The sequence below is a fragment of the Chiloscyllium plagiosum genome, unplaced genomic scaffold (assembly GCF_037043375.1).
Source record: "Chiloscyllium plagiosum isolate Xiang-an unplaced genomic scaffold, Cpla_swu_hap1 HiC_scaffold_12, whole genome shotgun sequence".
Classification (NCBI taxonomy): domain Eukaryota; kingdom Metazoa; phylum Chordata; class Chondrichthyes; order Orectolobiformes; family Hemiscylliidae; genus Chiloscyllium; species Chiloscyllium plagiosum.
The window spans coordinates 99,151,215-99,439,572 of record NW_028270150.1 but is presented as its reverse complement, the minus strand read 5'-3'; the positions used below and the strand labels follow the sequence as shown (position 1 = coordinate 99,439,572).

Genomic DNA, 288,358 nt, shown 5'->3' with positions numbered 1-288,358 from the left:
GGACTATCTTTCACCTTATCTGCCAAGGCTATCTCATATCCCCTCTTTCCCTTCATGAGCTCCTTCTTACGATTGCCTCACACTCTTTATTCCGTTCAAGAGATTAATTTCATTCACAGGTGGGCAGGCTGGCTTTGGAGGGAGGGGTGCCCACAGCACTCATCAATCAACGTCGCGCACAAGTAGGCCAACCTAGGGTGGCGGGGCTTCGTACACCCCCACGCAACTTCATCCAGCTTGGCTGTCAATTGTCATCATCCACTTTACATGACACAGATGGAGAGGACTGCATGGGGGTTGGGATTTGTGCAGCTCTGCCCACTGCATGTATCAACTGCCGCCAGCCACCTTGTCCATCAATTATCAACCACAACTTTCAGCACTGCCCATTGGTGGGGCTTGATGCAACTCCGCCCACTTCATTCATGAATCAACATCACACACCTCACACCTCTATCAATCAGGCCTGGCCACCTTACCGGTCCATCAACACCACACATGGGTGGAGTTTCCAGGGATTGGTGTTGGGATGTGGGTGGATGGGGATGTAGTGCTATCCTGCCCACAGTGCCTGTCAATCATCATCACCAACCTAATCTGTTAATCAACCCTGCCTCACAGCACCAGGGCGCCAGGTTCGGTTCCAGCCTCGGGCGACTGTCTGTGTGGAGTTTGCACATTCTCCCCGTGTCTGCGTGGGTTTCCTTCGGGTGCTCCGATTTCCTCCCACAGTCCAAAAATGTGCAGGTTAGATGAATTGGCCATGCTAAATTGCTCATAGTGTTAGCTGCATTAGGCAGAGGGAAATGGGTGTGGGTGGGTTACTCTTCGGAGGGTTGGTGTGGACTTGTTGGGCCTAAGGGCTTGTTTCCACACTGTAGAGAATCTAATCATACCAGGCGGGGGGCGGGGTGCGCTGGGTGGGGATGGTTCGGTGGAGCACCAGCCACATCAACTGTCAATCAACAGCACCTAACTCATTTGTTAATCATCATCATCCACCCCACCTATCCATCAATCCCACCCACTCAGGACTGTTCCTTTTGGTCAGAAACAGAAACAGAAAACTTGGCTGTTGAAAGCCATTCATTTCAAACATAGAATACCTCTGCAATAATCCTTGGTTAAAATGTTACAGGAGCAGCCCTTCCATCACGCAATTAGAATCAGTTTCATTAATGGATAACTTATGGTTAACCCCATGTACAGCTTCCCACATGAGCTGATAAGAAGGTCATAGAGTCATAGAGAGGTACAGCACAGAAACTGACCCTTCGGTCCAACTCGCCCATGCCAACCAGATATCCTAACCTAATCTAGTCCCATTTGCCAGCACTTGGCCCATATCCCTATAAATCCTTCCTATTCATGTACTCATCAAGATGCGTTTTAAATGGTGTAATTATACCAGCCTCTACCACTACCACAACTCGAGGAAACACCTCTTCCTACCGCCCCCTCAACCATGACCCCACCCCCCATCACCAAACCATCATCTCCCAGACCATAGAGAACCTCATCACCTCAGGAGATCTCCCACCCACAGCTTCCAACCTCATAGTCCGGGAACCCCTCATTGCCCGGTTCTACCTCCTTCCCAAGACCCACAAGCCTGACCACCCTGGCCGACCCATTGTCTCAGCATGCTCCTGCCCCACTGAACTCATTTCTACCGACCTCGACACTGTCCTATCCCTCCTAATCCAGGAACTCCCCACATATGTTTGAGACACCACCCACGCCCTCTACCTCCTCCAAGACTTCCGTTTCCCTGGCCCCCAATGCCTCATCTTCATCATGGATATCCAATCCCTCTACACCTCCATCCGCCATGACCAGGGCCTCCAAGCCCTCCGTTTCTTCCTCTGCCAACGTCCCCAATAGTACCGTTCCACCGACAGTCTCATTTGTATGGCCGAACTGGTCCTTACCCTTAACAATTTCTCCTTCGAATCCTCCCACTTCCTCCAGACCAAAGGGGTAGCCATGGGCACTTGTATGGGCCCCAGCTATGCCTGTCTCTTTGTTGGCTACGTAGAACAGTCGATCTCCTGTAATTACACCGGCACCACTCCCCACCTCTTCCTCCGCTACATTGATGACTGCATTGGCGCCACCTCGTGCTCTTGCGAGGAGGTTGAGCAATTTATCAACTTCACCAACACATTCCACCCTGACCTTAAATTTACCTGGACCACCTCTGACACCTCCGTCCCCTTCCTGGACCTCTCCATCTCCATCAATGACGACTGACTTGACACCGACATTTTTTACAAACCCACCGACTCCCACAGCTACCTGGATTACACCTCTTCCCACCCTACCTCCTGCAAAAATGCTATCCCATATCCCAATTCCTCCGCCTCCACCGTATCTGCTCCCAGGAGGACCAGTTCCACCACAGAACACACCAGATGGCCTCCTTTTTTAGAGACTGCAATTTCCCTTCCCACATGGTTAAAGATGCCCTCCAATGCATCTCGTCCACATCCCGCACCTCTACCCTCAGACCCCACCCCTCCAACCGTAACAAGAACAGAACGCCCCAGGTGCTCACCTTCCACCCTATCAACCTTCGCATAAACCAAATCATCCGCCGACATTTCCGCCACCTACAAACAGACCCCACCACCAGGGATATATTTCCCTCCCCACCCCTTTCCGCCTTCCGCAAAGACTGGGCGGCTCCCTTTCAAACACCGTTGGTTGGAGCGCGTGGCCTGTGCGCGGGAAGGAGGGAGACTTTGTGCTTTGGTGAGTTTGAGCGCTTCTTGTTGATAGAGGAGGGAGAGAAGAGGAAGGGACTACCTAACATTCATTCATCAATACTGCTACGAGTGACATCTGTGGGCAGGCGGGTTGTTGGGAGTTCTAAGGATGATGCAATGTGGTGGTTTTGGATTACATATTTTGTGCTTGGGGGTATTTTGTAATCGGGTAGTTTGGTTTGGATTGAGCAGGATATTTTGTACCAGGCTCTGGATAGTTTGGAGTTCAGATCGTTTGGATTGGGATGGGGTATTTAGCATTGTTTAGGCTAGCGTTATGGCAGTTTGAATTTCACTGCGGTAGTTTAATGGCGTGGCTTAAGATGAGGTTAAATTGCAAGGTTTGTTTTGGTTGGAGTAATTTCTGATAAAGTCAAGAAGCATGGCGCTGCAAAAGCACAGCAGGTCAGGCAGCATCCGAGGAGCAGGGGAATTGGCTTTTAGGGCTTTAGCCCTTCATCAGGAATGTGTAATGATGGGGTTGGAGATGTTTGTGTTGCGTTTGGGGAATTGGTGAATTTGTGTTGTATTGGGATGAGGCAGTTTACAATGGGATGTGTGCAATTTATGATGGCATTTGTCATGGTTTGGGCGGTTCATGAAAGAGTTGGGAATAATTTATGTTTGAGTAGTTTGGACTAGACTGGATTTGGTGGTTTGGCATTGCTTGAGGTATTTTGAGTTACTTGAGGTTATATACCAGGTAGTGTTGAGTTTCGATTGGGATTGGGCAGTTTGATATAGGTTGGGTTTGTTTAGGATGAAATTGGTGTAATTCACCCTGAAATCATGGTGTTTGGAGTAGTTTTTGGATTTGATTGGCTGGTTTGGATTGGAGTGGAGTAATTTAGGAAAGGTTTGAAAGTTTTGGAATTGTTTGAGTTGCTCTCAGGTACTTTTGTGATTGAGGTGAGTTCCTTTGGAATGAGTTTTGCATAGTTGCGGATTGTGCTAGGTTGAAGTGTTTTGCAACAGTTTAATATGGGTTTGAGTAATTGGGATTGGTTTGGAGTACTAGTGGATTTGTTTGGAGCAGTTGGGTTTGGGTTTAGGGTGGTGAGTTAGTTTGGGGTTATGGTTGTGATAGTTTGAGATTATGGTAATCTTGGATTGGGTTATTTGTAGGACATTAGCTTTTGGTGTAGGATTATTTAGGATTAGACTGGGAAAATTTGGGATTAAGGTTGGAGAGAAGGTCATGTTGGATTGAGAGCAGAAACCCAGGTTTTGAATGTAGGGCTTAGAATGAAGGACAGAAACCAATCACAATCTAGTGTGGTGGGAGTGATTTGGAGGAAGAAACTTGGAGTATCCATATACCATATGATATTAGCCCGACAGAATAAGAGACTTGGTGGATAGGGTATTTAATGGTATTCATGAAAAAGAAATTATTGGAGAAAGACTTATGGGTAAGTATTTGGTCATAATCCTGTTCTCTACGAGTTAAACATTTTTATGTATTTATTACATCAGAAGGGTAGATGGTAGGTGAGAAATAAACATGGTCAGTGAAAGGCATTGAGCAGTTTCTTCAAGTGCAATCTTCAGAAAGAATGTAGGTATTTCTCCAGTGCATAGACACTAACGGTGGAATCTTCAGGTGATGGGAGTCTCAACCCGCCAACTGGAGAGCTGGTGAGAAATCTGTGCTTCAGGAAACTTTCAGAGCTGTGGTGAGGTCACCAGCAAATGAAATCAAGATTAGGGCAGAAAACTCATCTATCGAGTTGCTAACCAGTTAGAGACATCTCTTGTGTGCAGCATCGTCAATCATGAGTTTGTGGTACTTCTGGAAGGACAGGCAGTGGAGTCTCAGAATTGTGGAGCTAATTTATGGGGTGCAGCTTTCAAGGTAAAGGTTCAAGAAGGAGAGTAGGATAGGGTGATTGACAGGAAGAGTAATGGGTGGCTGTAGTTTAGTAAAGATTGAGCAGTTTGTAAGTTTTACCATGCGTTCGTGTACAGATGCCATAAGGTGCACTTCCCTTTCCAGAGCCTTGATCAACTATGCATAGGCAGATATGTAGTGAACCAACTGGTTTTGGGAACCAGAAGCATCCCTGAACACCAACTGATAGGCTGCTTTACCAGTGTTAATAGAATCACAGAATCCCTATTGTGTGGAAGCAGGTCATAGAACATAGAACATAGAAGAATACAGCGCAGTACAGGCCCTTCGGCCCTCGATGTTGCGCCGATCCAAGCCCACCTAACCGACACTAGCCCACTATCCTCCATATGCCTATCCAATGCCCGCTTAAATGCCCATAATGAGGGAGAGTCCACCACTGCTACTGGCAGGGCATTCCATGAACTCACGACTCGCTGAGTAAAGAACCTACCCCTAACATCTGTCCTATACCTACTCCCCCTTAATTTAAAGCTATGCCCCCTTGTAATAGCTGACTCCATATGTGGAAAAAGATTCTCACTGTCGACCCTATCTAAACCCCTAATCATCTTATACACCTCTATCAAGTCACCCCTAAACCTTCTTTTCTCCAATGAAAACAACCCCAAGTGCCTCAGCCTTTCCTCATACGATCTTTCTACCATACCAGGCAACATCCTGGTAAACCTCCTCTGCACCCGTTCCAGTGCCTCCACATCCTTCCTATAGTATGGCGACCAAAACTGCACACAATACTCCAGATGTGGCCACACCAGAGTCTTATACAACTGCAACATGATCTCAGTACTCCGGAACTCAATTCCTCCACCAATAAAAGCCAGTACGCCATATGCCTTCTTCACCGCACTATTTACCTGGGTGGCAACTTTCAAAGATTTGTGTACATGGACACCAAGATCCCTCTGCTCATCCACACTACCAAGTATCCGACCGTTAGCCCAGTACCCCATCTTTTTATTACTCTTACCAAAGTGAATCACCTCACACTTAGCTACATTGAACTCCATTTGCCACCTTTCTGCCCAGTTCTGCAGCTTATCTATATCCCGCTGTAACCTGCCACATCCTTCCTCACTGTCTACAACTCCTCCGACTTTCGTATCATCCGCAAACTTACTCACCCAACCTTCTAACCCCTCCTCCAGGTCATTTATAAAAATGACAAACAGCAATGGTCCCAAAACAGATCCTTGCGGAACACCGCTAGTGACGGCACTCCAAGATGAACATTTGCCATAATCTACTACCCTCTGTCTTCTTCCAGCCAGCCAACTCCTAATCCAAACCTCCAACTCACCCTCAATGCCATACCTCCGTATTTTTTGCAGTAGTCTACCATGGGGAACCTTATCAAACGCCTTACTAAAATCCATATACACCACATCTACCGCTTTCCCCTCGTCCACCTCCTTAGTCACCTTCTCAAAGAATTCAATAAGGTTTGTGAGGCACGACCTGCCCTTCACAAAACCATGCTGACTATCCTTGATCACATTATTCCTATCCAGATGTTCATAAATCCTATCCCTTACAATTCTCTCTAAGATTTTGCCCACAACAGAAGTGAGACTCACCGGCCTATAGTTACTAGGGTTATCCCTACTCCCCTTCTTGAACAAGGGAACCACATTTGCTAGCCTCCAGTCTTCTGGCACTACTCCTGTAGACAACGAGGACATAAAAATCAAGGCCAATGGCTCTGCAATCTCTTCCCTTGCTTCCCAGAGAATCCTAGGATAAATGCCATCAGGCCCAGGGGACGTATCTATTTTCACCCTTTCCAGAATTTCCAACACCTCTTCTCTACATACCTCAAAGCCATCCATTCTACTTAATTGTGACTCAGTACTCACATTGACAACAATGTCCTGTTCCTGATTGAATACTGACGAAAAGTATTCATTCAGTGTCTCCCCAATCTCTCAGCCTCCACACGCAACTTCCCACTACTATCCTTGACTGGACCTATTCCTACCCTAGTCATTCTTTTATTCCTGACATACCTATAGAAAGCCTTAGGGTTTTCCCTAATCCTACCAACTAAGGACCTTTCATGTCCCCTCCTTGCTGCTCTTAGCTCTCTCTTCAGGTCCTTCCTGGCTACCTTATAACTCTCAATCGCCCCAATTGAACCTTCACACCTCATCTTTACATAGGCCGCCCTCTTCCATTTAACAAGGTATTCCAATTCCTTATTAAACCACGGCTCCCTCACACGACCCTTTCCTCCCTGCCTGACAGGTACATACTTATCAAGGACACTCAATAGTTGCTCCTTGAACAAGCTCCACATATCAATTACACCCTTGCCTTGAAGCTTACTTTTCCAGGCCACACATCTTAAGTCATGCCTCACAGCATCATAATTTCCCTGCCCCCATCTATAACTCTTGCCCTGTAGTGCACACTTATCCCTCTCCATCACTAGAGTAAAGGTCACCGAATTGTGGTCACTGTCCCCAAAGTGCTCACCTACCTCTAATTCTAACACCTGGCCTGGTTCATTACCCAGAACCAAATCCAGTATGGCCTCACCTCTTGTTGGCCTATCTACATATTGTGTCAGGAAACCCTCCTGCACACATTGGACAAACACTGATCCATCTAATGAACTTGAGCTATAGCTTTCCCAATTAATATCAGGAAAGTTAAAGTCCCCCATAACAACCACCCTATTACTTTCACTCTTCTCCTGAATCATCCTCGCAACCTTTCTTCTACGTTTCTAGGACTATTAGGAGGCCTGTAAAAAACTCCTAACAGGGTGAGCTCACCTTTCCTATTCCTCACCTCAGCCCAAACTACCTCAGATGGCGAGTCTTCATCCATCGTCCTTTCCACAGCTGTAATACTATCTTTGACAAGCAATGCCACACCTCCCCCTCTTTTACCCCCACCTCTGACCCTACTAAAACATTTAAACCCTGGAACTTGCAACAGCCAATCCTGTCACTGTTCTACCCATGTCTCCGGAATAGCCACAACATCGAAGTGCCAGGTACCAACCCACGCTGCAAGTTCACCTACCTTATTTCGTATACTTCTTGCATTGAAGTATACACACTTCAAACCACTTTCCTGTTTACAGGCACCCTCCTTTGAAATTGATGCCATGTTCCTAACCTCCCTACATTCTAGGTCCTGCACCCTAAAGCTACAGTCTGGGTTCCCATGCCCCTGCAGAGTTAGTTTAAACCCCCCCCCAAGAGCACTAGCAAACCTCCCACCAAGGATACTGGTGCCCCTCAGGTTCAGGTGTAGACCATCCTGTTTATAGAGGTCCCACCTTCCCCAGAAAGAACCCCAGTTATCCAAATACTGGAATCCCTCCCTCCTGCACCATCCCTGTAGCCACGCATTTAACTGTTCTCTCTCCCTATTCCTCGACTCTCTATCACGTGGCACGGGTAACAAACCAGAGACAACAACTCTGTTCGTTCTAACTCTGAGCTTCCAACCTAGCTCCCTGAAAGCCTACCTAACATCCTTAGCGCTCCTCCTACCTATGTCATTGGTGCCAATGTGGACCACGACTTCGGGCTGCTCCCCCTCCCCCTTAAGGACCCGGAAAACACGTACCCTTGCACCTGGGAGGCAACATACCAAACGTGAGTCTCTCTCGTTCCCACAAAACCTCCTATCTGTGCCCCGAACTATCGAGTCCCCAATTACTATTGCTCTGCTCTTCTCCACCCTTCCCTTCTGAGTAACGGGGACAGGCTCCGTGCCAGAGGCCTGAGCCCCGTTACTTGCCCCTGGTAAGTCCCCCCCCCCCACAAGTATCCAAAACGGTATACTTGTTCTTCAGGGGAACGGCCGCAGGGGGTCCCTGCACTGGCTGCTTCCTCCCAGTCCCCCTCACTGTCACCCATCTATCTGCCATCTTCAGCCCATCAATTCCACACTGACCCACCATGTTAATCTATCCCTGGAAGCCTGCATTTTCCATGGCTAACCCATCTAGCCTGCACATCCCTGGACTCCATGGGCAATTTAGATGACTCAACATCCTGTCTAGTCCACTAGTGTAGTGATCTGGACCTTTAATTGGTATTGAAAGAGATTCCTATGGCATTTGATCTTAATCTAAATTGTAAGGCATGTTCAGTTTCCACAGGCCAATGAATAACTTTGGAATCTCTGAACCGACATGTTCCAATTTTGTAACTTGTCTACTTTTATATAAGTGTTAGAAGTCTGAGAAAGCTCTCTAGCTAAGTAACAATCAATAACGGAAAATGCTGGTAGAACTTGAGTTCTGAAGAATCACTGGATTTTAAACCCTCCTTTTTTTTCCCCACAAATGCTGAGAATGCTGGTGAGTTTTGCCTGCAATCTGTGTTTGTTTCAGATCTCCAGCACCTGCAGTTTATTGCTTTATTCTAGTAACAAGCAATCTTGATTATGAATGAAGTAGTAATTACTTTTCCTTTGTACTGGAGCAATGCAATCAGCTGTCCCTTTACCTTCAATTGCACGCCTCCTACACCCTGAAGTTGGAAAACGTCTGCTTCAGTCACTGCTATTTCTGAAAGGTTAAAGGCACCCAATTTAAAATTTGTTTGTGGCTGTTAAATAGAATTTTTGCACTCTGCATTCCAGAAGTTTCCCAGGGAATCTCCAATTGCTTGGATAATACCAGGTGCAATTGGTTTCATTTTAACTTTTGGAACTGAGAGCATTTTCCTGCAGCATACTGTTTTGAAATGGCCTCTCCTTCACCAGCCTTTATGCCTGGATAACTCTCACTCCAGCAATCTTGTCTCTTATCGCAGCAAGAACACAGGATAATGGTGTGTACCACTACCACCACTTTTACTTCTGTCTTTTGGCCCTTCTGGTTAAACTCCTTTAGACATTCCTGCTGGTACTTGGAGACCCTGAATGCCTCTCTTCCCCTCTATGCCTGATTCTGTCCACAGCACCCTTATGTGGCCTGATCAAGTCCGTCCATGTGGTGGTGTGGTTTGGGTCGTGGATGGGCTTTGGGTTGGGGTGGAGGGTTGTAGTCTGGAGATACCCCGTAACATGGTTAACTTTACAATAGGAGAAAGTGAGGACTGCAGATGCTGGAGATCAGAGCTGAAAATATGTTGCTGGAAAAGCGCAGCAGGTCAGGCAGCATCCAGGGAACAGGAGAATCGACGTTTCGGGCATAAGCCCTTCTTCCTGTTCCCTGGATGCTGCCTAACTTTACAATATAAAACAAAACCTAACGAACTGTGATGGGAATCAGAACAAAAACAGAAATAGCTTGGAAAACTCAAGACATCTGGCAGCATCTATGGAGAGAAAGCAGATTTAATTTTTCAGGTCCAATGACTCAGCAACAGAACTGTTCTGAAGATATATTACTGGATGAAAAAGTTAACATTACTTTACAATATGTTGTATCAGGGCGTCAGGAGTCTTTTGCTTGTTTTCCGTTTTGTTTGAGCCTGGTTTGACCTGATTTCTGTTCATTTGTTTTAAAAAAAATCACACAAGCAGTGGATTCTGCCAGTGTTGGGCCTGTTTCTTATTGTTGACCTAACTAATTGCCACATTCCTGATGAAGAGCTTATGCTCAAAATGTTGATTCTTCTGCTCCTTGGATGTTGCCTGACCAGCTGTGCTTTTCCAGTACCACACTTCTTGACTCTGATCTCCAGCACCTGCAGTCCTCACTTTCTCCCCATAATTAATTGATGGCTGATATCACTGTGGAAGAGAATCAAGGTGGTTTAATTCTTGATTCAATGAAATTGGAAGGTGGGAAGATAACCAGACAAAAGACAGAAGGGAAGACCTGAATGGAGAGAGAGTGCTAAAAGGATTGAAGACAAAAAGTGTTGGAAGACGAATGGAGCAATGAAATAAGTAGAAGGGCAAGGCAGGAAAATTAGCTGGATGAAGAGTCAGGAAGTTGACAGCAGTGCAAGGGATGGGTGTAGTGGTGTAAATGATAGGAAAATATCTGGGCTGAGGTAGATGCATGGTCAAAAAAATCTTGGGAGTTAGCATTAATATTGACAATGTCCTTTTGTGGTATGTCCTCAAGAAAAGGAATCTATCATTGATGAAAGATCTATGACTAATATGATTTGATTTATTATTGTCACGTACTGAGATACTGTGAAAAGTATTGTTTTGCATGCTAACATGATGGTAATAGAACAGAATGTAGAGGAGTGTTACAGCTACAGAGAAGGTTCAGAGAAAGATTACCTTTAACACGAGGCCCAGCATCCGGGAGAACCTAGTAGTTGTGTGAAATTTTTACAACTAACATAAGCAACATCTGTGGAGGAGTTATTAAGTTTTAATCTTTTTTAAATTACCTTTTATTGTATGTGGTTATTTCCCTTTTTACTGAAACAAATTCAATATGGATGTGAGAAGCAGGTTTTGGTGGGAGAGACCTATACACAGGTTGTTCTGCTATAACACACATTTTAATCACTTTAATTCGCTGTAACGCGATTGACAAATTGGGATACTTTCTAAAGTGTGAACGTTTAACACGTGTTGGCTATAATGTGATTACATTGCCAACACTGCTGTTCTAAAGCACTATTTTTCTGTAATGTGGGTTTGCACAAGAATGCAACAATTGCATTATAGAAGAACTACCTATATACAGCACTGATGTGGAAGTGCCAGTGTTGGACTGGGTGGACAAAGTTAAAAATCACAACACCAGTTTATAGTCTAACAGGTTTATTTGGAATTACTACCTTTCAGAGTGCTGCTCCTTCATCAGGTAGCTGTGGAACAGGATCATAAGACACAGAACGTCTAGCAAAGGATCACAGTGTAATGCAATTGAAACAATATATTGAACAAACCTAGATTACTTTTAGGTTTTTTATCTTTTAGAATGGTTTGCAGGTTTTGGTTCATTAATATGTAAATTTCAGAACTACTTTTAAGTCACATTCTCAAGAAAACTTAAGGTTTTATATTTTTAAAAAAAGTGACATCTCAGCTCAGACAATGTATTAAAGGTGTGAGGTTAGAGTCTCTGTATCCCAATCTTGAGTCAGACTGGTTCTATTTCCAAAATAGGAATTTTAAAAATTTAACATGGATTGACTGCCTGCAGGTTGGGTGCTTTTTGAGCAAAAATAGAATGTACCTGAAAATACAATTCTGCAAATGCAAATTCACCCCATAGATGTGTGTGCATGTAAGGGGGATGAGAGAAAGTGTGTTAACATGTGCGTGCTTGGTAGAGTGTGTGTACCTGAGTGTGACAGTGTATATACCATATACTACAGTACATACACTCACGCACACACAAACCCCTTACTCTCACACACACGCACACCCTCTCTCTGGCTTATACTTTGTCACACCCACACCCACACTCTACCAAGCACCTGCACACGCAAACACACACGCTGTCTCTCTTGCCCCCCCACCCCCACATGCACTCAAAAGTCTATGCGTGAATTGGCACTTGCACAATTGTATTTGCAGATACATTCTATTTTTGCTCAAAAAGTGCACAGCCTGCAGGCAGTCAATCCATATAACAATTTATAAGTTCCTACTTTGGAAATAGAACAAGTCTGACTCAAAATTGGGATACAGACAGACACTAACCTCACACCTTTAATACATTGTCTGAGCTGAGATGTCACCTTTTTTAAATATAAAACCTTGTTATCTTGAGAATGTAACTTAGTTCTGGGATTTATGTATTAATGAACTGAAACCTCCCGCTCTTTAAAAAAAAGAAAGACTTAATTGCAATCTAGGTTTGTTCAATATAGCGTTTCAGTTGCACAATACTGATCTTTTGCTATAAATTCTGTCTTATGATTCTGCTCCACAGCTACCTGATGAATGAACAGTGCTCTGAAAACTAGTACTTGAAAATAAACCTGTTTAAACTGTAACCTGGTGGTGTGATTTTTAACTTTGTATACAGTACTGTAGTGACACCTGGAGGCCAAATCTGAAACTGGAGCTTCACTGCAGGATTGTTCATTGTTATTAGCCAATGTTTATAATGTAGTAAAATATTCTAAAGTGTTTGCCAGGAAGGTAAACAGACAAGCGTGGTTTCCCAACTAAAGCGTTAGAATGGTAACCAAAAGTTATATGAACTGTGCTGTGAGACACACATGCTGCACACATTTAGCTTGAATAAAGGCACAAAACACAAGATGGTCACCTTAGGTGTCCATAACATGTGTTATGACCAGACCCTCCCCAGTATAAGGCTCCCCAGTTTGTTACAGTTCTTGATGGGATATCCAAATTGTTAACCTCCTGCAGGTGATGAACTGGATCATCTTGGTTATTCACTCACCCTTTCATTGATTACAAGACAGTTAATCTAAGAAAACTGGAAGAACACAGCAAGCCAAGCTGTATCAGGAGGTGGAGAAGATAATATTTTGGGTGTAACATTTCTTCAGGACTATGGATTTGTGTAAGGGGAGCTGCAGATGGAGGGTGGGGGTGGGGTAGGGATAGGTGAACATATGTAGAGGGAACAACCTGGTTGGTCGATGGGAGGAATGAATCCGGTTGGTAGCTGGAAGAAAGGCTTGATTGGCCGGGTGTGGCGGGGAAAGGGGGGTGCACCTGCTGGGAAGGGGATTTATTTGAAATCTGAGAACTCAATCTGAACGCTATACTGTAGGCTGCCCAGGTAGAAGATGAGGTGGTGTTACTCCAATTTGTGGTCTGATTTGCTGTGGGTAATGGAGGAGGCCAAGGATGGTCATGTTGGGAAAGGGTTTGGGAAGGGGAATTAAAATGAGCAACTCTAATGCAGGAAAGACAACTGCTTGCATTTGGTTCCAGAATATTAGCACATTTGGAACATGTCACATTTGAATGGACAAAGAGTGCCTGGTCATTGTCTTTGCTTGTGAACACTTTCATCAATACCTACTTCCAGGGGACAAAATAACTTTCGTTAAAAACCATAAATCACTTCAAAGTAATTTGCACAGGTTGCCACTATCTGCACCAAAGAATGTTACTCATATAACAGATACTACCTAGCATAACAGGCAGGCAACTGAAGCAGATGTAAATTGCAGATATGCTATTGAGAGTAGCCCTCCCTATGAAGAAAGTAGAGGATACTAGAGTCAGTGTCATACAGCATGGAAATAGATCCTTCAGTCCAAGTTATCTGAACCGACCAGACATCCAAAGCTGAGTCCCAGCTTTTAAGCATTTGGCTCATATCCCTATAAATGCTTCCTTTTCATATATCCATTTGAGATTACTCATCTAGAAAGGAATAAGGTGATTAGGGATAGTCAACATGGATTTGTGAAGGGTAGGTCGTGCCTCAAACCTTATTGAGTTCTTTGTGATGGTGACCAAACAACTGTATGAGGGTAAAGCAGTTGATGTGGTGTATATGGATTTCAGTAAGGCATTTGATGAGGTTCCCCACGGTAGGCTATTGCACAAAATATGGAGGCATTGATTGATGGTGATTAGGATCAGAAATTGGCTAACTGAAAGAAGACAGAGGATGGTGGTTGATGCAAAATGTTCATCCTGGAGTTCAGTTACTAGTGGTGTACCACAAGGATCTGTTTTCGGGCCACTGTTGTTTGTTATTTTTATAAATGACCTGGTAGAGGGTGTAGAAGGATGGATTAGTAAATTTGCACATGACAGTAAGTCGGTAGAGTTGTGGATAGTGCTGAAGGATGTTGTAGGTTAGAGGGGCATGGATAAACTGCAGAGCTGGGCTGAGAGGTGGCAAATTGAGTTTAATGCGGAGAAGTGTGAGCTGAATCACTTTGGAAGATATAACAGGAATGCAGAGTACTAGACTAATGGTGAGATTCTTGGTAGTATAGATGAGTAGAGAGATCTCTGTGTTCATGTATATAGATCACTGAAAGTTGCCACCCAGGTTGATAGGGTTGTCAAGAAGGCATATGGTGTATTAGCTTTCATTAGTAGTGGGATTGAGATTCGGAACCATGAGGTTATGCTGCAGCTGTATAAAACTCTGGTGCGGCTGTACTTGGAGTATTGCGTACAGTTCTGGTCACTGCATCATAGATTAGATTAGATTAGATTACTTACAGTGTGGAAACAGGCCCAACAAGTCCACACCGCCCCACCGAAGCACAACCCACCCATACCCCTACATTTACCCCTTACCTAACACTACAGGCAATTTAGCATGGCCAATTCACCTGACCTGCACATCTTTGGACTGTGGGAGGAAACCGGAGCACCCGGAGGAAACCCACGCAGACACGGGGAGAACGTGCAAACTCCACACAGACAGTCGCCTGAGGCGGGAATTGAACCCGGGTCTCTGGCGCTGTGAGGCAGCAGTGCTTGCCACCGTGCCGCCCACAAAGGATGGATATGGAAGTTTTGAATAGAATGTAGAGGAGTTTTACTAGGATGTTGCCTGATATGGAGGGAAGGTCTTACGAGGAAAGGCTGAGGAACGACTTGAGGCTGTTTTCATTGGAGAGAAGAAGGTTGAGAGGTGACTTAATAGAGATATATAAGATAATCAGAGTGTTAGATAGGTTGGACAGTGAGAGCCTTTATCCTTGGATGGTGATGGCTACCACGAGGAGACATAGGATAGATGTCAGAGGTAGTTTCTTTACTCAGAGTAGTAGGGGAATGGAATGGACTGCCCACAACAGTAGCAGACTTGCTAAATTTAAGAGCATTTAAATGGTCATTAGATAGACATATGGACAAGAATGGAATAGTGTAGATTAGATGGGCTTCAGATTGATTCTACACATCGGTGCAACATCAAGGGCGGAAGGGCCTGTACTGCGCTGTGATGATCTGTGTTCATATGGGTGCCTTTTAAATGTTGTAATGATACCCACTTCCATGCACTACCCTCTGTGTGAAAATGTTACTCTTCAGATCCTTTGCTGTCCACTAAACCACCTGCAAACTTCCTAACCGTACCACCTATAATCACGTCAAAATCATTTATATAAATGATGAAAAGCAGTAGACACATCACATCCTGAGGGAAAGGAACCCTCCACCACCTGCCTCTGTCTCCTACTTCAAGCCAATTTATTGTATCAAACTGGCTAGGTCCCTCTGGATCCCATGCGATCTAAGCTTACTAACCAGTCTACCATGTGGAACCTTATCAAATGTTTTGCTGAAGTCTGTAGAAACAATGTTTACCACTCTGCCTTCTTCAATCGTTGTCACCTTTTCAAAAAACTCAATCAAGTTAGATATGATTTCCAAATGCATTTAAATCCTATACGTCAGAATCCCCGAGAACAACTTATCTACATTTGATATAAGACTCACTGGTTTATAGTCCCCTGGCTTTTCCTTACAGCCTTTCTTGAATAATGGCTCCTTACTTGTGGCTATTGATACAAACATTTCAGCGAGGGGCCTAGTAATCTCTTCCCTAGCTTCCCACAAAGTTCTGGGAAACATCTGATCAGGTCCCGGAGATTTACCTACCTTTATATGTTTTAAGACCTCCAGAACCTTCTCTTTGGTAATATGAACTCTTTTCAAGATATCACTGTTCATTGCCCCAAGTACCCTAGCCTCCATGTCCTTCTCCACAGCAAATACTGATATGAAACATTTGTTTAGTGCCTCCCCAGTCTCCTGTGGCTCCACACATAGATGGCCACGTTGATTTTTAAGAGGCCCCATTCTCTCGCTAGTTACTCTTTTTCCCTTATAGAATCTCTTTGGATTCTCCTTAACTCTACTTGTAAACTTTCTACTGAGTAGATATAGTGATTTTCTATAGCATACAGCGTGATTTTCTATGGCAGTTCCCCATAGCACGATTTTCTATAGCATGGGGTTGCAGAGGACACAACGTTTGCATTATAGCAGAACAACCTGTATATAAGGAGATCTCAAATATCTGTAAGAATTACAGGGTTGTATGATAGGGGATTTTAACTTTCCAAACAATAATGCGTCCTCCTGATTTCCCTCTTCAGTATATTCCTACTGCCTTTGTTCTCCTCCACAAAGGGATTCACTCGATCCCACCTGAAATCTGCCTCCTTTTTCTTGTCCATAGCCTTAATTACTCTAGTCATCCAGCATTCCCTACACCTACCAGTCTTTCCCTTCACACTAAAAGGAACACACTGTGTCTAAATTCTTGATATCTCATTCTTAAAGACCTTCCACTTCCCAATCGTCCCTTTACTTGCAAATAGCCTCCCCCAATCAACTTATTGAAAGTTTTTGTCTAATACTATCAAAATTGGCCTTACTGCAATTTAGAACTTTAACTTCTTGATTAGTTCTAGTACTTTCCTTAATTTATTAAAAAACTCATAGAATTATGATCACTTGCCCCAATGTGGTCTCCCACTGACTTCTCCGTAAATTGTCCTGCTTTATTTCCCAACAGACATATTGCTCCTTCTCTCGTAGGTACATCCATATATTGAATACACAAGTTTTCTGTACACACTTAACACATTCCTCCCCATCCAAGTCCTTAATACTATGACAGAGACGTTATATGTTTGGAAAGTTAAAATCCACTATCATTTCAACTCTATAATTCTTAGAGAGATCTCCTTACATGTTGTCCTGCTATAAAGCGAAAGTTGTGTCCTCTGCAACCCCATGCTACAGAAAATCGTGCAATGAAGAACTGCCATAGAAAATCATGCTCGAGAAGTATGCTATAGAAAATCACTATATCCACTCAGTAGAAAGTCTGTGTAATTCAAACATTGTCCACAATTCATCCTTCGCATTATAGCCAATTTGCGTTGACGAAAAGCATGTTGTACCATAACGACCTGAATTTGCTTCTCATTTTCTAGCTGACTATTAGGGTTGTATTACAAGCTCCCAACAAGGTGCTTGTAATACATCTCTTTCTTATGCCTCAGTTCAATCCATATAACTTCACTGGACAGTCTCCCAAGAACAGCCGTAATGTTATCTCTAAACAAAAATGTCACTGCCCCTCCTCTTTTGCCTCCCTTTCTATCCTTCGTATAGCATTTATACCCCAGAACATTAAGCTGCCAGTCCTGTTCATCCCTGAGCCACATTTCTGTAATAGCTGTGATATCCTAGTCTAATGTTCCCAACCATGCCCTAAGTTCACCTGTCTTACCTGTCAGGCCTCTTGCATAGAAGTAAATGGAATTAATTTATCAGTCTTACCTCATTTTCTGCCAAGCTCTTGTCTGCCTTGACTACTTGACTTGCTCCCCTAATGTATTGTACCAGCCTCAGCCTTTTCTGACCATTGTTTTGGTTCACACACAACACTTTACTAGTTTAAAGCCTCCTGACTGGCACTAGCAAATTCCCTGCAAGGATAGTGGTGCCCTTACAATTCAGATGGAACCTGCCCTTCTTATAAAGTCATTTCTACCCCTGAAGAGATCACAAAAATGTGAGTCCTTGCCCCCTGCACCAGCTCCTCAGTCACACATTCATTCACTCTATCCTCCTATTCACTAGCATTTGGATATTACTATCCGAGGTCCTACGTTTTAACATCCGACCTAGTTTCCTAATTTCCGTCTGTAGAACCTCTTACCTTTCCTTGCCTGACTCACTGGTACCAATATGCACAACGACTCTCACCCTGGCACCAGGGAGGAAACACACCATCCTCTATAGTCATAGTCTTTCAGCAGAGCGATAGGCTGTTTGGCCCAAACTGGGCCATGCAGACCAAAATGTCCATCAGTGCTAACCACATTTCTCTGCACTTTGCCCATATCCTTCTAAACCCTTCCTGTTTGTCCAAATGCCTTTAAATGTTGTTAATGTTAAGCCTGGCAGCTTATCCTGATGAAGGGCTTTTGCCCGAAACATCGATTTCGCTGCTCCTTGGATGCTGCCTGAACTGCTGTGCTCTTCCAACACCACTAATCCAGAATCTGGTTTCCAGCATCTGCAGTCATTGTTTTTACCTAGCTTATTCCATAAGCATACCGTTCTCCTTTTAAAAAAAAAATTGCCCCTCAGGTTCCCTTTTATTCTTTACCCTCTAGCCTTAAACTGATTCCCTCTAGACCTTGATTCTTTAACCCTGGAAAAAAGACAGAGTACATTCACCTTATCCATGCCTCTCATGATCTCACACTTATATAAGATCCCCCCTCAGTCTGCTCTGCTCGAAAGAAAAAAGTCCTAGCTTGTCCAACCACTTTCTATAACACAGACCCTTAGGTTCTGACAACATCCTTGAAAACTTCTTCTGCATTCTTGCCAGTTTAATAACATCCACTAGCAAGGCGACCAAAACTGAACACAATACTCCAAGTGCGACCTCATCAACATCCTGTAAAACTGCAACCTAGCTTCCCAACTTCCATATGCAAATGCCCTGACCGATGAAGGCCAGTGTGCCAAAAGCCTTCACTGCCCTGTTTACTTGTGACTCCACTTTCAGAGAACCATGCACCTGAACTCCAAGATTCCTCTGTTCCACTACACTCCTTAACACCCTTCCATTCACCATGAAACTCCTACCTTGATTTGACTTTCCAAAATGCAAGATCTCACACTTATCTATATTAAACTCCATTTGCCATTTCTCAGACCACTTCCCCAGCTGATCAAGGTCCTGCTGTAATTTCTGATAACCTTCCTCACTGTCCACGATACCTCCTAATTTAGTGTCATCTGCAAATGTACTGATTGTGCCTTGAACATTTTCATCCAAACCATTAATATAGATAACAAACAGCAATAGGCCCAGCATTGACCCCTGAGGCACTCCACAAGTCACAGGCCTCCAGTCTGGCAAGCATCCTTGTCTTGCTGATGGCTGCAGAAATGTCTGTGCCCTAGGTTAGAGAGTCCTCTATTACAATCAATAGCTTGAAACCTGACATACACCTCATTACAGTTGAACCACTCATGGTACCAGAAACCTGGCTGTCAGTGCTATATTCACTTGAGAGTCCATCCACTTCCAATGCAAGATGTTTTCTACATACAATGCGAAGCAGCAGCTTGACATGCTTTGGAAGTCATCAGCCCAGTAAAGACATTGAATCTAACAGACAAGTACCTTGCTCAAATCAAACAAGCAGCCCAAAACAGTGCAACTCTGCAGCAGTGCAAGAAGTGATGAAAGGATGACCAGAAAGCATCAAGGTCACACCCGTTGCTATCAGAGTGTATTAGACGTACAGAGGTGATTTACAACCAAGATAGCAAATTGTACAGAAGAAATAGAGTCATTATTGCAAAAGTGCATCCAAACAAGCCACTGAGAATGGAGTCAAGTCTGAAGAAGGCAAGAGATGTGTTTTACTGACCAAAGATGAGCAACAAAAGCAAGGACCACCTCAGCCAGTGCAATGCTTGTAATAAGAACCAAGCTAAGCAAGTGAAAGAGCTACTGATAACTCATGACAGTCCAGGTAGACTTTGGATGAAGCTGAGAATACACCACTTCACTTTCATAGGAACTGACTGGTTGGTTGCTGTAGACTATTATTCTGAATATTGGTAGGTGGACCAGCTGGTTTCAGTGATTACTGCTAAGATTTTCAAATGCATATTCCTACCTTACGGTGAGTGACAATGGCTCCTAGTTCACAAGCAAAGAATTTAGCCACTTCATAAATAATGGTGAAATTCAACACCGTACGCAATCCCCAGTCAAATTGAAAGGCTCAGGCCCCAGTGAAAAAATCAAGCAAATTCAGCCCAGATATAGTCAAGCCAATCCTCAACTGGAGAAATGCACTTAATGTTGGCAGGGAGGGTTGCCCATACAAAGATTTGTGTCGCACCACATTCAAACTACTGTTCCATTGGCAAAAAAGGTACTGAACCCAGAAGTAGTAATATGAGGGACAAGATCAAGGTGAAGTGGAGAAAGTCAATTTTCATTTTGATAAGACTGCCATACCATTGCCAGAGTTAAGTATTGCGTACGGTGAAGAACTGGTCTGGGTATGAACTTCCAACACGCTCAATAAGAGCCAGCCTGAGGCTTAAACTATTTATCACATTGATCACATGCAGTGCCAATAAATGACCAGATAAACCATCACAATCACAGGTACATATATACAACTGGAAAAGCAATTCCTTAACTACAGATAGCTGATCAGGGAGTTGTGCATGCATCAGGTGAATAGTCCACTGATCAAACATCAGGTCTGCAGGTCTCCAGAAACCCAACAATGGAAATGGAACAATAGGTACTATTGCAACAATGACACAGCATCAACGCACACTTACTGGAAAGATGTTGTGAAACTTGAAAGGGTTCAGAAAACATTTACAAGGATGTTGTCACAGTTGGAAGATTTGAGCTATTGGGAGAGGCTAAACAGGCTGGGGCTGTTTTCCCTGGAGCGTCGGAAGCTGAGGGGTGAACTTACAGAGGTTTACAAAATTATGAGGGGCATGGATAGGGAAAATAGACAAAGTCTTTTCCCTGGGGTCGGGGAGTCCAGAACTAGAGGGCATAGGTTTAGGGTGAGAGGGGAAAGATATAAAAGAGACCTCAGGGGCAAATTTTTCACACAGAGGATGGTATGTGTATGGAATGAGCTGCCAGAAGAAGTGGTGGAAGCTGGCACAATTGCAAAATTTGAGGCATTTGGATGGGTATTATGAATAGGAAGGGTTTGGAGGGATATGGGCCGGGTGCTAGCAGGTGGGACTAGATTGGGTTGGGATATCTGGTCGGCATGGACGGGTTGGACCGAAGGGTCTGTTTCCATGCTGTACATCTCTATGACTCTATGCACATATCCTGTTTAGTGACGAGCACAAAGAGTACATGTGCAATCTAAATGAAAAGACTGATGAAAATATCAAACTTATGTTGATGTATGAAAATTTGTGAACTGTGTAATTTGGATAAATCACATCACAATAGTCCATACACTTCACATAAGATGGAGTACAGATCAGACTGATGACTTGTGAACCCATATGTTGACAAGAAAATGAACAAATTTTCAAGAGGATTAAAAATATGCTTATTTCACCAGACAAATTTGTCAACTATGATCAATACCACCAACAATAGTGGAAATAGTTGCATCATTAACTGAACCAGGTGTAGTACCTTTTCAGATCCATAAAGGCGAATACAGCCTATATGTCCAGGTCTTTGACTAAAACAGACCAAACATACATAATAATGGAGGAGGAAGTGCTGACAGCTACATGGGCTTCTGAGATGCTTCCTAAAGTTTACATTTGAAAAAAACCACAAACCATTGGTAACATTGCTAACTGCCAAAGGATAGAACATTACAGCGCAGTAGAGGCCCTTCGGCCCTCGATGTTGTGCCAACCAGTCATACCAAACTGAAGTCCCTCTAACCTACACTATTCCATGTACGTCCATATGCTTGTCCAATGACGACTTAAATGCACTTAAAGTTGGCAAATCTACTACCGTTGCAGGCAAAGAATTCCATACCCTTACTACTCTCTGAGTAAAGAAACTACCTCTGACATCTGTCCTATATCTATAACCCCTCAATTTAAAGCTATGCCCCCTCATGCTCGCCGTCACCATACTTGGAAAAAGGCTCTCCCTGTCCACCTTATCTAACCCTCTGATTATCTTATATGTCTCTATTAAGTCACCTCTCAACCTTCTCTCCAATGAAAACAGCCTCAAGTCCCTCAGCCTTTCCTCGTAAGACCTTCCCTCCATACCAGGCAACATCCTAGTAAATCTCCTCTGCACCCTTTCCAAAGCTTCCACATCCTTCTTATAATGCTGTGACCAGAACTGTACACAATACCCCCAGTGCGGCTGCACCAGAGTTTTGTACAGCTGTAGCATAACCTCATGGTTCCGGAATTCAATCCCTCTATTAATAAAAGTTAAAACACTGTATGCCTTCTTAACAACCCTGTCAACCTGGGTGGCAACTTTCAAGAATCTGTGTACCTGGACACCAAGATCTCTCTGCTCATCTACACTACCAAAAATCTTACCATTAGCCCACTACTTTGCATTCTGGTTACTCCAACCAAAGTGAATCACCTCACACTTGTCCGCATTAAACTCCATTTGCCACCTCTCAGCCCAGCTCTGTAACTTATCTATGTCTCTCTGTAACCTACAACATCCTTCGTCACTATCCACAACTCCACCGACCTTAGTGTCGCCTGCAAATTTACTAACCCATCCTTCTACGCCCTCATCCAGGTCATTTATAAAAATGACGAACAGCAGTGGACCCAACACCGACCCTCGCGGTACACCACTAGTAACTGGACTCCAAGATAAACATTTCCCATCAACTACCACCCTCTGTCTTCTTTCAGCAAGCCAATTACTGATCCAAACTGCTATATCTCCCACAATCCCATTCCTCTGCATTTTGCAGAATAGCCTACTGTGGGGAACCTCATCGAACACCTTGCTTAAATCCATATACACTAGATCAACCGGTTTACTCTCATCTAGCTGTCTGGTCACTTTCTCAAAGAACTCAGTAAGGTTTGTGAGGCACGACCTACCTTCACAAAACTGTGCTGACTATCCCTAATCAAATTATTCTTTTCTAGATGATTATAAATTCTATCTCTTATAACCTTTTCCAACACATTACTAACAACTGAAGTAAGGCTCACTGTCTATAATTACCAGGGTTGTCTCTACTCCCCTTCTTGAACAGGGGAACCACATTTGCTATCTTCCAGTCTTCTGGCACTATTCCTGTAGACAATGACGATTTAAAGATCAATGTCAAAGGCTCGGCAATCTCCTTCTGGCTTCCCAGAGGATCCTAGGATAAATCCCATCCGGCCCAGGGGACTTATCTATTTTCACACGCTGCAGTATTTCTAATACCTCTTCCTTATGAACCTCAATCCCACCTAGTCTAGTAGCCTGTATCTCAGTATTCTCCTCAACAACATTGTTGTTTTCTAGAGTGAATACTGTCAAAAAATATTCATTTACTGCTTCCTCTATCTCCTCTGACTCCACACACAACTTCCTACTACTGTCCTTGATTGGCCCTAATCTTACTCTCATCATTCTTTTATTCCTTAAATACCTATAGAAAGCCTTAGGGTTTACCCTGATCCTATCTGCCAACAACTTCTCATGTCTCCTCCTGGCTCTTCTGAGCTCTCTCTTTAGGTCTTTCCTGGCTACCTTGTAACCCTCAAGTGCCCTAACTGAACCTTCGCATTTCATCCTAACATAAGCCTTCTTTTTCCTCTTAACCAGAGATTCCACTTCCTTCGTAAACCACGGCTCTCGCGCTCTACAGCTTCCTCCCTGCCTGACAGGTATATACTTATCTAGGACACTCAGGAGCTTATCCTTGAATAAGCTCCACATTTCTAATGTGCTCATCCCCTGCAGTTTCCTTCCCCATCCTATGCTTCCTAAATCTTGCCTAATCGCATTGTAATTGCCTTTCCCCCAGCTGTAACTCTTGCCCAGTGGTATATACCTATCCCTTCCTATCACTAATGTAAACATAACAGAATTATGATCGCTATCACCAAAGTGCTTACCTACTTCCAAGTCTAACACTTGCCGGGCTCATTACCCAGTACCAAATCTAATATGGCTTCACCCCTTGTTGGCCTGTCTATGTACTGTGTCGTTTTCTAGAGTGAATACTGTCAAAAAATATTCATTTACTGCTTCCCCTATCTCCTCTGACTCCACACACAACTTCCCACTATGTACTCGTACTATAGTGTTCCCAGTCAATATTTGGAAAGTTGAAGTCCCCCCATGACAACTACTCTGTCTCTCTCATTCCTATCGAGAATTATCTTTGCTATCCTTTCCTCTACATCTCTGGAAATATTCAGAGGCCTATAGAAAACTCCCAACAGGGTAATCTCTCCTTTCCAGTTTCTAACCTCAGCCCATACTACCTCAGTTGGCAAGTCCCCAAACATCCTTTCTGCAACTGCAATACTGTCCTTGACCAACAATGCCACACCTCCCCCTCTTTTACCATCTTCTCTGTTCTTACTGAAACATCTAAACCCTGGAACCTGCAATAACTATTCCTGTCCCTGCTCTATCCATGTCTCTGAAATGGCCACAACATCGAAGTCCCAGGTACCAACCTGGGTGAAGGTGCCACCAAGATAACAGAAGTTAATGAGGTATGATGCAGTCACCAAATATCTTCAAGGAAAACATCAAACTATACAGTAAGCATTCCTGTTCATTTTAACTGAAGAATTGGTTTCATTGATTACAAAGAGATTAGTAGAAACTCAAAGTAGAAAAGCTCAAAAATAGATGAAGAACGTGCTTAAATTCATGAGTATTGTATTGAAGTATAACTGAAATATGTTCTAAGTAATTCCATTCTCAAACAATACCTCAAGTATTTCAGACATCTAAATGCTGTGGGTAACATTGATCTACAAAAACAAAATTGGTCATTCCAAAAGTTCTCTGATTTAACATTTTTCACAGGATACACAAATGTCATTTGGAAATTACTTGGAAAAGCATAATATTCTATGTGGTTGCCAGGGATTTCAGTATCATTGTTAGAAATAATTGGAAAGTGCCCAACTCACTGTCAAGAGCAAAAAAAATTATTTCTGATAAAATGAAAGGATGAGAACAAGATGCTCAATAGTTTGAAAACCTTTAGGGTGTAGGTTTGCTCGCTGAGCTGTAGGTTTGATATCCAGACGTTTCATTACCTGGCTAGGTAACACCATCAGTGGAGACCTCCAAGTGAAGCAAAGCTGTTGTCTCCTGCTTTCTATTTATATCTTTCTCCTGGATGGGGTTCCTGGGGTTTGTGGTGATGTCATTTCCTGTTCGTTTTCTGAGGGGTTGATAGATGGCATCTAAATCTATGTGCTTGTTTATGGCGTTGTGGTTGGAGTGCCAGGCCTCTAGGAATTCTCTGGCATGTCTTTGCTCAGCCTGTCCCAGGATAGATGTGTTGTCAGAGTCGAAATGGTGGGTTTTTTCATCCGTGTGTAGGGCTATGAGTGAGAGGGGGGTCATGTCATTTTGTGGCTAGCTGGTGTTCATGTATCCTAGTGGCTAACTTTCTTCCTGTTTGTCCTACGCAGTGTTTGTGGTAGTCCTTGCATGGAATTTTATAGATGACGTTGGTTTTGTCCATGGGTTGTACTGGGTCTTTTAAGTTTGTTAGTTTTTGTTTGAGAGTGTTGGTGGGTTTGTGTGCTACTGGGATTCCGAGGTACAACCCATGGACTAAACCAACGTCATCTATAAAATTCCATGCAAGGACTGCCACAAACACTACGTAGGACAAACAGGAAGAAAGTTAGCCACCAGGATACATGAACACCAGCTAGCCACAAAAAGACATGACCCCCTCTCCCTCATAGCCCTACACACGGATGAAAAAAACCACCATTTCGACTCTGACAACACATCTATCCTGGGACAGGCTAAGCAAAGCTGAAAATGTGTTGCTGGAAAAGCGGAGCAGGTCAGGCAGTATCCAGGGAACAGGAGAATCGACATTTCGGGCATAAGCCCTTCTTCAGGAAAGGAAGATTCCTTTCCTGAAGAAGGGCTTATGCCCAAAACATCGATTCTCCTGTTCCCTGGATGCTGCCTGACCTGCTCCGCTTTTCCAGCAACACATTTTCAGCTCTGATCTCCAGCATCTGGAGACGTCACTTTCTCCTCCAGGCTAAGCAAAGACATGCCAGAGAATTCCTAGAGGCCTGGCCCTCCAACCACAACGCCATAAACAAGCACATAGATCTAGATGCCATCTATCAACCCCTCAGAAAACGAACAGGAAATGACATCACCACAAACCCCAGGAACCCCATCCAGGAGAAAGATATAAATAGAAAGCAGGAGACAACAGCTTTGTTTCACTTGGAGGTCGCCACTGATGGTGTTACCTAGCCAGGTAATGAAACGTCTGAATATCAAACCTACAGCTCAGCGAGCAAACCTACACCCTAAACCTCAACCTGAGCTACAAACCTTCACAAATCTTGCAAAGTTTGAAAACCAGCTATCCAGACATCCATGAAAATAATTTGAATAAAGAGCTGGTATTCACTGTTGGCACAATCACTGCTTTACTGAGTTTAAAATGCAGAGAGTGGAGATCTTCACTATTCTCCAAGAGAACTGAGAACAAGGTCATGGAGATTTATTTCGGTGGTTGATGTATGGAACTAAAAGATACGATGGAGTGTGGGGCTCTTGTGGTGCAGTGGTAATGTCTCTATCCCTGAGACTGAAGTCCTTATTTCAAGTCCCACTTGCTCCAGAGATGTGTAATAACATCTCAGAACAAATTGATTAGAAATATTTATAATGGTTTGTGCTCAACCTGGCATCTGATCATAAGTTGTCTTGCTTTCATCCTCAAAACTGGTACAATATCTTGTTCTTGACAAATAAAGTAATTGAGATCAAAATTAAGCTTTAGATATGGCATCTTGTATGGACCTGTGAACATATTATGTGCCCGAGACAAGCATGTGTGCAGAAAATGACAAAATGACAGAAAATGACAGAAAATGACAGAAAATGTGCAGAAGTGCCGTAGAAGATGATGTGGCACTGCATGTGGCTCAGTTGTAGAGATGGAAAGGAAATAAAGTGGAAGAGCAGTAATGATAGTGCATTTATTAGTTTGCAGTACAGATAGCTGTTTCTGCGGCTGTTGACATAAGCCCAAGATGAGGCATTGCTTCCCTGATGCCAGGAACATAGATGTCATAGAGTGAATGCAGGACACTCTTTTGGGGAAGGGTGATCAGCTAAGATGTTGTGGTTCGTGTTCGTACTACTACATTGGTAAAAAGCTAGATGTAGTCCTTCAGTCAAAATTTAGGGAGATAGGTTAGAAAAATTAGCAAACAGGATTTTGAAAGTAGTAATCTCTAAGGTATTCCCAATGTCATGCACAAACAAGTACAGAAATAGGATGATAAAATGGATGAATGTATAGCTGGAAACAAGGTACAGTATGGATGGTTGGAACACTGAGACTGACATTTGGGGAGACTGCTGGACGAAGTTTGCCAGAACAGAGGCAGACAATAAGATGTAGGAGCATAAATAGACCTTTTAGCCCATCGAGTATGGTCTGCTATTCAATGAGATCATGGCTGACATGACAATCCTGAACTCCATTTCCTGCCTTTTCCCCATAACTCTCGATATCCTTTCTCATTAAAAATCTGTCTATCTCAGCATTGAATATACTTAATAACTCAGCATTTCAGCCCTCTGCAGTAAAGAATTCTACAGATTCACTTCCCTCTCAGAAGAAATTCTTCCTCATCTCTGTCATAAATGGATGACGCCATATTCTGAGATTATGCCCTCTGGTTCTACACTCTTCCACAAGAACCCTTACAAGATCCCTAAAGGTCTTGTGCACGTTTCAATAGGATCACTTCATTCTTCTAAACTCCATGAGTATATGCCTGACCTACTCCATCTCTTCAGGAAAACAGTTAACTCCTTACCTAGGATTAGCCCAATGCACTTCATCTGGACTGCTTACAATGCCAATATGTCTTTCCACAGGTACAGGAACCAAAATTGTTCACAATATTCCAGCTGTTGTCTAGCTAGAGCTTTGTATAGTTTTAATAAGGCTTCCCTACTTTTACACACCATTCCCTTTGAAATAAAGGCCAACATTCCTCAGCCATGAAGAGAGACTAGAAAGGCTGGGGTTGTTTACCAAACAGCAGAAAAGGCTGTTTGAGATATACAAAATTCTGATGGGCATAGACAGAGTAGGTAGGGAGAAACCTTTCCCCGTAGTCAAGGGTCAATAATTAGAGAGCACAGTTTAAGGTAAGAGCAGGAGGTTTGGAAGGGATTTGAAGAGGTTTTTTTTTGCACAGAGGGTTGTGAGTATCTGAAACTCACCACCTAAAAAGGTGTTAGAGACATGAACACTCAAGATATTTAAGAAATATTTTGATGAACACTTGAAATGCCATAGCATACAAAGCTATGGGCCAAATGCTGGAAAATGGGTTTAGAATACATGGATGTTTGATGACTGGCAGAAACATGACAAGAGGCTGAATGGCCTCTTTCCATGCCGTAAAATCATGATAACTCTGTGACTCATTTTTCTTCCCTGTTCTCTGCTGAACTTGTATGCTAACATTTTGTTATTCATGCAAAGGGATTCCCAGATCCTTCTGTGCTGTAGCTTTCTGCAGTCTTTAGTCTTATAGATAAGATTCACCTCGTCTGTTCTCACTGCCAGAGTGCAAACCTAAAATTTTTCCACATTATAATACATCAACCAAATTTTTGCCCACTCACTTAACCTGTCTTTATCACTCTTCAGCAACTAGAAGAAAATGAGGAATGCAGATGTTGGAGAGTCCGTTTTGAAAAGTGTGGCACTGGAAAAAGCACAGCAGGTCAGGCAGCATCTGAGGAGCAGGAGAGACTGTGTTTGGGCAAAAGCCCTTCAGGAATGTGGAGGGGGAAGGGGGTGATGTGCATCCACCTATCACCATCCCACCTACCTGTCCCCAGCTCCACCCCCACTCCCCTATTTATCTCTCAGCTCCCTTCCCTCACACATGTCTGATGAAAATGTGTGTTCAAAATGTCGACCCTCTTGCTCCCTGGATGCTACCTTACCTGCTGTGCTTTTTTCAGCACCACACTTTTTGACTTTATCTTCAGACTCCTTGCATCATCCTTACCACTTGCTTTCCCATCTATTTTGTGTCGTCTACAAACTTATCTGTAGTACATTTATTTTCCTCATCCAACTCAATATGTTGCAAATAATTGTGGCTCAGCACTGATTCCTGCAGCAGCCCACTAGCTTTGTAATACACCAATCTTTGAGCCATGTGTTTAACTCCTTGACTATATTTATCCTTTGAGGAGAAAGTGAGGTCTGCAGATGCTGGAGATCAGAGCTGAAAATGTGTTGCTGGAAAAGCGCAGCAGGTCAGGCAGCATCCAGGGAACAGGAGAATCGACGTTTCGGGCATAAGCCCTTCTTCAGGAATGAGGAAAGTTTGTCCAGCAGGCTAAGATAAAAGGTAGGGAGGAGGGACTTGGGGTAGGGGCGTCGGAAATGTGATAGGTGGAAAGAGGTCAAGGTGAGGGTGATAGGTCGGACTGGGGTGGGGGCGGAGAGGTCAGGAATAAGATTGCAGGTTAGGAAGGCGGTGCTGAATTCAATGGATTTGACTGAGACAAGGTGGGGGGAGGGGAAATGAAGAAACTGGTGAAATCCGAGTTCATCCCTTGTGGTTGGAGGGTTCCTAGGAGGAAGATGAGGCGCTCTTCCTCCAACCGTTGTGTTGTTGTGGCCTGGCGATGGAGGAGTCCAAAGACCTGCATATCCTTGGTGGAGTGGGAGGGGGAGTTGAAGTGTTGAGCCACAGGGTGGTTGGGTTGGTTGGTCTGGGAATCCTCATCTAATTGCAACTACAGATATGCATGACTTATATCCAGCTTCGTGAAGGACAGCCTCCTGCCAGCTTTGCATTTAAGTCCTCAATATGAGTGATTGCGTATTTATCCAGCTGTGAAAAAGTTTACCATTTGTTTGAAATTCTAACAAAGGTGAAACGACCAGTTCTGCTCATTCCACAAACTACTGGTTTAATGATTTCTTCGCTTTCCAACCTCCTGATTTCTGCCTCTACTTCTGCACATAAGGCAAATGGCACTGGGTGGTCCCTGCTGAATCATAGGGATTGCTTCTTGATCAATTAATAAGGTGGCCTTTGCCCCTTTGATAGTCCCTCGACCTTCCTGAAAAGCATCCATATATTTAATTCAGACTTTGCTCAGGCAGCCATTTTCTAAATGAAAAATGTTGAGCCAATTAAGTTGAATCTTTCTCAGCCAATTTTGCCCCATGAAGTCCCATGTGCCTTTTACTATAATCAGTGGTAACTGAATCCATTGCTTCTCAAAAGAGACTGGAACTGAAGCTGTACCCTTAATCTGTAGGGGTTCCCTGGTATAGGTTCTCAGCTTGGCTGAGGTCTTAAGCAAACTTAAGGGTTGACATCCAGACTGAATTTTGGTAAAGACTGATTCCACAATAACTGATAGAGTAGGAGAGAGTGAGGTCTGCAGATCAGAGCTGAAAATGTGTTGCTGGAAAAGCGCAGCAGGTCAGGCAGCATCCAGGGAACAGGAGAATCGACATTTCAGGCATAAGCCCTTCTTCAGGAAGGGCTTATGCCCGAACTAATAGAGTATACTGGTATTGAGATCCATTAGAACTGAGTGACCATTTAACCAGATTTTTATTTTGATTGGTTCTGATTTGATTGTTGCTAAGTAATTTAACTGTTCCAAACCAGTTGTCGGTGGATTTTCTAGGATGTGCACTCTCCTGGCCTATGAGTTCTCTTACTCAATTCAGGCCTAGTTGGACTCTTTTGCTCTTTCGGGTTCACATACCGGCAGCAACTACAATGGCCTGCTGGCCCAGATCCTCAAGAAAATTTTAACCGTTTGGCTGAGGCTTCATTTTGTTTTGAGGTTTTACTGTGGGTTGACCTAGACTCCCTCTGTTCAAGATATGATGTGAGTGAGGCTATGCAATTGCCTTCACTCAAGTGCTGTTCTCCAAACTCAATCAGTTTGATGAGGGTGTCCACTTCTGTTGGAATACCCTGTAACTTATAAGCTCCACTTGCCGCATTTCCTAATGACAAACCCAGTTGTAGTGCCTGTCTAAAGTCCATTTGGGCTTCAGCTAGTAGGTGCTTTGCATGGTCACATCACTAATCCCACATACCAGTCTCAGCATCTCACTTAGGATTAAACCAAAATCACATGCCTTAACCTTGTCAAAACTCCCGATACAGATTTCCCTGGTTATTGAACTGTTAAGTAGAATGGATAGCATCTCAGAGTTAAAGAAGGCTTGAGGTCATAATATTCCTTAGCTAAATCCATCAACTCTTGAAAGGTTTTAATATCTGGTGCCTCAGGGAAAGTTAGGGTCCTAACAACTGAAAAAGCTGTGGGTCCTCCTTCTGTCAGGAGAATTCTTCTTTTTGTCTGCCCCAATGTCATTTGCCCAGAAAAATAATGCATTAGTTCTACATTCTAGACCCGGTCTTCAACAACAGGATTGAACAAGTCAAACTTCCAAATAGCAGCATGATGCCAGAAATGCTTACCCCAACTCAAAGACAACTGTTGCGAGCGAATCCCTTCAAGGATGTGTTTTTATGTTGTTGAAGTAAGGCAGTATCCTGTCACCAAGTGTCCTTTTATTTACATCTGCATAGTATATTGCACTGATCCAGCTAGCTGAGGGCTGGCTCCTGCAGTGAGAAGAACCTCTGAAACTCCTGTTTAAATCTGTCAGCCAGGGTTCCCTGATAGGGTCAGATCAACAACCCCAATCAGAGAACTCATATTAGAACATAGACCATTACAGCACAGTACAGGCCCTTCACCCCTCGATGTTGTGCCGACCTTTTATCCTACTCTAAGATCAAACTAACCTACATACCCTTCAAATTACTATTATCCATGTGCCTAACCAAGAGCCGTTTAAATGTCCCTAAAGTATCTGCCTCTACTACCACTGCTGGAAATGCATTCCATGTACCCACTACTCTCTGTGTAAAGAATCCACCTCTGACATCTCCCCTAAACCTTTCTCCAATCACCTTTAAATTATGCCACCTTGGTGACCCGTGCCATATTCTATGATATCCACCTGGCTGACATTGTTCCAGTCACTACAAGAACCATTTAATGTGAATGATACAAAAGGTGAAAGCATCAAAAACTGAGCAAGGTACTGTTGAATTTCGTAAATGTCAGACCAAGTCCAATGTGGAGAAATAGATGATGATACATTTTGATACAAAGAAAGTTGTAAGACTTTCTGAAAACTTTGCATGACTTTGAATTGCTGCTAGAACAATGTTTTATTAATTGTCATTCTTTTATTACACTGTAATTTTACACCACTGTGCCTGTTGTCTTGACGTGTCAGGAATTACTGTGCTGTCTTATGTGTTTTGCACTTCTTATGCACTTTATGCCACCCTGCGTATGATCGTGCAATTATGCTGTCCATGTAGCACCTTGGTCCTGGAGGAACACTGTCGCACTTTTTACTGTATCAGTTGTATATGGTAGAAATGACAAATAAAGCTACTCTCAACTTGACTTTTGACAGAGGGTATGACTCTTTTTACTCATCTTAATGGAGTGAAGGAAATCTGGAAAGAACTGAAGACAGCCATCTTCTGATGCTATGAGATGCTATCGGCTACAAGATCAGGAAACACCAAGGCAGGTTTGATGAGAATCATCCAAAATTCACTGACAAGAAGAGAAAAAGCTCTCTGTGCCTGGCAAAACAACATCACCTGTGAAACAAAGAGGAGAACTCATCAAAACAAAGGTAGAGTTATAAAGAAGAACTACAAAAATCAAGAACTAATGGTGGATTGAGAAAGCTATGGAACTAAAATTCTTTGATGACAAGCATGACATGTTTGAGAACGTGCCTTCTTCAGTGCCACCAAGGAAATATATGGACTCTGGGCTCAAACTGTGAAGGAATAAAGTTGATACTCTTTCAAGAGTCAGAGAAATCATCAACTTCCAATGGAGAGACCACTATAAAGAACACTTAAACTGCAGCACAATTATTGATGAGAATATGTACGAGGAAATCCCCCATCTTCCCATCAAAGATGATCTCGGATTCCCACCTATTATGGTGGGAGTTGAAGCTGCCATTAGTCACATGGAATGGAAAAGCAATGAGAGTAGACCGGATTTTCAATGGAGGAGCAGATCTTACTCATCATCGTCTCCATCAATTGTTCCTGAAAATCTTGGACAAAGAAAACATCCCTGCCAATCTCAGGGATGCTGCCATCTCCCATACCTTTAGAAAAGGAGACAAAATGAACTGTGGGTTACCAAGAAATCTCTCTACTCTCTACGTTGGGAAGATCATTGTCCGAATCCTCACTTGGTGCCTTTTCCCAGCCTCTGAGCAAATCCTTCTTGAAAGCCAGTGTGGCTTCTGACCAAACCGGGAACTATGGACATGATTTTCACTGCTTGACCAAGTCCAAGAGAAGTGCTATGAGCAACACCCATCACTCAAAATGACCTTCATTGATGTGAACAAGAATTTTCACTTACTCAATCGATAAATGCCACAGCAGATCCTCTCAAAGGCCAGCTACTCAGAGAAATTCATCAATATCCTCTATCTCCTGCATAACAAGATAGTGGTGATGGTCTTCACCTATGGCAATATGGTAGAATCTTTTGAGGTCAAGACCAAACTTAAGCATGGATGTTCCATTGCCCCCACCCTTTTTCCATCTTCATTGCCATTTTTATCTTGTCAAGAACAAGACATTTTCTACAGAATAGACGAAAAACTTCGTTTTTTTTAATAGATATTTTAATTAGAAATTTAACATTTTTACAAGTTTACAAAAATAAACAAAACTCTCAAGTACAAACATTGATATACAATTAAATCTTAAATATATAATAACCAAAATTTAACAAAAGAAAAATACCGAGAAAAAAAAACTCAACTAACTACTAATCTAACCTACAACTAACCAGAGTGTATATTTAAGTCTCTTACATTGTTCAAATAAGAGAAAGAGAAAAAAACAACAATGGTTAACATAGAAATTGGGTAGTGAGATACATGCTCGGAATATGTTAACATCAAATGTAACAAAACCCGTATTCGTGCGGGATTCCTCTCCCAGGGGCCCCGGACCAGCCAGGTTCATAATCTCAATTAAATAAAAGCCCTTGTTAGGATAGCCGAAATATCTGTATTCATATAATTCAAGAAGGGCTGCCATATTTTATAAAATAATTCGGTCTTTCGGTGCACTATATTTGCAAGGAAGTCAAGGGGAATACATTCCATAATTAATCTGTGCCAATTTGAAAGTCCAGGGGGGCCCTCAGCCACCCAGTTTACCAAAATATTTTTCCTTGCACAGAAAGAGAGAATAGAAAATAGTCTCTTCCCGTGCATATCCAGGGAGGGAAAGTTCGAAAAGCCCAAAAGGAGAGATACAGGGTCCACTTTAATTTCTGTTCCTAAAATTTATGTTAGGCTACTTGCTACTTTAGTCCAGTATCTACGGATCTTATGACAGGTCCATAGGCAATGTACAAGAGTGCCCATCTCTGTTTTACATTTGGGACACATTGGAGATGCTCCTGCCTTAAATTTTGCCAATCGATCCGGTTCTATATGGGCCCTATGAAGGATCTTCAGCTGGATAGCCTGAGTTCTGTTACAGATGTGATTCTTCTGGCGTTTTCCCAAATGTCATTCCACATTTCTATAGAGATTTCTAGTCCCAATTCCTGATCCCATGTTTTAACCAGCTTGTCCATATCTCCCGATACTTCATCATGTAGTAAATGATAAATAGTACTGATGGAGGATACCCCCATTGGTCGTAGTACTCTACATTCTCTATCTGATTTATAAAGACTATCTAATAACGTTGTCTTCTTCTGTATATCATCTCAAATTTGGAAGTATCGATAGAGGTCTCCATTAGGAAATCCGAATTTCTGACGCAGCTGTTCAAAAGACATCAGGACCCCATCTTTAAATAGGTCCCCGAGACATGAGATACCCCTGGATCTCCAGAGTTTAAAAGTGGCGTCTGCAAACCCTGGGGGAATCCCCATGCTCCCACTATCGGCGCATAGGGGGATGTTTTATGTGAGTTGCCCTCATTTTGCCGCATTTTATTCTAAGCTTTAATTGTGTTTAGTATTATAGAGTTTTTACAGTGATCCGTAATGATTCTCCTCTTGTCTGAAAATAAAAGGTTAATAAGTGGGCATTTTACTTGAGAAGCCTCGATGTCCAGCCAGATTGATTGCGGGTCAGACAAGACCCAGTCGGCTATGTAACTTAATAGGGAACTTAACTGATATTTCCTAAAATCTGGAAAGTCCAATCCTCCCCTTGCCTGTGGCAGCTGTAGCTTCTTCAACTTAATGAGGGGCCGTCTATGATTCCAGATAAAGGAACCCAACCAGCCATATAATTTACGTAGTGCCAGCCTCGGCAGCATCACCGGAAGCATTCTCATAGGGTATAGGAGACGGGGCAGGACATTCATTTTAATTAGTGCTATTCTACCCAGCCAGGAAATTGGAAGGTCTCCCCATCGCTGGAGGTCCTGCCTTATCCTCTCCAGTAAATGCACAAAGTTAGCCTTGTATAACTGACCAAATACTGGGGTAATAAAAATGCCTAAATATAAGAAACCTTCCAGGGACCAACGAAAGGGAAAATGGGATCCGTCCAATAAGTGGGGTATCATAGCAAGGCCACCCATTGGCATAGCCTCCGATTTTGAGAAATTAATTTTATAGCCTGAGAATGCGCTAAATGTATTAATAACTTGGATTAAGCGAGGTACGGACATCAGAGGATTACTGAGGAATAGAAGAACATCATCTGCACAAAGGGTAATTTTATGTTTACCTGTACCAATCATCGGAGCCGTTGTATAGCTTCTGCTAGTGGTTCAATTATTAGTGTAAATAACAATGGCAAAAGAGGACATCCCTGACGGCAGCCCAAACCCACACTGAAGCTATTCGAACCTAATCCATTGGTAACCACAACTGCTTTGGGATCACTATACAATGTTGAGACCCATTTGGTAAACACCTTTCCAACGCCAAACCTTTCCAATGTGTAAAACAAATATGACCATTCAACCCTATCGAATGCCTTTTCCGCGTCTAATGAAACTCCTGGTATCTTTCCCTGATGGCAGGCTTGAATCATATTCAAAACCCTTCTATAATATTATTGGATGATCAACGGCTCTTAATAAACCCCGTCTGATCCTCCTTTATGATATGTGGCAGTACCCTTTCTAATCTCAATGCTAACGTTTTCGAAAGGATTTTAAAATCTACATTTAGCAAGGATATTGGTCTGTATGACGCACAATCTTCTGGATCCTTTCCTTTTTTAAGGATAAGAGAGATATTTGCCTCTTTCAGCGAAGGAGGGAGACAGCCCTGACTATATGCATAGTTATACATGTCCATAAGTGGATCAGCCAATATTTCTGTAAATTCTTTATAGAATTCAGCTTGAAAACCATCTGGGCCTGGTGCCTTACCGCTCTGAAGTTGCCTGATTGCGTCAAGTATTTCTTGGACTGTTAAGGGAGCATTTAAGACCGATATCTGTTCCGGAGTTAGGCCCGGAAAGGTCAAATTTTTAAAAAATAATTGCATCCTCCTAGTCCTGTCTTCACAGTCCTGCGATTTATATAAATAAGAATAAAATTTTCTAAAGATTGCATTAATCCTTTTATGATCATGAGTCAAAATACCCGTACTTTCCTTGATAGACGTGATAGTTTGAGGGGCCTTTTTTTTCTTTGCAAGAAATGCTAAGTATCTACCTGGTTTGTCGCCAAATTCATATAACCTTTGTTTTGCAAATAATATTTCCCTCTTAGCCGTTTGGGTAAGCGTAGTGTTTAGAGCTGTCCCATGGGTCGTAATCCTTTGCAATTTGATAATAGAAGGTCTATCAGCGTATGCTGTTTCAGCTGCTTTTAAGCGAGCTTCGAGCAGACGCTGTTGATCTCCCTTTAAGTTTTTCTGGGTCGCTGAGTAGGAGATGATCAAACCTCGCGTGTAAGCTTTGATGGTCTCCCACATCATTGATGGGTTGCTAGCCGTACCTAAATTAATTTCTAAAAAAGTTTTAAATTCTTGAGAGAAGTACTTTACAAATTTACTATCTTTCATTCGGAAGGGGTCCATACGCCAATGCCGAGGGGATGTCCCGTTATTCCTCACCTTGATTTGTGGTCGGAAATTGCTATACTACCTATTTTACAGGATGATATGGAATTTTTAAAAATCGAGGGGGCAAAAAACATATCAATTCTGGTATGACATTTACGTGGATTGGAGTAAAAAGAAAAATCTCTGCCCTGTGGATGAAGACATCTCCATACATCTACTAATCCTAATTCATTGTTCAAATCCACCAATTGTCTAGACCTGGGAGATACTCCTGCAGTACTCTTGGGAATCCTATCTATTTCCGGATCTATAATACAATTAAAGTCTCCCCCTATAATTGTAGGACGGGCACCAAGAGCCATCAATTTTGAAAAGGCTTCCGTTATAAATTTAAAAGGGGTGTGTTGGGGGGGCAGTACAAATTTAAAATCCCATATTCCTCTCCATTTATAAGGGCTTTAATCAGAATATATCGTCCATATTCGTCTTTTATTTGATTTAGGATTTTGAAAGGGAAATTCTTCCGAATAAGAATAACAACTCCCCTGCTTTTTGAGCTAAAAGAAGAAAAAAAGGCCTGATCAAATCCACCCTGTCGTAATTTCAAGTGTTCTTTATCCAACAGGTGTGTCTCCTGTAGGAGAGCTATATCAACTCTTTCTTTCTTGAGATTTGATAATATTTTCTTCCTTTTGATTGGTGAATTACTCCCCTTGACATTCCAGGTGCACCACTTAACCGACTGATCAACTATAATCGTCCGGGCAAATCTGAGACCCCTCAGGAGGGGAAACCCTATCCAGAACATCCCGAGCATAGAGCATATAAAATTCACAAAAATAAAGGCTCTCTAATACACTCACAACAGTATAATAAAAAACTTTTTCTAAATAATAAAAAAAACGTATTTAAATGGAGATTTTCCCCCTTGCTCCCAGGGGGTGTCACTTCCTTTCCAAAGGTCCATCCTATCCTCTCCCAATCAATGCCCCACCCTTGACCCAGGCGCTCCTCAATAGGATGAAGAGAATTCAGATATAATATAAAGCTAGAGTTAATAGTGAGCACCCTACCCCCACCCCCCCCCCCCCCCACCCACACCAACACCTGGATATATTTGGTAATGTTAATACCATGTATAAACATAAATAACTATAAAATTACAACCTCAACAAATAATAATTAAATATAATAATACAAAATAACAAGGGAAAACAACCCCGCTCCTAGAGACAGAGGTAAGATAGAATAAGGTAACCACCTCCCCCCACCAACATTAACTAAACCTCCCGGCTTAAATATATATACATACACATACATACATATATACATATATATACATACACACATACATACATAGAATAATATAAAAAACCCAAGGGGGGGAGAAAATCATTAAATAGAGAACAAATAAATAAATCCCTCTCCCCACGCCACAAGATAATATTAAACAGTAAGGTAAGAAAAAATAAAAAAGGGGGTGGATATAAACCGGAGTGGGGGGAAGGCAAACCAACATCCATTATCTCTTACAATTTATCTAAGAGAGTCCAAAAATTCCTTAGCCTTTTCCGGCAATTCGAAGTTATACATGGATCCTTCATGGTTAAAGCGTAGCATCGCTGGGTAGCGTAAGGAGTACTGAATATTTAAGTCCCTTAAACACTTCTTCGCCTCATTGAATGCATTCCTCTTTCGGACCAGAGCTGGGGAAAAGTCCTGGAATAACATGATCTTGGATCCTTTATAGATCATGGCTTGGGAATCTTTTCCAAGATTTCTAGAGGCTTCCAGGAGTATCTGCCTCTCCTTGTAGCTCTGCAGCCGGAACAGGACCGGGGGGGGGGGGGGGCGCTGGTTCGAGCCGGGCCCGCGTATTGCAACCCGATAGGCCCATTCTACCTTTATCTGGCCTGATCCAGCTTCCAGATTTAAAAGCTGTGGCAGCCAATGCTTGAGAAACGCTGCAAGCTGGCCTTCCTCTTCTCGTTCGGGAAGGCCCAGCAAAGAAGATCATCAATATGATTCTCTAAGGTCCGCACTCGCTGTTCGAGAGTCCCGACCCGATCCACGGCCGATTGTGCTGTAGTTTCGGAGGTCACGGCCTTTAGCTCCGCCCCTCCAACTCGGCGCTTGATTTCTTTAAAGACTCGGTTGTGCTTTTGCAGTGTGGCCGAGAGTGAGTCCCATCAGCTACGGGATTCTTCAATAAAAGCGTCAATCTTCGCATCCAGTTTAGAGATGATTTCTCCAAGGCTCGACACTGTAGGTAAATCCCCCGGGGTGGCTGCGGATGCCTCTGCTGCAGCTGGAGAGGGTGGGGGAGGGGATCCTGCTTGCTGAGAACTGCGGGCTCCCTTCCCTTTAGTCATTTTTACTAAAGATTAGATTGTTTAAATTTAATACTAAGCAACTAATTAAATTAAACAGCTATTTTAAATGATTTGGTGAGTGTGGTGGGGGGTGGGTGGTCCACTTTGCCCAAGTCTTGGGGGGAGCACTATAGACTCAGACTTGCTGGGTCGCCGCCATCTTGGATCCCCCGAAAAACTTCTTAAAAGTCAACCAATTGAAATCCAAGGAGAAAGTGATGACAGCCTTCCTTGTGGACAATATCATCTCCACTGTCTTAGAAGAAAATCTTTAAGCCTTGTTTAATTTCTTTGCAAAAGCACACTGAGGAATTGGTCTCAGCCTCAACTTCAAGATGACTCAAGTCCTTTATCAACTCAGCCGGCGCATGTTCTCCATTAAGATCAATGGAGAAATCCTCCCAAATATGGGATGCTACGTTGTTAAATGCTGATATCAATATGGATGTAGAGAGAAGGGAAGAGATTTAAATCAAAATGGAGTTGGAAGGGGAGTAAAAGTACTCTACCCACCGCAGCGCCCACCTCTCTCCAAAGGCATCGAGAGCATTGGTGGACACTGCATGCTTTTGATCCAAGGACACCCAGGTATGAATATGGCTCTGGAAGAGGAGCAAATAGTCACCAGATGTAGAATCATAGAATCCCTACAGGTCCTTCGGCCCAACAAGCCCATACTGACCCTCCGAAGAGTAATCCACCCAGACCCATTCGCTGAACATATTACTCTACGTTTACCTCTAACTGATGCACCTAATCTACACATCCTTGAACACTATGGGCAATTTAGCCTGGCCAAATCACTTAATCTGCACATCTTTGTATTGTGGGAGGAAACTGGAACACCTGGAGGAAACCTACGTAGACAAAGGGAGAATGTTGCAAACCCCACATAGACATTTGCTCAAGGCTGGAATCGAACTTAGATCCCTGGCACTGTAAGGCAGCAGAACTAACCACTGAGCCAGGAGAGATATCAGAGAGAGAGAGAGATGGCAGAGAGATTCAGCATGGAACACCTTCTTCCATGTAACTGTTTCTTTGACCAGCAGCCTCAAAACTGACTGACCGTTTGCTCTGAACAGCCAGATTGCTAAAACCAAACCAAAGAAAAGCTGAGCTGGGAGAACTCGCCACTCCCCTTTCATTGTACAAATGTTTTTTTTAAAACTTAAAAGCTTCCTCAAGCAGATCAATCCAGACATTTTGGAACCCGTGTCTTTACGACCTCCTGAAAAAAACCAAGGACAACATAACCTTGTTGAAGGAGCAGCATCATCACATATGGAGGGGAGCTTATAGATTATGAAGTTCCCATATGTCTGTTGCCCTTCACCTTCTAAGTGGTAGATGCTTTATCTTGCACTTTAATTGAAAACTGTTAACTGCTTGCTGGAATATCTCTGGACTGTAGATGCCTGCATATACACTGTTCCTGAGGCTACTTGCTCCCTACCTTTATGTAAGGCTCTTTAATTCCTTATATTCTGCAACACTCCTTTATTTACATCTATACATAGTAGGTTATCAAAAACAGCTCCGGTCTCATGTCTAAGACTTCTCTCTCTTCACATGCTCATTTTAGACTGGAGTCTTATCTCTTACTATTGTCATCAATTACATTATCATCCTCCCACAGTAAAGATTGCAGGTTTTGAAGTGCTGTTGAAGGAGCCGGAGTGAATTTATGCAGTGCATCAAGTAGATAGTAGCCACTGCTGCCTTTCTGTGTTGATGTTGAAAGCAATGAATGGGCGCTGATCAAGTGGATTGCTCTGTCCTGGGTGAAGTTGAGCTTTGTAAGTGTTCACAGAATTGTAGAATCCCTACAGTGTGGAAGCAGGCCATTCAGTCCACTGAGTCCACACTGACCCTCTGAAGAGCACCTTACCCAGGCCAAACACCTGACCCCCCCACTTCCGCTAACCGTATCCTTGTAACCTTACATCCCCCGTGGCTAATCCACCTACCCTGCACACATGCCTGGACACTATGGGCAATTTAGCCTGGCCAATCCACCTAATCTGCACATTGTTGGACCGTGGGAGGAAGCCAGAGCAGCCGAAGGAAAAACTGGCAGGCACAGGTAGAACGTGTAAACTCCACACAGACAGTCACCTGAGGGTGGAATCAAACCCGGGTCTCTGGTGCTGTGAGGCAGCAGTGCTAACCATTGAGTCATCATACCGCTCCATGTTGTTGTTGGAGCTGCACCTTCCAGGTAAAAAGGCTATTATATCAGCTCTTAACCTGCGCCTCATAAATAGTTTGATTTTGATTCTATTGGACTGTGTATTTTACAGCAGGAATACAAAAAATACAGTGTCATTTGTTGCCATGAAACTGCCATTTTTAATAAATTAAGAAAGATGAAAAGAAAGAGAAAGATATAGCTTGAAGGTATAGTCCTGAGCCAGCTCATCAGCGTCATTGACACCTGTGATACCATCCTGCTGCCACTGCTTTGCCGGCACTAGCAAACAAAATTGTTGATCTTCAGGTGCCATCTTTTGCTACTGGGCCTACCTCGATAACTTTGCCTCTACAGATGTAGCAGCCACAGATCCCTGGTCCTGTGCTTGCTCCAGAAAAGTATGTAGGGACTGACTCTGCTCCGTGCTGGGCCTGCTTGAGGTCCAAGACTTGGGCCTGCTCAAGATCCATGGTAGGGCCACCCAAGATCCACACTGTGTCTGCTTGAGGTCAAAGCGCTGGACTCTTGCTGCCGATGCCGTCCAAACTCAGGACAAGGTAAGTTAAAAAAAAATAAAAGATAAAGAAAAGTGATTGGAGTGTTTGGCATAAGAGCCCTTCTCCACCACCATCTTGGATTGGCATTGGACCAGGTCTACTGAAATAGTAGACCTTTGCTGGAGAGGTAGGAGCCTCCAAGCTGGAGGCGCTCTGACAAACCTGCTAGTTTTGATACAGCCCTGTTCTTTAATTGGAAGGCAGGCGTGTCTTCTGAACATTAATTTGCCAATTCTGAGAAAATTACTATTGGGTGATACAGTCAACAGTATACAGTGAGTCAACCTGACTCCAAATCAGGGTACTAACCCACAAGCCAAAATCCTGCTCAGTTTCTGAACAGCAAAGGCAGCTCAGGAATTTGGTTTACAAAACCATTCAGTGGTCTAATTATGGAAATACAAATTATGACAAATTTAGATAAGCAAAGCACTTGGAATAGAAGAAGAGAGTTTACAATGGAGACATATTGAAAATTGTGACAAAAGGATAAGAACCATGATGCAGATGGTAGATTACTAATAAGATATGAGTAGATTGGATAAATTTGTTGTAAGAGAAAATGCAGAAGGATTGAGGAAATCGAAAGAAAATGAAATTGATAATTTCAATGAAAGCTACCACTGTCATAGGCATGGAGGACATATTTATGTACTATAATTTGCATGTTTCTTTAATCACCAGTTGCTCTATCTGACATGCTCTGGAAGCTGTAATATGTATACTGTTAGTTTAGGAGAAATTGGTCTTTGACCTTGACCTGCAAAGTTATTACTAACTGTAGTGTGCTCTATTACAAAAAGGATACCCGCATCAAATAACCCCACCACCCCATGGCCGAACACTTCCTCTCCCCCTCCCAATCTGCCAAGGATATGCAGGTTCTGGGCCTCCTCCATTGCCAAACCCTAACCATTCAATGCCTGGAGGAAGAGCGCCTCATCTTCTGCCTTGGGACCCTCCAACCACACGGGATCAATGTGGATTTTACCAGTTTCCTCATTTTCCCTCCCCCCCCCCCCACTCTTATCCCAGATCCAACCTTCCAACTTGACACCACCCTCATGACCTGTCCTACCTGTCCATCTACCTTCCCACCTATCCACTCTACCCTCCTCTCCGACCTATCACCATTATCTACACCTTCATCTACCTATCGCACTCTCAGCTATCTTCCCCAGCCCACCCCCTCTCAATTATCTCTCCATCCTCTTGGCTCACAAGCCTCATTCCTGATGAAGGGCATTTGCCTGAAACATTGATTCTCCTGCTCCTTGGATGCTGCCTGACCTGCTGTGCTTTTCCAGCATCACACTCTCGACTCTCATCTCCAGTATCTGCAGTCCTCACTTTCTCCTTATTACAAAAGAGTTGCCTGGGAAAACTCCTCTCAGAAATCAACGTCTGTTATTTGGATGCTGAACATCTGAAATTAAATAAATTATGTTGGATTATGTATGCTGTTATAAACTTCCTTTAGTAATTGGTGTCACAGGATTGACTACTTAAAAGCCTGAACCTTTGTGATTTCTTCAAATCTCTCAATAATGTGAATGTGATTTAGTATATCTAATTGGAAGTGTACTGCTGTACTTCTAGCTGATAATGTTTTTGTAAACAGTGGTTCCTAAAACTAATCAGCTTCTCTGTGAAAGTGTAAAACCACTTGATGAGACTTCGTGGTTCCTTTCTTCCTGTCTCCTTCTCTCCAGTTTTGAAGTTTATTTTGATGACCAGACCCTTTGACATGTTCCAAGCAGAAAGAAACAATAAGGTGTGATTTTAGAAACTGGAACTGCCAGGCTGAATAGACTGTAATCCTACAAGCTTCTCAATGTATTGAAGTACTTACATATCATTGATTTGTCCTGACTTGCTGGTGGAATACATATTGTTTTTACAGCAAATAAAGGACAGTAGAACAGGAATCAGCAACATACAGAAGCATATCTTGGTGCTGATGTGAGCAATCCATTAAATGACTGTCCTCTAGAGGCATAACATTCCTGTGTACTGTTAGAGACTGCAGCACCAGTGAGTCATGGTAAGTGGAAATCATAATCAGCGCAAAAACATTTAATGAAGCACAAGTACTGATAAACAAGTTCTCATTTGGGAGCATTACTTAGTTTCTGTTTGTGTTGAAAATTATCAATTGCTTGTCTGCACATTAAATGTTATCATACGATTTATGTCTTAGTAACTGAAGAAAGACTTTTATATAATCTGCTAAGTATGCACTCCTTTGTCTTATTGAGTTCCAGTTTCTGTTGTTACATCATATTGAGAGAGTATTTGAAGAAAACACATCTTTCTATTTGCTGAAGAGACATGAAAATGAAGCTGATTATCTTCATAAAGTTTGTCATATGAAACAACGCTTCACTAAATGTGATATAGTGAACTCCAATACTACATGCTTCAAACTATTAAGAATTCTTGCTGAGTCCTATGCGTAGAAGTGCTGCATTTGGCACAGAATGTAAATACCGCAAAAGCAACCGTCTCCACTGACTGATGAAAAGGAATAATGATTATCAGCTCTGCAGAATGCAGTTTGTTTGGAGGAAGGAGATTTGCAGTAATCGCACTGATGCTCTAAGAATTACTCTACTTATTTTCAATTACAGATTTGCCCTTGAAAGCTCTCCTCTATTCGGATTATCTCAGTAGATGATTGTTTCTGCAAGCTGGTCTTTTGTGACAAAGATGAAAATCGTTTAATGAAGAACTTAAAATATATTGTTGTGGGAATTTCTAGGTCTGATGCATGAAAATCTCTGTAAACGTGAAGGAAGAACACAAATGTGCAGACAAGATCTCCACATTAATTAATCGTGTTCTTTAAAATCTGACTTCAGCAGAGCTCAGCTCACTTCCAAAGCAAATATGAAGAGGTATCAAAAAGGGAGATGGTCTGGTGAGCTCTTCATTCAAATTTTTTTTTAACAAATTAACGTTAGCAGCTGTTTTCCTTTGATTTCTCTGCCCCCTCCTCCTAATACAAATGTCATGCTGTTATTCTTGCAATGGCTATTTTACATAACATTGATGCTGTCTTTTAATGATAAAATGAAAGCAATATCCAACAGAGACTACAATGATTGAATGGGAAGTTGAATCCTAAATGTTATCTCTTTTTAATCCTGTGCATATTTCATAAAGACTCGTAGGTCACAGATACCAATCGGTGTGTCCATTCAGCATTAGCTTCTTTGCTGGTGCAGGGTTTAAACTGCAATATGTTTAACAATAGTACACAGATCAGTTCAAGAAACTTCCAGGATGTAACAACTTATTAAAATACCGGGTGGAATTTTCAGTGCCTGTCTAGAACTTTGAATTGAATTTATTGTCATGTGTACCGAGGCACAGTGAAAAGCTTTGTCTTGCGAGCAATACAGGCAGGTCACATAGTTAAGTAGCATAGATAAGTAAATAATAGGTAAACACAAAAACAGAGGTACAGGCGAATATTAAGAGTTTGTGAGTCCATTCAGTATTTTAACAATAGTAGGATAGAAACTGTTATGAAACCGGCTGGTGCGTGTGTTCAGGCTTCTGTACCTTCTCCCCGATGGTAGAGGTTGTAGAAAAGCATTGCCAGGGTGAGATGGATCTTTGAGAATGCTGGCGGCCTTTCCTGGACAGTGGGCCTGGTTGATGGATTCTATAGATGGGAGGTTGATCTTAGTGATTGTCCGGGCCGAGTTCACCACTCTCTGTAACCGTCTCCAATCTTGAATGGTACAGTTGCCATACCAGGTGGTGATACATCCAGACAGAATGATCTCGATGGCGCACCTATAAAAGTTGGCAAGTGAATTTGCCGTCATGCCAAATTTCCTCAGCTGCCTGAGGAAGAAGAGATGTTATTGGGCCTTTGTAACCAGTGCATTCACATAAAGGTCCAAGAAAGCTTGTTGTGGATGACCGCTCCCAGGAGCTTGACATGCTCCACTCGTTCCACCTCTGTGCTGTTAATGTGTAGAGGGGCATGAGTAACATCCCGTCGAAAGTCAATAATGAGTTCCTTGGTTTTGTCGGCATTGAGAGCTAGGTTGTTCTCGGTGCACCATTTTTCCAGGTCTTCTACCTCCCATTTGTAGTCAGTTTTGTCACCATCTGACAACTATGGTGGTGTCATCAGCAAACTTGTAAATGGCATTAGTCTGATATTTGGAGATGCAGTCGTGGGTATACAGTGAGTACAGTAGGGGACTCAGTATGCACCCCTAGGGTGGCTCCAGTGTTGAGTGTTAGTGAGGATGAAATATTGTCCCCAATCTTCACTGATTGTGGCCCATTGGTCAGGAAACTGAGGATCCAGTTGCAGAGAGTGGGGCTTAGTCCAAGATCACTAAGTTTAGTAATCAGTCTCGAGGGGATAATAGTGTCGAAGGCTGAACTGTAGTCAATGAGTAGGATTCTTATGTAGCTGTGTCAAGATGTTCTAGGGAGGAGTGAAGAGCAAGCGATATGGTATCTGATGTGGATCTGTTGGTCCGATAGGCAAATTGGAGTGGGTCAAGAGTAGTGGGGAGGCTAGAATTGATTAATGCCATGACCAGCCTTTCAAAGTACTTCATGACTACCAATAATCTTTGAGACATGCTGCATGAGCCTTCTTAGGCACAAGAATGATGTTAGCCCTCTGGAAACAGGCAGGGACAGTGGCCTGCTGAAAGGAGAGGTTGAAGATGTCGGAGAAGACCACTGCCAGTTTATCTGTGCATGCTCTGAGTGCACAGCCTGGCACTCTGTCTGGTCCCAATGCTTTCCTTGGATTTACATGAAGCAAAACTGATCTGACCTCTGATGCAGTGACTGTTGGGATAGGTTCATCAGGACTTGTCAGAATAGGTGTTACCTCTCCACTGAAATTCTGCTCAAAGCAAGCATAGAAGGCACTGAGACCATCTGGGAGAGATATGTCATCGTCTGCTATCTTGCACTGTCTCTTTATAGAACCTGCAATGTCATTCAGTCCTTGTCATAGTCGCTGGGTATCTAGTTTGGATTGGTATTGGTCCTTGGCTGTCTTAATGGCTCTGCGAAGGACATACTTGGATTCCTTATATTTGAGTGTGTCTCCTGATCTGAAGACCTCATGCCTGGTTTTTAGTAGGTTCTATACGTCCTGATTCATCCAGGGTTTCCTGTTGGGGAACACCCGGATTGACTTCCTCGGTTTGCAGTCCTCCCCACCCTTGCTGATAAAGTCTGTGACAGTGGTGGCGTACTCATCCAAGGTACCTGCAGACTGTTTGAACATGGCCCAATCAGCCAATTCTAGACAGCACTGGAGTTGATCCTCTGCCTCCTCCGACCAGCACTGGACTTGAATCCGCGAGGGGGTCTCCTGCTTGAGCTTTTGCCCATAAGCCGGGAGAAGAAACATGGCATTGTGGTCGGAGTTCCTGGAAATGAGGGCAGGGGATGGAGCGGTAAGCATCCTTCACAGTGGTGTAGCAGTGGTCTAAAATGTTCGGGCCCCTGGTGGGGCAGGTACTGTTCTGGTGGTAGTTGGGCAACACCTTCCTTAGATTGGCTTGATTGAAGTTGCCAGTTACAATAAACAGGACCTCGGGGTGTTCCATCTCCAGGGTGTTAGTGATGGAGTACAGCACATCCAGAACTTCCTCAACCTTTGCTTGTGGTGGTATGTACGCAGCAGTTAGTATAGCAGTGGTAAATTCCTGTGTTTGATATAAGGGACAGCATTTGATGGTGAGGAAGGGTGATGATGAGAAGGGTGGATAGGGGAACTTAACTGGGTGGAACAAAATGTCAGTTTCCCAGGAGCCTTGCTGCAAAAGAAATCACTCTACACTCCATCCATATACAATTCTATATGCCTACTCTGGTAGCTTAGTTGCATGGATGATGGGTTTCTTAAGTACATATCCAACATGTATGAGTTCAATACCCATTATCAGGTCACTGTGAAGGCCCTATCTTCTCAAAATTCACTTCTTTCCTGAGTTGGTGACTCTCAAGTTAAATGCACCACTGGCTGAGTCTCTCTCTCTAATGCAAGAGCACTTTATGACCCTCTGGAACTATGGCAACTTTGACTTGGCTAAATACTGTGCTGTCACTGTTGAATATGGGAGTGGCTTAAGCCCAGTATGCAGTACAGTGTTGGAAAATCTGCTGAAAAAAAAATTGATGACCAGTGTAGGCACATTGGGCTAAAGGGCCATTTTCTGTGCTCTAAAACCTCTCTGACTCAATCCAGTGTGTTATCATAACAATCACATATTCGTGGGTAGCATGCTACCACTATTCTAAAAATTAATTCTACTATTTTAATTAAGTGAATTAAGATAAATTAGATTTGACAGCATTCTGTGATCAGGTGGCAATATTTTAAAATTTGGACAATATGTTGAAATTTTGCTGTTAAATTTGCAAAATCTTTTTCGGAGGATCAGTTGTCTGTTTTGCATTAATGTAATATCATGAATATTCATTTCCTCTCTAGCCTACTAGAATTATATTCAGGGGTGCAATCTTTATAATTAAAAATGGAAAAGGCATGTGTTTAGAAGTCCGATTTTTATGTGATATGTACTGGTAGTGTTGACATTTTCCTTCAGTCTCAGGTGAGTACAAACTTCTTCAGTTATTTGGCTATTTCATAGTCTCTGCTCCCAGGCTTGTTATTGTTAAATGCTTAGAGTTCAAGGCGAAGCCTGACAGGGTCAATAAGCCTGCCCAAGCAAGCTGGTTGACTCCAGCAAATCTGGCTGAGGAAGGCATGGGTGCTAACCTCAAAGTTGCCTCAATAAATAAGGCCATCTTTTGTGGTTGTGTCCTTGTTCAGTGCAAGCTCTTGATGAAAAGCTATCAGATGTGCAACACACTCCATTCTGATGGTATGTGAGCTGCTGAGTGTTATATCTCCTTTTTTGTTTAAGTATGAACCATGGCAGAAAGAGAGGACTGTAGATGCTGGAGATCAGAGTCAAAAAGTGTGCTGCTGGAAAAGCATAGCCAGTCAGGCAGCATCCAAGGAGCAGGAGAGTCAACATTTTGAGCATAAGCTCTTCAACGTGATTTAGAATAGCTTGTTCTATTGGCCTCTTCTGTGTAAGGTCAGTTGAGCTCTCAAAGCAACAAAATTTTGAAAATACACTACTGTTCTGCTTATATATTAAAATCAACAGCACTGATTTCTAGTCTTAGAAGAGATCTTTCACCAGAGCTGGAGACTACTCTTAGGTCTTTTAGCTTTGAAATATCAATATTTTCTAATATAGAAACATTATAGATCTGTAATTTTCCTTCGCATGCATTTCAATTTAATTGTGATTTTAAAAATATAAAGAAAAATACTAAGGTGAATAGCTTATATTTAAATATGTCATATTAAACCAATATTATTTAAAGGGATGCAGATACTCTGAAACCATGTGGAGATATTGAAGGTAATATATATTGTATTCAGGTTGGAGTTACATTGGTTATATTTTGATGTTTAGGTTTGAACATGACATTGTTACATATATTTGTGATCAGGTCACGTGCTGCTTGAGAAACAAAGGGAATGCTGTTTGAGGCTGCTTTGTGTGTGAGGAACACACATCTATATATAAACAGTGTTAATTGATCGTAGCTTGTGTGGATATGGAGAATTAGCGTAGTCAGAGCAGAATGTCTAAATAAATATATACTTAATTCAGTGCAGTAATTTGTGAGTGTACATAGAGAATATGTAGCCATCACTGCAGTGTATAAGTACAGTAAAGGAACCCATTATTATCATAGTAGGGATAATGGTGCAGATTTTATGATCTTATTATGATACATCCATTGTGAAAATCTGATTTAACTATGAAATTAAGGGAAGGCTGGAAAATACTTTACCTTCATGCAGATTCCCCTCTTAGTGATTTACTTTGGGGTGGAACAGGAGGATGGACAGCAGGCAAATTTGGCCTTTCTTTAATACTCATTCACAGGATGAGGGAGTCACTGCCAGGCCAGCATTTATTGCCCATCTCTAATAGCCCTGAGGGTAGTTACGAGTCGACCAGATGGCTGTGGGTCTGGAGTCACATGTAGGCCAGACCAGGTAAGGATGGCAGTCGCCTGAAAGAAAATTTGTGAACCAGATGTTTTTTTTCCTGACAATCAACTTGGATTCATGGTCATTATTAAACCCTTAATTTCAGATGTTTATTGGATTCACATTCTATCATCTGCCATGTCAGGATTTGAACTCGGTCCCCAGGTCACTAACTGGGTCTCTGGATTAAAAGTCCAGCAATAAAACCACTACACTATCACTTCCCCTTATTAGGCAACATCACAGTGGATGTTCTAGAGCATACTGCCTAGTCAGCAGGTTGGCTTCAGAAGATTATTCCTCAATATATCCATGCATTGTGAAGACAATATCTGATAACATTCTAGAACTACTGTTCAATCTAGCATCTGCATTGCAGAGAATGTTTCCTATGTTAACTCTTTAGATAACCTAAACAGAACTTGCTGGAAAACCTCAGCAGGTCTGGCAGCATCTGTGATGAGAAATAAAACTTAATGTTTCTGGTCTGGTGCTCTTCCTGTTCTGACCTAAAACATTAATTTTGATTTTACTCCACAGATGCTGCCAGACTTGCTGAGCTTTGCCACTGAACTTTTGTTTCTGATTTACAGCATCTGCAGTTCTTTCACTTTTTCTTTAGAGACCCTTTTTGTGGAGCTTATTGTATAAATGCAGAAACAAGATTTGATGTGTCCTTTAATAAACAACATGCTATTCTTCCAATATGTTGTCCTTTAGGCGATGAGAATCACTCAATTTTGATTCTTCCCAGATACATGGCTTTGGTATTGACCCATGTTAACAAATCTGAATTAGTGAATGCTGTTTAGCATTGGCAATCCTAACTATTCAAGTGCTGATTCCTTGTCTCTCACTCTCTTAGGGATCATTCTTATTCCTTCTGTGAACATTAGAAAACAAAATAAGGAAAACAATGCATTTCCTGTTGTTTACTTATAATTTCTTTTGGGCTCATGTAAGAATCTTCCCTGAGTATGGGCAGCAAAATAGTGAGATGGTTTGTTTGATTTTTGGACCTTGTGTTTATTTAGCGCAGGCCATCTGTGACACTTTTTAGAATTTCCTTTTCAAAACTATCCACCTATTCATCTTCCTTCTCTTTCAGTTAGCTGGTTGGAACTCACTTCTTTGCTCAAATGTTTGGCTTTCTTCTTCTTTGCGTGGCATCCTTTTTTTTTAAACCGACAGAGCTTTGTGAAGTGCCTCTTGATGATTTTCTATTTTTATAGCACAATATAAATACAAATTGTTGTTTTCTGAACAGTCCCTGGTGTAACCAAAATTCCCCAAATTTTTTCTCTTATCTTTTAGATAATCTTTAAGTTATGTAATACAGATGAACTAGTGGAAATACTTTTGGTAATTTGTTTTATTAAAACCCCTTACAATCAGTCAAGGAGAAATCATCTCCCCTACTTTTTCCCATTCCTCATTTGATTGCAGCAGTCTTTTTTAAAATAATGTGTTTGCTAATTCAGCAAGGTTTAATGTGCTCTAACAGTAAAAGGAACAAACACTTCCGGTACTTTGATAAATCTTATTTCTAACATGATTGTGGTTAAGTAGTTTTTCAAGTGCTTGTGAGGCAACCTCCCGTGCTGTGACTTTGGGTTCTACTAGGGCCAATTAGCTCCTGACCTCATTGGAATGTTGGCTCAAACATGCGCAAAAGAGCTGATTACCAGAGGCGAAGTGAGAGGGGTTATCCTTGGCATCAAGGCAGCATTTGACTGAGTATGACATAAAACAGTCCCAGCAAAATTGGAGTTAATGGGAATTGGGGTGGAGGGTGATCTCTTTACAAACTGATTGGAGTCATTCCCAACACAAGGGAAGGTAATTACAAGGTCAGAAGAGTGCATGTTGCATAAAATTCTGCATCATTCACTATTCAGTTAATACTGAAACAGTCCATGTCCAAATGTAACAAGACCTGGGACAACATTCAGCCTTGTGCTTATTTGCGGCACAAAATGTTACTTGCCATTTAAGTGTCACACAATGGCCATCTCCAACAAGAAAGAATGTGATCATCTTCTGAAACATTCAATGGCACCACCATCCTCGAATCCTCCACCATCAACATTCTGTGGGCTACCATTGACCATAAATTGTACTGCACCAACCATAAAAATATCATGGCTCCAACAGCAGCTGGAAATTCTGCAGCAAAAAACATCTTCCGTCTTCCCAATACTCTGCCCAACAAGACACAAGTTAGGAGTGTGATGAAAGACGCTCCACTTGCCCAAATGTATACAGCTCTAACAATGCTCAAGGAGCTTGACACCATCCAGGACAAATAAGTGTATTCACTACCTTGAACATTCACTCCCTTCTTACAGGTATACAAGAATAGGATAAACCATTCAGCTCCTAAATCTGTTTTACCACTAATTTAGATCATGGCTGATCTGTCTTCCAACACACACTTACATGTAAAAGTAAAATATTGCAAATGCTGGAAATCTGAAGCACAGTAAATGCTAGAGAAACTCAACAAGTCTAGAAATATCTGTGGAGAGAGAAACAGTTAACATTTCAAGCCTAATATGATTCTTCTTCTGGTTCAGTTTCATCTTCGAGACTTCAAGACTAGGGGGCATATTTGTACGGTGAGAAGATAAAAATTAAAAAAAAAACATGAGGAACAATTTTTTTTTTACACAGAGTAGTTTATATATAGAATGAATTTCCAGAGAAAGTGTTGAATGAGAGTACAGTTACAACGTTTAAAAGACATTTAGGTAAGTACATGAATAAGAAATGTTTGGAGGGATATGCGCCAAGTGCAGGCAGGTAGGACTAGTCCAGTTCAGGATTCCATGCTGTGTGACTCTTTGAGTCTATGACCCTGGTCACGATAGTGCAATTTCCATTGTCCTTTGTGTGAAGGAGTGCTTCTTGATGTTACTGTGAATAGTCTAATGTTATGTCCCATAATTCAGGATTGGAGAAGTTAGTTCCGCTTAATCTATTAATTCCTTTAACAAAACCATAGAACCATAGACATGTTATGGCATAGAAAGAGGTCATTCGGCCCATCATGAATACAGCCCATTCCATCATGCAAATCAGCTTTTTATCTATTGACTCCATCTATTTTTTTCCCTCTGCCTTGGGAAAGCGACCAACATAAGCAAATACCTCTCCCCCCTGCCCCCATCCTGGTTAAACTTTCTTCTGGCTTCTTCTGTCAGGCAGAAGACATAAAAGTTTGAATATACATATGAGCTTCTTTCATGTTTTTATCAGAGTTTTGAATGGACCTCTCAAACTTTAATGTTGATCTCTCTCTGTCTGCACCTTCTCTGCGCTTGTAACATTGCATTCTACATGGTGTTCTGATACCTGATGCACTTTGTATGGTATGATCTGCCTATAAAGCATGTGAAATAACAGTTTTCACTGTATTGTGGTACATGTGACAACAATAAATCAAATCAAGTCAAAATCAAACTTCTCAAAGGTCATCCCTTGGGCATATTCAGCCTCTCCCTTTGGCTCAAACCTTCCAGTCCCAGCAACCTCCTAGTAAATCTTTTCTGTGCCCTCTCAAGTCTAACAAGGTCTTCCGAAAGAAGGCTATAGAAGGGTGACCAGGATTGTACACAGTATTCTAAAAATGGCCTTAACAATGTCCTGAATAGCTGCAACATGATGTCCCAACTGCTATACTCAAGGTTGTGACCAGTTAAGGCAAATGTGCCACATGCCTTCTTCACCATCCTGTCTACATGTGACTCTACTTTCAAGGAACTATGCACCTGCACCCCTAGCTCTTTTCGTTCTACAACATTCCCCAGGGCCCTACCATTAACTATATAAGTCCTTCCCTGGTTTGCCTTTCCAAAATGCAACACCTTACATTTATCCAAATCAAACTCCATCTGATTAAGATCCTGGTTGTTCTCTGGGATAAATTTTTTTACTGTCCACTATACTACCTATTTTGGTGTTATCTGCAGACTTATTACAGTATGTCTCCTATAATCACATCCACATCATTTTTATAAATAGCAAAAGGTAGTGGACTAGCACTGATCCTTGTGGCACACTGCTGGTTACAGGCCTGAAGTACGAAAAGAAACCCTCTGTCTCCTACCTTCAAGTCAATTTTGTATCAAATTGACTAGTTCCCCCGACTAGATCACCATGTGATCTAATCTTACTAAGCAATCTGCAATGCAAAACCTTGTCAAAGGCCTTGCTAAGGTCCACATAGGTAACATCTACCTCTCTGCCTTCATCAATTCTCTTTGTCACCTCTTCAAAAAACATAATCAAGTTATTGAGACAATCTCTAATCAGTCCTTACCTTTGTAAATGAATATAAGTCCTGTCTTTCAGAATCCCCCTATGACATACTCACCACTGACATAAGTCTATAGTACCCTTTCTTAAATAATGCCTTCACATTAACCAACCTCCAGTCTTCCGTCACCTTATCCATGACTATCAATGATACAAATATTTCAGCAAAGGACCAGCAATCTCTTCCCTAAATTTCCACAAAGTTCTGGTTAGCATTGCTCCCTCACAGTGCACGGTAGCCAGATTCAATTTCAGCCTTAGGCGACTGCCTGCATGATGTCTTAACATTCTCCCTGTGTCTGTGTTGGTTTCCATCAGATGCCCTGGTTTCCTTCTGCAGTCCAAATTTCTGCAGGTTTGGTGGATTGGCCATGCTAAATTGCCCATAGTATTCAAGTATGTGTAGACTATATACGTTAGCCATGGGATATGCATGGTTTCAGTAATAGGGTAAGGGGGTTTGGGTGGGATGCTGTTTAGAGGGTTGGTGTGGACTTTAATGGGCCGAACTGCCTGCTTCCACACTGGAGGGATTCTAGCTATTTCTTCTCTCGCCTCCCTCAGCAACTCGGGATAGATCCCACCCAGTCTTGGGGATTTGTCCACCTTAATAATCTCTAGCCTACCCAACACATCTTCCCTACTTATGTCAATGTGATCCAGAGTTATCAAACTTCTATCTCTAATCTCAACATTCATCATGGCCCTCCTCATCTCTCAGGTTCGACACACAGCCTTCCTTCCTTATCCTTTAGTGGACCAATCCTTTCTCTAGTTACCCACTTGCTTCTTATATCAGAATAAAAGGCTTTGGGATTCTCCCTAATTCTGCTTGCTAAAACTATTCCATTACCCCTTTTAGCCTGTTTGATTCCTCGTTTAAGACTGGTCCTATTCTTCTGATATTTCTCCAGGACTCATTCTGTTCTTAGCTACCTGGACCTTATGTACCCTTCCCTTTTCCTCCTAGCTATTCGTATGATTTCTCCTGTCATCCATGGTTCACGAATCTTGCCTTTCCTATCCTTTACTTTCAATGGGGCATGCCTATCCTGCACTATCTTTGAAAGCCTCCCACATATCAAATGTCCTGTGGATTTATCTACCTTTAGATGTTCTAAGACCTTCACACCTCCTCTTCTGTCATATGAACTCTTTTCAAGACATCACTATTTATTTCCCCAAGTACACTAGCTTCTGTATCCTTCTCCACTGCAAATACTGATATGAAACATTTGTTTCACATCTCACCCATCTTTTGTGGTTCCACACATAGATAACCACATTGATATTTGAAGGGTCTTATTTTCTCCCTTGTTACTCTTTTGTCCATAATGTACTTATAGAATCATTTTGGAATCTTATTAAGTTTATTTGCCAAATCTATTTCATCCTTTTGCCCTCCTAATTTTCCTCTTAAGTACACTCCTACTGCCTGTATACACATCTTGTGCTTGTGACTGAGAAACTAATTAGGGTTGTTCTCAGACTACAAAAGTTCAGGCTTTAAATTTGGGCATTAGGACTTCCATCACATTTGTATTTTTATATAACATGGTCTCATTTCAGTAATATTTTGTGTAGTGCAATGCATAAAAAGTGAGTGTCAAGTAAAACCCTGGCCAACCTTTTGAAGAAATCTGTGCATGGCATCTTTTTGTCTTTCCTTCACTTTAATCGAAGCAGTCTGTCTCTACTCCTAGCCCTCCACATATCTGGAATCTCTCTTTTTCTTCTCTTTCTGTACATCTGAACTTCCTCTGTTCTCTACAGCTATCTGTAATCTCTCTCCACCCCCCCCCCCCGCCTTTCATCTATTCATGTTTTCTCTCTCAATTGAGGAAACAGAAAGATAAAAAAAAACATAGTTGGAGTCATGTTTAGTCCTCCAAAACAGTAGTCAGGAGCTCATGTGCAAAATACACCCAGGAGATAGAAAAGATGTTTAGAAAAGGAAAAGTTACAGTGATCCCTGGGGGATTTCAATATGTAGATGGACTGGGAAAATCAGGTTGGTACTGGATTGCAAGAAAAGGAATTTGTTGAAGGTCTACAAGATGGCTTTTTGGAGCAGCTTACGATGGAGCTCACTAGGAAATGGGTAATACTGGATTTAGTTTGTGCAATGAGGTAGACTTGATAAGGGAACTTAAGGTGAAGGAACCCTTAGGAAGCAGTGATCATAGTATGATTGACTTTACTCTGCAATTTGAGAGGGAGAAGACAGAACCTGAGATAATGGTATTACAGCTGAGTAAAGGCAATTATTCATGAGGAAGGAGCTGTGTTGAATTGATTGGGAGAAGAGCCGGGCAGGAAAGACAGTGAAACAGCAATGGCAGGAGTTTCTGGGAGTAATTCAGAAGACACAGCAGAGATTCATCCTGAGGAAAAGGAAGCATGGGACAGGGAGAATGGAGCAACCATGGCTGACTAGGGAAGTCAGGGATAGCGTAAAAACAAAAGAGAAAGTATATAAAGTAGCAAAGAACAGTGGGAAACCAGAGGATTGGGAAGCTTAGAAAGACCAACAGAGGGCAACAAAAAAAGAAATAAGGAGAGAGAAGATTAAATATGAGATTAAGCTAGCCAGTAATATAAAGGAAGACTGTAAGAGTTTCTCAAGATATATAAAGGACAAAAGAGAGGCAAAAGTGGATATTGGGCCGGTAGAAAATGATGCCGGAGAGATAGTAATCGGGAACAAAGAAATGCTGAGGAACTAAATAATTACTTTGCATCAGTCTTCACAGTAGAAGAGTACTATCCCAAAAATTCAAAAGAGTGAGGGTGCAGAGCTGAGTATGGCAGCCATCACTAAAGAGAAGTTGCCAGAAAAACTCAATGGCCTGAAGGTTTATAAATAACCTTGACCAGATGGACGACACTCCAGAGTACTAAGGGAGATAGCTGAACAGATAGTGGAGGCATTAGTGATAATCTTTCAGAAATCACTAGAATCAGGGAGAGTCCCAGTTGACTGGAAAAATTGCTAATGTAACACCCTTGTTTAAAAAGAGAGTGAGGCAGAAGACAGAAAATTATAGACCAATTAGCCTAACCTTGGTCGTGCGTAAGATCCTGAAATCTAACATGAATGATGAGATTTCTTAACATTTGGAAGTGTATGGTAAAATAGGGCAAAGTCAGCATGGTTTCATCAAGGGTAGGTCATGCCTGACAAATCTGCTGGAATTCTTTGAGGAATGTTGTGTTTCGTTCTAGTCACCTCATTATAAGAAAGATGTGGAAGCTTTAGAGAGAGTGCAGAGGAGATTTATCAGGATGCTGCCTGGACTGGAGGGCATTTCTTACGAAGAAAGGTTGAGGGTGCAAGGCTTTTCTCATTGGAGCGAAGAAGGATGAGAGGTGACTTGATAGAGGTGTACAAGGTGTCGAAAGGCATTGATAGAATGGATAGCCAGAGATTTTTCCCATGGCAGAAACGTCTATCATGAGGGAGCATAATTTTAAGGTAATTGGAGGAGGTTTAGGGGAGATGTCAGAGGTAGGTTCTTTACTCAGAATGCACTGCCCAGCAGTGGTAGTAGAGTCAGAGACCTCGCCAATGTACCATGCCTCAGGGCATCCTTGCCTGCAGCGTATGAGATTGACCACATTGGCAGAGTCACATGAGTACTCATCGTGTACATGGTGGGAAGTGTCCCCACATGTAATGGTATTACCCATGTCGATACTCTGACACATCTTGCAGCGGCGGCTGTGGCAAGGTTGCACGGTGTTGTTGTCCTGAAGGCTGGGCAGTTTGCTACGAATCACAATCTGTTTACGGTTTGGTGGTTATTTAAAAGCGAGAAGTGGAGATGTGGGGAAGGCCATGGTGAGGTACTTATCATAAGAACAGGGCATGATGCTCAACTCATCAACCCGCCAGTTCTGATCTGCCACAATGAGAAATCGTAATGATCTCCTCGGGAGACAGACACAGGCTGCAGCAGACAGGGTACCCTTCATTGTCCAGTACTTCCTGGGAGCCAAAAGACTATGTCATACTCTTTGCAGCGTGCAACACATAGTCGATGAGAATGAGCATCTCACCAAGACCTTCCCCGTGGCTCCACTTTTCGCCTTTAAACAACCACCAAACCTTAAACAGATGGTGATTCATAGCAAACTGCCCAGCCTTCAGGACAACAACACCATACAACCCTGCCACAGCAGCCACTGCAAGACGTGTCAGAGTATCGACATGCGTAACACCATCCACCAAGTACATGGTGAGTACTCATGAATGAACACCGCACAACAATTTGGGCGGCACGGTGGCACAGTGGTTAGCACTGCTGCCTCACAGCGCCAGAGACCCGGGTTCAATTCCTGACTCAGGCGACTGTCTGTGTGGAGTTTGCACGTTCTCCCCGTGTCTGCGTGGGTTTCCTCCGGGTGCTCCGGTTTCCTCCCACAGTCCAAAGATGTGCAGGTCAGGTGAATTGGCCATGCTAAATTGCCCGTAGTGTTAGGTAAGGGGGTAAATGCAGGGGTATGGGTGGGTTGCGCTTCGGCGGGTCGGTGTGGACTTGTTGGGCCGAAGGGCCTGTTTCCACACTGTAAGTAATCTAATCTAATCTAATTACCAGGCAGAAGTGTTCTCTCCCATTTGGGGAACACTTCAGTGGTCCAGGACATTCGGCCTTGGACCTTCCGGTGACCATACTCCAAGGTAGACTTCAGAACAAACAACAACGCAGAGTAGCTGAGCAGAAGCTGATAGCAAAGTTTAGTACCTATGGGAATGGCCTCAACCGGGACCTTGGGTTCATGCCACACTACAGGTGACCCCACTGCATGATACACTCATGCACACAAACACAGATTCCTACATACTCACATACCCGTGCAGACCTTCCCTCAACACACAAGTTCTCTCTCATGCACACAATTACACCCTCTGCACTCACACTGACACACATACTCCACCACACACACACACATACTTAACCAAGCTTACACACGCACTCTATCACATGCACTCACACTCACATGCACACTATTGCTACTACATGCACACACATATAGGTTTATGGGGTGAATTGGTTTTTTCAGAATTACATATTATTTTGCTCAAAAACTGCATAAATCCATGTAAGCCTCTAAAACTATACAGAGGGTTTGTCAGTCTGACATAGCGTTGGGACACAGACAGATTTCACAACTATTGTTTAAAAAGCTGAGCTATCTTGCGAATGCAATTTAAAAGAAATTCTGGGATTTACACAACAAAGAACAGAAACCAGTGTATCCCATTATAAAAGATGAAAGTTTTAATCTAAGATTGTTTACTGTATCACATCTCTATGACACTGGACTCCTTTGGCTATAAATTTGTGAGCATGATCTTAACCTCCATAACCACTTGATGAAGGAGCGGCGCTCCAAAAGCTAGTGCTTCCAAATAAATGTGTTGGATTATAACCTGCTGTTGTGTGATTTTTAATTTTGTCCACCCAGTCTAACACCCGTGTCTCCAAGTTAAAGTATTCTGGGCTTTATTGACAAGGACACATGTCATATTGCAGATGGAGAAAGTGAGGTCTGCAGATGCTGGAGATCAGAGCTGAAAATGTGTTGCTGGAAAAGCGCAGCAGGTCAGGCAGCATCCAGGGAACAGGAGAATCGACGTTTCGGGCATAAGCCTGAAGAAAGGCTTATGCCCGAAACGTCGATTCTCCTGTTCCCTGGATGCTGCCTGACCTGCTGCGCTTTTCCAGCAACACATTTTCAGCTCATATTGCAGATGTACAGGACATTGGTGAGGCCACTTTTAGAATACTGTGTTCAGTTATGGTCTCCCTGCTACAGGAAAGATGTTGTTAAACTTGAAAGGGTTCAGAAAAGATCTACAAGGATGATGTCAGGGTTGGAGGGTTTGAGCTATATAGAGAGGCTGAAAAGGCTGTGGCTTTTTTCCACTGGAGCGTCAGAGGCTGACCGGCAAGCTTAAAGAGGTTTTTAAAATCATGAGGGGTATAGATATGGTGAATAGCCAAGCTCTTTTTCCTAAAGTAGTGGTGTCTAAAATCAGAGGACATAGGTTCAAAATGAGAGGGGACAGATTTAAAAGAGAGCTGAGGGGCAGAGAGTGAGGCATGTATGGAATGAGCTGCCAGAAGAAGTGGTGGATGAGGGTATAATTACAACTTTTGAAAGGCATCTAGCTGGGTACATCAATAGGAAGGGTTTAAGAGGGATGTGGGACAAATACTAGCAAATGAGACAAGATCAGTTTAGGATATCTAGTCAGGTGGACAAGTTGGACCAAAGGGTCTGTTTCCATACTGTATAACTCTATGACCAAGGACCTGAAGCATTACATACAGTTTAGAGTGTCACATTTTAATTAGGATGTGAAGACATTGGAAAGAATGCAGAAGAGGTTTATTAGAACAGTTGTCGGGATAAGGAAATTCAGTAATGGAGATCGTAGGTAGAAGCTGGAATTGTTCTCATGGAGAAGGGAGGGTGGGGAGGAGATCTAACTGAAGTATTCAAAATCATGGGAGGTCTGGACAAAGCTAACGAAGAGAAAAAAGTCATACTTGTGAAAAAATTGAGGAAAAGTGGACATAGATTTAAAGTAAAATAGTTTTAAAAGAAGTAAAAATGATATGAAGAACAATCTCTTCATGCAGGAAGTGGTTAAGATCTGGAATGCACTCCATGGAATGTGGAGCTGGGGAGATGGGGAGGCGGGTGGGGGTTGGGGGGAGCGGTGGGAGTTCAATTGAGATATTCAGAAGGGAATTACATGTTTATTTGAAAAGGAAGAACATACAATATTACAGGGAGAAGGTAGGAAAATGGCAGTTGGCAAGATGCTCATTTGGAGAGCTGGCACAGGCATATTAGGTGGAATGGTCTCTCTCCTTGCACTTTTTAAACAATTCTACTGTCAACTTGTACTGAAGCTCAAAGTTCCCTTGTCATTGTGTGATTGTTTGCACTAGTTTGACAAATATTGCTATCATTCCAACTATAATATGATTTGCAACTGGACCAGTTTCTTTTAGATTACAAAATGTATGTTATTATAATTTAATAAAGGTTTCAGCCTTCTCTATTCTACTGTAACTCTTCTCACAAATACCTGCTGTTTTCTGTTGTTCAGTCAATTATCTGTCCCTGGGATGGACAGCCAATTTTGATGCCAGCGCATCTACGAATTATAGGGTAAACTCAGATGTGGGTGGGAAGGTAGTAGTCCAGCCACCTGGCTCATCTTACATGCCTTTGCTGAAAGTGCACCCAGTGGGGTGCATAAATTTGAGTGCTATATTAATTCTAGTGCTATTATTAGCTCAACAACAGAATTTGTAGGAATAAAGTCAGAATCTCATAAAAGAACGTGATAATTGAATGTTTAGAAAATAATGGTCAGATTAGACAGTTAACATAGATTTAAGAAAGGAAAATCAAGTTTGAAAACCACGTTTAGAACGGGGCTAACAGAATACAGAAATAGGACAAAACTCAGTGATTGTGGCATATATGGATTTGCAGAAAGCTTTCCATAAGGTCTCACATGGATTAATAAGCAAAATGAAAGTATTTAGATTCTGATGAAGAATCTCCGAAAACAAAACTTAAACTTTGCTTTCTTCCCAAAGACTTGCCAGAGCTACTGAATTTCTTTAGCAATTCCTGTCTTTGTTGCAGATCTCCAGCATTCATAGTTTTTCATTCTATTTCAGAGCAAATGGGATTTGGTATAAAACATTGGCAGAATTGTTTAATAGACAGAGAACCTAGCATAAGATTAAATGAATCATTTATTAGTTCACAGGTCGGCACAACATCGAGGGCCGAAGGGCATGTTCTGCAAGTATTGTTCATTGTTCTATTGTTTGGTTGTAAGGCTGTGATTAATTGGGGAGGTAATAGCCTAGTGGTATTATTGCTAGATTATTAATCCTGAACCCAGATCTAGGGATCTGGGTTCAAATCCCAGCATGGCAGATGGTGGATTTGAATTCAGTAAAGTATCTAATGACCATGAAGCCATTGCCAACTGATAGAAGAACTCATCTGGTTCATGAACATCCGTTAGAGAAGAAAATCTGCCATCCTTGTCTGGCCTACATATGACTCTCAACTGCACTCTGGGCAAATAGAGGCAATAAATACTGGCCTCGCCAGAAAGCATTCACATTCTGTGAGTAACTTAAAAAAAGTGGGGGTACTACAAGAATCATCACTTGTGCCCTGGAAAGCAATAGGTAGGGGAAATGTGCCTCAGTCGAGGTTGTGGGCTCATTCCGTGGGTCAGAGGGTCATAAAGATGTACAGCACGGAAACAGACACTCCAGTCCAACTCGTCCATGCCGACCAGATATCCCAACCCAATCTAGTCCCACCTGCCAGCACCGGGCCCATATCCCTCCAAACTCTTCCTATTCGTATACCCATTCAGATGCCTTTTAAATGTTGCAATTGTACAAGTGTCCACCATTTCCTTTGACAGCTCATTCCATACACGTACCACCCTCTGAGTGAAAAAGTTGCCCTTAGGTCTCTTTTATATCTTTCTCCTCTCACCCTAAACCTATGCCCTCTAGTTCTGGACTCCCCCACCCCAGGGAAAAGACTTTGTCTATTTATCCTATCCATGCCCTTCATGATTTTATAAATCTCTATAAGGTCACCCTCAGCCTTCGACGTTGCAGGGAAAACAGCCCCAGCCTATTCAACCTCTACCTATAGCTTAAATCCTCCAACCGTGGCAACATTCTTATAAATCTTTTCTGAACCCTTTCAAGTTTCTCAACATCTTTCCAATAGGAGACCAGAATTGCACGCAAAATTCCAACAGTGGCCTAACCAATGTCCTGTACAACGCAATATGACCTCCCAACTCCTGCATTCAATACTCTGACCAATAAAGAAAAGCATACCATGCCTTCTTCACTATCCTGTCTACCTGCAAGTCCATTTTCAAAGAACTATGAACCTGTACTCCAAGATCTCTTTGTTCAGCAACACTCCCTAGGACCTTACCATTAAGTGTATCAGTCCTGCTAAGATTTGCTTTCCCAAAATGTAACACCTTGCATTTATCTGAATTAAACTCCATCTGCCACTTCTCAGCCCATTGACCCATCTGGTCAAGATCCTGTTGTAATCTGAAGTAACCTTCTTTGCTGTCCACTACACCTCCACTTTTGGTGTCATCTGCAAACTTTCTATCTGTACCTCTTATGCTCACATCCAAATCATTTATGTAAATGACAAAAGGTAGAAGACCCAGCACCAATCCTTGTGGCATTCCACTGGTCACAGGCCTCCAGTCTGAAAAACAACCCTCCACCACTACCCTCTGTCTTCTACCTTTGAGCCAGTTCTGTATCCAAATGGCTAATTCTCCCTGTAATCCATGAGGTCTAATCTTGCTAACCAGTCTCCCATCAGGAACCTTGTCGAATGCCTTACTGAAGTCCATGTAGATCACGTCTATCGCTCTGCCCTCATCAATCCTCTTTGTTACTTCTTTAAAAAAACTCAATCAAGTTTCTGAGACATGAGTTTCCACGTACAAAGCCATGTTGACTATCCCGAATCAATCCTTGCCTATCCAAATACATGTACATCCTGTCCCTCAGGATTCCCTCCAACAACTTGCCCACCACCAACATCAGGTTCGTTGGTCTATAGTTCCCAGTCTTGTCCTTACTACCTTTCTTGTACAGTGGCACCATGTTAGCCAACCTCCAGTCTTCCAGCACCTCACCTGTGACTATCGATGATACAAATATCTCAGCAAGGGGCCTACCAATCACTTCCCTTGCTTCCCACAGAATTCTAGGGTACACCTGATCAGATCCTGAGGATTTATCCACTTGTATATGTTTCAAGACATCCAGCACTTTCTCCTCTGTAGTATGGACATTTTCAAGATGTCACCATCTATTTCCCGACATTCTATATCTTCCATGTCTTTTCCACAGTAAATATTGATGCAAAATACTCATTTAGTAGCTCCCCCATCTCCTGCTGCTCCACACAAAGACTGCCTTGCTGATCTTTGAGGGGCCCTATTCTCTCTCTAGTTACCCATTTGTCCTTTATGTATTTGTAAAAATCCTTTGGATTCTCCTTAACTCTATTTGCCAAAGCTATCTCTTGTCCCCTTTTTGCCATCCTGGTTTCTCTCTTAAGTATATTCCTACTACCTTTATGATTAGATTTCCTACAGTGTGGTAACACACTCTTCAGCCCAACAAGTCCACACCGACCCTCCGAAGAGTAACCCATCCAGACCCATTCCCCTCTGACTAATGTACCTAAAACTTTGGGCAATTTACCATGGCCAATTCACCTGACGTGCACATCTTTGGACTGTGGGAGGAAACTGGAGCACCCAGAGGAAACCCACGCAGACACAGGGAGAATGTGCAAACTCCACATAGACAGTCATCCAAGGCTGAAATCGAACCTGGGACCCTGGTGCTGTGAGGCAGCAGTGCTAACCACTGAGCCACCATGCCACCTCTTCTAAGGATTCACTCGATCTGTCCTGTCTATACCTTACATATGTTTCCTTCGTTTTCTTAACCAAACCCTCAATTTCTCTTGTAATCCAGCATTCCCTACACCTACCAGCCTTTCCTTTCATCCTAACAGGAATATACTGTCTCTGCACTCTCATTATCTCATTTCTGAAGGCTTCCCATTCTCCAGCCATCCCTTTACCTGCGAACATCTGCCCCCAATCAGTTTTTGAAAGTTCTTGTCTAATACCATCAAAATTGGCCTTCCTCCAATTTAGAACTTCAACTTTTAGATCTGGTCTATCCTTTCCCATCACTATTTTAAAACTAATAGAATTTTGGTTGCTGGCCCCAAAGTGCTCCCCCACTGACACCTCAGTCACCTGTCCTGCCTTATTTCCTAACAGTAGGTCAAGTTTTGCACCTTCTCTAGTAGGTACATCCCCATACTGAATCAGAAAATTGTCTTGTACGTCCTCTCCATCCAAACCCTTAACACTATGGCAGTCCCAGTCTATGTTTGGAAAGTTAAAATCACCTACTATAACCACCCTATTATTCTTACAGATAACCGAGATTGCCTTACAATTTGTTTCTCAATTTCCCTTTCATCCCTTTCTTACTTCTCAGTTCCACCCAAATAACATCCCTGGATGTATTTCTGGGAATATCCTCCTTCTATAATGCTACACCACTCCCCCTCCTCTCTTGCCTCCCTTTCTGTCTAGTATTTGCTTTCTGGAACATTAAGCTGCCAGACCTATCCATCCTTGAGCCATGATTCTGTATTTGCTATGATATCCCATGTTCCTAACCATGCCCTAAGTTAATCTGTCTTCCCTGTTAGGCCTCTTGCATTGAAATAAATGAAGTTTAATTTATCAGTCCTATCTTGTTCACTGCTTTGTCCCTGCCTGCTCTGTTTGATTCGCCTTTGTTCTCAGCTGTACCAGACTCAGATTGATTTCTTTCCTTACTATCTCCCTGGATCCCACCCCCCACCTTACTAGTTTAAATCCTCCCGAGCTGCTTTAGTAAATCTCCCTGCCAGTACATTAGTCCCCTTCCAATTTAGGTGCAATCAATCCGTCTACCCCAAAATGATTCCAATGATCCAAAAATGTGAATCTGTCCCCCATATACCAGCTCATCAGCCATGCATTCATCTGCTCTATCCTCCTATTCCTGCCCTCATAGCTCGTAGCACCGGGAGTAATCCAGATATTACTACTCTCGAGGACCTCCTTTTTAAATTCCTGCCTAACTCTCTGTACTCTCCTTCAGAACCTTAACCATTTCCCTTCCTATTCGTTGGTTCCAATGTGTACAATGACCTCTGGCTGGTCCCTCTCTCCCTTGAAAACATTCTGTACCCTCTCTGAGACATCCTTGATCCTGGCATCAGGGAAGGAACACACCATTGCGATTTTTCACTTCTGGCCACAGAAACGTCTGTCTGTACCTTGGACTAGAGAGTCCCCTAACACAATAGATCTCTTGGAACCCGACGTACCCCTCATTGCATTAGGGCCAGTCTCAATACCAGAAACTTGGCTGTTTGTGCTACATGCTACATCACCCCCTACATTTTCCAAAACAGCAAACTTGTTTGAAATGGGGATAGCTACAGAAGAGTCCTGCACTAACTGTCTACCTCTCTTACCTTTCCTGAAGTCAATCCATCTATCTGACTATATCTGCGACTTTTCCCCTTCCTATAGCTGCCATCCATCATATCCCCTTGCTCTTGTAATTTCCTCATTGCTTCTAAATGTCTTTCCAGCCGATCCATTGGATCTGATAGGATTCACAACCATTTATTGCAGATATAATCCTCAGTAATCCGTAACCTCTCCCTAAACTCACACATCCAACAAGAAGAGTATATCACTCTAGTAAAGGCCATTTTTGCTTCTTTCAATCTACAGACCAAGAAAATAGCACTGTCTTATTCCTCTACAAAACACTGCTCCAGGTTAAATTAATACTTATGGCTTATATTTTAAGTTTAAACAAGAGACATATCTCAATAAAAGATATAATCAAGAAAGAACCCACTTTACTCACTACTGCAGACCACGCTTAAAATATCCACTTATCTGTTTCCGTGCAGTGACCTCTCCCAAAACAGGTTCCTCCAAGATCATTTGTGAATTTTACTGTTTATTAATTTCCCCAGACGCACTCCGATGTCCAGCGATACAGCAAAGGCAGTAATCTGCAGGTTCACTGCTCTGTCAGTTAGCAATGTGGGTTTCTTTCTCTCTCTCTCTCTCTCCTGCACTGACCTCACCATGTGCTTACTTTGTCTGTTCTTCTCCCTTTTAAAAGCTCTGTTGTTTTGACTTTTTTTCTCCCAAGTTCCAAAACAATGCAACAGCATATAGAACAGTAATTGCTGCTCCTGGAATTTTGAGGGAATCACTTCCAACACCTAAAATACCTCATTTATTTAAACAAAATCCACCATTCATGATTCAGTTAGCAACAACTCAAAAATAGGAAACATCTGCCATGAATATTGCTGTGCTTTTGAAAATTGGAATTTCAAAGTACTGATTTTTGAACATTGGTCCAGAAACACTGCCCTTAAAGACAGAATTCAAATACAAAGTAGTCTTATTTTATTTGTGGTCTTAACACTTGAGACTTTTTGCCCTTTGTAGCTCTTTAAAGCAATTTCAACCATTCCAAGAGATTGCGGAAATGCCAGCAAAAAATGAATGAATATGTGACCCTGTTTGTAATCTGGGTAGTATTCCTGGGAGCAACGACTGAAAATCAACAAAACACTGCAAGAAGCCATTCCGTTCATCTACTGTGAATTGCATCATTCAATTTACAGTTTGAATAGAAGAATAAGAGGGAAAAATGCTCAAATTTGCAATTATACAATGTCTCTCAAGGCATTGAGATATTCCAAAACATTTTGCAGCCAGTTGAATATTTTTAAAGTGTTGTTACTATTTTACTGTTGGGAAACAAACTTGTGGTAATGGATACGGTTCGGTTCCATACCTTATCTTGTTCGCAATATGGTGCGTGATTAGGTTTCATTAGTCATAGAGATGTACAGCATGGAAATAGACCCTTCGATCCAACCTATCCAGGCCGACCAGATATCCCAACCCAATCTAGTCCCACCTGCCAGCACCCGGCCCACATCCCTCCTAGTCATATACCCATCTAAATGCCTCTTAAATGTTGCAATTGTACCAGCCTCTGGCAGCTCATTCCATACACGTACCACCCTCTGTGTGAAATGCTGGATTTTTAAAATAGAATAATTATTCCATTTCCCCCAATCTTTAAAAAAGGTTTGAAATATCGCTTGTTCATAAGATGATGCATAGGGTTGTTTAATACTTCCTAATGCGTTCTACTGGCTTAGCTAGTTTTCTCTTGAGACATTGGCAAAGAATTTCAGTTTGTACTTTGCTGTAAGGTGACAGCACTCGAATTCACAACGAGAAGACACATTAACTGTTAATCCTTTCAGGCCGACAGTATCACCTGACTCAATTAAAGCTGTTGACTGGGCACCTCTAGGGAGGTTTCAAACTATCGACATATAGTGACATACTTTGTCTTTGATCTGTTTACTTGTTATTTAAAATAAGATTTTCTTGCTTTAAAGTATTGTAATCCTGAGCACATTTAGCTTGTAAAATTATGGTCTGTTAACAGATCCAAGCAAATTCACTTTCACGGTGCGAGAAGAACCCACCGCATTCGGGTCACCTACCCGGACGCTGCTCCGTGTTTTGTGCAACATCCTCCTGACTGAGGGTGAGCCATCAGGGATCAGTGTTGTTGCTGTTGGCGTGCAGAATTGCTCGTGGGATGGACAGCCACGCACCTCGATGGCTATTTATTTTGTGATTTGACTATGATGATCAGTAACAGTATTTCCTTGTTGTGCAAGAATATTACTCAAATGTGGCTGCGACTGAAGAAAATAACAGGTGTGTTTTGGAAGAGCAGCTTCTGTCTCCGTTACAGGATTAAATAACAACTGGTGTTAAGTATCACAGAACTGAAGGTGCTTCAAAGACCGGTTAATCACAGGTTTAACCATATTTGGTGAAGGGATGGTACAGTCCATTCAATAAAATTGGAGTCAAAATCACTTAAAGTAAGTAATGAATTTATCAATTCTTTAGTTGTATTACTGACTGTGGGCCAGGACCTGCCTGTGTTCCTGACTCTGGGGCAGGAGCTACCTGTGATGATTTATAATACAATTCATCATTACAATTCCTATTCAAGAGAGTCGAAAACAGTATAGAAATACATACTATAACTAAGTTATTTAAGCTTTTAACTCGGATCTCTCTTGTAATTGAGATTAGACGGCTTTGCTTCAATGACAAGCTCCATCACAGTGATGTTAGCCTTGAAACAAGGATGTCCAAGGGCACAGGACCTTGCCTCTTAGCTTACACCCTTGTTGAAACATTCCAGTATGTAAACATGTTCTGATTTCAGGCTATTGCTGTTAGTAGTATAAATCTCTTGAAGAAACCTTTGTGTCTCTGTCATAGAACAAAATGTTGGGAGTATGGATACTCATGCATTTAGGCCTTTATTAAGTTCGGAGATAAAACACCTTCTAAGCCATTTGTTGGGGGAGGAGTTTTAGGAATAGGTGGTCTGATTGAAGCAAAAGATTTTTGAGGAGACTTGACAGGGTAGAAAATGTATTTTCCCTCTTGTGTGAACCTAGAGCTAGGGGACACTATCTCAAATTAAGCAGTTGTCCATTTAAGAAGGCGATGAGGAGAAATTTCTCAAAAATTGTGAATCTTGGGAATTCTTTACAGTAGCAAGCAGTCACGCAGAAGTAATTTAGTCAAAGTAAGAACTATCAGGGTTCAAGAGTCGAGGGTTATCGGGAATAAACAGGATCTTATAGATTTGGTGGAGGTGTGAGGAGCCATAAAGTCTACTCGGGTCCTATGTTGTCCTTAATGATTGTTTTTATGCATATGTTTCAGTACTTGTGACCAGAAAAATAGAGAAGGAGGAATAGCAAGATACCATTGGCTGCATGTACATTGCATTTAGATGTGATAACTGTGATGCTAAGATATACTGGAAACTTGACAGGTTCCACTCCTTGAATATGCAGTTGATTTGTGGCTATGCTCAGTATTTCAGTGAATTCATACTATTTCCAGAATAGATTTGCATTTGGTCTGTGCCAGACCATTTTTCCGTCTGTGTTTGAGCCACTACATTGAAATGAATGCTGGCTACTAAGAGCTATCTGCTGACTATCTGATCATACTGTACATGATTCGGAGATGCCGGTGTTGGACAGGGGTGTACAAAGTTAAAAATCACACAACACCAGGTTATAGTCCAACAGGTTTAATTGGAAGCACACTAGCTTTCGGAGCGACGCTCCTTCATCAGGTGATTGCCAGAATCACCTGATGAAGGAGCGTCGCTCCGAAAGCTAGTGTGCTTCCAATTAAACCTGTTGGACTATAACCTGGTGTTGTGTGATTTTTAACTTTGATCATGCTGTAATGTGCAATCTAAACACCTATGGGCACCTTGCACATAATTTGGGGAGCCGTGCTCCAAAACAAGATATCATTGAGTAGACAATTAGAGAGCTGACGTATTGCTTAAGGTCCTAGAGGAGCCCTGCAGTAAGACCATAAACCATAACATCATGAGAAATATGATTAGGCCGTTTAGCCTCTTGCTTCACCATTCTTTAGGATCATTCTGTACATTCACTTTCCTGCCCTTTCCCCGTAGCCCTTGATTTCCATACTGATCAAGAATGTATCTACCTATACATGTCAGCCTTAAATATTCACAAGGACTCTGCCTCTACAGCTCTCTGTGGCAAGAAGGTTCAAAGACTCAACCCTCAGAGAAGAAATATCATCTCCTTGCAATCTTAAATTAGCGCTCCTTTATTCTTTGCAGGAGCAGGAAAATTGACATTTCAGGCAGAAGCCCTTCATCGGGAATAGAGTCATTCCTGATGAAGGGCTCCTGCCCGAAACGTCTCTTTTCCTGCTCCTTGGATGCTGTCTGACTTGCTGTGCTTTTCCAGCACCACTCTAATCTTCACTCTGATCTCCAGCATCTGCAGTCCTCACTTTCACCCAATTCACCTAACCAGCATATCTTTGGATTGTGGGAGGAAACCTCTGTGTTGAACTTTTTGCGGTTTGTTTCAAGTCTTTCATTTATGTTGACTGAAAATTTGGCTACAGTACTTTTTCTCCCTTCTTCCAAATCATTTAATATGTACTGGAAACAGTGACAGTCCCAGCACTGATCCCTGTGGAACGTCTGGTTGTAGGTTGCCAACCTGAAAATGAACTCCTCCCCAGTTGCAGTTTCCAGCTGTATAGCCAATTCTCTACCAACATCAATATACTATCTCCAATACCACAGATGCTTTTTGTTAGGTACCTTGAGAAATGCCTTCTGGAATGGTTCCTCTCTATTCACTCTGGTTGGGACTTCCTTGAGAATCTAATAAATTAGTCAGACATGATTTCCCTTTCATGAAGTCATGACTACTTTGTTTGATTAGATTATGATTTTTACAAATGTGTTAAAATTATTTCCTTAATTCATTTCAACATTTTTCCAACAATAGATATTAGGATAATCAGCCCATAGTTAACATGCTTTTTGCCCCCTCTCTTTGTGAATAAGGGTGTTACATTGGCAGTTTTCCAGTCCTTTAGTGCTTCTTCAGAATCTAAAGTCTTTTGGAAAATTTGCAACCAATGCATATCTGTTGCTATTCTCTTAGAATCCTTGAATGCAAGCAATCAGGGCCATGGGATGAATCTGCCTTTAACCCCATTAGGTCATCTAATACTCCTTCTCTAATAATGGTGATGGTGCTTAATTCCTTCCCATATTATTTAATATTAATTGGATGTTCAAAGTACCTTCCATAAAGGCATTGAGAGCATTGGTGGACATTGCATGCTCCCTCTCCAATGACACCTGGGCATGAACATAACTGCAGAAAAGGGACAGCTTTTATCACATAACTGAATGGCTTTCCCACCACCAAATCACTGGGGATTTTTGTTTGTTTTTAACTATTAACTGCCACCACTAAATCACCGGTATACTGGTTGTGCTTTACTTTTTTTCTTCTTTACCCCCAGAAGTGTTAGTGTACACAACTGAATGGTTTTCCTACCCCCAAATCACCATGACATTTCTTTTTTGTTTTTGACCAGTAATCATCCATGCAGCCAATTGAAAGCTTACATGTAAAGCCTATGATGGGCAATGCAAGCCATCAAAAGTGAGTGTGAATCTGCTTTTTTTTTTGTAAATCAACCTATTCAGGGATATTCTTACGCATTTGGTGTAGGTGGGACTTGAACCCTGATGTTCTGACTCAGCAGTAAGAACACTATCACTGAGCCACAAAAGTTCTATGGATTTTGTTTTTAAAATTTGATCTATTTTTCCCCTGATCTAAGATATTACAACATACCTCTGGAGCAGGTGGGACTTGAAACTGGATCTCTCAGTTGAGGGGCAGGGACACAATCACTGCACCATAAGAAGGCCCATATTGATTAGTTTATAAAGGGCTCAGACGACAACTTCATTTGAGCTGGCCATTATCTGTAATGAAGGGAACTCTTATTGAATGAGTTCCTCCTGGAAACTAATTAGTGACTGCCCTTGGGTGTTGCAGGGGAGTTAGCACAGTGATGTCAGGATTTTGCTTTTAAAACTTTCAACTGATCCAGTCTGCTTGTATTTGTGCTGGGTGGTAACACTTGCGTGTTGATAGAGCTGCACTTAGGGAAATGAACAGACTGCTATCACACTGCTGACATGTGCCTTTTGGACAGACTTACTTTAGGCACTCAGGAGCTGAGTTGCTTATTTCAGGATTCCTTATCTCAGACCTGCACGTATGGTTACAGTACATAATGGCATACAGGTAGTTCTCCTATAATGCGTGTTCATTCAACGCAATTTGTCTGTAACGTGATTTTTGAATTGCCTACTTTATTTTTGTAAGGCGAACTCTCGTTCGCTGTTATGGAATTCTCATCCCTAGCACTAAGTATTGTGGTGCACAGAGGACTGGACTCCGCCTTGGCATCACATGATCAGTGAGCTAGTACGCTTTATCATGATGAGCTTTGTGAAAGATATTTTGAAATATGTGCACTATTGGACTTAGAAAAGCATTGCGAAAATGTATCTACAGCCTGAAGACATGAAGCTGGGAGCAATCTGTTAATTAAGAAAAACTTAAAGAGTTGAGATAAGAATGAAATTTCACTGGAATTAACTAACAGAAAATGGACAGTTTTGAGAAGCAGTTTCAAACCTGTCTTTGTTCTTCTTCTTCTCTCTCTTTGTTTAAAGAATATCTGCAGACTCGTGAATATGTTTCAGTGACCAATCACTATGGTAACCAACTGCAAAGAAATACATTACAGAGGTTTGGACATGGTCAGTGTTAGGAAACTTTGCACAAAATGGATGAGGGAAAGAAAGATGGGTGGCACATTTACTTTTTGGTGCATGCGTGGTAATATCCTGAAGAGGTGAGGAGGCTGTGCAGAAGAGATTCAGGATTAGTCAGGGTCAGATGTTAGCAAGAATAAGAGTGAGTGGGGAAGATACCTGTCAGGAACAATTTAAATCTTTTGGAAACATTAGAGACAGATGACACTGCCAGGCGGCCAGGTCTGTCAATCAAAAGTTGGTGTGGAGGCAGAGCAGAAAAGTCGGACATCGCCCAGAGCCGTGGTAATAGGGGACTCCATAGTGAAAGGAACTGACCGGGGTTTTTGTGGCAGCAGGCAGGACTTAAGGATGGTGTGTTGCCTTTCTGGTGCCAGGGTTAAAGACATCACAGAAAGAGTGCAGGAAATCCTCAAGGACGAAGGTGAAGAGCCAGAGGTGGTGGTACATGTTGGTACAAATGATGTCGGGAAGAAGAGGAGGAACATACTACAGCGGGACTTTGGAGAACTAGGAAGAAGGCTGAAAAGCAGGACGTCCAGTTCTGGTTTGCTTCCAGTTCCTCGGGCTGGTGAGGCCAGAAACAGGGAGATAATGGATTTGAACGTGTGGCCGGGGAACTGGTGCAGGAAGCAAGGATTTAAATTCTTGGATCACTGGCGTATATTAGAACCCAGTTTTAATATACCCTAGTTAGAACAAGGGAAGTCAAGAAAGACAAACTGTATCAATTAAGCAGAAAACTCAAAAAGGGATCATGCTGTAAGGTTGAGTGAAATAGGAGTTGATGGGAAGGGTGAGGGCAGTAACAAATTAAAAATACTATATATGAATGCAAGAAGCATTAGAAATAAGATGGATGAGCTTGAGGCTCTTTTGGAAATTGGCAGATATGATATTGTGGGGATAACTGAGACATGGCTTCAAGTGGACAGGGCCTGGGAAATGAATATTCAAGGCTACATGTGCTATCGTAAGGACAGACTGATGGGCAGAGGGGGTTGGGGAGGCCATGTTGGTAAGGGATGATATTCAGTCCCTTGCGCGGGAGGACTTAGAATCAGGGGATGTAGAGTCAGTATGGATAGAGCTGAGAAATTCTAAGGGTAAAAAGACTCTCTTGGGAGTTATCTACAGGCCCCCAAACAGTAGTCTGGATGTCGGATGTAAGTTGAATCAGGAGCTGAAATTGGCCTGTCGCAAAGATGTTATTACAGTTATGGGGGATTTCAACATGCAGGTAGACTGGGAGAGTCAGGATGGTATTGGACCTCAAGAAAGAGACTTTGTGAAATGCCTCTGAGATGGATTCTTAGAACAGCTGGTGCTGGAGCCTACCAGGGAGAAGGCAATTCTGGATCTGGTATTGTGCAACAAACCAGAATTGATCAAGGACCTCAGAGTGAAGGAGCCATTGGGAAGTAGTGACCGTAATACAATAAGCTTCAATCTGCAATTTGAGAGGGAGAGGGTACAATCGAAAGTGACAATATTTTTGTTGAATAAAGGGAACTATGGAGCTATGAGGGAGGAGCTGGCCAAAGTTCAATGGTGCAATACCTTAGCAGGGATGACAGTGGAGGAACAATGGCAGATATTTCTGTGTATAATGCAGAAGATGCAGGATCAGTTCATTCCAAAAAGGAAGAAAGATGCTAGGAGGAGGCATGGGTGGCCATGGCTGATGAGGGATATTAAGAAACATATAAAGTTAAAAGAGAAAAAGTATAACATAGCAAAGATAAGTGGGAAAACGGAGGACTGGGAAGCTTTTAAAGAACAACAAAGGATTACTAAGAAGGAAATACGCAGAGAAAAAATGAGGTACGAAGGTAAACTGGCCAAAAATATAAAGGAGGATAGTAAAAGCTATTTTAGGTATGTGAAAGGCAAAAAAATGGTTAAGACTAAAATTAGGCCCTTGCAGACAGAAACAGGGGAATATATTACAGGGAACAAAGAAATGGCAGAAGAATTGAATTGGTACTTCAGATCTGTGTTCACTGGGGAAGACACAGGCAATCTCCCTGAGGTAACAGTGGCTGAAGGACTGAACTGAAGGGAATTTAAATTTGCCAGGAATTGGTGTTGGAGAGACTGTTAGGTCTGAAGGTTGATAAGTCCCCGGGGCCTGATGGTCTACATCCCAGGGTACTGAAGGAGGTGGCTCGAGAAATCGTGGATGCGTTGGTGATTATTTTCCAGAGTTCGATAGAATCGGGATCAGTTCCTGCGGATTGGAGGATGGTTAATGTTGTACCACTTTTTAAGAAATGTGGGAGAGAGAAAGCAGGAAATTATAGACCAGTTAGTCTGACCTCAGTGGTGGGAAAGATGCTGGAGTCTATTATAAAGGATGAAATTACGGCACATCTGGATAGTACTAACAGGAGAGGTCAGAGTCAGCATGGAATTATCAAGGGGAAATCATGCTTGACTAATCTTCTGGAATTTCTTGAGGATGTAACTCTGAAGATGGACGAGGGAGATCCAGTAGATGTAGTGTACCTGGACATTCAGAAAGCTTTTGATAAAGTCCCACATAGGAGGTTAGTGAGCAAAATTAGGGCGCATGGTATTGGGGGCAAAGTACTAAGTTGGTTGATTGACAGGAAACAAAGAGTAGTGATAAACAGCTCCATTTCGGAATGGCAGGCAGTGACCAGTGGGGAACCGCAGGGATCAGGGCTGAGACCTCAGCTTTTTACAATATATATTAATGATATAGAAGATGGTATTAGTAATAACATTAGCAAATTTGCTAATGATACTAAGCTGGGTGGCAGGGTGAAATGTGAGGAGGATGTTGGAGGATTACAGGGTGACCTGGACAGGTTAGTTGAGTGGTCAGATGCATGGCAGATGCAGTTTAATGTGGATAAATGTATGGTTATCCACTTTGGTGGCAAGAACAGGAAGGCAGATTACTACCTAAATGGAGTCAAGTTAGGTAAAGGGGCAGTACAAAGAGATCTGGGTGTTCTTGTACACCAGTCAATGAAGGTAAGCATGCATGTACAGCAGGTAGTGAAGAAGGCTAATAGCATGCTGGCCTTCATAACAAGAGGGATTGAGTATAGAAGCAAAGAGGTTCTTCTGCAGCTGTACAGGGCCCTGGTGAGACCACACCTGGAGTATTGTGTGCAGTTCTGGTCTCCAAATTTGAGGAAAGACATTCTGGCTAGTGAGGGAGTGCAGTGTAGGTTCACGAGGTCAATTCCTGGAATGGCGGGACTACCTTACGCTGAAAGGCTGGAGCGACTAGGCTTGTATACCCTTGAGTTTAGAAGACTGAGAGGGGATATGATTGAGACATATAAGATTATGAAAGGATTGGACACTCTGGCAGCAGGAAACATGTTTCTGCTGATGGGTGAGTGCTGAACCAGAGGACACAGCTTAAAAATACGGGATAGACCATTTAGGACAGAGATGAGGAGAAATTTCTTTACCCAGAGAGTGGTGGCTGTGTGGAGTGCTCTGCCCCAGAGGGCAGTGGAGGCCCAGTCTCTGGATTCATTTAAGAAAGAGTTGGATAGAGCTCTCAAGGATGGTGGAATCAAGGGTTATGGAGATAAGGCAGGAACAGGATACTGATTAAGGATGATCAGCCATGATCATATTGAATGGTGGTGCAGGCTCGAAGGGCAGAATGGCCTACTCCTGCACCTATTGTCTATTATTATCTATTAAGATATTGCAGGAAAAGGTGGGCACAGTAACAGAGTGTGAGGTATCAACAAGAAGATGGTGGCACTTTTTACTGGCAGAGTGGAAAAGGTAATTGATCTTCTTATGTTCTGTGTGCTCCTTTATATGGTTGAGACTGCACCTGCCTGGATGGTAACCCTGGTTCAGGTTGACATTCCTGATTAAGAGCCCATGCTCGAAACATCGACTGTCCTGCTCTCCGGATGCTGCCTGACCAGCTGTGCTTTTCCAGCACCACACTTTTTGACTTCTTCAGATTGGCATGGTTCCAGTAGAATGGTGCCCTCTGTTGGCCTGGGAGAAAAGGATGCTATGCCCATCAGCATTTAGATTCCCTACAGTGTGGAAACAGGCCCTTCGGCCCAGCCAGTTTACACTGACCCTCCGAAGAGTAACCCACCCAGACCCATTTCCCTCTGACCAATGCATCCAACATTATGGGTAATTTAGCATGGATACAGCAAAGGCTGTGAATACCGACAACACCCCAGCATCAGCACAGAAGACTTGTCCTCCTGAATTCGCCACATCTCTAATCAAGCTGTTACAATACAGCTACACCACTGCCATCTACCTGCCACCATGGAAAACCGTCCAGTAATGTTTGCTGTTTTGTAGCTTCATCAGGTTAACACCAATTATTTAGCTCTTTCTGATGTTAGTCTTGTCATGCTCTCCTGCACTCTTGTTGATGCTGTTCCCCTGACTTGAATAGAAGAGTGAAGAAGGTTCTGGTTAACATGAGGTTAGAGACTGTGTGACGGAGTACAATTCTTCTGTTGAAAGCGGATGCTCAGTTTTCAGTTGTTGCATGTGTTTGAAAATGATCCTATTTAGCACAGTGGTGGTTGTCACACAGCACAATTGAAATATTCTTTACATTACAACAAAGGCTATCCAGTGGTCACTCCTTCTAAAACTATCATGGACAGATACATTGTGACAAGTAGATTGGTGAGAACAAGGCCAACTGTTGATTTTCCTCAATACATGTTGCAAGTTTGGTTTTGCAGATATGTTCTTCAGGACCTGGTTAGTAGTGGTAATGAGCCACTTTCAGTGTTGGCCATTGAAGACCCCCACCCAGAACATACTCGATGTCTTTAGTTAAATTCCAATTGGAATTTAAATTAGAGCCCTGATTTATCAGCTGAGGGAGGGCATCACATGGTAGTCAGGTTTTCTTGCTCATGTTTGACTTGATGGATCCACTTCTATTTGAAGGACTTCTGGGGTAATCCAAGGATATATCACTGTGCGCTACCACATCTGGTTGGTCTCACTTTTTCTAGTGGAGGACATATCCTGAATTGGTGATGGCAATGTTTGGGATATTGTAAACTCTGGTTCGGTGAGTATAACTTGTCAGGTGGTGGGACATTTCTTGAAATTTTGCCTCCAGGTGTTAGGAAGGGGAACTATGTAGGGTCAGTTGGGCAGGGGTGTTGTTTCCTGTGCATAAGTCAATGCCATGTGGTTCTTTAAAGGCTTATACTTTCTTTGACTTTTCTGTAGCAGTTTAGTACAATTGAGTTTACTAGGCTACTTTGGAGAGGAGTCAAACATGTTATGAGGGACTGAAGTCATAGTTAGGTCAATCCAAATAATAATTGCAGATTTCCTATCGTGAAGGACATTTTTGAACCACTTGAGTTTGTAATAACAGTCACACAGATTCCTGATCACCATTACTAAAATTGATTCTAATGCCAAATTTATTAATTACTTGAGTTTAAGTACTACTGATTGGTTTGTTGGGATTTGAATCCCACTCTGCAGAGCGATAACCTAGGCCTCTGAATTACTAATACACTACCATTGCTGCCATATTGCTATACTCATTGAAGCTCTTAAACATCCCTTTTGTGAAGGAAGCATTCATAAATTTCTTGACATAAAACCTGGAACAGTTGAAGATAGTAAGTGAAACAGTGATGTTTAAGATTTGTTACAGGAAGTCAGGTCTAATAATGAACGTGCAAGCATGTGTATGGAAAACAGATGGATGACGATCAGTGGACCCATTGTTTTTTACACGGAATAACACCTACACCCTGTCAAATGTCCAAATCGGATACGTAAATGGCAAGATAATTCCCGTACAGAAAGTGTGAAGGGATCTATGGGTTCAGGTTCACAAATCTAGAAATAAAAGTTCATAATGCTGTAAAAAGTACAAACAAAACACTGGTGTTAGGAAGGAGGATGTGCTGAAAAGTTTTAAAAACATAAGGATAGATAACTCCCCTGGTCTAGATGGGATATACCCAAGGTTACTGCAGAAAGTGAGGGAAGAGATTGCTGTGCCTTCGGTGGTGGTCTTTGCATCATCTGTGTCCACTGGACTAGTGCCAGATGATTGGAGGGTGACAAATATTTATTTCCTTGTTCAAGAAAGGGAATAGGCATAATAGTGGGAATTATACAGCAGCCAGTCTTATGTCAGTGGTGGGTAAAGTATTGGAGAGGATTATGAGAGACAGGACTTCTGATTTTTTGGAAAACCATAATTGTATTAGAGATAATCAGCATGGAATTATAAAGTGCAGGTCATGCTTCACAATCCTTACTAAATTCTTTGAGGATGTCACAAAAGACATTGAAGGTAGAACAGTGGATGTGTTGTGTTTGGATTTTCATTTGTTTGTTAAGGTTCCCCAGGGTAGACTCTTTCAGAAAGTAAGGAAGCATGGGATACAGAATTGGCTAGCCCACAGAAGACAGAGTGCTGGTAGACGGAAAGTATTCAGCCTGGAGCTTGGTGACCAGGGGTGTTTCATAGGGATCAGTTCTGGGACCACTGTCCTTTGTGACTTTTATAAATGACTTGGATGAGGAAGTGGAAGGGTGGGTTAGTAAGTTTGTCGATGACACAAAGATTGGTGGAGTTGTGGATAGTGTGGAGAGCTGTTGTCTGTTGCAACAGGACATTGACAGGATGCAGAGCCAGGCTAAGAAGTGGCAAATGGAGTTCAACTTGGAAAAATGTGAAAGGATTCATTTTGGAAGGTTGAATTTGAATGCGGAATACAGGGTTAAAGGCAGGATTCTTGGCAGTGTAAAGGAATAGAGGGATCTTGGGCTCCATGTCCATAGATCCCTCAAAGTTGCCACCCAAGTTGTTTTGGGTTGTTAAGGCATATGGTGTGTTGGCTTTTATTAACAGGGCGATTGAGTTTAAGAGCTGTGAGCCTGTGCTGCAGTTCTACAGAGCACAGGTTAGACCACACTTGGAATATTGTGTTCAGTTCTGGTCGCCTCCTTATAGGAAAGATGTGGAAGCTTTAGAGAGCCTGCCAAGGAGCTTTACCAGGATGCTGCCTGGTTTGGAGGGCATGTCCTATGAAAAAGGTTGAGTGAGCTAAGGCTTTTCTCATTGGAGCAAAGAAGGGTGAGAGGTGACTTGAATTATGTGTACAAGATGTCGAGATCCATACATAATGGATAACCAAAGACTTTTTTTCCGATGGCGGGAATTTCTATCATGAGGGGGCATACTTTTAAGGTGATTGGAGGAAGATTTAGGGGAGATGTCAGGCAAGGGTTCTTTAGAGTGATGGGTGCATGGAATGTACTGCTAGCAGTGGTTGTAGAATCAGATACATTAGGGACATTTAAGTGACTCTTGGACAGGCACATGGAAGTTAGTACAATGGAGGATGTGTAGTCTGATCTTAGAGTAGTTCAGAAGGCAGGCACAACGATGGCTGAAGGGCCTGTACTGTGCTGTACTGTTCTATGTTCACTGCCAAAGGAATAGAATTTGAAAGCAGTGAGGTTTTGTCAAATTTATCATCAACCTTTGCTCCAAGAGTGGTTGATAACCACTTCCTCACAGCGCCAGGGACCCGGATTTGATTCCCACCTCTGGCGACTGTCTGGGTGTATGGAGTTTGTACATTCTCCCCGTGTCTGTGTGGGATTCCTCCCACAGGTCAGATGACTTGGTCATGCTAAATTGCCCATAGTGTTAGGTGCATTAGTCAGCGAGAAATATAGGGTAGGGGAATGGGTCTGGGTGCGCTACTCCTTTGGAGGGTCGGTGTGGACTCGTTGGGTTGAATGGCTGTTTCCACATTGTTTTAGATTCCCTACAATGTTCTTTCATTCATATTAGGAAAATGATATTGATGATATCCTGCAGAAAGCTATTTTATAAAAAAAGTGAAACGAAACTTTGTGCACTTGAATAGCATTCTTTTCAAACAGTTATAGATTGCAAGAAAAGCATCTCTTAACCTGAAAAATGCAGTTTAAAACAGAAGTACTTTCAGACAGATATACAAAGCAGGTGAACATGGATCTACTGGCCCAGAGGTAGGGACTCTATTATGGCACACCAGTTAATTTTAATCAGTTTTTTTATGGATGTAGAGTCATAGGATCATACACACCCTTTGGTCCAACTTGTTCTTGCTGACCAGGTATCCTAAGCTGAACTAGTCCCATTTGCTTGTGTTTGGCCCATATCCCTCTTCAATGTTTGCTATTCATGTATATGTCAAAATGTCTCTTAAGTGTTAGAATTGTACATGCGTCTAGTATTTTCCTCTGGTGGCTTATCCCATTCATGTACCACCCTCTGTGTGAAGAAGTTTCCCCTCCGGTATGTTTTAAATCTTTCTCCCTCCATCTTTAAACCTACGCCCTCTAATTTTGGAGTCCCCTACTCTTTGGAAAAAGACCTTCTCGATACCCCTTATAAATCTTTTGTAAGGTCACCACTCAGCCTCTGCGCTCCAGGGGAAAAAATTCAAATTCAAACTAACATTTTTATAAGTAGCATTTGAGTTTTGTCTATCTGAAAGAACTCAATGATTAATTAACTCAAGTGTTTCTGTTGCTATGGTGCTTTTGTTTCTAAAGGAAATACTGCATGTGTGTTTTCAGGGAGCTGAATGGGAACTTGCTTTTATTGGGAGAGTTTAGAAATTATTATGACACGGGGGTGAACCCTTCTGTTAACTAAATCAGAAAAGCTCACCTCGTTAAAATATAAGTGACAGAGAACTCCCAAATTTCACTATATAAAGAAAATAATATCAATTGATTCTTTAACTCTAAAAGTGAACATTAAACAACAACTATTCACAACTCTAAGCCCCCTTTCTTTTAACTGCTTGTTATCTACCTCCAACTCTATAACAATATACTGCTCCAATAAAACATTTATTAAAATTACATCAACTTAATTTCAAAACCATACAACGGCTGTCCTGTTTGGTGTCTTTCTTCTTTCGGCTTTCTTCCTGGGTCGTCATCTTTTGCTGTGAATATGCTTCTTGTGAAAAGGTACCTTTTGATAGAGAGTGTTTTAATGTCTTGGGTCTCTGTCTGACTTTGAAAATGCCTGATGATTTTATATCCCAACATCGGATCGTCTCATTGGTTCAGGTTGGCAAAAGAATAAATTCAAACTCAGTTGGGTTTTAGTATTCTGAGGCATAATTTAGACTGGTTAAATTCGAATTGCTGTCAAAATAGCAACCAACTCTGGTATTCATTTCACAGCCAAATTTCCAGTACACTGAGTCTGCTATTTAGTCATATAACACAGGTGCCTGTGAGCTCTGTGCACTACAGCATTCACTCTTGCTTAAAGGTACAATGCACGCCTTCAACTTCATAACACCTTCCCCCCCCCCAAACAAAACGAACCATCATAATGAAAATATGGATTCATTTTTTTTCTAATTCTTAATCCCATTACAATGCAATGCATAGGTCATTAATCTAAGTTCATATTAATTTTCTACATACTATCTGTTCAATCTTATCTATATTTTAATTCTTTAAATCCATGAAAACACATCTGCAATCACATTTTTACAACCTGCAACATTTACAGTTTGTAAATTAAAAATCTGTAACATAAGACTCCAACAAAATAGTCTCATATTTTTGCCTTTAAATAGTTCCAAGAATGTAAGAGGATTGTGGTCCATGTACACTATGTTCATCACAAACATTAAAGTGTTGTAGGGCTGTACCAAACTTGGTAATTCCTTTTCAATTGTAGAGAATTTTCTCTGGTGGGCATTGAGTTTCTTTGAAAAGTAGCCAATTGGCTGTTCAATTCCATCATCATCATCCTGTAGCAGTACAGCACCAACTCCTATATGGCTCGTATCGATTGCAACTTTGAAGGGTCTCAAAAAATTTGGTGTAGCTAAAACTGGTGCAGTGGTTAATATTGTTTTAAATTGTTAATTGCCTCCTGGCATTGTTTTGTCCACCGAACTTTTGTGTTGTTCTTCATTAAATCTGTTAATGGTGCCACCACGCTGCTGAAGTTTGGAACAAACTTCTGGTGGAATCCGCTTTATCCCAAAAATCGAAGCATCTCTTTCTGTGAGGTTAATTGTGCAAATTCCTTAATTGATCTTCACCTTCTTATTCCTTAGTGTCAACCTTCCATGACAGATGTTATGTCCCAAGAATGTCACCTCTGCCTTTGTGAATTCTACTTTAAGTTTATTACCAGTTTTGCTTCTCATAATCATTCAAAGAGTTCTGCCAACTGTACCATGTGATCTTTCTATGACTCACTAAATATCACTACGTCATCCAGATAAACTGTACAGTTTGTTAATCCAGCCACACTCAGTTCGTGAATCTTTGGAATGTGACTGGTGTGTTCTTCATTCCAAAAGGCATCACTTTGAATTTTACATTAGATTAGATTAGATTAGAGTGTGGAAACAGGCCCTTCGGCCCAACAAGTCCACACCGACCCTCCAAAGAGCAACCCACACAGACCCATTCCCCCACACCCACCCCTTCACCCAACACTACGGGCCAGCCAGCAATTTATATAGCCCATTTGGGGTTACAAATGCAGAAACCTCTTTCGCTGTCTCTGATAAAGGTACCTGCCAATAACCACACAGTAAGTCCAACTTTGCGATTGTAACTGGTTTATCCAACTTTCTCTATACAGTCCTCCAATCTTGGTATTGGGTATGAGTCTGATTTTGTTACGGCATTGACCTTCCGATGATCCACACAAAACAGGTTTGGGAGCTAACATAAACGGCAAACTCCACTCACTGAAGCTTTGGTGATAGCTTTGTTGAGCATCACAGGCACTTACTTCGGGACCTGTGTGGTTTTGAAAGGATAAGTCAGTAGATGTGTTGTTTTATCGGAACAGCTTTCCCTACTTTCGCCTCATGCACAATAGTATTAGTCCTCCCCATCTTATTCACCTCATACTGCTGCAACAAACCTTTCAACTGGGTTCATTGCTCCTGAGAGAGAGAGAGAGTTCACTAAACTATCCTACTCCTCAAGGACTAACTCATTATTTAACATATTTTGAGGCACATCAAACTTCACGATATCTGGATTTGGTTCCTCACTCTGCGTGGCAGTAACTAACACCTGTTTCTCTAGTTGTCTGTCTCTATTATAGTAATTCAACATATTCACAAGACATACGCAATACACTTTTTCTTTCTATCTGGCATCTTTGCCAGATAGTTTACCTGACTCAACTTTCTCAATTTGATAGGGATCATAAAACATGGCTTTGAAGGGATCTCCTACCATTGATAACAATACTAATACATCATCCCCACGGGAAAACATCTAAATTGAGAGTTTTTATCGACCACCTGCTTCATTCTATGCTGTACCCTCTCCAAGTGCTGTTTAGGTAATTCACCTACCCGATTTAATCTCTCCTTTGCCTCAGATACACACAATCCAAGTGTGAGATCTCCAACTTTGGTCCTGTCAATTTTTCTTTAAATAATTTCAAAGGCCGTCTTTCTTCATGTCAGAATATTTAACTGAAAGGGAGTAAATGGAGTAGATTCATTTGGGGTATCTCTAATGGCAAACAGTACAAATGGAATACCTTTATCCCAATCATTCGGGTAACGCTGACAATACGTTCTTAACATAGTGTTCAGGGTCTGATGCCACCTTCCAAAGCTCCCTGGGTTTCAGGATAGTACACACTTAAGCTATCCATGACTTTCTTAAACAGCCTAGCAGGTTAGTGGTTGGCAAACAATAAATTAAAACCTGATTGGGTTTTTATCCTGGGGCATAATTTAAACTGGTTAAATTTGAATTGTTGTCAAAACAGCAACAAACTTGGGTATCCATTTCACAGTCTAGATTAGAGTGGTGCTGGAAAAGCACAGCAGGTCAGACAGCATCCAAGCAGCAGGAAAATCGACGTTTCAGGCAAAAGTCCTGATGAAGGCTTTTTTCCTGCTCCTCGGATGCTGCCTGGCTTGCTGTGCTTTTCCAGCACCACTCTAATCTAGACTCTGATTTCCAGCATCTGCAGTCTTCACTTTTGCCTAGTATTCATTTCACAGCCAAATGTAACGTATTTTCAATTTTCCAGTACACTGAGACTGCAATCTAGTCACATACACCGGTGCTTGTAAGCTTTCAGTGCAGAACAGCATTCACTCTTAAAGATATAGTACACACCTTCAACTTTATAACAGTGAACAAAATATACAGTTGTGCATTAAAATTAAATTTAGATTGATTTTTTTTCAACTGAAAAAGCAGTTGAATGTTAAGTTTTGAACAATAAGCATTTTAGTTTCAGATGGGGCACCTTGTGGAAGTCTTGGCTGAAGCTGCATGTACAAAACACTTGCTCCTGAGAAGGGGAGATTGTTTTTGTTTGTTTGTGGGTGAGTGTGGGACTGTGACGAAATAGAAAACCTCAGTGTAAGAAGTTTAGTTTAAAGGTTCCAGACTAGAATTGGAGCAGAAAAAGTCGAAACTCAGTTGTATGAAACCTTCAAGAAGAGCCAATCAGATTGTCAGGATGGGTCATTGAAGTCACAGTTAAGTTAAGCCTTTATAGATGTGAATTCGAAGTGAAATGACTATATTGCAAAGCAGGAGTTTTGGGGTTAATAGGATTGTAAATATTTTACTGTGTATTTTCTTTTTGTGCTTTGAAATCTTTAAATTTGTGTTATATGTAAATAGTGTTGGATTCTTTAGTTGGATACCTGGAAGTTGCTTTCTTGGGGAGATGAAGTAAGTATTTGGGAAAAAAAAGAATGTTTATTGTTCCTTCTTCGTTCTGTGATTACATCATTTGCTGATTGCTGGAATCCTTGCGTAGAACTGTGGTTCATTTCTGAAGTGAGCCTTTCTGTTAAACTGATAGCTCTTCTCTGATATGGTTGTTGCTTGGAGATCTTCCCAAGTAGTTCTGGATTTAAAATTTAAAGTTTCATGTGTTTATACGTATTAAACTTAAAATCACTGATTTGTTATCATTGTGTTGACCATTGCAGTGTCAAAAGGGATACCTAAATTCCAATTAGTGTTTTTTAAAATTAAGATTTCACTGTTTTCTGGCAGACTGAAATAAATAAACAAAATTTGTAGCTTCTGAAAGTCATTTTTTTAGCATTTAAATTTAAATTAACCTTCTTCATACTTTTGTCACACTGGCATAGGCATTATTGGGATGTATAGTGTACTTCTGTGCCATAAAGTCTATGAAATGCTGTGATTGACATTATCTGTTGTTATATAGGGCCGCACAATCTTCTAGGAGGAAGAAGATTCTGACACAGTCAAACAACTTGATTCTGGCTGAGAGAAATAACACCTCTTGGAAATTCCTCTCTGACCCCTTTAGTTGCCTTTATCAAATTATATGTTACTCATCAATTATTATCATCTCTTAATTTATAGTCTGATTTCTACAGTCTTGTCTCCACAACCTGTCCTCATAGTTTCAGACTTTTAATTATTGTAAATGGTTCCTTTTCCTCCCCCGTACAATATTCTTGGACCTCATAAAGGAAAAAAACTCAAACAGTATCTGACTCAACCACAATTTTGTTTATTAAAATAAACCTCCTAATGGCTTGAAACAAACCTTCTAAGCTAGATTGAATCACAAAACACTTTGATTAGATGGTCTGATTTAACTTCCGCTCCTATCTAAAACACACATACACCTACAACTTATTAGGAAAGAATCCTTCAGCACAAACGCAGTGGCAAAGCCTCACATCTCTGACCAAATCTTACTTAATTTAGACTCAAACCCCCGGGATTTGGTGTTGTCCTTAGGTTTCCTTAACCTTTTCAGCTGATAACTAACAATCCTCGAAACGATCAGTCTTTCTGGTGAGAAATGTATGTTTACTAGCCAGGTTGAGTCTTCCTAACTCTCCAGTGACTGTTCTGTTGAAGAATCACCAGACTCGGTGTTATCTTTCCTTTCTTCACACGGTGCTGCCAGACCTGTTGTGTTTCAGCAGTACTTTCTGCCTTTGTTTCAGACATTTCAGACATTTTCCTCTTGTTCAGGATGTCTGAGACTTAATCCTCCCTGGTGTAATTCTCTCACAGTCCATGATCAGTGAAACAATGCAATCCTTTTCCATGAATAAAACGGTCCAGACACCATGATCATTTCACAGCGATTCTAAATATCTCTCCTGCTATTTGGAGGTGACATGGTAACAGCACCTGCTACCAAATGGACAAAGGTTTGAAATATCCACGTCTCTCCTCAGTGGGGACCCATCATAGTAACAAGCAGAAGGGTTCCAGTTCTAATGTATTACGTGATCAGTCTCCTGATTGAGGTAGGTAATGGCATTTCCCTGTACCATTGTCCCATGATAGCAGTCAGATGATATAGAGGAACGGTCACTCAACCGAAACATTAACTATGATTTAACCTATTGGGCTTTTCCAGCAATTTCTGTTTTTGTTGCGGATGGCATTAAATCCCTCCTGCTGAGGCACTGTCTGAATTTAATTTTGCTTAGTTGCATGAAGAGTTGGTTTTATTTGCAGCATCGTTTCCATGGGGTTTGAGGTTTGTTTTTATTTTAAAGTTCAGTTTGGAGGGGATTCTGATCCTCCACTCTGGTATTAGTCTGAATCTGAATTGTATTTCCTCCAAAGTTACTATATCCTGTCTGAGATCTGGTGCTTGTAACAAATTCAAAGTTCCATATGTGGCCCATTCAGTTTTATGTAACTGTGGCATAAATTCCATTTTGCATCCCAGACCCCTTGAAATGAAGGCTTAATGATCTATTAGTGTTTTCATGAACTTTTAGTCTCTGCCCACTAGCTCTTAATGATTTCAGGAAATGAACTCCGAATCTCTGTGCTTCTCAAGTTTTTAGCTCCTAATGATTTCGAACATTTTTTGACCCAGTTTTCTTATCTCCAAGCAGATAACCAGGCAGTTGTCTATGATTGCACAGAAAACTTGAAATAGTACTTTCTGATATCTCACCTGGTTTGATGCTGTGCAACTCTGTAATCTATTTAACTGGAGTATCCATTTTACTTGGTTTGAACCTATTCCTTTTTATTATGAGCCAAAGTGAATGAGACACAGTTACTGTGTCAGTTAGTTATAAGGGAAGAGGATGCCTGGGAAAGTTTAGCCTTTCATTAATATCTGGGTCAGGTGGGTGTGTTGAAGAATTGTACTTGGGACAATTGGATTTGCTCAAAAGTAATTCCTGGGTTAGTTGGGTCAACTAAGGTAATACCTAGGGAGCACTTAGTTCGAATGGAGTAACCTGAGACTATTTCATCTAACAGAAAGTTATACCTGGGATTTTCTGGTCAAATGGAAAGTAGAACCTGGGACAGTCTGGTATAAAGGAAAATTTTCTGTGAAAATGTATATGTGGTGCCTGGGAGACACAAATATCATGTGTTATATTCTAATGTTACAGTATGTAATTTATTGAATACATCTATCTGGGAACATTATGTGCAGAGGTAAGGAGTATTTTGGGAAATCTGCTATCTGAAAACAGATATTCAGTTAATTGGATATAGCTGTATAGTTGGATATGATGGAAAAGTACAAGAACAGAAAACGCTGGAGAATCTCGGCAGATCGACAGCATCAGTTAAGACAGAGTTAACGTTTCAAATCCAGTATGACTCTTATTCAGACTTGAGTGAATGCTGCATTCATAGGAATTGATTGAACAGCCTTGAACTTGAATGCTGTACCTGGGAGAGTGACGTCGAAGTATTGTTCTTCCTCTGAGTCAACCGATTAAGGGTTCACCTGCAGTGCCTTAAGCACAAAAAAGGGTTGACACTAATATAATACTGCGGGGTGACACTGGTGGTGGCGCTGTTGTTGGGCTGAGATGTCAAATTAACACCCTCCCTGGGCTTCAAGAAAAGATCCTATTACTCTGATTGTAGAAGAGAAGGGGAAGTCTCTTGTCCTGGTTAACAATTAATTCTCAACCATTGCCACCGAAAACAGACTTTTCTCTGTGCAAAGTCATTATAAACAGCAATGACTATTTACAAATAAAATTTAATTGACTGCAAAGTGTTTTGGAACTCCTTGAGGAAGCTGAAGGCACAATATAAGGCCAAGTTCTTGGAAATTGAACCAATGAGAGATGTAATTGGAAGCAGTACCTGGTAGAGAAAGTTGTAGCTAAAAGTAGTAACTAGGATGGTTATTTAGGACAGAACGTAGCTTTTGCTGAATTCAATTCTAAAGTAACAGTTGTGTTTTACAGATGCACATAGTGGGCGGCACGGTGGCACAGTGGTTAGCACTGCTGCCTCACAGCACCAGAGACCCGGGTTCAATTCCCGCCTCAGGCGACTGACTGTGTGGAGTTTGCATGTTCTCCCTGTGTCTGCATGGGTTTGCTCCGGGTGCTCCGGTTTCCTCCCACAGTCCAAAGAGCTCCGGTTTCCTCCCACAGTCCAAAGATGTGCAGGTCAGGTGAATTGGCCATGCTAAATTGCCCGTAGTGTTAGGTTAGGGGTATGGGTGGGTTGCGGGTCGGTGTGGACTTGTTGGGCCGAAGGGCCTGTTTCCACACTGTAAGTAATCTAATCTAAACAAAAATTACTGAAAGTATCTTTTGAGAAGGTCAAGTATAATTAAAAGCATGGCTCTAAGATAAGCTAAATGGAACAGTTAGATGAAAATTAGTTACAGTAATAACTGGGACAGATAGCTATGATTAAATGTAGCACCTAAAGAAGTTACCTATAATTGATTAACTGTATAAGGTCCGTTGTTGTGGTTCTGTTCGCCGAGCTGGAAGTTTTTGTTGCAAACGTTTCGTCCCCTGGCTAGGCGACATCATCAGTGCTTGGGAGCCTCCTGCGAAGCGCTTCTTTGATGTTTCCTCCGGTGTTTATAGTGGTCTGTCCCTGCCGCTTCCGGTTGTCAGTTTCAGCTGTCCGCTGTAGTGGTTGGTATATTGGGTCCAGGTCGATGTGTTTGTTGATGGAGTTTGTGGATGAATGCTATGCCTCTAGGAATTCCCTGGCTGTTCTCTGTCTGGCTTGCCCTATGATAGTAGTGTTGTCCCAGTCGAATTCATGTTGCTTGTCATCTGCGTGTTTGGCTACTAGAGATAGCTGGTCGTGTCGTTTCGTGGCTAGTTGATGTTCATGTATGCGGATTGTTAGCTGTCTTCCTGTTTGTCCTATATAGTGTTTTGTGCAGTCCTTGCATGGTATTTTGTACACTACATTAGTTTTGCTCATGTTGGGTATTGGGTCCTTCGTTCTGGTGAGTTGTTGTCTGAGCGTGGCTGTTGGTTTGTGTGCCGTTATGAGTCCTAGGGGTCGCAGTAGTCTGGCTGTCAGTTCTGAGATGCTCCTGATGTATGGTAGTGTGGCTAGTCCTTTTGGTTGTGGTATGTCCTCGTTCCGAACGGAGAATTCACTACAAGGGTATACAGGAAAGCCACACACACAGACCAAGTCCTAAACTATGAAAGTAACCACCCGAATACACACAAACGAAGTTGCATCAGGACACTATTCAAAAGGGCCACAACACACTGCAGTACACCAGAACTGCAAAAAGAAGAAGAGGAACACCTATACAAGGTATTCGCCAAAAACGGATACCCGCGCAACTTCATCAACAGATGCCTAAGAGAAAGACCACGGAACGAGGACATACCACAACCAAAAGGACTAGCCACACTACCATACATCAGGAGCATCTCAGAACTGACAGCCAGACTACTGCGACCCCTAGGACTCATAACGGCACACAAACCAACAGCCACGCTCAGACAACAACTCACCAGAACGAAGGACCCAATACCCAACATGAGCAAAACTAATGTAGTGTACAAAATCCCATGCAAGGACTGCACAAAACACTATATAGGACAAACAGGAAGACAGCTAACAATCCGCATACATGAACATCAACTAGCCACGAAACGACACGACCAGCTATCCTTAGTAGCCAAACACGCAGACAACAAGCAACATGAATTCGACTGGGACAACACTACTATCATAGGGCAAGCCAGACAGAGAACAGCCAGGGAATTCCTAGAGGCATGGCATTCATCCACAAACTCCATCAACAAACACGTCGACCTGGACCCAATATACCAACCACTACAGCGGACAGCTGAAACTGACAACCGGAAGCGGCAGGGACAGACCACTATAAACACCGGAGGAAACATCAAAGAAGCGCTTCGCAGGAGGCTCCCAAGCACTGATGATGTCGCCTAGCCAGGGGACGAAACGTTTGCAACAAAAACTTCCGCCTCGGCGAACAGAACCACAACAACGAGCACCTGAGCTACAAATCTTCGCACAAACTTTGTATAAGGTCCCTTGGGGAAGAGTGACCATAATATGATTTTTTTTCATTAATTTTTCATTAATATGGAGAGTGACATAGTTGATTATGAGACTAGATTTTTGAATCTCAAGAAAAGAAACGATATTAGTATGGGGCATGAGTTGACTATGATAAATTGGGGAATAGTATGTAAAGGATGGTGGTAGATAGGCCAAAGCAAGCATTTAAAGAGTGCATGGAGGAACTGTAACAATTGATTTCTGTCTGGCACAAAAATACAATGGGAAGATGGCCTGACCATGGTTAATCAGGAAAATTTAAGGATAGTATTAGATCCAAGGAAGGGACATAAAAATTGGCTTTAAAAAACCCCAGCAGACTTGAGGATTGGGAGCAGTGTAGATTTTAGCAAAGGAGGAAAATGGGATTGATTAAGAGGTGGGTATGAGAATAAGCTTGCAGGGAACTTACAAACTGATTTGTAAATATTTATGCAAGCACAAAAAGATTAATGAAGACAAATCTTACAAAAGTAAAATATGACAGACTAATACTTTAGTTTTCACAAAGGAGGAGGTAAATGATGTCCCAAAACTGTTGGGGAACACAGGGTCCAGAGAGGGAGGAACTAAAGGAAATCAGTATTTGTAGGAAAATGGTCATAGAGTCATAGAGTCCTACAACACGGAAACAGGCCCTTTGGTCCAAACTGGTCCATGCCAACCAAAATGTCCATCCACGCTAACCCCATTTCCCTGCACTTGGCCCATGTCCTTCTAATCCTTTCTTATTCATATATTTGTCAAAATGCCTTTTTGAATGTCGTTAATGTACCCTCTCAGCCACTTCCACTGGTAGCTCATTCCATGCGCCTACCACCCTCTGTGCAAAAAACATCCCTGAAGTTTCCTATTATTCTTTCCCTCTAACCTTAAACTGATGCCCTCAAGTCTTTGATTTCTCCAACCTGGGAAAAAGACTGAGTGCATTCACACTATCCATGTCTCTCATGATCCCATACATCTCCATATGGTTCCCCTTCAGTCTCCTACACTTTAAAGAGAAAGGTCTTAGCTTGTCCGACCTCTCCCTGTATCTCAGAACATTGAATCCAGGCAACATTCTTGTAAATTTCTTCTGCATTCTTGCCAAGTTTAATAACATCCTTCCTCTAGTAAGGTGACAAAACCTGAACACCATAATCCAAGTATGGCTTCACCAATATCCTGTATAACTGCAACATAACTTCCCAACTTCTTTACTCAGTGCCCTGATTGTTGAAATCCGTGTGCCAAAAGCCACTTTCACTGCTCTGCCTATGCATGGCTCCACTTTCAGAGAATTGCGAACCTGAAGTCCAAGGACCCTCTGTTCCACTACACTCCTTAAGGGCCTTCCATTCACCATGAAACTCATACCTTGATTTGGCTTTCCAAAATGCAAGACCTCACACTTATCTATATTAAACACCAGTTGCCAGTTCTCGGCCACTTCTACAGATGATCAAGGTCTTGCTGCAATCTCTGATAACAGGTTTTGAAAAGATTTATAGCTTAGGTTGAGGTTCTGGATGTAGGTTTGCTCGCTGAGCTGGAAGGTTTGTTTTCAGATGTTTTGTCACCATACTAGGTAGTGTCTTCAGTGAGCCTCCGTATGAAGCACTCAAGGTGTAGCCTGCTCCAGCTCAGTGAGCAAACCTACATCCATTTCTGATAACCTTGCTCACTGTCCATGATGCCACTTATTTTGGTATCATCAGCAAACTGACTAATCATACCTTGTACATTTTCAGCCAAATCATCGATTATAGATAACAAACAGCAATTGGCCCAGCACCGACTCCTGAGGCACTCCACTAGTCACAGGCCTCCAGTCCAATAAGCATCCTTCTGCTATTACCCTCTGCTTCCTACTATCAAGTCAATTGTATATCCAGTTTTCCAGCTCCCCCTGGATTCCATGCTATTTAAACTTCCAGAGCAGCCTGATGAAGGGCTCATATCTGAAATGTCGATTCTCCTCCTCGGATGCTGCCTGACCTGGTGTGCTTTTCTACACTTTTCGATTCTGATGTTCATCTACTGTCCTCACTTTCTCCTAGTCTGACATTGGTGGATAAGTTGTTGGAGGTCATTCTGAAAGATAGGACTTAAATGCATTTGGAGAGGCAAGAACTGATCAAGAATAGTCAACATGGCTTTATGCAACATGTCCCACAAAACATGACTTGAGTTTTTTTGAGGAAGTAACCAAAAAGATTGGTGAGGGCAGAGCAGTAGACGTAGTTTACATTGGCTTTAGTAATGCCTTTAGCAAGGTTCTGCATGTTAGACAAATTTGTAAAGTTAGACCATGTGGGATTTGGGGAGAACTTGCCAATTGGATACAAAATTGGCTTGATGATAGGAGACTGAATTGTTATGGATCAGACTAAACCCCCTCAAAATATATTAAGAACATAGCCTAGACCCTAACATTTTCTAATTTTAAAGGTAAATGTAAGGTGTCGAGTTTCAGATGCAATTCGACTTGTCAAACTACCAGATTTGAAGCAAAACACGCTTTATCATACGTTGTTGTTAAAATACAGCAAAAGAAAAATAAAATTGGATGTGCTGTCACTCTATTAGAAAACTTAACAGAATAATAGATTATTTTACACTAAACATTAACCATTCCAATATAGCAACATCCCTTAAACACCGTCTCGGCAAAAGGCAAATTCAGAAAAAACAGTTTGTCTTACATGCAACTCTACAAACAGGAAGGGAGCACCCAGCTGTAGCTGAGAGGAAAAAAAAATCAACTGTTCATGACCCCAGTAGCAACTGCTGTTACTGAAAACTAAAAACCTAAAAATCCTGGTTCTGTGTGCTTGACCAGACCATGTCAGGCTGCTTCTATTGTTCCAAAATAAAAAAAACAAGGCATCTCAAACTATTTACTCTAATAGCTCTGTAGACTGCTTGCATCTCTCTCTCAATCCTCCTTCACGCAGGGTCGAAACGTGTGGCACTGGAAAAGCACAGCAGGTCAGGCAGCATCCAAGGAGCAGGAAAGTCGATGTTTTGGAATTCTTGATGAAGGGCTTATGCCCGAAACATTGATTCTCCTTGTCCTTGGATGTTGCCTGACCTGCTGTTCTTTTCTAGCGCCAAATTTTTAAATTCTGACTCTCCAGCATTTGCTGTCCTCACTTTCTCCTTTTTTTTTATATAAAAGAATATTGAAGTATAAGGATGCTGATGTCATGCTGTAATTATACAAAATCTTAGTTAGACCCCACTTGAAGTTCTGTGAGCAGACCTGGGCACCACACCTTAATGATATATTGGCCTTGGAGGGAGTACAACACAGGTTTACAAAGATGATACCCAGACTTTAGAAAGTTAAGATATGAATTAATTGAAGATTTCAATCTGTTAACAGGAAAAGACAGTCGTAAGAGTTGTACAGCACGGAAACAGACCCCTTCGATCCAGTTTGGTTACGGTGATCAGTTATCATAAACTGATCTAGTCCCATTTACCAGTATTTGGCCCATATGCCTCCGAACCCTCCCTATTTGTGTCCCCATCTGATGCCTTTTAAATGTTTCAATTGTACCAGTCTCTACCTCCAACGCTGGCAGTTCTTCCATATACGCACCACCCTCTTCATCAAAACGTTGTCCCGTAGTTCCCTTTTAAATCTTCACCTTTTCATCACCTTAAACATATGCCATCTAGTTGTGGACTCCCCTATCCTGGGGAAAAGATATTGGCTATTCACCCTATCCATGCCCACAAACAATCAATTTGCATGCGTTGGGGATTCTACAACTAGGGGATGTAGTCTGAGAATTAGGGCCAGACATAGGAACAGGAGTAGGCCATTCAGCCCCTCCAGTTGTTCTACCATTCGGTGAGATCATGACTGTTCGGTGGCTGAACTCCGTTGGCCCATATCCCTTAATATCTTCGTTGATCAAAAATTTATCTTTCTCAAATTTAAAATTAACAATTGATCCAGTGTTTGCTGCCATTTGTGGAAGAAGGTTCCAAATATCTACCACCCTTTTGTAGAAGTGCTTCTTAACATCTCTCATGAATGATCTGGCCCTAATTCTGAGATCATGCTCCCTAATACTCGAATCCCCAAACAATTGAAACCTTGTCTCTCTATTGCTGAATAGATGAAATCTATTTGTTTCTGTTTGTGTATATCTTAAAATATATAGTTTGCACATTTAGATAATCAGCTATTACTTTTGATTTCTTACCACTCTATTTTGTTTGGATCTAAAATTTGCTGTTGCACTGCTACTATCAATTTCTCTGCTTCTTCTTGTCCCTCATTGCTTGTCTTTGCCAAAAAGCCCTACATTGCTCAATTGCCTTGACTTTCTTTTTAAACTTTTACCAGATCCTCGTTCACTTTGTTCTGTTTATTCATCCAAGTTACATTTTACAAGTACTTTCAATCAGTTGCTAAAACTACTTCTTGTTTCCTCTTCTGAAATTTTGCCCAGCTTTGTCTGTCCCTTCATTGTGGCAGTGGATATGATGGTATAGTGTAAATGACACTTTGCTAGTAGTTCAGAGGCTCAGATGGTGTGTCCAAGCAGCTGGTTGCCTTAAATTCATGTCATAAAAATATGGAATTGAAAGCTAGTCTCAGTAGTAATAAACCTAAAACTATTATGATAGGTGAGATACCAGTGATATGTCCCAGGCTGTCTGACACCCATCTCACCCAGATCTTACTCTTGCTGATTTCCAGCTTTGAGATACTCAGCTGTCACCTCATCTGTTGTATGTATACCTCGTCTTTCAGTGGGTTCACCTTTTAAGGACTCCTTATGCTGCATGTAAACCAAGTTGCAATACTTCCTGGCAGTTGGTTTGCTTTGGGTTTGCAAACTATACACAAAAAAATGCAAGTTGATTTGCTGCAATGTCTATTTTGTAACTTGTAGTTTGCTTTATTATTTTAAATGAGCTAAACTATAGAATTAATAAATCTCTGAAGATCAATATATTAGACCATTATCATTAATTTTATCTTTTTGAACAGTGGTGGAAACCATCGTGCTGGTGAGGCCTATTAGGCTTGAACAGTCAGAAAGCACATTTATCTGTAAGTGATATATCTGGTCATGTATTAAATTGTGTTTAAAATGAATGAGACATCAATTTCTTTGTTTATTCCAGTAACAGAAAGTGTTGAGAAAGCAGCTTGCTCAAAAGCAAACAATGAGCAGCTAGTTTAACTCACATTAGAAAAGCAGATGATCAGGGAGTGTGCTGGATCGATAGCATGCACCAAGAAAATGTCCCACCTTCAGTTAATTTTGCAAGGCATATTGTCGAAAAAGCCATTGATTGAGGCATTGCACTAGTACAAAGGATGATTATGCTACAAAGAGCTATGTACTGACCTCAACAGACAGACCACAAGGACTTCATAATATTCTGAAAACACCTGATCATGGAAGCTAAGCAGACTCAGGCCAGGTTAGTACTTGAATGGGAGACTGCCTGGGAATACCAGGTACAGTAGGCTTTTAAGTGGCTGCACGATGCCTCAGTGGTTAACATTGCTGCCTCACAGCCCCAGAGACCCGAGTTCGATCCCAACCTCTGGTGACTGTCTGTTGACCATGCTAAATTGCCCATAGTGTTGAGGGATGTGTAGGTTAGGTGCATTAGTCAGGGATAAATGTAGAGTAATAGGGTAAGGGAATGGGTCTGGGTGGGTTATTCTTTGGACGGTCAGTGTGGACTTATTGGGCTAATGGCCAGTTTCCACACTGTAGGGATTCTATGACTACAATAAGGATTAAAATAATCAGGCTACAATAACTAACATCTGGTATTCTGAGATCAGCTTGTATATAAAGTGATTGACAAACTAAAGTTTATTTTACATAAGACAGAGTGCTTCACACAGTCTCAAAGAAAACATCAGTGTCATTATGCCATCCAATATGTTTGCAAAAATTTGACTGATGTCCTCAAAACTGGTGATTATTCATTATTAGTTAAAATTGGCTATTGCTAAGCACTAATATACTACTCCTACAAATTCTAATAAACATGTATCAACAGATGTGAAAATAATGGCAAAACCGATGATTGTAAACTTTGAGCATATAATGGTGCATCCATGCTATATACAGGATCAGTAGTGCTGGATACAGGTGCAGTCATTCCATTTTTAAATGAAGAGTCGAGAGTGTGGTGCTGGAAAAGCACAGCAGGTCAGCCAGCATCTGAGGAGCAGGAAAATCATCCATTTTCCTGCTCTCTGATGCTGCCTGACCTGCTATGCTTTTCCAGACCACACTCTTGACTCTAATCTCCAGCATCTGCAGTACTCACTTTTGCCCCCCTTTTAAATTAAGTCAACATTGTCCTACTAGACTACGAGGGCTGCTGTTTCATTAGAGAATGATACTGGTTTAACCTGAAAGTCAGCATTCCTCAAGTGAGGGAAGAGGTTAAGAATGAGTGTCCTTCATGATAACCTCAGCTGGTATAGGAATTGAACCCACACTATTGGTACACTTTGCATTGCATATCAGCCACCCACTAACTGACCACCTAGACATCGGAGATGTTTGACAACATAGTGGCTACAGAATCAGCAATGTGAGATCTACTTGTATGTTATGATCTTTGAGTCACAGTCGAGAGAATCAGACATGAGACAACAGATCAAGCTCAGAAATTTTGCCTTTCAATTCAATTCACAGCTTAATATTGGAATATTCAGAATGTGCTGTTTCAAGAGAGCTATAGTGCTGTACTTGAAGAAGAATGCAAGCCTATCAATTGACCCATTCATGTAAACGCAGTGTCCATTTCAAAGAAGAATTGATGAATGAGCGAGATGAAATGGACCAAGGTGGAGTCATTCAAAGAGTTCAGGAGAACACTGATTGATGTTAGCTCAATAATATGCATCATAAAGAAGGATGAATCTTTGAGGGTATGTTTTCATCCACAATACTTAAATGCAGCTTTGAAATAATGCCCTGACAAAATTCCTGCGATAGAAGAGCTAAATCTAAGATTTGTAGGTGTAAATTTCTGGTCTTCACGCTAGAGGGTGTGGAGGTGAAATTCTTCTTATAAATTGATGTCCAGCATGATTACTGGTGAGTACATATTGTTGAAATGTCCCAGAATTTCCTTTATATTCCATATGCCATTCGGATGATCTGGTTTTAATGTCTCCTTTTGAGGTTGTGTCAGCCAGGGACACATGGACAATATATACCAGGATGCATTTGTGTTACTGATGACATTGCAGTGGTAGGAAGAACAAAGCAAGGCCATGATTACAATTTGCATTTCTTGATGCATGTCATGCCATGCAGGATTGGTGTTCAACAGTCAGAAATATCAGAACAACATCTGACTGATCAACTGTTTCAAATCTGTTTATTCCATGTTGGGCAAATATCCTGATTCAAACAAAGTAGAGGATATGATTATGTGAGAATTCCTCAAGACAAAGATGCCTCCGCGCCTACTTCTTTAACCAAGACTCTCGCCCACCCTCTGACGACCCCTTCTCCCGCCTCCAACACACCCCATCCACCTGGACACCCCGTGCTGGCCTCTTACCTGCCCTCGATCTCTTCATATCCAACTGCCGCTGCAACATTGACCGCCTCAACCTGTCCATCCCTCTCACCCACTCCAACCTCTCACTCTCACAATGCGCAGCCCTCCACTCCCTCCGCTCCAACCCCAACCGCACCATCAAACCGGCAGACAAGGGAGGCGCAGTGGTAGTTTGGTGCACCGATGTTTACACCGCTGAAGCCAGACGCCAACTCGCGGACACCTCCTACTGCCCCCTTGACCATAACCCCACCTCCCACCACCAAACCATCATCTCCCAGACCATTCATAACCTCATCACCTCAGGGAATCTCCCATCCACCGCCTCCGACCTCATAATCCCACAACCCCGCACCGCCCGTTTCTTCCTCCTGCCCAAAATCCACAAACCCTACTGCCCTGGCCGACCCATTGTCTCAGCTTGCTCCTGCCCCACTGAACTCATCTCTGCATACCTCGACACTGTCCTGTCCCCCTTAGTCCAAGAACTCCCCACATACGTTCGGGACACCACCCACACCCTCCACCTCCATGATTTTCGCTTCCCTGGCCCCCAAAGCCTTATCTTCACGATGGATATCCAGTCCATACACACTTCCATCCACCATCACGAAGGCCTCCAAGTCCTCCGCTTCTTCCGCTCCCGCTGACCCAACCAGTACCCTTCCACTGACACCCTCCTTCGACTGACTGACCTGGTCCTCACTCTTAACAACTTCTCCTTCCAATCCTTCCACTTCCTCCAAACCAAAGGAGTAGCCATGGGTACCCGCATGGGTCCCAGCTATGCCTGCCTCTTCGTCGGTTATGTGGAACAGTCCATCTTCTGCAGCTACACTGGCACCATCCCCCACCTTTTCCTCTGCTACATCGATGATTGTATTGACGCTACCTCGTGCTCCCACAAGGAGGTTGAACAGTTCATCCACTTTACTAACACCTTCCACCCCGACCTCAAATTTACCTGGACCGTCTCAGACTTCTCCCTCCCCTTCCTAGACCTCTCCATTTCTATCTCGGGCGACCGACTCAACACAGACATTTACTACAAACCGACCGACTCCCACAGCTACCTAGATTACACCTCTTCCCACCCTGCCCCCTGTAAAAATGCCATCCCATATTCCCAATTCCTTCGTCTCCGCCACATCTGCTCCCAGGAGGACCAATTCCACTACCGAACAACCCAAATGGCCTCCTTCTTCAAGGACAGCAATTTCCCCTCCGACATGGTCGACGATGCTCTCCACCGCATCTCCTCCACTTCCCACACCTCCATCCTTGTACCCCGCCTCTCCAGTTGCCACCAGGACAGAACTCCACTGGTCCTCACCTACCACCCCACCAACCTCCGGATACATCGTATCATCCTCCGTCATTTCCGCCACCTCCAAACAGACCCCACCACCAGAGATATATTTCCCTCCCCACCCCTATCAGCGTTCCGGAGAGACCACTCCCTCCGCGACTCCCTCGTTAGGTCCACACCCCTCACCAACCCAACCTCTACTCTCGGCACCTTCCCCTGCAACCGCAAGAAGTGCAAAACTTGCGCCCACACCACCTCCCTCACCTCCCTCCAAGGCCCCAATAGAACCTTCCATATCCGTCGCAAATTCACCTGCACACACATCATTTACTGTATCCGCTGTACCCGATGTGGTCTCCTCTACATTGGGGAGACAAGCCGCCTACTTGCGGAACGTTACAGGGAACACCTTTGGGACACTCGCACCAACCAACCCAACCGCCCCATGGCTGAACACTTTAACTCCCCCTTCCACTCCGCCAAGGACATGCAGGTCCTTGGCCTCCTCCATCGCCAGACCCTGGCCACACGACGCCTGGAGGAAGAGCGCCTCATCTTCCGCCTAGGAACCCTCTAACCACACGGGATGAATGTAGATTTCTCCAGCTTCCTCATTTCCCCTCCCCCCCACCTTATCTCAGTCCCAACCCCCGGATTCAGCACTGTCCTCCTTGACCTGTAATCTTCTTCCCGACCTCTCCGCCCACACCCCCTCTCCGGCCTAGCACCCTCACTCTCACCTCCTTCAACCTATCGTATTCCCAGCGCCCCCCACCCTCACTTTTTATCTCAGCCCGCTTGGCACACTAGCCTCATTCCTAAAGAAGGGCTTATGCCTGAAACGTCGATTCTCCTGCTCCTCGGATGCTGCCTGGCCTGCTGCGCTTTTCCAGCACCACACTTTTCAACTCTGACCTTTGAAAATATCTAGTCTCCTTAATCAATTGTTGCTCTATGTTCTCATGACTCAACATTGCAGACAGTCTGCTTTGGTTTTAGAATGTAGGACAGTACAACATAGTACAGGCCCTTTGGCCCTCGTTGTGCTGACCTTTTATCCTAAGATCAAGCTAGCCTACATACCCTTCATTTTACTATCATTCATGTGCCTATCCAAGAATCACTTCAATGTCCCTAATGGACCTGACTTGACTACCACTGCTGGCAGTGCATTCTACACACTCACCACTCTGTGTAAATAACCAAGCTCTGGCATCTCCCCTAAACCTTCTTCCAATCACCTTAAAATTATGCCCCCTTGTGATAGCCATTTCTGCCCTGGGAAAATGTCTCTGATGATTCACTCTATCTTTGCCTTTCTCATCATGTTGTACACCTCTGTCAAGTCACCCTTCATCCTTCTTTGCCCCAATGAGAAAAGCTTGAGCTCCTTCAACCTTCCTTCATAACACATGCCCTCCAGTCCAGACAGCACCTTGGTAAATGTCCTCTGCACCTTCTCTAAAGCTTCCACATCCTTCCTACTAATGAGGCAACCAGAACTGAACATAATATTCCAAGTGTGGTCTAACCAGGGCTCTATAGAGATGCTGCATAACCTTGCAGCTCGCAAAATCAATTCCCCCGCTAATGAAAGGCAATACATCATATGCCTTAACAACCCTAACAACTTTGGTGGCAGCTTTGAAGGATCTATGGACATGGACCCAAGATCCCTCTGTCCCTGCTACACTGCCAAGAATCCTACCTTTCACTCTGTATTCTGCATTCAAATTCGACCTGCCAAAATGAATCACTTTACACTTTTCCAGGTTGAACTCCAACTGCCACTTCTCAGCCCAGTTCTGCATCCTGTCAATGTCCTGTTGCAACCGACAACAGCTCTCCACACTATCATAACTCCACCAACCTTCATGTCATCAGCAAACTTACTAATCCACCCTTCCACTTCCTCATCCAAGTCATTTATAAAAACCACAAAGAACAGAGGTCCCACAACTGATCCCTGTGGGACACCACTGGTCACCCAGCTCCAAGCTGAATACTTTCCATCTACCACCACTCTCTGTTCTATGGGACAGCCAATTCTGTATTCAGACAGCCAAATTTCCCTGTATTCCATGTCTCTTTACTTTATGAATGAACCTACCATGGGGAACCTAATCAAAAACCGAGCTAAAATCCATGTGCACCTCATTCACTGCTCTATCTTCATCAATGTCTTTTGTGACATCCTCAAAGAATTCAGTAAAGGTTGTGAGGCCTGACCTGCCCCTCTCAAAGCCATGCTGACTATCTGTAATCAAACTATGGTTTTCCAAGTAATCATAAATCCTGTCTCTTAGAATCCTCTCCAATAATTTGCCCACAGACTTAAGACTAGCTGGTCTGTAACTCCCAGGATTATCCCTATTCTCTTTCTTGAACATTTGCCACCCTCCAATCATTTGGCACTACTCCAGTAGACAGTGAGAACACAAAGACCCTCAGTAGCACCCTCTTCCGTCACTTCCTGTAGTAACCTTGGGTTACTATCCAGGGGACTTAGCTGTCCTTATGTTTTTCAAACTTAACATCAACTTGTTTGAGCATATCAGCCTGTTTCACATTGTCCTCACAAATGTCATGGTCCCTCTCAGTAGTGAATACTGAAACAAAGTATTCATTAAGCACTTCCCCTACCACCTCCGACCCCAGGTACAAGTTCCCCCTACTATCTCTGATTGGCCCTACACTCACTCTGGTTCTCTCCTCTTGTTCCTCACAAATGTAGAATGCCTCAGGGTTTTCCTTAATCCTACCTGCTAAAGCTTTTGCATGCCCTCTTCTCGTGCTCCTAAGTCCATTCTTCAGTTCCTTCCTGGCTGCCTTGCAACCCTCTGAAGCCCTGTCTGATCCTTGCCTCCTCAACCTCCTCAATCAGTTCCCAATTTAGGCGCCCCAGTTCCTGCCTAATAGCACTGAAAGTCCCCCTCCCCCAATTAAGTATTTCCCTATATCGTCTGTTGCTATCACTCTCCATGACTATAGTGAACTTCAGGGAGTTGTGATCACTATCACCCAAATGGTCTCCCACCAAGAGATCTGACACCTGGCCTGGTTTGTTGCCAAGCAGCAAATCAAATATGACCTTCCCTCTAGTCAGGTGCATCTGACAAAAACTGCTACATCCAACCTAATTGAACAAAGGAGGTTCCAATCAATATTAGGGAAGTTAAATTCACCCATGATAACAACCCTGTTACTTCTGCACCTTCTCAAAATCTGCCTCCCAATCTGCTCCTCGATGTTTGTGTTACTATCGGGGGGGGGGGGGGGGTCTGTAGAAAATTCCCAATAAAGTGACTGCTCTTTTCCTGTTTCTGATTTCCACCCATACTGACTCAGTAGATGAACCCCCCTTGACAACCTCCCTTTCTGCAGCTGTGATATGATCCCTGAATAGTTGAAACTTTATTGCTGGAACAGCACTGCAGGTCAGGCAGCATCCAGGGAACAGGAGATTCGACGTTTCGGGCACAGGCCCTTCTTCAGATACGATCCCTGAATAGCATTGCCACTCTCCCACCACTTTTACACTGACAGCAACTTCACCCTATCAACTGTGTATCCCTCCTCACAGACTCCCTGTACGCTGTATCTGGCTATTCACCAGTTACCCCCATCTTCCAATCTGTATCTCTGGTTCCCATTCCCCCCCGCCAAACTAGTTTCACCCTTCCCGAAGTGCACTAACAAACCTCTGCCCAGGATATTGATGTCTTTCCAGTTCAGGTGCAACCCATCCTCCTTGTAGAGGTCCTGCCTTTCCCAGGCGGTATCCTAATGATCCCAATGATCCACATATCTGAAGCCCTCGCGCCTATATCAGCCCTCCAGCCATGTGTTCTTAAGCACTCACTCTCTGTTCCTAGCCTTACTAGCCCGTAGCACCGGTCGCAATCTTGAGATTACTACTCTGCTCATTCTACTTATTTTAGCTTCCAACCTAACTCCCTATGTTCTCTTTTGTTTCATTTTTGATTCTTTGACAACACAAGGTTGTGTGCACCTAGGTATTCAGTCTTTAATTCACTGATTGAGAACTTGGCCTTTTCAAAGTCTCTGAAAGCATATCACTTTTATTTTGAACTGTGGATTTGCAGAGGAAAGTGAGTGGAATCCAGTTGGCTGTTCCTGGATCAGGTACCTCTAACCAGAAGAGAGAGGTTCTCTACACACACAGAAAAGTTTTTGATGCTTTTTCTTTGGAGGTGAATTCTCTTATTTGAAAATCAGTTGAGGATCTCACTAGAGCCTCAGGAGAACCCTGCTGGGTGTGTATATCCTGACAGTGGTTGTATTGGCTGGCCTGCTGGAAAGCCTCCTGCCGCTATGTATATTCAGACATAATGATTAGAAGGATTGGCCATGTAGGTCTGAGACCCTTCTCCAGCATTTAAGATGATCCAGGCTGATAAGTTTGTAATGTCAATCCTCACCTCTCCTGCCTTGGCTAACATTTCACCTCCTTGTTTACCAACAATTATTCACCCTGCCTTAAAAATATTCCAAAACTGTTTCTACCATATTTGAAAGAATAATTCCAAAGACTTAATGATCATCTGAGAGAAAATAACTTGCCTTGTGTTTGCATTTAATGGATAACCCCTTCTTTTTAAACAATAAGAGCTAGTTCTAGATTCGTCTACAAGAAGTGTCCTCTCCACCCTGTTAAGCTCTCTCAGGATCTTGTATGTTTAAATCAAATTACTTGTTACTCTTCTGTGAATACAAACCTAGCCTGTCCAACCTTACCTACTAAGATAACTTGACCATCCCAGGTATGTAGGAGAAAGCGTACTCCTGATGAATCCATAGATTCATCACTCTTCGTTGAAGAAGTTTCTCCTTATCTCCGTTCTAGTGTTACTTTATTGTAACACTATGCCCTCAGGTCCTAGTCTCTCCTACCAATGGAAACTTCTTCCCATCATCTACTCTGTCCAGGTCATTCAGTATTCTGTATGTTTCAATTAGATTCCCCCCCTTCATCCTTCTAAACTCCACTGAGTATAGACCCAGAGTCCTCAAACATTCCTCATATGTCAAAGGCCTTGTTGAAGTTTATGGAGTTAACATCCATTGGCTGTCCTTGGTCTAACCTGCTTATTACTTCCTGAAACAATTCTGGAAGAGTTGTCAGGCATGACCTCCCCTTTATGAAACCATGCTGATGTTGCCCTATTTTACCATACACTCCCAAGTATACAGAAATCTCTTCCTTCACAAAGGATTGCAGGATCTTACCCACAACCAAGGCCAATTGATGTGTAATTTTCTGTCTTTCACCTTACTCCTTTTTTAAACCAAAGTATCATGTTGGCAATTTTCCAGTCCTCTGGGGCCCTTCCTGATTCTAGCGATTCCTGAAAGAGCACCATTAACACCTCCACTATCTCTTCAGCTATCTCTCTTGAAATTCTGGAGTGTTGTCATCTGGTCCAGGTGATTTATCCCCCTTCAGGTAATTCAGTTTTTCAAGCACCTTCTCCTTGATGATGGCCACCATACTGAGCTCTGACCCCTCACTCTCTTGAATGTTTGGAATATTACTTGTGTCTTCCACCGTGAAGACTGATGCAAAGTAATTATTCAGTTCCTCAGTTCCTTGTTCCCCACTACTATCTCTCCAGCATCATTTTCCAGTTGCCTATTGTCTGCTTTTGCCTGTATTTTGCTCTTTTTATATATTGAAAGAAACTCTTACAGTCTTCCTTTATATTACTGGCTAGCATACCTTCATATTTAATCTTCTCCTTCCTTATTTCTTTTTTTTTATTGCCCTCTAATTGGTCTTTGTAAGCTTCCAATTCTCTGGTTTTCCACTGCCTTTTGCCACATTATATGCCTTCTCTTTTGCTTTTATGCTAACCCTGACTTCCTTAGTCAGCTATGGTTGCCTCATCGTCCCTGTACCATGCTTCTTTTCCCTCGGGATGAATCTCTGTTATGTCTCCTGAATTATTCCCAGAAACCCCTGCCATTGCTGTTCCACTGTCTTTCCTGCTGGGCTCCTCGCCCAGTCGATCCTACCCAGCTCCTCCCTCATGTCTCTGTAGTCGCCTTTATTCAGCTGGAATACCGTTACCACTGATTCTATCTTCCCCCTCTCAAATTGCAGAGTAAATTCAATCAAATTATGATCACTGCCTCCTAAGGGTTCCTTCACCTTAAGCTCCCTTATCAAGTCTGCCTCATTGCACAACACTAAATCCAGTATTGCCTGTTCCCTAATGGGCTCCACCACAAGCTGCTCCAAAAGGCCATCTTGTAGAATTTTGGCAAATTTCTTTTCTTGCAATCCACTGCCAACCTGATTTTTCCAGTCCACCTGTATATTGAAAACCCCCATGATCACTGTAACTTTGCCTTTCCTACACAGCTTTTCTATCTCCTGGTGTATCTTGCGCCCCAGCTCCTGACTACTGTTTGGAGGCCGAAACATTCCTCTAATTCTGTTTTTTATTGTGCTTCCTCAATTCTACCCACATAGATTCTACACCATCTGACCCTACTTGATGTCTTACTATTGATTTAATTTCATTTCTTACCAATAAGGCAACTCTGCCCCCTCTGCTCAAGGATGTATATCCTTGAATATTCAGCACCCTATTGTGCTCCCTTGCAGCACATCTCCCTGATTTCTGTTAGCTAGCCAATCTTTATCCTTACTAACTTCAGTTATAGAAAAGATTGGAAACATCAATATTGTTTTCCTTGTGGAGGAGAAGGTTACGAAGATGTCTGATAGTTTAAAATCATGAGTGAACAAAACTGAATGGGTAGGGAGCAACTGTTACCACTTGTAAGTGGGTTGAGAACCAGATGACACAGTTTTCAAGTGTTTTGCCAAGGAAGAAAATGCGTATGAGTGAACAGTTTCACACAGTGTATAATTAAGGTATGACTGTACTGCCTGAAAGTGTGGTGGAAGCAGGCTAATTTATGTCATTATTATTATTATTATTCAAATACAGATAATATGCAGGGTTATAGGGGGAAAGGCATGAGATTGGCATTAATGTAAAATGCTTGATTCCATTTCACAAAACCATGTTGACTCTGCTTGATTACATTGAAATTTTTTAAGCAACCTTCTCTAATATGTATAAAATAGCTTCTAACATTTTCCCCATGACAGATGTTAAACAAACTGGCCAGTCATATGCTGTTTTAAGTCTCCCTTCCATTTTGAGTAAAAGAGTTACATTTTTGACTAATGGAACTTTCTCCGAATCTTGGAATGTTGTAAAATTAAAGTGAATGCATCAACTATCTCACTAGCCATTTCCTTTAAGGTCCTAGGATGAAGTCCATCAGGATCCAGGAACTCATTAGCCCACAGGTCCAATAATTTGCTCAGTCCACTTTCTTAGTTATTGGGATTTTCTTGGTTTCCTGTCATCCATTTCCTGATTTATTTGCTGTTTCTGGGATGTTAAAAAGATTTAATGCTAAGTACACATTCAGTTCATCTGAAATTTCCTTATTTTTCATTATTAAATCCTCTGACTCCTTTCTATAGGACACTCATTGTTAACTTTTTAAAAAGAAAATCCATAGAAACACTTACAAATCTGTTTTCTATTTCTGGGTAGCTTTCTGTATTATTCTAGTTTTGCTTTCTTTATACACTTTTTTCGTCATCCTTGTGTTTTATTTATTCTGTTGAGTCTTCTGACCCGCCACCAATCAAGCAGAGTGAACATGGTTTTGTGAAATGGAATCAAGCATTTTACATTAATTCAAAGTTTGTGAGAAGATTTGTAACTCGGGTGCTCGTTGTTGTGGTTCTGTTCGCCGAGCTGGAAATTTTTGTTGCAAACGTTTCGTCCCCTGTCTAGGTGACATCCTCAGTGCTTGGGAGCCTCCTGTGAAGCGCTTGTGTGGTGTTTCCTCCAGCATTTATAGTGGCCTGTCCCTGCCGCTTCCGGTTGTCAGTTTCAGCTGTCCGCTGTAGTGGCCGGTATATTGGGTCCAGGTCGATGTGTTTGTTGATGGAGTTTGTGGATGAGTGCCATGCTTCTAAGAATTCCCTGGCTGTTCTTTGTTTCGCTTGCCCTATAATGGTAGTGTTGTCCCAGTCAAATTCATGTTGCTTGTTGTCTACGTGTGTGGCTACTAGGGATAGCTGGTCGTGTCGTTTCGTGGCTAGTTGATGTTCGTGGATTCGGATCGTTAGCGGTCTTCCTGTTTGTCCTATATAGTGTTTTGTGCAGTCCTTGCATGGGATTTTGTACACTATATTAGTTTTGCTCATGCTGGGTATCGGGTCCTTCGTTCTGGTGAGTTGTTGTCTGAGTGTGGCTGTTGGTTTGTTTGCTGTTATAAGTCCTAGTGGTCGCAGTAGTCTGGAAGTCATTTCTGAGATGTTCTTGATGTATGATAGTGTGGCTAGTCCTTTGGGTTGCGGCATGTCCTCGTTCCGTTGTCTTTCCCTTAGGCATCTGTTGATGAAATTGCGAGGATATCAGTTTTTGGCGAATATCTTGTATAGGTGTTCCTCTTCCTCTTTTTGCAGTTCAGGTGTGCTGCAGTGTGTTGTGGCCCTTTTGAATAGTGTCTTGATGCAACTTCGTTTGTGTGTATTGGGGTGGTTGCTTTCATAGTTCAGGACTTGGTCTGTGTGTGTGGCTTTCCTGTGTACCTTGGTGGTGAATTCTCCGTTTGGTGTTCTCTGTACCCTCACGTTTAGGAATGGGAGTTGGTTGTCCTTTTCTTCCTCTCTGAGGAAGACAAGCAACATGAATTTGACTGGGACAACACTACCATTATAGGGCAAGCGAAAGAAAGAACAGCCAGGGAATTCCTAGAAGCATGGCACTCATCCACAAACTCCATCAACAAACACATCGACCTGAACCCAATATACTGACCATGACAGCGGACAGCTGAAACTGACAACCGGAAGCGGCAGGGATAGGCCACTATAAATGCCGGAGGAAACACCACAGAAGCGCTTCACAGGAGGCTCCCAAGCACTGAGGATGTAACCTAGACAGGGGACGAAACGTTTGCAACAAAAATTTCCAGCTCGGCGAACAGAACCACAACATTTTACATTAATGCCAATCTTATGTAATTTTTCTTTAAGTTGGTGAATAAGAACATGAGAAGATTTGAGTTCAGATTCCAGGTGAGCCCTTGTGTGCTGTCACTTGTTCATTAGAGGTGGATGGGATTGTGGATTTGAGTCCACAATCAAATTGACCACAAACTTCTTTAAATAGTGGAACAAGATGGAGGAGCTGAATCCTCCATTTCTGCTCCTAACTTGCATATTCATAAGTTGTGATCAAGGGACATGGTTCCAATGGGGAGGGCAGGGGTGTGGGATCGGGATGGGAAAGGCCTTCATATTGACTATCAATTAGTCGGTACCTTGACTCCTTCTCCCTGTCGTCTTGTATACCTAGAGACACTATATGCCTGTTGAAGCCATTTTGTAGATAGGTCAGCTATAATGGTATTGAGTGGCAGAGCAGGCTTGAGAGACTCAGTGGCTTACTCCTGTTCATGTTTCTTATGATCTTATCATGACCTTAGGTCACCAACTCTTCTGCCCTCTGTAAGAAAGTGGCAACATTTTCTGTCATACAGGAGCACAATATAACAGTGACACTTCATAAAACTTCCAGACGCATTGTAAAAATAAATGATATTCCAAAGTACCTTAACTGTAGATTGGGTGCATAGTCTCAAGTAACATTGCAATTGGGCTCATCTTGCAGCTGAGCATTAATTCTTTGTGAGAGATGAGCAATTGTGTACAATGCACCTGCATCTTCTCAACTTACAGAAACTTAAAGCACGTACACTAGATGCCAGCAAAATCAGTCTACTTAGCTGGGACATTGGATCCATTCGGTAACTTTTGGCTTCTCTAGTGGTGATATGGACCTGAATTTCACATTCTAAATTCCTATTTCAGACTCCATGTTAAGCTCAGGTTCTGTCTGCCCTCTCAGGTGGAAGTAAAAGATTCTATGAAACTATTCAAAGAACAGGAAATTCTGTCTGGTGTTCTGGGTCAATATTTAGTTATCCCTTGACCAACATGATTTTGGCTTTATTGATATTTTTGGTATACCGAAATTGGTGGCCATAATTCCACAATAAGACTTTATTAGTTCTAAAGCACTTTGGAGCTTTCTGATGTTGCGAAAACTGTTATGAAGAAATGTAATGTCTGTCTTCATTCTATGCAGAAATATGGCATGACTGGAGAAAACAATGAAATAATTATCTTTAGAATGGGTAGCATATTCCCTGCACTCACTGAAAATGGGATGTTCAGACTAATTTGCATGCCATGGCAAAGTAGATTCAAATTCACAGCCTGACTCTCAGATTTGTAGGTGCTGTACTGCCTCTGAGTAACTTGCATCCATTGTTGCAGACTTGAATACTACGAAGCAGACTTATCATCTTCTTTAAATTCCTCAGCATAAGGTCTGTGTTTAAATTTAGCCTGATATTATAAGGCAGGAAGGAAGCCTGCGCACAAAAGGCTTCCTTCAGCCTGTGATGTTTTCATTGTTTGTGTAATTGAATCTCTTCTTACTTTTAAGCAGAATAAACTGTAACTTCAGGTTTATGAGAGTGCTTGATATTGTTTCTGCAGACATTGGGAAGCTAGTAGTCGACTGTTTTATGGTAAGAAGGAATGAGTTGTTTTACGACATGTAATAGCGCTGATAAGTTGAATAAATGCAAAGTTCTGCTAGTTTGTCTGTTTGTAGTTGTAACTTACATTTCTGTAAGACTTTAGTGTCTGGTTAGATTTTCAGATTCGAGATATCAGATACATGGCGTGTTTAGAAAGTTTAAGATTATTTATAGTTTATTTTCAGTAGCAATGCAATTGAGCTATTTGCTAATAAATAATAATGAGCAATGGAACTGCACCATATTTAGCTTGGTGACTTAAGATTTGGAACTTTTCAAAGTCCTGGAGATCTTGTAATGCATTTTGTATTAATTTTGAAATTGAGAATTGGCACAGTGACTGTTCTATTTAACAGTACAACAACAATCTAGTTATGTGAATACTAAATATGTGCTACGATACATGTAAGGTCTTAGTAAAATTGGAAGCAAAGGGCTGCAGATGCTGAGAATCTGAAGTGAAAGCATGACATGCTGAAAATACTCAGCACATCAGGCAACATTTGTGAAGGCAGAAATTGAGTTAACATTTTAGTTTGGGGAATTTTGATCGGAAACTGAAACATTAACTCTTTCTCTGTCAGCAGACATAATAGTTGTAAAAAAAAAAATCCACTGGCTCTTTGCAGTATATCATGTTCTCTTTAGTGGTAGTAACTGACAAAAAGACACAAGGTAATGGGGAGTATTAGCACAGAGATGAATGATTGAGGTTGACTAGTGTGACTATATCGTTGAAAAGACAGTTGGATTAGTTTCTGCTAAAGTGGACAGAATATCAGTCGTAGAGTCATACAGCGCAGAAGAAGCCCTTTGGCCCATCACGTCTGCATCAACAAAAGCTACCACTAAAGGTACGCTAATCCCGATTTCCTTCACTAGTCCCATCCTTGAATGCTATGATATTTGAAGTGCTCATCCATTTTGTAAAATTTTTCGACGGTTGTAAGGTTTCTAGCCTCCATGACATTTCCAGTGCATTCCAGATTCCCACCACCCTTGGAGTGAAAAGGTTTTTTTCTCCGATCCCCTCTGAATCTTCTGCCCCTTATCCCAAAACTATGCCCTCTTGTAATTGACCACTCAAGGGGAACAGCTGCTCCCTCCTCACCCTGCTCATACCCCTCATAATCTTTACATCTCAATCATGTTCCCCCTCAGCCTTTGCTGCTCGAAAGAAAACAATCCAAGTTTTATCTACTCTCTCGATATATTGCTCCAACCCAGTCAACATGTTGATGAACCTCCTCTGTATCCTCTAGTGCATATATCCTTCCTGTAGTGAGGTTACCAGAACTGTGCACAGTACTTCAGCTATGGCCTAACCAATGCTCTGTCCAACTCCAACCTCCTTGCTTTTATATTCTATGCAACAACTGATGAAAGCGAGTGTCCCATATGTCATCGTAACTATCCTACTTACATGCTCTACCAACTTCAGGAATCTTTTGAATAATTACCCCAAGATCTGACCTACCCAGTGTCCTGCCAATCATTCAGTACTCCCTCATCTTGTTGTTTCTTCTAAAGTGCGTGACCTCACAATTAGCAGGGTTAAACTGCCACTGCTCAGCCCACCTGACTAACCCATTGATAATCTTCCTGTAACCTACAAAGTTGTCTTCACTATTAACCACCCTACCAATCTTGGTGTCGTCTGCAAATTTGCTTAACATTTTCTCCCTCGTTTTCATCTGTGTCACTTACTTATATAGCAAACAATAAGGATCCCTATACTGAACCTTGAGGTACACCAATGGACACCGGCTCCAATCACTGGGAAGACTTCTGTCACTGACCTTTTTGTCATATTACTAAACCAGTTTCTGATTCATCTTGCCAGGTTTCCCTGAATTCCATGTTCTTAACCTTCTTAATCAGTCTCCCATGTGGTACGTTGCCAAATGCTTCTCATTTGCATTTGCCTTGCAAATTGAGTACTTTTGCTAAACCTGTTTTTCTGTAACTTATGACTTTAGGATATTTGAATAACATTTGCACCTTCCAAGTAAGGCACACTTAACATGCTTCATAGGAATTGTGGTTCAGTTTCTTTATTAAAAAAACCTTTTTAAATGGCTGGACATGATGTGAATATTTGCTGTATTTCCTTACCTATGAAATCTGGCTCTTTTTTCAAAGGTGCCAGAAATCACTTTATTTCCTTACAGCTGTAATGTAGTTATACTTTATTGAGTGTTCCAACAGACATGTCATTCACTAAGTAAGTTTTTCAAAGCACATGGCTTTAATACTGCTCCAAGAGCAGCACCCTCAGTCCTGGGGGAACACTGTCCTGTTTTTACTGTATCAGTTGTATATGCTAGAAATGACAAATAAAAAGCAACTCTACTCTATTTACACCAATATATTGTGTATTAGTTGCTGATCGTCTTTTTGGCATGAGCACACAATTTAAATTGAGGTTACTCTTGAAGATGCTACCTTCTACCAAAGGCCCAGCTACCAGTGTTGGTGGACACCTAAGGCATTTTTTGAGGAAGTGAAAGAAATCCCGATCAGTATACATGTCTTATTCACCATTACCGAAAGCAGCTATCTTGTCATTCATTGGTGTGGTGTCTGTGAGTAGTGACTATGCTTCAAAAATATTTCAATATGAAACTTTTTGGGACATTTCAACATAATGATCTGCTATGTAAATAAGCATGAGTAACCTCTTTAACTTCTAGATCTTTTGCACTCTATTTCAAGTAATCTGTTTTTCCATAGCCATTTACTGTCTGCACGTGCTTCTGTTCTTGGTTTCTTGTGTGTCACCTTTCATCCTCCTACATCCTGAGTCCTTGCGTCTTTTCACACTACTCATGTTTACATGCCAGATATCTCCCTTCTGACTCTCTTCTTCCTTGCATCCTTACTCAACCACTTAGCACCATCTCTTGCTATTCACACCTCTGAGCCGATCCTCTTCATTATGATGGAGCAAATTTATGCAGATGCTGGAATCTGTACTGCAAACAATAAATGCTGGAGATCACAGTGGGTCAGGTAGCATCCATGGAGAGAGAGCAAGATGACTCAGAACATTGGGTTGCTGCTTCGCATTCATTAAAAACTGTTCTTCTCCCACTGTGCAACTCTGCTGTCCTTCCTCTCCCAGTGATATTCCTATGAGTAACCCAAAATGTCATGTTAAGAAGACCATAACATCATAAAAAATAGGAATAGAAGTAGGCTATTTATCCCTTGAACATGTTCTGTTATTCAATAGGATCATGGCTGATCCAACATTCCTCATGTCTGTTTTCCTGCTTTTTCCCCTTAACCCTTGACTCCCCTACTGAATCAATCCGTCTCAGCCTTAAATATACACAAGGATTCTACTCCCTAGTCTTTGGCAAGGAGTTTCAAAGACTCTCAACCCTTGACAGCTGCAGGAAGACTTTCCTATTCTGATGCTCTAACCCTCCTGAAATAAGGACTTTTCTGATTACCTGTAGTATCTGTGTGCTAGCTTTGTGTTTCAAGTACAGGCATCCCAAGTCCTTTTTTTTATATTTTTGCAGATTTCTGCAGATTTTCTTCATCTAAAGCCTTTTGTTCACCCTTCCAGAATGAAAAACTTCACATTTTCCTAAATTATATTCCAGTTGTCAACTTTTTTTGCCTACTCACTTAACCTATCAATATCCCTCTGTAAACTTTTGTCGTCCCCTTGCAACCTGTCTTGCCATCCAAGTTTGTGTCCATCTGCAAATTTGGCTTCAGTACATTTGTGATCCTAGCACTATCCCTGTGGAAACCCATTGGTCATGGATTGCCAACCTGAAAAAGAACCCTTTTATTCCCACTTACTATTTCCTGCCCATTAGCCAATGTTAGTTTTAATCCAGTAGCAAATTCATGGTGGAAAAGGATGGAATCCTGTAATTTTCTGAAGCCCCACTACCATTTCATGGGATGTGGGTTTTACAGGCAAGATCAGCATCCCTAATTTCTCTTAACTTGGTGACTTGCTGGGCTCTTTCAGAGGGCAGTTAAGAGTTCATTTTGAAAGTGAAGGAGAATTGCACACTCTTATTTTGCTGTCACCAAGTTGAAAAGTATGCAGAATCAGGGCAATTAGCAGATGAAGATGTAACTGGCTAAAAGTAGAGGTTAAGAATTGAGTAGGAATTCACAGTGACAGTGTGGGAACTAGCATCCTAAAGGATTGGAGCTGGGACCACTGTTCATAATTTCTATTAATAGTGCAGGCTTTTAAATCAAAAACGCTATCTTTAAATTTGTGGACAATATCGATGGGATAGGCTCCCGTTAAATCATGCGGGGATCAAAGTCCTGATGAATCGCATAATGAGAGTTGTGGACGGGACTTTAAATTAAATAGTATGGGAGAATAAGTTCAATTGCATGGAAAATTTTGGGAAAAGTTAAGTGATGAGAGGGGCCAGTGATAGGACAGAGAGCATAGAATGGGTCAGAAATCTAACTTTAGGCATAGCAGATGAGGGGGCAGCTATGAGAAGGGTGATGACCGAGACAGGACTGAAGGTCTTGTAGTTAAATGCATGCAGAATATGAATGAGCTTGTAATGCAGATTGAAATTGGCAAGTACAATGTTGTGGGTATCATGGACATACCTTGTGGCTGCAAGGGGATCAGGGCTGGGGACTAAATATCCAAAGATACATGTCCTGTTGAAAGGACAGGCAGCTGGGCAGAGGAGGCAGCATTGCCTTGTTAGTAAGAAATGAAATTACAGGTAGTTCTTCTATAACGTAATGGTTGCGTTCTTGTGCAAATATGCATTATAAAAAAAAATTGTGGTTTAGAAACAGCGCTTAGTGTTGCCAATATAATCCTGTTACAGCTAAGATATGTTTTAAAAGTTCGCTCTTTAGAAACAGTGTCCCCAATTCGTTAATCGCATTACAGTGAATTAGCATTAACGAATCACGTGTGATAGCAGACCGTCCCATAAATCAATAGCAAGAAGTAATATAGAAGGCTTAGAATCTGTGTGTAGTGTTGAGGAACCACACAGGACAAAAGACAATGCTGGGAGTTGTGTACAGGCCTCTTAGCAGTCGTCATGGTTTGAAGAAGAAAATAAATGGGGTGATAGAAAAGACAAATAAGAAAGGCACTATACAATACAATTACATAACATTTCAATGTACAGGTAGACTGGGTAAATCAGGTTGGTAGTGGACCTCAGGGAAAAAAAATGTGGCATGTCTGAGAGAATTTTGTGAAGCAGCTTGTGATTGAGGCCATGAGAGAACAGGCAATTTTGGATTTGGTGACATGTAATTAAGGAGCTTAAAGTGAAGGAACGCCTCGGGGGTAGCGACCATAAAATGATAGTATTCACCCTGCAGTTTGAGAGGGAGAAGCTTGAATCAGATGTAATGGTATTACAATTGATGTAACTACAAAAAAATGAGGAATGAGCTGGCCAGAGTTGATTAGAATGTAAGCCTAGCAGGGAAGATGGTGGAGCAGCAGTGGCAGGAGTTTCTGGAGGTAATTCGAAAGACACAGCAGAAATTCATCCCAAGGAAGAAGCAACATACTGAGGGGTGCATGAGACAACTATGGCTGACCAGGGAAGTCAGGGACAGCCTAAAAGCAAAAGAGAAAACATATGATGTGGTGAAGATTAGAGGGAAGTCAGAGGATTGGGAAGCCTTAAAATCGGCATAGGGGAACTAAAAAAGTGCAAAGGTTGGGTGGGGGAGGGGGGTGGTGCGAAGATGAAGTTTGAGAGTTAGCTAGTTAGTAATCCAAAATAAGATTTCAAGAGTGCTTTTTTTGGATATCTAAAAGGTAAAGGAGAGGCCAGAGTTGGTGTGTTGAAAGTGAGGCTTGGTAAGTAGTGATGGGGAACAAAGAAATGGCAGAGAAGCTAAATACGCATTTTATATCAGTTTTCACAGCAGCATAACAGAATTTCAAGAGAGTTGGGGGCAGAGGTGAGTGTATCGGCCATCAGTAAGGAGAAAGTGCTGGGGAAGCCGAAATGTTGAAGGTGAATAAATCACCTGGACCAGATGGACTATACCTCAGCGTTCTGAAGGAGATGGCTGAACAGAATATAGAGGCATTGGTAATGATCTTTCAGGAATCACTGGAGTCAGGAAGGGTCCCAGAGGACTGGAAAATGGCTAATGTAACACCCCTGTTTAAGAAGGGCAGGAGGTATAAGACAGGAAACTACTGACTGGTTAGCCTGACCTTAGTCATTGGTAAGAATTTAAAGTCCATTATTAAGGGTGAGATTGTAGACTACTTGGAAGTGCGTGGTAAACTAGGGCTGAGTCAGCACGGCTTCTTCAAGGGGGGGGGTTCTTAACTGACAAATCTGGTAGAATTCTTTGGAGAAATAATGAGCAAGTTGGACAAAGAAGAGACAGTGAAGATAATCAATAGATTACCCATTTATCAATGGATTTCCAGGAGGCCTTTCTGAAGGTGCTACACAGGAGGTTGCTAAATAAGGTAAGAGCCCGTGGTATTAGGGGCAAGGTGCTGGCATGGATTGAGGATTGGCTGACTGGGAAAAAAAAGAGCAGGAATAAAGGGTCTTTTTAAAGTTGGCAGCCTAAATTAGAGGAGTTCTGCAGGGGTCCCTGTTGGACCACAACTATTCACGTTATACATTAATGATCTCAACAAAGAATCTGAGGGCATTGTTGCTAAGTTTGCACATGAAACAGATAAGTGGAGGGACAGGTAATATTGAGGAAGTGAGAAGGCTGCAGAAAGCCTTGGACAGGCTAGCAGAATGTGCAAAGAAATGCCAGATGGAATACAATGTAAGAAAGAGTGAGGTTATGTGTTGCAGTTTTCTGAACTGTTTATTCTTTTAAATAATACTGTTATTTTGTTCTCTCTTCCAAAATAAGGAACTTCACATTTTTCATATGGAACTATATTCCATTTGCCAAAGTTTTGCCCAGTTACTTAACCTATCAGTATCTCTCTGTGAACTTTGTATCCCTCTTGCAACTGCCTGGCTAGTTTTGTGTTGCCTGCAGATTTGGCTACAGCACATTCACTTTTTTAAAAGCTGCAAGAACTGCAGATGCTGGAAATCCGAAACAAAAACAGAAATTGCTGGAAAAGCTCAGAAGGTCTGGCAGCCTCTGTGAAGAGAAATCAGAATTAACTTTCCAGTACTAATGACTCTTCCTTTGAACTGATGGTAGCTAGGAAAATGTTAATTTTTATGCAGAAGATAGAATGGGGACAGGGTTAAGCAGTAAACAATGGGTGGAGATACAGCTCAAAAAGAGAGGACAGTTGAACAGACAAAGGAGTGGATAATGACCTGGCTATGAGAATGAATAGATAATGGGAACTGTTAGTGGCTAACAATGGGTTGTGTGTAGTAGCAGACTATGTGATAACGAGGCCTGGTGTGTGCGGATTGGGGTCAGGACACATGACCAGCTCAAGTCCTAAAGTTGTTGAGCCCCCCATTTATCTCTCCACCTTGGAGGCTCCCTGCCTCTATTCCTGATGAAGGGCTTTTGCCCAAAATGTCGATTTTCTGCTCCTTGGATGCTGCCTGACCTGCTGTGCTTTTCCAGCACCACTCTGATCTAAACTCTGGTTTCCAGCATCTGCAGTCCTCACTTTTGCCTAGAACTCAACATTGAGCCCAGAAGGTTGCAGAATTCCCAAATGGAAAATGAGGTGCTTTTGTTCCAGCTTGTGCTGAGCTTTGCTGGAGCACTGCAGCAAGCCTGAGGCAGAGATGTCAGCCAGGGAACAAGGTGGTGTGTTGAAATGGCAGCAACTGAAAGCTCAGGTCTTTTTTGTGTAGAAAACATGGGTGTTCTGTAAAGCAATCATTCAGTCTACGTTTTGTTCTCTTAATATAGAGGAGACCACACTGTGAGCCGTGAATACAGTTAGACTAGATTGAGTGAAGTGCACGTTAAGTGCTGCTTCACCTGGAGAGTGTGTTTGAACCCTTGGTTACTGAGGAGGGAGAAAGTAAACGGTCAGGTGTTACACCTTCTGCAGTTGCAGGGAAAGGTACAGTCAGGCTGTGGGGGGGATGTTGGGACTGAATAAGGAGTGGATCAGTGTGTCCCAGAGGAAACTGTCCGTGTGGAAGGCTGACAAGGAGTGGGAGGGCAATGTGTGTCTAGTGGTGGCATCCAGCTAGAGGGAGAGAGATAGCAGCTAAATAATCCTCTGCATGTGGATGCTGGTGGGATGGTAGGTAAGGACAAGGGGGATCCTATTGCTGTTGTGGGAGGGAAGAGAGGAAGTGAGGACCCAAGTGTTGGAGATGGGTTGGACCCGGCTGAGGGCCCTATCAGTTAAGTGCTGGGGAATCTTTGGTTGAGGAAGAAGGTGGATGTTTTAGTGGCCACATTGTCGAATAGTTGGAGGCCTTTACAGGAAGCAGGGTGTGAGGATGTATAGTCAATGTGGGAGTCAGTGGATCTATAATGAATATTGCTGGTAAGCCTATTCCGAGAAACAGAAACAGATGTTGAGGAAGGGAGGAGTCAGAGATGGATCAAGTGAAATTGAGAGCAGGGTGGAAATTGAAGGTGAAATTGATAAATTTTGCCACTTCTGGAGGACAGAAAAACAGTGCCAATGTTATCATCGAGTTGTGGTTGGGGGCTGGGATAGGACTGGAATAAGGAGTTTTCCATGAACCCCACAAAGAGACAGGAAAACTTGGGGCCCTTGCAGGTACTCATGGCAACCCCTCTGACCTGAAGAAAGTGAGAGGAGTTCAAAGAGAAGATGTTCAAGGTGAGAATGAGCTCGGCTAGGCAGAGGGGAATGGTGGTGGATGGGGATGGGAGCATTCAATTTCTTCCTCCAAGTTATTGATACCCAGGTCTCCTGGCCCAGAGGTAGGGCCACCACCACTGCATTTGGATATTTATGCATCCTTATCTACATCAATATAAATCACATGGGTCTTGTATCTAGATTGAAATGCTAATTATCCATTATTGTGATATATTTCCCCTTGGAACTAAATGGACAGCTTAAAGCGCAACTATTTACAGTCTGGCATTTTCAACACTCTAAGACTTTTGACATTTGGGTCTGAAATTTCAAGGAGGAAAAAGGATTCCATACTTTAACCTGGGGTCAGAAAAGACCTCACACCCACCACTCTTTTCCATTGCAATCTCCAGGCAAATTCACCTGTTGTCCAGCATGGGCAGATGTCAAGGTCCATGCTCAGATGAAATAAGAGAACATTTGAAGCATCTATCACAGACTTGCACTATTATTTTTAAAAATTCTAATTGATGAAAGCCCATTCAGTATACTTAAATCATTTCAAGTACTTAATCACCGAGTCCTCATTTCCTTCAATCATTTGATCTCTTCCAGAAAAAACAAACTTTAAATTTTAAATTCATAATCTGACACCAAAGACAGCTTGGTCATTATGACCACTTGGGCGTATCAATCAAACTGTGAATTTACAAGCTCCTCACTGTGTTCATTTCTGGAAGCAGTCAGGCAGAACCAATCCTGTAATAAGAACCCTTAGGTTTATGTCAGCAAAAATTGATTGAAATTGCAAGTACTGACTTTTCTCCCCCTTAAATATGATTTTAAAAAAAAAAGTACCAAAAAGTAGAATTTTTAATAGCCTGCTGTTCTGCAGAATTGATCTAGTTTTTAAGCAAATTCATAACTACCTGTATCAATCTCAGCAGGACCTGGATCTCTCCAAGAATACCTTATCTCCAAAAAACTCTTTTAGGTATAGACCGTTTTCTCAAATGTCGAAAGACCTTGAGTTTTGTTTTGGGAATCTTGATTTTGAAAATTGATTTTGTTTAATGACAGTTGAACTTGTACATTTTCTGATGCCTTCATGAGCAACAGATTCATGAAATACTTCTTAATTTTCCACTTGCCCCTCCTCTCAAAAAAAAAATTTTTGCAGGGTTGAGGATTCAGAGCTACAGCGCCATTTGAGCATTTATGTTTTTTCTTTGTTATTTGTCATGGTAGATGTTGTAAAGTGTGAAATATTAATGTTTCATTCTTTTAAGTCATATGCTTGAATTTACTGCACTCTGAGAAGATTGAAACAAATGATCAGAAGCTGCAGTATAATGTAATACTTGTATAATTAATTGTTCTGAGTAGAAGGAAAAACAGATTTTCTAAATTTCATCTGGAGTTAATACTTATTATTTTGTTTGATTTGATAGATGAAATCATGCAGCAAGACAGTCCTGTATATGCTGCTGACATCACTGAACAGCTGGCCAAACAATTTGCCATTCGGTCAGGTAAGAGTCATTGTTTACATCCTATGGTCCCACTGAGATATGTGGTACTAAATTCAGATTATATTTCCTTTCTTTGTTTGAGAATGGGAACGTCACTTGTAACTATTAAAATGTAGCAATATCAAGTTGATTATTAGTAAGTAATTGTTTTGGAAATTGTGCAGAAACCCAATTTATTACTCTAACTAAAATCAGAATCTGCATTCTGAGTCTTTGTTTTCAAAGAGCTAGAGCTAGAGTTGAAAATGGTGTCCACTAATCTGCCAGGAGAAAGTGAGGTCTGCAGATGCTGGAGATCAAAGTTGAAACTTTATTGCTGGAACAGCACAGCAGGTCAGGCAGCATCCAGGGAACAGGAGATTCGACGTTTCGGGCACAGGCCCTTCTTCAGGAATGAGCAGAGAGTGTTCAGCAGGAGAAGATAAAAGGTAGGGAGGAGGGACTTGGAGGAGGGGAGTTGGAAATGTGATAGGTGGAAAGAGGTCAAGGTGAGGGTGATAGGTCGGAGTAGGGTGGAGGCGGAGAGGTCAAGAAGAAGACTGCAGGTCAGGAAGGCGGTGCCGGGCTGGAAGGATCCGGCTGAGACAAGGTGGGGGGAGGGGGGATGAAGAAACTGGTGAAGTCCAAGTTCATCCCCTGCGGTTGGAGGGTTCCCAGTCGGAAGATAAGACGCTCCTCCTCCGACCGTTGGGTTGTTGTGGTTTGGCGGTGGATGAGTCCAATGACCTGCATATCCTCGGTGGAGTGGGAGGGGGAGTTGAAATGCTGTGCCACAGGTTGGTTGGGTTGGTTCGTCCGGGTGGCCCAGAGGTGCTCCCTGAATCGCTCCGCAAGTAGGCGGCCTGTCTCCCCAATATAGAGAAGGCCACACCGGCTGCAGCGGATGCAGTAGATGATGTGGGTGGAGGTGCAGGTGAATCTGTGGCGGATATGGAAGTTTCCCTTGGGGCCTTGGAGAGAAGTGAGGGGGGAGGTGTGGGCGCAAGTGTTGCACCTCCTGCGGTTGCAAGGGAAGGTGCCGGGAGTGGTGGTTGGGTCGGTGGGGGGTGTGGATCTGACAAGGGAGTCGCGGAGGGAGTGGTCTCTACGGAAAGCTGATAGGGGAGGGGAGGGAAATATATCCTTGGTGCTGGGGTCTGTTTGGACTCAAAGCACTCCGCTTCTTCCTTTCCCGCCGTACCACCCAGTACCCTTCCACCGACACCCTCCTTCGACTGACCGAACTGGTCCTCACCCTGAACAACTTTTCTTTCCAATCCTCCCACTTTCTCCAAACAAAAGGAGTAGCCATGGGCACCCGCATGGGCCCCAGCTATGCCTGCCTCTTCGTAGGGTATGTGGAACAATCCATCTTCCGCAACTACACTGGCCCCACCCCCCATCTTTTTCTTCGCTACATTGATGACTGTATCGGCGCTACCTCGTGCTCCCACGAGGAGGTTGAACAGTTCATCCACTACACCAACACCTTCCACCCCGACCTCAAATTCACCTGGACAGTCTCGGACTCCTCCCTCCCCTTCCTAGACCTTTCTGTTTCTATCTCAGGCGACCGAATCAACACGGACATCTACTACAAACCTACCGACTCCCACAGCTACCTGGACTACACCTCCTCCCATCCTGCCCCCTGTAAAAACGCCATCCCATTCTCCCAATTCCTTCGTCTCCGCCGCATCTGCTCCCAGGAGGACCAGTTCAAAATACGTACAACACAGATGGCCTCCTTCTTCAAGGACCGCAATTTCCCCCCCTACGTGGTCGACGGTGCCCTCCACCGCATCTCCTCCACTTCCCGCTCCTCCGCCCTTGAGCCCCGCCCCTCCAACCGCCACCAGGACAGAACCCCACTGGTCCTCACCTACCACCCCACCAATCTCCATGTACAGCGCATCATCCGCCGTCACTTCCGCCACCTCCAAACAGACCCCAGCACCAAGGATATATTTCCCTCCCCTATCAGCTTTCCGTAGAGACCACTCCCTCCGCGACTCCCTTGTCAGATCCACAACCCCCACCGACCCAACCACCACTCCCGGCACCTTCCCTTGCAACCGCAGGAGGTGCAACACTTGCGCCCACACCTCCCCCCTCACTTCTCTCCAAGGCCCCAAGGGAAACTTCCATATCCGCCACAGATTCACCTGCACCTCCACCCACATCATCTACTGCATCCGCTGCAGCCGGTGTGGCCTTCTCTATATTGGGGAGACAGGCCGCCTACTTGCGGAGCGATTCAGGGAGCACCTCTGGGCCACCCGGACGAACCAACCCAACCAACCTGTGGCACAGCATTTCAACTCCCCCTCCCACTCCACCGAGGATATGCAGGTCATTGGACTCATCCACCGCCAAACCACAACAACCCGACGGTCGGAGGAGGAGCGTCTTATCTTCCGACTGGGAACCCTCCAACCGCAGGGGATGAACTTGGACTTCACCAGTTTCTTCATCCCCCCTCCCCCCACCTTGTCTCAGCCGGATCCTTCCAGCCCGGCACCGCCTTCCTGACCTGCAGTCTTCTTCTTGACCTCTCCGCCTCCACCCTACTCCGACCTATCACCCTCACCTTGACCTCTTTCCACCTATCACATTTCCAACTCCCCTCCTCCAAGTCCCTCCTCCCTACCTTTTATCTTCTCCTGCTGAACACTCTCTGCTCATTCCTGAAGAAGGGCCTGTGCCCGAAACGTCGAATCTCCTGTTCCCTGGATGCTGCCTGACCTGCTGTGCTGTTCCAGCAATAAAGTTTCAACTCCACTAATCTGCCCCATTGACAGATTCAAAATAGCTTTGAAGTACAAGAAAGAAATGGAATTTTGTTTAGGGAGCAGTAAAGATAAATATTTTTGTAAGAGGTGTTCTGCATTGCCTGCAAGAAGTCTATATCTGGTGATGGGTCCTTGAAATGTAGCTTAAACTTCTTTCAAAGTAATGGAAGTAATCCATGTCATCAATGGAGTTAATTTGTAAGTGAGTGCATATACAGGGATTCTAGATTGGCTGTAGGCGTTTTTCCTCGACACTTATTAACATATTGAGAAAAATGTTCAATTTAAAAACATACACCTAAATGTACTGAATTGGTTGTTCTGTGTTTAATTGTTTGGGACTTTACAACATTACATACAAACGTACGAACTAGGAGCAGGCGTAATCTATTTAGCACCTCAATCCTCCTCCATCATTCAAATAACCATGGCTGATCTGATTATAGTCTCCTATCCTGATGACCTTTCACCCCCTTGCTTAATAAGTATCAACTTCTACTTTAAAAACATTAAAGGAGTCTGCTTCTGCCACCTTTTCAGGATGAGTTCAAAACACCAGAATCCTTTTGAGGGTTTCAACATCGGTTTTAACATTTGTTTCTCTGGGTGACTGCTGATTTTTAAACATTGGCCCTAGTTCTAGATTCTCCAAAAGCATCTGCTCCATAACTGTCTTGTCAAGATTCCTCATTTTTATGTTTCATTAAAATCACCTCTTACTCTTGTAAACTCCAACCGATCCAAGCCTAATCTGTCCAACTTTTCCTCATAAGACATCCCTCTCATTCCCAGTATTAGTCATCTGATAAACCTTTTCTGAGCTGCCTCTAATACATTTACATCCTTCCTTAAATAAAATAATCAATATTGTACACACTACTCTCCATGTAGTCACACTCTCTTTACTTCTGTATTAATTTCCCCTTGTAACAAATGATAACCTTCTGTTAGCTTCCCAATATTTGCTGTACGTGCAAACTACTAATTTATTGTGATTCGTGCATGAGAACACCTGAATCTCTCTGCAGCTCAGCTGTGCAATCTCTCACTAGTTAGATAATTTCTTCTTTTTTGTTCATCCTGCCAAGATTGAAGATTTCACATTAGAGTCATAGAGATGTACAGCACAGAAACAGATCTTTCGGTCCAACTCATCCATGCTGACCAGTTATCCTAACCTAATCAAGTCCCATTTGCCACCACTTGGCCCATATCCCTCTAAACCCTTTCTATTCATATACCTATCCAGATGTCTTCCAAATGCACTAATTTTATCAGCCTCCACCACTTCCTCTGGCAGCTCATTCCATCCTCTGTGTGGAAAAAGTACCCCCTTCGGTTCCTTTTATATCTTTCCCCTCTTTAGTTCTGGAATTTGTCACCCAGAGAAAAGACATTCAACGAGGTTCCTCATGGGAGACTGGTTAGCAAGGTTAGATCTCTTGTTTATTTATCCTATCCTTGCCCCTCGTGATTTTATAAACATTTATAAGGTCACCCCTGAGCCTCTGATGCTCCAGGAAAAACATCTCCAACTTATTCAGCTCCTCCCAATAGCTCAAATCCTCCAACATTGGCAACAGCCTTGTAAATCTTTTCTGAACCCTTTCACTTTTCACAACATCCTTCCGAAAGGAAAGAGACCAGAATTGCACACAATATTTCAAAAGTGGCCTAACTCCTATACTCAATGCTTTGACCAATAAAGGAAAACATGCCAAATGCCACCTTCACTATCCTATCTACCTGCGACTACTTTCAAGGAACTATGAACCTGCACTCCAAGGTCTCTTTGTTCAGCAACATTCCCCAGGACCTTACCATTAAGTGTATAAGTCGTGTACTGAGTTGCTTTTCCAAAATTGCAGCACCTCTCATTTATCTGAATTAAACTCCATCTGCCACACATCAGCCCTCGTCCATCTGATCAAGATCCCATTGTACTCTGCGTTAACCTTCTTTGCTGTCCACTACATCTCTAATTTTGGAGTCATCTGCCAACTTACTAACTATACCTCCTATGTTCATATTCCAATCATTTATATAAATGACGAAAAGCAGTGGACCCATCACTAATCCTTGTGGCACACCACTGGTCACATGCCTCCAGTCTGAAAAGTAAACCTTCACCACCTGCATTGGGCCAGATCAGTATCCAAATGGCTAGTTCTCCCTGTATTCCATGAGAACTAATCTTGCTAACCAGTCTATCATGAGGAACTTTGTCAAACACCTGACTGAAGTCCATATAGATCACATCCACCGCTCTGTCCTCATCAGTCCTCTTTGTTACTTTTTCAGGAAAACTCAATCAGGTTTGAGAGACATGATTTCCCACGAACAAAGCCATGCTGACTATCCTTAATCAGTCCTTGCCTTTCCACATACATGCAAATCTTGTCCTTTAGGTTTCCCTCCAACAACTTGCTCACCGGTCTACAGTTCCCTGGCATTTCCTTAACACCTTTCCTAATTAGTGGTACCACATTAGCCAAACTCCAGTCTTCTGGTGCCTTGCCTGTGACTATTGATGATACAAATGTCTCAGCAAGGGACCCAGCAATTCACTTAGCTTCCCATCGAGTTCTAGAGTATACCTGGTCAGGTCCTGGGGATTTATTCACTTTTGTGCATTTAAAGACATACAGCACCACCCCTCTGTAATTATCCTTCATTATATTCCATTTGCCACACCCTTGTCCAAATATTTAACCTCTCCAAGGCCCCCTATCTTGAGTAGGCCTTATAGAGGTGACTTGTTTCCTCATACAAATTGCAACTCTTGGACTTGGGTTCCCCTACTATTTACAGTTCCTGCAGAGAGTCACCTTGCAGTTAACTGCCACATGCTCTGACCGCCCACAGGTTCTGTACACTCTAGATTGCTTCAAGTACACCAGGTAGCTTAGGCTCCCTCTGATTGCCAAGCTGGATGGTGAGTGAAGGATGTTTCCCAATGATTTCTGTTTTTGTTTCATATTTACAGCATCTGTGGTCCTACAACACAGAGACAGGGCCTTTCGTCCAAACTGGTCCACGCCGACCAAAATGTCCTACAACACTAACCCCACTTCCCTGCACTTTGCCCATATCCTTCATATCCATGTATTTGTCCAAATGCCTTTTAAATGTTGTTAATATACCCGCCTCAACTCTTCTGGCAGCTTATTCCACATGCCTACCCACACTCTGTGCGTAAAAAAGAAAAGTTGTCCCTCAGATTTCCTTTTATTCTTTCCCCTTTAACCTTAAACTAATGTCCTCCAGTCCATGATTCCCCAACCTTGGGAAAAGGACTGAGTGCATTCACCCTATCCATATCTCTCATGACCTTTATATATCTCTTTAAGCAACGCCCCCACCCCATCTAGTTTGTCTAACCTGTCCCTATAATCTGACCATTGAGTCCTGGCAACATCCTTGTAAATTTCTTCTGCATTCTTTCCATTTTAATAATATGCTTTAATAACTGCAAGGTTGCCAAAACTGAACTCAGTACTCACAAGTGCAGCCTCACCAATCTTCTGTACAACTGCAACATAACGTCCCAACTTCGATACTCAATGCCCTGACTGATGAAGGCCAGTGTGCCAAAAGCTGCCTTCGCTGCCCTACCTACGTGTGGCTCCACTTTCAAAGAATTGCGAACCTGAATGCCAAGGTCCCTCTGTTCCACTACACTCCTTAAGGCCCTTCCATTCACCATGAAACTCTTACTTTGATTTAGCTTTCTGAAGTGCAAGACCTCACACTTATTTATATTAAATTCCATTTACCATTTCTCGGCCCAGTTCCCAAGATGATCAAGGTCCTGCTGCAATTTCTCTCCGTCCACAATACCACCTACTTTAGTGTCATCAGCAAACTTACTATTCATACCTTGTACATTCTCAACCAAATCACTTGATATGAATAACAAACAGCGGTGGGCCCAGCACCAACCCCTGAGGCTCTCCACTAGTCACAGGCCTCCAGTCTGACAAACCTCCTTCCACTATTACCCTCTGCTTCTGACCGTCAAGCCAATTGTATACACAATTTGTCAGCATGCCCTGGATTCTATGCTAACCTTCCAGAGCAGTTTACCATGTGGAACCTCATAAAGGCCTCACTGAAATCGATATAGACTACATCTATTGCCCTGTCCTCATCAAACCTCCTGGTCACTTCATCAAGATGCAGCAAGGTGATATTGGTAAAAACTCAAAGAACTGTGGATGCTAGAAATCAGAAACAAAAACAGACATGGCTGGAAAAGCCCAGCAGATCTGACAGCATCTGAGGAGAGAAATCAGTTAATGTTTCACGTCCAGTGATTGTTCCTCAGAATATTCAGGTCACTCATACGTAATGGTCAACATTGGTGCCCGTGACAAAAGAAAGAAGGTGGTTCAGGTTCTGAAAGTAGAATTCTGGGAGTTGAGAAGGAAATTGAAAAGTAGGATCTCAAGTGCAGTAATCTCAACGTTACTCCCAGTGCCACAGGCCAGCATCCATAGGAACAGACGAATCAAGCAATTGAACATGTGGCTGGAGAATTGGTATGGGAAGGAAAACATCAGAATTCTAAGGCGTTGTGATCAGGTCTACTGCAGATGGGATTTGTCCCATCTGAACAAGTTTGGGAAAGGTATTCTTGCAGGGTGATTTGCAAGTACTCTGGGGGCTGATTTTAAACCAACTTGTTGGGAGTGTGAGGTGTAATTTGAAGGGAGTTAAATTGTAATAGGAAATAAAAAGCTGCAAGGGAGACTTGGAGAGGAGAAGTAAAGCCAAGAATTGAGTATGTCTCAAATGCAGAATGATGTCAAAAAGATAAAGTTAATGATGCTGTAACTGAATGCATTCATTTGAAATAAGATAGATAATCTTAAGGCACAAATAGAAATAAATAGTTATGATCTAATTGCCATTACAGAAACATGGTGACTAGGATTGAGAACTGAATGTTCAAGGGTAGTCGAGGTTTAAGAAGGCAGATAAGAAGGAAAAGAAGGTTGAATTGTGCTGATAATAAAGGATTGGATGAGTACAGTAGTAAGGGAGGGTGTCAGAAGAACAAAGGGCAGTAGACATTGGTTAGAGTTATAATAAGCCACCAAATCATAGGAATGGTGTGGGGTGGAAATTGGGAAATGAGAGAAGCTTGTAGCATGGACAATGCAGTTATTATGGGTGACATCCATCTGCATATAAACTAGGTAAATCAATTGAGCAGTAAAGCTGTGGAGCATGAATTTCTGGAGTATCTTCAGATGGTTTTCTAAGAGCAGCATGTTGAAGAGCTGACTGGAGGACAGGCTATTTTGAAGTGAATGAAAATGGAATGAGAAAGGGCTAATTAATAATCTTGTAAAAGGAATGAGTGGTCTCAATATGGTAGAAGTTACATTTTTTTTTAAGAAGTGAGGTAGTTCAATCTAAAAGGTTTTTAATTTTGAATAGGGAGAATTATGAAAGCATTTGGTGCATGTTGTCTGAGGGGAGTGGGAAAATGGTTTAAAAGTATGACTGCACATCAGCAATGGATAGTCTTTAAATAATTCTTATGTGGCTTAAACAACAATACAATCTTTCAAGCTGTAAAAACTCAAAAAATGTCAGTCAAACATAGCTGACAAAGAAAGTTAGCGAATGTATAAGATGGAAAGAAATGACTTCTGATGTGGTCAAATAGTAATAAATATGAGTATTTTGAGAAGCTTTTCTGAAACAAAAAGAACTAAGGAACTAATAAAGAAAGGAAGCATAGAAAATGAACATAATTAAGCAAACATTAAATTGTCTGTAAAAAATTCTACAGTTAGGAAAAAATTTAGTTCGGGTGAATGAGAGTCCATTTATAAGCAGGGTCAGGAAAGTTAATAATGGGAAATAGAAAAATGGCAGAGAAGGATGACAGGATCATCCCAACTGTGCAAGAAGCTGCAATTCTCCAAGTGCTGCAAGAAGTAGTGATGAAATGATGACATACCAAGCTAAGCAAGCTGAACAGTTGCTCATGATGCATGCCATCCCCGACAGATCATGGATGAAGCTAGAAGTAGTTATTTTTTCAAAATGTTAGTCTTTCAATAACTCCAAAGAGCCGGTATCCCTTCACCAGCTCACCCTTTATTTACACATGCGTAGTACTTGACACTGGTCTGGTTTCCTCAGAGCCAGCTCTGAGTGAACAGAACCTCTGACACAGCTGTTAGTATGTCAGCCATAGCTCCTTCATTGAGGCTGTTCACAGCCAACTTCCAAGAATGGAAGCCTGTTCTTCTTATTGTAGTCTCTGTTTTTCGCACTGGGTCTGGTTGCTCTGACTCAGCCTCTGATACAGGCAGCGTGTACCAGACCATAGTCCCTTACACCCGGAACATCTCGGAAGAAATTCATTCTTTTCAGGTGACAAACAAGTCAAAACTGTGACATTTGCCGTGTCTGTCTCAGACTCTTAGGTTTCTTCACTAGATGGCGGGGAAACCCATTGCTTCTGACAGCATTTCTGCCTATTCAGAGGGGTTGGTTATTTTTTTTGCTTCTGCCCCGTTCGTGAATTTGCAGCTTTCATGTGGTTCACATGCTTGGTCAGCACCACTTCACCTTTCTAAACTTTGTACATCACAGTACCTGACCTTACATCACAGGACCTGACCTTGCATCATTTCCGTGGTTTCTGCGCCAAACTTCATCTCCTGAAGTAAACTGCCTCTCTGGCTTAGAGGAGTCTTTTGTCAGCATTATCGTTCCTAATCCCATTTTGCCCTCATCCCAGGTCTAGGAAGATCAGATTTAACCTGATGTGGAGAATTCTCCTCATTGGCAAGTCTGGAGCTATCCCTGTAGTTGCAGGAGGGGTGGTCTGAAAAACTAACACAAACTAGGTCTCTAGTGAAGCCGTAGATTGTTCCTTTAAGCCTGCCTTCAAAGCTTGGACTGTTCTTTCTTCCAGAACATTGGATGATGGATGGTATGGAGCTGTCCTTATATGCCACATGCTGTTCGACTTTAGCAAATACTCTAATTCCCTGCTGCTGTTTGATGGTTCGTTGTATGACCAACAATTCTGGGAGTCTATGTATTGCAAAAGATGCTCACACCTTTTCTATTGTTGTCCCGATGTTTGATGAACGAACTCTATACACATCCAACCATTGAGTGAGTGTCCATAATATCTAAGAACATTAAGCCCATGAAAGGACTGGCATTGATGACGTGTAACCGAGTCCAGAGTTTACCTGGCCATTCCCATGAATATAGGGAAGCTTCTAGCAGTAATTTTTGTCCTTTGTTAGCACTCTGGACGCTGGACCCTGCCCCACCAACACAGCTTAGCTTGATCCAATCTGGCTACCAGACATAACTTGGAACATAGAACATTATAGCGCAGTAAAGGCCCATCAACCCTCGATGTTGCGCCAACCTGTGAAACCAATCTGAAGCCCATCTAACCTACACTATTCCATTATCATCCATATGATTACCCGATAGCCATTTAAATGCTCTTAAAGTTGGCGAGTCTACTACTGTTGCAGGCAGGGCATTCCACACCCTAAAGAAACTACCTCTGACATCTGTCATATATCCATCACCCCTCAATTTAAAGCTATGTCCCCTCGTGCTAGCCATCACCATCTGGGGAAAAAGGCTCTGGCTGTCCACCCTATCTAATCCTATGATCATCTTGTGTGTCTCAATTAAGCCACCTCTCAACCTTCTTCTAACAAAACCGGCCTCAAGTCCCTCAACCTTTCCTCATAAGACCTCCCATCCATACCAGATAATAGCCTGGTAAATCTCCTATGCACTACACCCAAAGCTTCCACATCCTTCCTGTTATGGGGTGACCAGAACTGTATGCAATACTCCAGAGTTTTGTACAGCTGCAGCATGACCTCGTGGTTCTGAAACTCAATCCCTCTACCAATAAAACCTAACACGCTTTACGCCTTCTTGTCAACCCTATCAACCTGGGTGGCAACTTTCAGGGATCTAGGTACATAGACACTGAAATCTCTCTGCTCATCCACACTACCAAGAATCTTACCGTTAGTCCAGTACTCTGCATTCCTGTTGCTCCTTCCAAAATAAATCACCTCACATGTTTCCACATTAAACGCTATTTGCCACTTCTCAACCCAGCTCTGCAGCTTATCTATGTCCCTCTCTAATCTGCAACATCCTTCCGCACTGTCCACAACTCCACCGACTTGAGTGTCATCCACAAATTTACTAACTCATCCTTCTACCCCCTTATCCAGGTCATTTATGAAAATGGCAAACAGCATCTCTCCCAACATTTTCATTTTGGACACCCCTGGATGACCCTGGTGAAATTCAACTAGTATTTGGTGGCGACCTTTCCTCTGGACAATCACTCTTGTTCCCTCTAATAAAATACTGTCCTCGCTGCTGGAAGAGTCCACTCTGGTTTTAAATTTTCTGGACACCCTTCCTGTCAAAGACTCCCAATATCAGACTGTGGATACAAAACAATCCGGTCCTGGCAAAATTAAAACAGCTGGTGGTGATGGGGGAAAATAAAGGGGCCATCACAAACAGAATTGAGACCTTTTTGGATCGAGCAGGATGGGAACCAAAGTTCTACCCTTAATCTGTAAAGGTTACCCTGGTATTGGTTTTCAGTCTAGCTGAGGTCTTATGAAAACTTAATTCCAGATTGAATTTTGTTGAAGACTGGTTCTGTAATCACTGATACAGTCACACTGATATTAACCTCCATTAGAAGTGGGTGACCATTTAACCAGACGTTTATTTTGGTTGGGTTGCTAAGCAATTTAACTGTTCCAAGACAGATATAGTGCCTGTTTGAAGTCCAGTTGGACTTCAGCTAGTAGGTGCTTTTGCATGGTTACAACATTAATCCCACATACCAAATGGTCTCTCAGCATGTTATTAAGGGTTAAACCAAAGTCACATGCCTCAGCCTGTTCTCTTTAACCTAGTCAAAAATCCCAATATGTATTCTCTGGACTCTCGAACTGCCAAGTAAACTGCATAGCATCTCAGAATTAGAGGAGGCTCATGGATGTAAAATTCCTGAACCAAATCCATCAACTCTTCAAAGATTTTAATATCTGTTGTCTCAGGGAAAAATAGACTCCTAATAACTGAAAGAGCTGCGTGTCCACAAGCTAGTAGGAGAATTGCTCATTGCTTTTTTTATCTGTCCCAATGTCATAGAGTATTAGAGCTGTATAGCGCAGAAACAGACCCTTTGGTCCAACTCATCCATGCTGCCCAGATAGCCTAAACTAATCTAGTCCCATTTGCCAGCAAATGGCTCATATCCCTCTAAACTCTTCGTATACCCATTCAGATAACTTTTAAATGTTGGAATTGTACCAGCTTCCATGACTTCCTCAGATAGCTCATTCCATCCTCTGCTTGAAAAAGTTGCCCCTTTAGGTGTCTTTTTAAATCTTTCCCCATACTTTAACCTATGCCCTCTAGGTCTGGACTCCCTCATCCTAGGGAAAAGACCTTTTCTATTTACCCTCTCCATACCCTTCATGATTTTATAAATCTCTGTACCTTTTGCCTCAAAAAAATAGCTCGTGCTTTCCACATACTGAGCCAATTCTTTGAGGGCAGGATTGAACAAGTCAATCTTCCCATATAACGGCTTGATGCCAGAAATGCTTATCCCAATTCAAAGATGGCTGTTGCAAGTGAATTTCTTAGAGTGTATTTTTGTTTGTCTCATCACCACTGAACGAACTCCACAGAGACCTGTATCCCATCACCAACTCACCAGTTATTTACATGTGCATAGTTCTTGACAGTGGGTCTGGCTTCCTCAGAGACAGCTGTCAGAGTGAACAGGACCTCTGACACCCCTGTTTATAGTTTTTTTATTCATAGTTATACACAAAATACAATACAACAGTAACATTGCACAAGTGAAATAGGGACACAGCCATAAGGTGACCGGAATCACAGGAAAAGAAACACTACATAGAACACATGCAGCATTTTCACACAAGTAGCTGTAAGTGGTCCTTGACAAGCAGTGCTATTCACACTTGTTTTTTTTTAAATTTCATTAAACAGTACAAAATACAGTTAACAATAAACAGAAAGCAGCAGTCCACACAGAAAAAAAACACTCTATTCAGGGGGAAGGGCAGCAAAGCCAAACTCCAAACCCCACCGTTCAACCAGTTTTCAGGGAGATGAGGACAAACCTCAAATCCCACTTCCATTCACCACAAAGATAACTGTAACAATTAAATGAAAAACAATGCATAGAGCATAGACCCAATATAGCTTTAAAAAGACACCTGACACCTATCCGTCCCACATAATGATTGCACCATCCTTGGCTAGCCTTCCTGTGGGACAGTTATCAGCCTTTTGGTCTCTGGCTGCCCTGAGTACTGACTGACTGACTGACTGACTGTCCCCAGGCCCACTTTCCTCCAGGCTGGTCATCGACCACCCAGCTTCGAGTCACCCCGCGTACTGACCAGACTACCCAGGCCACTTTCCTATGAGCTGGTTATTGGCCTTCCACCTCTGGCCGCCCTGTGTACTGACTGTTTTTCTCCCCAGCCCGCTTTCCTCTGGGACGGTCGTCTGCCGCTGGCTCCCAGTCACGCCAGGTACTAACCAAACCAACCCCGACCTGCTTTCCTGCAGTCGAGCTGTTGGCCTTCCAACACCCGGCTGCCCCATGTATTGACTGACCCTTTCTCTTGGCCAGCGTTCCTAAGGACCGGCTATCCTGTGTACAGACTGGCCCTCCCCCTGTTGGCCTTCCTACAGGCGGCTATCGGCCACCTGGCTCAGCCTCCCCGTGTACTGACCGACCGGCTGGCCCTACACCTGCGAGAACACTATAAGCTGCCTGGCCCTACATGCCTTGCGTACTGACAGGCCCCTTCTGGCTGGTCATCAACCCTCCGGCCCCCAGCCAGCCTGCATACTGGCTGCTTGCCCCATGACTAGCTTTCCTACGGGCACGTTATCGGCTGCCTAGTCCCCAGCCACCCTGTGTACTAGCAAACTTCCCCAGGCTGGTCATCGACCCTCTAGTTCCCGGCTGCTCCGTGTACTGACTAGACCACTCTGGCGTGCACTCAAACACAATTGATTACAAAACCCACATACATTAATAGAAAATCCTCACAATACAGTTTCCAGTACCAAGGCAGAATCCATTGCCCACAGGCAACACACCCGTTTAATTTTTGTCCCCCCCCCCCCCAGCACCCATGTTGTAAGTGCAAGTATAAGACACAGTGAATGAACAGCAGGTGCATCAAACTTTATTCATGTTCCACCACCAGGAAGAAAGGAAACACCCGAGTGGTCAGTGACAAGCAGTGCCTTTCATACCTGTTTTTTTTTGGGAAGAAGTGGTAAGGGGGAGGGGTGAAGCTGAAGTTTTGTCTTATTTTTTTCTATCTTTTTCTGTTTTTATTTCCTCTTATTTTCCCCCACGCTACCGCCTAACAACGGTAGTGCTTACTTTTCCCCGGTATCCATGTTGTGTGTGTGTGTGTGTGTGCAGGCGTAGGACACAGTGAAGAACAATAAATGCGTGAACCTTTATATTCCACCACCAGAAAGAAAGGAAACACCTGAGTAGCCAGTGACAAGCAGTGCCCTTTACACCTGTTTATTCTTGTCAGCTGGGGCTCTCTGGACCAGATTAACCGCCTCAATCAGGGAACTCATTCTGTGAAGTCCACTTGGTTGACTTTCTTATCACTATAGTGTCATTACTATTTTGATTATTGGGGTTTATTTCAATGGATCTCAATGAGTTTGTGGAATGTCTGTAAGCAAATTTCACCCTTTATGGTTTACTAATGTTGTGAAGTGTAGTGGTGGTCCTCAGTATAAGGCAAGTCCAGAAACTCAACTGGAATCACCATATAAATACACAGGCAACAAATCAGGTCAGAGGCTAAGAATATTGGAGTGAGTAACTCACTTCCCCAGTGCTTGTCCATCATCTTCAAGGCACAATCAGGAGTGTGATATAATATTCCCCACTGCCTGGATGGGTGCAGCTTCAACTGCACTCAGGAAACCTGACACTATCCAGGACAAAGCAGCCCACTTGACTTGGCACCACATCCACATACATTCACTTACTCCACCACTGACACTCAGTAGCAGTAGTGTGTACCATCAGTAAGATGCACTGCAGAAATTCGCCAGAGTCCCTTAGACAACACCTTCCAAACCCACGACCACTTCCTTCTAGAAGGACAAGGGCAGCAGATACATGGGAACGCTACCACTGCAAGTTTCCCTGCAAGCTGACACTCGCCATTCTGACTTAGACATATTGCTGTTCTTTGTGTTGCTGGGTCTAAACTTTGGAAACCCCTCTCTAATGGCATTATGGGTCTACCTACAGCACATTGACTGCAGGTTTCAGGAAGGCAGCTTCCCACAATCTTCTCAAGCGCAATAAATGCTGACCTAGCCAGCAACAATCACATCCCATGAGTGAATAAAAAAGTAATTTGAGTGAAGAATTCAGGTGCTTCATAAATAATTGGGAACTTTGGCACCACACATCATTTCCACACTATCCCTGTTCAAATGGAAATCACTAAAGGAATTGTAAAAATTGAACGGGTGCAAAGGGAATGAATACAAGGCAATCCTAGAGTGGAGAAACATGCATGCAGATGGCATGGAAATAGCACAAACCGCTGACCCATGTCACCGCATTCAACTGTTTTTCCAACAGCTCAGTGGTTAGCACTGCTGCCTCAAAGTGCCAGGGATACGGGTTCGATTCCCGCCTCAGGCGACTGTCTGTGTGGAGTTTGCACATTCTCCCCGTGTCTGCATGGGTTTCCTCCCACAATCCAAAGATGTACACGTCAGGTGAATTGGCCATGCTAAATTGCCCGTGGTGTTAGGTGCATTAGTCAGGGGTAAATGTATGGTAGGGGAATGGCTCTGGGTGGGTTATGCTTTGGAAGGTTGGTGTGGACTTGTGGGCCGAAGGCCCTGTTTCCATACAGTGGTGAATCTAATCTAATGTAATCTAATCTAAACTACAGAAGTCAGAAATAGAAGTGAATGGCAAATGCAAAGTCAAATGACAAAAAGCTAAGTTGTATCCTGCTAGAACTTGATTATCAGAGAACTATGGTGTGTAAATATTCAGTGCTTAACAAAAGTCCATTTGGCTATTTAGAGTTTGTATAGAGAAGTTGTCGCCTCAATGATACAAAGTAAGCATGAAGGACCAGCTAAATCATTCCCAACTGCAGGTATACATGTACAACTAGAATAACTGCTCCTTTGCTGTAGCCAGTTGACAAGAAAGCCATAGAGATCTACAACATGTACAGAGGAACCTTGATTATCCGAACGAGTCGGGCGGGCAGTATTTTGTTCGGATAATTGATTTTTCGGAGAATCAATTTGACCTTAAACAAGGGAAACCATACTGATGTAATGCTGTGCTCTACTGGAGAGTTTGTTTAAGTCTATAACTTTGATGTGTTTGCTGTTTAAACAAATTAATCTTTGCATTCTTCAAATTGCAGGCTAAACTGAGAAGGATCATCACATAAATATGTGAAATCCCAGCATTAAATGAGGTCCTGAACAGCTTCTACAATCACTAACATTTATCAGTTTCCGCTGAACTTAGTGTCATGAGAGAAAGACAGAAGCACCGTCTCACACATGTGTTTACTTTCTCTGCCTTTTTTTTTCATGAACTGCCCAGTAAAGTGACAGGAATAAAGCACTTTTGCAAAGGGCTATGTAACTAACCCTTACATTTTTAAAAAATCCAGTCATTGTAGCTGGAGATGCTTGTGTTTATTTGTTTTTGCCAGCGTTTTCAAATGTTCTTCAGTACAGGTAATCCAAATTCACTTACCTCTTTAATATAATGTTTTTATGGGACCTTGAAATCTTGTTCGGATAATCTGAAATTTGGATATTTGATATTTGGATAACTGAGGTTCCTCTGTATACAGGCCCTTTGGCCCAACTTGCCAATTTTTCACAATTAAACTTCCTACCATGGTAGAATGAACATCAAACAATGAGTCAGAATATGGAAAGGAGATAGAGGTCTTGGTTACATGGTGCACTGATAACAACCTCTCTCTCAATGTTGACAAAACTAAAGAACTGATCATTGACTTCAGAAAGGAGAAAAACACGCCCTCCTCCCCCCTTCTACATCAATGCAGCAGAGGTTTAACGGATTGAGTGGTCAAAAGTCTCATTTGATTGATTGATCTGATTTATTGTCATGTGTACCAAAGTACAATGAAAAGCTTTGTTTACAAGTAGTACAGGCAGATCATAGTAAGCAAGGACAGGCAGATCATAGAGTGAATAAAAACTTGGGACTGAGTGAGGCATATAGGTTATACCACACAGGATGTGTGTGAGGCAAGAACAACATTAACAAGATGAACATTATTTAAAGTTAGAGAATCCATTCATCAGTCTAACTGTTCTTGAACCTGCTGGTGCATGTGTTTAAGTTTCTCTATCTTCTGCCTGATGGTAGAGGTTGTAGGAGAGCATTAATAAGGTGGGGTGGGTCTGTGATGATGTTGGCAATCTTTGCGTGGCAACAAGAGGTGTAAATGGAGTCCATGGATGGGAGGTTGGCTTCCATGATAGTCTGGGCTGTGCATAATCTTTTTAAATTTCTTATGGTCCTAAGCAGAGCTGTTGCCTTACCAAGCTGTTATGCACCCAGACAGTATAGTTTCTATGGTGCATCTGTCAAAGTTGATGAGGGTCCTTATGGACATGCCACGTTTCCTGAGACACCTGAGGAAGAAGAAATGTTGCTGTGCTACCTTGACCATTGCATCTACGTGGGAAGTCTAGGGCAGATTACAGTAATTGTTACTTCTAGAAACTTGACGCTTTCAACCCTCTCAATCTCTACTGTATTGATGAAGAAGGGGGTGTGTTTTTCTCCTTTCTGAAGTCAATGATCAGTTCTTTAGTTTTGTTAACATTGAGAGAGAGGTTGTTATCATTGCACCATGTAACCAAGTCCTTTATCTCCTTTCCATATTCTGACTCATTGTTTGATATTCATTCTACCACAGTAGTGTCATCAGCAAACTTGTAGATGGCATTTGTTCAGAATTTGACTACACAGTCATGGGTGTACAGGGAATTCAATAGGGGGCTGAGGATGTATCCTTTGGAGCGGGGGCTGGGGGTGTTCCAGTATCGAGTGTTATTGTGGAGGAGCTGCAGTTGTCAATTTTCATTGATTGTGATCTATGGGACAGGAAGCCAAGGACCCAGTTGCAGAGGGTGGAGCTGAAACCTAGTTCTGAATTTTGTGATCAGTCTGGAGAGGATGATAGTGGTGAAGGTGGAGCTGTAGTGGATGAGCAGGAGTCTGACATGGGTGTCCTTTTCCAGATGTTCCTAGGATGAGTGCAGGGTGGGAAATGCCGTGGACCTGTTACGATGGTAGGCAAATTGCAGGGGATTGAGGCAGGCTGGGAGACTAGAGTTAATGTGGACCATAACCAGCCTCTCGAAGCACTCCATGATTATAGAGTTCAGAGCTGCTGGGTGGTAGTCATTAAGGCACATTGCATGTGCTTTCTTAGGTCCTGGGATGATGATGATCTTTCTTGAAGCAGATGAGGACTTCGGCTTGTTTGAGGGAGAGATTGAAGATGTCTGCTGCTCCGCACAGGATCAGACTCTGTCTGGGCCTGTCGCTTTCCTTGGGTTCACTCTGAGGACGGCTGATCTGGCATCAGCAGCAGTGATGGAGGGAACAGGTATGCCTGGAGCTATCAGGGCAAGTGGCACCCTGGGCCAGGCATTCTGCTTGACCTGAACATAGAAAGCGTTGAGCGCATCTAGGAGGGACGTGTTTTTGTCTGCTATCTTGCTCTGCTTCATTTCATAACCCGTTATGTTGTTTAGGACTTCCCATAGACAGTGGGTGTCTGGATGGTTGGTTTGGACCTTGAACTTGGTATTGTCTCTTCACATCTCTGATAGCTTTGTCGAGGTCATATGTGGATTTTCTGTATTGGTCTGGGTAATCCAACTTAAATGCTGAGTGCATGGTATTCAGTAAGGAGTAGATTTCCTCATTCATTCAAAGTTTCTGGTTGGGAAACACCCAGATTGGCTTTGGCACACAGTCATCCATGCATTTGCTAATGAAGTCAGTGATGTCCACGTTTTCCCCTGAGTACTTGAATACAGTCCAGTCCACTGATTCCAGCCAGTCCCTGAGATGATCTTCCACTGCCTCAGACCAGCATTATATTTCTTTCTGTGAAGGATCCTCCCGCTTTAGCTCCTGCTTGTAAGCTGGGAGGCGGGACACAGCGCTGTGATCAGATTTTCCGATGTGTGCTGCAGGGGGTGGAGCGGTCGGTGTGTTTGATGGTTGTGTAACACTGGTCCAGGATGTTGGGTCCTTTAGTGGGGGCAGGAGATGTGTTAATGGGACTTTGGCAGCACCTTCTTGAGTTTGGATTGGTTGAAATCACTGGCCATGATGGGGAATGCCTTGGGGAATTTTGTCTCCAGAATGTAAATTTCATCCAGGGAATTCTTCGCATCCACATAGGGTTGTTTGTAGACTGCTATCAAGATGGCAGAGGTGAACTCATGTGGCAGATAGTAAGGATGGCATTTTACTGTAAGATATTCTGACTGTACATTTGCCTACATTTGGTTCAGCAACCTTCACACCTATCCCATCCATGTACCTGTCTAATTATTACTTAGTGACAAAATTGTACTCACTTTCATCACTATCCGGACAGTTACCACTCTGTGTGGAAAAAAATGCCCCTTTTTGTATCTTTCCTCTCACCCCTTAAACCTATGCAATCTAGTTTTAGACTCCCTTACCATGGGGAAAATCTGTTGGCTATCTACCTTATCTATGCCTCTCATGATTTTATAGACTGCTATAACATCACTCCTCATTCTCCTATGCTTCAGGGAAAAAAGTCCCAGGCTATCCAACTTCTCCTTATATCTCAAACCTTCTGGTCCAGGTCGCATCCTAGTAAATCTTTTCTGCGCTCTTTTAATAATATCCTTTGTATAATAGGATGACAAGAACTGCATGCAATATTCTAAATGTGGCCTAACTGACGTCTTGTACAGCTGCAACAAAATGCTCCAACTCCTATACTCCGTGCTCTGACCAATGAAGGCAAGCATGCCGAAAGCTTTCTTTATCACCCTGCCTACCTGTGCCTCCACCTTCAAGGAGCTAAGAACCTGTCCCCCTAGATCTCTTTGTTCTATAAAACTTCTCAGGGCCCTATCATTGACTTCATCCAAGATCCAACCCTCCAAGTTGACACCATCCTCTTGAATTGTCCCACCTGTCCATCTTCCTTCCCATCTATCTGCTCTACCGTCCGCTCTGCCCTATCACCATCACCCCCCCCCACCTGCAACTACCTATCTCATTCCAAGCTACCTTCCTCCTAGCTCCACCCCTCCTCCTATTTATTTCTCAGCCCCCCAACTCCCCAAATTCCTGATGAAGGGCCAATGCTCGGAACATTGACTCTCCTGCTCCTTGGATGCTGCCTGACCTGTTCCGCTTTTCCAGGCGCCACATTGAAAAACAGCCCTCTAATTAATTGGCTAGCTCTCCCTGGGTTCCATGAGATTTAACCTTACTCAACAACCAACCACGTGGTACCTTGTCAAAGGCCTTGGAAACAACATCTATCGCACTGCCCCCATCTACTTTCTTGGTCACCCCTTCAAAAACTCAATCATTTTGGTGAGACATGATTTTCCATGCATAAAGTCCACAAAGGTGTGGGACAGACTGGAATGGACAATAGTATTTGTTCACGAATGATCAATTTTTCATAGACCAAATATATTTGGCAACTTGCAGCTGCAAATAGTGGATGCAATTTATGTTTGTTCTTGGTGAAAAAGGGAGGGGGGCAATATTTAAGGAAATGCGTTTGTGTACTGCATACTATTACTTTACATCATTATGTACTTGTAGTTGTTTTCTGTTAAGAAAGAGAAGCCATTAAAACTTATACATGGAACGCCATGCTGTCTGAGAATTCCAGGGACCGTGATGTAATGGTGATATAGTTCCAAATCAGATGGGATGTAAATACAAATCTCTTTCCTTTGACAGGTTGCTTTGTATATTTCGATTGTAATTTGAACCTTTATAAAGACTTTTACAGGGGGAACATGATATGAGGCATTTTTTTCCACATCTAAAGACACCAAGGAAATGGATACATGGTGTAGTTAGTGTTGATTATTTTGAAGATAACTGAAGGCTTTGAAAGCTCAGCTTTCTGCTAGTGGCTTGTCCTTCACTTATGCTTCATTTTTTATATATTCACATTTTGTGAACAGTAGTTTGACTGAAAAATGGTTATTTGAGTACCTTACCATTCTTATTATGTGAAGATTCTAAGGAGTACGTGTTACAGCTAAAGATTGGGATTTGATGCCTTTAAAGGGGCTGATTTATCCTGCTTCCAAAAGCCCACTTGACCAGAATTGGCAAGTTTATAAGCTGAGTTCATGCTATCTGTGTAAGTGACATGTCCTGCTAGAACAAGAACCCTGCACCAATCCCACACCCAACTAATGACACCAGGAATGGATTTAAAACTGGGAGAGGCTAACTTAATACTATTTCTAGATTCTGAAACTTACAGGCATAGCAGTGCTGTTGACCTGCTGGCCTTTCTACAAGAACAACAACCATAATGTCTCTAACCTCAAAAACCTCAGCACTGCTTCTAAAATATCTGGTCACAGGCACTCCATTATTGTAGGTATTTGGGCATCACAAGAAAGATCAGTAGGAAATGTGGAGGTCCCCAATCATGAATTTCTTATGTACTATTTAGATTCTACTGCATGCTCTGCATGTTGGTGTTTCCTTGAAGAACTGTGGCAGTAAACACACCTCTCTACTTTATGCCTACAAGAAATGAGCATACTCTAGCTGCAACGCAGATGATTGTTGACATCTTCAAATAAAGCTTAGCATAATAATTGATCACCTGAAGCTTTAATCAGTGCTACGTTCATTGCTAGAATGTGGATGGACTGTAAAAGCATATGTCCATTTTTAAACTTTGTGCAATGAAAACCATGAATATTAGGTGAGGGGATCTGGTGTCAGATCTGCATGGTAACTAAGGGATACCTTAGTTGCCTTGGTTACTATCTATATTTATCTGCATGCAGATGCAGTCCCTTGAAGCAGTTTTAAATCGCATAGCAACTATACTGTGTCATTGGCTGTTTGACAATTGCTTTAAAATCCATTAGTTTAAATGTGTATTTCATCCACTTTGTTTAACCAGTTATATTGAAAGTATTTTACCATATATAACGTGTCAAGTATTTTATTTCTGTAAGTATGGCTAAGATGAAGGCCAGGATCCTCCTCATGATATTAAGACACATGGGAACCAAATTCTGCCTTCAGGTCAGTTAGAATTTTTTGGCTTCTCCCAGATGATGACAAGTCTGTTGTTGGATATATATTGTACACCTCATGAAAACACTCTTGAACATGGTAGAGTCAATAGTTAATTGTTCTTTTAATGCCCATTTCTTTTTCATGCTTTGTCTGAAGGAGATTTGCCATAGCATGCAATTTGCTGGTGCAAACTTAGTTGCATAATTATTGACAGCACTGTTTGATGGATATGTAGAGCACATCAGTGCAGGAAAAGGAAAATTCTGTCCATCAAAATTAAGGAGATAGGGAAATTCAACACAAGTGCCATAATAATTGAATTACATTGGAGATCCTCCTTTGTATTCAGGCTATGAAGGTCCAGCATTAATAGTGTAATGGGATTATTTATTTACGAGGCCACCAGTGGGAATATCTCCTGTGTTGAGTGGCCCACCGGTAGAAATGCAACCAGGAATGGATGATAATGGAATAGTGTAGGATAGATGGGCTTCAGATTGGTTTAACAGGTCGGCAACATCGAGTGCCGAAGTGCCTGTACTGCACTGTAACATTCTATGTTCTATGTGAATGAGATTCCCACAACCAGGCCCTGATATAAGTCCACCAAAATTGTTAAAAATTATATGACCACAACGGCCAATGTGACGTACTTTGCCAAATTATGCAAAATTGTTATGGCCGTCATTGTTGACTTTTGTACAGATTGTGTCATTTATATTGACTGGCAGTTGCTAGATTAGTGGTTGTCATGGCTGGCAGATGTGAGGCTTTGGGGTGGTTGTAGGCATTGAAGGGTGGTGGGTGGGAAAGCCTGGTGATGGTACACTGTCATTTTTCGGGTTTCTGGTGTCGACACTGGTGGTTATGACATTGCTGTTTGTGCCAAGGCTGGGGACAGAAGAGGCTGGTGATGGTGATCTTGACTTTTGAGACTGACAGTTGCAGCACTTGTGAAGGATAGGCTGACAATAGTGACCTTGATTGTAGTATAAGTAATGCAGATCTGGTAGTTAGTAGGCTGATGGTGTCCACTAGAGGAGAGAGTTGGAACGTGAGGCTGATGGCTCTGTTCCTGCCATGGCAAGACTTGTGATTGTGAGGTTAGTGAGAAAGGTTCTAGAGTTTGTAGCTATTGTCAAATTTCCATAGTCTACCGGGCCACTTTCTCATTAGAGAGAGGCGATTGGTGGTGATTTAACCTGAAAGGGCCACTACACCTCAGGTGAGGGGAGAGGTTGAGAAGGAGAATCCTCCATGATAATTTCAACTAGTGTAGGAATTGCACCCATGCAATTAGCATCACACTGCTTTGCAAACCAGCCATCCAACCAACTGCGCTTGTTGTACTAGAGGTTGCATTGGCAGATATGGATAGTTGTAAACTAGCATTTCTGGTACTGGTGCTTATGAGGCTGGGAGGGGATGATTGGTGGTTGCACATTAGTAGGTCAAAGCTGCCAATGTTGTGGTGGTGGGTGACTGGCTGGTGGCTGCAAGGCTGATGGTTACATACTGATAAATATGAGGCTGGCAAAGGCGATGTTGATGGTGCCAACATTGGAAATATGGTACGACACAGATTAGTTGTTGTAATGCAGACAGATACAATACTGGAGAGTATGGGACTGGCAGATGAAAGCATGGCATCTGCAACTCTGGCAGTTGCAGTGCTGACAGATGTGAGACAAACTGACACATGTCCTGATGGGATTTCAGTTGGCTTCTGATAAAGGGACCTTAGCATCTGAACCATGAGTAGCCCGAAGAGGAAGTTAGAATAACAGGTTAAATTGGTGGATGCATAAGTCTGTGGACAAGCTGGGGAGCAGCTGTTGCTGAAAGTAGTCAGTGTTCAATGGCTCAGTGAAGGTTTGAGTGGTTAGTTCTCATTGAAAATATAATGCCTGCATCAGTTATCATCTTTTAAGTACCACAGACATTCCCATTTGTAATCACATAATTTGGTTCAGTTCCCATCTGTGCTGCAGCATTAGGATCCGTTCCCACGTGTAAATGCAGAATTTGGATCAGTTCCTGTTTGTATCTATGGCTTAAGGTTCAGTTCCTAGTGATGACCAGAGCATCAGATTCAATTCCCATCTAACTACAGCTTCTTATTCCTAATTATAACCTTGGGTTCAGTGCCCCTCTGCAACTACAGCATTTGATTCAATACCACACTGACTACAGCTTCACGTTCCCTTCTCTGTGACTGCAGCATCGGGGTGCAGTCGGTGCCTGTGATTGCAGCCTATACTTTGTTGGGGTACTACACAGTGTGCCTCTGTTTAAGGATGATGTTTTGCTTCAACCAGTGGTCATTGTGTTCCTGTAAGATTACTCCAAACTGGAAGATCTTTTTTGTGGCTCGACTGCTGTGAGGTTCAAGCAGGAAAAAAAGCTTAAACGTTGGATTGCTGGTGATCTCACTTTAAGTACAACTCTGTGAGGTGGAGGTAAGAGGGTTTTGTCGAGAATCAGGTGGGTACCTAGGGTAGTTAGGATGGATGTGAGTTGCAGGAGGGAGAATTTGAAGTGGAGGTGTGAAATGAGGTGGAGGATGCAATGGGCATGAGATGTACGAGGTGGAAAGGTTGGAATGTGAGGAGTGGTGTGATAGATGGGGTGGGGAGTGGAATATGACATGGAGGAGGCAGGAGAGTGTGAGGTGGAGGATGGAGGAATGTGAGGTGAACATCGTGGGAGAGGGGGAGGAGGCACATTGTTGAACAAAGTATGTGTAGAGGAAGATGAAGGAGAAATAAATTGATGACATTAAATGCATTTATGCATTCAACCACAACATTATTTGTTTGCTAATGATGTAAAGGTTTGATTCTTTAAGGTTAACCTTTGGTTCGAGTAAAGGAGGATGTTGTGATAGGATGTGCAGTCATGATTAAGGGTACACATCTTAATCTGCTGTCAATCATTACCACTTCAGGGTGATATGATATAGATATAGTCTAGTTATAAGTCATAGGTACCAAATGTACATGTCAAATGTAGTTTACCAGATAACATTTCTTTATATGTATGCAGTCTTAATTTAAAATTAGAACCCATCTTATTATGTCAGCAATCCCAGTGTCTGATTGGTTCATTTACATTGAAAAAGAACAAAGCAACAGTGTGATAATGATCAAATGTTCCATTTTATTGCCATTGACTAAGGGTTAAACATTGGCCAGAACACTGGAAATCTGTCCTGCATTTTGGAATAATAGTAATATGGAAACTTTTATGACAACTTGAGTCGGCAGCGATCTACTTTTACACAAAGGTTTTTTGACATTTTTTGGATTATTGACTTGAATTGTCTTGAGGCTGTAGAACAGCAGTTATTTATTCATTGTTGCGTTCTTTGTTTCAGGAGGCCGAGGAGCTGATGGCTGTCCAATTATAACTTTTCCTGAATATTCAAATTTCACTGATATTCCTGAGGAGGAATTCCAAACTGTTATAAAATATCTAACTAGTATTCCCAGGTAAGACTAAACTAGTATTATTGAACATATGTGGATGTAGCAATGAGCTTAATCTAGTTAGTGTGGGGGAATCTCTCCAGGTAGTTTCTGAAAAATGTTTATTTCCCACACCCTTCAGCTCAAAGCTTACATCATAACTTGCTGGAAATGCAAGTTGAAAATTCTGCAGCATGAACAATAGATGTTTGTAACCTCTCTGAACAACGGGACCAATTTTCCCTGACGAATGAACCAATTCAATTGACAGAGGAAAGTAGGATCAATAAGAGTCAAATCAGGAATGGAAAAAAGGAGCAACAGAAAAGAGAAGTTAGTGATGATGTAAGAATTGAAAATTAGAAATTTCTCAAATCTCCAGCTGCAATTTACCACCTGGAGGAATGGGATTTAATGCTATTAAAAACAAGAAACTACTCTATATATTTGAAGTGGAGGAGGGAATGGACATGAGATGTACGAGGTAGATGGGGTGGAACATGAGGTGGGCGGTCTGATAGATGAGGTGGAGACAGAGTAAATATTTCACGTCACTTGATCCTTCATTAATACTGGAAATGCTGAGAGAGTTAACAATTTTTAAGCAAGGAAGGGAGAAGAGGGAGATGAACTTGATTGTGTATTTTGAAGCAGTAATGAGGAGGATTATGAAGACAGAGCAGTGAACGTGATCTTTATGGACTTCAATGAGGTGTTTGACAAGGTTCCTCATGGTAGGCTGGTTAGCAAGGTTACATCACATGGAATACAGGGAGAACTAGCCATTTGGATACAGAACTGGCTCAAAGGTAGAAGACAGAAGGTGGTGGTGGATGGTTGCTTTTTGAACTGGAGGCCTGTGACCAGTGGTGTGCCACATGACTCGGTGCTGGGTCCGCTACTTTTTGTCATTTATATAAGTGATTTGGATGTGAACATAAGAGGTTGTAGTTAGTAAGTTTGCAGATAACACCAAAATTGGAGGTATACTGGACAGTGAAGAAGAATATCTGAGTACAACAGGACCTTGATCAGATGGGCCAAGGAGTGGCAGATGGAGTTTAATTTAAATAAATATGAGATGCTACATTTTAGAAAGATAAATCAGGTCATGACTTATAAACTTAATGGTACGTCCTGGGGAGTGTCGCTGAACCTTGGAGTGCATGTTTTTAGTTCCATCAAAGTGGAGTTGCAGGTAAAAAAGATAGTAAATAAAGCATTTGGTATGCTTGCTTTTATTTGTCAGAGCATTGAGTATAGGAGTTGGGAGGCCATGCTATGGCTGTACAGGACATTGGTTCGGCCCGCATTTGGAATACTGTGTGCAATTCTGGTTGCACTTCTATAGGAAGGATTTAGACTTTGTGGGCCTGGAGTTACATGTAGGCCAGACCAGGTAAATGTGATAGATTTCCTTCCATAAAGGACATTAGTGAAACCGTGGTTTTCATTGTCGTCATTAGATTCTTAATTCCAAATTTTTTTATTGAACTCACATTTCACCATCTGCCATGGTGAGATAATTTAGGCAAATGGTAAAAGAGTTGGCAAATGGACTATAATGTGCACATATGTGAAATTATTTATTTTGGAAGGGTGAACAAAAGACCAGAATTTATTATTTAAATGGCGTAAAGCTGCAAGACACCAGACTTGCGAGTATTTGTGCATGTGATTTGGAAAGCTAGCACACAGGTTGGCCCTTATTTCAAGGAAGATAGTAAATACGAACCAGGAAGTCATACTACAACTGTACAAGGTGCTGGTGTGACCACATTTGGCCTACTGTGACCTGTTTTGGTCTCCTTTATTTAAGGAATGATATTATATCATTGGAGGCTGTTAACTAGGACGATCACTGGTATTGAGTAAAGGCTAAACAGGTTGGAGCTCTATTTTTTGAAGTTTAGAAGAATCATGGGGGAGTCTAGGACTAGAGGGTATAGGTATGGAATTAAGGGGCACCAATTAAATAATGAAATGAGGAGGAATTTCTTCTCTCAGAATTGAGAGTTTTTGGAACTCCTTGCCTCAGAACTCTGTGGAGGGCTGAATCCTTGCATATATTTAAGGCTGGGATAGATTCTTGATCAGTCAGGGAATCAAGGATTATGGGGAAAATGCATGAAAGTGGACATGAATGTCTGATTAGCTATTATTCTAATCAGTGGCAGACCAAGCTCGAGGGGCTGAACAGCCAACTTGTGTTCCCATTTCATATGGTTGAATGGCTATACCAGCGCTCTCAAATTGTTTTAATAGATATCGTTATGATTACAGAACTACTATTAATTATTAAAGCCTTCCAGCCCATGTGTCCCTAATTCAAAAAATCAAACGAAAATAAATTATATTAAATAAAGCACAAGTCTACATCATGGATTTGCTGGCTGTTTCATTTAAACTTTGTGAAGAGGGAACTTTTTTTCCCTACTCAGTTGTTCAAGGATAAGACCATGCTATGAGGCAAAGCTTAAGTTAAAGTAAGGGGATTTTATTATGAACAATTCTGCAGTGAGTGCCTCATGCTTGCAGCTGCTGTTAACTAGTTTTGCACCCATTGAATACAGAAGCAGAACTTTGCAACAAAATAATCCAATGGAGGAATGATACCTCAGGTTTGTATTTTGAATCAGTGTTTCTAGAATTAACATTATAAATATTTGCTTACTCGTTATGCACTAGACTATCTCCTTTACATTCTAACTATAATTGGCTTGCAGCCACCTGCTGGCATAGTACAATTGGCTCTGACTTACAAGGACTGGGGTTTATGGTTTCCTTCGGTTCGTTGTGTAACAAGCATGATTGAATGATGCAGATAAGTGGAAACTGTTTCTAACTGATCAATGCCCCACATCCTATACTACCTCTGTTTACAGTTATTGTGATGTGAACGATGAGGATATCCCTTCTTCTCACATGTGAAATGCAACTGTTTCATTTTCTGAAGGAGTCAACCAACCTTATGTGAGGCATATCTTGTGTTTCTCTGAAAACCATAATTTCCAGTTTCTTATAAACTTGTGGCTTTATCAACAGCTATAAATTTGTGATCATCTCCAATTGGTGATGTAAACTAGAATATGCTCTGCTCCTGTGGCTTTGGTCACTGTTGAATTTGGCAGCAATTAGTTCCTCACTAATGTTTGCAGTAGTAGATTTGAATCTGGAAATCATTCTTTCCTGAAATTTCTTACTTCAGCTTTCAAGATGGTGACATTGGATTTATTCTGCTTGTGGATAGGAGGCAAGACAAATGGTCCTCCGTGAAAGCATCGCTGCTGCGAATCACGGTGAGTTTCATTGCAGTCCGGACTTCAGTAGCCTTTAAGTCATACCTTTAGGACAGCTTCTGAATAATAAACATGAATAGAAAGCACAGTCACCTGTGACACAACAGCTATGTGGGATGGAGACTGTGTGCTTGCTCATCCTTAGACAAGTACACTTTTGTGCTAAGGTGATCCAATGGTATGCATTGAGCTGACTTTAAGAGTCAGACCTTTCATGAGGAATATGAAGGTGATGCTGAAAATTTGCAGGGTAGTTTTATTGCTCTCACTTTCTCAAATAAAGCATGTATCTGAAATTGAAAACAGTGACACAAATTCTCCCTGTCAGTAGGGCAGAACCATTTGTAAAGTAGTTACAATGACCTGATTCCTTTCCTTTTAACCTTATTGCATGCTGAACTCAGATATATGCTTTATTTGAGAAAGTGAGAGCTCTTTCGAGGGTCAGTGTGGACTTGGTGGGCCTAATGACCAGCTCCCACACTGTAGGGATTTTATGACTTTAAATAAAACTGAAACAATATGTCAGCACCAGGTATTTTACCTGTTGACAACTGTTGCTATCTGTAATTCTGTCTCCATTTTCTGAGTGAGCTTTTGGGGAATTATTTTGTTCACTGGAAGTGTTTTGAATCATTGGAATTCTCTCCTGCAAATGGCTGTGGATTCTTCAAAATTTAATATATTTAAAGCTGAGATGGATTTTGGTCTTGCAGGGAACTGGAATTGGCAAGCCAAATACATGTAATGATTTGTATTAAATGGCATAGCAGGCTTGACAGACTGAATGGCTTATTACTACTCTTGTTTCTAATTGCTTGTGATTTCTGTTTCCCTGTAGAGATCATTCCCAGGAAATCTTCAATTGGTTCTCGTTCTTCGACCTTCAGGAATCTTTCAAAGAGCCATCTCTGACATTGTCTTGAGATTTAATCGAGATGATTTTAAGCTAAAAGTACCTGTAAGTTAGATTTCAAATAGATGTGATCTTTGGGAAGATGATTGCTTTTTTAGCCACTAAAAGATTGAACCAAAATATTACCAAAGGTTTCTGTCTAAACCAGATTTACAAAATGATGCCCAGTCAATCCTGCGTAATATTGTATAAGAGGAGTTAAAACTAAGCAGCGTCTTCAGGTAAAATAGGGTTAGAAGACATGACCAAATAAGCGTATGCAATTCAATGCCCAATGCACAGTGGAGCCAATATTAATCAGAAGGTGGGAATGGTGTTCTGGATACTAGCAGTGAGTGCAGAACCTAGCCTCAGGATGTGGGAGTCCTGTTGATCCCATCTAATCGACATATTGACTGACTGCTTGACCAGCAGGTTGGAATAGTTACTAGCTGCAGGATGTTGAAGTTAGAACGATACCTGGTAGTCAGTAGGTTTAAGTTTAAGACTGGAGCTGAATGGCTTGCTGGACTGGTGCCAGGCACCCCTGCTGCTTCTGGAAAAGGAAGTGCTAAAAGGAACTGATGTGACACCTTAGCTATTATATAAGTAATATACAATATAATAGAGAACAAAATGCACCTTGGCCCCAATACCTGCTCTGCAGAACAAACAATTCCCTCCCATTCTGAAACTGAATGTCATCACAATTCAAAATTGTTTCTGTCAAACAGTTGGGTTTCAAAATAAAACAATCATGGTAAGTTGGCATCACTGGCAAAGCCAGCATTTTACTCCCATTCTTAATTGACCGTGTCAAGGTGTTGTTGAGTTGCTTTCTTGATCTTATGCAGTCCATTTGATGTAAGTGCCCCACGTTGCTATTAGGAAGGAAGTTTGACAATTTGACAGTGTAGGAGTAATGACCTATTGTAAGTCAGGACAGTCTGTGACTTGGATGAGAACTAACAATTGATTACATTTTCAAGCATCTGATGCCCTCTCTGTTTAAATGGAAAAGGTTGGGGTTTGCAAGGTACTGTCAAGGGAGGTTTGGTAAGCTGCTCACTGTCTTTTGTTACGTGGTAACATTGTATGTCAATGGTGGAGGAAGTGACTGTTTGAAATGTTGGGAGGGATATCAATCATACAGGCTGCTTTGCCCTGGATGATGATGAGCTTCTTGACTGTTTGTGGAACTGAACTTATCTAAAAAAAATTCCTTCACACTCTTGACTTGTGCCTTTTTAGATAGCAAACAGATTTTGGGGAGCCAGGTGGTGAGTTGCTTACTGCAGAATCTCCAGCTTTTGATCTGTAGCTGCAATATTTACAGGAATGAAAAATGTTTAGTGAAATTCCAATTTTTCAGAATCGTTTTTTATCCCTACCCTTGCTAAGCTGTATGGAGTTGTCACTCAGTTCTTGTATGCTAAATCTACTGCCAATCTGACAAACTGTCCATGATTAGGAGCAGCAGAAACAAAGCATTTCAAAGGGTGATTGTCACCATGAGGCATATGAGGCTTCATGGTCCAAGAGGCTGGACACTAAATGGAATCAAACACAAAAAGATGACATAAACTTTACTGAGTCAGCAAGCTAGTAAACTAAGCGGATAAAGCTTCTTAAATCAGCCTGAGCACATGTCAGTAAATGTCACAAATACCCAAATTAATTCTTGTCTGAAAATTACTTTGAAATAACTAGAGAAGAGGGAGAATTACATTATTAGTAATAATCTCCAAAAGATGTGCGTTACTAACTAATGATAAACTCCTGCATTGGACTGGATTTAATGACTTATTGCCATGCAATTTTGGAATGTTAATCTGGCAGTCAGGAGGGAAGTGTGAAAGGAGCCAGTCAACTGGCTGCACAATATATGGCCAAACCTTTCCTTATCGTTGATTTGTGATTTTAACCAGGTTGTATAGAAAATATGCCAATTATGTTATGGAGGAAGTCCAGTTGAAAAGCACCTTGATCTAATCTCTTGTCACACCTTACTGAAGCCATTTTAAGAACACCTCCTGGACACAGGAGGCCTGTTAGTTTACCAAGAAATAGTTAGAGATATGAGCAGGTCTTTTTCGTTCTTCCATACAAGAATGACTGACTCTGTTTTTGTTCAGCAGAATCCTTCTTGAATCAGGATATCAATAATAATCTTAATATTGTATAGCACTGATGTTTCATAATCTGAATCTTTACTTTGTTTTTTTCACAATTTATTCAAATAATGTTGACCTTGTTTGAAGAACCTATTCCAAATGTTTGTTTTCAAAAGGATCTTGTACCATGACAGTACAGTTTGAATTTTCTGTTATGATAGATCCCTGATAATATTTTTTGCATACTCAATATTAATATTGTTTTGTGCTGGCAACAGTGCCTGCATTAAAATTGTCAGGTGTGTTCAGATGAAGCAGTAATAATGTGCTGTTAGTAAGCTCAAATACGTATAAATAGGCTTCATGGTTTATAATGGCAGACCTCAATTTCAAGGGTCTAGATATCTTTCAAAGCTTTTTTACTCCAGCTGTCCCACATTTGGGCAAGGTGGAGAAACTAGATAGCAAAGACAGTATCAAAGAATGACTGGGAGGTTGAGTGCAGAGAATGGCATTAATGATTATAGGATAGAAGGTGGATTGGTAAGCTGCATGTGTGTGTGCAGGGAGGAGATTATTACAATGTGATTACATGGAGCGTGAAAAGTTTGGCTGAAATCTACTTCAGTCTATAAAATAGGATTTTGTTTAAATGAAATATTTTATAAACAGAATTTCATATCCAAAAGATTTAATGTATGTATTTTTTAATAACTGCCTTCTGCTGGAGTGGAGTTCTAGCAGACTAAGCTGTAAAACAATGATGGGTTGATTTAAACCTGAGGTTGGTGAACATAACATGGGCACAAGAGTAGGCCATTCAACTCCTTAAGCCTGTTCCACCATTCAATGAGATCATAACTGATCACTGGCCAAACTCCATATACCTGCCTTTGTCCGATATCTATTAGTATATAATGTGATTGTTTGGCCATTGTTATAAATGCTACTGTTTCACCTATCTCATTAAGATTGACTGTTTATTCATTGTTTCAATACTGCAACTGTTTTGTCTGTTTCTATAAAGCGGAAAATGATCACTAATCTAAGTAAGTTGTAATACTGCATGTTTGGTAACAATTAAAATGCATAACAATTCTGTCCGATGTATGATATAAGTTTTGAAAGGGAACAGCGAGAGTGAATTGCCACTGTATTCACTATTGGTTTAGCATATCACTGTAAGGCAGAATTTGTAAAGTTATCCATATTGACAAGTCCCTGGCAATTACATCAGTCAAAAAGGCAAGTGGGCGCCACCTGGTGGCTTTTGGGTTGATAATGTGATGCCTGATGACATCACATTGTCAACCCTCATTCTGATGAAGAGTCATCTGGACTCCAAATGTTAGAACATAGAACAGTACAGCACAATATGGTCCCTTCGGCCCCCAATGTTGTGCTGGCCTTTTCTCCTACTCTAACATCAGACTAACCTACACATCCTTTGTTGTACTATCTTCCATGTGTCTGTCCAAGAGTTGCTTAAATGTCCCTAACGTATCTGACTGTACTATCACTGCCTGCAGTGCATTCCACACACCCATCACACTCTATGTAAAGCACCTACCTTTGACATCTCCCCTAAACCTTCCTCGAATTACCTTAAAATTATGCCCCCTCATGATAGACATTTCTGCCATGGGAAAGCTTGCTCTCTGTCCATGGATGATGTTTGACCCACTGTGATCTCCGGCATCTGGCCTAGATGTGGTACCCACCTGGTGCTGCTTTGATTCAATTTCCATCTGACTGCTGATTACCCGTATTCCTTTCCTGGGTCTCCTCATATTTGGCATTATAAATGGTTCCATGTTCTCAAGTGCAGATTTCCTTGCTTTCAAAATCTGTCATAATTCCTTCCTTAAAAAAGACCTGCTCTTGGCTCCTTGTAAACTACTGTCCTATCTTCTACTCCTATTTCATCTCTAAATCCTTGAACATTCTGTTGCCTTCAAGATCTATGCCACCCGCTAGCACAGCATCCCCATTTGAATCATTCCAATCCAGTTAACCTGTTCCACAGAACCGAATATGCCCATGTCAGATTTATAAATGGCCTTTCTGAGACGGTGACTTTGTTTTCTTGGCCATTGTTTCCTTCTACTGAAAACCTCATCACAACTTCCTCACATCTAGGCACAGCTATTCCAATTTGTTCATGGTTATGACCAATCCATCCTCCATAATTTGTAAACCTTAGTGCATCTAAACTTCTGCTTCTTGTATAAAGCCCCCAAATTCCACTCAACTATCAACCTATTCTTGCTGACCTCTTTAACCTTTGTTAAGCCCTGATCCCCCATTATCTTCAATTTAAAAATTTTATCCAAGTATTGAAATGTCCAAAGGATGTCTTGTTGTTCAGTAGTAGTCTCCCTATCTCTAGTCTGGAAGACCAGAGTTTGAGTCCCAAGCCAAGACTTGGTGGCCATGGAAGGAGTATTCATGATGTGATTCACCCATCTGTTAATCAGTCAGAAAATCCATCTATCATGTCCCCACTATTTCACAAAAGAAAACTGAATTGTCTGTAGACTCAGCTTTGAAAATTATTTCCCAGAGTGAATGGATTTAAGAATTCCCATCTGAATGACAGAATCCGTATGTTACAGACCTGTTTCTGTTGTCTAAGTCGGTCTTGAGCATCTCTGCAGCACAGGTCAGCTAGAAGCTTTAAATAACTTGCCTTGAGGAAAAGACCCTCCATCATTCCAGCAGAGTAGAACATAGAACATAGAAAAGTACAGCACAGAACAGGCCCTTTGGCCCACGATGTTGTGCCGAGATTTAATCCTAACGTAAAATATTGTAACTTAACCGACGCACCCCTCAACTCACTGCTATCCATGTGCATGTCCAGCAGTCACTTAAATGTCCCTAATGACTCTGCTTCCAACACCACAGCTGGCAACGCATTCCATGCATTCACAATCTCTGCATAAAGAACCTACCTCTGACGTCTCCTTTGTACCTTCCTCTTAATATCTTCAAACTATGACTTCTCGTACCAATCAATCCTTCCCTAGGGAAAAGCCTCTGGCTATTGACTTTATCTGTTCCTCTCATTATTTTGTACACCTCGATCAGGTCTCCTCTCTTCCTCCTTCTCTCCAGAGAGAAAAGTCCGAGCTTATTCAATCTTTCTTCATGAGGCAAGCCCTCCAGTCCAGGCAGCATCCTGGTAAACCTTCTTTGCACCCTCTCCGAAGCCTCTATCTTTCCTGTAGTAGGGCGACCAGAACTGGACAAAGTTGTGGATAGTAAACTTCGGGATTGTAGTGATAATGAACACAAGGGAGAGAATACAAAAAAGGTTTTCAAGAATAGTTCCATGATTGAGAAACTTCAATAATGAAGATAGATTTAAAAGTTTGGGATAGTCTCCTTGAAATGGCAAAGGTGAAGAGGGAATTTGATAGAAATGTTCTCAATCATAAGAAAATTGACAGTTGATGGGGAGAAACTCACAACAGAATTGAGAATGAGACGACACAGACCTAAAGTAATTTAGAAAGGAAACAAATATATTGTGAGGGGGGGGAGAAAGGAAGTTTTCACTCAGTAATTAGTTAAGGGTCTGGAATGCAGTGCCTGGAAATGTGATAGAGGTAGGTTCAATCAAGACATTCAAGAGGGCATTTGATAATTATTTGAATAAAGACAAGAGAATGGTTCAAAGTCATAATGCTCCTTCAGTGAGATGGTGCAGACATAATGGGAAAATCAATTCAATGATCTCTTGGACAAAGGAAGCAGGACAGAAAAGATGAGGCCTAGGGAAGCCTATTGCTAGTCTGTCTTGTTAAGCTGCAGAAAGTAAACCGAAACTGTTAAATGTTCATGTTTATTTTAGGCATGAAATATTGAATAATGTTCTTTTGATTGCCCTATTGTGAACGTTATTCCCCCAAAATGATAAATCTTTGACTATTTGGAAGCAAAGCATTCCTTTGCCATAAGCAGCAGCAGAAGCTGTCAATTTCATGAGCAAATCTCATATTTCACTATTTGCATAAGTTATGCAAGACCTCTACAATTTTCTACATTGTCTATTCAGTATTACTATCATTTTCCTGAAATATGCTTTTACACTCTTGCTGCACAGTGCTTGTTGAGTGCTAGGTGATTGAGAGGCATATCCAAAGGAGATTTTGAAAGAGAAGTGAAAGTCATCATGGTTGCCATACTCAAGCATAAAGGTGCCTACAAGAAGGGTCAGAAGAAAAGTACATCAGGATCATGGTCTTGCAACAAAGCTCTATTTTATACCACTCCTGACAGCACACTGATACTGCTAAGTGATATTTGGGTTGATAGTCAGCATGAGTGTAGACCCAGTAGTCTCAACTAATAATTGACCACTCCCAGAGTAATGGTGTTCTTAAGGTGATCTTACAAGGAATCTGTGGATTCCAATGGACAGCTGTGGCTGCCAATCCAGACCCAGAAGTGCCCCAAGAACAGACTCCTGATGTCTCTTTTACGGCAGACATCCCTTAGTTACAACATTTGCTGCATGGACTGGTTTGTGTTACAGATAGAAGTAATAGAACTCCTCTATCAAGATTTTGATTATTTGCAAGAAAAGCATTTTCATATTTATGTCCATCAGTTATTTATCTCTTCTAACACTGGGCTCCAGTGAGTTGTAGCTGGTTTCTCTGCTTCCACTCCTTAAACCTCTGCTACACATGTTACTCTAAGAATTACCTTTTCTTTCTCTGACTACTTACATACCCATGTGATTGCATTTGAATTCACCAATAAGTATGATTTCAGACGGGAGTTGATCAGCTTGGAACAGGAGATTCTGATTTTGAGCTGACTTTTACACGAGTAGCAATGTCTAGATGATAAGATATCTTCTTTGTCTACTGATGTTCTGATATTAACTTTGGCAATAGAAAGAAGTGGGAAGTCCAGGAATCTTCTGCTATATTTGTATAGAGTAACAAATACGATCTGAGAGGCTCAAGGTAGCGCTTGCACTTCTGGCCAGCTAGGAACTCATGCCTTTGTGGTGCATGACTTACAATTTAGGGCACATTGCTAACATGTGCTTACGGTAATTGCAGATTTGTACTCCGCTGCAAACCTAAAAATGACATGTATAACTGTAATATTATTGTGATCTTTCATTCGTAATACCAATGAACATAAGCATAATGCAATTTCAACATAATTCTCTTTTAAAATGACATCATTTTCAAAACCAGATTTATCAATTGGTAACTTTCAGGGATAGCAGTAAACAAATTTTAGATTAGCCAATATGCTTAATTTAATTTAGTCATTTGTTATTTCAGAAAACATCTAATGCTACTGTTTCAGCTGTCTCATTAAGATTGACTGTTTACTCATTGTTACAATACTACAACTGTTTTGTCTGTATTCTGTAAAGTGGAAAATGATCACTAAGCTAAATAAGTTGTAATACTGCATGTTTGGCATCAATTAAAATGTGTACCAATTCTGTCCAATGTATGAAATAAGTTTACTATGGTCTAGCATATCACTGTAAGCAGAATTCGTAGTTAGCCATATTGACAAATTATTTTGGCAATTACATCCGTCAAAAAGGCAATTGGGCTCCACCTGGTGGCTTTTGGGTGAAAATGCATGCCATGCCTGATCACATCACATTATCAACCGGTCATCCAGTCATCTAGACGTGAAACGATAGCTTACTCTCTCCCCTTGGATGATGTTTGACCCACCAATCTCTAGCATTTGTGTTCAGTACAGGTTCCAGCATCTGCAGTAATTTCTTCCTACCTAAGTTTAGCCTAGATATGGTACTAACCTAGTGCTGCCATGATCCATTTCCATCTGACTGCTGATTACCCTTATTCCTTTCCTGGGTCTTATCATGTCTGGCATTGTAAATGGTTCCATATCCTCAAGTGCAGATCTCCCCGCTTTCAAAATCTGTCATCACTCCTTCCTTAAAGACCTGTCCTTGGCTCCCTGTAAACTTTGATTCATTTTGATTAGGGAACTTTTTTTGTTGGATTCTCAGTATATTTATGAGGATCTTCTTTTGCAGATCATAATGCTGAATTCAGTAACAGAATTACATAGTCACATTGACAAAACACAGCTAACCCAGGAACTTGGAGGTACCCTGGAATATTCCCACAGTCAGTGGTTGTATCATCGGACGGTAAGTGGCAAACAACTTTTACATGTACTCTCTGATCTCCTATCATATTACTTATGGGAAATTGGATAATACAATGGGCTACATTTTGTTGGAATGGGGCGCTGTATGAAATAGCCCATTTATTAGTCTTGCTTGTGCACGTATAGGCTTTTGATCTTTTTGGAGGGCATATGTTTACATTCGTGTGTGGTCATTATTGCTTGACCAAGAAATCTGGGAGCTTGGGTGAATGATGGAAGCAGTTTTTCTTCTTTAACCAGTGAAATTTATGCAGCATTGTAAAAGTAACATAGTTAATGAAGATGACAAATTAAAATGGGTGATGTCAGTTTGAAACCGGGTACAATAGAACAATACAGCACAGAACAGGCCCTTCAGCCTACGATGTTGTGCCGAACATTTGCCGCTTAAAGGTCGCCAATGATTCTGACTCTGCCACTCCCACAGGCAGCGCATTCCATGCCCCCACCACTCTCTGGGTAAAGAACCTACCCCTGACATCCCCCCTATACCTTCTACCCTTCACATTAAATTTATGTCCCCTTGTAACACTCTGTTGTACCCGGAGAAAAAGTTTCTGTCTACTCTATCTATTCCTCTGATCATCTTATAAACCTCTATCAAGTCACCCCTCATCCTTCGCCGTTCCAATGAGAAAAGGCCTAGCACTCTCAACCTATCCTCGTACGACCTATTCTCCATTCCAGGCAACATCCTGGTAAATCTTCTCTGCACCCTCTCCAAAGCTTCCACATCTTTCCGAAAGTGAGGCGACCAGAACTGCACACAGTGCTCCAAATGTGGCCTAACCAAGGCCACAGCTGCAACATCACTTCACGACTCTTGAATTCAATCCCTCTGCTCATGAACGCTAATACACCATAGGCCTTCTTACAAGCTCTATCCACCTGAGTGGCAGCTTTCAAAGATCTATGAACATAGACCCCAAGATCCCACTGCTCCTCCACCTTACTAAGAACCCTACCGTTAACCCTGTATTCCGCATTCTTATTTGTCCTTCCAACCTCACACTTGTCAGGGTTGAACTCCATCTGCCAGTCCTCAGCCCAGCTCTGCATCATATCTAAGTCTCTTTGCAGCCGACAACAGCCCTCCTCACTATCCACAACTCCACCAATCTTCGTATCATCTGCAAATTTACTGACCCGCCCTTCGACTCCCTCTTCCAAGTCATTAATAAAAATTACAAACAGCAGAGGACCCAGAACTGATCCCTGCGGAACTCCACTTGTAACTGGGCTCCAGGCTGAATATTTACCATCTACCACCACTCTCTGACTTCGACCGGTTAGCCAGTTTTCTATCCAACTGGCCAAATTTCCCTCTATCCCATGCCTCCTGACTTTCCGCATAAGCCTACCATGGGGAACCTTATCAAATGCCTTACTAAACTCCATGTACACTACATCCACTGCTCTACCCACATGCTTGGTCACCTCCTCAAAGAATTCAATAAGACTTGTAAGGCAAGACCTATCCTTCACAAATCCGTGCTGGCTGTCCCTAATCAAGGGTACAGAAAGACATCTGAGAGGTAAGAGTGTTACAGGTTGCAGGGGGACTTGGAAAGTACTGCAGAATTGGGCTGAGAGATGGCAAATGGAGTTCAATGCAGCTAAATGTGAGGTGATGCACTTTGGGAAGAATAACAGGAAGGCAGAGTACTGGGTCAATGGAAAGACTCTTGGTAGTGTGGATGTGCAGAGGGATCTTGGAGTCCATGTGCATAGATCCCTGAAAGTTGCCACCCAGGTGGATAGTGCTGTTAAGAAGGCATACAGTGTGTTAGGTTTCTTTCGTAGAGGGATTGAGTTCCGGAGCCGCAATATCATGTTGCAACTATACAGAATGCTGGTGCAGCCACACTTGGAATATTGTGTACAGTTTTGGTCCCCATTTTTCGGGAAGGATGTGGAAGCATTGGAAAAGCTGCAGAGGAGATTTACCAGGATGTTGCCTGGTCTGGAGGGAAGGTCATATGAGGAAAGGCTGAGAGACTTGAACCTGTTCTCATTGGCAAGAAGAAGGCTAAGAGGGGATTTGATAGAGACGTACAAGATGATCAGAGGATTAGGTAGGGTAGACGGTGAAAGTCTTTTTCCTAGGATGACGTCAGCATGTACGAGAGGGTATAACTACAAATTGAGGGGTAATAGATTTAAGACCGATGTCAGAGGCAAGTTCTTTACGCAGAGAGCGGTAAGGGCGTGGAATGCACTACCTGCTAATGTAGTCAACTCAGCCACATTAGGGAGATTTAAACAATCCTTAGATAAGCACATGGATGATGATGGGATAGTGTAGGGGGACGAGCTGAGAATAGTTCACAGATCGGCGCAACATCGAGGGCTGAAGGGTCTGTTCTGCGCTGTATTGTTCTATGTAAAGAGAGATTGGATTAAGAGGAAAAGAGAAAGCAAAAATAAGACTGCCATTTTTTTCAAGCCTATGGGTGGAATGTTGCAAATTAGCCAAAAATTTGTAATTCATAAGGTATCGCTTTCTCATTGAAAGTTTGGCTAATTTGTCATGTGTCACTCAACTTTTCTTTACGCAAGAACTGGCTCACTGTTCTGTATCAAGAGAAGGTTTATCAATGAGCCAAGTGTATATAATACAACTAAGTCTGAAGCTTAGACACATCAGGCAGACTGAATTGTTCTTCTCTTTGGGGAAAATTGTATACTTACTTGAAGCAAAGAAATGTTCAGAGTTATAAGGGCATGTGGGAAAATGCATTCCGTTTTGGATTGATCTAGCATAGATCCAACTCAGATGCATTGGTTTAACTGGCCTCACTCTGTAGTTCTGTCATAATTGGTTGTATAGCTGCAATTTATCTTTACTGTATCAAATGATTCTCTTACTTTTTCAATTTTAAAGGTGTCTAAGAACAGTCAAGTTTGAAAGACTTCTGCATTTTATTTTAAACAATAAACAGTAGATATTCTTGCCTTGGTGCCAAGGATAGTCTAGTGCACCTGAGTATTTCTCTATTTGAGAGGGTGAGTGTGCACCAGGATATGAAAATCATATTGAATTTGAAATCTAATGGAGAATGGCAGCCTGTATACTGGAAAGGTGGCTTGATAGTTGAAAAACGATGGTAGTATTTAATGCCCCCATCCATGTTGAGTTTGGTGGTAGAAGGCATTTAAATAGGCAGGCTGGTGGTGGATGGGGACCAGGTTGCCTTTCCATTCCATGTTGGGAAGGGCCATGGATGGCTTTCCCATCCCACCATCAATTGATGCCCTTAAATGTGAAATTAATACACCCTTAATGATTTCAGCCTGCTAGTGCTATAGCCTAGTAGAAGTCAGAGAAGCTTGCTACGCATTGAAGGTGTCAAAACAACTCACAGGGTTACCTGTGTGTCCTTCATTCAAAGAGCTTCAATACTTAATTGAGAGACTTGGGATGGGGAAGAGGTGCCTGCTGAGAGCCAGTCCCACACCCACCTCTCCTGCAACTCCACCTTGAAATCTCCTTACTGTCACTCAAATGTTTATATCCACTGTCATTCATTGCATCCGTAGTACCACTGCCATTTCTTCGAACTGCCAATCTCTTTTATGCCGTCACTTTCCCATTGTTTGATTAAAGTTAATATGATCAATTGTTTGGAAGCTGTCCAACATACGATGTTCCCATATTGATCAATGACCAATGTTATGCTGTGCTGGGCATTAGGGAAAGAGTAGTACTCTTTCAGACATGATCCTAAAATGGTATGGCACTAAGAATGGTAGCCTCTGTAACTTTATTCTTGTAGCTGCAATTATTATGACAGCCAGTCATACAGGTGATGATGTAAAGAAGGTGTCACCTATGCATCTTGAGAAGCTTTAATTTTCTGTTTTCCCTTCCACTGTGTGTACTATGAAAGGTTATTGCTTGACATAGTGCACAGCAAAGCTGGCCTAAATATGGCATGAGTGGCACAAGTCTAGGAAGGTCCTGGGAGTGGCGAGTACTTCCGTCAGTAGTGAGCTCACAATGGTGTGAGCGCAGCACTGTAGGGGTGTGGTGCATGCATAATGATTTGCAGAAATGCATTAGATAACTGGCTTGAGCTCATGGAGAGAAACCCTCCTTGAAATACCCAGAAATTTACACAGCCAATTTTTCGTAAAATTCAGCCCTAAGTATCCAATCGTCTCTAATGGAGAGAGGTACCCATGGTGCTTTGTGAGTGAGGCTAATTATGTTGCCTTACATTAGGAACCAAAACTGATGTACAACATCTTTGCTTATTTTCATTATATGAAAAAAAGTGACCTTAAATAAGTAATTGCTGAAATACAAAGTTTTTTGTACAATGATGACTAAACAAAGTGTGTTTAGTTTCCTCCAATCTTCTTTCCGCCTGAAAACCTTACTTATTATGGAGCAGCATGGTGACTCAATGGTTAGCACCGCTGCCTCGCAGTACCAGAGACCCAAGCTCAATTCCACCCTCTGGCAACTGTCTGTGTGGAGTTTGCATATTCTCCCTGTATATGCGTGTTTCATTTGGGTTCTCTGGTTTCCTCCCACAGTCTAAGGATGTGCAGGTTAGATGGGCTAGCTGTGCTAAATTTCCCATGTTCGTGCTAGGTGGATTGGCTATGGGAAATGAGAACCCAGGGTTAAATGATAGGGTAGAGGAGTGAGTATGGGTAGGATGCTCTTCGAAACGTTGGTGTGGATGGGCCGAATGGCCTGCTTCCACACTGTAGGGATTGTAGGATTATATTACATATATTACAGAAGGAAGCCACATGATCCATATGCTTGTGTAAATTTTAGCCCCATAGACTGGTGTAGCAATTTTACAAGTCCTGCTGCCCATCAATACTTCATCCAAATAACTTCATTTGGTTGTCGTATTTATTGGCAAGCAATTTGACACTGAGCAACAGATATTCTGCACTTGGGCCAGTTTCAGATATTCTCTACTTCCCAATTTGCAGAGTTCAATTCTATTGCCTTTCTCGTCATCCCAGATTAGATGAATAAGCTCAACAGAGATAATTAATTGAGCATTCAACATTTTGGCCCTCATAACAGCTGAGGGTTGACAGAAAGTTATCTAAAGGATAGTGAGCAGTATACTTTATTCTATTCATTCAGGACATGGGCATCGCTGGCTGAACCATTATTTATTGCCAGCCCCTAGATGCCTTGAGAAGGTGATGGTTAGCTGTATCCTTGAACCACTGCAATCTGATTGCTATACGTACATCCCTAAAGGTTTTAGGAAGGGAGTTTCAGGATTTTGATCCAGTGACAATGATGGAATAGTGATTATTTTCAAATCCGGATGGTCAGTGGCTTGGAGAGGAACTTGGGTGGTATTTCCATGTATTTGCTGCCCTTGCCCTTGTTTTTTTTTAAAGGAGCTGTCCTTGGAGGAGTCTTGGTGAATTTCTGCAGTTCTTTTTATAGATAGACACACTGCTACTACAGTGTGTCAGTGGTGTAGGGACTGAGTATAGTGCTAATCAAGTGGGTTGCTTTTTTCTGGATTACCATTTCAAGTGCTGTTGGAGCTTATCAACCAAGCAAGTTGAGAATATTCTATCACATTCCTGACTTGTGCCTTGTATTTGGTGGACAGGCTTTGGGGAGTCAGCAGATTTGTTACTCCTGCAGTATTCCTAGCCTCTGACCTGCTGTTATAGCCACAATATTTATATGGTTAGTCCAGTTCAGTTTCTACTCAATGGTAATCTCCAGGATGTTGATAGTGGGAGATTGAGCAATGGCAATGCCATTGAATGTCATGATTAAGTGGTCTCTTCTTGGAGATAGCCATTGCCTGGCACTTATCTACCGTGAATGGTACTCACCACTTGTCAGCCCAGGCCTGCACAGTAGTTTATGGACTGCTTCAGTATTTGAGTAGTTACAAAAGGTGCTGAGCATCATGCAGTCATCAGTGAACATCTCCAACTCTAAACTCATCATGGAGAGAATATCATTGATGAAGCAGCTTAAGATAGTTAGGCCTGGAACTCCTGCAGTGGTAGCCTGGGAGTGAGATAACTGACCTCCAACAATCTCAACCACCTTCCTTTATACAAGCTTTGACTCTGTCCAATGAAATGGTTTCCCCTGGTTCCTATTGACTCCAGCCTTTTAGGGTTCCTTGATGCTACATTCCATCATTTGTGACCTCAATGTCAAGGACAGTCACCTGCATCTCACCATGTTTGGACCAAAGCTGTGATAAAGTCAGGAGTTGGCTTAGTAGAAACCAAACTGAGCCTCCGATAGCAGGTTATTGCTGAGCAGATGCTGCTTGGTAGTGGTGTTGATGATATCTTTCACTTATTGGTCAGTAATTGGCATGTTGAATTATCTTTCTTGTTATATATAGGATATACCTGGGCAATTTTCCATGTTGTTGAGTAGATGCCTGTATTGGGATAGCTTAGTTCGAGATATGGCAAGTTCAGGAGTACAAGTCTTCAGGACTATCAGCAAAATACTGTCAAGGGCAAAAGCCTGTGCATACCCAGTGCCTTCAGTCTTTTCTTGATCATATGGAATGAATCAATCCTAGATAACGACTGGTATCTGATATGCTAGGAACCTCCAAGTGGCTGAGATGTATCATTCACTCAGCACTTCCGGCTGAAGATAGTCAATGCTTCGGCTTTATCTTTAAAACCGCAATGGAACAAATGGTTAATCAACAGCATGCATTAGCATGTTCTCGCCTCAACTGACCACAAATCCATAAAACAATCAGCATCTCAAACATATGACCTATTTCTAATGTTTCATGCATTTTAATACTGATGCCCCAATTGTGAATACTTTGAATGAAGGAATCCATTTAGTCTGAATGACATATTTATTGTTGTTTATTTGGGACCTGAAGTTTTATTGGTTATTACAGATATGTATTCTATATATTTTTTTTCTCCAGCTTGATTTGCTCTAATATATATTTACTGTATCCTGTATATTAGGGTATTGAAAGTTTTGCTGTCATGGTAAAAGAAACTGCACAAATGCTACAGGCCTTTGGAACAGAGTTGGCTGAAACTGATCTGCCAAATGATGTGACAACAACTTTGGGTCTTATAACAACACATACCCAAAAGCGAGATAGAATGAAGGTAATGTAGAGCATGCAATGATGTGAGTGTATACATTTGGTAAAGGGATTGTTTAACCACACAGCATGCTATAATGCATATGTGCAGTAAAAACATTAATTAAATTAAATACCGTAAAGGGATTATGTATTGTGATGAAGTGTAAAATATACTTTGAAGGGATTATATAATTGCAAATCTGTTCGGATACTTATGATTTGCTATATGAATGAATACTTTCACAGTACAGTCCTAGCATATAAGGACACATGATCAAAACTCAAATTCATTAAAACCGAGAGGCATGAGTTTTATTTAGACCTTCAATAACCTCATAATAGCCGTTAACAACAAAAACCTTTTCTCAGTGCCACCTTTACAAAAACTACAATGTACTGTACACTGTTTTTGTCATCACTCCAGTGACTCTACAAGCATACATATTATAAATGTTTCTGAAAGTTTTCTATGCTGTTACAATGCCCTTTGAAGCTGTAACATGAATTAAGTAATCACATTTTGTTCTGTGTAATCATGTTAAATGAGCACCCAAAAAAGTACCTCTGACATATCACTATGGTGATCGAAGCAGCAAATAGATGCTTATTTTGCGGTTGGGAATAATTATGATTAACTTTTCAAATAGTTATTTTTCTCTGGTTTTATAAGGATCAGCATTATCCATGCCATCCTGGATATATGACATTTATCATAGAAACTTCTGTGATATTCAGGAGTCATGCAAAAAATTATGAAATTAATGAAATATTAGTCACCTGAATGAAAATACCATCAAAAAGATAATACGACTGTATCTCAGAAGGGAACTAAACAAGCAAAATGTGGAATTGATTGTCAATTCTAATCCATTCTCATAATTGTTCTGACTAGGACACCAGCTACAACAACTATTGGCAAGAATTTACTTGCCTTATGTCTTGCATGTCCTTTGTGATTGAGTTTGTTTTTTTTTCCAAGGGTAATTGGCTACTCTATAATCTCATTGTTTTCTTATCTTATTTGTTTCAATTGCCTTCGATTGAATTCTTTACTTGTAATGAAATTCAATTTTAGATGTCACCTGTTTGTGCCCATCTTGGACGAAAACTAAAGTGTAATTGAATAATCATAAATAGAATATCCCTTAATGTGCATGATGTTATCGCAGCTGTATGTGCAAGGTTGTAAGTTTGCTCACTGAGCTGGTAGGTTTGTTCTCAGATGTTCATCACCATGCTAGGTGACATTATCGAGTCCCCGTTGAAGCGCTGGTGTTCTGTCATACCTTGTTTGTGTGTCTTGGTCTGTTTTTGTGGGTGTACCTTGAAGAGAGTTGAATACAGCAGAACTACAGGACTCAGCATCAAGTGTTCTCAATAAGGCAACAATGTAACACTGGGTCAAACAACTCGATTAGTTCATTGCCTGAAGACAAAAAAAAAATTCAAATTCGGCCAATTGGTTTAAATTATATCCTGAAAAATATCAAATTCCAATCCAGTTTGAATTGAGTAGATTGACAATCTTAAAAGCCAATGACAATCTGATGCTTTGGGAGTATGAGACCTTAGAAAATTAAACAGTCGGGAGGAGAACTGCCAAGTCCTAGCATGTAACAGACTGCTTGAAAAACATCTCTCTTAAAAGTACCTTTTCAATCAGTAACCTGTGACGCAGAGATTCCTAACAAGGAGAAAAGAAGACACCGGAAGATCCAAAGACAAGAACGTACAGCTGCCAGGTTTTGAGATAAGTGTTGTTTTGTAGTCTTAATTGGGAGTTTTATAAGACTAGTATTATAGAACGGAAGATAAAAGATAGGTTAGAGAAAGAAATTGTAAATACTGGTTAGTTAATTATTCTCTGTTATACGTTAAGAAATAAGGTGGTTAATTTTTAATTAGTTCTTGGCCACTCAAATTTTTACAGATTACTGCATGGGATATATCTTTTCTGTGTTGCTCGTTTTAAATTCAGTAGGAGAGTTTACCTCGTGTTGTAACAGGTCTTGGTCTGTTAAGTTGGGTGATATTTTTTCCGGTTCTTTATCTCAGAGGTTGGTAAATGGGGTCCAAGTCAACATGATTATTGATGGAGTTCTGATTTGAATGCCAGACCTCTAGGAATTCTCGTGTATGTCTGTTTAGCCTGTTCTAGGATGGATGTGTTGTCCCAGTCGAAGTGGTGTCCTCTTTCATCTGTGTGTCAGGATTCTAGTGATAGTCAGTCATGTCTTTTGGTGGCTAGGTGGTGCTCGTGTGTCCTGGTGGCTAGTTTCCTACTGCTGTAGTCTATCTGATGTAGTGTTTATTACAGTCCTTGCAGGACTGTATATGACATTCGTTTTGTTGGTTGTTGGTACAAGGTCCTTTAGGTTCATCAACAGCTGTTTCAGTGTGTTGGTAGGTTCGTGGGCTACCATGATGTCAAGAGATTGGAGTAGTCTGATCGTCATCTCCAAGATGTCTTTGATGTATAGTAGTGTGGCTAGAGTCTCTGGGCACGTTGTTTAGGTTTGTTGTTTAAGAATCGGTGGACTGTGCATATCGAGTACCCGTTGTTCTTGAATATGCTGTATAAGCATTTTTTCTTCTGCTTCTCATAGTTTCTGGATGCTTCCTTTTAAATAATGTCCTGATGCAGCTCAATTTGTTGGGATGATTCTCCTGTAGTTGAGTATCTGGTCAGTGTGTGTTGCTTTCCTATAGATGCTGGTCTGCAGTTCTCCATTTGCTATTTGTTCCACTGTGACATCTAGGAAGGGGACTCTTGTTGTTCTCTTCTTCTTTGGTGAAGTTTATGCCAGTAAGGATGTTGTTAATGATATTGTGGCTTTCCTCTAATTTGTTCCGTTTTGTGATGACAAAGGTGTCATCCGCAAAGCTTGGGTTGGATCATGGGGAGGGCTGTTCGTTCTGGTCTCTGCATAACTGCTTCTGCTAAGGATCCTGATATTGGTGATCCCATTGGTGTCCTGTTGTTTTGCTTGTAGGTCTTGATATCACCCACCTTAACACACCCAAACACATAAATAGAAAGTGGGACAGAACATCAGCGCTTCAGTGGAGGCTCACTGATGATGTTATCTAGCATGGTGACAAAACGTTTAAGAACAGACCCACCAGCTCAGAGTGCAAACTTATAACCTGAACCCCAACCTGAGCTATAAATCTTTCAAAAATCACTTATATGTACAAATGATAAAACATTAAGGTTCTCATATTGTTGAAAAAGAAAGACTTGCTATTGAGCCTTCTCATCTTGTGTGAAAGGGTGTAAGAACAGCTTTATTAACAACCACCTAAATCGGGCCTGAGCCATTTGTTCACCATTGACCATCTGAATCTAAGGCAATCAGTGATACATAAACCAAGACACCTTCCTTTGTGAGTGAATTTATTAATTATTCAGCCTTTTTATATTTTCTAATCAAGCTGTACAGAATATTATGGTCCATCTCTGGAGCAGGTGGGACTTGAAACCCGGGTCTTCTCCTAAGAGATAGCGACATTACTACTGCACAACAAGAACCCTTCACCATTCAGCCCTTTTTAAACATTATATCCAGCAGTCTTATCTTATACAATCTTTTTTTTCCCATCACCAAATCACCTTTCGGACTTTTCACCTATTATCTACTATCACTTAAATAACTTGTGTTTCCAATTAGCCAAAATAGGTGAAACTCTTCAACCTTGCTTTATTTTCCAATCAATCTGTTTAGAGATGTTATGAGACAACTCTGGGGCAGGTGGGACTTGAACCCAGACCTTCTGGCTCAAACACTGCGCTACAAGTGCTCCCTGTTCAGTCTTACAGATTCTTCCATATACTAATCCAACCAAGCTTTTTTATTTGTTAATCCAGAAATGTTCTTACACAACTTCTTTTAACTACCACCACCACTAAATCATCTGTGTTTTCCAATTGAATAATTTACATTCAAAGCCCATTAAGGGCAGTGCAGACCGTTAAAGGTGAGGGACGGGGAGGGAGAGGGGGAATGCCTAAGTCAAGATGGAGTTGGAATGGGTCCTGCCCAGCTAATTAATTAACTGATTATTCCCAATAACTTGCTCTATTAATAGAGTTATTTCACGAAATAAAATCTTTGAAGGCCTACAAACTAACCTTGAATCAAACTAATGAAAATTGATTTATTTCACATTGTTGTTTTTCCTTTTGATACCACAGATCAGTGTAAAAAGTATATTTTTTTTATTTCATAGTCTGTATTATACAATCAATTTTCCATAAAACCTGTTGACCTGCTATGAGGATCTCTAGTAATTTCTTGGAGAAAATATGTTTTTTGATGAAACAGTAACATTTAGTGAGTTGCACAAACCCACTTTATTTTCAAAATCTCTAACGTTTCCTTTAGCTAACAAGGTCCGTTCTCAAAACCTTTCTCATCAGCATCCTTTGCTCAATATACATTTTCCCGAAGAGAACAGTTAGCTACATAATGTTCTATGGGCCATCATTTCTCAGATTGCTTCATTGTCAGATTTCCTTTAGAATATTAAACAATTACGACTCTGTAACTATAACAGACTTTTTGTATTCAGTGCTACATTTCACTTTCCCTTTCCCTTTGCCACCTCTCTCACCCTTTGCCACCTCTCTCTCATCTGTTTTCCCTGCTCTTTCTCACCCCAATTTCCTCCTATATACTTTCTCTCATCTCCCTCAACCCTTCCCCCCCCTCCCATCCTTTCCCCCTTCTCACCTGTTCTTCCCCTTCTCTCACCCATTCCACCATCCCCTCTTCTCTCACTCATTTCCTTGTTACTGTCGACTGACTAAATCTAGTTGTCATGCTATGAAGTGCAAGATGAACACTTTTTTTTAATCCTTCTCCCATATTGAATAATGCTACAGAGGCCAGTATCCTGTCACCAAGTCATGCTTTATTTACACATGGAGAGTCCTTGATACTGATCCAGCTTCCTTAGAGCCAGCTCTTAGAGTGAACAGAACCTCTGATACTCCCTGTATATATCTGTCAGCCAGCATTCTCTGACTGGGGCTGTTACTCTGGTCCAAAGGAAATCTTATTCTGAGGTCCATTTTGGCTGACCTCCTTACAATCACTACACATCACTTGAAGTTAATGGTTACAAGATTGATGAAGTCTATTCCTAAAGGAGTCTCACTGTAGGCCCTCATAGTGTCGTTTTTTTTTTTTAAACATTTGTCATGTTTATCACTGATCTCTTCTAAATGTTTCTTATTGTTCCTTACTACTGAATCTTTCGGCAGGATTTTTAACCTGTGAGAAAGTGGATCAGCAAACAGTTATAGATATTTTATAATTGACCTGTTTAGTGGTGTTACTATACATCTTTTGAGCAAGTGAGATTTGGACTGGGTCTAGGAGCTCAGAGGTAGGGACACTGCCACTATGCTCTTTTTTCCTCATTTAAACTGCTATCTCCTGCTGCAGCTAACATCATTGTTGTACTTTGATTGGAGAAATTAAAGGGATACAATAATGTTTGGATTGGGTAAGTTGTAAATCCATTGACATACTGAAACAACTGGTTTGTCATGTTCTGTGGCCAGTTTCATATAAACCTTCATAGATATTTTGTTTGGCATTAGTGGTATTTCACTTGACAGTATGTGTGCGCTAATATCATGGTTTACCCTAGCTATTTTACAGGAACTTACCATTCTTTTTATTGATTTGATTTAATCTCATTGTTGTTGCCACATCAGAAACAGGTAGAAGTCTGTAATTCCTAACCTTATTTTGGTCCTTAATACATTTCAACAAATCCACTCGACACTGTGGATGTCCATCCATTATCGTGTGCCACTAAAATATTTGATTTGATTTAATCTCATTGTTGTTGCCACATCAGAAACAGGTAGAAGTCTGTAATTCCTAACCTTATTTTGGTCCTTAATACATTTCAACAAATCCACTCGACACTGTGGATGTCCATCCATTATCGTGTGCCACTAAAATATTTGTAACTGGGATGAAGCTCCTTTTAATTCTCTCTACCTAATTAGTATTACCATTTTCTTATTCTGAGCCTATGTGTGTAATTTTGAAAAGCTTATTATTCCATTTGGAATAATTCATTCCATTCTAATGTCCTTTACTCCCATATCCATGTCAAATCAATTTTAAACTTAACTAGTAAAGTGCTTCTTTATTGAAAAACATACTCATGTATTCACTTTGGTGGAATTTGTGCAATTGCATTTGTGATTGTGGAAGATGGTTTTCATTGGAAGAATGGAAACAGTAAAGTTAGTATTCTCTCCCTTCACCTTTTCTGGACCCTGATTGTATCCCTGCTATGATGTTCTACCATTTTATTTGAGTTAGAAATAATTCATTCATTGCCACATTTCTCAAAGTTTCACATGAAAGTTGTATGTCTTGGTACTGTAGATGAGCCAGTAGTCAGATAACCTAACACTGACTGAAAACTTCAATACTAACTTTGACATCAGTGTGAGAACTTAAATCAGAAACAAGTATTCAAACGGACTCCAAATGCCAGATTACTTTCTCTCAGTTAGAAAATATTAGAATCTTATAACTTAAATTAGAATTTTGATTTTACCCATCGGTTTTTAATTATTTATAACTGTCTCTTCTCCAAAAGGACGATCTAAATCAGGCACGCAGACATGGCTCCACCCTCCTTTCCAGTATTCAGGAACCAGTTGACATGAATCCAGATCATAAATTCAACACAGATGAGTTGGACAATCAGACTACTGTGGAGAGGTGAATTGTGGGGTACACATATGATGCATTATAAAGACCAGTTCATTTGCATTAATTTCTAGAACATCACTTTTGTTTTTATCTTCTGATGTGGGAAATGCCTGAGAATAAGATCTCAAATAAGCCAAGACCAGGACCATTGCTTCTGTATCTTAGCCTTTTTTTGGAGAACTTGCATTCTGTCACAGGTATAATCACAATGTACTGAAAAGCTGTTTCAACTTTAATATTGCCTGTTTCACAAGGCACTGTATTGAGCACATCTTGTATGGAATTGATTCTGCTATGAAATCTCCCAAACAATTACAGCTGATTGTTTTCTGATCCTGGAATAGAAATTGTTAGAACCACACAGTAGATTGGTCAGCCTCTGTAAAAAGAACACAGGCAAATGTACGAGTCAGCATTCTCTATAAGAACTGGGTTTGATCCAGGTTCTAACCCAAAAATAAAATTTGCTATTTTCTGCACAGGTGCTGTTCACTTCTGGGGCTTTTTCTTTTTGTTTCAGATTTCTAATTTGCACTTTTTAAAAACTTTTATTAATGAACAGAAATGGGTCATTTGGCTCACCTGGTCCATACTGGTATTTATATTCCATATAAATATCTTCCTACCTTTTCTCATCTCGCCTTGTGCTCTCTGACCTTGAAATGTGCAGATCTTTTGGTGCACTTGTACTGTACCGCTGATAGAATGGCAGTGGTTGTGTCTTAGAATGACAGCAAAATTGGGAGGATCCCATTTTGGTTGAAAGGAAAAAGTGGTTTTAATACCCCCACAGTAGTGATCAGTGATATTTCTGTGATGAACCATTCACACATTGTGGTGAACTCTCTTGGGTTTCAATCATTAATAACATAACTGGAAAGCCAGTCCATGATTTAAATAGAGATGGGTATTTCTGTCAAGTAGCAGCTTTTCAGCTTTGAATGTTCCTACTAATTTATGACTGAAATAACAAATGAAAGTGGTGATAGGACAAAGTTAATTTAATTATGTTTCATGATGCAATTCAGTCCCCTTAGTTCTATGGAAAGATTCACAAACTGGTATTTTAATGGTAATTTTCCATTACTCTTCTTTTAGATTGTGCAAGGTCTGGCCTTACCTTTTCCTTTCTGTTTGCAGGTTGCTTGCTCAATTGAATGAAACTGAAATAGCCTTTGATGAATTTTGGAGTAAGCACCAGCTGAAGCTCAAACAATGTCTCCAACTTCGACACTTTGAGCAAGATTTCCGAGAGGTGAGTGCTGAGTAATCCCCTCCTGGCCTTTTAAATTATACTTGCGACATTACGATAATTCCATGTGTTACGATGTGGAAGCTGAACCTCTCTGTTAATTAAAACCAAGCATCCAGAAAAGCTTGCCTCGCCTTGTAATCTGTTAGAAGTGTGAGGGAGTGAAACAGAACTCCTAATTTCCACTATTTCAAGAAAAATAACAATTTATTTTCCTAACAGAAAACTAAACACAAACTATTAACAAATCCAAGCCTACTTTTTCTTAACTAATTACTATCTGATCCCAACTCTATAAAATACTGCGCCAACCAATAATTATTAAACATTACATTAACTTAATCTCACGTCCACATAGTCTTTGTCTTCTTCACTGTCTTCAATCTCCCATGTGCTGATCTACCTGGGTCGCCTTACATTTTACTGTTTTTGTAGGAAAAGGTACCCTTTGATAGAGAGTGCCTCCTTATTTTTTTGAGAGCAAGATATTAGATTGGTTGCTCTGACCAACTTTAGAAAGCACCCTGGTTTTATAGCCCCAGCATTGTACCCTCTCATTGGTCCAATGTTGTCAATATAGTAAATTCAAACTCAATTGTGTTATAGTGTCCTGGGCATAGTTTAAATTGATTGGTTCAAATTGAATTATTGTCAAAACAGCAACCAAAACTCAGGTATCCATCTACTACAAACCGACCGACTCCCACAGCTACCTGGACTACACCTCCTCCCATCCTGCCCCCTGTAAAAACGCCATCCCATTCTCCCAATTCCTTCGACTCCGCCGCATCTGCTCCCAGGAGGACCAGTTCCAAAAACGCACAACCCAGATGGCCTCCTTCTTCAAGGACCGCAATTTCCCCCCCGACGTGGTCGACGATGCCCTCCACCGCATCTCTTCCACTTCCCGCTCCTCCGCCCTTGAACCCCGCCCCTCCAACCACCACCAGGACAGAACCCCACGGGTCCTCACCTACCACCCCACCAATCTCCATGTACAGCGCATCATCCACCGTCATTTCCACTACCTCCAAACGGACCCCACCACCAAGGACATATTTCCCTCCCCTCCCCTATCAGCATTCCGTAAAGACCACTCCCTCCGTAACTCCCTCGTCAGATCCACACCCCCCCACCAACCCAACCTCCACTCCCGGCACCTTCCCCTGCAACCGCAGGAGGTGCAAGACTTGCGCCCACACCTTCCCCCCTCACCTCCCTCCAAGGCCCCAAAGGAAACTTCCATATCCGCCACAGATTCACCTGCACCTCCACACATATCATCTATTGCATCCTCTGCACCCGATGTGGCCTCCTCTATATTGGGGAGACAGGCCGGCTACTTGCGGAGCGTTTCAGAGAACACCTCTGGGACACCCGGACCAACCAACCCAACCACCCTGTAGCTCAACATTTCAATTCCCCCTCCCACTCCACCAAGGATATGCAGGTCTTTGGACTCCTCCATCGTCAGACCACAACAAAACGACGGTTGGAGGAAGAACGCCTCATCTTCCGGCTAGGAACCCTCCAACCACAAGGGATGAACTCGGATTTCACCAGTTTCCTCATTTCCCCTCCCCCCACCCTGTCTCAGTCAAATCCATCAAATTCAGCACCGCCTTCCTAACCTGAGATCTTCTTCCTGACCTCTCCGCCCCCACCCCAGTCTGACCTATCACCCTCACCTTGACCTCTTTCCACCTATCACATTTCCGACGTCCCTCCCCCAAGTCCCTCCTCCCTACCTTTTATCTTAGCCTGCTGGACAAACTTTCCTCATTCCTGAAGAAGGGCTTATGCCCGAAACGTCGATTCTCCTGTTCCCTGGATGCTGCCTGACCTGCTGCGCTTTTCCAGCAACACATCTCCGGCTCTGATCTCCAGCATCTGCAGACCTCACTTTCTCCTATCCATTTAACAGCCAATTGTTATATGTATCTACTTTGGAACAGTTCGTCTCTTTGCTGTTCTGTTAGGCAGCTATGGCTGTACTTTAAATTTACTTTTAAAAATTCAGAAAACACTTTCTATCTTAAAGTGAACATACTCTTTTAACTTCTTAACATATGTACCAGACAACATATTTTTAAACATGAAATGGCTCAATGAATAATGACTGTTCAGAATGCCCAGGGAAAGTGCTTGCAGTTCTTCAGATCAGCCCTTAATGTTCCCTCTTTAATACAACCACAATTGCTGTTTCAAGTATAATTGCAGTAAATTAAAAACTTAGTCCTGCTACCATGTGTTCTCTCTATAGCCCAATGTAATATTTGGTTTGACAAATGTATCTGTTGAGATTATTTTCCTTGCTTATGAGGCACTTAAGAAACTCTGACATGTCACTGCTGGACTAGAGCATCAATACCTGTTCAAACCATCCTTACTACCATTTTGGTAATGGAATTCAAGCACATGTTTGGGATCGTTATGGCCTTTTGACAATTTAAGTTGTCTGCTAGCATTTATTAAGATGATTGTGCAAGAGTGTAGAGGATGTTGACAGCAGTGCTTCATTTGCCAACCTTGCTACCTGCAGCCAGCTGATCAGGAGTAAACTGATTGTTGCTGAGGGTTTCTGATACTATTTCAAGTTTTACTTAGCTGTTGCTTTTCATTTGCTGAGGTTTTCCAGGTCTTTGAGATCTTCCAGGTCATCTTGTCAAATTGTTAACATCTATCAACATTTGTACTAGAATTTCGCTGAGGACTTCGCTTGAAGAAAGCGAGTGGTGTGTTACTTCACTTTACTGGAGACATTAAAGTCTCTGGGAGAAAGTGGATCCCTTGGTCATTTGACATCTTGCTAGGGACTACCTTTGTCTGGTGGAGAACATGAGCTCAAACACTGCAACAGCAGCTGCTGAAGATGAGGGGAACAAAAGGGTGAAGTGGATTCCTCTGCAACACACACACACACATACTGCCGTGTCCCCCCACCTCTACCACTACCCTCCTCACACCCAGTGGATAAAATACAACCCTGTTCCACTGGGACCTGCAGTGTCAAGGCCAATGACCCTTTCTCCTCAGTGCTTAAGCCATCCTGAAATTAATGCTGTGTCAACCAATGCAATCCACACCTTCAACAGAAGCCACGGCATAGAGGCTACATACACTGCTGCAGGATAGTTACTTATAATCAGTGCTTAAATGGTCAAATTCCATATTGAACATTCAAATCTTGTCAATTTTAGTGTCTCTAGGCAAATTTATGTCATGATAATCATTTACTCCCAAATTGCAAACAAAGACCAGTGTTTACAAATGGCCAGTATAATTAGTATTACGCATATTTAGTTCACCCTTTCACCAAAATAAGCCTCCAAGTATTTTAAATGTTCACTCACTTGTGGACATATCATCTGGATGTTGCTAAAGGATGAATCTTTCAGGCCTTTGCCATGCATTTAGTTTACCGAATCAGAATTTTCCTCATCAGATGAGCATTGACAATTGGAATAGGTCAAGCTGTGCTGTCAGAATGTTAGTATATTGAGAATCTAGAAACGTAAGCATACTTGTGACAATGCTCACATGAAGACCTCACAGCAACAACAACTATTTACATTTAAGCAATGTCTTTATGTAATAAAGTATCCCAAGGTAGTTTTTTTTTTTGGAGTTCAAAATGTGCAAGGATATATTGGGATAGATGGCCAAAACATTGTTCAAGTATGATTTACAAAGCCTGATTAAAGGAGGAAGGAGTTGAAGCTCCAGTTAGTAGGGCAGAGGAAGATATTGTTACCAATGGTAGTGAAAACCAGTATTTTTGAAGACTTAAAGACGACGAACACAGCTTGGGGAAAATGTACGGTTGCAAGATGCTTCAAAGTTTGGAAGAGTTTGAAGTCAAGAATGAGAATTTTAAAATCGAGGTATTGCAAAACTCAGAACTAGTGAAAGTCAGGGAGCACAAGATTGATGGATGAATGGGCATTGGTGTGCGCTGTGATATGGGCAGTAGCATTCTAGATACCTTCAGGTTTATGGAATGTGCAATATGCGAGGCCTAATTGAAAAGATGAGTTGAGGGTGGAAAAACGGGGTGGTTGAATATTTCTGCAAGATGTGAGCTGTGATGGGGCAGATTTTATTGCTGATCTGGAGTTCTTGGATGTGTTATGCAGGTGGTTTCAGTTATAGAGAAGATAACTTCGGCCCGAGCATACTCATTGTCAAAAAAAATGAAGTTTACAAATGACCTTATATAGCTACACACAGTAGTTAAAGGAAAATGTGGAGTTGATGACAAGGAGTAACATTAACGACATTAGGACATAGTACAGTACAGACCCTTTGGCCCTCTGTTGTGCCGACCTTTTATCCTACTCTAAGATTAAACTAAACTTCATACCCCTCATTTTACTATCATCCATGTGTCTATCCAAGAGTCGCTTAAATGTGCCGAATATATCTGACTCCACTGCTAGCAGTGCATTCCACGTACCCACTACTCTCAGTGTAAAGAACCTACTTCTGACATCTCCCCTAAACCTTCATCCAATCACCTTAAAATGATGCCCCCTTGTGATTGCAGTTTCCACCCTGGGAAAAAGTTTCTGGCTATCCACTCTTATCTATGCCTCCCATCATCTTGTATACTGCTATCAAGTGACCTCTCATCCTTCTTTGCTCCAATAAGAAAAGCCCTAGCTCCCTCAACCTTTCTTCATAAGACATGCCTCCAGTCCAGGCAGCAGCCTGGTAAACGTCCTCTGCACCCTAGCTAAAGCTTCCTTATCCTTCCTATAATGAAGCAACCAGAACTGAACACAATATTTCCAAGTGTGGTCTAACCTTGCAGCTCTTAAACTCAATCCCCCTCCTAATGAAAGCCAACACATCATATGCCTTCTTAACAGCCCTTACAACTTGGGTGGCAATTTTGAGGGATCTACAGACAAGACCCCCAAGATTCCTCTGTTCCTCCACACTGCCTTTAACCCTGTATCTGCATTCAAATTCGACCTTCCAAAATGAATCACTTCAGTTTTCTAGGTTGAACTCCATCTGACACTTCTTAGCCCAGCCCTGCATCCTGTCAATGTCCCATTGCAACCTATAACAGCCCTCTACACTATCCACAATTCTGCCAACCTTCATGTCATCGGCAAACTGACCAACTCACCTTTTCACTTCCTCTTCAGAGTCATTGCTCTTTGTGATTTTTATAAATGACATGTTCCCGCCATTGTCCATGATCAGCCCCACCCTCACTCTGGCCATTCTCTTGTTCCTCACATAAGTGTAGAATGCTTTGAGGTTTTCCTTAATCCTACGCGCCAAGGCTTTTTCATGCCCTCCTCTACTGGTCCTAGGTCCATTTTTATAAATGGGACCTCTGCTCTTTGTGATTTTTATAAGAGGTCCCAGAACAGGTTCCTGTGGAACATCACTGGTCACCAAGCTCTAGGCTGAATACTTTCCATCTACCACCACCCTCTGTCTTCTATGGACCAGCCAATTCTGTATCCAGACAGCCAAATTTCCCTGTATCCCATGCCTCCTTACTTTCTGAATGAGCCTATCATTCAGAACCTTATCAAACACAGTGCTAAAAGCCATGTACATCATGTCCACTGCTCTACCTTCATCAATATGTTTTAACACATCCTCAAAGAATTCAATAAGGCTTGTGAGGCATGACCTGCTCCTCAGAAAGCCATGCTGACTATCTCTAATCAAACTGTGTTTTTCCAAATAATCATAAATCCTATCTCTCAGAATACTCTCCAATAATTTGCCCACCACCGATGTGAGATTGATTGATTGGTCTGTAATTCTCAGGGTTATCCCTGTTTCTTTTCTTGAACAAGGAAATAACATTTGCCACCTTCCATTCATCTGGTACTACTCCAATGGACAGTGTGGATGCAAAGATCATCACCAAAGGTGCAACAATCTCTTCCCTCGCTTCCTATAGTAACCTTTAGTATATCCTTCCTGGCCCTGGGCACTTATCTGTCCTTATGTTTTTCAAAGTTTGCAGCATACCCTTCCCCTTAACATCAATCTGTTCAGGCATATCGGCCTGTTTCATGCTGTCCTCACAAATGACAAAGTCCCTCTCTAGTGAAATCTGAAGCAAAGTATTCATTCAGGATCTCCCCTACCACCTCCAATTCCAGATACATGTTCCCGCCATTGTCCATGATCAGCCCCACCCTCACTCTGGCCATTCTCTTGTTCCTCACATAAGTGTAGAATGCTTTGAGGTTTTCCTTAATCCTACGCGCCAAGGCTTTTTCATGCCCTCCTCTACTGGTCCTAGGTCCATTCTTCAGTTCCTTCCAGGCTACTTTGTAACCCTCTAGAGCCATGTCTGATCCTTGCTTTCTTAACCTTCAGTAAGCTTCATTCTTCCTCTTGACTAGATTAGGTTCCCTACAGTGTGGAAACAGGTCCTTAGAACCATCAAGTTCACACCGACTCTCCAAAGAGTAACCCATCCAGACCCATTTCCCTCTGGCTAATACACCTAACACTATGCACAATTTAGCATGGCCAAATCACCTAACATGCACATATTTGGACTGTGGGAGGAAACCGGAGCACCCGGAGGAAACTCACGCAGACACTGGAAGAAAACTCCACACGGACAAGGCTGGAATTGAACCGGGGTTCCTGGCACTGTGAGGCAGTAGTCAGACTAGATGTTCCACATCCAAGGTTCCTTCACCCTACCATCCTTTCCTTGCCTCGCTGGGATAAACCAATCCAGCACTCACAGCAAGTTCTCCCTAACAGCCGCCTCATTTCTGTTGTGCATTTCCCTGAGAATATCTGTTTCCAATTTATTCTCCACAATTCCTACCTAATAGCATTGCAATTCCCCCACCTCCGATTAAATACTTTCCCATACCATCTGCTCTTATCCCTCTTCATGACAATAGGAAATTGTGATCACTATCACCAAAATGCTCTCCCACCGAGAGATCTGACACCTGATCTGGTTTGTTGCCAAGCACCAAAACCAATATGGCCTCCCCTCTAGTCAGCCTATCTACATAATGAGCCAGGAATCCTTGTTGGACACACCTGACAAAATCTGCTCCATCCAAACTATTTGCACTGAGAAGGTTCCAGTCAATATTAGGGAAGTTGACCAAGCGCAATCCAATATTCAGTTGGGGGAGACCTCTGCTTACTCAATGTTAGATGAGCAGCATAACACTGTGGAGATTGAGAAGGGTTAAGGTAGTGGTGCAGATGTCGTCACTGTACATCTCGAACCAACTGAATGATGTTACTGAGGAATAGCATGTTCATGAGAAATAGTTTGGGGCCAACAGTGGGTTCTTTGGGGACTCCAGTGGAACTGTAGAGATGGGAAGTGAATCTATTTTGGGTGATTTTCTGACCATGATAGATAAGAATCAACATAGGCATGAGTGGGCTCACTTGTCTGGATGACTGAGAGACATTGAAATAAACTCTTTTCAGTTCTATGAAAGGCTGCAGATAGCTTGAAAAGGATGAGGAGGGGTTGTTTATCATAGTCACAAATTAAATTTTACATGACTTAGACAAAGATAAAGGTGATTTTGATGCTGTGATAAGGGAAGGATGCATTGGAGTTGCAATAAAAAAACATGAGGCAACAGCATAAGAGAGGATGAGAGACAAGTAGGAGGTTTAAAGATATGGTGGAGGTTTGCCAAACCAGGGGAGTCAGGGATAGATTATTTGGGGTGGGAAGATGATGGCAGATCTGAACGGGTGGAATGCCCCTTCAGCATTTCACATCTTAAAAAAATACCAAGTGTAGTTTTTGTCTTGTATTCTGGCTTATGTGTTCTTATCTGACCAATATTTACTGCTCTCAAATGATCCAACTCAGCTGGGTATCACCCAAGATTAAGCTCCCGTGGTGTGCAGTGATGAAAATAAATCTGGGGCTATTTCAAGAGTTGGATAAAAGGAAATGACTGGCCAAATTTGATTAATAAGTCATAGATTGGGCATGCCCCATTTGATGACTGAAAATACCATGAGAAAGCTTTCAGCTATTGTTAATATAACTTTAAAAGTTACATATCAATTTTCAACATAATGTGGAATGGGTTTGAAGTATCTGTAATTGATGATATCAAATATCAAACTGCAATAATAATTCAAACCAATGCCAGTTTTTGAAAACTTGTAGCATTTAATGCTTTCTTTTTAAGGTCAAGGCTGCTTTGGATATCGTAACTGAACGACACAGCACTTTCACTGAATTTGGAAACAGCTCCTGCCATGTCGGCCACATTGTTAAAGACCTTTGTAACTTTGAAGATAAGTCTCAGGTAATTGCTGATAATCATTTAAATGTTGTGAAAGTATTTAGAAATTGCTGTGTTCCTGGATCTTTTAAACAGTCTTCCACATGGAGAATTTGGAACCTCTAAGCCTGTTTAGCCATGGACTGCAATCACTGTCATTGTTTGATAAGTGAATTGAAAGACATTAAAGGTACAAATGGAAGGGGTGACTGTTAGGGAGAAGTCAATATCATTTCAAAATCAAGTAACAGGACAAGGAGTAAATAAGCAGTCAGAAATCCTACTCAGGTACAAAACATAATGATAGAACTATAAGCAGGGTATTGATTAAATTAGAAGGAAATAATAAAGAGGTGATTAAAGCACAGCATTTGAGGAAAGGTGGATGTTGATAGCCTGAATAAGAGTTCTGCAGAATCCTAGAATTCCTAAAGTGTGGAAACAAGTCATTTAGCCCAACAAGTCCACACCAACTCTCTGAAGATCAACTCATCCAGACTCACCCCGCTACCCTGTAAAGCTGCATTTCCCATGGCTAATCTGCCTAATTTGCACGTCCCAAGCAATTTAGTATGACCAATCTACCTAATCTGCACATCTTCAGACTGTGGGAGGAAACCGGAGCACCCAAGGAAACCTTTGCAAACATGGGAGAATGTGCAAACTCTACACAGTCGCCCGAGGCTGGAATTGAACCCTTGGCCCTGTGCGGCAGCAGTGCTAACCACTGAAACACTATGCTGCCAGACAAATGCAATAACAAATAAATTAAATAAATGAAATGAGCTGCATATGGGTGGAACTGAGTGACAGTTCAAAGTTTGTGAGAAGATTTGTAGCTCGGGTGCTCGTTACTGTGGTTCTGTTCGCCGAGCTTGAAGTTTTTGTTGCAAACGTTTCGTCCCCTGTCTAGGTGACATCCTCAGTGCTTGGGAGCCTCCTGTGAAGTGCTTCTGTGGTGTTTCCTCCGGCATTTATGGTGGCCTGTCCCTGCCGCTTCCGGTTGTCAGTTTCAGCTGTCCGCTGTCGTGGCCGGTATATTGGGTCCAGGTCTATGTGTTTGTTGATGGAATTTGTGGATGAGTGCCAAGCTTCTAGGAATTCCCTGGCTGTTCTTTGTTTCGCTTGCCCTATAATGGTAGTGTTGTCCCAGTCAAATTCATGTTGCTTGTCGTCTGCGTGTGTGGCTACTAGGGATAGCTGGTCGTGTCGTTTCGTGGCTAGTTGATGTTCGTGGATGCGGATCGTTAGCTGTCTTCCTGTTTGTCCTATATAGTGTTTTGTGCAGTCCTTGCATGGGATTTTGTACACTATATTAGTTTTGCTCATGCTGGGTATCGGGTCCTTTGTTTTGGTGAGTTGTTGTCTGAGAGTGGCTGTTGGTTTGTGTGCTGTTATAAGTCCTAGTGAGTGACAGTAAAGGATCTAAACCTGCAAGAGGTGTGGATACACCCCTCGGTAAGAATCTGATGTGCTAGATTGTGCAAATACAGAAAATAATAGGCGGATACGAAACAAGACCAGAGTAGTGTTAATGCGTGATTTTAACTTAAATTGGAAGAGGAAGACAAGCATCCGTCAGAATTTCTGGAGTGTGTCTGAGATTTCTTACAGCAATGTTTTCTGGATGCAACAAGGGGACAGCAATATTGGATTTAGTAATGAGTAATGACCTGGATTTAATTAGTTAAAAATCACACAACACCAGCTTATAGTCCAACAGGTTTAATTGGAAGCACACTAGCTTCCAATTACATCTGTTGGACTATAACCTGGTGTTGTGTGATTTTTAACTTTGTAAACCCCAGTCCAACACCGGCATCTCCAAATCATGGATTTAATTAGTAACCTAATTGTGCTTGAACATTTAACAGAATAGTTAACAGAACGTGATCATGTTCAATGTAGCATTTGAATGAATGAATGAATCAGCAGCTAGAGTCTTAGATTCAGGTAAGGCAGACTTTAATGAGATGAGGCACAGACTATCCACAGTAAACTGTTAAAACTTGCTAATAGCTAAAACAACTGAAGGATAGTGAAGAATGTTTAAAGAAACATTTAACATCATACAAAGCCAGTTAATACCCCTGAGAGGGAAAAACGCCATCTTACATGCAAAACAGCCATGAACAGGTTATAAACAGGATATACTGAGGGAATCCTAAGAAGAATATAAAGGCAGCAGGAGTATACTTAAGAGGGAAATCAGGAGGGCAAAAAGGGGACATAAGATAGCTTTGGCAAATAGGGTTTATCCAAAGGGTTTTTACAAATACATTGAGGACGAAAGGATAACTAGAGAATGAATAGGGCCCCTCAAAGATCAGCAAGGAGGCCTTTGTGTGGAGCCACAGGAGATGGGGAAGATACTAAACGAGTATTTTGCATCAGTATTTATTGTGGAGGAGAGTGTAGTGCTGTAAAAGCACAGCAGGTCAGGCAGCATCTGAGGAGCAGGAGAATCGACATTTTGGGCATAAGTCCTTCATCAGGAATGAGGCTTGTGGACCAGGGGAGGCTGAGAGATAAATGGGAGGGGGGTGGGGTTGGGGGGGGGAAGATAGCCTCATTCCCCACCCCACCATATTATCCCAGTCCCAAACCTCCAATTAGGCACCACCCTCTGACCTGTCCATTGCCTTTCCCATCTATCCGCTCCACCCTCCTTTCTGACCTAGCACCTTCTCCCTCACCTTCGTCTACCTAGCGCAATCCACATCTGACAGAAAGTTATCTGTACCTCCACCAATGTCATCTTGCGGATTGTTTTAAGAACATCTCTGGGACACCTGCACCAGCCAACACCACCGTTCCCGTGGCTGAACACTTTAACTCCCCCTCCCATATTGTTAAGGACATGCAGGTCCTGGGCCGTCTCCATCGCCAAATCCTTACCACCAGACGCCTGGAGGAAGAACACCTCATATTCCGCCTTGGGACCCTGCAGGATCAATATGGATTTCAACAGTTTCCTCATTTCCCTCCCCCCACATTATCCCAGTCCCAAGCCTCCAAATCGGCACCGCCCTCCTGATCTGTTCATCACTTTTCTCATCTATCCACTCCACCCTCCTCTCCAACCTAACACCTTCTCCCTCACCTTCATCTAACTATCAAATTCTCAGCTATCCCTCCCCCCGCCCCACCCCTCCTCCCATTTATTTCTCAGCCTCCCGGCCCACAAGCCTCATTCCTGATAAAGGACTTATGCCCAAAATGTCGATTCTCCTGCTCAGATGCTGCCTGACCTGCTGTGCTTTTACAGCACCACACTCTTGATCTCAAGCATCTGCAGTCCTAACTTTCTCTTACGTGGAGAAGGACATGGAATGTATAGAGTGTAGGGAGATAGATGGTGACAGTTTGAAAAATGTCCATATTACAGAAGTGGAAGTGCTGGAAGTCTTGAAATGCGTAAAGGTGGATACATCCCCAGGACCTGATTAGGTGTACCCTAGAACTCTGTGGGAAGCTAGAGAAGTGATTGCTGGGCCCCTTGCTGAGATATTTGTATTGTTGATAGTCACAGTTGAGGTGCCGGAAGACTGGAGGTTGGCTAATGTGGTACCACTATTAAAGAAAGGTGGTCAGGACAGGACGGGTAACAATAGACCGGTGAGCCTGACATCGGTGGTGGGCAAGTTGTTGGAGGGAATCCTGAGGGACAGGATTTACACAGGATTTACATAAATTACACGTGTTTGGAAAGGCAAGGACTGATTAGGGGTAATCAACATGGCTTTGTGAATGGGCAATCGTGTCTCATGAACTTGATTTGAGTTTTTTGAAGAAGTAACAAACAGAATTGATGAGGGCAGAGCAGTGGACATGATCCATATGGACTTCAGTAAGGCTTTCAACAAGATTCCTGATGGGAGACTGGTTAGCAAGGTGAGACCTCATGGAATACAGGGAGAACTAGCCATTTGGATACAGAACTGGCTCAAAGGTAGAAGTCAGAGGGTGGTGGTGGAGGGTTGTTTTTCAGACTGGAGGCCTGTGACCAGTGGAATGCCACAAGGATCGGTGCTGGGTCCACTACTTTTTGTCATTTACATAAATGGTTTGGATGTGAACATAAAAGGTCTAGTTAGTAAGTTTGCAGATGACCCCAAAATTGGAAGTGTAATGGACAGTGAAGAAGGTTGCCTCAGAGTACAATGGGATCTTGATCAGATGGGCCAATGGGTTGAGGAGTGGCAGATGGAGCTTGCTGCATTTTGGGAAAGCAAATCTTGGCAGGACCTTACCATTAAGGGTATAAGTCCTAGGGAGTGTTGCTGAACAAAGAGACCTTGGAGTTCTGGTTCATAGCTCCTTGAAAGTGGAGTCGCAGATAAATAGGATGGCGAAAAGGTATGCTTTCCTTTATTGGTCAGAGTATTGAGTGTAGAGTTGGGAGGTCATGTTGTCGCTGTACAGGATGTTGATTAGGCCACTTTTGGAATATTGCCTGTAGTTCTGGTCTCCTTCCTATAAGAAGGATTATGTGAAACTTCAAAGGGTTCTGAAAAGATACAAGGATATTGCCGGGTTGGGGAGGATTTGAGCTATAGAGAGAGGTTGAATAGGCTGGGGTTATTTTCCTGGAGCGTCAGAGGCTTATGGAGATTCATAAAATCATATGAAGGGAAGGATAGGATAAATAGACAAGGTCTTTTCCCTGGGTTGGGAGAGTCCAGAACTAGAGGGCATAGGTTTAGGGTGAGAGGGGAAAAATATAAAAGAGACCTGAAGGGCAACTTTTTGATGCAGAGAATGGTGAGTGTATGGAATGAGCTGCCAGAGGAAGTGGTGGAGGCTAGTATAATTACAATATTTAAAAGGTATCTGAAAGGATAAATAAATAGGAAGGGTTTGGAGGGATATGGGCCAGGTGCTGGCAAGATTGGGATATCTGGTTGGCATGGACAGGTTGGACTGAAGGGTCTGTTTCTGTGCTGTACATCTCTGTGACTCTATGACAGTTAAGGAGTCAAGGGACAACATAAAACTAAACAAAAGGGCTCACAAAAATGCAAAAAACAGCACAGATCTTGTTGAATGGAAAAGATACAAAGATTAGCCAAAGGTTAGAAAGCAGCTTGTAAGCATGACTAAAAGGGACTATGAAAGGAATCTTGACAGGGTCATCAAAATCATTAAGAGGAAATTTTAGTTACCTAAAGGGAAAGCAGTAGTCAGGATCATTGTTGGCCCACTAAAGACTGAAGGTAGGGATACTGCCAATAGCTATTGGGGGAAATGGCAGAAGTGCTGACTGATTACTTTGCCTCAGTATTTACAGTAGGAAAAGGAGGATAGCTCACCAGAAGTTGCAAGGAAATTAATAGTGGGCTGCGGGCAGGGACTGAATAAATTTAAGGACTATAAAACATTGGGAAAGAGGAAATTAATGGAATTAAAGAGTGACCAATTCCCAGGACCTGATGATTTCCACCTAAAGAGTGTTAAAGGATGTCAGGGAGCAGTTTGTAGACATCCTAACTATAATCTTTCAGAGTGCCCTAGATATGGGTTTGGAAAATGCCACATAATACTCCACCTTTAAGAAGGATGGAAGAGGAAAACCAAAGAATTACAGACCATTGAGGCTAATATCTGTGGTAGGGACTTTGTTGGAGTCTAGAATCAAGGATGGGATAACTGTACTTCTCAAAATTTTTAGTTAATCGTGGACAACAATATGGATTCATGACAGGTAGGTTATACCTGATAAAACTCATTGACTTTTTCTTTGAAGAGGTGACTGAGATAGTGGATAGGGAATGGTCTAAGGATGTTTTATATGGATTTCCAGAACACGTTTAATGATGTACCACTTAAGAGATTGTTAACTAATGTAGAAGCCTTAGTTGGGGATTGAAGGTAAATTACTGACATGGCTGGGAAATTGGTTGAGTGGCAGGTGACAAAGTAGGGATAATGTGTCAATTCTTGAATGGCAGGATGTGATCAGTGATGTCCTGAAGGATTTGTGTTAGTGCCTCAATTAATCACATTATTTCGTGTGAGGCTCTCTATTTTGTATGTAAAAAAAATAGATCAGGGTACTTTCGAGAAGGTATGAAGTTAAATATAGTGAATGTCCAAAGAGACAGGAGGGTTCAGGCACATGGATCTTTAAAATGCCATGAAGAGGTGCGGAAAATAAGCAAGTTAATGGAATGCTTGCCTTTGTATCTCAAGGACTGAAGTATACGGATGCAGAATTTATACTGCAGTTATGCAAAACTCTGGTTAGATTCCACTTGAAGCACTGTGAGCAAATCTGGACATAGCACCTTTCGAAGGATAATTGGCCTTGGAGGGAGTACAACGTAAATTTACAAGAATGATTACTTAACCCCTGAAGCCCAGTTATGAGGAGAGATTATATAAATTTGGCCAGTTTTCTCTCAACTTTAGAAGATTAAGGGATGATCTGATTGAAGTCTTCAAAATATTAATAGGAAAAGACATGGTAGATAAAGATAAACTACTTCCATTGGTTGGGGATTCCAGAATTAGGAAGGCACAGTCTGAGAATTAGGGTGGAGACTGTTCAGGAGAGATGTTAGGAAAACATTCTACACAAATGGTGATAAATGTTTGGAACTCTCTTCCACAAATGGTAGTTGAAGCTAGATTAGTTGTTAATTTTCAATCTGAGATAGATAAAGTTTTGTTAAGCAAAAGTATAGATGGATATGGGCCTAAGGCAGATATACGGAGTTAAGCTGAGTAGCCTACTTCTGTTCCTCTGTTCCTAACCAGATACACTATCTCACTCATGAGCACATCTCCGTCTCCCAACAAGTATTTACATCAAACTTTGGGCAAAGTTGAACTTAACAAGCCCAGGATAGTGATGTTTGTTCAAAAATCTAGTCAGGGGTTCTGAAAGCAGAAGGGATGGGAACCAGGCAGTTAATAGACAAGTGCCAGGAAAGGTCACCTCCAACAAGAGAGAATCTAATTATCTCCTGATGGCATTAATTGACATTGTTGCCTCAGCTCTGTCCTGTCAATATCCTGGACATTCCCACTGACCAGAAACAGAACTGGATCAACCATGTAAATACTGTGGCTACAGGACCAGGTCAGAAGCTGAAAGTTTTGTAGTGCATAACTTACTAGCTGGTACTTTAAAATACTGCCCACCATCCACAAAGATTTAGAGTATTTATTTAAAGATTACCAAGGAGATATATACTCCAGAGCACACAACAATAAGATTGCATTCTGTGAAATATATTAATGCTTATATTTTAAAAATATCCCAATGAACATATGCTAGTTGCATCATGTTAACTTGTTTCTGGCTTTCATTAAACAAAGCTCATTTATGTTTTCTGAATTGTAAATGCAGCTGGAAAGGAAAATGCCAATGTTATAGTATTTTGAAAGAAACCTCATGCTTGTGTTGTAACAGGAAGTATTAGAGAAAGCTGAAACCTTGGCAGTTCAAGGGGATCACCTTATTGAGGACAATCACTACGCTGTGGATTCAATTCTTCCCAAATGCATCGAGCTGCGAGCTGTGTGTCGCAACCTGGCGAATGGACTAAAAACCAAAAAGGAACTGCTTAATCAATCAATGGAGTTGCACAAGAGGCTGGAACAGGTAGAAATAATACTGAACTATATAAAAAGTAAGAAATCATATAGAATACTGGTATCTGTATTAAGTGTATTGTCTACAAGACAGTGGTTCAGGCATAGAACCTCATCCACTGAGTTTGCTTGCGGTAAATATCCTTTCTGAAAAGTTGATGCTTGTCACACTGTTGAGAAATGAAAGGACCATACTCAAACTGTGCATGTTATGACAAGACACGTATTTTGAAGAGAGAATCTGAGCAGAGAGAGATTTTTTGATTTAATCCAAACAGGTTTTTTTTCTTTTCTTATATTTTCATGGAATGTAATTGTTGCTGGTATAGCAGCATTTGTTGTCCAACCCTCAAATTGAATGGTTTGCTATTTTCCCAGTCCCGGAATAACATTGGCAACGGTGAGTCAGTTGGCAAAATATGTCGATTGGAAAAATGAGATTCTTGATGTTGAACTACAGGTTGGAATAGTGATATAAGAATCTCACTAATAAGTGGTAAGAGGCGTATTTGCATGTATTAGCATTTCATTAATTCTTAATCTTGCCTGTTTTATATGCAAAAACAGAGTTTGCTGGAAAAGCTCAGCAGATCTGGCAGCATCTATGAAGAGAAATCAGAGTTAACATTTTGGATCTGGAGATCCTTCCTCAGAAATCCTTTGTGGAAGGGTCACTGGTCCTGAAATGTTAACTCTGATTTCTCTTCACAGATGCTGCCAGGCCTGCTGAGATTTTCCAGCAACTTCTGTTTCTGTTACAATTGATGTTGATGTCTTATTGTGCCTGTACTGATTGCACACTCTCCTCTTCCCATAGGCCATGCAGTGGTGTGATTCTGGGATTTATTTGCTAGCCTCACAATCTGTTGATAAATGTCAGTCTCAGGATGGGGCAGAGGCAGCCCTGCAGGAAATTGAGAAGTATCTGGACACCGCATCAGGCCAGAAACTGGAGGATCTTAGTAACATCACTAACAAATATAAAGCTATACTTGGAGATGACCTCATGGTAATTATTTGAAAATATTGGAAATATTAATGATCCCATGAATCAAATTCCTTGCATTAAACTGAGCTTACCTGCATCAAGTCTTTTCAGCACTGACCCCAATAAAGTTTGTAAGGTGAAATGAATCATGCACCACCTCCTGTGCACAAAGCTGCTTATGCTTTTGGGAAGTGCATTAGTGAGATTGTCCCCAGAGTAGTGCATACCTTTCTGCCTTCTTCACTATGGGGAGTTACACTGCATTCGAATCCGTTCACAGTAGATTTACTAGGCTGATTTCTGTGATTAAAGACCTATCTTGTAAGGCAAGTTTGGGCAGTGTGAGGCCGTGCTCATTGGAATGAGAGGTGATCTTATTGAAACATTTAAGATTCCAACAAGTCTTGACAGAGTTGCTGAGGGGATGCATCTTCATATAGGTGATATCTGGATTGAGTCAGAACAATTAAAATAAATATCACCCATTTAAAGTGGAGATGAAGAGGAATTTATACTCTTAGGATCATTAGCCCTTGAAATTCTGTTCTACAGAGACCAATGAAGATGAGTTATTCATTTATTCAAAACTGAGTCAGGCAATTCCTTGATCAAAAAGGGAGCCGATGGTTATTGAATGCAAGCAGGAAAGTTGATCAAAGTCTTATCAATCATGGTCTTGTTGAATGTCACAGCATATTTAAATAGCATGCTCCTGCTCTGATTTCTTGTGTTTGTTTTAAACTTTGGTGACTGCTGTGGGGTGTTGAGATGGATTGAGGTGGTGGAAAATGCCCAGGGTCCCTCCTTGCATTTGACTCAATTACATTCCCTTTCAATACCTGAGTAAGGTCCAGTGTTAAAACAAATTAAATTGTATCTTGTATTTCTTTATGTAACATGCTAGTGCCTTGAAGTAGAGCCAACTGGTGTTCCCTATGTGCATTTATTTTTCTTTCTCTGGTATAGCAGCTCACTGTGGATCACAGGAGTGGCAACTCACTGTACAATTGGTCCTTACTCACTTTTACATTGCCTCTACCTCATCATTTGTCTTTGAGCAGTTAAAAGCTTCACTTGGTACAAGGCAATTAACAAACAGAGGGGCCCTGATGCATTTGGATCTCTGCCGAGTTCCAAGTGACTTCACCGAAATCCTTTTGAAAACAATCTGAAAACTGTCAGTAAATCCCTCCACTCAATCACTCAATTCTCCAAATCATCTCAAGGATTCCTGCTCTTAGATTAGTCCAAACAGCAGCTGAAAGAATTGAAATTGCCTGAAACAGTGGTTGCATTCAATAAAGACAAGGATGAACTGTCTCTTCTACTTTACCCCCTCAGCTGGTTGTAACAAGGTTAATTCAAACAGTATCCATTCCTTTGTGGACAGTGTTCTCCCTGACCAAACTTATGTATGCTTTAAAAGGAACTAAGTTAAACAGGCTTCCTTGATTTAACAAAAGAGTGAGGTTGTGAATTACTAAACATGAGAAGAATTATTAGTACAATGCATATACACATATTTGTGGAATAAGAACTTAATCTTAGAAAAGAAGGAAACTTTTGGAAAAAACATAACAGATCTGAGGTGTTCATGAACTGGCAGTGTTCAGAGTGAGAGAATGTATTTTTTCTTTCTTTACTTGCATTGTAAAGGTGTTTTAATTTTCTTTATTCATTCAGGGGATATGGACTTCACTGGCTATGCCAGCCTTTGCCCATCCATAATTGTCCTAGAGAAGGTAGTTGTGAGCTGCCTTCTTGAATCGCTGTAGTCCATTTTGGGTAGGTGCATCCCCAGTGCTGTTGGGGAGGGAGTTCCAGGATGTTGACCTTGCAACAGTGAAGGAACCGTGATATGTTTGCAAGTCTGAAGTGTGTGACTTGGAGGGCAACTCTTAGATGGTGGTGCTCCCATGTATCTGCTGTCTTTGTCCTTTCATGAGTGTCATGTTGCTTCATTCATTTTGCAGGCTCCCGTTCTAAAAATCTTCCAAAAACAAGAGGAGATGGAAGAAATGTTTGAAAAGCGAAGTATAAGTCTTAAGAAGCTGGCTGCAAAACAAACCCGTCCAGTGCAACCAGTGGCTCCTCGTCCTGAAGGAATTCCAAGATCACCCATCTCCTACCCAAGCCCAGGTATTGTTAGACTTTTTCAAAAGTGAGAGTCATAGACTCATACACTGAAATAGACACTTCAGCCCAATTCGTCCATGCCGACCGGGTTTCCTGAACAGAACTCATTCTATTGGCCCATGTTTGACCAATATCTCTGTAAAACATTTTTATCCATGTACCTGTGCAAATGTCTTTAAATGTTGTAATTGTATTCACCCCTACCACTTCCTCTGGCAGCTTGTTCCATATACGCACCACCCTCTGTGTGAAAAAGTCGCCGCTCAGGTCCTTTTTAAATCTTGTCCCTCTCACCTTAAACCTATGCCCTCTAGCTTTGGACTCCTCTACCCTGGGAAAAAGACTTTGGATATTCAGTTTATCTATGCCTTCATGATTTTATCAATTTCTATAAGGTCACCCTCAGCATCCTACCCTCCAGGGGAAGAAGTCCCAGCCTATCCAACCTCTCCTTAGGACTCAAACCCTCCAGTTTTGGTCACATCCTTGTAAGTCTTTTCTGCACCTTTCCAATTTAGTAACATCCTTTCTATAGCAGGATGACTAGAATTGTATGCAGTACTCAAAGTGTGCCCATACCAATATTTTGTACAGCTGCACGCAGTGCTCTGACTGATGAAGGCAAGCATGCCAAATGCCTCCTTTATCCCCCTTTCTATCATTTTACATGAAATTTCCATTCTTTTAATTATTTGATAGTATTTTTGATATTGTAGCTTAACTAGACTGTACCGCTTGTAACTACACATTCAGAATGTTACTTTATTAATTATATTTGCAATTCAGAGAGTACAGAGCAATCTTATATTTAGTTAAACCAAGGTTTTTTTTTTAAAATCTAGAGGGCGTGTTATTAATCTACCAGATTTATTGATACTTTCAGTTTTATATATCCTATCTAATGTTTCTGAGACACTTAATTAGTAGAGTTTCTGTCACAGAATTGCTGCCAATAGAAGCTTTGAGAATAGAAATGATACCCAAGTTTTTCAAGCCTTGTGGGAGCTGTAATGGTTTTCATTTATGTCACAATTGGGAACAAGTTTTGGGTATTGCCTTTCTTTAGAAAACATTCTCCCACAGGTCAATAAATCACCTTTCATATATGATCAAATTGTTTTGGGAGTCAGTGGTGGTTGCCATTTGTACATTTCCCATCATTAACCAGCTATCCAATTTCTGATCCAAACCGCTAAATCACCGTCAATCCCATGCCTCTGTATTTTCTGCAATAGCCTCGTGTAGAGAACCTTATCAAATGCTTTACTGAAATCCATATACACCGCATCGACCACTATACCCTCATTCACCTGTTTAGAGTTCTTTGAGAAGGTGACCAGTAAGGTTTGTGAGGCACGACCTATCCTTCACAAAATCGTGTTGACTTTCCCTAATCAACTTGTTCCTCTCTAGATGATAAATCCTATCTCTTATAACTTTTTTTTGACACTTTATCCACAACTTAAGTAACGCTCACTGGTCTATAATTACTGGGGTTGTCTCTACTCCCCTTCTTGAACAAGGGAACAACATTTAATATTCTCCAGTCTTCTAGCGCTATTCCTGAAGACAGTGACAACATAAAGATCAAAGGTAAAGGCACTGCAATCTCCTCTTGGTATCCAAGAGAATCCTAGGATAAATTCCATCCAGCCCAGGGGACTTATTTATTTTCACACTTGCACCCTGCTTTGACTTTGTGCCTCTCTTATCCACAAAAAGAAATCATGGCAAAAACACGGAGTCACCTGAAGACTCCAGGCATACTGTGGAGCCCTGAGGCTGTGATCTCTCCTTGGGCTGGGTGCTCCACCTCCACCTCTGCCCATACTGTCCCTGGCCTTGCTGTTTGCCGAGGATCTCCTGCATGTGCATTTGCCTTCTATGGAAGGTCTCTCCAGTGACTAATATGCCTCCAGCGGCAGGCTGAAATGACCTATATTGGGAACACAAGAATGAAAGAAGCCCTTAGATGTCAGGAGAATTATTGGTGGCATACCACGTAGATGAGGACTGACCACACTTCTCCATACAGTGAGACGTGCTGGACGGGATAACAAAGAGTACATCTCAATCATTCATTGAGCATTAGCCTCAGCACATGCAGCAACTCAATAAAGATGCTGCACCAGTTGAGTGACCAGCACATGACGACAAAAAGAAGTACTTGCTGTACTCCGAAATCCTGCGTACCTTTCAAACTCTCATTGCATTCAGTATGGACCATCATTAAATTTACATGATACATGATGAAATGATCATGTGTGGCTCTCACAGCAACCTTAGAATTTGCACAAATAATGAATTACCTCTGGTCAACGTTTGCCTTTTTACATTATTAGATTAGATTACATTACAGTGTGGAAACAGGCCCTTCGGCCCAACAAGTCCACACCGACCCGTCAAAGCGCAACCCACCCATACCCCTATATTTACCCATTACCTAACACTATGGGCAATTTAACATGGTCAATTCACCTGACCTGCACATCTTTGGATTGTGGGCGGAAACCGGAGCACCCGGAGGAAACCCACGCAGACACTGGGAGAATGTGCAAACTCCACACAGTCAGTCGTCTGAGGCGGGAATTGAACCCAGGTCTCAGGCACTGTGAGGCAGCAGTGCTAACCACTGTGCCACCGTGCCGCCCACAAATTATCGCTGGTTAATTTCAATAACATTAAAATGCCAGTGTTCACTTTGCAGGCATCAGTGGCATGGTGCAAATTGCTTTTGACCACATCTGACCTTCAAACACCTACACTCTGCAAACACAGCAAATATGTAATGAAATTATTGCAAATTAAATGTAGCTGGCATTTGCAAATGGCTCATTTCTGTATTTGTTCCTTCAGTGTTCTCTGTGGAAAATATGGACACTGCACTTTCACACATCAGACTGCTCATCCTGGACATTGTGCCAGCCATTTTCTAGTAGCAATTTGTATGTACAGAATGGCAAGTGGTGGCAGGGAACACAGCTTGTGGTGAATACCATTTTCACTAAGCTCTGCTGATTACCAGGTACCGCCAAAGCTTCCATGTCTCCTCAATCCTCTCACTCCCCAACAGCCCATTTCCAACATTGCCACCCTCCACTCCCATGCACAGACTCACCACATTGACCTTGGCCTACAGCTGCCAACCATGAATCCCAGATTACACCTTAATGATGCCATCCTGATCTTCTATACTCCCCTTCTGAAGGCCACAGTAATGGTCGCTGCCACTTGTTCCCATTGCCTACCATACCCTCTACATCCTCCGTGCTTGTACTTACCTTGATCCCCACCTTTAATGGCAGTGATCCTCTGCTGCCCCTACGAGTCGCCCTTGCACCTTCCTGAACCCTTGATGGATGTAGCCCTCGGACTGCATTCACCCAAGACCACTAACCGTGATAAGCAGTCCTAGATGTGACTGACTGCTGTGTTTATATCTCTCTGACTGCTGTGTTTATATCTCTCCAACTGCTGCTGCTGGGCTTGCAGAATTGCCCCCTGCCAACTCACTGGATTGTATGTGGACATAATCCCTGACTGAGGGCATCCCAAGTGTATGTGTGCACTGTACTCCTGACTGATGTATGAGGATCAATGACGGACAGATTTGGTCTGCACTGTATAGTGCATGTTCCGCATCACAGGGATGCAGGATTGGGATTTCAATGGAGACAGCTAAACAGATTTAGGTGATCAAAATCACAAATAGTATTAGAAAATCATTTAGGAAATGACTCATGCAATCTTTCTGTAACCTTAGTGTTCCTTTTCATAAATATCTGTTAGTTACAGCAGCCTTGGGGATCCATGACTCTTGTTGCATCTAATGTGCTGCTTTGGAGTGATTAGAGTTGTATGCTATTTTCTGTATGAACTAAAAGCCAATTCCAGGCCTTGTCCTTGCCTACTGCTTGTCTTTATGCCCTATTGTTGGAAATTGAAACTAATGAGTTTGCTATCAGTATGTCCATTAGTTTATCCCACATTTCTGCTACCTCTTCATGACCAGGATTTCCTAATTTTCCAATGAAATGATACAAATTTGTTTTCCTATGTGCCATTAGAAGGATTTCTGGATTGGTTGTTCCTTTGGGTAATTGCACTGTTAATTGGTTTCCCTGGTTAGTTTAATAATGCACAATTCTCATGTTGGCATAAGTATTATGCCAATGAATATAATATAAATAAATTGGTACACATTGAAACTGTTTTTTGTAGGAATGATCTAAAGTTCAATTTGAATTATATGTTTATCTTTCAGATATCAGTAAAGGACATGATCCCAACTTCAGCCACAAAGCAAATGTGACTCAAATTAATCTGTTGAAAAGAAACAAAAGTCTTTCAAAGGTACAACAATATTTCTGTTAAATTTCGTAAACAATGAGCAATTATCAGCTCTGAGGTGTGTGTGTTAGTGGCCAGAGATGCAGCATATTTAATCAGCAAGGTTTGACATATACCCATCACAAAGTAGTTGATGCAGATGCTGCAAATCAGAAAAGAAAACAAAACACTGGAAAATCTCAGCAGGTCTGGCAACATCTCTGGAGACAAAACAGAGTTAACATTTTGAGTTCAGTGACTCTTCAGAACAAAGTTTATTTTGGATGGATGCGAATGGGTTTTGATCCGTTTCTGTTGTCACATTTTGAACTAAATGGGGATGGCATTTCATCTTACTGAACCAAATGGCCATGTTGGCACAAGTGCCAAATTTCCATACATTCCAGTTTTGATGGGATTCAAGCTATGCAGCCAAAGTCCCTCATTGGAGACAGGAAAGAACCGTTTATAATAGATGATAATTATCAGAAAATGAATAGTTACAACCCTGAAAACCCTGCGTTCTCTCAACTTGTATTGCTAATTCTGGATCTTTCTCACAAACCAATGCTAGTGTCATATAGAAAGCCTTCGTTTCCAATGGAATCCATTCCTAGGTAAGAGTTAAATGCTTGAGAAGCATTTTCTTTTGATTTAGCTCCTTAGACAACTTGTAAAGAGGATCAGCACAGGAGGGGACCATTGGACCCATTTCTTTCTGTGTCAGCTCTCTGGTTGCATTCCTATTTGTTGCACTCGTTTCCCCTAACTCTGTGCCCAGGTACTGATTGGATTCCCTTTGAAGATTATAATTGAATAATGAACCACATTCACAGCCAACTCATTCCAGATCCTAATCACTCATGAGTACAAATGTTTTTCCCATGCCTGCATTGGTTCTTTTTCTTTTTCCATGTCCTTGGATTCTCCATCTTTCTGCCAATGAGAATGATTTCTCTGTAACTACCCAGTCTAGACACTTACGGTTTCTCTCAAATCTTCTCTCAACGTTCACTTTAAGGAAAATAGTCCCAGCTTTTCCAATATATCCAGGTAACAGAAGCCACTCATGCCTGGAACTATGTTCATAATCTTGTTTCTACCCTATATCTAAATCCTTTACATAATGCCCAGAATTGGACATAACTGAGTTGAACCAGTGTTTTATGAAGGTTCATTATAGCTTCCTTGCTTTTGAAATTGATGGTATTTATAAAGCCCAAAATCCTGTTTGCCCTTTCATCTCCTACTCAATTTGTCCATACAATTTGTGTGCACATACCTAAATCCCTTCTGTGACTTAGGAGAATTGGAAGATCATGGTCAATGCTTCTCCGGTTTCCATCATTCCTTTGCTCAGTGTCCTCAGATGCATCTAATCCAATCCTGGTGACTTAGCAATTTGAAATACAGCCAATGTTTATCATTTTTAGACAACTTATAGTGTCAGCTATCTTCCTATTCTAGGGGATTTGCAGTCAATGCTTGTATTAAATAGGTAACTGGTGCCATGTTTCCTGGAGTAAACACTTGTAATACTTCCCTCATAGGCATCTCAAAGTAATGGTTTGGACTTTGGGGTTTACATGGTTGTATGAAGCTCCCAAAGCCAGAATGTTACTCTGAGAATTTCCTCACACAACTTCACTGTCCTCATATAGTACGGCACGGTGGGCGGCACGATAGCACAGTGGTTAGCACTGCTGCTTCACAGCGCCAGAGACCCAGGTTCAATTCCCGCCTCAGGCGACTCTCTGTGTGGAGTTTGCACATTCTCCTTGTGTCTGCGTGGGTTTCCTCCGGATGCTCCGGTTTCCTCCCACAATCCAAAAATGTTCAGGTTAGGTGAATTCGCTATGCTAAATTGCCCGTAGTGTTAGGTGAAGGGGTAAATGTAGGAGAATGGGTCTGGGTGGTTACACTTCGGCGGGTCGGTGTGGACTTGTTGGGCCGAAGGGCCTGTTTCAACACTGTAAGTAATCTAATCTAATCTAATCTAATAGTACAAAGACTTTGAATGTATTAATGTACATTTAGTATTTTGTTACTTGCAGCATGTCAGACCCTACTTTCCTGTTGGTTTCCATAACTATTATATTGTGCAATCCTTCTATTCTTCTCTACCTATTCACTGCAGATGTGAGGCTTGCTGGCTGCTGAGAGAAGCAAGCTAACCTGTGTACACTTAGCTAAAGGCTTCTCTGAGGCAACTATGCTTAATGGATAAACTGCATGAGAGTAATGTCCATCAGTTTCGCATCAAGCGAATAATTAATTACACTACCTTCATATATCTGACAGCTTCCAACGGCATATCCCATTTTGATGGTGGTTTTCTGCCTGTTGCATAACATTGTTATCTGACAGAACATGTCTTTTTCTGTAACAGAGTGAAGGTCTTCATTCAAAGATCCTTTGCTTTTGTACAGGCTTGAGGAAGTGATACAATGGTCAATTGCAGCCAGAACATATTGAAGAGCACTTTAGATAAATTATTGCCATATCGCTGCATTATCTAAAATAGTCAAATTTTCAGTTACCACATTTGGAAAACCAATGAAATGAGGTTCACTTTCTCTAACTTTTACTTTAACAATCAAACTAAAATTAACTTGTATTAAAAATAAATTAACAGGAAAATTTGGGTTAATGTAAACTATAAATTGCACAATAGACAGTAAAAAAAATCTCTATTGGATTTATAAGGATATTCACTCAACATTTATGAAACTAATTACAACCATAAAGCACTTCAAAGCACTGAACTTTCTCTAGTAGGTTTCAGTTCTTAGTCATTGTGGAGTTGGCCAAGGGTGCAAGTTCATGCTGAGGCCAAAAGTTCAGGACGTTGCCGAGAAGAAAGAAAGATAAAGAAACAAAAGGAAAAGAAAAGAAACAGACAGAGTGAACAAGCTCTACCTGGAGAGTCCTACTTTGCTGCCATCTTGAAAAATTATTGTTGTAGTTTAGTCAGGATCTTGTACAAGGTCAATCATTAGCAATCTCTGAGAGTTTGTACAAAATATTGGTTAGGCCATTTTTGGAAAATTGCATGCAATTCTGGTCTCTTTCCTATCGGAAAAATGTTTTGAAACTTGAAAAGATTTACAATGATATTGCCAGGGTTGGAGGATTTGAGCTATGGGGAGAGTTTGAGTAGGCTGGAGCTGTTTTCCCAGGAGCTTCTGAGGCTGAGGGGTGGCCTTATAGAGATTTATAAAATCATGAGGGGCGTGGATAGGATAAATAGACAAAGTCTCTTCCCCTGGAGTGGGGGAGTCCAGAACTAGAGGGCATAGGTTTAGGGTGAGGGGGGAAAGATACAAAAGAGACCTGAGGGGCAACTGTTTCATGCGGAGGATGGTAAGTGTATAGAATGAGCTGCCAGAGGAAATGGTGGAGGTTAGTACAATTGCAACATTTAAAAGGCATCTGGAAGGGTATATGAATAGGAAGGGTTTGGAGGAGTGTGGGTCGGGTGCTGGCAGGTGGGACTAGATTGAGTTGAGATATCTGGTTGGCATGGACAAATTGGACCGAAGGGTCTGTTTCCGTGCTGTACATCTCTATGACTCTGACTCTGGCTCAAACAGCAATAATTCAACCTCTCCTCAGGCAGTCAGATCTTACTTGCTTTCTGAAACCATGAAAGGTGTCGTTCGAGGGGGTTATTAGGATCTAATATGTTATTATCCTTCCCAACCATTTCTCTACTGTCAGGCTGCGGTTCACCAATTCTATTGATCTAGAGGAACAAAATCTATAAGGCATATTTTTTTAAAAAAAATTGTTTAAATGTGGTTGTAACTGGCTGGGTTAGCGTTTGTTGCCCAGTCCTACTTGCTGCTGAGAAGGTGATAGTGTGCTACCTCCTTGACCAGCTGCAGTGATAAATTTGTTTGTCCCCAAGTCCATCGAATGGGGACTGCATGATGGAACCCAACTCCTGAGAGATGCTATTAAGAGTTGTCATGATGATAGATCAGAACTCATTGACATTACTACTATTTAGTACCAAAATGTTCTTTTTCAAAAAAAGAAGTCTTCTCATGTGCGCTCTCTCTCTCTCTGGCTCGCACTCCCTCTCGTTTGCACCCTCTCGCTGAAGTTTTTATTTTTCTTTATTTTTGATAATGCACTAAAGTTGGGAAAAGGACTGTGGAAGTAATTGCTGTACTTTAAGTTTACGTTACACTTTTGCTTTGCAAGGAGTTGAGGAAGACAGAAAAAACACTAACATGTCAACTGGGTTATGAGTACAGTGATTTTGGATTAGTGGTGCTGGAAGAGCACAGCAGTTCAGGCCCTGATGAAGGGCTTTTGCCCGAAACGCCGATTTTACTGCTCCTCGGATGCTGCCTGAACTGCTGTACTCTTCCAGCACCACTAATCCAAAATCTGGTTTCCAGCATCTGCAGTCATTGTTTTTACCTATGAGTACAGTGAGATTTGTCCAGCAACAGATTGCTGATTGGCTTGTGCAGTTGTGACCAGTTGTAGATGCCAGAAGGCTTCAGTGTGATGACAGCTCTCTGACTGGCTCCTGCTGAACAGTTTGTGATAGAAGTGGGAGAAACCTCCTGAGCGAGCAGATTCTGTGTGCCTATCTCTACGGCAGAATAATTAAAGCTTGAAGAAAGCCAGTTATTTTCTCCCACCAGTTGTTTTTTTTGTCTTTAAACAGTAACTTAAAGACTTTCCAATTAGTATATCGTTCATCCTTTGTCTCCTGCACCAAAGTGATAGAATTCAAGAAGGAGATCTGGGAAGCAGACTGATGCTTTGAATTGTGATTTCCCCAGGATGTATTCCTCTACCTATAACTCCATGTTTTTTTTGTTTGTCAGTATCTGTCTGTCTGTTGTGTAGGGATTTTAAAGGGAGGTTAGAGTTTCAACTGAGAAAGCTACCTGTTGATAATTCATAGTTTTGTTTTACCTGTGGTTAGTATTCACTTATTTGTAATAAACAGTAGTTTTTAAGTACAGGAACTTGATCAGTGTTTTCTGTTAACATGAGACAGGTAAACTGGGGTCTTTGAGCACTTAATTAAATCTTTACCTTTTGTGATTAATCTGGGAGTGTGAGGATTGGGCATCCGCTTACTTTCCCAAGTGGGTTGTGACATTGAAACTCTTTCCCTTGGTTCTTTTTAACAATCAAATCACAATGTCAAGGATCTTGAAATCAACTGTTCATGCTCAATGTCAAAAAGTGTGGCGCTGGAAAAGCACAGCTGGTCAGGCAGCATCCGAGGAGCTGGAGAGTTGGTGTTTTGGGCATGCATACCTGACAAAGGGCTTATACCCGAAACGTTTTGACTCTGACTCTCCAGCATCCACTGTCCTCACTTTCTCCCTGTTCATTCTCAATGTCAATGCTACTATAATCTCCACTGCTACAGCTGCATCGTTCACATATTGGTTCCCCTGTATTTTTGTAAAACTTTTGGACTCCGCTTCTTCCATGTAATCTGTGTGTATGTGTGTAATGTTATTATTTCTTCTTGCATATTGTAATGCCTGCCTCTTCGTAGGATTTATAGAACAGTCCCTCTTCTACAGCAACACTAGCACCATTCCCCACCTCGAACAACTTCACCCACAACTTCAACCTTGACCTCAAATTTACCGGGACCATCTCTGACCCTTCCCTCCCCTTCCTGGACCTTTCTGTCTCCATCTCCGGCAACCAACTTTGCACTGACTCCTATTTCAAACCCACTGACTCCCACCACTACCTTGACTACATCTTCTCCCAATCACGCTGCCTGCAAAAATGCGATCCCATACTCCCAATTCCTCCGTTGCATCCACCATATCTGTTCCTAGGATGAACAATTACACTCCTGGACGTCCCAGATATCCTCCTCCTTCAATGACTGTAATTTCCCCTCCCCCGTGATCAACGATGCCCTCAACTGCATCTCCTCCATTTCTCATACCTCCGCCTTCAAATCCCCCCCCCCCCCCCCCAAACAACAGCCACAACAAGGATAGAATCCCTCCTGGTCCTCATATTCAACCCACCAATCTCTAAATCCAATGTATCATCCTTCACGATTTTTGCCACTTGCAGGCTGACCCTAGCACCAAAAAGATATTCCCTTCCCCACTCCTAACTGTTTTCTGTCGGGATCATTTCCTCCCATCACTCCATCGTTAGGTCCACACTCCCCACCATTGTCTCATCCACACCTGGCACCTTTTCCCTGTGGGTGCAAGAGGTGCAACATGTGCTGCCACACCTCCCTCCTTACCTCCTCCCAAGGCCCCAAAGAATCATTCCAAATCGGGATTCACCTGCATTTCCTCTAACCTGATGTACTGCATCCATTGATCATGATGTGGTCACCTCTACATCAGAGAGACGGAGTGCAAACTTGGGTACCAGTTCAGGGAAAGTCTATGGTCCGCATGCTCCAATCAACCCCACCTCCCGATTGCCAACCATTTGAACACCCCCCCCACCTGCCAAACTCTCCCAAGGACATGTCTGTCCTGGGCTGCCTCTACTGTCAAAATAAGGCCACATGCAAACTGGAGGAAGAGCATAGAACATAGAACATAGAAGAATACAGCGCAGTACAGGCCCTTCGGCCCTCGATGTTGCGCCGATCCAAGCCCACCCAACCTACACTAGCCCACTATCCTCCATATGCCTATCCAATGCCCGCTTAAATGCCCATAATGAGGGAGAGTCCACCACTGCTACTGGCAGGACATTCCATGAACTCACGACTCGCTGAGTAAAGAACCTACCCCTAACATCTGTCCTATACCTACCCCCCCTTAATTTAAAGCTATTCCCCCTTGTAATGGCTGACTCCATACGTGGAAAAAGATTCTCACTGTCGACCCTATCTAAACCTCTAATCATCTTGTACACCTCTATCAAGTCACCCCTAAACCTTCTTTTCTCCAATGAAAACAACCCCAAGTGCCGCAGCCTTTCCTCATACGATCTTTCTACCATACCAGGCAACATCCTGGTAAACCTCCTCTGCACCCGTTCCAGTGCCTCCACATCCTTCCTATAGTATGGCGACCAAAACTGCACACAATACTCCAGATGCGGCCACACCAGAGTCTTATACAACTGCACCTCATCATCTGCTCAGGAAGCTTATAACCTTATGACCTTAACATAGAATTCACCAGCTTCCAAATCTCTCAGCCCCTGTGCCCCCACCCCCACCTCATCCCAGGTCCAGTCCTCCCTCTCCACCTCAGCCCCTCACCTAACCTTTTCATCTTCCTTCCCATCTATCCACCGTTCCCACTGACCAATCTCAATCACCTCCTAACTGCATACATCTATGAACATCCCACCTATCTTTCCCCTCGCCTCAACTCCCTCCGTCTATTTATTTCTCAGCCCCCTTCCCTGTCCCCAGTCCTGATGAAGGGTTCAGCCCGAAATGTCAACTCTCCTGCTGTTCTGAAGCTGCTTCACCTGCTATGCTTTTTCCAGCTTCATATTTTATCAACTCTAATTAATAAACTCACTCTTTGTAAATTCAAGAAAGCCTGTTTAAATTGGCTGCTTTTAAAACATGAATCTGGGAATTTGGTATCCACAAGAGAAGGGATTCATTTTAAAATGAACCTTGTTACGATTAACAGAGAGACAGACGAATAATTAAAGGGAGACAGTTCCCCTCTCCTCACCTGGCGGTTTAATGGTTTGGGGGTACCTCAAACAATACTGCAACAAATTCGAGACCCTTGCCTGGAAGCTGGTGAATGTTATGGACCACTACATGCTCCAAGGTGGTGTGCAAAATATCTGTTACATGCTCCAAACATCGTATAGGTTGCAGGTAATGTCTAACAACTTGCACATGTCCTTTGGCAGGTAATCCAAAGCAATCAGCATTTTTTGGTGCACAGAAAGCTCATCTTTCTTTTAAAGGCTGTATTCCAAAATTCTCCATTGTTCTCTCTAGAAGAGCTAATTAGATTACATTACAGTGTGGAAACAGGCCCTTCGGCCCAACAAGTCCACACCGACCCGCCGAAGCGCAACCCACCCATACCCCTTACCTAACACTGCGGGCAATTTAGCATGGCCAATTCACCTGACCTGCACATCTTTGGACTGTGGGAGGAAACCGGAGCAGCCGGAGGAAACCCACACAGACACGGAGAGAACGTGCAAACTCCACACAGTCAGTCGCCTGAGGCGGGAATTGAACCCGGGTCTCCAGCGCTGTGAGGCAACAGTGCTAACTGCTGTGCCACCATGCCGCCCAAGATACAAGTTGCTCCTTTGCAGTTACTTCTTAGATCAACCTTTTATCTGCATCTACCCTTGTTCTCCGCCTCCTGTGCTCAAATTAATTTTGCAGCACAGATCCATCCTTCTAACTTGCTATTAACATCATTGATAATATAACTATCAGATTGACCTACAAATCTTGATTGTGTTACTGAGGGGATAGTATAAAAAGGAAATGAAGACAGGATGCCTAAATAAACGTGTTGTTTCTGGCCTCCAGCCTGCGTGTGTGTTATCTGTTGATAGTGGCCTTTCTATTTGTCAATATCAGTATAGAGTCATTCAGCACACAAACTGACCCTTTGGTCCAACTCGTCCATGCTGAACAAGTTTACCAAACTAAACCAGTCCCACTTGCCTGTATTTGGCCCAAATCCCTCTAAACCTTTCCTATTCACCTGTCAGTCCAAATGTCTTTTAAATGTTGTAACTGTACTCATATCCATACTTCCTCTGGCAATTCATTGTACATACAAACCACCCTCTGTGTGAAAAAGTTGCCCCTCAAGTCTCTCTCAAATCTTTCTCCTCTCACCTTTAAAAATATATGCTCTATAGTTTTGAACTCCTCCCACCTTTGGGAAAAGATCTTTGTTATTCACCTTATCTATGCCCTTCATGATTTTATAAACCTTCTATAAGGTCAGCCCTCAACCTCCTATGCTGCAGTGAAAAATGTCTCAGCCTATCCAGTGTCTCCTTATAAATCAAACCCTCCAGTCCCAACAACATCCTGGTAAATCTTTTCTGAACCCTTTCCAATTTAATAATATCCTTCCTATAGCAGACTGACTCGAACTGTACACAGTACTCCAAAAGACTCACCAATGTCCTGTATGACCTCTACATGATGTCCCAACTCATATATTTAATTGAGCAATGAAGACCAGCATGGTAAATGCCATCTTAACCACCCTGTCTATCTGGATGCAATTTTCAAAGAATTCCATACTTGGACCACTAGGTGTGTGTGCTCTACTCAGGACCATACCATTAACTGTACAGGTCCTGCCTTTATTTGTTTAACTGAATTGCAGTATCTTGCATTTATCTAAATTAAATTCCATCTGCCACTCCTCGGCCTGTTGGCCCAATTGATCGAGATCCTTTGGTAATCATGTGGAACCTTGTCAAACGCTTCACTGAAGTCCACGTAGACAACATTTTCCTCAGTTAAAAGTCTGTTGTATTGTGTCTGCCAGCTCCTCCTCCAAGAAGAGGAGCAGTGGATTAATCTGGGCCTGGTAGTAATGGTTTTCAAGATGCTTACAGTGGATTAGCATAATGTTTATGGAGAGAGAGAGGAGCTACATGTGTGCAGAGGATGCTGAGTGAGGTAGTAGGGTTTGAGAGCGTTAATACAAGCAGGGGTGTTCTTATAGTCTAGAGGAGACCGTAGGGAGTGAAGAAAATGGATGGTTCCGCTTGTAAAGTAACACCCGCACAGCTGTGCAGAGAATGACATGTGAAGGGGAGTCTTGGCTTGATCACTTCGTATCCTGGGTAAATATTGACATCGTTGTTAGTTTCAGCTGCCTCACTCTACGTTTGCTTTGAAATGCATTGACCACCTGTAGGAAGAAGACCTCCTTTCTACTCATGATTTGGAGAAGCTGGTGTTGGACTGGGGCGTACAAAGTTTAAAAATCACACAACACCAGGTTATAGTCCAACAGGTTTAATTGGAAGCACACTAGCTTTTGGAGCATCGCCTGATGAAGGAGCGACGCTCCGAAAGCTAGTGTGCTTCCAATTAAACCTGTTGGACTATAACCTGGTGTTGTGTGATTTTTAACTCCTTTCTACTGCTCACATATTGAATAGGTGTCTCCCTGTTGCCTTAGGGGATCTCGGCATATTGTTTAGAATTGTTCTGTAGCTGTATCTCAATCCTGAAGGCGACTGTCCCTCTTGACACAAAGAACCTCTCCTATAAAGTACCGGCCCTTTCAGGGACTGCTGTAGCCTATTGGTTGCCTTGCCAGATTTTCTGCACTTTGAGAGATACCCAAAGATAGCATTTTGCACTGCTAACCTCCCAAATTAATTTAAATGAGGCTAAACCACAAAAATTATGGAGACCTTATGCCACCTTCTTCAGGTAAGTGCATAGCACCTCTGCCTGCCCCTAACCCAGCTTGCTTACCCCCTAAGCAAGTGTTAACGTGTGTAGGTTTGTGGAATTCTGTGTGGTACTTTGAAAATGTTCCCTCGGATAATATATTGCTGAGGGTTGCTGAGTAAGTTTCATCACAAACTTATTTGAAAAATCTGAATTATTAAGAGCATAATGCAGTGAAAGCACAGTGAAAGTGATTGATATTTGGTGCATGTAAATAACTGTATCAACTATTAAATTTGTTATATACCTCAAATAGATTAGTCATAGAATCATAAAGCATGGAAACCGAGCTTTCAGTCCATCCAGTCCACACTGGCCATGCTCCCAAGCTAATCAAGTCCCACTTGCCTACATTTGGCCCATATCCTCCAAAATGAAATCATTCCTATAGCAGAGGAAGGGTGTTTAAGCACTTCACTCAGAGCAAATGTATTACAGAAACGGGGGCATGACACTCATTTTGTTAAGTGTAATTTTAAGATATTTGGCTGGTACCTTGTATTCTGAACTTTGTTAGACTTTGCTAATTCCTTTGGGATATTAGCTGTTTTTGATGAGATACTATTGTTCATGTTTGTGACATTGCAGTATATTTGCAAATTCTGACAGTGTTTTACACTTTACCTTCTCTCAGCAGATTGAGATGAATGAACATGTTGAGGGAAGGAAATGTTCCACTTCTGACAATGAGGAGAACCTTGCAGTGTTAAGAAGGTGAGAGCAGCAAGAGGTGATAGTATAAATATACAAACATCTGAAAGAAAACACTTTCTATCTTTTCTCCGCAACCTGCTGTAGATACAAGCATCACACGCCTCTAGATCCTGTCTATTTCTGACTTATAACCTGCATCAACATATTGTTCACCATTTGTACCTAAAAGCATAAAGAATGTTGTAACATAGAGGTCCTGTGGAATAGGTAAAATATGATTGTATTAACTGAGACTTGGTTGTGGAAAATTCAGGACTGTGAGCTGAACGTTCCATGTTACCACATTTCCAGAGGTGATAGAAAGATCCACTCACAGTATTTACAAATGATTACATCACAGTTCTGGATCATATGAATTCCGAAAAGAACTGAAGGGTGGATACTTGCATACAAAGTTTAGCATTGGATAAGAGAGAGTTTGTCACAACTGCCATAAAATTTAGAACGCATAATTAGAACTAAAATTAGAGAGTACTTAAAAAAGGCAATGGTTTTAAAACAAAAACCTGCTTGAATTGTGATAGGAAAATCTACAATTTGAAGAGAATGCTGTTGGTCAGATAAAGGGAATATAGTGGATTTAGTCATTTCCTCTTTCTTCCCATGATGAGTGTTATTGGCAAGCTTAACTTTGTACCTCACCCCTCGTTTTCTTTCAAAGATAATCGTGGTTTTGTTCGTGAACCACTGTAGTACTGCTGCTGATTGTACTCTCATGACAGTGTTGGAAAGTATTCAAGTTTTAAAGTAGGCTTAGCAGGCTAGGATAGCATTTATTGTCGATGCCTAATTGCATTATCTTAAACTGTGCATGTCCATTTAATTTAGATATATGCACAACACTGTTTGGAAGGCAGTTCCAGGATTTTGACTTCGCAACAGAGAAGGAATGACAGTGTAGTTACAAGTCAGGACAGCTTGGACTTGGAAGGGATCTTGCAAGTTATGCTGTTCTGATGCATCTGCTGCCCTTGCCCTCCTAAATGGTAAAGATTGCAGGTGTGGAAGGTGCTGCCAGCCTTGCTGAATTGCTGCTATATGTTTTATATATAGTACGGATTGCTGCCACTGCATTATTGGTGGAGGGAGTGAATATTTATATCGTTGGTGGATGTGGTGCCAATCAAACATGTTGCTTTGTCCTGGATGGTATTGAACTTCTGAAGTGTTGTTGGAGGTGCACTGATCCAGACATGTAACGAATATTCCATCACATTTTTTCATTATGCTTTATAGATTGCTCTAGGGAGTCAAGAAATGAGTTACTTGCTACAAATGTCCCAACCCCAGTTGTGCTCTTTTAGTCGTAGTATTTATATGGCTAGTTCAGTTCAGTCTCTGGTCAAAAGTAACAAGTGGAGGATTCAATGATGGTAATGTCATTGCTGTCAAGGGGAGATGATTAGGTTCTATTTTGTTGGAATTGGTCATTGACAGGCACGTGTGTAGCAGGAATGTTGCCTGTCACTTTTCAGTCTTGCTACATATGGATCCAAAATACATCAGTATCTGAGGAGTCGCAACTAATGCTGAACATTGTGCAAGCATCAGCAAACATCCCACTTCTGACCTTTTGAAATGATAAATTGCTTATCATTGATAAAGCAATTGAAGATGGTTGGACCATGGGCATTTCCTTGAGGACGTCCTGCAGCAGTGTCCTGATACTGAGATGATAAACCTCCAACTACAAGAACTATCTTCCCTTGTGCCAGTTATTACTCCAACCAGTCAAGAGTGACAATGTTTGTGTCCATGTCTATGTGCTAATGGTGTTCCAATGACATTGTTGTTGTTATCCTTCTTGTAGTAGAGACCACAGAGGCAAGAGTTTCTATTGATACTCTTGGTGACTTGATATTATTGGTCAGAGTATTGAGTACAGGAGTTGGGAGGTCATGTTGCAGCTGTACAGGACATTGGTTAGGCCACTGTTGGAATTTTGCGTGCAATTCTGGTCTCCTTCCTATCGGAAAGATGTTGTGAAACTTGAAAGGGTTTAGAAAAGATTTACAAGTGTGTTTCCAGGGTTGGAAGATTTGAGCCACAGGGAGAGGCTGAACAGACAGGGGCTGTTTTCCCTGGAGCGTCGGAGGCTGAGGGGTGGAGGCTGGTACAATTGCAACATTTTAAAAGGCATTTGGATGGGTATATGAATAGGAAGGGTTTGGAGGGATGTGGGCCAGGTGCTGGCAGGTGGGACTAGATTTGGTTGGGATATCTGGTCGGCATGGATGGGTTGGACTGAAGGGTCTATTTCCATGCTGTACATCTCTTTGACTCTATATCCAGTAGCTAGAATGCATTAGAGGTGGAGTATTTAGAAATTGAATTTGGTTGGCGAGGCACTAATCAAGTTCTGTTTTAGTAATGTTAAGCTTCATGGGTGTTGCTGTCCAACCAAGATGGTGTAATGGTTCTGAGAGATCTAAAGTGTTCCCTTTTATTGCGGAGTGTCAAGCTTCTCATCTTATCTTGCAGCCACAACTTTGAAGTGAGTAATCTACTTAAGCTTCATTTAGCGATGTCCCCAACATTTTGATGATGGGGAACTCAGTGGTGATGGTACTATAAAGGTGAGAGGGCTTTCTCTTGTTACTATTTGGCACTTACATGCCATGAAAATTGTCTGCCTTTAGACACAGGCTATATCAAAAGTGTAAGCGGATTTTGAAATTTTTAAGTATGAGTATAGAATACAACAAATGTGAAGAAGTAACAATGCACTTGTAGAAAACCTGAATTAGACTTTATTTAGAATATTGTCTGTACAATGAGTAGCTCATTATTTAAAGTACTGGTTTCGATTTATTTCAATATTTTATTTTATTTCTTGATAGGTAGGGGATCAAGAGTTACAGGGAGAAGGCAGGATAATGGGTTTGAGAAATGTATCAACCATTATCAAATGGTGGAGCAGACCCAATGGGCCAAATGGCCTAATTCTGCTCCTATATCTTATGGATGATGATCTGCTGGTGAGAAACTGCGCTTATGCAGGTTGAGTTAAAATACTGGGAGTATTTCCATTGAGTAGATAAAGAGAGGAATTACATAAGTGTTTTTCAATTAAGAAGAAATCACATGACACTGGGGTATAGATTTATTTGAAACCGCAGGCTTTCGGAGCTCCCACTCCTTCCTCGGCAGCTAATGAGAGAGAATACATCAGACACAGAATTTGTAAGGAAAAGATTAAAGGGTCATACAAATGTTTTGAACAAATCTAGATGGCTATTAAGTCTTTGATCAGTTAGAATGGAGGTGCAGAGTTTGATTGATTAATATGTAAATCGAGAATTATTTTCAAGTCATTGCCCCAAAATAACTTAAGGTTTTATCAGAATAAAGGTGACACCTCAGGTCAGACAATGCATTTTAGGTGTGAGGCCATGTTTCATGTCCACATCAAGTAAGAAGAGTTTTGAAGGTGTAAGTAAGGAAGGCGTCTTCACCTAATGGAAAGTCAGTAACCTGGGACTAATTCTAAATTGTCACAGTGAAGAGAGGCTCAGTAGAAAATTCTTTATCCAGAGAGAATGGATGGAGACAGCATTGTATCTTTGTGGAAAACCTGGATAAATATTTGAAGTTCAGCAAAGTATTCACTGGCAGAGACGGAATACTACATTGAAAATAATTTTGGGCTGCTTCAGTGGAACATATCAGACAATTAATTGCCTGGTTTTCTTTGCTGCTGTAAATCTTTATTCCTTCTGTGATTTGTTCTCTTCTGCCTCTCCATAACTATGTCCTTTGGGCATTCAGCAATGATTTTGGACACCCTGATCAGGATAGTTGGTCAGGTTGGTCTATTTCACCAAGGTCCTGATGGCAATGCGTACTTTATTCTACCTCTCTTTAGGCCTTCCCATTGGGTTTATGTCTCCATAAGCAGATACACCTCAGTTGGATACTCTTGGTTATTTAGAGTATTCATCCAGATACTCTGACTTATAGAGTCATAGAAATGTACAGCACAGAAACAGACTCTTTGGTCCAATTCGTCCGTGCCAACCAGATATTCTAAATTAATCTAGTCTCATTTGCCAGCACTTGGCCCATATCTGTCTAAACCCTTCCTATTCATATACCCATTCAGCTGCCTTTTAAATGTTGTAATTGTATCAGCCTTCATCACTTCCTCTGGTGGCTTATTCCATACAGGCACCACCCTCTGTGTAAAAAAAAAAAAAATTGCCTTTTCAAATCTTTCCCCCCTCACCCTAAACCTGTGCCCTCTAGTTCTGGACTCCCCTGCCCAGGGAAAAACCCTTGTCTATTTACCCTATCCATGCCCCTCATGATTTTAAACCTCTATAAGGTCACCCCTCAGCCTCCGACGCTCTAGGGAAACCAGCTCCAGCCTGTTCAGCCTCTCCCTATAGCTCAAACCCTCCAACCATGGCAACATCCTTGTTAATCTAAATAATATCCTGTACAGCCGCAACATTACCTCCCAACCCCTATACTTAATGCTCTAACCAATAAAGGAAAGCATACAAAACACCACCTTCACTATCCTATCTATCTGCAACTCCACTTTTAAGGAACTATGAATCTGCACTCCAAGGTCTCTCCCCAAGACCTTACCCTACCATGTGACATCAAGTTAGACCCTATCTGCCACCACCTGAGAAAAAGAGCAGGAAATGACACCACCACAGGAAGTGACATCACCAACCCAAAGAAACCCAAACATATAAATAGAAAGCAGGAATTATCAGCAGTGCCTCACCTGGAGGCCCACTGAAGATATTACTTAGTAGGGTGATGAAACAATTGAAAATGAACCTTCCGGATCAGTGAGCAAACCTACATCCAGAACCTCAACTTGAACTACAAATCTTCTCAAAACTCGCTAATGATGCATATGCATGCAGTGTATTTGCTTGCTGACTGGGTTTGATAGTAGGAGCCCAAATGGTCACCTGCTTGCAACCAATGCTACTATGCATTGTTATACTGAATCTTTGTGCCAGAAGTGGAAGAGTATCTGAGGGTGCAATAATGTTATGGGGGAATGTACTGTCAGATTTTCAGGTGTACTTCTGGAAATTGTGTTGGTGCAAGAAAAGGCTCCAGGTAATGAAGGAAATGAAACTTCAGAAGAGGATGGTTTTGATCCCATGGAAACAAGTTATCAAAGCAGTCCATATAAAGAGGGAATTTCTGTAGGCTTTAGGCAGACAGGTATGGCTGAGGGAGGGCTGGTTGGAGACAATAACCTATAAAAGGGTTGATGGATGTTGGGGACAAGGGCATTGTATTAGGGCTAAGCTCACCTTAGTGTTGTAGTGCTATGTCCTCTGTGCTGTAGCCATACAGAACTTTGAATGCAGCACGTTCCATCATTTGTCCGACGCATTTGTTGAAACTTGTTTTTTTTTTGTAGACCTTTGGTAGTACAGTCTCTCATCTGCCTACACTACATTATCAGGCAGTGAATCAAATCTCATAACTACATGCTCCACAAAACAGCTTTTCTTCAGGTTACCTTTGGTTCTTTTGCTAATTACTTTTATAAATTTTGCCAATTATTTCCGTTATCGCAGGTGGACATAAAATAATCCATTGCGTTATAATAGGACTGTTATCCCCTGTGTCTTTATCAATAGTTTTCTCTCTCCGTGTCACTAAAAGCAGATTATAAAATCATTGGAACATTACTATTTTGAAAGCTTACTCAACACAAACTTACTGCCATGTTTCCTACATTACAATAGTACTGTTCTTAAAATGAACTTCAATGGCTGTAATGCACTTTGGGACATCTAGGAGGTCATAAAAGATGCTATGGAAATGTAACCCTTTTTATGTTGTGTTATAGGGTCCTGTTACATAATAATGTGTTTTCTAAATTGCTAGAATTCAAGATTATTTTCATGAAATAATGAGTATAGATGTTCTTAGATTTAGTACCCTAACACAGTCATAGAACATGCTACAATGCTTTGCAAGCATTGAATTACTACTCGTAATGCAACAACCATTGTCTTTATGGCAAAAGTCACCATCCTTTCACTGAGGCTGCAGATTTTATATGGTTCTAACTATGTCCACACATGTACATATTCTAATATGATATAAAGGTAAGATTGTTCTTTTTTTTTTCTACAGCCATGTAATGAATGAGCTAATTGAAACAGAGAGAGCCTATGTAGAAGAATTGCTTTGTGTGCTGGAGGTAAGTCATTTTGTGATGAGTGTGGCTGTACTTAGTCTTGTTGAAGTTGATCTAAATGAATAATGGTAGATACAGTAAAGCATTCAGCCTGCTCTATTGTTCACTTTATTACATATGTCCTTTTACAAAAATAACAATACTTGGGTCCTGAATGTTGTTCCCTGGTTGGGAGCACAGAAGTGAAACAAGACATTTCCCAGTTCAACAAACTCAACCCAGGATAAACTGACCCAGGAGGTCAATGTTTTGTTCCAGAAATGGCTGAGTCCTCTAGGAGGATATCCTCTGACTGTGCAAGTCCAGAAGGAGAATGGAGACTATCTGCTGTGGATGTAGTTTGAATATAATACCCTGCCTCCCTGCTTGGGCATGTTATGGAAGATTAGTTAAAATACTGATAAAACCTAAAACAACTCTCCAGCTCGCACACCCCTCTTATCCCCTTTCTGCCACGCATCTTCCCATACCCCATCCATGCTAACATATACTATTTAGTATCCCCATGCTATTAAATGTCCATTTACCTATCTGATACCACATCATGGCCACAATACTCGGTTATAACCTTTCAACACTTCCCTCCAATAGCCCCTTGGCCTCCATTCCACCTCATGCGCTGTACCCAACCTCCATGTTCCTCGTACCATGCTGATTTATACTTTCATTCATTCATTCATTCTTTATATTCTCAATGCCAACTTTGTGCCAACTTATGCTAATTAATTCTCCTTAACTACTATCCGTTGCCTTTGATTTACTATGCCAAGTCACCAGAAGTAAACTTCAGAACCCATGCACAAATAATAAATAATACAGGTCCTCAAATAAAATAGATTTTAGAATATTGAAGAAAAACACTCAATCATAAAAACACTATTACTGCTTTAAATTCCTTTTACCTCAATAAAACCTTACTAAAATAAGCATTACATTGAAGTACTTCATTTAATAAACATTGGAATTCAAAGTCCCACATCAGAGTCCAAAACAATTTGTTACTGTCAATCAATTGAGTGTCAGAGTAGGGAAAAAAAAATCAAGGTAAAAGAGGAGGTGTAACTTAAAATGAAATTACCATGAGAAAAAGTATTAGGGATAAAAGGCTGACAAGTCCCCAGGACATGATGAGCTGCACCTCAGGGTCTTAAATTAGTGTCATGGGGATAGTAGATGTTTTGCTTGTAATCTTCATTTCCCAGATTCTCAAAGTCGTAACAGATTACATACCACAAATGTAATACTCCATCTAAGTAAAAAGAGACAGGTTGCAGGTAACTGTAGGCCATTTACTCTATATATTGTTAAGCAAATGCTAGAATCTATTGTTAAGGATGTCATAAAAGGATATTCAAAAATCAAAACAGGCAAACAAAATTAACATATGAGTTCTTTGAGGGTGTAGTAAGCAGCATGGATAAATATGAACCATTGTTATAATTATTCCCAAAAGGTATTCAATAAAGTACTATTGAAGGTTATTGCACAAGTTAAGGTCACACTGTGTCATGGATAATAATTAGGATAGATAGATAATTGGTTAGCTAACAGGAAACAGGGTAGGGATAGACGTCTCTTTTTCAAATTGGTAAAACTTTAACTGTTGGAATGTAACAAGGATCAGTGCTGGGGCCTCAACCATTTATAATCTGTGGTGGTGTTCACGTGGACCAACTCTGACACCTCCCTTCCCTTCCTGGACCTCTCCATCTCCATTAATGATGACCGACTTGACACTGACATTTTTTATAAACCCACCGACTCCCACAGCTACCTGGATTACACCTCTTCCCATCCTACGTCCTGCAAAAATGCCATCCTGTATTTCTAATTCCTCCGTCTCCGCCGTGTCTGCTCCCAGGAGGACAGTTCCACCACAGAACACCACCAGATGGTCTCCTTCTTTAGAGTTCGTAATTTCCCTTCCCACGTGGTTGAAGATGCCCTCCAATGCATCTCATCCACATCCCGCACCTCCGCCCTCAAACCCCACCCCTCCAACCGTAACAAGGACAGAACCCCCTGCTCCTCACCTTCCACCTTACCAACCTTCACAAAAACCTCATCATCCTCTGATATTTCTGCCACCTCCAAATGGACCCCACCACCAGAAATATATTTCCCTCCCCACCCCTTTCCGCTTTCTGCAAAGACCGTTCCCTCCGTGACTACCTGGTCAGGTCCACGCCCCCCAACAACCCACCCTCCCCTCCTGGCATCCTTCCCCTGCCACCGCAGGAATTGCAAAACCTCGCCCATACCTCCAAGGCCCCAAAGGAGCCTTCCACATCCATCGAAGTTTCACCTGCACATTCACCAATGTCATTTATTGTATCCGTTGCTCCCAATGTGGTCTCTTGTACATTGGGGAGACTGGACGCCTCCTTCCAGAGCACTTTAGGGAACATCTCAGAGACACCCGCACCAATCAACTCCCCTGCCCTGTGGCCCGACATTTCAACTCCCCCTCCCACACTGTCGAGGACATGCAGGTCCTGGGCCTCCTCCACCGCTGCTCCCTCACTACCCGACGCATGGAGGAAGAGCGTCTCATGTTCCGCCTCAGAACACTTCACCCCAGGGCATCAATGTGGACTTCACCAGTTCCCTCATTTCCCCTTCCCCCACCTTACCCCAGTTCCAAGCTTCCAGCTCGGCACTGTCCCCATGACCTGTCCTACCTGCCAATCTCCCTTCCCACTTATCCGCTCCACTCTCCCCTCTGACCTATCACCTCCATCCCCACCCCCATTCACCTATTGTACTCCTTGCTACCTTCTCCCCAGCCCGCCCCCCCCCCCCCCCCCCCCCGCCCCCAATTTATCTCTCCACCCTGGAGGCTCCCTGCCTCCATTCCTGATGAAGGGCTTTTGACAGAAATGTCGATTTTCCTGCTCCTCGGAAGCTGCCTGACCTGCTGTGCTTTTCTAGCACCACTCTAATCTCGACACCCATTTATAATCTGTATTAATGACTTAGATGAATGAGTTGACGATTATAACCATATCTGTTGTTGATGGAAAGATGGGGGGAAAGCAAATTTTGAGGAGGACACAATTAGTAAAAGGATACAAATAGACTCTGTTGGTAGAAATTTAGTTGATGAAACATAATGAGGGATAATGTGATGTTGCCCATTTTGATGAGATGATCATTTAAATGGAGAATGTCTGTAAAATGCTCTGGTGTTCATGTACATGAATCAGAAATAGTTAATGTGGAGGTAACTTAGGAAGGCATATTATTATGAAGAAAGGTTGAAGGAGGCATACCTATACTTGATGTTTCCCCTCCTAAGGGAATCTAGAATAAGGAGTGCAGTTCCAAAATAATGGGATTTAAAACTGAGATGAGGATGAATTTCTCATTGCAAGATATCATTAATCTGATTATACAATGAGGATGCTTGATGCCCATATCTTTAATTTGTTGAATATATTCAGTGTTGAGTTAGATTTTGTTTTAGATTTTGAGCATTGAGACTCATTGGCTTCAGGCAGGAAAGTGGAATTTAAGCTTACAATGTCAGCTGTGATGTTATTGAATAGCAGGTCAGATCCAAGGGACTGAATAGCCTCCTACTATTCCTATTTAATATGTTTTTATGATTCTTCAAATGGCTTAGCTAGCTCCTGAATTATGCTGAGATTTGTACAAAATGGTTTCACTGATAAAAGGATGTTGCATTTTATCTTTCACATCAATTCTCAGCCAAGGTAATCTGCCCATAATCTTGTTCAAAAGAGATTGTATAGGAACGTTGAAGCAAATCTCAGAAATCCTGACATAATTGTCATAATTAAAACTACCCAAATGAAATGGTAAGAATAAATTGAAGAGGCTCTAATTATTAGTTGTTTGATGCAAGTCTCTTCCACTGGTCAATGTTAAGTGATTTTATTTTTATTGCATTGTTCTTTTCTTCTAGGGGTATGCTGCTGAGATGGAAAATCCCTCAATGATTCCATTCATTCCAGTGGTTCTGCAGAAGAAAAAAGATGTACTATTTGGAAATATGCCTGAAATCTATGACTTCCATAACAGGTATAAGCATTATATGACCAGGTATTGCCCTGAGATGCATAGGCCTCAAGGATTTGTTGGATCAGCAGGAGCCACATTTACATTGGAGTCACTGACACCTACAACCCCATGTGTGCATCTCAAATGTTAAACTGTTGTCATGGTCAGGTATTTGGTGCCCATGGCCTGCTTTCCCACAATCGCTTGTAGCATCTCAAATGGCCAATCCACATTTTGTTTGGGCATTGGAGTACACTTGTTGCCTACCATAATCAGTGGGCCTACTGCACCCATTTGGTTGCAGATGTGTCTTGTACATGTCAAATTGTGGATGGATTCTCCTATTCCTTCAACAGATGAGAGTTCAGCAAAGAAGGAAAAATGGATCACTTTACCATCTAGGTTTATGTGAGGAGCCTCCACCCCCTGTTCATGGTTTAATAGTCCACCACCATTACAACGGAATATAACAACACTACAGAGTTTAGATCTGTATTGTTGTCAGATTGCTTCGCCTGTCTCTTGTCCCTCCTTCAGCTGTTTGGCATGCAAGTAGCCAGTAGAGTGGGGGATATCCAGGCCAAAGGATTGTCTGGTGGTCATTCCTACTGATACTGTCATGGACAGATACATCTGCGATAATTAGATTAGTGAAGATTAACTTGAGTAGATTATACTCTCTGTTTGGTTCTCACTCATTATCTGCTATGTATATGTCTTTAGGACCCAGCCAGTATTTGGTGCTACCAAGCCATTCTTGGTGATGAATGTTGAAGTCTTCCACTCAGTACATTCTGTGCCCTTGCCACCCTCAATGGTTCTTCCAAGTGTTGCTCAACATGGAGGAACACTCATTCTCCACTCTTAGTCTAATTAGCAGTAAGTTTCATTGATCATGCTTGACCTGGTGCCTTGAGACTTCATAGGAATTGGAGTCAATTTTGAGAACTTCCAGGACAATCCCTTTCCAATTGTATTCCACTATGCCACCACCTCTGTCAGTGGGACAAACAAACCCAGGCATGGTATCTGGAATATTGTTTGTAAGGAATAATTCTGTGAGTATAACTATGTAAGTAACTATGTTGCTTGACTAGACAGTAGGACAACTCTCACAATTTTGCCTCAAATTCCAGTGAGGAGGCCTTTCTTGCATCAACACGACTCTGTTTGCCATTGTTATTTCGATGTCTTAGAAGATGCCAGGTGGTCCAATCAATGTCTTACCTATCTGTAGATTTTGTTTCATTACGATAGAACTGAATGGCTTGCTAGGCATTTCAGCGGGGAGCTAAGAATCAACTGCATGTGTGGGACTGGGGTCAGGTGTAGGTCAGGCCATGTAGGGAAGGAAATCTGCCATCCTTACATGACATTAGTGAACCAGATGGGTTTTTACAATAGTCAACAAGGTTACACAGTCACCATTAGCTAGCTTTCTTAAACTCTAGTCTTTTTAAAAATTGAATCCAAATTTCATCAGCTGCCATAGTGGGATTCGATCCCTTGTCTCCAGAAGATTATCCTAGGATTCTGGATTACTAGTTCAGTGACATTAGCATGTTCGCGATGCTCCTCAATCTATATATATACACATTCTCTCAATACCTTGATAAAGCATTTCAGTGCTTCCAGTTCTGTACATAATCATGCGACATTGTAAATCTCATCTTTTTATTTTTAAAATCTTTTTGGATTGAGGACCAAAATTGAAAAATGACTGCTTTAAACCAAGGACTATTGAAGGACTTGCTGCAGTTTTAAAACAGAGTTACTGAAACTCATTGTGTGTTATGTTTACGTTGTTGGCTTTGTTCAAGGAGTGAGATAGATGTTTGAGACCCAGCAGCAGCAGCATGGGTGTGTGTTTGTCTGTTCAGAGTGAGCTTTACTCAGATACAGGCTAATGATTGCGTTTTCAATTATGGTCAGTGGTAGAGATCATAGTCATCAGCTTAATTAGTATCCTGTTCTTTAATTTTCTTGCTATTCCCCAAACAGGACTATTGCCTAATGTTGTCTATGTTTTTGGTCCCAACAAGGACACATATGGATACTTCCTTCTCACTCCAATATCCAAATTAGAGACCACTTACTTCTGACTCCTGAGTGGGTAGACAGAGTGTATTTGAACAATTGTAGAGGCAAAAGGTCTCCAGACTGCAATGGGCAACGTCTCTCCTTTTTAATTTCCCTGCAGTAAAATAACCAAAACTGAAAGATAGCAAATGGTAGGACAGATTACCTATAAGCTGTTAGCTACAACCAGTGACTGAAACATAAACAAATTAGTGTGTCAACCGCCTTCAGTCTTCAGAGAACTGCAAAGTCTGGAAATGTAGAATTTAGAGATCAGAGAATCATAGACTCCTACAGCAGGGAGACAGACTCTTTGGCCTAAACTGGTCCATGCCGACCAAAATGTCCACCTATGCTAACACCATTTCCCTGCACATGGCCATATCCGTCTAAATCTTTGTTATCCATATGTTTGTCCAAATACCTTTTAAATGTTGTTAATGTACTCAGCTCAACAACTTCTGCTGGCACCTCATTCCATATGCATTCTGCCCTCTTTGTAAATCGTTGCCCCTCAGGTTCACTTTTATTCTTTCCCCTCTAACCTTAAGCTGATGACTGCTAGTCTGTGATTCCACAACCCTGGGAAAAAGAATGAGTGCATTCACCCTATCCACGTGTCTCATGATCTTATATGCTTCTATAAGATCCCCCTTAAATCTCCTACGCTCTAAAGAAAAATGTCTGAGCTTGACCAACCTCTCCGTATAAGTCAGACCATTAGTCCTGGCAACATCCTTGTAAATTTCTTCTGCAATCTTTCTAGTTTAATAACATCCTTCCTATAACCAGGTGACCAAAACTGTACACAACATTTCACTTGTGGCCTCGGCAATATCATGTACAACTGCACGTAATTTCCTAACTTTGATACTCAGTCCCTGACTGATGAAGGCCAGTGTGCCCAAAGTCGCCTTCATTGCCCTGTGTATCTGCAACTCCACTTTCAGAGTACCATGCCTGAAACTCCAAGGTCATTTTGTTCAACTGCACTCTTTAAAACCTTACCATTCAGCATGAAACTCCAACCTTGATTTGACTTCCCAAAATTCAAGACCTCACACTTATCTATATTAAACTCCATTTGCCATTTCTTGGCCCACTTCTCCAGCTGATCAAGATAGTAGTGTGATTTCTGATTACCTTCTTCAATGTCCACAATACTGCCAATTTTAGTGTTGTTTGCAAAATTACTAATCATGCCTTGTACATTCTCATCCAAATCGTTGATATAGATAACAAACAGCAATGGGCCCAACACTAATCCCTAAGGAACTCCACCAGTCACAGACCTCCAGTTTGGCAAGCATCCTTCCACTACTACCTTCCGCTTCCTTACCAGCAAGCCAATTTTGCATCCAATTTTCCGTTAGTGAAATCTAACGTTCCAGAGCAGCCTACCACGTGGAATGTTATCAAACGCCTTACTGAAATCCACATAGACTACATGCACTTTCCTGGTCACTTCATCAAAGCACTGTAACAACTTTGTGAGGCATGATCTCCCACGCACAAAACCGTGCTGACTGCTCCTAATAAAACCCTGTTTTCCAAATGCACAAAAACCTTATCTCTCAGAATCTTACCCACCACAGATGTTAGGCTTACTGGTCTATAGTTCTGGTTTTTCTTTGCAGCCCTTCTTGAATAAGGCCACAACATTCGCTACCCTCTAGTCTTCCAGACTTCACCTGTCAGAAGGACATGAAAGGAGCAAAATGAGCACCTCATCACATCCTGTGGACTGGTGCTATGAACTATGTCCCTAGTGTTTTTCCCTCCATCCATAACATCCATGTTTGTTTGCCTGCTTCTGTCTGCTTGTGTGTGTAGGGGTTTAGGAAGAGCTTAAGGTAGCAGAGTTACAAGGTGATGATACATATTGTTTTTCTGTGGTTAGAATTATGTTCCTTGTAACAACTAATAGTTTCTTGTTAATTAAAGAAACCTGGTCAGGTTTTCTATTAACCCAAGTCCATCAGACAGGTAAACCAGAAAACTTTGAATACTTTAACATGTTTAATTTTCGTGACACCTGGGGAGTAGTGGGGCTTGAGTGTATCAGCACGTTTTCTCGGTGAATTGTGACAACATAAGTATCATTGCTAAGTGATTATCTATGATAGATAAAAAGGAAAAGTGATAAGGGTAGGGAGTTCTATACAATAAGGGGTACGGTTAGCATCCTTTGTAAGCAGGATAGAGAGTTCATATGATGTGTTGCCTACCTGATACCAAGGTAAAGGATATCTTGTACTGGCTTGAAAGGATAATGGAGTGAGAGGGAAAGTGTCTAATTGTTGTGGTCCATGTTGGAACCAACAATGGATGCAACAGTAGGCAATAGGTTCTGTTTGGGAAAAATCAGGGAGGTTAAAGAACAGAACTTTGAGGGTTATAATCTTTGGATTACTAACCAAGCCCCGTGCAAAGCAACATAGATAAGGAAATTAGGGTTGGAAATGTGTGGTTAAAGGAATGATTTGGGAATAAAAGATTACTTTTCATGTGGCACTGCATCAATATTGGGACTAAAAATATACCATTGCACTGAACTCCACCTGAACTGACCTGGGATCAGTGTCCTAGCAGAAAGGCTAAATATGGTGGTCACAAGAACTTTAAACTCGTAGAGAGGTTGGGAGTCTCCGGGGAAGTCTGAGCACTTTCAAAATCAAGTAACAGGACAAAGATAAAGGTACAGTTAGGAATCCCACTTCAGGTATGACAGGTACAGGCTTAACGATTAAACCAAAGGAGAGAAATAATAAACAAATGAATAGAGCGTTTGACCCAAAGAAGAGTTCTACAGTTAGTTCCGGAATAACATGCATTTTGGCAGCAGGATTTGGCTATAACATTACTGAAGAATTAGGGAACGGTACTTTGGAGAATGCTTCCCTCCATTGGCAATAGTGCCATTCCAGCAGGGATTGATCTGCAGCTTCATTCTGCTCATGCGCCAAAATCTCAGTGCCATTCTATGCATGCGCCGATGTCCATTCATGCATGATGTTAATGCTGGTGTTTGTGCCATTCTGTGCATCTGTTGATGTCCACACCAAAGTCTTCGTGCTGTTCTGTGCACACACTGTGTCAGTGCTGTTCTGTGTGTGCACCAATGTCAGTTACCAACAGAGCAGCTTTCTGTGAGAGGTACTGTACAGAGAGCAGCTTTCTTATGTTTTTTAAATGTACTGTTAAATTTAGTTTTGTTTTGCTAATAAATATGAGTTCAACTTCATTCAGGCTGTGTGATAATTTGCATTAGATGTTTGGGTGATTTTTCAGCAATCATGAGTAATATTCTTTGCTGGTCTGCCCCAACCCCACTTTTCCCATTGGCCCAATTATTTCTGTTAGGCAATTTTCTATTAAGCAAGGTTTTGCAGTGTAAGGAACAAAATAAATGAACTGCAGGCACAAATTCAAATTGAAGATGATATAGGAGCCATTACTGAAGAATAGCTGCCTAGCAGGCTTGTTGGGACTGGGAACTAAAATGTGCCAGGTTTAATGTTTACGGGACGGGAGGGAAAAGTGGCAGAGGAGATGGAGTAGCCTTACTGATTAGAAAGAAAATTTCTTTAACAGTAAGAGAAGGTATAATGAGGGGAAAACATTCAATGGAGACCACGTGGATGGAACTGAAGAGCAGTAAAGAATTTAAACTATAATAGGTGTTGTGCATGGAACCCCAATAGCTCTGAAGTGCTAGATTGTCTAAGTACAGAAATTAGCCAAGTAGAAAAGCCAGAGTAGTATTAATGGGGGATTTTAACTTTACCTTTCTGACAGGTGCTCGTCTACCTCTTGCAATCTGTTAGTGAATTTCTGAGATGTGTCTGGTATAGTTTCCTAGAGCAGTATGTACTAGATGCAAAAAGGGGGCAAGCAATGTTGGATTTAGTAATGAGTAATGACCTAGGTTTAATTAGTAATCTAATTGTGCCTGTACATGATCTAATTTAATGTAGTGTTTGAAAGTGAAAAGCATGAATCAGCTACTAAAGTTTTAAATTTAGGTAAGACTAACTTTGAGATGAGACAGAGACTATCCATAATAAACTGGGAAAATTTGTTAATGGGTAAATCAACTGAAGAACAGTGAAATATGTTAACAGAAATATTTAACCCAAACAAAACCAGTTTGTACCCATGACAGGGTAAAGCTCATCTTCACAGAAAAAAACTGCCATGGACCACTAAAGAGATCAGGGACTGCACAAACTGATTGAAAGGACTTGCAAAATGCAAAGAAAAGCACAGATTTTGCTGAAAGGGAATGATATTATGACCTGATTAGAGCTACATAGCAGCATATAAGAGCTAATAAAAGGGATTATGAAAGGAAGAAGAGCTACATAAAAAGAAAGCGGTGGTCAGGAGCAATGTTGGTCCACTAAAGACTGAAAATAGGGATATTGTCAATAACAGTTGGGGAAAATGGCAGACATAATGACTCCTTACTTTGCCTCTGTACATACAGTAGAAAAGGAGGATAGCTTGCTAGAATTTGCAAGGACGTTAATAGTAGACTGAGGATAGGGATTGAATACAATTAACATAAGTTAAACATTGGTAATGAGGAAATTAATGGAATTAAGAGTGACAAATCCCTAGGATCTGACTATTTCTATTTGAGGGAGGTTGGGGAGCCCATTACAGACAGCCTAACAATAACTTTGCAGAGTTTCTAACATACAGGAATTGTCTGTTTTGGATTGGAAAACTATAATTCAATGTGATCATGACTGATCTGTGTTCTAATGTGGTGCTGGAAAAGCACAGCAGGTCAGGCAGCATCTGAGGAGCAGGAGAATCGACATTTCAGGCATAAGCCCCTCATCAGAAATTAGGCTTGTTGGCAGGGGATTGAGAGATAAATGGGAGGGGGAGTGGGGCTGGGGGGAAGGTAGCTGAGAATGCAGTAGATAGATGAAGGTGGCGGAGAAGGCGAAAGGTTGGAGAAGCAGGTAGAGTGGATACGGCACGGTGGCACAGTGGTTAGCACTGCTGCCTCACAGCGCCTGAGACCCGGGTTCAACTCCCACCTCAGGCGACTGACTGTGTGGAGTTTGCACGTTCTTCCTGTGTCTGCGTGGGTTTCCTCCGGGTGCTCCGGTTTCCTCCCACAGTCCAAAGATGTGCAGGTCAGGTGAATTGGCCATTCTAAATTGCCCGTAGTGTTAGGTAAGGGGTAAATATAGGGGTATGGGTGGGTTGCGCTTCGGCGGGTCAGTGTGGGCTTGTTGGGCCGAAGGGCCTGTTTCCACACTGTAATGTAATCTTAAAAAAAAAGATGGAAAAGACAGGCCAAGAGGGCAGTTCTGAGTTAGAGGTTTGAGACTGGTATAAGCTGGGGGATGGGAAATGAGAAAACTGGTGAAATCTACATTAAACCCATGTGGTTGCATGGTCCCAAGATGGAAGATGTGGTGTTCTTCCACCAGGTGGCAGGTGGTTAGAGTTTGGTGATGGAGGAAGCCCAGAACCTGCATGTCCTTGGTAAAGTGGGAGGGGGAGTTGAACTGTTCAGCCACGGGGCGGTGGTGTTGGGTGGTGCATGTGTCCCAGAGATGTTCTCTGAAACGATTCGCAAGTTGGCATCTTGCCTCCCTGATGTAGAGGAGACCACATCAGGTCAATGGATACAGTGGATGATTTTGGTGGAAGTACAGGTAAATTTCTGTCAGATGTGAAAGGATCCTTTGAGGCCTTGGACAGAGGTGAGGGAGGAAGCATGGGTGCAGGTTTTGCACTTCTTGCAATGGCAGAAGAAGGTGCCAGGAATGGGGTGTGGGCGGGTCAGGAGGTGGATCTGACAAGGGAGTCATGGAGGGAATGGTCTGTCCAAAATGCTGGTAGGGGTGGGGAGGGAAATATATTCCTAGTGGTGGGGTCTTTTTGTAGGTGGCGAAAGATGATTCAATGTATACGGAGGTTGGTGGGATGGAAGGTGGGGACCAGGGGGAGTCTGACCTTGTTGCGTTGGAACGGTTGGGGTTCAAGGGCGGACGGGTAGGAAATGGAGGAGATGCATTGGAAGGCATCATCAACCGTGTGGGAGAAGAAATTGTGGTCTTTGATGAAGGTGGCCATCTGGGATTTTCTATGGTAGAGATGCAGTGGAGGCAGAGGAGTTGGGAATAAGGGATAGAATTTTTACAGGAGACAAGGTTGGAGGAGGTGAGATCCAGGTAACTATGGGAGTGGGTGGCTGTGTAGTAAATATCCACGGTTAGTTGGTCACCAGAGATGGAGACTGAGAGGTCCAGGAAGGGGACGGTGGTGTTTGAGATGGTCCAGGTGAATTTGAGGTCAGGGTGTAAGGTCATGATTTGGAGATGCCGGTGTTGGACTGGGGTGCACAAAATTAAAAATCACAACACCAGGTTATAGTCCAACAGGTTTAATTGGAAGCACACTAGCTTTCGGAGCAGCGCCTGATGAAGGAGCAGCGCTCCAAAAGCTAGTGTGCTTCCAATTTAAATCTGTTGGACTATAATCTGGTGTTGTGTGATTTTTAACTTTAAGGGTGTAAGGCGTTAGTGAAGTTGATGAACTGTTCAACCTCCTGGTGGGAGCACAAGGTAGCGCCAATACAATCATCGATGTAGCAGAGGAAAAAAATGGGGTATGGTGCTGGTACAGCAGTGGAAGTTGAATTGTTCCATGTACCCTACAGAGGCAGGCATAGCTGGGGCCCATGCAGGCGCCCATGGCTACCCCTTTGGTTTCAAGGAAGTAGGAGGATTGAAAGGAGGAGTTGTAAAGGGTGAGGATCAGTTCAGTCAGTTGGATGAGGGATCCTTCTACATTTGACATACATTTACCTGTACTTCCAACAATTTCAGCTACTGTATCTGTTGCATCCAATGTGATCTCTACATCGGGGTGACAGGATGCCAACTTGCAGATTGTTTCAGAGAACATCTCAGGGATGCCCATACCAACCAACCCCACTGCCTTGTGGTGGAACACTTCAACTTCCCCTCTCGCTCCACCAAGGACTTGCAGGTGGCACCAAACCCTACCTCCACCCGACGCCTGGAAGAAGAATACCTCATCGTCTGCCTTGGGACGTTGCAACCACACTGGTTTAATGTGGATTTCACCAGTTTCCTCATTTCCCCATTTCACCTCAATCCCAAGTCTCCAACTCGGCACCGCCCTCTTGACTTGTCCATTGTTTTTCCCATCTATCCATTCCATCCTTTTCTCTGAACTATCACCACCTCCCCCACCTTCATCTACCTATCGCATTCTCAGCTACCTTCCCCTCAGCCCCACCCCTCCTCCCATTTATCTCTTAGCCTCATTCCTGATGAGGGGCTTATGCCCAAAATGTTGATTCTCCTGCTTCTCGGATGCTGCCTGACCTACTGTGCTTTTCCAGCACCACTCTCTTTACTCTGACCTCCAGCATCTGCAGTCCTCATTTTCTCCCTGATCTGTGGTCTAACTCTGTATATCTGCCTTTAGCGTATATCCCTTCATACCTTTGCTTAACAAAATTTCTGCTATCTCAGATTTAATATTAATAACTGATCCAACATCCACTGCCTTTGTGAAAGAGAGTTTCAAAGATCTATCTCTGTGTAGAAATGCATCCTAATTCCCAACTAGTGAAAGTAGTTTATCCTTATCTTGCTTGTCTTTCCATGTTAATATCTTTAAGACTTATCAGATCACTCCTTAACCTTCTAAAGTTGAAATGAAACAGGTATAATTTATATAATCTCTCCTCATAACTTCACCTCTGAAGTCCAGGTACATTTCTTATAAATCTACAGTGTACTCCCTCCAAGGCTAACATATATCCTTCTTGAGATGTATTATCCGGATTTGCTCACAGTACTCCAAGTGAGGCTTACCTAAGCCTTTGCAAAACTGCAGCATGAATTCTGCATCCTTCAGTCCTCAGTAAAAGGTCTCACCTTCATCCTACTATGCTCCCAGGTCAATTAATTCCATACATGTTGCCACATTCAACTTTTCTTCCACTGCCTACACCTTAGTGCTTTCGTATTCAATCGTGATTCTCACCCACCCTCCGAGGACCCCTTCTCCCGCCTCCAACATACTCCCTCCGTTTCTTCCTCTCCCTCTAGCCCAACCAGTATCCTTCCACCAACTCACTTGTTCGATTGGTGGAACTGGTCTTTACCCTCAACAACTTCTCCTTCGAATCCTCCTACATCCTTCAGATGAAAGGGATAGCCATGGGCACATGCATAGGTCTCAGCTATGCCTGCCTCTTCATAGGATATGTGGAACACTCCATCTTCCACAGTTACACTGGCACCATCCCCCACCTTTTTCTCCACTACATTGACTGTATTGGTGCCGCTTTATGCTCTCACAGGGAGGTTGAACAGTTCATCAACTTCACTAACATGTTCCACCCTGACCTTAAGCTCACCTGGACCATTTCGGACACCTTCTGGTCCTTGCTGGACCCCTCAGTCTCCATCTCCGGCAACCGACTCAACACTGACATCTATTTCAAACCCATTGACTCCCACAGCTACCTAGACCACATCTCCTTCCACCCCCCCCCCCCCTGTAAAAACGTGATCTTTTCCTCCCAATTCCTCTGCCTCCATTGCATCTGCTCCCAGGAGGACCAATTCAACTCCAGGACATTAAAGATGGCCTCCTATTTCAAGCACTGCAATTTCCTCTCCCGTGTGATCATCAATTCCCTGTAGTGCATTTCCTCCACTTTCTGCACCTCTGCCCTTGAGCCTCACCTGTCCAACTGCCTTCCACTCCACTAATGTCTGGATACAGCGTATTACCCTCCTCCATTTCCACCACGTACAATAAGACCCCACCACCAGAGAGATATTTGATGGCTACCATACATCAAGAGCATTTGCGAACTGACAGCCAGACTACTGCGACCACTAGGACTCATAACAGCACGCAAACCAACAGCCACTCTCGACAACAACTCACCAGAACGAAGGACCCGATACCCAGCATGAGCAAAACTAATGTAGTGTACAAAATCCCATGCACGGACTGTACAAAACACTACATAGGACAAACAGGAAGACAGCTAACTATCCGCATCCATGAACACCAACTAGCCACGAAACGACACGACCAACTATCCTTAGTAGCCACACACACAGACGACAAGCAACGTGAATTCGACTGGGACAACACTACTATTATAGAACAAGTCAAACAGAGAAAGGCCAGGGAATTCCTAGAGGCATGGCACTCATCCACAGATTCAATCAATAAGCACATCGATCAATATACCAACCACTGCATCGGACAGCTGGAACTGACAACCGGAAGCGGCAGATTCAAACCACAACAAATGGTGGAGGAAAGATCACAGAAGCGCTTCACAGGAGGCTCCCAAGCACTGAGGATGTCACCTAGACAGGGGACGAAACATCTGCAACACAAATTCCCAGCTTGGCGAACAGAATCACAACAACGAGCGCTTGAGCTACAAATCTTCTCACAAACTTCCCAAACAATCTTTGCAAATCCATTCACCTCATCTACTATGTCCATTGTTCTTGATGTGGTCTCCTCTACATGGGGAAGACAGGTTGCCAATTTGTGGAATGTTTCAGGGAACATCTCTGGGACACATGCACCAACAACCCCACTGCCCTGTGGCTAACCAGTTCAACTCTCCTTCCCACTCCACCAAGAACATACAAGTCCTGGGCCACCTTCACTGCCAAATGCAAGCCACCCAATGACTAGAGGAAGAATGTCACATCTTCTGCCTTGAGTTGAGACCCTTCAACCACGTGGAATCAACACTGATGTTACTTGTTTCCAAATCTCCACCCCCCCCCCCCCACTTCAACCCAAATCTAACCCTCCAATTCAGCACAACTTTCTTCACCTGTCCTACCTGTCCATCTTCCTTCCCACCTATCCACTCCACTCTCCGCACTGACCTATCGCAATCATCCCCCACCTGCATTTACCTATCGTCTTCCCCGCTACCTTTCCTCCATCCTTTACCTCCACCCTCCCATTTATCTTTCAGCACCTTCTTTTCCCCCACCCCCCCCCCCCAATTCCTGATGAAGGGCTTCTACCTGAAACATCGACTCTCCTGCTCCTTGGATGCTGCCTGACCTGCTGTGCTTTTCCAGTGCCACACTTTTTGACTGATCTCCAGCATCTGCAGTTCTCACTTTCTCCCATTCTTCTGTTCCAGTCTACTAGATATAAAGGCCAACATTCCATTAACTTTCTTGATTATTTTCTGCCCCTGTTCATGTTATTTTAAATATCGATGCACCTGAACCACCAAGTCTCTTTGGATATCCACTGCACTTAACTTCATACTAGCTATAAAGTATCCTGATCTATCCTTTTTTGTACAAAATGGATAACCTCACATTTGCTTGCATTGAAATCCGTCTGTCAAGTTTTTGCCCATTCTCATGGACTGTCAATATCCCTTTGTAATTTTATGTTATCAATTACATGGTCTACAATGCCACCTTGTGGGTGGCACAGTGGTTAGCACTGCTGCCTCACAGCGCCAGAGACCCGGGTTCAATTCCCGCCTCAGCTGACTGACTGACTGAGTGGAGTTTGTACATTCTCCCAGTGTCTTGTTGGGCCAAAGGGCCTGTTTCCACACTAAGTAATCTAATCTAATATTATGTCGTCAGCAAATCTGGATGCCATTAACCAAGTCAATAAATATCGTGAATAATGGGGCTCTGTGGGAGATCCTGTGGGACACCACTGGTCACATCCTGTCCATTCAAGAATTTACACATTATCCCTACTTTCTAGCCACTCAACCCATTCCCCAGCTATGTTGCCTTCAATTCTGACGGGCTTCTACCTTAGTTAACAACCTCTTACGTGGAACTTCAAATATGTTCTGGAAATCCATATAAACAACATCCATATACATTTCTCTGTCCACTATCTCGGTCACCTCTTCAAAAAAAAATTCGGAGGTTTGTCAGGTATGGTCTACCTGTCACAAATCCATGCTGGATCTGCTTGATTAACTGAAAATTTTTGAGGTGTTCAGTTACCTTATCCTTGATTTATAGACTCCAACAATTTCCCCACTACAGATATTATGCTAACTGGTTTGTACTTCCTTGGCTTTCCTCTTTCACCTTTACTAAAAGCACTTCAGAGCCTTGCGTGTAAATATTAAGTTGACAACTTACAATGCAGTATTGAACAGTCCTGCACTAATGAGGTGCTGTTTCTCTGATCAGATATTACTCTCTGGATAGAAAGATCTCTGGGTAGTGCTCAAAGAAGAGGTTGAGAGTTGTCATTTGTATCCTGTAAATATTTATCCCTAACACTCCATCAATAACACAGAGTAACTTTTGTTTTAATGTCATTGTTGCTACATGTCTGCAAATTGACTGTGTCCTACATTATAACAGTGACTACACTTCAAAAGTTTTTATTTGGCTGCTTTAATATGTTTGTATCAAAGCAAAACACAGTGAATGCTGGAAATATTTAATACATTGGGAATTTATGGAAGACATTATATAAATGCATGCTATGTTATTGAACTGGAGAAATGAGGAACATATGAATTAGGAGCAGGACAATGCCATTTGACTCCTCTTGTTTACACCACCATTCAACAAGAACAGGGCTGATCTGTCTATAGGCTCAACTCTCCATTTCCATCTACCCACAATAACCATTGACTTTGTTAGTCAAGAATCTGTTGGTGACCTCTGATTTAAAAGTATTCAATAAACCTCCAGCCACACCTCTCTGGGGAAGTGAGGCCCAAAGACTCATGACCCCCTGAGAGAAACATCTCTTTATCTCAGTTCTAAATGGAGACCCTGATTTTTGAACTGTGTCCCCTGATTCTATTCTCTCCCACAAGAGCAAACATACGTTCAGCATCCATCCTATCAAGTGACTTCAGGATCTTGTATGTCTCCGGTATTCTTTTAAAGTTCAATAGATACAGGCTTAACATGTACAACCTTTTCTCATAATTCCCTCAACCCAGGTATCAGGAAATGCCAGTGCAGAGGATCCCTATCCAACATATATACTCTTTATCAGTAAATAGCAGATGTTGATATTGTCAAGGTGACCAAGAATGTCAGAATAAGTGTGTGCCCACAGCCTCCAAAGATGATTCAAGCTTGGTTGTTATTATTCCGATAATTATAAAACTCGAACCTGAGAGTGTGTTTCCTTCTTTTTCCATAGGATATTCCTGAGGGAATTGGAAAATTACATAGACTGTCCAGAGTTGGTGGGACGGTGTTTCTTGGATCGGGTATGTAAAGTCAATTTGAGTTGTGCTTTATTGCATCAATACTTCTAAACATTATCACTGTCAGGCGTAGGACTAGTTTCAGCTGGTTATAAGTTTTAGTACAGACAGCACAAGTTCACTACACTGTTTTGAAATTATACCCTCATCATAAATGTGTCTGCATCCAACCCATTTCCATTCCATCTCCCATTGCCAACCTGACACTTATCTTCATATTCCTATCCTTCTTTCACTTTCACTCCCCTACACTCTCATCCTGTACTTCCTCTAGCTCTGTATCAGATGGAGCAGTTCAAGAAGGCAGCTTACCCCCAACTTTTCAAAGGCAATTAGATATGTTCAGAAAATACTAGCTTTGCCAGCAAACTTTCCTTCCCAGTTCCATGTAAAATAAAGTGCCCCTTCCCATTTCTGATCTCTCTTGCAGGCCTTCTTTCAACAGAATAGGCATCCTCACATTATATTCCAGCTGCCAGTACTTTTTACCCACTCATTTAACCTGTCCGTTTCCCTTTGTAGACTTATTGTATCCTCCTCACAACTTGTTTTCCTACCTATCTTTGTAGTCTCAGGAAATTTGAATGTGATAGAGTCAGTCCCTTCATGCAAGTCATATGAATTGTAAATATTTGAAACCCAACACTGATCCCTGTGGTACTCCTATTTACAGTTTGACATCTGAAAATTACCCACTTATCCCAACTGTCACATTCCCTTTCAGAATTGCATAATGACAATGTGAGATTGTATTAGGTCTTTCTAAATATCCTGCATTATCTCCTTATTTTTCAACTTCAGTATTTCCTTATTGATATTACCTGGCCAATGGTTTCCTCCTTTCTTTAATAATGGTGTTGTGTGTGCAGTTTTCCAATCTGCTGGTATATTTTTGTGAACAGAGGGAATTTTAGAAAGTTACAATCTATGCATCTGTGATCTTCGAGGAGAAAGTGAGGTCTGCAGATGCTGGAGATCAGAGCTGAAAATGTGTTGCTGGAACAGCGCAGCAGGTCAGGCAGCATCCAGGGAACAGGAGAATCGACGTTTCGGGCATAAGCCTTCCTGAAGAAGGGCTTATGCCCGAAACGTCGATTCTCCTGTTCCCTGGATGCTGCCTGACCTGCTGCGCTGTTCCAGCAACACATTTTCAGTATCTGTGATCTATTCAATCACTCTTTTTAAGACCCCAGAATACAAACGTCTCTTGCAAAAGTATTTTGTCAACTACAAATAACCATTTCTGTTTGACTTGGAATCAGAAGAATCATAGAATCCCTACAGTGTGGAAATAAGCTATTTGGCCCATCGAGTCTGCACAGGCCCTCTAAAGAGCTTTTCCCCCATTCTTTCCACCTTTTCTATAGCTAACTCACCTAGCATGTGCAGCCCTGGACACTACAGAGCAATTTAGATTAGATTAGATTAGATTACTTACAGTGTGGAAACAGGCCCTTCAACCCACAAGTCCACACCGACCCGCCGAAGTGCAATCCACCCAGACACATTCCTCTACATTTACCCCTTCGCCTAACACTACGGGCAATTTAGCATGGCCAATTCACCTAACCTGCACATTTTTGGACTGTGGGAGGAAACCGGAGCACCCGGAGGAAACCCACACAGACATGGGGAGAATGTGCAAACTCCACACAGTCAGTTGGCTGAGGCGGGAATTGAACCCGGGTCTCTGGCGCTGTGCTTGCCACTGTGCCGCCCACGGTCAATCCACTTGACCTGCACATTTTTGGACTGTGGGAGGAAACCAGAGTACCCAGAGGAAACCCATACAGACACAGGGAGAACATGCAGTCTCCACACACACTCACACAAGGTTGGAATCGAATCAGGTCACTGGTGCTGCGAAGTAACAGTGCTAACCACTGAGTCACTGTGTCCTTGTCCAGTGCAGATTTAAATCCCTGACAGTTGCACTGCCTTTTTATCAGCTACAATTAATTCTTGCTTAATCTCTCCTGGTATAACTACAGTTATGGTAAATATAAGCTTCCATCAATGTTTTCTGACCCTTGGTAATCTTAATCCCCATCCCTACTGATTCTCATTCCAGATCTTCTGAACCAAGATACTCTCTCACTATTGTCTGTAAGGGCAATACTAATGTTATAAGACACCTGTAAAGTAAGATGTAAATGAAATCAATCTGCTGCTGAGTTTTAGGATTCTGTTCCAAGATTTTGTGTGTGTGTTTGTGTCTGGGAAGAATATTGCCAGTCATTAATCAAGTGGTGAACTAGTTGTAATGACTGTAAATAACCAAGTTGGGCATCTTTAAAGTTATGAAATTTTTGAGATGATTGTTTCTGTTTGTAGATGGAAGACCTTCAGATTTATGAGTGGTACTGTCGGAATAAACCCCGCTCAGAAAGCTTGTGGAGGCAGTGTTCAGACTGCATTTTCTTCCAGGTATTGATATCTTTTATAATTGACTTGTGCTCCTGCTGTTCCATGTGTTTATTAAATTGCTTGGATTTGAAGATGGTTAAGATGTGAGGCCTCATGTATTTTAGGATTGTGCTATCAACTAACTGCATTTTACTTGAGTCTGGGGGCCTGTCAGTTGTAGCTCTTGTCTTCAAAATTGCATTTGCCAAGCCTACTGTGTGTTTCACAAGCCTTGTCAAAAATACAACAGAGCCTGCCTATGTTGACTATACCTCGCTATTGAAGTGGCTTCATGTTCAGGATGATTATTATCATTAATTTGTGAAATGCTGGCATTGCTGGATTTTTTTGTCCATCACTAATTGCTCTTGGGAATATAAAGGTGAGCCAGTTTTCTCCACTGTAATCCATGTGCAATACATATGCACACAGTGCTACTGGATTTTGGTCCAGTAACACTGAACAGGTAAAGTATATCTTCAAGTTTGCTGTATTCCCATGGATCTGCTGCTCTTGTTCTCCTATGCGTTAAAAGATCTGCGTTTAGAGGTGTCTTACATAAAGTCTTGCAGTACATCTTGTAGATGATGTACTCTGCAATCGTGTTGTGCCATTATTGGAGAGAGTGGATATTTAAGATGACCTGTGGCATGCCGAATGACATTGTTTTCAAGTTTCCTGAGTATTGTTTGTGCGACACTTGAAGCAATTGAACAGAATTTCTTCTTACTGCTGATTCAGAGCTTGTAGTTGATAGACAGGATTTGTAAGGAAGGTGGTGAGTTACCACCACAAAATTCCCAGGCTCTGACCACTTGTTATACCCACAGTACTGTTAAGTTTCTGGGACTCCAAGGAAGTAGATAGTGAGGGATTTGTTGATCGTAATGCCCTTGAATGTCAAGGGAAGATAGTTAATAAATGCCAAATACTATGAATGCTGAAAATCTGAAAAAAACACAGAAACCTGTCTGGATGCTAAGCAAGTCCAGAACCATCTGTAGAAAGACAGACAGAGTTAACGTTTAAAGTCTGGTATGATGTTAGAAGAGAAATATGATGGAAAATATACTTTGTCTCTGTCAAAAGTATAAAAGAGTAGAGGAGCAGCAAGAAGGCAGGAGATGATTAAACTATCTATTGTGGCAATTATCTGACATTTGCGTAGCATGAATATAACCATATATTATGAATTTACACAAGAGACTGCTAGAGAGCATGCATGGATCTAAGACTAGTCTAAGATTTGCTATAGGTGTCTGGTAATCAGCTTTTGTGCATGTTTGATCTGAATTTTATCCCCTTGGCTTCTTATAGGTTTTTTTGCTCTGCTCTGTTTTTTTCCCTTAGCTGTTTGTTTTCCCTATTGCTGGTTGTAAAAAAATTTGGTTGACGTGCATCTGTATTGATGATTTCTTTGCAGGGGTTTTCTGTTCAGAGATTCATTCTTACGGCAGTTGTTCAGCTCCGTGGATCCTTAATCTGTTCTGAGGTCTTAAACTATACCAATGATTTTTTTGGAAAGATGATTTTTAAAAAAAAATTCTTCTGTTCTCCAGACAATTTCAAGTCGTTTCTTCTGTCTCTGCCATGCTTTTCTGGGCAGAGTATGCATTTTTGGCAGTCTGATTTTAAGGCTACACTTGCGTGTTGTGTTCAAAAATATATTGGCTGAGGAGCTGCAAGTCAAACTGCTTCAAGCTTAAGTTTCTAAAGAGGTTTTTTTAATGCATATTAATACATGGTAACTGGAGATCAGGTTTAGAGTTCATTATATCTTGAAGAGATGTTACCTACAAGAATTTCTCTCTTCCAAATCAAATTAATTCCTCCCACACTGCTAATTATGCCATGTGGGAAACAGTTCTGTTGCTTCATTTTAAGGTTACTCTAGGCTCCTAAAGTCCTGATGTAAAGGTCTTACATTAGCTCTTTGAAAGACATTTTTCTGCAGTACAAACAAAAGACATTGGTATTGAGGAGAAGGACAAGTAATGCTTCTTGGTCTTAACTATAGAGAGTACTATACATAGCCCTTTTCAAGGCTAATATGTCTGCACAGGCATTGTGGAGCCAGGTGACGTGGATTTTATATTTGGGAGTGGCGCTGGTGTAACCGCTTTTGTTGTCTGTGCAAAACAGAGTCGTTAGATCTGTTAAGACTAAGGAGAGGTGGCGAAAAAGGTTGCATTATGATATGGGATCAGAAATGAAGTCCAAACTTTCTGATAGCTTGGGATATTGTGGACATTGCTGACTTGCTTGTCTGCGGGAAAGAGGTTCTGCCAATGTGCAAACCATTAAATGATCTGCACTTTGATGAACTATGATTGAGCAGAACCAAATTGTTAGAGGGGAGAATGAAAATAAGTTAAATATCCAGTACGGTGGCTCAGTGGTTAGCACTGCTGCCTCACAGTGCCAGGGATCGGAGTTTGATTCCAGCTTCGGGCAACTGTCTGTGTGGAGTTTGCACATTCTTTCAGTGTCTGCGTGGGATTCCTCCGGGTGCTCCGGTTTCCTCCCACAGTTAGTTGAATTGGCCATGCTAAATTGCTAAGTTCAGGGATGTGTAGGTTAGGTGCATTAGTCGGTGTAAATGTGGAATTATAGGGTAGGAGAATGGGTGGGGGGCGGGGGGGGGAGCGGATTGCTCTTTGGAGGGTCGGTGCAGACTTGTTGGGCTGAAGGGCCTGTTTCCACAGTGTAGGGATTCTATTTTTTAACAATTCTATAAATATTTGGTATTATAGAGTGAATGTTGAAGACAGAGTATATGAAAAAGATTAATCCTAAGCATGGTTTCCCATTATACCGCAACCACAGGTAAAGTGAGAAAAAGCCATGCATAGGTAAGTTCAGACCTGATTTGAAGAAGTTTAACGTTGAATGAAGCCCTTAGTGTACAAAATATGCATTATTTCAGTGCAGTTGATATTGTACAGAATTCTTATGACTTTTTTGTAATGGGATATTTGGATGCAGATTTCTAGTTGGAGTATTGTACTTTAGGTGTTAGTTTTGCAACTATGTTTATTAAACTTCCAATTTCTTACTCAACCCATTGTGTTTCAGGAATGCCAGAAAAAGTTGGAACACAAGCTGGGCTTAGATTCCTATTTGTTGAAACCAGTGCAGCGGATAACAAAGTACCAGTTACTGCTAAAGGTAAAGTAAACGATCAAAGAAAATTACAGCACAAGAACAGGTCCTTTGGCCCTCGAAGCCTGTGATGATCCAGATCATCTATCTAAACCTGTCACCTGTTTTCTAAGTGTTTGTATCCCTCTGTTCCCTGTCCGTTCACACATCTGTCTAGATTCATCTTAAATTACGCTATTGTGCTCACCTCTACCATCTCCACTAGGAATGCGTTCCAGGTACTCTCCACCCTCTGTGTAAAGAACTTTCCATGCATATCTCCCTTAACATTTCCCCTCTCACCTTGAACTCGTGATCCCTAGTAATTGAGTCCGCCACTCTGGGGAAAAAGCTTCTTGCTATCCATCCTGTCTATACCTCTCATGATTTTGTAGACCTCAATCAGGTCCCTCCCCCCTCAACCTCCATCTTGCTAATGAAAACAATCCAAATCTACACAGCCTCTTTTTATAGCTAGCACCCTCCATACCAGGCAACATCCTGGTGAACCCCTTCTGAACCCTGTCCAAAGCATCCACATCCTTTTGGTAATGTGATGATCAGAACTGTACGCAGTATTCCAAATGTGGTCAAACCAAAGTCCCAAACCACTGTAATACGACCTGTCAACTCTTGTACCCAATACCCGTCCGATAGGGAAAACATGCCGTTTGCCTTCTTGACCACTCTATCACCCTGCGTTGCCACCTTCAGGGAACAATGGACCTGAACACTCCGATCTCTCTGTACATCAATTTTCCCCAGGACTTTTCCATTTACTGTATAGTACACTCTTGAATTGGATCTCCAAGATGCATCACTTCGATTGAACTTCACCTGCCAATTTTCTGCCCAATTCTGCATTCTCTGACAGTCCCCTTCACTATCTGCTACTCCACCAATGGTAGTGTCATCTGGAAGTTTGCAGATCAGACCACTTTTACCTTCCTCCAGATCATTTGTGTATATCACAAACAACAGTGGTCCTAGCACGGATCCCTGTGGAACACCACTGGTCACAGTTCTCCATTTTGAGAGGCTCCCTTTTACCACTACTGTGTCCTGCTGCCCAGTTAGTTCTCTATCCATCATTTTCTCTATCAGGGGAACCTTACCAAATGCCTTACTGAAGTCCACTTGTATGAGATTTACAGTCCTTCCCTCATCAATCAACTTTCTCACTTCCTCAAATAATTCTATTAAGTTGGTAAGCCATGACCTTCACTGCATGTTCCAAATGTAAGTAGATCCTATCCATCAGTATCTTCTCCAGCAGCTTCCCTACCACTGATGTCAGGCTCACCAGTCTTTAATTACATAGATTATCGCTGCTGCCCTCCTTAAACAAGGCAACAACATTAGCAATTCTCCAGTCCTCTGGGACGTCACCAGTGTTCAAAGATGCTGCAAAGATATCAGTTAAGGCCTCAGCTATTTCCTCTCAATTTTCTCAGTAACCTGGGATAGATCCCATCTGGACCTGAGGACTTTTCCATCTTAATGCCTTTTAGAATACCCAATGCTTCCTCCCTCCCTTATGCTGATTTGACCTGGAGTATTCAAACATCTATCCCTAACGTCAATATCCGCCATGTCCCTCTCCTTGGTGAATACCAATGCAAAGTACTTATTAAGATATCACCCATTTTCTGTGTCTCCACGCATAATTTTCCTCCTTTGTCCTTGAGTGAGTCAGCCCTTTCTCTAGTTACCCTCTTGCTGTTTATATACGAATAAAAGGCTTTGGGATTTTCCTTAACCCTGTTTGCTAAAGATATTTCATAACTCCTTTTAGCCCTCTTAATTCCTCATTTCAGATTGGTCCTTCTTTCCTGATATTCTTCCAAAGCTTCACCTGTTTTCAGTCACCTAGACCTTATGTATACTTCCTTTTTCCTCTAGGCTAGTCTCACAATTTCACCTGTCATTCATGTATCCCTAAACTTGCCATTTCTATCCCTCATCTTCACAGGGACATGTCTGTCCTGCACTCTCATCAACCTCTCTTTAAAAGTCTCCCACATATCGAATGTGGATTTCCCTTCAAACAGGTGCTCCTAATCTACATTCCCCAGCTACTGCCAAATTTTGGTACAGTTGGCCTTCCCCCAGTTTAGCACTGTTCCTCTAGGACCACACTCATCTTTGTCCAGGAGTGTTCTAAAACTTATGGAATTGTGATTACTATTCACAAAGTAATCCCCCACTGAAACTTCAACCACCTGCCTAGGCTCATTTCCCCAACACCAGGTCTAGTATGGCCTGTTCCCGAGTTGGACTATTTACATACTGCTGTATAAAACACTCTTGGATGCTCCTTACAAATTCTGCTCCATCTAGACCTCTAACACTAAATGAATCTCAGTCATTGTTGGGAAAAGTAAAATCTCTGATCACCATCACTCTGTTTTTCCCATGTCTTTCTATGATCTCTCTCCATTTTGTACCTCTATCTCACACTCACTGTTGGGAGGCCTGTAGTACAGCCTCAACATTGTTACTGCACCCTTCCTATTTCTGAGCTCTGCCCATGTTGCCTCACTGCTCAAATCCTCCGTTGTGCTCTCCTTCAGCACAGCTATCCTGTCTGATCAGTAATGCAACTCCTCCACCCATTTTACCTCCCTCTCTATCCTGGCTGAAGCATTTCTATCCTGGGATTATAGAATTGCCAATCATGCCCTTCCCTCAACCAAGTCTCAGTAATAGCAATGGCATCATATTCCCAGGTACGAATCCAAACCCTAAGTTCCTTTGCCTGACCTACTACACCTCATGTTAAAACACATGCACCTCAGACCACCTGTCCCTTGCGTTCATCATCTGCTCCCTGCTTGCTCTTCCCCTTAGTCATGTTGACTTCATTATTTAGTTCCTTACATACTACTACCTCCATCCTGTCCACTAACCTCCTCATTTGATTCCCATTCTGCTGCCACATTAGTTTAAACCCTCCCCAGTAGCATTAGCAAAAGCACCCCCAAGACATCGGTTCCAGTCTGGCCCAGGTATAGACTATTCAATTTGTAATAGTCCCACGTCCCCCAAAACTGCTCCCAACGTCCCAAAAATCTGAACCCCTCTCTGCTGCATCATCTCTCAAGCCATGCATTCATCCTACATATTCTTTCATCCCTATTCGGACTACCATATGGCACTGGTAACAATCCTGAGTTTACTACCTCGGAGGTCCTACTTTTTAACTTGGTTCCTAATTCCCTAAATTCTGCTTGTAGGATCTCATCCCATTTTTACCTATATCAGCGGTGCCTATATGCACCATGACAGCTGGCTGTTCACCCTTCCCCTTCAGAATGTTCTGCAGCCGATCTGAGATATCCCTGACCCATGCACCTGGGAGGCAACATACCATTTGGGAGTCTTGTTTTCGACCACAGAACTGCCTAACTGCTCCCCTTACGATTGAATCCCCTATGACTATAGTCCTTCCACTCTTTTTTTTCCCCACGCTTCTGTACAGCAGAGCCACTTACGGTGCCACGAACGTGTCTCCTGCTGCCTTCCCCTGGTGAGCCATCTCTGTTTATTATTGCAACAATAATCAAAAGATAAAAAGCTTTGAAAAATGAAAACGGTGCTGATATTAAAATAGAGTTAGCAACATTTATTCAACATTTATACCTAGTTCCTGATGAAGGGCTTATGCCTGAAATGTTGACTCTCCTGCTTCTCAGATGCTGCCTGACCTGCTGTGCTTTTCCAGTGCCACACTTCTGAGTCTGACTCTCCAGAATCTACAAAAACACACACCATGCGTTAGAAAACAGCATAAATGAAGTGGCTGGAAAGTGAGGACAAAGGCACCCGTTTTGTTTTGAGAGGGTGAGGTGAGGGCAGAAGTGCAGGAAATGATCTGACAAAGTTGAGGCCCTGTCACTTATGGTTTTCAGTGCGTGCAGGGGTGAGTCCAAGGTTGAGGAAGAAGGAAGACATTCAGAAGCATTATTGGTGATGCAAAGTTCTTCATTGTACATAACTAACTTCCAAAATCAGAAGTGTCATTACTTTTAATAGTTTATCCATTAAGATGTGGACTTGAATAGGATGAACCCGGGAGTTTCTTTATTCAAACATTGATAGTTGTTCACTTCTTATTCAAAATTGTGGGTTTGAGGAATTGATGAATATGCCTGAATTAACAGGAGTTATTGAAGTACAGCAAAAACTCTGAAGGAGCTGAGGATCTGCAGGAAGCACTGGCAGCTATCTTGGGAATTCTGAAAGCTGTGAATGACTCTATGCACCAGGTCGCCATCACAGGATATGAGGTATGAGACAAGCTGATCTCACTGAGAGCTATGGGTGATATGATGCCTCACACCATCACATTATGGCATTGAATCTCTTTCTTTAACACAGTGTGCATGAGGTGCTGTGACTACATTGCCAAACAGTTTCTTTAGTAACTAGTACATCAGACTAAATACCAGCTGTTAGCAATATTTTGTCAAGGCTAACAATGCTTCATGTGAGACAAGTTATTTAACAGCCACTGATATCATTGATAGTGAAGTCTTGAAAGGTGAGGCCATGAGAAGAAAGGCTGTTGCTCGCACTCACAGAAAATCTGGAGTGAAATGTAATGTGTTAATTGCCCATCTAATCAACCAAGAGTGTTGTGAATTCTTTACGCAGGTATTTAGTGAGTTTAGTCTTAGCTGGCATGTTGAGTGTGTAAATTGGTGAAACAGAAGGGTGAGATAGTTGAGCTGTTGCTTGGAAAGATGCAGCAAAAAGAATCTTTGGCACTTTGGGGAATGCCTTGAGAATTCAAGCTCAGAACTATACCAGGAACCTAGGAATGTGATGGATTTGGAAAGAGCATGGGGAGGGGCAAGAGCAAACCTGGCAGAAAATAGTTGCAGTCGAAGATTGTGGTGGATGAAGAGCTTATGATCAAAATGTCGATTCTCCAGCTTTTCGGATGATGCCTGACCAGCTGTGCTTTGCCACCACCACAATCTTCGATTCTCATCTCCATCATCTGCAGTGCTCACTTTCTCCCAGAGAATAGTTGTACACATGGGCAATAAGAATGGTAGATTTAAGAGATGAGGGGCCAAAAGAATGGATTTAGAACAAACCAACATGGATCCTGGGAACCATCATGAGTGGCACGGGTGACTCAGTGGTTAGCATTGCTGCCTCACAGCATTAGGGACCTGAGTTCGATTCTAGCCTCTGGCAATTGTCTTTGTGGAATTTGCACATTCTCCCAGAGTCTGCATGGGTTTGCTCCGGGTGCTCTGGTTTCCTCCCACAATCCAAAGATATGCAGGTTAGGTGAATTGGCCATGCTAAAAAAGCCCATAGTGTTCAGGATTGTGTAGGTTAGGTGCATTAGTCAGGGGAAATGTAGAGTAATAGGGTAGGGGAATGGGTCTGGATGGGTTACTCTTTGGAGGGTCGGTGTGGACTTGTTGGACCAATGGCCTGTTTCCACACTGTGGGGATTCTATAATCAATGAATTATCCATGTTAACTGGATATAGAGTTGTGCTTTTTACGAAGTTAGAGCATCTTCAGTAATTAGAGGAAATGAAGTACATCTTTTCTGAGTGCAATCAGTTTTGAATCAGCATAAGATTGCTAATTTGTGTTGCAATATTGGTGGTCGCATTGAAGAATGACAGGTATGCAGAGGGCATCAGAAATTCTGGACAGATTTCCTTATTATGATCTAGTCTGCTGGCTGTGATGTACATTGTACACCTTCACCCTACTGACTGTAATTTACCCTGTATATGAATCAGTTTGCAATCTATGATTCACATTCTACAGGTACCATCTGACAATGTGATTTTTGCTGTATTTGTTCTATCTGAATTTTGGTTTGTTCTGTACCTTGGTCACTCTGTAGCTTTGGTTTACATTCCATGTGCATTGCTGTACTGGTTGTGATATATAATATATATCATTGAGTATAACAACTATTTAATTTGCACTGTGTACGGGTTTTGGTTCCTAGTTTTCATTTGGACTGTATCGGTCAGTCTTGTAGCTGTGATTTGTATTGTACGAGTTAGTCTGCTTAAAATGTTTTACATTGTACATGGTTTTGTTTGCTAGCTGTGCTTTAAGTGAGCAAGCACAGTGAGAGCAGTTCATCACTAAGTGCAGATGGATGCAGTCTGAGCTTCGGAATTTGGTGAATGAGGGAATTTAGTAAGTGAGGGTGGGGGTGCTTTTCAATCCTTTATGTAAAAGGAGTGAACTATGAGAAGAAACCAGCAGGATGTGAAAGCTGAAGCCTGTAAGTGTTGATTAGGTGTGATATTCCTAAACTGAAATTGAACACGTTAAAGATGGCCGAATAGGTGAAGTATGTGGGGACTGCTGGGCACCAATGTGATCTACAGGAACCGTGTCTAAAGTAAGTTTCTACAGCTTGACTTGAACTGGAGACTGAGCTATGAACATTGATTCATCCGGGGTGTGGGAGGTATTCTGTTCTAGAAGGCTGTCATATGCCTTATGCTAGGCACTTCTGATTTAGTCCACAGTGAAGGATGGGAAGATGTGATGACAGGTAAGGGGACCAAGAAACTAAAAGTGAAGCTGCCTCAACTGTTGCAAATTTCTGAAATGTTTGGGGTTCTTGCAGCTTGTATGGATCTGAGAATAGGCTGCAAGGTGTATGAGTGAACTGACCATGGCATCAAGGTACGTTGTCATTCAAGTGGGGAGAATATAGGAACTTATTGGTAGGAAGGAAAAGTATAGACAGGGGGTGTAGATATACTTCTCTGCACTGGAGAGTGAAAGTACAGAACGATGCATTCCTGTCTAATGCCAGGATTTTGGTCATCTGCTTTGACCTGGAGAAGCATTGCAGTGGGTGGGAAGGATATTACTATCGTTATGATCCAAATCTGTGTATTAATGCTTGAATCAAAGGCAAATTGGCATAAGGTAAATTAAAGCTGAATGCACAATTTAAACATTGGTATTGGAGAAGTGGGGCCCTGGTATCAATATTCAGGAAAGTTTGCAAACACTGTGGCACACCACTAGAAACATATTGCCAGCCAGAAAAAGACCCTATCTCTGCTTAGCTGTGTTACTCAGGTGTTAGAGAAGGTTTTAAATTATATACTGCAAGGAAGTGATCACATGAGATGTTACGCATTAAATCAAAGAAAAAGGACAAAGTAGTGGTTTAGGTAATGATGACTGATGTGTGGCAGGAAAGGACAGAATTTACAAAATTGTGTGTTCCAGCATCTTGGAGCTCCCTACCTAACAGCCACTTTGTGAGAAAGAAAGGAGTTTTGCATCTCTTAGCGGAGATTTTGATCAGGAATGTGGAGAAATACTTCCATTTTAATAGTTCTTCCTAGCCCATAATTGGGACAAACTACACCCCCTTTTCAAAGCAGTAAGCTGCCGTTTTCTGAAATTTAAAGGCTCTGCCAGCCACCTCGAAGCTATTGCCAAAATATAAGTGCATGAGAGAAGTGTGATGTTAGAGTGCCAAGTGAGTCTAGATCCAGGCTGTAAGGTGGCAAGTCATCTGATTCAGTGCTTGGAGTAGGTCAGGATGAGTGGGAGAAATTGAGTCCACGTACTGTTGGATTGGGTTCAGCAGTAAGGGTGGGGGTGAGAGGTTGGGTCTTGCAGGAAGGAAAGGGGTGTTAGTGGTGGGTGCAATGTGCTGTTGGGTTAGGTCTGGCAGGGTGGGGGTCATTCTGGATTCAGCAGGGTGGAGTGAATAATAGAGTGTGAGGCAGCTGGAGTGTAGGATTCCATGAGGATGGTGGCGGGGGTGATGTCTGGCAGAATTGTGGTGAGGTAAGTATGTGGATCAAAAAGTGTAGTGCTGGAAAAGTACAGCCGGTCAGGCAACATCTGAGGAGCAGGAGAGTTGACATTTCAAGCACAAGATTTTCATCAGGAATGTGGCATTCCTAATGAAGAGTTTATGCTCTAAACATCGACTTTACTGCTCCTGGGATGCTGTGCTTTTCCAGCACCACCTATTTTGACTCTGATTTCCAGCATCTGCAGTCCTCACTTTCTCCTGTGAGGTAAGTATGTGGTCAGTTTAATAGTTACACGGGAGTTCGACTTGTATAATCAATAGTGTAACATCCCCAAGTAATTATTTTACTTAATCATTCAAAGTCTCAGACTTAAATAAAGACTTGGACGATTCCAGTCTGTAAGGAACTATCCAGCAGAAATTTTAATTTCATGGGGATTTCCTTTAATGTATGCTACAATGGAGATGAAATTCTAAACTATAGCCTGGTCATTGGATAATTCGAACCAGTGTTTCTGATGCCTCTGAATGTGATGGGGAATTCTTGTAATGGGCCATTAGAGTTATTGATAGGTGGCTATTGTTCCTCTATTTATATTACTTTATTCACATTGCAAGTATCGCAAATTTCATTGCTTCAATCAAGAAACCTATTCTTATCTCAAAAAGAAGAGTTGAAGATGTGGGTATACTGACCTTTGAGAGAGTTAAAAGCTAGCAGAACTACCTGACAGCACCAAGTGTCCTTAATAAGGTAACAATGTAATACTTGGTCAAAAGCTAGATTAGTTGGGTTGTCTGGAAACAACAAAACAGATTTGAATTAGGCCAATCATTTTAAATTATACCCTGAAAAATACCAAATTCCAATCAAGTTTGAATTGAGTATATTGACTATCTTAAAAGCCAATGACACAATCCAATGCTTTGGGGGTATAAGACCAAGAAAACCTGAACAGTTGGAGGAGAACCGCCATGCCACCAGCATGTGGAGACTGCCTGAAAAATTGTTCTCTTAAAAGGTACCTTTATCGATCCATGAGCTATAAAGCATAAAGGTTAGATCTCACGGAATACAGGGAGAACCAGCCATTTGGATACAGAACTGGCTCAAAGGCAGAAGACAGAGGGTGGTGGTGGAGGGTTGTTTTTCAGACTGGAGGCCTGTGACCAGTGGAGCGCCACAAGGATCAGTGTTGGGTCCTCTACTTTTTGTCATTTACATAAATGATTTGGATGCGAGCATAAGAGGTACAGTTAGTAAGTTTGCAGATGACACCAAAATTGGAGGTGTAGTGGACAGCGAAGGAGATTATATCAGAAACCAACGGGATCTTGACCAAATGGGCCAATGGGCTGAGAAGTAGCAGATAGAGTTTAATTTAGATAAATGTGAGGTGCTGCATTTTGGGAAAGCAAATCTTAGCAGGACTTATACACTTAATGGTAAGGTCTTAGGGAGTGTTGCTGAACAAAGAGACGTTGGAGTGCAGGTTCATAGCTCCTTGAAAGTGGAGTCACTTTCAAGATAGGATAGTGAAGAAGGTGCGTGGTATGCTTTCCTTTATTGGTCAGAGTATTGGGTATTGGAGTTGGAAGGTCATGTTGCGCCTGTACAGGACATTGGTTAAGTCATTTTTGGAATATTGCATGCAGTTCTGGTTTCCTTCCTATCGGAAAGATGTTATGAAACTTGAAAGGGTTCAGGAAAGATTTACAAAGATGTTGCCAGGGTTGGAGGATTTGAGCTACAGGGAGAGGCTGAACAGGCTGGGGCTGTTTTCCCTGGAGCGTCGGAGACTGAGGTGTGACCTTATAGAGGTTTACAAAATCATGAGGGGCATGGATAGGATAAATAGACAAAGTCTTTTCCTTGGGGTGGGGGATTCCGGAACTAGAGGGCTTGGGTTTAGAGTGAGAGGGCAAAGATATAAAAGAGACCTAAGGGGCAACTTTTTCACGCAGAGGGTGGTACGTGTATGGAATGAGCTGCCAGAGGATGTGGTGGAGGCTAGTACAATTGCAACATTTAAGAGGCATGTGGATGGGTATATGAATAGGAAGGGTTTGGAGGGAATTGGGCCGGATGCTGGCAGGTGGGACTAGATTGGGTTAGGATATCTGGTCAGCATGGACGGGTTGGACCGAAGGGTCTGTTACCATGCTGTACATCTCTATGACTCTATGAATCTAAAAGATGACGCAGAAAGGTCCAAATAGAAGATTCGACAGCTGGCTGATTTTGAAATCTTAAATTTTGGGTAAATCTTAATTGGGGGGTTTTAATCTGAGTAGTATTATAGAAGAAAAGATAAAAGTTAAGTTAGAAGAAGGAGTTGTAAATAGTTGTTAACTATTTTCTGTTATACTTTAAGAAATATACTTAATTTTTACTTTAAATAGTTCTTGGCCTCTTGAATTTTCAGTTTCCTGCATTGGGTAAATCCTTTCCATGTTGCTGGTATAAATTAAGCAGGAGGGTTTACCCTGTGTCATAACAATTGATTGACAAGCTGCTTACACATGAAGGTCAGTTTTATGAAGTTCAAATAAAGGATTAAATCTGTCGTGTAATCAAACTCATTTGAAGCCACGGTCAATAAAGGGGTGGCATGGGGACTTAATGGTTAGCACTGCTGCCTCACAGCACCACCAACCCAGGTTCAATTCTACCCTTGGACGACTGTCTGGAGTTTACATATTCTCCCTGTGTCTGCATGGGTTTCCTCTGGTTTCCTCCTACAGTCCAAAGATGTGCAGGTTGGGTGGGTTGGCCCTGCTACATTGTCCGTAGTGTCTAGGAATATGCAGGCTAGGATTAGCCATCGGAAATGCAGAGTTACAGGGATAGGTAAGGGGGAAATGGGTCTGGGTGGGATGCTGTTCAGAGAGTCAGTGTGGACTTGATGGGCTGAATGGCCTGTTTCCACACTGTAGGGATTCTGTGAATTTGTGAACCACGTAAGTGGTTTTAAGCTTCATTTGAACAATAATTGATATTAATTAATTGAAACTTCAGGCAGGGAGCTTCACTTGAACTTAGTTTATACAGGAAGATTAAAAGTTTGAGGATATTAAGTTACTCACATGAACTGGATCATAAAAATTGTATTTGAATAATTTTTCTTCTCTAACAGGGGAATTTAAATGAACTTGGTAAGCTTTTAATGCAAGGTTCATTCAACGTCTGGATAGACCACAAGAAGGGGCATGCAAAAGTCAAAGATTTAGCACGATTCAAACCAATGCAGAGACACCTGTTCCTCCATGAGAAAGCATTGCTTTTTTGCAAGAGAAGAGAAGAAAGTGGGGAAGGGTATGAGAAAGCCCCCTCCTACAGTTATAAGCAGTCTTTGCATGTAAGTAATGTCTACTTAATATGAATAAAGCAATCTTGGTAAAGTTTATTTTCCTTTGAATCTATCACTGATTAAGATATCATAACTGAGTTTAAATTGATGCTGCTGTCAAATCTGCTTAACCTTTCATCACACAGAACCGTACTCTTTTGTAAATTTTAGTTTTGTCTGCAAACAAATGATCCTAAACATTGAAATGCTATTATTCTCAATTAAACTCCTTATTATAATGGAACATATCAATCTGAAATTAAACTGATTACGAGTTTCAAATTTGCAATTATCATTATTTTGCATTTTGTATTTCTTTCTAATACATTTACATTGAACCTTTATAACCTCAAAGTCCTGAAGCAATGTGCAGTGAAAGAAGTAATCTCAAAATTTAGCTACTTTAGTAATGTAATAAATAACAGCCATTGTGCACGTGATGGGGGTCATGAAAACAGCAATATGATAATGATCAAATAATTTAATCATTCTGTGTTGAGAGGTGAACATGAGGCAGGACATAAGAGAATGCATTTTCTTTCATAGTGGCAGGGCTTCTTAGCACCATCTGAGAGGACGGAGGACACCGTAGTATAATATCTCGTTTATAAAAAAGGCAGCATTGATAGTGCACTGTTCCTTTAGTATTGCTGTAAAATATCAGCTTTGACTATATATTTAAGTTTAGCTTGGGCTTGACTTGAAAGTAAGGAGATGGTAAGTGTGGAGTTGACATTCCCATCCAAGCAGATCAAAGGTAACCACAGGATCTGACAAGTGCTAAAGTAGGCTGTTAAGACTACTTTGGTTCTCCAAGACTTATCCCAGTAGTTTCTTTAAGTTTTAGACCTTCTGATGCTCGCTCCTCATATCCCATCCCCCTGCCAATTCATACCAACCTGTTCCCACACCCACCTTCACAGCCAACCTGATGACAACCTTTGCTAACTCATGCCTCCTTACTCACCACTTTATATCTTTATCTGCTAACTCACCTCATGAACCATAGCGATTGAACTAAAACAAAGGGCTACATATCTCTCCCAGTCATGAAAGCTATTTAAAAATATTTAAAATCTCTTCAAATACTTAATATCCTATGAAAACTGCCTTTTATTCATAACCTCACAAAGACGACTAATTCTTTAATAAACTGGACTGCAGCAGTTCGAGAAGTAATTTGCCATGTTCTTCTCAAGTTTGCTTAGGGATGAGTAAGAAAAATTGACCCAGTCAGTGAAATCCACATCCCCGGATGAGTTTTTAAAAAACGCTCTTTAAGCTGTCAATCATACTATGAAATTAGGAACCGTTCTGCGATAGGTTATAGGTTGTGGGTAGCAGCCAAACATTTGTTTTGAGAAATTGATAGTCCTTGGGAAAACATCAACAAACATGATTTGGAGATGCCGGTGTTGGACTGGGATGTACAAAGTTAAAAATCACACTACACCAGGTTATAGTCCAACAGGTTTAATTGGAAGCACACTAGCTTTCGGAACGCTGCTCCGACTACCACCTGATGAAGGAGCAATGCTCCGAAAGCTAGTGTGCTTCCAATTAAACTGTTGGACTATAATCTGGTGTTGTGTGATTATCAACAAACAGCCATTGTAATTGCTAATTAAAAATATTCAAACACTCTGCTTTCACTGTCTTTTCAGGAAGAACATTCCAAAGACTCATTACCCTCTATTAAAAGATATCTTACTCTATTTTAAACGGGTAACTCCTTATTTTTAAACAATGACAATTATTACTAGATGCTCCCATATGAGGAAACAAAATCTCCATGTCGATCCTGTCAAGACCTCTTGGGGTTTTGGACATTTCAATCAAGTTGCCTGTGACTCAATTAAATTCCAGCAGATACGAACCTGATCTGTTCAACCTTTGCTCATCAGACAACTTGACTATTCCAGGCTTTAGTCTGGTAAATCTTGGAATTGCTCATACCCATTGCCAAGTTAAAATTGCTGCACTTCAACTCTACAGCTATGCCTGAGCTTTGGTCATCTATTTCTATTGTGTTAATGCCATCATTGACTAATAGAATCACCCTTCCTCTTTTTCCAAGATGCCTAACCTAAATATTCAGGCACTAATCCAAGTTATCCTGCAGCTTGAAAGAACTGCAAACCTGTTAGACAATTGCAAATGTGGAGTCTCCTTTTCTGGAGGCCTCTGGGTTTATAATGGCTACCAGACTGTACTTATTTCTGTTGTACTCTGTTCATCACTGTGTTTTGTTTCAAATGTTATGATATGGAGTCATTGCTTTTATCTGTTGTTCTTTTAACATGTAGCTTTGTCATATGGATTTACTCTTTGATTTTTACTCTGTATTGTTACTGTTACAATCTGTTTATCATTTCCCATATTATTTTCTTCCTTTTGCCTAATTTCTGCTCTTTAATTTACCATATTTTCCCAAATTTGACCCCATACCTCCTCTACTTAGTGTAAAATCCTCTCTACTTCACTGGTTATGCGACTCTCAAGAATATCAGCCCAGCACGATTCATGGTAAATTGTGGATCCCAATTTCTCCAATACAGGTGACAGTACCTGACTATCCAGACTCTACCAGTCCCACATCAGTCTGAGCCATTCAGCTATCTAATCTGATTTTCTCTATACTAATTTACAAATGTCTCAGATTATAATCCAGAGATTATGACCTTTAGCCATTTGTTTGTTTGGTGTCTTGCTCCTCATACTGACTATGCAGAACTTCCTGCCTATGTTGTTGGTACATGCATGGATCAAGACGACCAGATCCTGACCCTCTTGCTCCATGTTCTTCTCCAGCCCTGAGCACATGTCCTGAACTCTGGCACTGGGCAGGCAACACAGGATTTTAGACTTGCATTCTTTGACTTAGAGAAGATTGTCAATCCCTTTGACTATACTGTTTCCAAATACCATTACATCCCTTTAACCCATCTGACATGAATGGCTTCCTGCAAAATGCTGATATGGTAATCCAGTCTCAACCCTCACTTGAAAGAACTGCAAATCTGTTGGATGATTGTACGTGCTGAATCTCCTTTGCTAGAGGCCTCTGAGTCTCCTTAAATGCTGCAGCTGTGACACATCACCCATTCTGCCAACCTTAATTTATTTTAATTAACTAATTATTTAATAATATATTTACATTTTTATGTACTAAGCTTACCATCCATTGATGTACTATTTTGAACTTCAGGAATATCATAAACCTTAGTTACTTACTAGAAACTCATGAAATAACTTGATTCTTCTCATGTAGCAGAGTAAGGACCATACCCTCGGAGCTGAAAAGTTAGAATAAACTAAAGAGCAGTACTCTTCTTTCACTTTGTCCTAACTTCCATATTTGCAAAACTGTTGTAAGTCACACACAAATGCATTGGTTCATTTGAGTTAGCTGTCTGTATTAAATGCTCCTAACACACTAGGCCTGGCTGACCTAGTTACAGAGGAACTGTTCAGCTGTTCCTTTTACTAAATAAGCACAATGGCTCATCAAACAGAGACCTTGTTAAATCTTTACATAAGGATGGAATTATAATTTAAATTGTAGATCACTGTTAAATACTAAATGGAAACAAAATGTGATTGATAGAAAAAGACTACATCTCTTTTACCCATCAACTGCCAGTATTAAGTCCTTCAAAGCACTAGTTTCTTCTCCTTTTAAAAAAAAAATTCTGGCTTCTACATGACAGGTTAAAGCTCTTACTACAATGAAGCTAAGGTTTTAATGAATTAAGCACTTCACATGGCACTGCAGCGTTTGGGGTTCTTTCCAGAGTTCTCAGGAATGAATAACTTTGATCTAATGAGCAATAGTGTATATTCCTGTAGTTTGCAAGAGCAGATTATAGCATCATCAAGGTTTTGGAATGTCGCATTTCCACGTTCAAGTATTTGGATACCTACTTTCACACATCCTCCCTAAAACGTGTTAAGTATAAGAGCTTGACAATATGTTATTAATTTCTATTCAGATTGACTTCAAAGTCTTTTCCACAATAAACACAGTTATTAAATTTGTAATGAATAAACAAAACATTTTAAGATGAAGTACAGTTTCAAACTTAGAAGAGGGACATTTGAAAGCCTGCATCATCATTTAATTATTATTATTAATATATGCTGCTGGCAAGATCAGCATTTATTACACATCCACAATTCTCCTTGAGAATGTGATCATGAGTTGACTACTTGAACTATCTGGTGGAGATATGCAGTAACAATGCTGTTAGGAATGAGTTTACAGAATTTTGATCCAGCAACAGTGAAGGAATGGTGATAGAGTTTCATGTCAATTTGTTTAGGACTTGGAAAAGAACTTCCAAGCATTATGCTGTCGCCAAATATTTGCTGCCCTCAACCTGCTAAGTGGTATAAGTGAAGAGTTTGGAAGATATCGTTGAAGGAGCTTTGACGAGCTGCCGCAGTGCATCTTGTGGATGAAACGCACTGCTCCCACAGGTTGTAGAGGGACTGACAGTTTAGATGATTGACCGCTGATTTACACAGAGCTGATAATTCTATACAGGGTGAATTTTCAGTATATTGAAGATACAGTTGGATTAGTACCTGGATAAACATTTTAATGCAGCTATGTTTGCAATATTATATCCTGAAGACTAAGTCCAGTTAGATTAATCTCACCATTCTATACCAGTCCCATAAATTCTATGGTTTCTTTGTAATGAAGCCTTGGTGTTTGTAGAAACATCACAACATAACCGTTTTTTTCTATTTTGCAGATGACCACTGTTGGTATCACTGAGAATGTTAAGGGAGATAACAAGAAGTTTGAAATTTGGTACAATGCAAGGGAAGAGGTTTACATAGTACAGGTAAGTGTGAACGAAAGATCAAAAACCATTCAGACATTAAAAGGCAAATCCATTGATTCAATGGTCCATTTAAATCATCTGATTCAATTCCCTTCTTTGGAATAATGCAGCATTGTTGACACTCTTGACAACACTTGCTCTTCACTATTTAAATAAAGCATTGGGTTGAGAAGCAAAAAACTCTCATTAAGGAGCAAGATCAGTGTGAGAGAGACTTCACCTGAATTAGACAATGGCCAAAGGAACATATATTGAAATTCAATTCACAGTGGACATTTGGAGAGTAAATCTTTTTCAAGTTCAATTTTAGATCAAGAGTCAGATTCTTACCTAGAACTAACAGACTTTGAGTTAAAATAACTAAGTTAACAGATAGCTGCTAATAGTTAGTTGTAAGATGTCTGTTACTGAAACCCTTGCCTTAAGAAATCTTTTAGCTTCCTTGCAGCAGGAAGCTAAATTCCAGATAAGACTCTGAGACAACTCTAAGAAAGAAAAGGAATTTCCAAACAAACAGTTGGCATGGATCGTTGTCAATATGAGGAAGACTTTGCTGAAGTAGTTTATCTTAGAATTTGATTCAGAGTAGGAAAGTAGTCCTTTAAACTGGTTTGCTGTGAAAAGTAAGTATGGAGGGTGGGTTAGAGGTTTTCTGCATCTATTTTTCCTCCATTTTCAGGATTAGATATCTGGTTCAGCAGTAGGAGCAGGAATATTAGTATTTGGTATTGTTAGAAACAGTAAGCTTTATCATTGTTGTAAATATTACATTGTTTCATCACTATTTCAAAATTTACTAGTAGTGGTGAAACACCAGAGCAAACATTCAAGGGTAGGCTACTTGGCCCTTCAAATCTGTTCCATTATTCAAGGTCATCACTGATCTGATTTTAATGTCAACAGCTCATTCGTGCATAGCCCTGAAAATCTTTCATCCCTTGGTAATAAAGAATCTATCTACTTCTGCGTTAAGATACTTATAGATTGTGCATCTGCTGTCTTTTGAGGAAAGGAATTCCAATGTTTCACAACTCTGAGAAAAAAAATCTGCAGCAAGTGTTTGTAGATGTGGGAACTTTGGCTCAGTTATTGAGCTGGAGGCTGAACTGTAGACACAATGACTGACCATACAGGAGTGATATTACCTGCCCGTTTTATTGCAGAATGCAGGATATTAATACAGGATCTTCTGATTTAGTCAGAGTCAGGTGGTGTTGCTGCAAGTGAGGGAGAAAAGGGGACCCAGGGACAGGAGTATAGCAGCCTCAATTGTCCAAAAGGCCTGAGGTTTTCTCAAGATGTTTGGATTAGAGTAAGTGCTGCAGAGTGGATCTGCTAACTTGCCATTCAGTGCAGTACAGGAAGCCTCTTAAGTGAAAGGCGTAAGAAGGAATGTAGTAGCTGGAGAGGATAGTTTAGTGTGAGTAGGTCAAAGGGTATTTTTCACTTACCCGCATTGTGACGGGAAGCCTGTTTCCAGTGGCGTTCCATAGCATTTAGTGCTGGGTTGCTTGCTGTATGTTATGTCTATTAATGATCGAGACATGAATGCAGGAGGTTTGATCAGTAAGTTTGCATGTGACACAAAAATTGGTGATGTGGTAAAAAGCAAGGAGGAAAGCCTTAGACAACTGGATAAAATAGATAAATGATCAGATGGGCTGAACACTGGGAAATGAAATGTAATCCTGAAAAATGTGAGGTAATTCATTTTGGCAGCACTAACAAGCCATGGGAATACATGTTGAATGGTAGGAAATACATAAGATCAGATCCTTGAAGATAGCAAAGGCGGTTAAGATGGTACAGAAAAGACCTGACTTTATCAGTCAAGGCATTAAATACAAGAACAAAGAGGTTATGGTGGAACTGTATATAATGTTGGTTGAGCCACAACTAGAGTATTGTGTGCAGCTCTGGTCATCATACCAAAGGAAGAATGTGACACAGGCACCAGAACTGGGGAAAGTGGGATCTCTACATTTGGAATAGTCAAGACCTGAACTATACTGCAACTGGTGTTATTGTGAGTCTCACAATTATATAAATAGAAAGGCCTTTAAACTTGTCCAGCAGAGTGATGGGTCAAAGTTAGTTATTGTAACAAGTCAAGGCAGGAGGGCAAAATGTTAAATGAAGGTACAAGAAAGGCAGGACCACAGTAGGCAAAGAAAAAAACCTAAGAGTATAACAATATTTCAGACTAGTTGCCACAAGAATGACAAAAAAAATCCAAAATCAAAGATTCTGTACCTGAATGAGTAAAACATGCATAACAAGTTAAGAAATTGATAATGCACATTGAAAGAAATAACTATAATCTGATAGCCGTTTTGGAGATGTGGCTGCAGGATAACAAAAATTGGAATCTGAATATTAGTGGGTATATGACATTCAAGAAGAATTGGTAGCTAGGTAAAGATGAAAGGGGTGACGTTCCAAATCATCGTATTGGTGCAATAATTAGAATTACCTTAGTTTCGGCAATCAAGTTGTAGAGTCTATTTTGGGTGAAGATAAGGAATACTAGGGAAAATAAATTACTTGTTGGGTTGGTTCACAGGTTCATGAACAGTAACCGCTTTTAGCATAAATCACACCAGACTAACATTGGGTGCTTGTGGTAAAGGCATGTGAATAATTATGGGCTATTTTAATTTATATATAAACTACAAAAATTAGATGAGTTATTAGAATGCCCTGGTGATGAGTTATTAGAATGCTTTTGTTTCAAGATAGTTTCTTCCAGCAGCATTTTTGATATCAACGAGAGCAAGCAATAATAGGCATGGTATTGTGTAATCTGACAGTATCAATTAATGGACTCAGAGTAAAGGCACCTCGAGACAGCAGTGATCATAATATGATTGAAGTTTACTTCCAGTTTGAAAGGCAGAACAGTGATTCTAAAATTAGTATTTTACATTTAAAAAGAGCGACTATGTGGGCATGAAAGCTGAAGTGAGTTGAGATATTAGGTTAGGAGATATATCTGCCACTCCTTCTCTTCTGATCTTTAAAGGGATGTTAGAGTGCTCAGAATAAATACATTCCTACTATAAAGAAAAATTCCAAGGGGATAACCCACTGTGGTAAACCGAAGACATTAAATAAAGCATCAGACTTAAGGAAAAAAGCATATGATTGTGAAAGCTGAGTTGCATAACAGATGACTAGTAAGTATACAATGAATAGAAGAATGGCAGAGAATGACTAAAAGTTAATTAGAACTCCTAGATTAGAGCATGAGAGAAGCTGAAAGGTATCTGAAAAGGAAATAATGAGTAAAGGTAGTGTTGGTCAGTGAAAATAATGAATTAACAGTGGAAAATAAATAAATTACAGATGTAATCAAAAATATTTTGCTGCTTAATTCACTATGGCTGATTACAAAAACCTACCAATAATATCTGTAAATCTAGAGGTTAGAGGTTGGAGGAAGGAAGGAACTGGGTGAAATCACTAAGGAAGTGGTACTGAGCAAATTGATGGATATGCAGGTGGATAAGTCTCCAGGTCCTGATGAATTTTGTCCTAGGGTCTTTAAGTAGGTGGCGAATGAGATGATAGATGGATTGGTGTTAATTTTGCTGAATTTGTTAGATACTGGAAAGATTCCTTAAGTATGGATGACAGCAAGCAATACCCCTGTACTCAAGAAGGAAGGGAGATAGAAAGACATCAATACTACGTTTCAAGAATGCACACTAATGCCTCTACTTGCTCAGAAGGCTAAGGAAATTCAACATGTCCACACTGATTCTTACCAATTTTTATAGATGCACCATAGAAAGCATCCTATCCAGATGTATCACAGCTTGGTATGGCAACTGCTGTGCCCAAGACCTCAAAACATTGCAGACAGTATTGGAAATGCAGCCTAGACAAAATCTGCTTTCTTTCCACTGATTTGGTCTATACTTCCCGCTGCCTCAGAAAACAACCAATGTAATCAAAGCTCGACCCCATCCCAGTTATACTCTCTTCCATCCTCTTCCATCAGGCAGAAGATACAAAAGTTTGAAAACATGTATCAACAGATTTAAGAACAGTTTCTTCCCTGCAGTTATCAGACTTATGAATGGATCTCTCATATATTAGACTTAATCTATCTCTGCACCTTCTCTGTAGTGATAACACGGTATCCTACATTCTGTTCTATTACCCTGATGTACTTATGTAAGGTACGAATTGTCTGGTTAGCATACAAAACAATACTTTTCACTCCATCTCAGCAGATGTGACAATAATAAATTAAATAAAAATCCAACAGCAAACTACAGCTTAGTTAGCTTGACATCCATGGTGGGGAAGTCGTTAGAGTCAACTGTTAAGGAGATTACAACTGGGCACTTGGAAAAAAACTCAAGATGGAGTTATTGACATTAAGGCAGAAATAGATACATTTTTGTTAGCCAAGGATGAAAAAGTTATTGAGGATATGGAAAAAATGGAGTGTAGAAAATAACTAGATCAGCTATGATCTTATTGAATGGCGGAGCAGAGTTGAAGAGCCCAATGGTATATTTTCTCCTAATTTGTATGTTCATTGAGCAGTGTCTTTCCATTTTACTATGAATGCACCCACAGATATTTGTTAACACACTCCCTACCAAAATTTACTAGGTCTACAAGAAGGTGCAGTATTTACATGGGCAGTTAAGTACACTTTGGGCACCATGTTAGTCCTTGGCCATATCATACCTCATGGAAATTTAGTCAGCAGCATGCCTGGTTATTGTGGAGTGGGTTTTCCTCAGATTTGCCACTCTTCCCCTTCAACAGTCAGGTCAATTTGTCTGGCTCTTTGCTGGCCATATGCTAGCTTGGATCACATACACCCTGACTAAATCTATTATATCTCAACTGTTTTGGTATAGTGGCCACTAGTTTGTTGAATTTCATGTTCAGTTGGAGAAACTTTTAACATTCCAATGGCTCTGCTTCTGGCATGTAATTTGCCATATAGATGTGGGTTTAAAGGTTACCAGACAGACATTAAAGAAATTCTCAGTGACAGTGAAGAACCAAGGCAATTAATTTTGACCCATTTCTTGTTTGCTTAGTTTCTTTCAAAAGTATGATAGTTGAGTCTGAATCATCATGTGTTGTTCTGTATGACCAACAAAGTTTGGAATCTTCAGTCCTTGAAATAGTAACAGTGGCAGCCTTAGTCATGATATAAAGCTACAAGAAAGCATTTTATCAAATAATTCACATGTGCTAGGAGACAAATATATCAAAAGGAAAGAGACTTCATTTTAACACCATACTTTTGACATTTTACAAATAAAAGAACAAATGTCAATTTTCACCTCTGTTTTGATGCTGGCCTATCTCAGAATTAAGCAATTTGAATGCTCCACTGCCTCTAAGTGATGGAATAGCTTTCAATGATTGTACAGAGGGGATAATAACTTCATTGCAATAACCCTGAAGTTCTCTGAAATTGCAATATACATTTGCAAGATGTAAGAATGTACTTATCTTTCATTAGGCAGCAACACATGAAGTCAAAAATATGTGGGTAAATGAAATACGAAAAGTCCTAACAAGTCAACTGGAAGCTCGTAGAGGTAAGGAACATCTATGTATTACTGGGGGCAAGCTATGTGTGGGTAATGCCATTCTGTGTTAGGTTGCTGGTACATTTATGTTAAAAAAAGTGAAGATAAGTGTATTTAATGGCAATGCTTTTCCAGTTGTAAAAATATGAGAAAATGTAGAAATTTAGAAAACTTAGTTGCACCATAAGAAATATTATGATACCTTTCAGGTGGATGGTACTTATTGCAGGACTCCATATTACTGTTGACCGCTGGTATTGAGGAATTATGAATTTTCTTCATTTGTTGAGTTAGACACAAAGAACAAGGCATGATGCAGTTTCCATCCATTTCAGTGCTTTTCTCAATGTGTGCTGTATTGGTGCATAGATATTGGGCATTGGGTTTTGCACTTATGAGCAGATCATCTTGTTCCTACAGTTGGGGGTCATTGGATCAGTTAGATACAGTTACCCAAGGGAACTGCCACAGGCAGAACTGCTTGGCCTTGATATAGCTTGTATCAGGTTACTGCATCAGCAGGTTGCACTATGGTTAGTTATTTACTAATTTATTGAGCATTTGATTTCTTTACTTAGTGTGTATAATGTACATACGTGATAAATTCCAGTTTAAAACTTTACTTATGATACATATTTTAAATAAAATATTATACCCACATCAGAGTTAATATTGCTATAATTAATATCTCGGAGACCTATAATGACAATTATATAATAAATCAGACCAAACTGACTGTAAAGTGAATTGGAGTGATATTATGTCTCATTTCCCTGTTTCCCCAATGTCAGATCATAGAATCCGTATGGTACAGAAAGAGGCCATATGGCCCATCAAGTCTACACTGACACTGTAAAGAGCATCCCACCCTATCCAATCCCTGTAACCCCACACAGGGTTTTTACTATGGCTACTCCACCTAATCTGCAAATCCCTGGACACTACTGGGCAATTTAGGACAAAAGAGTAACAAGGGCGAGAATAGGGGCCCCTTATAAAGATCAGTAAGGCCACGTATATGTGGAACCACAGGAGATGGAGGAGATACTGAATCAGTATTTTGCATCAGTTTTTACTATGGAGAACTCGGCCTTGTAGAAATTTAGTGATAGCCTTCACTGCTTTCTGGACAAGAGAACTCCTTAGATCACAATCTTCTGAGAGAAAAAGAAATCTGCTAATCTCAGACTAAAAAGGGAAATCTCTTGTTCTTATTTTGCGTACCGTCATTCCAGAGTCCCCCAAAGGAGGAAATACCCTCCACATCCAACTATTAAGCTTTCTGAGGATCTTGTTATGCTTAAATAATATCATTGAAGTCTAGAATAATGAGTATAAGCCCAACCTATTCAAACTTTCTTCAAAAGATAATCACTTCATCACAACAATGAGACAGATAAACCCTGTCGCAATTGCTTCTAATGCTTTGTTAAATATGTAGACTACATAGAACTCCAGATGTGGTCATGTCAAATTGTGTACACCTACAGTAAAACTTTGCTACTTCTGTATTCCACTTACCTTGCAATAAACACCAACATTCTATTTGCCTTCCTAATCACTTGCAGAAGCTGCAGACTGACCTTTTGTGATACATGTACTAGGGCATCCAGATCCCTTTGTAACATTGAGTTCTGCAATCCAATCCAATCAAATCATATCGTGTTTATCTATTTGTAGTGATTGGAATCTGGTGGATCTCATTGACTGAGATGGTTGGCCCAGGTAAACAACCCCAAACAATCAGGAAGTCAGATCTAAATAGGAGATTCAGACAGACTCCTGACTTCAGGGACTGACTCTGAACTGGCTGATTATAGCCAGTGTACTGTGCACACGTAAATAAAGGTTGACACAGCGAAAGGGGCAACGGCCTCTGTGCAGTTATTTCAATGTCAACGGGAGAAAACAATACATGCCTGAAGAACATTTGAGTTTGGGTAAGCATTTCTGGTGTCATGCCTTTATTTGAAAATCTTGACTTGTTCAATCCTGCTGTTGAAGACTTGGCACAGTATGTGGTTAGAATACAATTTTTTGCCTGGGCAAATGGCATTGGGACAGATGAAAAGCAATGAGCGATCCTTCTCACTGCCTGCAGACCTGCCGCATTTTTGCTTATTAGGGGCTTAACTTTCCCAGAGGCTCCAGACAGTAAAACCTTCCAAGAGTTGATGGATTTGGTTAAAGAATATTATGACCCCAAGCCACCTCTAACTCTGAGATGCAATTGCTTTTATTTGGCTGTTTGAGAACCAGAGGAATTTGAATCGGTATCTATGACTAGGTTAAAACAACTGAAAGAGGTGGATGATTTTGGGTTAACTCTGAATGAAATGCTGAAAGACCGTTTGGTATGTGGGATTAGTGATGTAATCATGCACAAGAACCTACTAGCTGAAATCCAACTGGACTTCAAATAGGCATTACAACTGGCGTCATCATTAGAAAACACAACAAGTGGAACGTGGAAACTACAGGGCATCCCAATGGAAGTGGACACCCTTACCTGTCTGACTTAGCTTGGAGAACACCACTTGAGTGTAGGCAATTTCAGAGTTTCATGCAGGGTATTTTGTGAGCAAGGGGACCTAGGTTAGCCCACAGCAAAGCTGAGCCTCAGCTAAATGGCTAAAATCTTCTTCAGGATATAGGCCGACAAGCCATAATAGTTGCTATCAGGTTCACAATAGCAAAGGAGCCCCACAAGGCCAGATTTGAGTAAGAGAACTTGCAGTCTGGTGTCCAAGAGAATACCATCCCTGCAAGTCCACCTACATATTAGGTGGAAGAGTTAAATTGCTTAGCAACATCCAAATTACAACAAATTAAAATTAATGGCTGGTTGAACGGTCACCTGTTTCTTATGGGGGTCACTACTGGCACAACTGCATTGGTGGTTGCGCAAACTGTTTTAACAAGATTTGCTCTGGACTCCAGGCTCATGCAAGACCTCAGCCAGACTGAGAATGGGAGATCTGTTACAGATGAAGGGTATAACTTTTGGTTTTGATCTCCTATGAAAAGCAGTTGGTGCTATTACCACAGATTGCAGTAAGATGCTCGGCCCAAGCTCATTGGGGCGGAATTGGTTGAAAAACATTCACCTTGATTGGCTCAACATTTTTTGATTAGACAATAGCTCCCTGAATGAGGTCCTAATTAAATATCCAGGAGTTTTTCAGGAAGGGCTAGGGACAGTGAAAGGGGCCAAGGCCATTTTACAAGCTGACCAGGAAGCAATTCTGTGATTTTGCAAGGCCCATCTGGTGCTGTTTACCTTATAGGAAAACGTAGAGGTAGATATCAGGAGGCTGAAAAGCAAAGGAATCATCAAACTGTACAGTTTACGAAATGGCCCTGCATGGGTATGAAGTGAGGGTCAATGCAAGGTTAGGTCTATTGGCATTACAAAGTTCATGTTGGTGAGGCAGTCCTGAACAAACGTGGATCATGTGAAAGCTGCTACCTCACAAACAGAGCAAGGTCAAAACATACCTGACTGCTCAAAACAGCCAGAAGACCTGTTCGAAACCATGGGTTCGCCCCCTCTGTCTAGTGCTGAGGAAACCTCAGAGTCCAAGATGATGTAGCCTTGATACTATTATTGCTGGAAGAGGAGGAGATCCTCTGGATGAAAGAGATGGGCGATGGTTGGTCTATGCTGCCCGTTTCTAAGTCCGACAAACCAGACCTGTAGTGAAAATGTCCCAGGAGAACCTAAACAAAAAGACGTGGGGGAGGGGTGGGTGGGTGGGGTGTATGGGAGGGGTGGTTTGTGATATAATGATTAAAACCAGGTGGATCACATTGGCTATGAGATCCTTGTTTGGGGTTGTTAACCTGGGAGGCTTGGCTGACAGATATAAGCAGGGGATTCAAAGAGTATCCTAACTTCAGAGGCCGACTCTAAGCTTGCTGGTCACAGCGAGTGTACTATGAACATATAAATAAAGGGTGTCTTGGTGACAAGGTACTGGCCTCTCTGCAGCTACTTCACTATTCTTCCTGCCAAAATGTACAAGTTCCCATTTCCCTACATTAAACACTATCTGCTAATTTTGCTGGTGTTGGATATGATGCCAATCAATGAGCTACTTCGTCCTGAGTGTTATTGAGCTTCTTGATTTTTGGAACTGCAGCTCTTCAGGAAATTGGACAGTATTCCATTACACTCCTGTCTTATCCTTGTAGATGGCAGATGGACACTGGGGAGAGAGGCGGTGAGCTACTACATAATTCATCATCTTGATTTGCTCTTGCAGCCACAGTATTTATATGGCAGGTCCAGTCTGATTTCTGATTTATGGTAATCCAGTGATTTTGGTACATGGCCCTATTATCTCTCTGGCTTATTATCTAATGCTGATATAATGTTAATTAATCTGAGTTGGGTGATAGGCTCAGTGGTTAGCACCGCTGCCTGAGTTTTATATCAGCTTCGGGTGACTGTCAGTGTGGAATTTGTATGTTGTCTTGGTGTCTGTGTGGGTTTCCTCCAGGTCTCCTCCACAGTCAAAAGATGTGCAGTTTAGGTGGACTGGCCATGCTAAATTGCTGACAAGTGTCCGGGGATGTGCAGGCTAAGCGGATCTGAGTCAAAGGAGTAACAGAACAACTGCAAATGCGCTCACTGTATTCAGATAGCATAAAGATTACTTCTTCCATTTATGATAGATCATGAGACACATATAACCTTTATACTATCTGAATACAGTGATCCCATTTGCAGTTGTTCTGTTACTCCTTTGACTCAGATCCAGTTCTATGGATCCCGTACTTGTTGAAATTTGTGGTGCTGATGTTATATACCATAAAGTGCAAGCTACTTTTGTTTTCCAGTTTCCAACCAGCAACAAAAGTTAGAGCACACACCTGTGGCTCCTTTAGCTATACCTGTTAATACCAGGCAAGTTCTCTCTGTTACTTTAATTGAATGAATGTTGTCTAATGTTTATAATTTATGTAATTGATATTCAGTGGAAAATTTGATTAATTGAGAAGTAAATCACTTTCACACATTCAATATCATAATAATCTTGGATTATTTTCTGCACACTTGAAAATTGTATACGTACATATGGTTTAGGGTTAAACACGGAAACTCAAAAACTAATACACTGTATATTGAAGCAGGCTGCAGTGCTGGCTTTGTGTCTCACTTGATGGGAGTACAAGACACAGAATTAGTTGTGTAGAGTTATAACCTTATAACAAATCAAAGTGTTGGGATTAATCAAATGTATATGTATTTTGCAAGAATGTCAACAGTTTCATTTTGTAACCATGCTTAGTATAGCTTAGAAAACTTATGCTAATACCAGTTGACTTGTATGGAAAGAATACCCTCTTTCTGATGCAGATGAATTAATGTACAGGTCATTCTGCTATAACACAACAGTTGCGTTGCTCTGTGACTTCCCGCTATAGAAAGATCACACTGTAGAAGATCACTATAGAAAATCACTGTACTCGTTCAGTAGAAAGTTTGCATTATCCAAACAGCAACATTTACAATTCGTTAATCACATTATAGCCAATTTGTCATTGACAAAATTTGCATTATACCAGAACGACTTGTACTTGTATTGGCCCTGTTGGATTAATGCTATAGGTTTTCTTGGTTCATTTCTGTTTGGCATCATAATTGAATTTCTTTAAGCATGCTGCTCCCTTCCTTTTGAGCTGGAAACAATACTTATTTGTGGCTATCCCTTTTTTAACCTAATTATTATCATGCGTCAAAACCTAGTTGTATTTTAATCTCTACTTTTATACTTTAAACAGCTAATGTGTGATACCTATCTCCTTCCTATCATTGTTTTATCCTTTTTTGTTTATTTTTCCTTGTGTGTCAGCCCACTCAATATAACAAAGAGGACATTTCTCTTCTATCTCTTGATTATATCTACTGAGCCCCTCCTTGGGGCCTGTCATAAACTCTGCGTAACTATTTGCGTATCATTTGAAAAGGATGGATTTTTAAAGTTGAGTGACTAGCTATTAGTTGGATATAATCTATTTGTAAACTATATCCTCTTTTAGAGACATTAATATTTTTACTACTGTTTTCATCTTACTTGGTTGTAATGTTTGTGCAATCTATTTTATTTTCATGTCAGTCCCCTGCGGAGTGCACAGAAAGTGAAAAGGGCTGAGATTGTGAGCCCAGAAAATCACAGCATTTCAGTGACCTCACCAAAGAGACAAGAAAAAGTGAAAGGTAAGGCTTGTTCCTTTTTAAGTGCACTCATGGGATTTTGGCAGTGCTGGCTGGGCCAGCACTTATTACCCATCCTAGTTGCTGTTGAGGAGGTGGTGGTGAGCTGCCTTCTCAAACTGTTGAAGTCTGTTTGGTGTAAGTAAACCCACAATCTTTTTGTGGAGGAAGTTCTAAGATTTTGACCCTGTGACATGGAAGGTATGGCAATATTTTTCCCTAGTCAGGGTAAAAAGTGACTTGCAGTTCCCATGTTCCCATTTACCTGCTGACCTTGTCCTTCTAGATGGAAGTGGTTGTGGATTTGGAAGGTGGTGTCTTAGGGACCTTTGTGAATTTCTGCAGAGAGTACACTTTGCGATTACTGAATACTAGTGATGGAAGGGATTGAATAGTTGTGAATGCAGTGCCAATAATGCAGGTTGCTTTGTCCTGGATAATGTTGAGCTGCTTGAGTGCTGTTGGAGCTGTGCTGGTTCAGGCATATGGGGAGTATTCCATCGCAGTATGACTTATGGCATGTAGATGGTGAACAGGCTTTGGAGAGTTAGGAGGTGAGTTACTTGCTGCAAGATTCCTAGCCCCTGTACTGCTCTTACAGCCACAGTATTTATATGGCTTGTCTCGTTCAGTTTCTGGTCAATGGTGATGACCCGACAGTTGGGGATCAGTTGGGTGGTAATATTGAATGTTGAGGGGCGATGGTCAGATTTTCTCTTGGAGGTATTCATTGCCTAGCATTTGTGCACCAAGAAAGTTGCTTGCCACTTATTAGCCCAAGCCTGAATATTTTCGAGGCAGCATTTGAGAAGTCGCAAATGGTGTTGAACTTTGTGCAGTCATCAGTAAACATCTCCACATCTGATCTTATTCTGGTGAGAATAAGACCTGGAAAATGGTGAGGAGGTTATTGATGAGTCATTTGAAGGTGGTTGGACCAAGAACGCTACCTTGACAAACTCCTGTAGAGTTGTCCTGGAGGTATTAGATTAGATTTAGATTAGATTACATTACAGTGTGGAAACAGGACCTTCGGCCCAACAAGTCCACACCGACCCGCCGAAGCGAAACCCACCCATACCCCTACATTTACCCCTTACCTAACACTACGGGCAATTTAGTATGGCCAATTCACCTGACCCTGCACATCTTTGGACTGTGGGAGGAAACCGGAGCATCCGGAGGAAACCCACGCAGACACGGGGAGAACGTGCAAACTCCACACAGTCAGTCGCCTGAGGCGGGAAATGAACCCGGGTCTCTGGCACTGTGAGGCAGCAGTGCTAACCACTGTGCCACCGTGCTGCCCACAAATGCAATGATGATTAATTTCCAACAGCCACAACCATCTTCCTTTGTGTGAGGTATGACGCCAACCAGCAGAGAATTTTCCCATTGACTCCTGTTTTGCTCAAATTGTTTGATGCCACACTTGTTCAAATGTGAGCATGATGTCAAGGGCAATCTCACTTCACCTTTGGACTTCATCTCCTTTGTCCATGTTCGGACCATAGCTGTAATGAGGTCAGTAGCTGAGTGACCCTGGCAGAAACCAAACTGAGCATCAGTGAGCAGCTTATTGCTATTCATATGCTGCTTCATAGCGCTAGTGATGTCACCTTTCAACACATTACTGATAATGGAGACTGTTGGAATAGTAATTGACCAGGTTGGATTTGTCCTGCTTATAGTGCACTATGAGGTGGACATGCGGTGTGTGTGAGGGGGGCAGATGCCAGTGTTGCAGGTGTACTGGAACAGCTTGGCTAGGGCGCAGAAAGTTCTGGACCACAAGTCTTCAGTACTATTGCCTTAGGCTTATTAGCCTTTCCAGTATCCAGTGCCTCCAACCATTAGTACGTATCACATGGAGTGAATCAAGTTCACTGAAAACTTGCATATGCGATGCTGGGAGCCTCTCAAAGAAACTGAAATGAACAGTCTACTACTGGCTGAAGACAGTTGGAAACTTTCAGCATTATCTTTTGCATTTGTGTGCTGGACTACCCCATTATTAGGATGGGGCTTTTTGAGGAGCTTCCTCCTTTAGTGACGACTTTAACTGCCTGCCATTGTTAACGATTAGATGTGACACGACTCAGAACTTAGATCTGATATGTTGTTTATAGAATTGTTCAGCTGTATCACTTGCTGGGGGTCTTATGCTATTTGGCATGCAAGTAGTCCCATATTGTAGTTTAGACAGGTTAAGACCTGATTTTTAAGTCTGCCTGGTGCTGCTCCTAGCACACCCTCCTGCATGCTTCATTGAACCAGGGTTGATCCCCTGGCTTGATAATTCCGATAGAGTGTGGAGTTCGCTGAGCCATGAGGTTACAGATTGTGTTGGAGTACAACATGTGCTGTGGCCTATCAGCAGCAGCACAAATAGATTCCCAGTCTTGAGTTGCTAAATGTGTTTGAAGTCTGACCCATTTTAGGACAATGAGAATGCCACACAACATGATAAAAGGTGTTGTCAAAATGAAGTTGGTACTTCAATTCCACGAGAACTGCCAATGGTCACCCTTACTGGTACTGTCATGGAGAGATGCATCAGTGCATGCAGATTGGTGAGGATAAGGTGAAATATGTTTTTCTCCCCTAGTTCCATCACCACCTGTCACCATCAATCTGGCAGCTATGTCCTTTTGGACTTGACCAGCTTGGTCAATAATAGTGCAGCCACTGTTGGTAGACTTTGAAGTCCCCCCACCCAGCATACATTCTACACCCTTGCCACTCTCAGTGCTTCCTCTAAATGTTGCTCAACATGTAGGAGTACTCATCCATTAACTGTAGGGGAGGTGCAGCACAGTAGGTGGAATCAACAGGTTAATGTTTGACCTGATGCTATGAGACTTTATGGGATTTGGAGTCAATGTGGAGGACTTCTAGGGCAACTCCCTCCTGTCTGTATGTCACTGTGCCTCCACCCCTGCTGGATCTGATCTGCTGGTGCAACAGGGTTGATGATGGTGTTATCTGGGACTTTGTGTATAAGGTATGATTCCATGAGTGTGACCGTGTCAGGCTGCTTGACTAGTCTGTGAGACAGTTTTCTCAACTTTGGTACTAGCCCCCAGATATTACGAATAAGGACATTGCAGGGTTGAAAGGGCTGTTTTTTGCCATTGTTACTTCCAGTGCCTTAGTTGATGCCTGGCTGTCTGCCAAACGTTGTTCCTTTTCCCTTTCTAATAGTTGATACAACTGAATGGCTTACTAGGCCATTTCAGAGGGCAGTCAAGAGTCAAATCACATTTATTGTGGCCGGGAGTCACATTGTAGGACATAGCAGATAAGGACAGCAGTTTTCTTCCCTAAAGCATAATAGTGAACCAGATGGGTTTTTATGACAATTGACCGTGGTCATCTTTAGAACTTTTAATTCCAGATTTTAAAAAAAAATTAAATTTAAATTTCATCATCTACTATGGTGGGATTATTAGTCCAACAACAGTACCATTAGGCTGCTGCAAATGGGACTATGACTGACTTAATATAAGTGTCTGCTGTTGTACATGGAAGACTTGGCAAGTGTAGTTCATTATATTTCAACCTGCACTGGGACATTTTCTCAGAAGGGGGTAAAAAGGAGTGTACCAATCAAATGAGCACTGCAGCATTTGTGCTCTATATTGCTGTCCCTGTTGGGAATTGTCTGCTCTATTTGAGGTGTCTCCCCCATGAAGAGGAGGCTAGCTGATCAGGGACAAATGAGCCATACTGTCCAGCAAGATGGGAAACTTATAACGAGGCAAGGGGTTTAGGAGGGAAGACAGCAACATCAGGCAGGCAGAGATAGGTAAAGGCACTATCCTGGCAACTGAACATACAGGGTCAGGATGTCGCACACGTAGATGTCAGAAGAACAATGAGTCTGGAAATAAAAACAAAAAAATTGGAGCTGTGGGAGGCCATTCAGCCCCTTGACCTTGCTCTGCCATTCTGCATTTCTCAAGGAAGACAGTCCCATTTCTTTATGACTTGCTTTATTGGGAGTTAGTTTCTGATTAGGCAAGTGGCTGCTAGCGTCTGTCGCCTTCAAAGCCACTGTGGCCTTTGAATCATTCCAGTAGCATGTGAAGACCTTATTGGAATCACTAAACCTGCAGCCTGTTACCTCATAAGGTTTTCATAATGCCATGTTTGGTATGCCAATGAAATACATTTTATTACATGTGACCATGCTAGTCAAGTGGAATAAGCTAGCAGGTTTGCAGCCCTGGATGGATTTTCAAAGGATCAAGAGGTAATTGATTGCATCTGTGCTGTAGTAAATGCTCAAAATCCAAATTACATGCAGTTATAATCACTAAATAATGCAAGTATGTATATTCTCTAGATAGGATGTATGCGTCATGGTTACTTAGACTCGGTCAGGTTGCAGGAAGATTCACTGTCTCCAAACTTTTGGATGGCTGTCTTCTATACAATAATGGATACTGCAGGGATCTGTTCTGGGACCTCTGCTCTTTTTTATAAATGACTTGGATGAGGAAGTGGAAGGGTGGGTTTGTAAGTTTGTTAATGACATGAAGGTTGGTGGAGTTATGATAGTGTGGAGGGCTGTTGTAGGTTGCAATGGGCTGATAAGTGGCAGATGGAGTTCAACCTGGAAAAATGTGAAGTGATTCATTTGGATGGTCAAATTTGAATGCAGATTACAGGATTAAAGGCAGGATTCTTGGCAGTGTGGTGGAACAGAGGAATCTTGGGGTCCACATCTATGGATCCCTCAAAGTTGCCACTCAAGCTATTACGGTTGATAAGATGGTGTATGGTGTTGGCTTTCAGTGGCAGGGGGATTGAATTTATACTGCAGGTCTATAAAAGCCTGGTTAGACCATACTTAGAAATGTTGTGTTCAGTTCTGGTCACCTCATTATAGGAAGGATGTGGAAACTTTAAAGAGGGTGCAGAGGAGGTTTACCAGGAGGCTGCCTGGCTTAGAGGGCATGTCTTATGAAGAAATGTTGAGAGAGCTAGGGCTTTTCTCATTGGAGCGAAGAGGATGAGAATTGACTTGAGAGAGGTGTACAAGATGATGAGAGGCACAGAGTGGATAGCCAGAGACATTTTTCAGGGTGGAAAGGGCAATCACAAGGGGCTATAATTTTAAGGTAACTGGAGGAAGTTTAGGGGAGATATCAGATCTTTACACAGAGTGTGGTGGGTGTGTGGAATGCACTGCCATCAGTGGTAGTAGAATCAGATACATTAGGGACATTTAAATGACTCTTGGATAGGCACGTCAATGATAGAAAAATTAAGGGTACGTAGGTTAGTTTGATCCCAGAGTAGGATAAAAAGTTGGCACAACATTGAGGGCCAAAGGGCCTGTACTGTGCCATACTGTTCTACATTCTAAACCTGTTCCACACAGCCCTTGCCTCATCTTTAAAGATGTATTACACCAGGAAGGAATCTATGGAAAGAGCCTGGGAGGAGGTATAATAATAGCCATGCATGAACTAGAGCCATCAGCATCTGCTTTAGATCTTTGGACAGATCAGGTGGTGCTCTTTAAAATGTACCCATAAGAGTGTCAATTATGGCCATTTTCTTGTGTATTTTGCACAACCTGGTCCATCAGAGAGGAGAAAGCCTTGCAGAGAAGCATTTGATGAAGACAGTCCCACCCTCGATTGCTGATTCTGATGAAGAGGAGTGTGAGCCATACCAACCAGCTGTGCATTCTATTGAATAGAAAGGTATGGATGCCTGGGAGATCAGAAATTCTTGTGTATGGAAAAGGTTTAAACAGCAAGTGGTCCACAGCTCAACACTTCCTTGGCCCTTGTTACCTTCTTCTGTTATCTCCCTCTCAAGAGCAGCAGTCCCAAATGATGTTGCGTGGAACATGAACACAAACACCTATATAACCAGCACTACACATACAGATGATGTAGCCATGCAACCAGAACATTATGTGAAAATATAATACTTAAATGTTCAAAAGTCACAAATATGAAAAGCATCCATCTGTATCACTAATCTAATGTAAGGTTGTCTTGATTCTCTATCAGATATGTAGCATTATGCTAGAAACAGATTGACTGTTATGTCCCTTTCCTGGAATGGCTTTGGCAGTTGTTCTGTTGTTGCCTGAGGCGGAGGGCCCTGCATGTTGCAATTCTGCTTTACACAGACAGGTGGCTCATCTGTCAAATCATGAACTCTGAAGATAATTGCAGTGATCTGGGCCTGTATGGACACTTCCAATGTCTGTGCCAGTGTGTAACAGTTAGGTCTCCATAAACTGCATGTTGGATGTCCAGAATCTTCCACCTAATGGACAGCTCCTCCTGATATGAACTACTGGCTTACAGCTAGCATCTAAGTTACCTCCTGCATTTCTCCATGCAGTTGGAGGCTGCTTCATGTCAGTCTGTGACAGCTGTCCTTGTCATCAGTGTGTGATCTTACAACCAACCATACCTACCTTAATATGCACATAGCTTTATTGGGGGTGCACAAGGATGTGGTGATGCACCATCAGAAGATTCCACTTGCTCTGCAGAGGTTAAAATTGGTCCTCTGGGCTGTTGTTTACAGCTGTTGATGTTTCACTTATTGGGGCAAAACAAAAAAAAGACTGAGGGGTATCATCATCATTTGAAGAGAAATAGATATATGCTTCCTTAAAACAAACATTGAAAACGTTGGGAGATGCTAACCTTAAGTGTAGCAACACACCTTCCTGCTGGAAATCAGCAAGTCTCTAAAGTAACAAACAATCAATGTTACTGTTGTATCAGCTTCACAGTTTCCAAAAGCTCCTTTCAGCACTATTTATAGGATTTATACAAATGTGGTCTTGGAATCTCACCACCTTCCTCTAATATTGGCTTCACCAATGGATGTGCTCTAATCATTTGGAGAAAGTGAGGACTGCAGATGCCTGATGAAGGGCTTTTGCCCAAAATGTTGATTCTCCTGCTCCTCTGATGCTGCCTGACCTGTGCTTCTCCAGTACCACACTCACGACTCTAATTGTTTGGATCCAACTCCAGGACTTGCTCAGTTGGTGTCAGAATAGCTTGGTTTGCAAGACCATCTCTAACCTTGGTCCCCTCTCAGGCATTGTCCACCTTCTTCAGCTGCACTTAAACAAGGATATTGTAATGATGATTCTGTGCTGAATCATGCTTTCAAATTTGAGGGCAGAGGCAAAAAAGAAAATTGCAGATGCTAGAATTCAAAGTAGACAGCAGGAGGCTGGAAGAAAACAGCAAGTCAGCCAGCAAGCCTGCATCATGCCACCTTACACATTTGCACACCACACAAGGCAATCCCATAATTTACCCTCATTGCACCATTCCATATATGTCGAACTCCAGAATGGTGACAGACCTTTGGGTTCTTGTATGCAGATCTTTGAAGATGCAGGACAAGTTGATAAAACTTGCTTCAGTTTGGCTACTGTCTGGGCACCAGTCTGAACAAACAATGTACATCATGGACATACAGATTAAAGTTAAGAGTTGTGGCAGGTCACAAACTTTAGAGAAGCAAAAATTATTTACCTTCAGAGTAGATGAGAAGTTTGAAAATGAAGAGCTATTTTTGGAGATCAGACCTTTGCGCTGACAGGCAAGTTGATAACTGATAACACCAATTTAAAATAAAAAAAAGCTATAGGAGAGATGGAATTTTTTTTAATGTAAGGAGATATGATTTAGGTGACTTCATGAGTAATGAAGTGCATTCAACAGAAACTTCCAAAAGGGGAAATGGATAAATATTTGTGGGGGAAAAAATTTAAGATTGTGGTGTGAGAGAAGGGGACGTGGGACTAATTAAATAGGTATTTCAATGAGCAGCATAGTCATTGTAAACTGAATAGCCTCCTGTTGTGCACTAGGATCCCATGACACCAGAGGAAGAATAGGAATTGTCAGTGGTACCCACATCTCTACAAGTAACTGATTTAATTCTTAAATGTCTAAAGTTCTCGAAAATTAGATTATTGTTTTTATTTTTTCAGGTTTCATCTTTTAATATTTTAAATCATAACAATAATATGTCATGTTTTTAGATCCTCTGGTCAGTAGTTGTATTTACATTGCAGGTTGGACCAAAGTGTCTCAGTCCCTTGACATTTCAGAAGAAAATAATGATGGATGGTCCAGTGCTGATGACCAGCTCAATTCATCTGATTGTGAAGAGGAAACTAGTAGAAAGTTGGTAGGTATAAGCTTCTAGCTGCAATTAATGGTTGAGTAACTTCCATTGAATGTAGGTTCTTGATGTCTTTATATCAACTTCCATGTTGAGCGCTGAAATCTTAAGTACAGAATGAGACTCAGATTTGCTCTTCCATTTCTATTGGAGTGAGTATCCCATGTGCATCAGACAATGATATTATAGACTTCATTTTTTTTGGCTATTTAAACTGAGGCCATCAGCTGTACCACTGTTGCTGAAATCCTGTCATCAATTGCAACAGTTGAGAACATTCATTGTTTTACTGCAGTTTTAATCAAAGGTTCCAGCCAAACATTTGTTGGACGATAAGCTTGTTGGTTTAGTTTCCCACTTGAAGTCTTACATACCCAGCATTGTTGATCATGGGTAAAATCATACTATCTGAGCAGTCATAGCATCAAATGCTTTGGTTCCATTGTGAAATGCATGCATTAAGCTCATTGACCATGGCAAGAGCTTCTGAGAGAGATGAACAAGCAGTCAATTATGTGTGAGATTTATTCCCTTCAAGTACTATGGATTTCAAAGCAATATAGAGTAGAACAGAGCTGAGGGATGTAAATAGTTGTCTATCTGTGAAGATACTGGGATGCGCAAGGACTGGACACTCAGGATAGAGTTTAGTTGCACAGGAAAATCCTGGAAAAGTTTCTTTCAGGTAAATTGGAAGATATTTGGATCAGCTTTTATCAATGACATTGAAAATAGTTTCTAGTACAACTTAAATAGGAATGAATCACAAATCTAGTTTTCAATAATTTTTGATTTAAAATATTGGTTTGTTATATTTCGGCATTCATTACTTTTAGTTACTAATATTCCCACACTCCCTGCTTATTATTGTATGCTCTTGGGTAAAAGAACCTTCTTGCAAGATATCAGAATAGGCCACTGAATAAATTTATGCTGAAGCAATAATTTGATGGTGTCATTTTGCAAATGAGAATTCATTTTCTTTTACATAAGGTTGGTCGGTAAGATTATGAGGAAATGGCTTGATCTGCAAAACAATAATTCAAAGATTTCTTTATAAGTTATTTGACAAGCTGCAACCAAATCTACCATGAACGTACTCAAACATTTTCTGAAGCTTTTAATTTCCAGCTGATAAAAATTAAACCAGATTGATTGTCTCGACATAATTTCTTTTATACATTTTTCTTTCCCCTTATCATGGCTTCTCTGATTAAATCTGAGCAATCCAATAAGTATGCATTACTGGTCAGGATATTCCACAGTGCAACATAATCAATGAATTGCCTTTGAAGACCTCTTTATAGTAGGCAAATCACCTCCATAGCTTTACCTCTTCAGTAACAGTTGCATTATTTGGTATACAAATAATGCATACTTGAAATAGTTTGTGTGGTTAAAAGGTTTTCTACTTTGATCTTTTAGGAATTGTTACAGGGTTGCATACTGAAAGTAGAAGTCTATAGAATAGGCAGCCATTGGACCATCATGCCTGTGCTTGCTTGTTGATGCAGTCCCATTGCCTTGTTTACTCTCTCAATGTGTATCTGCATTTTCCCTGTTTCAAATACATATTCGTTGTTTCATTTTTCCTTCATGAAATCAATTATCTCTACATCAACTGCTCCCTATTCTTTACTCCAGAAAAAATGGTCACAAGGAAAATCTGATTGCTGCTTTCATCAACCAGGAATGTGATTCAGCCCCATGTTTTCACTTTCTCATTCCAGCTCCCTGGAAAGTACACAGTAATAGCAGACTATGGGAAGTCAGGTGGAGAGGAATTGACTGCAAGTACCGGTGATCTGTTACAACTGATCCGTGAGGGCCAGGATGGACGATGGTATGTTTACAGATTCGAAGAATTATGCAAGTTTACTGTACATTTTGCAGCAGAGTGATATGGTACTGATATTTCATTTCTTCAGAAAGTCTTTTAATTTATAGAATCCCTACAACGTGGAAACGGGTCATTCAGTCCAACAAGTCAACACCGACTCACCAAAGAGCATTCCAACCAGAATCACCCCGCTATCCTATCCCTGTAACCCTGCATTTCCCATGGGTAATCCACTTAACCTACACATCCATGAACACAATGGGCAATTTAGCATGGTCTATTCATTTAACCTGCACATCTTTGGACTGTGGTAGGAAACCAGAGGAAACTCGAGCAGCCACAGGGAGAATGTGCAAATTCCACACAGACATTGCCCGAGGCTGGGATTGAATCCGGGTCCTTGGCAATGTGAGGCAGCAGAGATAGCCACTAAACTGCTGTGCCACCCCTAAACTAGATGCAGAATGCCAGGGCTCTTCTCTGATATGAACCCAGGACCTCTCACATTTAAACCAATGTCACACAATATCTGCACAAAATGAACACTGATCCTACATGTGAAATAAAGTATAAAGTCATTAGGGTGACAGCAAATGTTTCTTCATGCTGCTTGATTTTTTAAAACCTATTTTGCACAGGCAGTGCTTTGCTTTGATATTAATGGGTAGATAGTGGCCTTTCAGGTTTAGTTTGCAGTCAATTCTGTCAGATTTAACCAACCAGATTAGTTTTTCTTTGCAGATGCTGGAAATCTGTAACAAAAACAAGGATCGTTGAAGTCAAAATGTTAACTCTGTTTTCTCTCCACAGATGCTGTCAGACCTGCTAAGTTTCTCCAGCAGTTTCAGTCCTTGCCTACTCTTTGCTTCCTGGTTTGTTGAGACCAAGGAAACCTGTCTATCATATGCACATAAAAAATAGGAGCAGAAGTAGACCATTTGGCTATTTGAGCATGTTCTTTCATTCAATGAGATCATGCCTAACTGTTTGTTCTTCAAATTCAACATTCCTAACTGCCTCCCTCTACCTCCAGCATTAAATAAGGAGAAATTCTGTGCTATGTAGCTTTATTAACATACTTAAATAAGCATCTCACTTCCTGGGAGTGTGTCACTGCTCCTCCTGCCGCTATTAAAAATGGAAGTGTGTGGGTTTGAAGCAGCTTGAGTTTAGGTGTCAGGTTTTTTGAGTTCCACACTTGTCACTTGTGAACTGCTGTTGAGCTCCATGCCCATCAGGTAGGTCATCTTGTTTCTCCTGTGTTAGCAGCTATTGGAAAAACTCCTATTTCCAACCTGGGGATCCTCTCCTATGATGTCAGCAATCTATGCACAGTAAGCAGGGATCCTAATCTAAACAGGCACTGGAATCATGCAGGCTGTGACTTAGTCTCTGGAAGCACTATTTTAACTTATTGTATTAAAGTTTGTGAGAAGATTTGTAGCTCGGGTGCTCGTTGCTGTGGTTCTGTTCGCCGAGCTGGAAGTTTTTGTTGCAAACGTTTCGTCCCCTGTCTAGGTGACATCCTCAGTGCTTGGGAGCCTCCTGTGAAGCGCTTCTGTGGTGTTTCCTCCAGCATTTATAGTGGCCTGTCCCTGCCACTTCCGGTTGTCAGTTTCAGCTGTCCGCTGTAGTGGCCGGTATATTGGGTCCAGGTCTATGTGTTTGTTGATGGAGTTTGTTGATGGATGAGTGCCATGCTTCTAGGAATTCCCAGGCTGTTCTTTGTTTCGCTTGCCCTATAATGGTAGTGTTGTCCCAGTCAAATTCATGTTGCTTGTCGTCTGCGTGTGTGGCTACTAAGAATAGCTGGTCGTGTCGTTTTGTGGCTAGTTGATGTTCGTGGATGCGGATCGTTAGCTGTCTTCCTGTTTGTCCTATATAGTGTTTTGTGCAGTCCTTGCATGGTATTTTGTACACTACATTAGTTTTGCTCATGCTGGGAACCGGGTCCTTTGTTTTGGTGAGTTGTTGTCTGAGAGTGGCTGTTGGTTTGTGTGCTGTTATAAGTCCTAGTGGTCGCAGTAGTCTGGCTGTCATTTCAGAGATGTTCTTGATGTATGGTAGTGTGGCTAGTCCTTTGGGTTGCGGCATGTCCTCGTTCTGTTGTCTTTCCCTTAGGCATCTGTTGATGAAATTGCGAGGATATCCATTTTTTGCAAATACCTTGTATAGGTGTTCCTCTTCCTCTTTTTGCAGTTCTGGTGTGCTGCAGTGTGTTGTGGCCCTTTTGAATGGTGTCTTGATGCCCTGGCCAGAGAAACAATAGCCAACCTGCTGAACAGACATAACAGACAACAGGACGTTGAACCCATCAACAAAGACGGCATACTTAAACTACTGGACTTGTGCCTCACAACACAGTTCACATTCAACAACCAGATATACGAACAAATCAACGGAACACCCATGGGCTCACCGATCTCGGGACTCATAGCAGAAGCAGTAATGCAAAGGTTAGAACAAACAGTCTTACCACAAATTCAACCCAAACTCTGGGTCAGATACGTTGATGACACCTTTGTAATCATTAAAAACACGGAAATAGAGAATACACACCGGATCATCAACTCCACACTCACAGGAATCCGATTCACGAGAGAGGAAGAAAAGGACAACCAACTCCCATTCCTAGACGTGAGGGTACAGAGAACGCCAAACGGAGAATTCACCACTAAGGTACACAGGAAAGCCACACACACAGACCAAGTCCTGAACTATGAAAGCAACCACCCCAATACACACAAACAAAGTTGCATCAAGACACTATTCAAAAGGGCCACAACACACTGCAGCACACCAGAACTGCAAAAAGAGGAAGAGGAACACCTATACAAGGTATTCGCAAAAAATGGATATCCTCGCAATTTCATCAACAGATGCCTAAGGGAAAGACAACAGAATGAGGACATGCCGCAACCCAAAGGACTAGCCACACTACCATACATCAAGAACATCTCTGAAATGACAGCCAGACTACTGCGACCACTAGGACTTATAACAGCACACAAACCAACTGCCACTCTCAGACAACAACTCACCAAAACGAAGGACCCAGTACCCAGCATGAGCAAAACTAATGTAGTGTACAAAATACCATGCAAGGACTGCACAAAACACTATATAGGACAAACAGGAAGACAGCTAACGATCCGCATCCACGAACATCAACTAGCCACAAAACAACACGACCAGCTATCCTTAGTAGCCACACACGCAGATGACAAGCAACATGAACTTGACTGGGACAACACTACCATTATAGGGCAAGCGAAACAAAGAACAGCCAGGGAATTCCTAGAAGTATGGCACTCATCCACAAACTCCATCAACAAACACATCGACCTGGACCCAATATACCGGCCACTACAGCGGACAGCTGAAACTGACAACCGGAAGTGGCAGGGACAAGCCACTATAAATGCTGGAGGAAACACCACAGAAGCGCTTCACAGGAGGCTCCCAAGCACTGAGGATGTCACCTAGACAGGGGACGAAACGTTTGCAACAAAAACTTCCAGCTCGGCGAACAGAACCACAGTAACTTATTGTATGGTTACACAGGTACCATAAATTCTGAACAGACTTCATGACCAATATGTTTACTTTTTGAAAAGCTTTCATGTTGTATATCCTTACATTCATTGTCTAACTTTCATTAGCCTTGCACTGAATAGTCTTCTAGATCACTTTCAGAGAGCAGTTGAATCACATGCTATGAATCTGGAAGCATCGGCAAATTTCTTTCCCTCAAAGAGATTAGTGAACCAGATGTTTTTTTAATGGCAATTGATATTTCCCATGTCTGTATTACTGAGACTGGATTTCAATTCCAGATGTGGTAATTAATTGAATTTAAATTCCACCAGTTGCCATGCTGGAATTTGAACCCCCAAACACAGAACATTAACCTGGGCCTCTGGAATACTAGTCCAGTGACATTCCCTCCATCACACTATCTCCTACCTGTGAATTACGAGTTGATAAACTAAATGAGTGAGTTATGCTGCTGAAAATTACATAAAATTACTTGAAATAGCATAGATGTTACAACACAGAAGCAAAACATTTGGCCCATAATTCTGAATTGGTATTTGTGCTCCACATGTGTCTTCTACTCTTCATTCAACCTTAACGATTGTACCCTTCTATCTTTTTCTACCTAATGTACTTGCATAGTTTTCCCTGAACTAAATCCACGCTATTCACCTCAACTAAGCCATTTGCTGACAAGTTCCACACTCTTCTCAATCTTTGGGGTAAGAACATTACTCCTGAAATCCTCCTTGGTAATTATGTTTTACTTAGCACCTGTACTTTTGAACTGTTCTGCAAGTGGAAACATAATCCTATTGAATTCATTCATTTTTCATTTCTGAAAAGAAATGTGATCCTAGTCAATATTTAACCAAGGCTGTGGTGTTACCTCTGTAAATCATTTTTGTACCTTCTCCAATGTTTCGGTGTTATTTTTGTAATATGGAGACCAGGATTCTGCATATTACAATTTGTGTGTTCTGACCAAGGTCCTAATGCAAACTTTACATAGCCTTTTGACATTGGTATCCTCTAGAAATGAATCCCAGTGCTCTCTTTGTACTTTTTTACGGCTTTGTTAAGCTGCATTCCTACTCTTAATGGCTACTGTGCCAGTAATCAGTAAGCTTGTTCCCTGGCTGCTGTATAAGAAACTGGGGTGATGTTCATGTCAATTTCATTTTGCTCTCAGGCTTGTCAGAAATCTTAACACAAATAAAGAGGGCTGGGTCCCAGCTACAAAACTGCAAACACTGATCGGGGATTCCAGCTCTTCCCAATCAATAAGTAGCTCAGGTAAGAAAACAAAGAGATGCCTCTGAGTTGCTGTTAGTTGAGGAGCAGCATTATTAACACACAACCCACTGTTGGTGACAATGGTTTTTGCAATGTTCTTGACTGGTTTGTTGGATATGCCACTGACTGATCGTTCACTCCATTAGCACATGTTCACCCCTCCATTGACATGTACCCACTCTATGATCATGATGTACCAATCCCTTTAATATACTGCCCACCATATTAGTCTGCTTATTCCCACCCCACTTCCATCCAGCCTTCCTTCCTGTTAATGTACTGTGATCCCATTGGTTTAGTGATCCATCCATTGCTAATATCATTAGTTGCAGTCAAGAGCACAATTCTGGCATCAGTACAAAACCAGAATGAAATCTTGGATTGGACTCTAATTGGGTAGAAATATGACATAATAGATCATATTATATTTTTTCACTTAGTTACCATTCATTATGCCAGTTATTCAGGTGTGAACAACTAGAAAGTCTCTTTAACATTCATTTGCTATAGAAATTGTGCAGTTTTCAGTGTCAAAGTAAAATGTACTTTGTTTCCTGTCCTTTGACTTTTTTTTTGGCGCATCAAATATAGTTCACTTGTCTTTCACTCTCTTTTCCAGAGTCTGCCAGTGCTTCAAGTACCCTGAGCTCCTCTTCAAGTTGTGCTGAACATTGCACTGCCAGTAGCACCAGCGTTGTAGATATTAAGGGCTAACAATTCTCTTTGATGTATAAAATTGATGACACCGTTTGTGGAAATTCTCCCTCCTCCTAAACTAACCAGCTTTGAAGTAGAAGGTCAAAGATTTTGTATCTTCATCCTCCTCATCTTCATTCTCACCTGGGCTTTAACTTCTAAATTAAGTGCTCCTTGGAGTAGCGTTACATCTGGTGTCTGTTAAACTGTTACTGAGACCTTCAGAAAGAGGAGCACAAGACTCTTGAATTTATTTATAACTCTTCATTCTTTTGACGGATGCATATTTTGTGAATTTAGTCGTGGTGCCAAGAGCATTTTCTGAATAATAAGTAATGGAATAATTAAGAAATGGGCCATGCCAAAGTTTTAGCGATTGGAGTGGAATATTACAACAGTACAATTTCATAATGAGGACAGTTCTAGACAAGGTGAGGCTATTTTGCGGGTGGGGTATTTTGGGGGTGAGCTATTGCTATGATGCATTGAAGGAACAGCAGTGATAACAGCACAAAAGTACCACTATGATGGTACTTTATCAAAAGCTTCAGATAAGCACATTTCAGAGCAACTGGCAGGGATATTGAGTCGCACTTTATGAAGACATAACTCAGCATTTGACTGTGCTTTTCAAATGCTTCTTAATGCATGTGGTCATCACATGTATTTGTTTTTGGACCTAATACACAATCAGCAGCTTAGTAATAAAACTTTTTTTCTTGGTCACCACTGTGAGAGAATCATCTGGTCTTTAAGCCCCAGAATAATATTTTCAACTTTTGAATATGGCACTTGCAGGTAATGATCTTTTGAGTGTTTACACAACCATTTGATAGTTTATTTGTTAGTGGTTGATTTACCAAATCCTTCATAGATCTGTTGGAACACTCTGAGAGTGTCCAGCTGCTCTGGAATTCACTGTGACTCCATTCCATTAGCGACCAATGTGCTGCATTATAGGTCTGGGAAAATGCTGCAAATGTCAATTATTAAACAAAGTATTTAACTCATTTATATAAATGACCATGAGTAAGGAGTATTTTACAGGTGCAGCATTCTTTATAGTACCTGTGAGCTTTGGCTATAACTCTTTGACTATACTTTGATACATAAATGATGTGCTTGTGAGCTGTTGTAATGCTTTCCAAAAGCTCTGGATTACTTGGATATCAGTAGTACAGCAAAAAGGTTTATCTGCTTTACCTCGCCCATTGAGTGCAATCAGATGCTTGGTGTCACTTCACCATCAACTAAATCAATTTCAGTTGAGTGTTGATGTGTTCAATGGTGGCTGATGCCATGACTGCTTCTACTATCTTGTTAGATTTTACTGGGATATTTTAATGCAACGTTTGACCTAATCAAAGTGTTACTCCTCGCACGTCATAGTATACCTTAGATAATGTGATGCACTACAGCACACTTCATGGCACTTTATGCAGCACTTTCTGTTCATTTTTAATGGTGGTGTCCATAAACTTTAGAACTCGTCCTACATGTCATCTTCTGTATTATGTGAATGGAAGCATGAATACAATAAAGGGAGTAATCATAATGGATTCCCATCATTGTGGTGTTTCTCAATTCTTGTTTTTTTTTTGCACTAAGCTGCTGCACTCTGGAAAAAAATTTGAATAGAAGGTAATTCAGTCAAGAAATTCTGTGTTCAGATTCTTGCATGCCCCCAGTTTCTCCTTCCATTCTTGACAGAACGCTGTTGATTAACACTATGCCAAAACATGAATTCTGGAATTTCTTGCACCTCTCTGCTCATAGTTGTTGTGTACATATTGAGAGTTATGCTGACATTTCTGATCATGCTCAGTATTTTCTGTTTCAGATTTCCAGCAATCATATTGTTTTGTTTCTTGTTCGCCCTTATGATCTGGGCTGTTTAACTGACATCTATCCTCTGATACTCTACTGATAGCCTACCTGCCTCTGTTCACACCATTCACTTCCTATTTTGTTATTTAACTGTTAGCTGTTGCTGCTTTAGGCAAATCAACACCTCAGTCGCTCACTGATCCTGGCAGCAAGCTATAGTCATTGGTTAACATGTTCAGTAGTGCAGTTGATTCAGGAAATTGAAAGAAACTCAAGCTATAAACAATGAATTTCGTTTAGTGATGACAAAAGTGTCATCCACGTAGGGGACCCAAACTGGGTCCCCTACGTGGATGACACCTTTGTCATCACTAAACGAAACAAATTAGAGGAAACCTTCAAAACCATCAATAATACCCTTACTGGCATAAAATTCACTAAAGAGGAAGAAAACAACAACAAACTGCCATTCCTAGATGTCACAGTAGAGCGAACAGCAATGGGGAACTTCAAACCAGCTTCTACAGAAACTTCTACAGAAAGCAACACATACAGACGAAATATTGAACTACAGAAGCAATCATCCCAACACCCAAAAATGAAGCTGCATCAGAACATTATTCCAATGAGCCAACACGGACTGCAGCACAGTGGAACTACACAGCGCAGAGGAAAATCACCTATGCCGTGTATTCAAAAAGAACGGGTACCCAATGAACACAGTCTGCTGATTTCTCAGCAACAAAGCCAAACAAGCAGGCAAAACATGCCCAGAAACCCTAGCCACACTCCCCTTCAAAGACACCTTGGAAATGACTGCCAGCCTACTCAGACTAGAGTGGTGCTGGAAAAGCACAGCAGTTCAGGCAGCATCTGAGGAGCAGTAAAATCAATGTTTCCGGCAAAAGCCCTTCATCAGGAATCCCTGTATTCCTGATGAAGGGTTTTGCCCGAAACGTCAATTTTACTGCTCTTCGGGTGCTGCCTGAACTGCTTTGCTTTTCCAGCACCACTCTAATCTAGACTCTGGTTTCCAGCATCTGCAGTCATTGTTTTTACCCAGACTACTCAGACCCCTTGGCATCATGGTAGCCCACAAACCCACCAACACACTAAAACAGCAGCTAATGAACTTGAAAGACCTTATACAGACAGCAAGCAAAACTAATGTAATTTACAAAATACCATGCAAGGACTGTAACAAACATTACATTTGTCAAACAGGCAGAAAACTAGCCACCAGGATACATGAACACCAACTAGCCACAAAAAAAATGACCCTCTCTCACTAGTATTCTCACATACGGATGAGGAAGGACACAAATTCGACTGGGACAGTACATCCATCCTCGGACAAGCCAAACAGAGACATGCACGAGAATTCCTAGAAGCATGGCATTCCAACCGGAACTCTATCACATTGAGTTAGACTCCATCTACCACCCCCTGAGAAAAGGAACAGGAAGTGACTTCACCACAGGAAATAACATCACCACAGGAAATGGCATCACCAACCCAAAGAAACCCAAACATATAAATAGAAAGCAGGAATTTTCAATATTGCTTTGCCTGAGGTCCACTGAAGATGTTACTGAGTAAGGTAACGAAACGTCTGGAAATGACCCTTTCAGCTCAGTGAGCAAACCTACATCCAAAACAGACATTTCTGAATACAGTCTTGCACACAAAAGGACGCAGACAAATACTCCTATTGATGAGTATGTACCTCCACATAAATAAGGAGTGAGAAAGAGCAGCCCTAAAACAGTAACAGTCAATAGTTTAAAAACAAAATAGCCCACTTGCCTCTGGTGACTTCCTATCAGTCCAGAGTACCTGAGGATAGATCTCAGTTAAACAGCATCTAGATTAGAGCGGTGCTGGAAAAGGACAGTAGGTCAGGCAGCATCCGAGGAGCAGGAAAATCAACATTTCAGGCAAAAGCCCTTCATCAGGTACCTCTAATGGTGGAGCATCCACAACTCTCTGTGGTACAGAATTCCAAAGATTCACAACTTTTGAATGAGGTCATTTCACAACACATCTCCGTTCTTAAGGGACAAGAAATATTCACCTTTTGGTTGAATTCTGACTTTTAGAAAATAAAATTCCACCTTTTGATTTTCTTTTACCACCCTGTTAATTTTGCCTAGGGGAACTGTCAATCAGCACTACCGTTGAGTTTGCCATCAATCGATCTGACTGTTGGTGATTGGGACTGGCAGAGGTCACGCCCTAGTCACTGTTGCTTCCATGTGCACCCTGAAGAGCACTTTCCTCCAGCCAATGCTACTGAATGGGTGTGAGGGCTAGGATTGCAGAGAATTTGCTTGGGTGAGGGTGGTAAGGGGTACACTGTTGAGAGTGGGAGCTGAATGTGAGTGGAGAGGGTGGGTTGGGTGTGTGTGTGCAGTGGAAGAGGGAGAGAGAGAAGCTGAGTGCAGGACTCCTTGGAGGTGAGGTGATGGGGGTAATTGACTAATCCTAATTGAATGGGCTACTAAATATAGCAGCAAGTGTGGATTTTGGTTTTGCTTGGAGAGTTTTGTAAATGTGAGATTTTAATTTCTCCTCAAAAAATAATCTTGTATCAGTCTGGAGTTATGTTGAAATTCCCTTTAATATGTTTTGTGCGCCCAGTGCTGTTATTTTGTGCTGGCAACAATGCCCATGTTAAAACTTGCAAGTGTAATTTGGTGAGCAATAGTGATGTGCTGCCATGCAGCTGGATTTTTGCTCACATCTGTGTAAAACAACCATTCATTCTTTTGTAAAGGCCAATGTGAATTTCAATAAGCTAGATACCTCTCATTGCAAGGAGCAGTGGGGCCAAGGGCAGGGATCTGGGGACTGGGTTTCGGTCTTGATGGGTGTTTCTCTCCAACATCAATCAACACTTTTTAAAATTTTGGGATTTCAGTCTGATTGGTAAAATGTTGCCCATGATGCATCATTCCACCATCACTGCTCTTCCAATGCAGCTTTCCCACATCTTGGAAATATGGAAAGTAAATCTAGATAATAAGGAGGGTAGAGGAGAAGAAGAGCTGGATGAGTGGAGAGGGATGATATCTATGAATGAGGATGAATGGGCCTAAATGAGTTGGGCTTGAGTTGAATGGACAGGCATAATTGAGTGGGGTGAGCTAAGTGCAGACAGGGGTCATGTTTGAGTTGCAGGAGGTAGCTTAGGAAGATGTATATGTGTGTGGTGCGGGGAGCGGAGTTGATTACAATGTGAGTATGGGTTAATGAGAAGAGGAACTTTATGGAATCTTCTGACATCATTGTAAGGGATCCCATTTTCTTCCTCTTTGGACTGTAAAATAAAAT

The 288,358-nt window shown here is 41.8% G+C and overlaps 1 protein-coding gene and 1 pseudogene across 8 annotated transcripts; both read left to right on the top strand.

The window, feature by feature from the left end:
• Positions 1-45,218: 45,218 nt before the first annotated feature.
• mcf2la (mcf.2 cell line derived transforming sequence-like a) lies at positions 45,219-284,757 on the top strand. 8 transcript variants are annotated; one of them, XR_015758942.1, is made up of 30 exons: positions 45,219-45,430; positions 121,964-122,044; positions 147,642-147,756; positions 150,941-151,031; positions 151,873-151,992; positions 160,090-160,206; positions 167,190-167,339; positions 173,948-174,072; positions 175,204-175,318; positions 183,493-183,612; positions 191,006-191,197; positions 192,005-192,196; positions 194,149-194,314; positions 198,576-198,664; positions 209,677-209,756; positions 215,877-215,943; positions 219,869-219,984; positions 234,256-234,325; positions 236,657-236,749; positions 239,804-239,896; positions 244,033-244,158; positions 250,790-251,011; positions 255,763-255,855; positions 261,353-261,431; positions 266,265-266,331; positions 267,545-267,645; positions 275,720-275,835; positions 277,560-277,672; positions 281,849-281,928; positions 282,399-282,495. XR_015758942.1 is itself a non-coding variant. In XM_043700234.2 (30 exons), exons 1-30 carry the CDS (start codon positions 45,400-45,402, stop codon positions 283,214-283,216), a joined length of 3,339 nt encoding a protein of 1,112 aa, XP_043556169.2. In that variant the 5' UTR covers positions 45,219-45,399; the 3' UTR covers positions 283,217-284,757. The 8 variants fall into 8 exon arrangements, 7 of the variants coding, with proteins under 7 accessions (XP_043556169.2, XP_087849198.1, XP_087849195.1 ...); XM_043700234.2 differs by lacking the exon at positions 281,849-281,928 and adding an exon at positions 283,122-284,757 and having other exon boundaries at positions 282,399-282,502; XM_087993069.1 differs by lacking the exon at positions 281,849-281,928 and adding an exon at positions 283,122-284,757 and having other exon boundaries at positions 45,392-45,430; positions 209,680-209,756; positions 282,399-282,502.
• LOC148148645 (uncharacterized) lies at positions 94,213-121,881 on the top strand (annotated as a pseudogene).
• Positions 284,758-288,358: the final 3,601 nt, after the last annotated feature.

Excerpts from the sequence above, each read along its gene's own strand:
- mcf2la (XM_087993073.1), top strand. The coding sequence starts at position 69,293 with ATGATGATCAGTAACAGTATTTCCTTGTTGTGCAAGAATATTACTCAA. Across the intron at positions 122,045-147,641 it reads ACAATTTGCCATTCGGTCAG|GAGGCCGAGGAGCTGATGGC; the intron begins GTAAGAGTCATT and ends TCTTTGTTTCAG. Across the intron at positions 219,985-234,255 it reads ATCTATGACTTCCATAACAG|GATATTCCTGAGGGAATTGG; the intron begins GTATAAGCATTA and ends CTTTTTCCATAG.